The sequence below is a fragment of the Tamandua tetradactyla genome, chromosome 3, assembly GCF_023851605.1.
Source record: "Tamandua tetradactyla isolate mTamTet1 chromosome 3, mTamTet1.pri, whole genome shotgun sequence".
NCBI lineage: Eukaryota > Metazoa > Chordata > Mammalia > Pilosa > Myrmecophagidae > Tamandua > Tamandua tetradactyla.
The window spans coordinates 10,723,525-10,983,195 of NC_135329.1; the positions used below are offsets into that span (position 1 = coordinate 10,723,525).

At 45.7% G+C, this 259,671-nt stretch overlaps 11 protein-coding genes and 4 non-coding genes across 39 annotated transcripts; 10 read left to right on the forward strand and 5 right to left on the reverse strand.

Moving 5' to 3' along the window:
- Positions 1-22,452: 22,452 nt before the first annotated feature.
- On the forward strand, positions 22,453-75,003 carry MAPRE3 (microtubule associated protein RP/EB family member 3). 8 transcript variants are annotated; one of them, XM_077152364.1, is made up of 8 exons: positions 23,506-23,520; positions 23,650-23,740; positions 70,411-70,538; positions 71,153-71,298; positions 71,944-72,145; positions 73,375-73,529; positions 73,669-73,821; positions 74,099-75,003. In XM_077152364.1, the coding sequence occupies exons 3-8, from the start codon at positions 70,418-70,420 to the stop codon at positions 74,165-74,167; spliced, it is 846 nt and encodes a 281-aa protein (XP_077008479.1). In that variant the 5' UTR covers positions 23,506-23,520; positions 23,650-23,740; positions 70,411-70,417; the 3' UTR covers positions 74,168-75,003. The 8 variants fall into 8 exon arrangements, with proteins under 8 accessions (XP_077008481.1, XP_077008479.1, XP_077008478.1 ...); XM_077152361.1 differs by lacking the exons at positions 23,506-23,520; positions 23,650-23,740 and adding exons at positions 63,017-63,157; positions 63,280-63,302; XM_077152366.1 differs by lacking the exons at positions 23,506-23,520; positions 23,650-23,740 and adding an exon at positions 22,453-22,477.
- Positions 75,004-78,166: 3,163 nt separating this feature from the next.
- On the forward strand, positions 78,167-88,977 carry TMEM214 (transmembrane protein 214). 3 transcript variants are annotated; one of them, XM_077152368.1, is made up of 17 exons: positions 78,167-78,358; positions 79,389-79,588; positions 80,108-80,258; positions 80,569-80,703; positions 80,950-81,032; positions 81,477-81,582; positions 81,685-81,766; positions 82,064-82,165; positions 82,553-82,592; positions 83,200-83,291; positions 83,576-83,624; positions 83,820-83,933; positions 84,161-84,278; positions 84,906-85,002; positions 85,199-85,367; positions 85,497-85,648; positions 85,855-88,977. In XM_077152368.1, the coding sequence occupies exons 1-17, from the start codon at positions 78,214-78,216 to the stop codon at positions 85,979-85,981; spliced, it is 1,962 nt and encodes a 653-aa protein (XP_077008483.1). In that variant the 5' UTR covers positions 78,167-78,213; the 3' UTR covers positions 85,982-88,977. The 3 variants fall into 3 exon arrangements, with proteins under 3 accessions (XP_077008483.1, XP_077008482.1, XP_077008484.1); XM_077152367.1 differs by having other exon boundaries at positions 78,168-78,358; positions 82,553-82,694; XM_077152369.1 differs by lacking the exon at positions 78,167-78,358 and adding an exon at positions 78,376-78,591 and having other exon boundaries at positions 82,553-82,694.
- A 13,598-nt stretch (positions 88,978-102,575) lies between these two features.
- TRNAY-GUA (transfer RNA tyrosine (anticodon GUA)) lies at positions 102,576-102,664 on the forward strand. The gene is given in 2 exon segments: positions 102,576-102,612; positions 102,629-102,664. It is a non-coding gene; the product is annotated as a tRNA-Tyr (tRNA).
- Positions 102,665-103,085: 421 nt separating this feature from the next.
- Positions 103,086-103,158, forward strand: TRNAA-AGC (transfer RNA alanine (anticodon AGC)). Its single transcript has one exon. It is a non-coding gene; the product is annotated as a tRNA-Ala (tRNA).
- A 6-nt stretch (positions 103,159-103,164) lies between these two features.
- AGBL5 (AGBL carboxypeptidase 5) lies at positions 103,165-124,769 on the forward strand. 9 transcript variants are annotated; one of them, XM_077152372.1, is made up of 17 exons: positions 103,165-103,233; positions 103,349-103,453; positions 104,817-105,077; positions 105,331-105,502; positions 105,826-105,989; positions 106,302-106,424; positions 106,555-106,732; positions 106,978-107,156; positions 107,580-108,036; positions 108,514-108,683; positions 109,024-109,159; positions 109,831-110,033; positions 110,649-110,863; positions 121,603-121,758; positions 122,803-122,915; positions 123,741-123,874; positions 124,244-124,769. In XM_077152372.1, exons 3-17 carry the CDS (start codon positions 104,863-104,865, stop codon positions 124,413-124,415), a joined length of 2,787 nt encoding a protein of 928 aa, XP_077008487.1. In that variant the 5' UTR covers positions 103,165-103,233; positions 103,349-103,453; positions 104,817-104,862; the 3' UTR covers positions 124,416-124,769. The 9 variants fall into 9 exon arrangements, 7 of the variants coding, with proteins under 7 accessions (XP_077008487.1, XP_077008488.1, XP_077008485.1 ...); XM_077152373.1 differs by having other exon boundaries at positions 103,206-103,223; XR_013172332.1 differs by lacking the exons at positions 103,165-103,233; positions 103,349-103,453 and adding exons at positions 103,513-103,674; positions 123,217-123,263 and having other exon boundaries at positions 124,244-124,376.
- On the reverse strand, positions 124,640-125,939 carry OST4 (oligosaccharyltransferase complex subunit 4, non-catalytic). Its single transcript, XM_077152378.1, has 3 exons — positions 125,808-125,939; positions 125,546-125,682; positions 124,640-124,869 (listed from the first exon to the last, which is right to left on the reverse strand). Exon 2 carries the CDS (start codon positions 125,679-125,681, stop codon positions 125,568-125,570), a length of 114 nt encoding a protein of 37 aa, XP_077008493.1. The 5' UTR covers position 125,682; positions 125,808-125,939; the 3' UTR covers positions 124,640-124,869; positions 125,546-125,567.
- Positions 125,940-131,359: 5,420 nt separating this feature from the next.
- EMILIN1 (elastin microfibril interfacer 1) lies at positions 131,360-138,987 on the forward strand. Its single transcript, XM_077152379.1, has 8 exons — positions 131,360-131,890; positions 132,842-132,967; positions 133,454-133,674; positions 134,693-136,609; positions 137,010-137,126; positions 137,560-137,577; positions 137,727-137,864; positions 138,308-138,987. The coding sequence occupies exons 1-8, from the start codon at positions 131,721-131,723 to the stop codon at positions 138,643-138,645; spliced, it is 3,045 nt and encodes a 1,014-aa protein (XP_077008494.1). The 5' UTR covers positions 131,360-131,720; the 3' UTR covers positions 138,646-138,987.
- Positions 138,988-139,268: 281 nt separating this feature from the next.
- KHK (ketohexokinase) lies at positions 139,269-153,466 on the forward strand. 3 transcript variants are annotated; one of them, XM_077152381.1, is made up of 9 exons: positions 139,269-139,901; positions 144,572-144,688; positions 146,521-146,655; positions 146,838-146,972; positions 148,698-148,770; positions 149,384-149,530; positions 150,330-150,418; positions 150,539-150,696; positions 150,777-153,466. In XM_077152381.1, the coding sequence occupies exons 1-9, from the start codon at positions 139,810-139,812 to the stop codon at positions 150,860-150,862; spliced, it is 1,032 nt and encodes a 343-aa protein (XP_077008496.1). In that variant the 5' UTR covers positions 139,269-139,809; the 3' UTR covers positions 150,863-153,466. The 3 variants fall into 3 exon arrangements, with proteins under 3 accessions (XP_077008496.1, XP_077008498.1, XP_077008497.1); XM_077152383.1 differs by lacking the exon at positions 146,838-146,972; XM_077152382.1 differs by lacking the exon at positions 146,521-146,655 and having other exon boundaries at positions 139,272-139,901; positions 150,777-153,465.
- Positions 152,092-165,169, reverse strand: CGREF1 (cell growth regulator with EF-hand domain 1). The gene is made up of 6 exons (XM_077152384.1): positions 165,055-165,169; positions 154,543-154,645; positions 153,421-153,486; positions 153,260-153,330; positions 153,003-153,127; positions 152,092-152,811 (listed from the first exon to the last, which is right to left on the reverse strand). The coding sequence occupies exons 2-6, from the start codon at positions 154,626-154,628 to the stop codon at positions 152,299-152,301; spliced, it is 861 nt and encodes a 286-aa protein (XP_077008499.1). The 5' UTR covers positions 154,629-154,645; positions 165,055-165,169; the 3' UTR covers positions 152,092-152,298.
- Positions 165,170-168,385: 3,216 nt separating this feature from the next.
- On the forward strand, positions 168,386-173,809 carry ABHD1 (abhydrolase domain containing 1). Its single transcript, XM_077152386.1, has 9 exons — positions 168,386-168,727; positions 171,351-171,511; positions 171,830-172,012; positions 172,207-172,252; positions 172,437-172,549; positions 172,674-172,844; positions 173,090-173,138; positions 173,237-173,402; positions 173,527-173,809. The coding sequence occupies exons 1-9, from the start codon at positions 168,614-168,616 to the stop codon at positions 173,736-173,738; spliced, it is 1,215 nt and encodes a 404-aa protein (XP_077008501.1). The 5' UTR covers positions 168,386-168,613; the 3' UTR covers positions 173,739-173,809.
- PREB (prolactin regulatory element binding) lies at positions 173,750-177,548 on the reverse strand. Its single transcript, XM_077152385.1, has 9 exons — positions 177,187-177,548; positions 176,439-176,631; positions 176,049-176,269; positions 175,779-175,859; positions 175,547-175,671; positions 175,208-175,381; positions 175,030-175,102; positions 174,684-174,843; positions 173,750-174,477 (listed from the first exon to the last, which is right to left on the reverse strand). The coding sequence occupies exons 1-9, from the start codon at positions 177,319-177,321 to the stop codon at positions 174,383-174,385; spliced, it is 1,257 nt and encodes a 418-aa protein (XP_077008500.1). The 5' UTR covers positions 177,322-177,548; the 3' UTR covers positions 173,750-174,382.
- Positions 177,549-178,901: 1,353 nt separating this feature from the next.
- Positions 178,902-181,794, reverse strand: PRR30 (proline rich 30). 6 transcript variants are annotated; one of them, XR_013172334.1, is made up of 3 exons: positions 181,312-181,794; positions 180,429-180,806; positions 178,902-179,161 (listed from the first exon to the last, which is right to left on the reverse strand). XR_013172334.1 is itself a non-coding variant. In XM_077152392.1 (3 exons), exon 3 carries the CDS (start codon positions 180,450-180,452, stop codon positions 179,220-179,222), a length of 1,233 nt encoding a protein of 410 aa, XP_077008507.1. In that variant the 5' UTR covers positions 180,453-180,748; positions 181,312-181,364; positions 181,468-181,794; the 3' UTR covers positions 178,905-179,219. The 6 variants fall into 6 exon arrangements, 5 of the variants coding, with proteins under 5 accessions (XP_077008507.1, XP_077008504.1, XP_077008506.1 ...); XM_077152392.1 differs by having other exon boundaries at positions 178,905-180,748; positions 181,312-181,364; positions 181,468-181,794; XM_077152389.1 differs by having other exon boundaries at positions 178,905-180,806; positions 181,312-181,364; positions 181,468-181,794.
- Positions 181,795-202,119: 20,325 nt separating this feature from the next.
- Positions 202,120-208,724, forward strand: TCF23 (transcription factor 23). Its single transcript, XM_077151823.1, is given in 4 exon segments — positions 202,120-202,382; positions 203,055-203,297; positions 205,021-205,084; positions 205,087-208,724. Coding segments are annotated over 4 exon segments (639 nt in total). The 5' UTR covers positions 202,120-202,163; the 3' UTR covers positions 205,200-208,724.
- Positions 203,941-204,047, forward strand: LOC143678353 (U6 spliceosomal RNA). The gene has a single exon (XR_013173167.1). It is a non-coding gene; the product is annotated as a U6 spliceosomal RNA (small nuclear RNA).
- Positions 208,725-210,298: 1,574 nt separating the features above from the next.
- On the reverse strand, positions 210,299-210,369 carry TRNAR-UCU (transfer RNA arginine (anticodon UCU)). The gene has a single exon. It is a non-coding gene; the product is annotated as a tRNA-Arg (tRNA).
- Positions 210,370-259,671: the final 49,302 nt, after the last annotated feature.

Below are 259,671 nucleotides of genomic sequence, written 5' to 3' on the forward strand. Positions count from 1 at the left end.
CTCTTGGGGCAAAGTGGCTACAATGAAACTGGCTCTGTGTGTGAGCTCTGGTGGGTCTTCTAAGCTGCATGCAAGCACCATGACCCATCTTGAGAAGGAGTCTGAGGCCCTGGCCTGGTCTCGGGGCCAAAGCGTTTGCATCACCACTTCCCCATTCATGACATGGGAGCACATCAGGAATTGGTGGACTGCCAAAAGCCAGGTGTTTGGATGGAAAAATCACACGGCCACACATTTTGGGAGCTTCACTGAAGTCTACAGAGGAAAAATCAGCAGATGCTCACAGAGACACTGGCTGCCTTTGAATATATATCATCATGGAAAATAAAAGACCACAGACTCAGAACCTAAGGTGCTACCATTTATGAGAATCTGCATTTGGGGGAACCCAAACCATACAACAACAGCTAGCTAGTTAGAAAAAAAAAGTCATACTTGAAAGTGAATAAACGCGCACCCGATTATGGAGAGGAAAAGAATCTATTCACCATCTTGCAAGAACCAGCCGAACACAGAATCGTAGCTGGCGCGCCAAACAACAGAATGCCGAAGCGGTTATACCCGCGCCTAGCTCGCAGGCCCTCCCCTGTTCTCTGCGGTTTGGATGCTCAGAGGTTACAGCCTCTCCGGATAGTCTAATTCAAATTACCGGCCGAAGGTTCCTGCTTTTGTTTTACGCTTTATTTTTCAATGACCCTGGCGTTATTTATTTAAACTTGTTTCTACCTGTTCGGCGCTTATGTCAGAGATGCTCTCCTTCCCTGCCTGCAAAACTGGTTTGAGCTATTTTGCAGCCCTTTCCTGCACCATCGTGTGTGAAAATTACACTTAATTTTCTTATATAGGCGACCATTACTCCTCAATTTCTTCACTCAGAACAACAGGTTTTCTTTTGTAATACTTTTCACTTCTATGATTATTTTTAAAATATTTTTATTGAGAAATATCCACATACATACAGTCCATACATGGTGCATGTTCAGGGGCTCCCAATGTCATCAGAAGCTGTGTACTCATCACCATGATCATCTTCAGAACATTTGCATCAGTTCAGAAAGAGATAAAAAGAAAAACAAAACTCATAACATCCCTTACCCCTTACCCTTCCCTCTCATCCTACTAGTATTTTTTTTAACTTTTTTTATTAATTAAAAAAATTAACAAACAAAACATTAAGAGATCATTCCATTCTACATATACAATCGGTAATTCTTAATATCATCACATAGTTGCATATTCATCATTTCTTAGAACATTTGCATCAATTTAGAAAAAGAAATAAAAAGACAACAGAAAAAGAAATAAAACGATAACAGAGAAAAACAAGATTATACATACCATACCCCTTACCCCTCGCTTTCATTTACCACTAGCATTTCAAACTAAATTTATTTTAACATTTGTTCCCCTATTATTTATTTTTATTCCATATGTTCTACTCTTCTGCTGATATAGTAGCTAAAAGGAGCATCAGACACAAAGTTTTCACATTCGCAGAGTCTCATTGTGAAAGCTATACCATTGTTCAATCATCATCAAGAAACATGGCTACTGGAACACAGCTCTACATTTTCAGGCAGTTCCCTCGAGCCTCTCCACTAAATCTTGAACAACAAGGTGATATCTACTTAATGCATAAGAATAACCTCCAGGATAACCTCTCAACTCTGTTTGGAATCTCTCAGCCATTGACACTTAGTCTCATTTCACTCTTCCCACTTTGGTCGAGAAGGTTCTCTCAATCCCCTGATGTTAATTCTCAGCTCATTCTAGGGTTTTTCTCAGTCCCTTGAAGCTGAGTCTCAGCTCATTCCAGGATCCCTGTCCCACGTTGCCAGGAAGGTCCACACCCCTGGGAGTCATGTCCCACGCAGAGAGGGGAGGGTGGTGAGACTGCTCGTTGTGTTGGCTGGAGAGAGAGGCCACATCTGAGCAACAAAAGAGGCTCTCCTGGGGGTGACTCTTAGGCCTAAATTTTAAGTAGACTTGACCTATCCTTTGTGGGGTTAAGTTTCATGTGAACAAACCCCAAGCCTGGGGGCTCAGCCTATAGCTTTGGTTGTCCACACTGCTTGTGAGAATATCAAGAATTCAACTTGGGGAAGTTGAATTTCTCCCCACTCTCACCATTCCCCGAAGGGGGCTTGCAAATACTTTTCCAGTCACTGATCAAATCACTCTGGGATTCATCGGGGCATCACTCTGGACAAACCAACAAAATCTCATGTGCTACCTGAGATTCCAAGTACTTATGACATTCAATCAAACTATCTACATGAGTTATATTAGGAAATGCTCTAGTCAAAATATAAATTTTGTAACAAATAAACATTTTTTGCTTTAGTCTCACACATAAGGTGACATTTTAAAATATTAATTATCATCTATTTTCAACACCCTACAATAATGACATTCCTTTGTTCTTCCTCAGGCAAAAACATTTCTTAAATTTGTACATTGTACATTTCACTATTATTATACACTCTAGGCATTCCTAGATTATACCATCTCAATCTTTAACCTCTATCTTTCTTTCTGATTTCAATATGTCCCCAGCCCTCCTCCCTCTATCATTCTCACATGCAGGTTCATTCAGTGTTTTAACATAATTACATTACTGTTAGGTAGTATTGTGCTGTCCATATCTGAGATTTTATATTCAGTCCTGTTGCACAATCTGTATTCCTTCAGCTCCAATCACCCAGTATCTCACCCTATTTCTATCTCCTGATGGTCTCTCTTACCAAGGAAATATTCTAAGTTTATTCACTAACGTCAATTCATGTCAGTGAGACCATACAGTATTTGTCCTTTTGTTTCTGGCTAATCACACTCAGCATAATTCCTTAAGGTCCATTCATGTTGTTACATACTTCATAACTTTATTCTGTCTTACAGCTGCATAATATTCCATCTTATGTAAATGTCACAGTTTGTTTAGTCAACTGTCTGTTGATGGACATTTTGGCTGTTTCCATCACTTGGTAATTGTTAATAATGCTGCTATAAACATGTAAATGTCCATTTGTGTCCTTGGCCTCGCGACCTTTGAGTAGAGACAGCATATACATGGGTCCTGTTTTTTAAACCATTCTGCCAGACTATGTCTTTTGATTGGAGAGTTTAATCCATTAACATTCAGTGTTATTACTGTATGGGTAGTATTTTCTTCTACTATTTTGCCTTCTGGATTTTATATGTCATATCTAATTTTCCTTCCTTTTACCTTTACTCATAGTCTTCCTTTCTACACTCTTCTCCACACCTCTCTCTTCTGTCTTCGTATCCCTACTAGTATTTTGATCTACCCAATTTTTTACCGTTTAACCTCCCACCATAATTTATTTTTTATTCTTATTTTTTTACTCTTCTGTCTGTACCCTGGGTAAAAGGAGCACTAGACACAAGGTTTCACAATCACACAGTCACGTTGTAAAAACTATATTGCTATTATTCAATCATCTTCCAGAATCAAGGCTACTGAAACACAGCTCATCAGTTACAGGTACTTTCTTCTAGCCACTCCAATACACCATAAACTAAAAAGGGGATATCTATATAATGCATAAGAATAACCTCCAGGATAACCTATCAACTCTGTGAAATCTCTCAGTCACAGACTTAATTTTGTCTCATTTCTCTCTTCCCTTTTTGGTCAAGAAGACTTTCTCAATCCCTTGATGCCGGGTCCCGGCTCACCTCGGGATTTCTGTCCCACTTTGCCAGGGAGATTTACACCCTTAGGAGTAAATCCCCACGTAGGAGAGAGGGCAGTGAGTTCACCTGCCCGGTTGGCTTAGAGACCAAGGTCCCTTATGAACATAGATATAAAAATCCTCAACAAAATACTAATACACTAAATCCAACAGCACAGTAAACGAATTATACACCATAATCACGTGGGACTTATCACAGGTATGCAAGGGTGGTTCAACATAAGAAAATCAATAAATGTAATACATCACATTAATGGAATAAAGGGGGAAAATGCACGATCATCTCAATTGATGCAGAAAAGGCATTTGACAAAATCTAGCACACTTTTTTGATAAAGGGAACACTAGGAATAGAAGGAAACTTCCTCAACATTATAAAGGGCATATATAAAAAATGCTCTGCTAGCATCATACTCAATGATGAAAGACTGAAATCTTTCCCTCTCCAATCAGGAACCACACAAGGATACCCATGGCCACCACTTTTATTCAACATAGAGTGAAAGTTCTAGCCAGAGTAACTTGGCTTGAATAGAAATTTTTGTAAAGAAGATATACAAATGGCCAATAAGCACATAAAAAGATGCTCAACATCATTAGCCATCAGGGAAATGCAAATCAAAACCACAATAAGATACCATTTCTCATCCAATAGAATGGCTACTATTTAAAAAATGGAAAATAATAAATGTTCTAGAGGATGTGTAAAAATAGGAAAACTCGTTCATTTTTGGTGGGAATGTAAAATGGATGGATAGCCGCTATGGAGGAGAGTTTGGCAGTTCCTAGGAAAGCTAAGTATAGAATTGCCAAAGACCTGGCAATCCCATTACTAGTTGTATACCCAAAAGAATTGAACGCAGAAACTCAATAGATATTTGCACACCCATATTCATAGCGACATTATTCACACTAGTCAAAAAATGGAAGCAACCGGACCATCCATCAACCAATGAATGGATAACGAAATATGGTATATACATATAATGGAATATTATTCAGCCATAAAAAGAAGTGGAGTTCATATAGGCAAAAAAATGGATGGATCTTGGAGACATCATGTTGAGTGAAATAAGCCAGACACAAAAGGACAAATAGGCATGATCTCATTGATATGAAATCATTAGAATAAGCAAATTCATAGAGCCAGTAACTAGAATACAGGTTACCAGGGGCTGGTATAGATGTAGAGAATGGGGAGTTAATACTTAACTGGTTCAAAATTTGTTTAGGATGATGGAAATCTATTCATGAGGGAACATCAAACAATCAAAAAATGAGGAATATTGTACCAAACACCTTGGCCTGTAATCTTCAAATGTGTCAAGGCAATAGAAGTCTGGAAAAGACTGAAGGAGACTTTTAGTTTGCCAAAGCTTCCAAAATGCAAAAAAAGAAAGAAAGAAAGAAATGGGTTGACTTTTGCAATGGTATTTATTAGTTTACAAATTTACAGTTCTGAGGCCATGAAAATGTCCAAATCAAGGCATCAAGACGATACCTGGACACCTCTGTCAGATGGCAAGCACATGGCAGCGTCTCCTGGGCCCTTCTCTCCTGAATTTCACTGCTTCCAGCTTCTGGCTTCAATGATTTCCTCTCTGTTTCTGTGTCTTTCTCTCTGAGCTTCTGTGTCTTAATCTGAGCTTCCATATCTTGCTCTCTGAGCTTCTGTCTTTCTCTCTCTCTCTTTCTCTGAATTTCAGCCTCTTACAAAGGACTCCGTTAAGGGGATTAAGATTCACCCGGGGCACACCTCAACTGAAATAACCTAATTAAAAGATCCCACCCAAAGAGAGAAAAGAAATGCAACAAAATACAATTTCAAAGGCTAAGACATTGGGCGGGCCGCGGTGGCTCAGCGGGCAAAGTGCTTGCCTGCTATGCCGGAGGACCTCGGTTCGATTCCCGGCCCCAGCCCATGTAACAAAAACGGAGAAACAGAATACAATAAAACAAGAAAATGTTTAAAAATGTTTCCCTTTCTTCCTTCCTTCCTTCCTTCTATCCTTCCTTCCTTCTCTCTGTCTTTCCTTAAAAAAAAAAAAAAAAAAAAAAAAGGCTAAGACATTTCAGACAGAGTTGAGAGGTTATTCTGGAGATTACTCTTATGCAATCTTCAACCAGATATTAAAAAATGCCACAGTATGCCAAGCCCCAACCAACAGTATTCCTGAAAACCCTAAAGAATACCCAAGGTTCTATCTAAAACTCTATATAAATTTTACTTATTAAGTTTATTTTTCCGAACCTTAGAACCTCCAGATTGTTTCTAAGCCAGATGAGCCCTGAAACCCAGGGGTACCAGTCTCTCCAAGAACATTAACCAGTTTCCTTCCTCTACCCCATTATGTTGACACCTCTTTTCAGTATGAAGAAGTTAGAATGGTCGCTGCCCAGATATCCCTGAAGATTGAATGATCAAATGAGAGGGAGGAGTTGCAGCTGAGAAGTTAAGATTTAAAAAATGATTATGACTACTTATTAGTAGTCATACATAATTATTAGTAATAATTATGACTATATCATTCTATAGATTTTTCTTTTTGGTCTCTATCGTATTAGAATAGCTGGAAGGAAATACCTGAAATTGTTGAACTGAAATCCTGTAGCCTTGATATTTGACAATGATTGTATATATATATAAAAAATAGCATTTATCTTGTGACCATATCATTGTAAAAACCTTGTGATCGACACCTCCTTTATCCAGTGTATGGAAAGATGAGTAATAAAACAAAGACATGTATGAAAAAAAATTACATGTTGAAAATATGGGGGGAAATACCCCTATGTAAACTATGGACAATAGTTAATAGTACTATTTTAATAATCTTTCATCAATTGTGAAAAAAATGTAGCTACTGTTTTAAAAAAAAGTAGAATTACAAAAAATAGTGCTATCATCAATTGTAACAAATTTTCCACATTAATTCAAGTGGTGGTGGTGGGGTGGGGTGTGGGAATCCTGTGTTTTATGCATGATTGTTCTGTAAACCCCAACCTCTCTAATAAAACTTTTTTTTGGATTTTGTAAGATGTTTATTTCTTTAAAAAATTTAATTAAAACCCAGAGACATTTACTTATTTTAACTTTTCCTTGTTATTCCACATCAAAGGTAGGAACACACCACCCAGAATGGATGTTCTAAGACACCAGGGCCCAGTGAAAAGAAAGCACTAAGAGTAATTCTCTTTTTTTTTTTAGAGGAATGGAGAGGGGAGTGCATGGACGGATATCAAACCAGGTCTCCCTCGTGGCAGGTGAGACTTCTACCACTGAACTACCCATGCAAGCACTAGATTCATCTTTATCCTCCCTTTTCTCTTTAGTTTTCATATCCTTATTCTTATAAGATACACATCTTTACTGTTCAACTGAATTCTAATGATGCATTACCAAAAAAAAATTAGTCATTTTAAATGTCCTTTAAATAAGTGTAGTAACATGACTTTTAATAAGAGAAGTTTAATAAAATTAAAAATAAATATTTCATCAAAGAATAATCAAAAGGCCTACTGTGCTGTCAGCAAAAATGGGTTGGCTCCAGCGCTATCATCTGAGGGACTCACTTTGCTGGATGATACTCTACAGTTTCTCCATAGCCGTGCCCTCAGCTCTTCCTAAGATGGTGGAGAAAGCCATTCGGACAGCCAGCCAATGACAGCACTTGAACAACATTAGTCATTACAGCCATTTGGTCTAAAGCATCCCGTGCCCTTGAGTGAGGCTCCCACCCCTTTGCACAGTGGCTCCCGGCCCTGCTCTGTTCCTTGTGATTCATTCACGATGTTCACACACTATGAAAAAAGTTTAGGTCTAAATGGATATGGAAGAAGACAGACATGCTTTAGTCTGTCTATTCTGTTAAAAGTAAAACTAGCTTGGCAAAAATCCCTTTTACTATCTGCTTACATTTTGCACATTACCAAAGAACAGTCAAATTAAAAAGGCAAATATTTATCAAACTTCCAAAGTGGGAAAGTGACCATGACAAATGCAGAGCTGGCCCTCAACTGGCTGGTTATGAGTCTAGAACTCAAGTGAGTCTTCTTTCCTCAGTCATTCAAGGGTGCAACTTAAACGAGTTCCTTGTTACCGCTTTTTTTTTTTTTTTTTTTTTAACATGGGCAGGCACTGGGAATCAAACCCGGGTTTCCAGCATTGCAGGCAAGAACTCTGCCTACTCTATGGACAATCAAAGCTACAAGCTGAGCCCCCAGTCTTGGGGTTTGTTCATATGAAACTTAACCCCACAAAGGATAGGTCAAGTCTACTTAAAATTTAGGCCTAAGAATCACCCCCAAGAGAGCCTCTTTTGTTGCTCAGATGTGGCCTCTCCCTCCAACCAACATGATGAGCAGTCTCACCACCCTCCCCCTCTCTGCGTGGGACATGACTCCCAGGGGTGTGGACCTTCCTGGCAACGTGGGACAGAGATCCTGGAATGAGCTGAGACTCAGCATCAACGGACTGAGAAAAACCCTAGAATGAGCTGAGAATTAACATCAAGGGATTGAGAGAACCTTCTCGACCAAAAGGAGGAAGAGTGAAATGAGACTAAGTGTCAATGGCTGAGAGATTCCAAACAGAGTAGAGAAGTTATCCTGGAGGTTATTCTTACGCATTAAGTAGATATCACCTTGTTGTTCAAGATGTAGTGGAGAGGCTGGAGGGAACTGCCTGAAAATGTAGTGCTGTGTTCCAGTAGCCATGTTTCTTGACGATGATTGAACAATGATATAGCTTTCACAATGTGACTCTGTGAATGTGAAAACTTGTGTCTGATGCTCCTTTTAGCTACTATATCAGCAGAAGAGTAGAACATATGGAATAAAAATAAATAATAGGGGGAACAAATGTTAAAATAAATTTAGTTTGAAATGCTAGTGGTAAATGAAAGCGAGGGGTAAGGGGTATGGTATGTATAACTTTTTTTTCTCTATTATCATTTTATTTCTTTTTCTGTTCTCTTTTTATTTCTTTTTCTAAATTGATCCAAATGTTCTAAGAAATGATGAATATGCAACTATGTGATGATATTAAGAATTACTGATTATATATGTAGAATGGAATGATCTTATTGTTTTGTTTGTTTGTTGTTAATTTTTTAATTAATAAAAAAAGAAAGAAAGAAAGAAAAACAAACAAATAACAACAAAAAAAAAAGAACTCTGCTTACCGAGCCACCATGGCCCACCCTCCTTGTTACCTCTTAAGAAAACCTGCAATTCTATGTTAGCATGCATTTGAAATTGTCCATGGTAAAAAGTTAAGAAAATAAAATTTTAGCCCTAGAACCAAAACAGTAAATAAGGAAACTCACAGTGAACATCTACAAAATGCTAAGTGGCCTTATTTCATCTCTCTGTCAGCTTTCATGTGGCTGGTGCTACAGTACCCACTTCATTAAAAAACAAACAGAAACTCAAAGCTAAGAATACAATCCAAGGTCCCAGAGTTAGCAAGTTGGAAAGTATAAAAGTCAAAAAGTATGTCTAGTTATATTAAAGAAAACTACTGCCTATTTTTTTTCTTTTTTAAAAATTGATATAATATGTTTACATACCATGTAATCATCCAACATGTACAATATCATCATAACTGCATTTATCATCACAATCTACTTTTTGTGTGAAAAATAACATATATACAAAAAAGCAATAACTTTTAATAAAACATTTTTAATTAAAAAAAATTTCTACCTATGATAGGTTTACACCCACAGGAATGGATTAGCTTTAAGAACATAATCTTCTGGGGTCCGTAACACCTCCCAACCATCAGAGACTAAATGCAGTGTGTGGCTGTGAACTGGATTCTTTTCCTATAAAGGATACTATTGGGACAACTGATGAAACTTAAACTGAGACTTGTATAATAGTAATGTATCAATGTTAATTTTCCAGTTTTGATAATGGCATTGTGGTTATGAAGGAGAATGCCCTTGTTTGCAGGAAATACATCCCAAACTTGAGACATGTATGGCATCAGGTGGGCACTGGACTTTCATACGACCCAAAAAAAAGTACTTACTTGCAACTTTTGTATTTCAAAATATAAACAAATAACATACATATACACATACTTTTAAAAGCCTCACATAAAAGCTAACCTTAAAGGAATGAAAAATGATTTATCAAGCAAATTCCAACCAAAATAAAACCAGAACAAAATTTATATCAGGTAAAATAGAAAATAAAATAGAAGTTTGGGAAAATGGTCTTAATAAGGATAAAGAAAAGCACTATATAATAAGAGAAATAACCATAGGTAGGCGATGGTGGCTCAGTGGCAGAGTTCTTGCCTGCCATGCTGGAGACCTGGGTTTGATTCCCGGTGCCTGCCCAAGCAAACAAACAAAAAACCACCAAGAGGGGATAAAATGACTAATTTGCTTGCATTTTAAAACACAAACTCAAAATACCTAAAGCAAAAATTAACTCAATTAAATGGCAAATTTGACAAGCCTACAATCCTAGAGTCCTAAAGACGGATTTTAGTCTTTTCCTCTAAAAATAAATGATCAAGAAGACAAACAACTAGTGAAGATATAAACAGCAAAATTAACAAGTATATAATACCTAGCTGTTATTAGTAGACAGTATATATTCTTTTCAAGCATGGAAGAATTCATTATGAAAAATTGACCATTTACCAGGCCTCCAAGCACGTTTCACAAAACTCCAAAGCATCAACATTGCACAGAATTTTTTCTCTGCCCACACTGCAATTAAATTAGAAATAAGTAAACTACAGCATTAATAAACCCACAGGTTTGGAGACTGGCTTAAGCTGTTAAATAACTTATCCATTTAGAGGAAACTATAAGAAAAATCTGATATGTTTTAGTACAAAATATAAAAACGTAGTATTTGAGCAAATTTCATTTATAACCTTACATGCTTTTAAAACAAAACGAGAGAAAAAAATGAAAAAAAACAAAAACAAAACAAAAAACAAAATCAATTAGTAGATTAATGTTTAAATGTGGCAAAATAAACAAATCTATTTATCTTTATTCCTTCTCAAATCCGTACTAAAATTGTCTTTAAAAAGAGGTACTAACCACTCTGGAAGGCAGTTTGGTGGTTCCTCAGGAAGCTAAGGATAGAATTACCATATGATCCAGCAATCCTATTACTAGGTATGTATTCAGAGGAGTTGAAGGCAAGGACACAAAAGGACACTTGTACACCAATGTTTATAGCAGCATTATTTACTATTACCAAGGGATGGAAACAGCCCAAAATATCCATCAACAGATGAGTGACTAAGCAAGCTGTGGTATATCCATACGATGGAATACTATACGACTGCAAGACAGACTAAAGTCAGGAAGCATGTAACAACGTGGATGAACCTTGAGGACATTATGCTGAGTGAAATTACCTAGAAACAAAAGGACAAATCTGTATGGTCTCACTAAAGTGAACTAATATTAATGAGAGAACTTTGAGACTTAAAGTTAAGAACACAGGTTATCAGGAGATAGAAAGAGGGTCAACACTGGGCATTTGGTGCTGAAGGAATACAGATTGTGCAACAGGACTGATTGTAAAAATTCAGAAATGGATAGCACAATACCTGGTGGTAGCTCAATAATGTAAGTACACTGAATGAAGCTGAATGTGATAAGGTAGAGGGAGAAGGGCTGGGGGCACCTATGAAAGCAGAAGAAAAGATAGAGGACAAAGACTGAGATGGTTTAACTTAGAGATGCCTAGAGAGGACAATGGTGGTGATTAAATGCACAAATATAAAAATGTTTTTGCATGAGGGAGAACAAATGAATGTCAACATTGCAAGGTGTTGAAAATGGATGGTATACAGGAAGAAGTACAATCAATGCAAGCTAGGGTCTGTAGTCAACAGTAACACCGTAATATGCTTCCACTGAGTGTAACAAAGGCATTACTCCAAAACTAAATGTCAACAGGCAGGGGGCATGGGGAAGGGGGATGGATTCTTTGTGGAAGAAAAGGAAACATCTTCAGATAGATTATGTGGCAAAGGCATGTCTATACATTTAGGTTAGACTGTATGATGTGCGTATAAAACTGTTTTAAAATGAACAGAGAGAAACAAGTCCTAAAGAAAATGCGGAGAAAGAGCTGCACCTATTCACTGGCAGTGGGGAGCTGAGAGGTGCAGCCCCTCGGAAGGCAGGGTGGTGGCTCCACAGGAGGCTCGGGGTGGGGCTGCCATCTGGTCCTGCCATCCTGCTGCTGTGGAGGAACTGCCGGTGGGGACACAAATGCTCTCACCCAGGAGAGGTGCTCTCACCCAAGAGAGGTGCTCTCACCCAAGCACAGGAGGGGCCTGACCGGGGCTGTGCAGAAGCCACCTGACCGGCGCTGAACTGGGCCTACGGCCCCCTTCTCCAGCCACCCTGCTCAGGTGCCCTTGACAGGGGCGCTTCAGGGGACCCAGGGCCACGCAGGCTCCAGCTGCCCTCCTGCCCAGAGCCCCTCCCGCAGGGGGCTGTAATAGGGGCCGGCCTCGCCGCTGGTCGGGACTGAGAATCGGGTCTGTTGGGCCGAAGCCCGGGAAGGGGCGGGGCTCGGAGGGGACTCCCAGCCGAGGGGCTCCTGAGCCACAGCCGGCGCGCCTGTCTTGGGTGCGTCCTCCCTCTCAGATGTCTGCTTCAGCCTCGGTCTCCTTTTGGCTCCTTTACTCACCCACTGGGGCTTCGTTTAAATCTCCCGTTGCTTTTGTCTTGCCTGATTACCTGCGGCCGCCTCTCTACTCACGTCCCCACGGCTGGCCCCGCAGCCTGACCCTGAGCGCCCAGAGGCAATGAGGATGCCGCTGCGCAGAGATAAAGTCGGAAGGAACTGCAACCTGCCTCGGCAGGAGGGGTCGCTTTCCTTTCTATACAGAGCCTGAGAAGGTAAGCAGAGGGGAGAAGGGAAGGCCTTCCCACCAGCAGCAGGGCCCTCCCTTCCAGAGGGAAAAGGAAAGGAACGCGTATTAAACACTGACCACGTGGCAGGTATTTTGCTTTATGGATTCTTAATTTAAGACTGGAGTGGTGCTGAAATCCCCATAAGATCAATGATTTTGTTCCCCCCTTAAAGTTAATGATGCCTGACGAGCCACAAGAAGAGAGGATATAATTTAAAAACCCACCCTTAAGCTCACCCCAAACTCTCTGCCAACCCCACAATGCTTCCCACACAAGGTAACTGGCTTCCAGCCTGGGAAAAGCAGGAGGCAGCTGGGGAAGCAGAGGATTCCGGGAGAGTGAAGCCCTTAGCCGTACCCTCCCTTCAGCTCCCAGCTGGCATGAGCAGCAGCAGCTGTAAAGTGGAAATGGCGGGAGAACATGTTTTCACCGGCCGGGTTCATATCCCGGTTGCCTCTTCCACCTTGTCTGTCTCTCCTGGATTTGGCTTTTGTCCGCTAGTACCCATAGAAACCTCCAGGTGGCGCTAAAAGCTCAGCAGCAGCTGCCACTTTGGCGTCAGGCAGTCAAAACTGACCTGAGCTAGATGACCAGGTAAAGCCCGAGGAAAGGCAGATAAAACCAGGTTACCACGGCCTCAATCCCAATCCCAGGCCAGCCTTGAGTGCGAGGGGCCGTGGCAGTCCTTCTCCCACCCGGAGCACCCCCTAGAGAAGCTGTCCCTTTTGAGACATTGAGGGTTGCCAGATACAGCAAATTAAAATACAGATGTCCAGTTAAACTTTAATTCCAGATAATGAATAGTTTTTAGTTGTTTTTAAAGCATAGCTATGTTCTAAATAGGATGTAGGACATACTTACACTAAAAAATGATTTGCTGTTTATCTGAAATTCAAGTTTAACCTGGGTTTCCTGTTTACTCGGATGTGAGTTTTCCACTTTCCATTTAACACATGCTTATGGAACATCTGCCATATGTTAAATATTGTAAAAATGAACCAAGTGTTGTGCCCGCATTTTGAGATTAGTTTGGGGAAGAGACATATTGACAAATAATTATAGAACAGAAAGTACAGGATTCATGGGACTGTGACAGACTTGTGAATTTTGGTGTTGGTTTTAATTTCAAAACCCACTTCTGATGTTTACTAGCTGTGTCATCTCAGGCAAGTTAGCCAATCTCTCTGGGTCTCTGCTGTTTATTGTGAAAATGGAAGTGATACCAACCTCAGAAGGTAACCAGGGAGGTTATGGGAAAAGGTATGTGTCTCATGGCTGGCCATAGTAGTTGCTGAATAAATGCTAGGGTTCCCTTAAAAATGAGAAATTCTGCAGGAAAGACACAACTGAAAGTGAGAAGGAAGCAAAGAACTTCACCTGCTTTGAGAAGGGCTATACTGAGGACATAGCACTGCATGTTAAAAGTACTTATAAGAGCCCACGCCATTCATTGAATGCCCACAGCATTTGTGCTAGGCACTTGACAAGTATTATTTCATTTAATCTTTATATGAACTGAGGTATGTACTATTATTAGCCCCATCTTTATAGAGGAAGAAACTTAGTTAAACAGCTTGCTGGTAGTCGCAGAGCTAGGAAGTGTCAGAGTCAGTTTTCCAACTTGAGTCCATGTAACTCCCTAACTCATGCACTCAACCTCTCCCCTATGCTGCTTTTGCATGAAGTGGACTTTGAGGTTTGAGCTGGTGATTTCCAAGAGGAGAAGTAGGGATTGGGCTTTCTGAGAAGCAAGAATGACAGCTGCAAAGTCTGAAAAGGGTAAAAGAAGATAGCCCCAGGGCCATAAGGCCACCTGAACTCATCCAAATTAATCCGAGCCTTAGCCCAAGATTTCATCATCGTGGTGGGCATTTTCCACAAAAAAGCAAGAACATATCTAGCATTCCTTCTCATTCTGGATAGTCAGTATTTTTCACAGGACATTCATCCCAAAACCTTTGCAAAATCAAGATTGGCATGTTTTTTCCTATATGATATAATAAGGTATAGCTGGAGAAAAAAATCAAGTGGCCTTAATTTCCCTACTGAGAATTTTTGATAATTATTGATATTTACCATTTATTGGGTATATACTGTGTGCCAGGTTCTGCTATGCGTTCTTCATACATTATCTCATTTAACCATCACAACAACAGATGAGAAAGGCCCAGGCTGAGGGAGCTCGTACGTCTTACCCAAGGTCACAGACACAAGAAGTCATGGACCCCATACTTGTGCAACTCATTTGCTTCCGCGCTTGCAGTTAAAATCCATCCCTCAGCAAAATCACAGATTACTTACAAGCGTCACATAAGTGTGTAAAGCCACGTCGAGTGTCTCCCTCCTATATGTGTGAATCAGTCCTACTTTAGTGCCCTGTCCCACTTTCAGCAAGCTTCAGATGAATAATGGATACTGCTGGTAATGCTGCCAGCCTGTGACTCCTCCACCTCGCAACCTGGTCTGAGCCCCCCCAAAATGTTCCAAACCAAAGTATAGGCTTCCCGCTGGCCAGACTCAACACACTCTCTTCTCAGACTCCATCCACTCATTTGGCTTCCCAGTCACCTGGGAAAAACGTAGAAAGATCTGATAGTTTTTAACTTCGGTTGTTTTTAGTTCCATGCAGGATGCTAAGTATACACAGATAAGTAAGCGGGGGTCTTTGAGTGTGAGGAACAAATATGGTAAGACAAGGCAATGAAGGAAAAGGAGACATAATAAAAGGATGAACCTGATACCGAAAAGAATGTGGTGTCAAAGAGGAGATGTCACTAAAGCTTGCCTTGGAGAATGAGCAGGTATCTGCCTGATGAAGAGAAAGGAGGGGCTCCAAGTAGAAAGAATCCTGTGATGGTCTCAGCCACAAAACAGAACCGCTTTCTTGGGCAACTGCATAAGAGCATAAACTGCATAAAAAAGCATAATCTGCTCTTTATGGCTGATCTCCATGCTGAGAAGTAATGAGCTGGGTGGGGGAGGACATAAAAGGAATGGAAGGGGAGGTGGAGAAGATTGGTAGGCACCAGACTGTAACAGGGCTTGTCCACGATGTTAAGTAGTCTGAATATTTCTCTTTTAAGCCAGTGTTTCTCAAACGTTTCTCCGAAAGCACTCCAAAAGACAGGGTATCAAACAGACACAGGGGCCGAGAGCATTCTGTTTTGAACTCAGACTCTCTTTAAAAATCTTGTCCTTTAAAACATATGATTCTTGGGGAAGGAGGGAGCTGTTTAGAGGAAGAGACATGCAGAAAAGAGATGGGCAGAGCTCTATTTCTTGCCCTGGGGGAAGTTACATGAGTGTTTCACTTTATAAAAATTCATTAAGCTGTATAATAATTCATTTGGTTGTTTTGCATACTTTTCTGAATGTGTTCTATTTCAGAATAAAATGAGTTTCTAAAAGTGTTTTTTTTTAATCATGTGATTCTGGCATTCTACTACATCATTTCTTAGTTTATTTTAATATTTTTTAAAATCTTGTTTCCCGGAATCTCTAAAAAACTTTAAATTCGAGGAAGAGGTAGCTATTCTATAGTTACCCCGACTCTGTTTTCCTACTGGGATCCCCTCATCCCCAGAGATTGCTTCAGCCAGTTTAACAAGCACAGCCTCAAGGATTTAAAAAAAAAATTTTTTTTAATTAGAGAAGTTGTCGGTTTATAGAAAAATCATGAAAAAAAGAAAAAAGCAGTGTTCCCTTGTACCCCTCCTCCCATTATTAAAATGTTGTATTAGTTTGGTACCTTTGTTGCAGTTGATGGAAGAATATTATAATTGCACTTTTAGCTATAGTCCATAGTTTACATCAGGGTGTAAATTTTTCCACCCTATTATTAACACCTTGCATTAGTGTGGCACATTTGTTTATAATCATAAAGAACATTTTTATAATTGTTCTATTAACTATAGCCCATCATTTACAATAGGGTTCACTGTGTTTAACAGTCCTATATTTTATCTTTTAATTTTTATTCTAATAACATATATATAACTTAAAATTTCCCCTTTTTAACTACATTCACATATATAATTCAGCACTGTTAATTATAGTCACAATGTTGGGCTACCAGCACCACCATCCATTTCCAAAACTTTACAATCATCTCAGACAGAAATTCCCTAAAAATGAAGCATAAACTCCGCATTCCCTACCCCCAGCCCAGCCCCTGGAAACCTATATTCTGCATTCTAACTTGCTGAGTTTGCTTATTCTAGTTTCTGACAAATTTGCTTATCTGATTAATTTGCTTATTTGAGTTATTTCATATCAGTGAGATCATACAATGTTTGTCTTTTTGAGTCTGATTCATTTCACTCAACATAATGCCCTCAAATTTCATCCATGTTGTCACATAGCCATAGGGATTTAAGCAGAGGAGTTCTGTGGGGCTTTAGTTTGCTAGCTGCCAGAATGCGGTATACCAGGGATGAAATGGCTTTTAAAAGGGGAATTTAATAAGTTGCTAGCTTACAGTTCTAAGGCTGAGAAAATGTCCCAATAAAAGCAAGTCTATAAAATGTCCAATCTAAGGCATCCAGGGAAAGATACTTTGTTTCAAGAAGGCCAAGGAAGTTCAGGGTTTCCCTCTCAAGTGAGAGAGGCACATGGCGAACATGGTCAGAGTTTCTCTCTCATCTGGAAAGGAACATGGTGAACACAGTCAGGGTTCCTCTCTCATCTGGAAGGGCACATCTGCTAGCTTCCTCTCCTGGCTTCCTGTTTCATGAAGCTGCCCGGAAGGCATTTTCCTTCTTCATCTCCAAAGGTTGCTGGCTGGTGGACTCTGCTTCTCGTGGCTATGTCGTTCTGCTCTGCTCTCTCTGAATCTCTTCCATTCTCCAAAATGTTTCCTCTTTTACAGGACTCCAGTAAACCAATCAAGACCCATCCAAATGGGTGGAGACATGCCATCACCTAATCCAGTTTAACATCCACTCTTCAGTAAATCACATCTCCAGGGAGATGATCTGATTACAGTTTCAAATATACAGTATTGAATAGGGATTAGAAGAAACAGCTGCCTTTACAAAATGGGATTAGGATTAAAACATGACTTTTCTAGGGTACATACATCATTTCAAACCAGCACGTGTGGTAAAGTTTGTCTTCTAGAAAGAACATTTTACCAGTGGTGTTGAGAATGGATTGGAGGTGGGAGAGCCTGGAGGCAGAGAGATCAGGGGGGAGGCCCAGACTCGAGACAGTGAAGGTGGTGAAGATAAAGATGGGGGACAGATTTAAGAAATATGTAAGTGGAGCTGATGGTATTGGGAGACGCTCTTGGTATAGGGAGTTGGGGAGAAGAGATGGGTGAGGATCACCCTGAGGTTATTCTTGGATAGTGATGTCATTAACAATAATAGGGAATATAGGAAGGGCTGGGGTATTTTGTGAGAAGAAGGGTAAATATGCTTAGTTTAAGTACACTGAATGTGAGGTGCTTATGGAACATGGAGGTGGAGATGACTAGAGGGCAGGTACATATATCGGTTGACACTCGGAAGAAGTGATTGGGATGGAGAGACACACTTTGGAATCATGGAAGTAGATGACTCCACTGAGGGAGCTTGTATACAAGGGGAAGAGAAGAAAGCAAGATAGGAACTCTGGGGACCAGCAAAGTTTAAAGATAGATTTAGGGAAAGGATCAAACAAAAGGGGATGGAAAAGAAAATGGTTAAAAAGTTAAGAAGGATTCAGGACTCCTTGGAGAAATGGCTGATTCCAGGGCTGGGACAGGGAAGGTACAAGATGAGCCTGGAACATCTGGTGCAGAAAGCAAGGAAATGCTCCAGGAATGATGAGGATATGTCAAAAGGACACAGGAGCCAACGTGAAGTTTCTTCCACTGGCCAAATCTGTGACAAACTGAGCATCAAGACAAATAATCATAGTAAAGGATTATAACCTATGAATAAAATAAAAATCCACGTCCACGCTGTTATCAATAAATGGGAGTGAATGAGTTCTAATCAAGAAATTGGCACCATGTGCCCAGCTGGCATTTAGAATCTCTGTGAACCAGTGGCTGCTGTGTGTGCCTTCTGTCTTCACCTTTTTTGAAATGACAATGTCTGCAGGAAAGCCTGTCCTACCAAGGCCTGTGGGGTAAGTGGGAGGCAGAGGATTTCTCTCTACTGCCCAGGTCTGCAGATAATAGGACTAGTACTCAAGGAGCTTTGTCCAAGGCCCTGGACCTGAGGTACCTTACTCCATCTGGACCTGATTTAGATGACAAGATCCTGGAGTTAGAGCTGATGCCATAATGGAATGAGATGGGGTTCTTGTGGAGGAAGGGGCCCTAGGGTGACTGCATTATGCACTGAGTGGGATGTGAATTGTGATCGGAGGGCAGAGCATGGAGAGATTAATTTTTTCAAAGATGGCTTCAACATTATCTCTCATTCTCATGTTCTTAATGTGTGACTTTGACATGCCCCCCAGTGAGAGGTGGGGTCTGTGTTCCCTCACCCTTGAATCTGGGTAGGCTTTTGTGATTTTTTTCAACCAATAGGGTATAGTAAAAGTGATATTATGAGCCATCTGAGGCTAGGTTATAAAAAGCAATGCCATTTCTCTCTTGTTCATCCTTGAAAACTTTGACTACCATGTAAGCAGTCCAACTACCCAAGGCCAACATGTTATAAGAAAGCTCTGAAACCACATGAGGGCTCTGGTCAACTCCCTGTATTTAAGCTCCAGCTATCAGCTGAGCTCTTCCTGCATGCCCATCCCACAGAAACTGGGAGATAATGAAATGGTTGTTGTTTTAAGCCGCTGAGTTGGAGTGTTTTGTTTTGTAGTAATAGATAATTAGAACATAATAAAATGTTAACATTTGAGGAGCCTGGGGAAAGAGTATACAGCAACTCTTTGTAGAATAGTCCTCCACCCCCCATGTGATGAAGGGGTGGGGGGACAAGGATTATAACCTTCTTCCTAGGATTACTCAGGGCAGTTGGCAATATCCACATTTACGCCTACATCCTTGGAGCTGAGCAGGAAGCAGGTGGGCCTTCCAAATGGAGAATCAAGATAAACTGGGCCTAACACAACAAGCAAACTCACCACCCTCCCCCTGTCTATGTGGGACATGACTCCCAGGGGTGTGGACCTTCCTGGCAACGTGGGACAGAAATCCTAGAATGAGCTGAGACTCAGCATCAAGGGATTGAGAAAACCTTCTTGACCAAAAGGAGGAAGAGTGAAATGAGACAGTGTCAATGGCTGAGAGATTCCAAACAGAGTTGAGAGGTTATCCTGGAGGCTATTCTTACGCATTAAGTAGATATCACCTTGTTAGTCAAGATGTAATGGAGATACTGGAGGGAACTGCCTGAAAATGTAGAGCTGTGTTCCAGTAGCCATGTTTCTTGATGATGATTGTATAATGATATAGCTTTCACAATGTGACTGTGTGATTGTGAAAACCTTGTGTCTGATGCTCCTTTTATCTACCTTGTCAACAGATGAGTAGAACATATGGAATAAAAATAAATAATAGGGGAACAAACGTTAAAATAAATTTAGATTGAAATGCTAGTGATCAATGAAAGGGAAGGCTAAGGGGTATGGTATGTATAATTTATTTATTTATTTTTTCTGTTTTCTTTTTATTTCTTTTTCTGAATTGATGCAAAGTTCTAAGGAATGATCATGATGATGAATATGCAACTATGTGATGATATTGTGAATTATTGATTATATATGTAGAACGGAATGACCATATGTTAAAAAAAAAAAAAAGATAAACTGTGCCTGAAATCTACCCCTTGTCTTTGTAGCACCCAGACACCTGTAGAAACAGCTACAGTTCTTCAGTCCCATGGCCAGGAAAAAACATAGCCTGGGTTTTCACTCTGCTAACCATCAGATTTGTCCTGGGAATGATCCTTTCTGAGAGTGCCCTGGTTGGGAGGAGAGCAGGCTGAGTCAGCATGTGCTGTGTTCCTCTCTTCTTATTCATTCTGTTTGCCATATACTTCTAACTCCTTTTCCCCTGCGAAAATGGGTGCTTTGATACCAGTAGTCCTGGGATGGAATTTCTGGGAGTATGCAGAGATTTGGAGGATGACAGGGTATGAATTCTTACTTCTGAGTCACTCAAAGGCATTGCAGCATCTCTAGCCTGTCAACAAGTCCAGCAGAACCCAGAACAGGACTTCAGTGATGCTCACCAAGAAAGCTGGATGGGAGCTGGGTGTTAGGGGATGACAGGACAGTAAGAATCACAGACCTTACGCTGAATATGGAGGGTGACAGGAGCCACAGAGGAGGCCAGTGCCTAGTGAGGAAATTCACTTTAGTGGAAACATATGATAGTGTAGAAGGGAGACGGGCTAGAGATGAGGAATTGGAAAATAGAGAATGTCAGGGTCTCAGTTAAGAAGACAATGGCCTTTGGGTACCAGGATAGAGAACTACGGGAGTGGGAGAGTTATAATGGCAGTAGTATTTAAAGACCAACGATGTGAAAATATAATAAAAGGAAAAAAAATGTTAGTTGAGACTTGAGGAGGTCGGGCCAGAGAAAGTGAGGAAGGATGAAAAGCTTTGTCTTCATTTGATTCAACTGCATAAACATTTATTAGGACTCTACTATGTGTCACATCCGTGCTACATGGTGAGAGAGCTGATGGATAAGACAGACTTCCTACCCGCAAAGGGCTAATAGCCTGAGTGGGGAGACAGACACGAAAACAAAGGAGGAAGCAGGTAGGGTTTATAATAAAGGACGTGTGTACAAGGTGGACACAGAGGCCATCTCAAGACATCCACGGGAGCCAGGGCTGAGGGAGGAGAGCCGGCAGTCACCAGCACGAAGACAACCAAGATTTGAAGGCAGATGAAACCACAATGGAGGTGGACACTGTGGAAGCCCGGGCAGAGCCTTGGAGGACAAGGGCAGCAGGCACGGAACAGAAAGAAGACTGAAGAGGTCCATGGAATAGGGAACTGTGGAAATGGGAGCACGAGTCGCCATGTCAAAAAGGAGGCAAGTGATGCAGAGGTAGAATCTCCACCAGATAGGAGCCAAGATGATGGAACCAGAGGCATTGGGAGGACAGTAAGTTTGCTAAGAAGAGCTCAAGCGGTCTGAGTATAGACGATTCTGCAGGCTCTATTTAGAGGTAGAGGTGTAGACTGTCCGGTGCAAGGAAAATGTTGAGCACAGGTAGAGGGAAGTGCATTTGGGAATTACAGTAACAGGCTGTGATGGGAAGCCATATACCAAGAGAGAGGCTAAAGCACACAGCCTGCGCTTTCTCATCGTCGCTGACAGAGAATAAAAATTCTTTTTCCTTTGCTGTCGCCGTGAGAGAGAAGAATCCGTCGTCTGGCTACTATAGAAACTGGCGTAAATGATTGTTCCTTCTGTGAGTAGTTCGAAAGGGTGGAGGGGTTGTTACCCGTTGCTAAGAGGAAGGGGCTGTTCCCGGTTGCCATGGTGACAAGGTAAGCGCGGTCCCTCGGTGCCGCGGTCCGTTCGCGAGGCGGCCGCCTCCCCCTCGTTGCCGTGGAGACGCAGGCGGCCTGTCGTCGCCGCCCCCCGCCCCCCGCCGCGGGCGCCGGGATGAGGTGGAGGTAGGAGCTGCCCCCCCCACGGCCGCCCGGTTGCCGTGGAGACGGCGGGGGCCCTGGCCCCGCCCCGCTCGGCCTGACAGCGGCGGCCGCATCGCGCCTGCGCAGTGCGCTCTTCCCCCGCAGTCTCTGTGCGTTGAAGCCGGAGACCGCGGCGGCCTCTGCCAGGACCCTCCGCCCCGAGCCGCCGGCCGGAGCCGCAGCCGCCGCCGCAGCGCCCCCCGCCGCCGCCCCCGCCGCCCCGCCGGAGCCGCCGCGCGCACAGTGAGTCCCGGCCGCGGCCACGGGCGCCCTGGGGCTGAGTCAGCGGGAGGCCCGGGCCCGGGCTGGGGGAGGGGAGGCGGGCTCCCCGCGCCCCTGTCCACCGCCCCCCCTCCCAAGCGCGTCCCCCCCCACCGGCCGCCTTTCCTCCATCCCTCCTCCCGGGGCTCCCTGCGGCCCCTGCCGGCCGGGCCTCCCCGAGCCACTCCCCCTCCCCTCACCCCCAACCCACCTCGGGGGTCCTTCCCCGCCAGATGCGGCGCTGCCGCCCCTCTGCCCTGGACTGATTTTCACCCCAAAACACCTCCCGTCCGCCCTCGCCCCTTCCCGTTACACCTCCCGGGCCTGTCATCTCCCGACCTCTCTGGGTTTCGCCAGTGACATGCCAGAAAAAGAGTGACAAGGGGAGAGATCAGGGGAGACCGGGCTTGGGGGATGTGGGGTGCGGAGAGGGGGTGATGGGGGTAGGAATCCTGCCTGCCCAAATCTTGGGGTCTCGGGTTTCTTACACGCTCCTGCCCTGCCTGGTTGGAGGAAGCTGATCTGGACAGTTCTCGCTGGCTGCTGAAAGCTTGTGGGGCTTTCAGAATAGATTTTGCTGAAAAGGGTTTGGCCGGGTCAGGATGGGCTACTGCTTAAGGAACACCTGCTGCTAGCGCCTGGTGCTTCCTAGGGGGCTGGGGATGGAAGTGGTGGAGAGAGGGGAGAAAAGGTTGCGCTGGGCCGAGTTTCTCTGCTTTCTGTGTGCTGTTGTGAATAAGCATCTTGCAGTATTCTTTAAAGTCTTTTCTTCCCCCCCCCCCCCTTCACACTACAACCCTGTATAATGTGAGGTTTGCAGACAGGCCTGATAGCAAGGGCATACTGTTCCTATGTTGGGGAGGAGGGGGTTGGTGGCAAGAGTGATCTCTGATACCTGTAAATCCAAGTGGTAACCAAATGGGTAATAGAAGATTTTAACATATGTGCAGAATGGACAGCAAAGAGAAAATTTGAGGTTTCTCTGCGGTGGAAGTCTGAGGCCTGAATCCCTGCCTCCTGCAGCTGTGAGTCTGATAGGGGTTGTGGCATATTTGGACAGTTTCCTGGGTTATGTTTGCTCCCCATGCACCTGCCCATCTTGTGTTCCCTGGACTTGAACTGGAGGAGGGACCCAAACTGTTTTCTTTTTCCAGACAGAGCAGAAACCCAGCTGAAGTCAGAGCTGGTGCCCACAGCCAGAAGCTCTCTCTTAAACGTGCCTCAACTCGAAGGCTCCTAACTGCTGTATGTGTACCTCATTGCCAACTTCCTTTCTCTCTTTTTTTTTTGCTTCCAGATTTCAGTGTACTGTTAGAAAAAATAGGTGTTAATAAGAGCCAGTTCTATTGTATAAAAGGCTTTAGGTGTTTAACTCCAGGCTGCAAAAGGAGTAGGTGGCCTTCTTCTAAAAACCATAGTGAAAGAGCCAGTCATTTGGAATTTCTGGGGTCGCAAATGATGAGAAATAGCTATTTAGGTATTTGACTTTGCTCAATCATGGCCTATTGGCAGCCTCCGCCAAGCCACTCCCCACCCCCATGCCCATCAGATTAGTTTACAGTAGCAAAGACGGCTGTCGCCCTAGTTTTAAACATAGAGATGAAGTTTGGCAAAACTACAGCCCCCATCCAGCAGTGCAGTTTCTTCTGCTTTGAATGCCAGTCTGGGGTTTGGCGGGATGCACCTGCCTCTGGCTTGATGGGAACTGTGGGGCCTGAGAATGACATTCCTTTTGTGTGGTCCCCTCTCTGTGTCACATAGCTCGCCAAAATACCCGAGCAGGGCAGGAGCAGACAGCTGTACTGGAGAGCTGCTCCTCCTGGCTTGAGTGTATTTTGGGAATCGGTAATATTACTGGGCTGGAGGGTTGTGAAGGAAGAAGCAAGTAAATGTGTCAAGGCTGTGATAGATCAGGAGGGCATAAGCAAAATGTTCCCGTTCCAGTTTGCTGGGGGTTAGTGCATTTTCAGAGCATCAGAGTGGCTTTTAAATGGGTTGATTTGCCCTTTGAAATCCATGCCAGTGTTTTATGAGATAGTGACGGGATGCCTTTTAAACTGCGCCTCTTGGGAAACAGGACCAATATCTTTCTTATGCATGGCTGGTCCAGCTGTGACTGAATATAGCTGTTAAGATCAGGAAGAGGGACACAACTTATACCTAAACCTATGTAACCGATGCCATGGTTTTATAGGACTGTATCTCCTTGATTCCAAGATACACCAGCAATCCACCAACAGCTCTTAGGTAAAATAATTTAGTGCCACCAGATCAAAATATATATGTAAGGTGCATCCTGATTTCAGAAACCTTAAAGCAGTCAGGAAGTGGAAAATCTGGGACTTGAAGGAGGGATACACGTGTTTTAGGATTGAGAAAGAATGATATTTGTAATATCCCTACCTGACAATGACATTACTGCCTTATCCCTCGAGGGAATCCACTGTGAGGACAGGTCTCGCCAGGTCCTTCCTGCAGGCCAGCCTGCTTTGTGGGGTTGTGTTTGCTACATGATAGGCTGGAGTAAGGAGCCGTAGGTGGCTGCTGAACACAGGAGAGTTCCTGTGTGAGAATCCAGCCCAAGACCTTAATATGGTACCCTCCAGAAGCCCAGTCAGCTAACTGGTGCCAAACAGCTTGTGAGTTGTACCTGCATTTAGCCACGTAGCATCTTTTAGAACCAGAATGCATCTGCCAGGTGTGTTTACCAGTGACAGATTTGTAACAATCCCGCAGTGTGGGTCCTTTCCCCATCTTAGAACTGGATGATCCCCAGATTGTGTGGTCATTGTCCTCACTTCCAGGTTTTGACGTGAGACACCAAGAGTTAAGTGACCTGCCCACGGTCATCCAACTAATGTGGAAAGTATGCGAAAACCCTTTGTGCACTGTGGACAAATGATCGCTGGTGCTCATTAGTGGCTGAGTCAGGATTACAACCCTGATTTCCAGGCTAAAGTGATTTCTACTACACCACATAGTCCAAAGGGTTTTATTAGAAATAATTTAGTAGTCTTTAATTAGCCCTGAAGACAAGGGCTTGTTTTACTGTCTGAGATGTTGCAGAGCCAGGCGAAATTTAGTCATACTGCCTAATTAAATATTTATTCTTGCCACCTTAAAAATAATAATTTTCCCTCACATGTTCTGACTTCAGGAAGGTTCTTCTTTCAATTTGCATCAACTAACAGAAAGCAAATGTGAAGGTGGGTGTTTTTTGTCTTCTCAGCTTCTGATCTGTGAGGCTGTTGCATTCCAGAAAGCAAGATGGTGAGGTCTGGAAAGGGGCTGAGAGGGGCAAGCATATAGGGGTGCCGCTGGATACTTTTCAGCATTTAGAATGCAGTCTTTCGAGACCCTGGGAGCCATAGAGGCTTCTAAACCCCTTCCTAGGGTAAGTGAGAAGGTCTGGCCTCTAGAAGCACAACAGACCTGAGTTCAAGTCCCAGGCCTGCCATTTCCTGACGCAGTAGCCCTGACAAGTTCTGTCAACCCTGAGTGCCTATTTCCTGATCCATATAAGCCTGGAATGGTAGCCATCTGCTTTACAGGGTTGCTATGAGGATTAAATGAAAGAAAGTATGTACAGAGAGCCATCGCTGTTTTCTGTGTACTAAAGTATAAACTAAAAAGTAATGCTTTAAAATGTTAGCCTGACTGAAGTCCTTCTTGGACCCTCACCACAGCAGCACCCCAGCTCTCGGTGTGTTTGATTTACACAGAGAAGATTTGTCCTGTGAAGACCTGGCACTTGCAGTATTATTTCAACTGCCCAAATTGGAGTATATGAAATGCCCTTTTGTCTCCCTGTATTCAGCTGACCTGGTTATCTGAAAGGCTGGCGGGCCAGCAGCAGTCGCCTCTGGGGGAGCACAGACTTGGGTGTGTGTGTGGGGGGGGGAAGTAGTTGTTAGTCCTCCAGTTGGGAGGAGGCCTGTCTGGGGAGTGATATTATTTTGAAATGGAAAAGCGGTGTTTTGAATTGGAAAAGTGGCTGAGCTCTTGGCTGATGACTGAAGTACACGTGGCCTTCATGGCTTCCTCTCCTGTTGGAGGTGTAGCTCTAAAAGGTGACTTTGCTCAGATCAGCTTCTGCTAGCCTGAAATCCAGAGGGCACGGGAAAGGCGCTCTCCGGGTGAGGAGGGAACCCTCGCTAGGGAGAAGGTAAAGGGAGGTCACTTTGCATGGCAGTGAGTACAGCCGGCCTCATGGCAGAGGCTGCTCAGCAGTTAAGGTGCCAGGGCAAGCTGTTTGGGTGGGAGAAGACCAGAGTCATCCTCACTCCACAAACAAATCTAAATTCATAGATAAATTTCATTAGGGGAGATAATACCCATGTGGAGGCATCTACAGTTTGTAAAGATAAACACAACAATCTTTACCTCTGGGTTTGAAAAGATTACCAACAGTGTTTACCTCTGGGAAGTGGGATTTGGTGTGGGGGAGGAAGAAGGAGACTCAAAGGGAAACTTTCACTTTTTACTTTACCTGCTTTATATTTGTATTGTTATAAGAAGAAGTACGTATGCTTTTGTAATTTAATGAAGGCCGATAGAGTTGTTGTTAGTTTTCCAGTAAATACATTGGTATAGAAGAAGCAGTTGTCTTTCCTTCCAGCCTTCAATGGGGCAGATAGGGTTAGACTGTTCCCACCAAACCAGGCTCCTCCAACGCGACCTTCTACCTTCATGGACTCTCTACCTCGCCATGTCTTCCTAGTGTTTTCCTTCCCTTCTTGAGGATGATCCATTCCTTCTTTTGGCCAGCTGCAGCCATTATTACTATTCTAAGAAGCTAATTTAATTTTCGACTGTTGGCTAAAATGGCATCTGACCATATGACCTTTATGAAAAATCCATGCCTCTTACTTAACATCAAGGGAGCTTGAAGTTTCAAGGCACTGCATCTGAAATGGTGGTAACTCTTTTATTTGGATCAGGCCTAGCAGAAAGATCATGCCTTTCATATAGTGATTTGTCAACTGCTTCTGTTAGGAGTTGCTGATAAAATTGTTAAGTATAGCTGAGCTTTTAATTTTGTCATAAGTTGGCCTGTTGTGTTTCCTAGCCAAATGTTCTGTTTATTATAGAATGATGACACACCTATCACTTGGCAGTGCTTTGGGCTGCTCACCCATTAGTTAAGATGGGTTATGCTGAGTAATTCACATTCCATCACCCAATCTTCCATTTGGCCAAGAGTACAAAATTGTGGGACAGTTGGCCAAGGTTGGTGGTACATCCTATAGCCAAGCATCAGTTTTCCTCGCTGAAGAGTTCACTGGCCAGTGCTTGCTACCTTAGTTTCCTGGCTGCTAAAACAAATACTATACAATGAGCTGGCTTAAACAACAGGAATTTATTGGCTCACTGTATTGAGACAAGCAGAAGTCCAAAAACCGAAGTGTCAGCAAAGCATTTTCTCCTTGAAGACTGTGGCATTTTGGGCCTGGCTGTGGGCCATCCTTGGTCCTTGGCTTTTCCATCACATGGCAGTGCACATGGCAATGTCTTCTTCTTTATCCTCTGGGTTCCCCTGACTTCCAGCTCCTTGCTGTGGCTTTTTCTCTGTCTGAATTTCACTCTGCTTATAAAGGACTCCTGTAATCCAGATTAAAGCCCAGGCTGCTTCAGTGAGGCCACACCTTAAATGAAGTAACCAATAGCCCCCACCCCCACCCCCAGCATGTAGACCAAGACCAGGAATATGTCCACACTGGGGTATACATTTCAATCCACTACACTGGCCTAAGCCCTGGATTTTATTCTCATTAAAACCAGACCCACCAACTTTGCTAAATTGACCAGGTGTTATAATTCAACTTATTAGCATCACGTTAGTGTTTTGAGCTCTAGACTCTTCATTTGCCCAAAGTCAACAAGAACTTGGCCTATTAAAATGTTTTGGCTCCATGTAAAGTGGTTTCCTATCTTTAAGAGATATATACCACTGTGTGTGTATATATATATATTTAAAATAACTGAAGCAGGAGTTTGACTTAAAATATGCTCAGTAGTTTTGACCTTACAAATAACACATACCCTTAGACCAGATATTTCAGTTCTAGGAATATTTAGAAAGCAGAGGTGTCTGTAAAAATACTTGTCTGATGAGTTTTATTAATGAAGTCAATATTAATAATATCAAATATTTAAAACAACCAGAAAAGTCATCAGCTGGGGATTGGCCAGGTTCATTTACCAAATAAAATACTGCGCAGGCATTAACAGTCTTATATAAGAATATATATTGATATCAGAGACTTTTGATATATTCATTGAAAAAAGTAAAATGCAAAATAGTGTGTAGAGGAGAGTACTAGTTTTATAAAGAAAAATATCTATAAAGTGATTATGCAAAATCATAAATGATTATCTCTGAGTAATGGACTTATAAGTGAAAGGCATTTTTTTCTTCTCAGTGTTTTCCAAGCTTTTCTGCATTAAGCAATTATAATTTCTATTTTAATTTTTTAAACCAGTGACTCATAGTAGCTTCCATGTAGTAAAGTAATCTCTAAGAAAATCACAAGGTATTGAATGTTTTATGATTATTTTGTTTCATTATTGTCATGATTAATGATTAACACTTCTCAGCACTGTTTCTTCTGATGGCTACTTCATTTCTTCTTTGAGTGTTTCGTGTGTTTCTTTGTTGGTGCACGACTTAAAAACATAGCCTAGAAGTTCTAAAGCCCGTCCATCCAAATGAAGTACTCTCTCTTGACCCAAATAAGATGTAAAAAAAAATATTTGAAAAGAAAGTGGATCTTAAGTTAGTCTCTTAACTTTGCCTCTTAACTTTGGCTGTTTAAGTTTTCCAGTGACTTTCTAGAAGGTTTTAGTAAAACCCTGCATACCACAGGGCTCTGTTTTGAGGGATCTTTCTTTCTCCCATGTGTTTCTAGGTTCTCTGGATTCCCAGCTCTCTGTGTTCCAGGAGCCTTATTTGAAGTTTTCTCTCCTGTGTGGGTAGCATCTTTCTATCTTGTCTGTTTTGAAGAGCGTGTCCAGGCCTGCAGCTTCTTCCCTTCACCCTTGGGTTTCTTCCGTTCTGCCACCAGCTCAGAAGCCTCTTCTGTTTCCTGGGCTGGAGAAGGCTGGGTACCCGCCAGTGGCCACCTGATGGGCAGAAGCGCTCTGCAGAGCCAGGCTGGGCAGCCTCCTTTTTGTCATGCCAGGTCCCTGGAGCTGCTGGATGTGTCAGGAGTGGCTGGCTGGCAGCTGTCCTCTTGCCTTGTCTTTCTCATCCGTACACACATTGCACATTGCCTCAGTGGTCAGTCCAGCAGACGGATACCTCCTTCTAGCAGTGGAGTCTGCCCAACTCCAAACACCGAGTAAGCGCTGCTTCAGGCCTCCTGCTGGGATCTGGAACTTGGAGTTGAGCAACATATGGCCTGGCACACAGCTCGACCTGTGCTGCAGTAAATGTTTGCTAAGCAGGCTCTGCCTCCTCTTCTCATAGATTCTAGATGACCCAAACACTTGTCCTAGATGGGCGGAGGCCTTCCCTGCTGCCTGTGATCATTAGTGAAGGAGGCCTTGGGCCTGGTTGACAGGAGAAGGCACTGCCCCTTGGAGATCCTGTTGGGGAAGCATTCACCTTATCTTGGGGGCATTGTTGTCCTGGCCACCTTGTCATTGAAATGGTGTTTTCCCGGATGAAATTGAATATCCTTCTCATGTGAGGAGCGTTTCACTGAAGGCTCACCTCTGGTGGTATAGTGTGTGCTGTGGATCCAGGCTTCCCTGCAGCACCAGACTTCTGGCAGCCAGCCACACATGTCCCCCACCCCATTCCCTGCAGATTATTGCCACTTATCAGGGACTCCGATTCATTCTCTAATTTGTTCTGATTTTAGATGAGTAGCGCTCACAGCTGAAAGTTCCCAGTTTTGGGCTCCTATCAACACCTTTAAGTGACAGAACCTCTGCTAAGTACAAAGATGTGTAAGGCTGGCCCCAAAATAGCAAGGTGCAATACTTTGAGATAACTTCCAAGTTTATAGGTTATTCTTATAAATATGCATATTTGTCTTCACAAGGCCTTTTTCTAAGTATGTTCTGACAAGTATTTTCCAGGCCTTCCTCTGTGTTTTATATTCTTAGACCCTGTGGGATGTGAAAGGAATGAGGCCAACGCGTGTCCAAGGAGAGCAGAGTGGTTGGGGGGACAGATGCCCGCGTAGGACGATTAACGTCTGGGGCAGTGCTGGCCATCAGGAGTGCATTTTGATGCTCTATTAAGACTAAGTCTCTGCCCTTTAGGCACTCAGCTGACATTCTGATGAGGGAATTGGACACAAGATTACACATGTCCCTACCGCATAAGGGGATGGGAACTCCAGTGGCGATGGGAGAGCCGCCCCAAGCCTGTGAGAGCTGGGGAAGGCTCCAGAGAGGGAGTCACATGGGCGCCAGTGGGGGGGATGGCGAGCTCTCCAGGGGGCAGAGAAGTGAGGGAACTGGGCAGAGGAGATGGGGGACCACTGCACGGCAGGCCTTTCAGACCACAGAGCCTAGGTTCAGAAGGATTCTAAGAGAAAATAGTCATTGTGAGTTAGAGTAATCAGAAAAGACTTCACAAATGAGGCAGAACCGGACCCTACCCAGAGGTAACTTGCCTAAGAGTGGACAGGACACCAAGAGAGGCCCCTCTGCAAGGCAAGGCACCGCAGGAGGGTGGTGGGGGTGAGTGTGATGGGGGTGGTGAACCAGTAAGACTCCTCCAGCCAGAAATTAGGAAGGTGAAGAGACCATTTGAGGATAAATCTGATTTTAGACGTGAAGGAGTAGAGGTGACAATGGAGACATCCAAGGGGAGTGATCACACAGAACCAGAGCTGAGGCTGAGGCTGGTGATGGCACGACAGATGGGGGAGTCACCAACACACCCTAAAAGGCATCCCTCTAGGGGTCTGAATGCCCAGTGCCTGGTGCAGACCACAGTCCCAAGGAATAAGCCTTGACACCTGGGCATTGTTGGAGGAGGGGGAGAGAGAGATGTGGGGAAGGTGGGATGGTTCAGCAGCCGGGGAAGAGAAGCCTCCAGAAGAGAGCTGCAATCCTGCTGATTTAACTATACTTAAGGATTTAACTAGAAGAAAGTCATGAGGGTCACTGAGGGTGTTGGTTCAGTAAAACTCTCACTCAAGAGCGAAGCCAGATGGCATAGAGTTAGGAGGAGAATCAGTTTTTATATATGTAGTGTATGTGTGTGTGTATATATATATATATATTCGTATATATATATATTTATATATAAAACTGTAGTAGGTATGTATTTCATGTATGTGTATTTTTTGGTATGTTAAAATGTGTTCCATCTGCAGATCTCTCTATATTAACATAGTCTATATATTTGTCACTTCAAATATCCCATTATATTGATATAAAAATATGCTTAACCATCAATCTATCATTGGATAATTGGGTTGCTACCAGCATTTTTGCAAGTATAAATATCTCTCCTTGAATTCACTGTGCAAGTTACTTGTTTTCTTCTGCAGGTTATTTCTTTGGGATATAGCCAGTAAAGGCAAAGTATACAAATGGTTTTGTTTGGTTTGTTTAAAAGGGCTTATTGCACATTGTTCCCCACGGTGATCCAACCGCCTCACAATTAGAAGACGAGTTCTGTATTAACTTAAACTGTTGTGTGATAATAAGGAGGGCTGAGCATGTCTGATGACAGAAGGAAAAGGTTAGTTTTGCTGGGGAGGGAAGAGCCCCTCTTCCAGGACTGGTAGGAGGAGTTTGCCTCCCTCTTCCCCTGACTTGCAGGGTGAAGCCCAAGGAGAGACTGGGGTTCCCACTAAGAAAAGACCTTCCTCTCCTCATAAACTAGAGCCCAGGCCAGCAGTGGAGGTGGGGGGCAAGGGGCATGGCGGCGAGGGATGGAAGGCTCAGAGGTCTGAATGATGCACTGTGAGAAATGAGCCTGGCACATCTGAGAGATGAATACAAGTCTTGTTGAGCACGGGTGAGGGCCGAGTTGGCCCATGACTCATAGTGGGTAAAGCCTCTAAGGAGGAGTGTAGTGAGTGGGGGCCGGGTCAGGGCCGGGCTTCTGAGGAGGCAGGTGGCAGGGAGGCAGCCTTAGGGGGAAGGTGGAAGCACTGCAGGTCCAAGATGGGTGCTGGTGTCAGCTGGAAGGCGGGCCAGGGGAGGGAAAGGTTCCAGTGAGTACAGAAAGCAGGTTTGGAATCCAAGGGGGGAGCCGTGAGGAGGTTAATGACAAAGGAAGATTTTCATCTGAATTTTAAAATTTGGAAGGGGTTTACTATTTGTTTTCACCTTGGTGTAATGTATGGATGTTTTTTTTTAACATGGGCAGGTATTACCAGTAACATTTTTTTTATTAAAAATGAAAATCTTAGGAGTAGGGCTGTGCCTTCAGGGTATGGCTGGATCACAAAGATGAGGGAGAAATGAAGATGGAGGAGGCCATGGGATCTGGCTTAATAAAGTGTCAGGACTGTGAGGAGATCTGCTTGCCAGCCTCCTATAGTCCCAGCTTGTCACCAGAGAGTGGCACCCAAGTGCCAGTCCTTATCCTCCCGCAATCCAGGAGTGTTTAAAGGTTGAGGAAGGAAAAAAAAAGCCCTAGGCAACAGATATTCCCGAGGCTTGAAAGTCATATCTTAGCTGTGCAGTTGCATGGGTCAGGCTCTTTCTAACTCTTTGACTGGTCACCCTACAGAGCCGGTCCCCTCTGGCCTGTGAGTAAAGTTTCTTCTTCCTCCAGGAGGATGTGGCCCCTTTTGGGAACACAGCTTGTGAGTGGAGCATGGGTTCCACTTCAGTCCTCAGTCAGGAACCCTCCTCTGGGTGCCTTGTGCAGTGTACAAACTGAACAGCTGTATGTGTCAGCCCTGCTTCCTCTCTTGACTGTTTTCCTAAGGCCCTTGCCTCCTCTGGTTCCTCTCCTTCCTATGCCCTCCTGGATCACTTTGACCCTGTCCCTGACACCCTTGGTTGTAGCCTTTATTTCATTTACTGGATTCACATTATCTTCATGCTGTGCAACTGAAGCCAGTTGGGAAACCTTGCTGTGCATTTACACAGCTAACCGTGCAGAGCAGTCACAGGGCTGATGGCAGGGAACTGAGCGAACTGGACGCATGCAGAAAGTCAGATGCAGGAAAAGCCAGGCCACTGGGCTGTGTTCTTTCCAGGGCCTTCAACTGAATCTAAACCTTGCCTGGACATTTTGTAAATGCTGTTTCATTAAGGTCGGGTCCTACGCAGGAGTGTGGCTCCTGGCCAGTCCCTACCAGGAAGGAACAAGCAGCTTGCAGTGCAGGCTGCAAGCCAGGTGGGGTGAGAGCTAAGGTGTATTGTTTTGCATGTAGAATTAAACGGACTGTGTAAACACAGCCTCCTGTCATTGTTCTTTCTTCTTTTCTCCTAACCAGCCTAGGTGAGAATAATTAGCCCTTAGCACATAATTAGGTAAAATGAAAAGGAAAACTACAACTAATGAACTGCTGTACAGTAAAGAAACTTGCATTTGTAGTCAGGAGGACTGGGCTTGGTGTTATGTGACCTTGAACAAATCACACCTCCTCCTTGATCCCAGTTTACTTTTCTGTAAAAATCAGAGGTCTTTCCATGTGCTCGTCCCTCTGCCTGGAACATTCTTTCCTGGCTGCTACTGGCCAGCTCCCCTTAACCTTACATATCTTGGCCTAAATCTCACCCCCTGACCTCCTCCCCAGCTCCATGCCCCACATCAAGGGTTCACAAGTCATGCAGCAGCAACCCACTAGTGGGCCGGAGAATCAGCTTATCGGGCTGTAACTAGCATTTTAAAAATGAATAGACCAGAAGACATCTGAGTGCATGGTTCATAGGAGGAGTGAAAGTTGTTTAACGAGACATTTGCTTTATTATATATTTTATATATATATATGTGTGTGTGTGTGTGTGTGTAGTGTTTGTATGTGTATTGGGTTATAAAATAAAGTGTATTTTTATTATTCAAGAAGTTTGAAAGCCATTGCTTTCAAAATACTCTAGTCCTGTCCTTTTCCTCTATAGCGGTTAATGTGATTGTAATCATGTAGTTATTTGTATGTTCATTTTATTACTCTTTAGCCCTCTCACTAGATGATAAGCTTCATGATGCAGAGACCAATGCTGGCTCATTCACTTGTATAAGGAACTAGCCCATAGTTGGGGCTCAGAAAATAGTTACTGAATGAATGAATGGATTTCTGAGATGACTACTGGTGATGTCAGTCCTAAGTTGTATGAAATTGGTCCTAGGACTGAATAGATAGTGACTGCAAATGAGAAACTGAAAGATCCTCACATTTGTCTCTAATGGACAAGCGTACCAGAAAGTGCAGTTCTTTGACTTCTCAGTCTCCAGGTCGGGAGTGGCACTGGACACTGAGAAGACCAAAAAAGCTCCTGTCAGATGGAGATGGGGGGTAAGGAGAAGAGGGTACCACCACCCTACTCAGAAAGGCTTCCCTTGGGCAGAATCAACTTTCCATTAAGACAGAGACAGCGGCAAGACCTTCAGAGACCTAACCCAACATATGATGTGTGCTTAGGAAGGAAAAGTCAGCCTGCTCTGTGCTGCCTGCCCCAAAGGTCGATTCCCTTCCCCTGGGTGTGGTCAGTTCCCTTCTCCTGGATGTGGGTGACTAGACTCTGACCCAGGAGGCCACTGGGCTCCAAGCATAGGCTCCAGAACTCCTAATCCTCCCCCAGCACCCTTCACCCTGTGACCAGTGCTTCTGGAGAACTCATCTGCTGGCCGAGGTGTCACTCTGAACCCAACCTGTCTCAGAACAGGTCGAGTGAGTACCTCAGAGGGAGTGTGGTTCCGAGATGTAACAAGCCCCCTGCCTGTGGCCCAGGGAACTTCCCCTGGCCCGGAACTGTCTCTGGTCAGTCGTGCTGAAGGTCAGAGCTCAGGAGAACTAGGCCGCTGAGGCCCTCTTTGGAGGCATGGGAAGCCCCGTGGTAACACAGGTCCTGTCCAGAGTATCTAAGAGCTGATTCCTTTGGCTTTAAAGCTCATCATTTGAACCCAGATGGTTCCGTCAGTGTCTAGCTGTTCTGTGGAAATGATGTTGCTGGCTGCCTGGAGCAGACGACTCTTAGGGAGGGACTGGGGAATAACCATTTGTTTCTGTGCTCCCACAACTGTTAGTTAAAGCCTCTTAATTTATCCATTGCTTCCCAGCTTGGCTTCCTGGAACTGACAGCTCCTCTAACAGTTTCTCCAAAGACACTGCCTGTCAGCTTTGCTAGGAAGCTTTCCAAGGCACAGTTGAGTTGTTGAGGGCAGAGGCAGTCTGGGAGACCCCCTGAGAAGCTCTGGACAGCGCGGCCTCCCGCCTGCGTCCCTTCCCCTGTGGGGAAGGATTTCCTCAACCAGCTACCATGTCCCCAGTTATTCCTCTAAGTAACACGCTTGAAAATTTCTGCATCACTTATCTTACCATCACCCAAAAAATGTTTGAATTTTTCAAAAAAATTTATTCTCAATTTCACTGTTGCCTTCCCCATATTTTCAGAGAAACTTCTGGAGGCAGTGTGTGTGTTTCACTAATGCCTTTAATGTAGAATAGTCATCAAAAAAAACTTTTTTCTGATAACAAATGTAATTTAAAATTGCCTTTTAAATTAAATATTTTAAAATTAAAACATACAGAAATGCGTAAGGCAGAAAATGGAAGTGTTGCATAATCCTGTCCCCAAAGAAAATCAATGACATTAGTTTGTCAGATATCCCTCTTTTTTTCTATATACATACTAACATTATTTATTACAAAAAAACAAAACATGGTATCTTAGTAGTTTTCTTTTATAGAAAAAGTGGAAAAGACAGAAAAGAGTAAGTAAGAAAATTAAAATCACTTGTGATTCTACTAGTCAGACACTAGTGGGCTTAAGGGGTGGCTTAGGGTGAGTGTAGGCACTGCTGCCCCCAAAACCCACCCCAAGGAAATGTATAATATCTGTAAAAGGTGAAGTTGCTCTGCAGACACAGCTTCAAGACCCTTCTCTGCCTCCCTCTTCCCACCAGCTTTCCAACCCTAATCCCCTCCATAGAGAAAACCTGTCCCCACCCCTGCTTTTATCACCATTGACATATCATTGTATTTTCTCCCAGTTGTACATATATCTAAATTAGAATCATATCCATTTACAGTTTTTCCAATAGTCATGTTCAAGTCCCAATGCAAGATAAGTGTGGAAAGCACTTCCCGTTGCCCCAGATAACATTACACTTAGTTTTGTTTTTGTCCCAGTAGCACTATTTCCAAGACACTGAAATAACATGTCAGGGAAAAACTTTGCATTCACCGTGGGAGATGTTTTCACTGTGCCAGTGAAGAAACTGAAACGTAAGCACAACGACTCGTTCAAGATCAAAATAAAACTCTGCCTTGACTAGACTTACCTCCAGGTCTCCAAATGCCTGGTGTTTTCCTGCAGGTCTCCAATGCACAAGATCACTGGCTGCACTGCCCAAGCTTATGGAAGCATTCTAGAAGGAGTAGAAGGGACAGTCCTAGGTCTTGAATCCGTCCTTCTCCTTTAGCCTGGTTATCAGCTGCTTAGTACCTTTCTGCCCTAAGAGAAGTTAAGACGTGCTCTTGAAACCCTTTTCTTCACTTTTAGGGTAGAGGATAAAACAGGATCTTGGTCCTTCCTGAAGGTCAGACAGAATCCCTCCTGGGCCATCCCTCACAGCTCCTGAGGCATTTCACAGTATTCTCATTTTGGATTCTCTTTGGCACATCTCATTTCTCCATGTGCAAATATGGAGCCAGAGTGAGTTCTCTCAGCATAACTCTGAATGGGTGAAGGAATTCCAACAGAAGTGACATGGCCCAGCCACCCACTCGGGCCTCACCCAGACAAGCATCATCCCCCACTCCCACCACACCCCAGGCCACGGGACAACCAGCGTGACCCAGAGCAACCTCCAGAGGGTGAAGGAACAGAGAGGGACTCTAGCTTAGAGAGTTCACAAGGGGAGAGATGACCAGGCTGTGTCTGTTTCCTGTGGCTGCTGTAACCAACTTGGTGGGTTAAAAAGACACAAATCAATATCTCACAGTGCTGGGGGTGAGATGTCCAAAATCTGCTCTAGTGGCTTTTGTGGACTCAATGATGGCTACGAAACGTCCGCTCCCACGCCCCGGAACCTGTGCTACCTTGTATGGCAAAGGAGTGAACAGTAACTTACATGACACAAGATGGGATTGTGCTAAGGGTCTTGTGAGGAGGAGATGCTCCTGGATTATCCAGATGGGCCCTAAATGCAGTCACATGTGTCCTTACAAAAGCGAGGCAGAGTTTACTAACTCTGGGGTTTTGAGAACCAGAGGAGGAGACCAAGTGACCACAGAGGCAGAGGTTGGGGTGATGCAGCCACAAGCCAAGGGGGCACTACATCTACCAGAAGCTGGAAGAGGAAGAAAAGATTGTCTCCTGGAGCCTACAGAGGGAGCATGGCACTGCTGGTGCCTTGGGTTTGGACTCTGGCCTCCAGAACTGTGAGAGTGACTTTCCATTGTTTCAGGCCACCCAGTGTGTGGCGAGGTGTTACCGCAGCCACAGGAAACTCATACAGCGGCTGACATCATGGAGTCAGCAGAGCTGTGCTTCTGGAGGATCTAGGGGGAGAATTCTTTCCTGGCCTCTTCCAGCTCCTCAGGGCGGCCCTCATTCCTTGGCTCAGGTCCCTTTGTCAGTTGACCTCTGCTTGTGATCCCTCTGTGCTGACTCAGGCCTGCGGGCGTGCTTATGGGACCCACCTGGCTAACCCAGGTGCTCTCCCCATCACCGTCATGTGCGCTTTAGCATACCCATACCTGCCAAGTCCCTTTTGCTGGGTGAGGAAACACATTCCAGGTTTTGGGGATTTGCACATGGACATCTTTGGGGGGTGGTGATCAGCCTACACAGATGTATAAACCCAAAGGGTGCGGCTGGGAGATGACCATCTCCTGGAACATTCACGTGACATGCTCTTCCTAGGACCTGGGAGAGGCCCTTGCGACAGTGAAGGCAACACTTCTGTAGGTGGCTTCTTTAGACACGCCTCACCTCACAGGTTCTTTCAGGCTGGGTGGAGAAGGGCCCAGGTCGGCCCTGGTAAAGAGGTGGAGGCATGAGAGTGAGCCAGGCAAGGGGAGGTTCTCCCTTTAACCTTCAGAGGTGATGATGTGGTGGGGGAGAAGGTTCAAAGGCGACAGCTGAGGACTTTGATTTAGCCTGGTGAGGGTGTTTCTTGCAGCCTCAAAAAAGCAAGGCTGGGGCCTGTGGGCACACAGCCTCCTGCAGATGGGCCAAATGATGAGTCATGAGAGTAGCTTACACAGGACTAGGGTGAGAGTTAATGGGCACGTTAATCATAAGGAAAGAGTTACATGGCATGGGGGAGACGTTGGCTTCCATTTTGGAAGGTAGAAGTGTTTCACAGGAGGTGCTGGTCGGAAGAGATTGTGAGAACCTGAAGAGCCACTGTTTAGAACACATTTGCATCTAGATGTACAAACTCAGGAGGAAGCTACCCAATAAAAGGTGCTCACCAGATGGAGTTAACTGAGGCAGTTTAACTCTATATCAAGACCATTAAAAGCCGAGTTCTCAGTTCTTCTCCTGCCTGTCTCTCTAGCTCTGGAAGGTAATGATTTCTTCCTCTGAAGTAAACAAAACTTCCTACTTGGAGAGGATGTGAAAGCATTAATTATTAATGTTTATTTTCATATTTACAGATGAAAGGCAAACTCACTTCAAAGAGGTAAAATTGAGACTGGGGAAGAGAATTAATTCTCAGCATTAAAGTTATCTTCTAGAAAATACTCCTGCCTATTTTGAAAAAGTTTTGCAGGGTTGAATATAAAGTTGGAGAATTTTTTGAAGAAATTTGGCAACGAATAAATGGGTCAAAGAAGAATCTGTAAGGACAGAAATATGTCTTAGTGGTCCCAACCATCCAGCTCGTTTCTGGGGCAGGCATTAGACAAAGGTGGCAACCTGCAGCCACTCCTGTGTGCTTGTGAAACACTGTGGGAAGTTAGGGTGAATGCCTTGGAGCCTCGCCAAATAATTAATGGCTTTATTCTGCTTCATCTCCTCTTTTCATAACACAAGGGTCTGAAACTCCAATTAGTGAAGTTCACTTGAAAAAGCAGCAGCTTGTTGGATACCTGCTGTAGCTTAGTGCATAGAGTTCAAGATAGGGGCCACAAAAAGAACCCATCATCCTCTCTACACAGCACTGTAGAGAGGCAGGCAGCCCTGCAGGAGGCCAGGTTCTCATGCCAGGCCAGTGACCCACAGTGGTCTGCACAACCACAGCGACCAGTGTCTCTAAAGGGACCACGAGAAAGGGGAGATGACTCCTTGATGATTTTTAAATACGAGGACCTTCCAAATCTGCATTCTATGATGGAGGAGGCAGTATCTGTCCAAGTCTCAAGCATTCCTTCCAGCTCACTTTTTTTTTTTTAATTTGGTGTATTTGATTGTCAAGAAAGATCACTGCCTATGTTTAGTTGCTTTTTAAATGTTGGCAGAAAAAACCAGTAGGCTAAGTGGTCACTAATAATTTTGGCCCTTCTTTGAAATTTTTTTCCAGCATCTATACAGGAAGTTAGCATGTTTCTTTATTTTTGTTCCCTAAGTTGTTTCACCCCATCACAACCAAAAAGAAGAGTGATGTTTCTGGAGATGAGGGAAAACCTTGCAACATGAAAAACTATGCTTTTCCACAACGTGGCTTAATACTGATTAGTAGTAATGGGAGAAAGTTTTCCTTGGGACCTCTAGAGATGGGCTTCCCAAGTGTGGTCCTATGACCAAATCTTCAGGAAAGCCTGTAACAAATGCTGACTTCTGACCTCATCCCACCTCTGTTCTTCTCTGGAGGTACACCCAGGAATTTGCATTCGTAGTACCCCAGCCAGCTGATTCTCATGCACCCTAAATTTTGAAAGCCTCGGCTTTCCTCTTTGAAGTACGTGGGGTCAATCCCAGGCTTGAAGGATTTCATCCAAAACCAAACATGATCCCTGTACTCCTCCACAGTAGTATTATCCTGCCTCTCTTTGTATGCCATTGGACCTAGGAGAGAGCTGTGCACGGGCTCAGCATCATTATATGCTGTGAATTCCCAGCTTTATTAGCCATTCTTGCTGTCTTCCATGCAGACAGCTTTACTACCTCAATTTTTTAATAAATAGCCGTGTAATTTTAGTGTCCTTGTCTCCCAAAATGGTGCAAAAGCTAAGCCTTGAGATGTAATGATCTTTGCCTCTTTTATTGTGTGATGACATTGTGAACTTTACCCTAAGAAAAGAAGGCTGGGTGGCATTTCCGATGGCTGTTTTGCAGAACACGAGGAACACCCACCAAGCTCAAGAGGCCTCTGGGTAGCCCTCCTGCATTCTGGTCAGGGAGAGAAATGACTTGTCTCTATTGTGAGCTAGGCACTGGGCAGGACGCTTTCCATGCACTGCCTCAGTTAATGAAAAAAGTGATCCAGACTCTGTGTGATTCAGGAGAAAGCGCAATAAGATCATGAATTGAAGGAAAATCAGGCCCGAATTCTGTTCTCAGCTTCAGCATTGACTCACCCTGGTAGGAAAGTCAGCTCCCTGGGGCCTCTGTTTATCCTACTGTAAAATGAGGTTATTGCCTGTTCCCATTGCCTAATCATGAGGTCAGTGTTGAGAATACGTTTGAAGTTCTCAGATGAAAGATGATATAAAAGAACAAAGGGAGGAGATGGTGTTGGAGTGGGTGCTAGAAGGCTGAAGATGAGATGATTAAGTGAAAGCAGTGTTCTCGGGCAGGTTGTTGCGAACACACACTGTCCCTTAGTAGTTAAAACAAGGACCCTGGAGTCACAGGCCAACTGAATCAGAATCTGGGGGTCAGGGAGCACAAGGAGAGCAACTGAGCTGCAGTTATAAGGAATCCCCAAGGTGATTCACCTGCACTTCAGTTTGAGGAGTCCTGCCCTGGAGCACAACTTCACAAGGCCACTGATGTATCCCCAAAGTCTCCGTATTTCCACACCTGTCCTCCAGGCCTACGCTGTCCCTACTTCCTGAACCCGTTTTCCCACCCAGCCCTTCCACGAAGCCTCATGAACACACCTCTCCACACATGCCCCTTCTTGTTTCTACAAATGAACTCCATGTCTGCCTTTGAGGCCCAGATCCCATTTCACCTTTGCCTAAAACTTTCTCTAACCGTTCCTGTGCAACCATCAAAGAGAGTGAGGTCACTCTCTAGACATGTCATGGAAAAGTAACTGCAACATTTTTAGTGTACAAAAAAGGTACAGAATAATATTTCTATTGTGATTCTATTTTTCCTTTAAGCACTGTACAAATATTGTACAGATAAAATTCATATTAGTTTGAATATGCTTATACAAAGGTCTGGAAGAATACACATATCTATTAACAGGACGCTTCACTTTTAAATTTTATACATGTCTGGGCTATTTGGATTTGTATTTTTTCAGATGTAATGATAAATTACTGAGAGTAATTGCTCAAATAATTACCAGGGAAGTCTCGATTGCTGTTATATCCCTTGCATATCACATTATCATTGCATGAGTCTCTCTTCATGATTCTACCATGAGCTCCTTAATGGCAGAGCCTTGTCCTGTTTGTCTGCCTGTTACCAGTTCCCACCACTGTCCCTGACACTCAGTGAATGGCAATACATATTTACTGAATTATGTGAGGTCCGGAACAGATTCTGGGAAGGCTTGACTGGGCAGCCCCAGGGAGGGTCAGGTCTGCCGTTGAGACACAGCCTAACAATTGTCACATCTAGTTCTAATAGAAGGACAATAGCAGAAGGAAGTGATGGTGGTAGTTGGACCAATACCGCCTGCAGCCTCAATCACAAAAAGAATAATGTGATGGTGGTTGTGCTGGTTTGAAAGGATATATGTCCCCTAGAAAAGCCATGTTTTAATCTAAATCCTATTTCATAAAGGCAGAATAATTCTTATTCAATACTGTATATTTGAAACTGTGATCAGATCATCTCCCTGGAAGTGTGATTTAATCAAGAGTTGTTGTTAAGCTGGATTAGGTGACAACATGTCTCCACCCATTTGGGTGGGTCTTGATTGGTTTACTGGAGTCCTGTAAAAGAGGAAACATTTTGGAGAATGGGAGATTCAGAGAGAGTAGAGAATGCTGCAGCACCACGAAGCAGAGAGTCCACAAGCCAGCGACCTTTGGAGATGAAGAAGGAAAACACTTCCCGGGGAGCTTCATGAAACAAGAAGCCAGGGGAAGAACTAGCAGATGACACCGTGTTTGCCATGTGCCCTTCCAGCTGAGAGAGAAACCCTGACTGTGTTCACCATGTGCCTTTCCAGATGAGAGAGAAACTCTGACTGTGTTCACCATGTACCTTTCCACTTGAGAGAGAGACACCCTGAACTGCATCAGCCTTCTTGAACCAAGGTATCTTTTCCTGGATGCCTTTGGTTGGACATTTCTATAGACTTGCTTTAATTGGGACATTTTCTCAGCCTTAGAACTGTAAACTAGCAACTTATTAAATTCCCCTTTTTGAAAGCCATTCTGTTTCTGGTATGTTGCATTCTGGCAGCTAGCAAACTAGAACAGTGGTGGTTGGAAGAAGAGGCCTTTGGAGGTGGCAATTGGCTACAGTGAATCACTGTCATCCACTTAATTAAAAATCACTACTTCAATTTCCTGACCAATGTCTGCTTGCCACAGAATACCCCCTACATTTTCCAAAGCAGAATGAAACTCCCTGTGCACTTGGTAGAGCTCTACATAAATAAAAAAAAATCAGTTCATCTTCACAGTTTCCTTAGTATCTGCTCTCTAGCTGTCTTTCCTCCAGAATCCTATAGTTGTGAGATTACCATGGTCTCTCCAGAAGGCCCTGGCTTCCTCCCAAGTCTTACATTTCTAGAGCAGGTTCTCAAACTATGTTAGGCTAGATGTGAACAGGTAAGAACCACCAGCATTCTTTTCATTCCACTCAAATCATAACACATTCCTCTTCCCCTTTCCTTGTTGAAATATCTCATTGCCATAAATCGTATGAGATTGTCACCTTGACCTCCATAGCCCACATATGTGAAAATTGTTTCTCTGTCCTTCACTACCTCCACCATCCCACACACTTCCTCTTTGCCAATGCTGTGAGAAATTTGGGCGTGTATATAATATTTTAATATCATGATTTTAGGAAATCAGAACTGTTATTGCTCTTGTAACTAAAGGAGAAGAATAAATGAATAATGTTCATGCTTGTTATATTTACATTTAAAAGCTACAGTAATACCTTTTGACACAAAGTGACTTTAAAATTATATTTCAGGGGAAGCAGAAAACTCATTCTCATGAGTAATGTTCTCAGAAAATTAAAAATGCTTTTAACATACTTATTCTAGGTAAAGGGGTTGGATTGTTTGAGGAGAAGAGAAAACAGGTCACTCAACAAACAGGAAACACCTACTTTGACTCATGCTTTGGGAATAAAAAGACAAATATGAGACACTGCACTTTCCCCTGAATTCAAGTTTATAGTTTTAGTGTACCATGCTATCATCATGGAAAAGTGTATAAATCCCCTAAAACTAGAATCACATAAAGATTGATTTCATCTTTATATTCTTGTTCATATACCATGTAGACCAGAAGTCGGAAGACTGCTTCCACCCTCCTGCTCCCTGTAGGAGTGTCGGTTCTGCCTATTGTATTGGTTCTCTTCTAAGAAATGCAAGATTCCAATTTCTTTCCTCTTACAGGTTGTGCTTTTATACCCTTTTAATATTCTTCCACTTCCCCTAGAGGAGCTAGCTGCATTTAGTAGTAGGGATTGCATAGCTTCTGCTTTTCCTTTCTCGGGAAATATCATGCATGTTGCAACTGAAAGACACAGACAAGGTAAAATGTTTGGGCATTATTAAACTAAATCCAGAAACTGATTTGTTGGAGCTCCCTCTCAGCACCTTTCCTCTCTGCCATCTGTTTTTCTCAGTCACTTCAGGCGATTTGGTGTCAAGATTACAAAGACTGCTCCACTGTATTACATCACTTTTTTTCTAAGCAGAGATGAAGACTTCTCTAGGACACAAAACAAAGTTATTTCCTGGGATGTTAGAGATTCCTCTTAAGCAGAAGGTCCTAGGGAGTTCAGAAGAATGTATGGCTGTGGCTTGATGTCTCTCTGGACACCTGAAGTGGTGACTGAGTTTTTGGGGTGAGTGGATGTGCTTCCTTGCCCTGTGAGATGGACAGGTCGAGGACCAGCAAGTGATCCCTCTGCCCCCTTTGCAGCCTTAGTAACTCCAACGCTGGTGAGATTTAGGAGATAGGGCAGTTCTGGTCCTTCATGCTACCACCATGGGCCGAACTTGGTCCTGGCCACTGTTCAGATGTGAAAGTTCATGTCTGCAGGAAGTCTAGGATTCAGAACAGACTCCTGACCATGGTCTCCTGAGTAAAGGGTGATCTTGTCCACTAGACTGGCTGGTTAAGAACGTGAACATTAAGGCATTGCTTCCAGGATACCCAAGGATTTGGCTCAAGCCCTTCTCTTTGTGGGCGGGAGCTGTCCAACATTTCAGCATACTTTCTCATCTGTCCGTTTGGAAAGGAATGTAATAACAACCTGGCTGTTTTGACTGTTTTATTGTGTGCCATGTTCCAAGGGAACTGACACAGTTCAGGAGCTGCCCTCTCAGGCCTTTAGATCTGATACCTTAATGACCAACTCTCCTGAAAGCCAGCAGACCTTGAGAAAACTGACTTACATCTATTTGCTGACATAGTTCTACCAGAAAGTCAATTTAATATACCAAGGGATACGCTTCTTCCCGATATCAGAATAGTAATCAGAGCTTGCTTTGTGAGCATGAAGTCAGAGCAAATAGATTGGAAGAGGTTAAGAAATGATGTGTCATCCACACCACAGTCAAGCTTGATTAATTCTACCCTCTACACTAGAAAAGACACCATTCTAGGGACCAGAATATCAGTGTCAGCAAAACAGACTGTTTCTCCAGCAGGCGACGTTAAAATTGCATTAACATAGTTTACTTTCCAGACATTCTTTTTCCTAGCTTCCATGATAACCACCCCCTTCTGTTTATATTGTCTTTACAACCAGATTCTATATTGTGACATATAACAGTTTTTCCTATTTTATAGCTTATTTTACATTGATAAATTTGAAGACTGGTGCTGCCTCATGACATCTAGGGAGACATATTAGTCTTATTTACAATATCTCAAAGCACACTATTCCTGATATTTAATCCTGTTCATAACATGTAGATACTTGTTAGCAATGGGCCAGATAGTAAATATTTTAGGATTTGCAGGCCATATGTTGTCACAGCTACTCAACCCTGCTCTCGTAATATACTACGTACCATGGCGAAAGCAGCCATATGTAATAGGTAAATAAATGGGCACACCTGTGTTCCAAGAAAACTTCACTTACAAAAAAGGAGTGCTGGATTATAATTTTCTGACCCCTACTTATTAGTCTTAATCAAAGAGGGGCTCTTTCTTGTCATTGCCTGGCTTTTTCTTCAACCTGGCTTTTTATGCAGTCCTTTTTTGTCCTAAATATTAATTTGATGCTTATAACTTACAGTCTTCAAGAGTAGTTTTCATTCTTCCTTAAAAGGCCCAGGAATCCTTAGAGAAGTTGCTTATTCCAAGTGTAAGGTAAGGGAAAATACAAGTTGAGCCTGGAACATCTTTCTGTACCAGAAAGTAAGGACTTTCTCAAAGAATGATAGGGATGTGTCCCAAAAACATAGAGTCCATCTGGAAGGGGCACCCATTGGCCAATAATAGGACAGTTTGAATATCAAATAAATTATAGGAATATATTATAACCCATGGAATAAAATGAGAATCCGTGAGTTTACACCAATATAAAATGATAGCTAAAAAATAAATGGAGGAAGGGAAAGCTCTTCCTTAATGGCAGGGTTATTATCAGAATACTTGGGGAGCTTTTTTCTTTCTTTTTAAACTTTTTTTTATTGTAGAATATAACAAATATACAAAAAAAGCAATAAATTTCCAAGTACATTTTAACAAGCAGATATAGAAGAGATTTTAAAGTTTGGTATGGGTTATAGTTCCATGATTTTTTGTTTTTTCTTCTAGGTCCTCCAAGACACTGGAGACCAGTAGAAATATCAGTATGAATCAGCAGTTATATTCATTTGTTAAATCCTATCTTCTCTGTTATACTCCTTCTTCTCTTTAAATAACATATATACATGAAAGCAGTAAATTTCAAAATATATTGCAACAATTAGTTGTATAACGGATTGTTGCAATTCAACAATTTTAGATTTTTATTTCTAGCTGCTCTAAGGTACTGGAGACTAAAAGAAATATCAGTATGATTCAGTTCTCATACACGTTTGTTAAACCTGACCTTCTCTGTATAACACAACCATCACTTTTGATCTTTCTCCCACTCTTTAGGGGTATTTTGGCTATGACCATTCTAACTTTTTCATGTTAGAAGGGGCTGTTGATAATATGGGACAGGGGAATGGAACTAGCTGATGTTTTGGAAAGGCTGGCCCCTCTGCATTTCAGCACTTATCTGGTCCAGGGACCCATCTGAAGGTTTTAGGCTCCTGGAAAGTTACCCTAGTGCATGGAACCTTTGTAGAATCTTATATAATGCCCTAGGTGTTTTTTGGGATTGGCAGGAATGGTTTTGGTTGGGGTTTGGCAAGTTATGATAGTAGCAATGTCTAACTGAAGTTTGCATAAGAGTGACCTCCAGAGTAGCCTCTCGACTCTGCTTGAACTCTCTCAGCCACTGATACCTTATTAGGTACACTTCTTTTCTCCTTTTTGATCAGGATGACATTGTTGATCCCACATTGTCAGGGCCAGACTCATCCCTGGGAGTCCTCTCCCACGCCACCAGGGAGACTTTCACCCCTGGATGTCATGTCCCACATAGTGGGGAGGGCAGTGATTTCACTTGCAGAGTTGGGCTTAGAGAGAGTCAGTCCACATCTGAACACCAAAGAGGTCCTCCAGAGGTGACTCTTAGGCATACCTATAGCTAGGCTAAGCTTCTCCACTACCTGCATAAGCTTCACAAGAGTAAGCCTCAAGATCAAAGGCTTGACCTATTGATTTGGGTGTCCCTAATGTTTGATACAGTATCAGGGGTTTCCCCGGTGATAAAGTTTAATAGTTCCATATTTTTTCTCCCATCCTTCAAGGGACTTTGCCAATACTTTTAAATTATCTGCTTAATATACCCTGGGTTGTATCCAAGCATTACATTACACCACGCAGAATTAAAGGCCCTCATTCTTATTCTGGGCTCCCTATGTTTGGATTGTTTAAATAAACCTTTCTTCCTTTGGTCTCAAAGAATAGGTGAGGTTCTAAAATATAGACAATGTCTTCCTTACTCCTGTATTCTGAATTTCCTTAACCCCGACCTGTTTGGCTTCGCTCTTATCTCTGAATACCGGGTTATACATATATAAAACAGCCTCTTAAAATCCAGAAATAATAATTACCACCACTTCAGACTAAATGTGACTGCTAATAAGAGCTTAAGATCTAGGCCCCTGTTTTCTTATAAGCATTTTCTAAAAGAGACTGTACAATGATTGCTTGTTTGTTTCTGGCTTATTTTACCTCACCAAATGTACCACAGATTCATTCCCATGTTGCATGCCTCACAACTTCGTTCCTTTTTGTAGCAGCACAATATTCGATCATATTATATATGCCATTGTTTACCAATCTACTTCTCAGTCAGTGCATCCTTCAGCCACTTGCATTCATTAGGCATCATGTATGAAGTCCAAACTCAACAGTCCATCAACACTCTCAGTTTTAGATAATTTCATTGTTCCCAAGAGAGAGATAACCAATAAACACACCCTCACCAAATAGGAAATCGAAACCTCCCCTTAACTCTTGTCCCTCCCCCCACTACTTACCCCTGGTGTTGCTGTGGTTCTCTTGATGTTTTCCTGTTAAACATAGGCCATAGCGTGCAATAGCAGTTTTCCCCCTATACCCTGAATTTATACACTCTTTGTATGATAAGAATCATACCTTTGAAGTAGTTCATGCAAGAACTTATTTATATTAGTAGTGTTAATCAGTGAGACACATGGGTCTATACAATCCCTTTCAATCATGTTCACCTTCAATATGTTAATATTACTTATAGGCCTACTTGGTGAACTGCCTTCACTTCTGTCTGTTCCCTTATATTCAAGTCCAACCTCATCAGCTAACCATTCACCCATCTCTAGCTTCCGTGTAACCTTAAGCCCCCTATATTCTGTATTATAACGCTCCGATTTTACCTTTACCATGATCATAAAAGTTGAGTCATACAGTATCTATCCTTTCGTGTCCAGTTTATTTCACTCACCATTATGTCTTCAAGGCTCATCCATCTTATAATGTGCTTCAGGATGGAATATTATGCAGCAGTAAGATTTTGTCTTACTGCTGCATAATATTCCATCTTATGTATATACCACATTTTGTTAATCCACTCATCATTTGATGGGTACTTGGATTGTTTCCATCTTTTGGTGATTGTGAATAATGCTGCTGTGAACATCAGTGTGCAAATGTCTGTTTGTGGCACTTCCTTCAGCTCTTCTGGGTGTATACTGAGTGGTGCTATTGCTGGGTCATAGAACAACTCAATATTTAGTTTCCTAAGGAACTGCCAAACTGTCTTCCATAGGTACCATTATACATTCCCACCAGCCATGCATAAGTATTCCAATTTCTCCACATCCTCTACAATATTTATAGTTTCCTGTTTGTTTAATAGCAGCCATTCTTATAGCTGTGAGGTGGTATCTCATTATAGTCTTGATCTGCATTTCCCTTATAGCTAATGAGAATGAGTATCCCTTCATGTGCTTTTGAGCCATCTGTTTTTGCTCTTCAGAAAAAAATGCCTATTCTTTAGCCCATTTTATAATTGGGTTGTTTGTTCTTTTGTTGTTGAGTTGTATGATTTCTTTAGGTATAGAGGATATAAAACCTTTGTCCAATGTGTAATTTCCAAATATTTTCTCCCATTGAGTTGACTGCCTCCTCACCTTTTTGCAAAGTCTCTTGAGATACAAAAGCATTAGATTTTGAGTAGTTCCTGTTTGTCGAGTTTTTCTTTTCTTGCTTATGCTTTGGGTGTAAAGTTTAGGAAGCTATCTCCTATTACTAGTCTTGAAGATGTTTCCCAATGTTTTCTTCCAGTAGCTTTCTAGTACTAGTTCTTGTATTTAGGTGTTTGATCCACTTTGGTTTAATTTTTGTATAGGGTCTAAGGTAAGGGTCCTCTTTCATTCTTATTGATATCTAGTTCTCCCATGCCCATTTATTGAAAAGACTATTTTGTCCCAGTTCAGTGGATTGGATGACCATAGATTTGGTGGTCTATTTGTGCACTTGATTCGATTCCATTGGTCAATACTTCTATCTTTGTGCCAGTACCATGCTGTTTTGACCACTGTGGCTTTATAATAAGCTTTAAAATCAGGAAGTGTTAATCCTCCCATTCCATTCTTCTTTTTAGGATGCTTTTAGCTATTCAGGGTCTCTTTCCCTTCCAGATGAATTTGGTAACTAGCTTTTCCAAGTCTTCAAAGTAGGCTTCTTAAACTTTGATTGGTACTGCATTGAATCTGTAGATCAATTTGGGTAGGATTGACATCTTAACTATATTTAACCTTCCTATCCATGAGCAGGGAATGTCTTTCCACCTATTTAGATCTTCTTTGATTTATTTTAGCAATGTTTTGTAGTTTTCTGTGTACAAATCCTTCACGTCTCTAGTTAAGTTCATTAATAACAACTAATAGCAACTAATCCTTTAGTTGTTTATTGAATGGAAAGTTTTCCTTAACTGACTCCTCAGTTAAGTCAGTGCTTGTGTGTAGAAATGTTACTGATTTTTGCATAGTAATTTTATATTCTGCCAGTTTGCTTAATTTGTTTATTAGCTCCAGTAACTTTGTTGTAGATTTCGTAGGATTTTCTATCTGCAAATAATGAAAGTTCTACTTCTTCCTTTCTAATTTGGATGCCTTTTATTTCTTTGTCCTGCCTCATTGCTGTAGCTAGAACTTCTAATACAATGTTGAATAATACTGGTGACAGAAGGCATTCTTGTCACATTCGCAATCTTAGCAGAAAGTTTTCAGTCTCTCTCCATTGAGTATGATGCTAGCTATCAGTTTTTCATATATGCCCTTTATCAAATTGGGGAAGTTACTTTTGATTCCTATTTTTTGAAGTGTTTTTATCAGAAAAGGATGCTGAATTTTGTCGAATGCTTTTTCCCTGTCGGTTTAGATGATCATGTGATTTTTCCCTTTTGATTTGTTAATGTGCTGTATTACATTAATTGATTTTCTTGTATTGAACCATCCTTGCATTCCTGGTATAAATCCCACTTGGTCATGGTGTATAATTCTTTTAATGTGTTGTTGGATTAGATTTGCTAGTATTTTGTTGAGAATTTTTGCATCTGTTCATTAGGGAGATTGGCCTGTAGTTTTCCTTTCATATAGCATCTTTACCCAGTTTTGGCATTAAAGTGATGTTAGCTTTATAAGATGAGTTAGGCAGTGTTTCTTTTCCTCAATTTTTTGGAAAGTTTGAGCAGGATTGGTTTTAGTTCTTTTCGGAATGTTTGATAAAATTCCCCTATGAAGCTATCTGGCCCTGGGCTTTTCTTCGTAGGAAGATTTTTGATGACTGATTGAATCTCTTTACTTGTGATTGGTTTGTTGAGATCTTCCATTTTTTGTCCTGAGTCAGTGTAGCTTGTTTGTGTGTTTTCAGGAATTTGTCCATTTCATCTAAGTTGTCTAGTTTGTTGGCATATAGTTATTCATAGTGTCCTCTTGTGATTTCTTTTATTTCTTCAGGGTCTATGGTAACGACACCCCTCTAATTTTAAAAATTTTATTTGCATCCTCTTGCTTTTTTTTCTTTGTCAGCATTGCTAGTGGTCCATCAATTTTATTGATTTTCTCAAAGAATCAACTTTTGGTTTTATGGATTCTTTCTACTGTTCTTTTGTTCTCCCATTCATTTAATGCTGCTTTAATCTTTCTTATTTCTCTCCCATTTGCTTTGGAGTTGGTTTACTATTTTTTCTCAAGTTCCTCCAGGTGAGCAGTGAAGGTCTTTATTTTTGCTCTTTCTTCTTTTTTTTAATATAGGCATTTAGGGCAATAAATTTCCCTCTCAGCATAGCCTTTGTCACATCCCATAAGTTCTGATATGTTGTATTCTCATTTTTTCATTTGTCTCCAGATGCTACTGATTTCTCTAGCAATTTCTTCTTTGACCCACTGATTGTTTAAGAGTGTATTATTTAATCTCCATGTATTTGTTAAAGTCTTCATTTTTTGGTGGTTATTGATATCCAGCTTCATTCCATTGTCATCAGAGAAAGTGCTTTAAATAATTTCAATGTTTTTAAATTTATAAAGACCAGTGTTGTGCCCCAGCATACAATCTATCCTGGAGAATGTTCCATGGGCACTAGAGAAGAAGGTATATCTTGGTGTTCTGGGGTGTAATGACCTATATCTGTCTGTTAGGTCTAATTCATTCATCAGCTTGTTTAACTTCTCTATTTCCTTGTTGATCCTCTGTCTGGTTGTTCTATCTATAGAGGAGAGTAGTGTATTGAAATCTCCTACTATTATTGTTGAAATGTCTATCGCTCCCTTCAGTTTTGCCAATGTCTATCTCATGTACTTTGGAGCGCCTTGATTGGGATCATAAACATTTATGATTGTTATTTCTTCTTGGTGAATTGTCCCTTTTATTAATATATAGTGTCTTTCTCTGACTCTTATGATGTCTTTACATTTAAAGTCTATTTTGTCTGATATTAGTTTATCTATTCCTGCTTTCTGTTGTTTATCACTTGTGTGGAACATCTTTTTTCCATCCTTTCACTTTCATCTGTTTGTATCCTTGTACCTAAGATGAGTCTCTTATTAGCAGCATATAGCTGGATTATATTTCTTAACCCATTCTGCCAATCTGTATTTTTAATCTATAAATTTAGTCCATTGACATTCAAAGTTATTACTGAGAAGGCATTTCTTGATCCACCATCTTATAGTTTGGATTTCATTTTCAGTTCTATATATTTTTTTCTCTTTTCATCTTTTAAGTTACCCTTACTGGTACTATTCAATTCTTTGCCCTCCTCCAGACCTCCCTCTCCTGTCTTTTTTTTTTTTTTCAGCTGGCGGAACTCCCTTTAGTATTTCTTATAGGACCAACATCTTGTTAACACATTCTTTTAGGATGTGATTTTCTGTGAAAACTTGAATCTCTCCCTCAGTTTTGAAGAACAATTTGGCTGGGTACTATTAGCCAAGTTACCTAAGTTTCTCAGTTCTTTGCTTCCTAGATTTTTTTAGTAATATTAAATATCTCAGAGAGGTCTGCAGGGTGGTAAATACAACATTCTTCCCCTAAAATGGTACTTGCGCTCCATGAGAGGCCAATATTGTACCTAAGATAACTCTGTTCTCTTCATGAACCTCTCGGGTGAGGAGTTCTTTAGGGTGGCGGCACTACCTACCTCCCTCTGAACCATTAACATGTAGGATTCCTCTCCTTTCCAGGTCTCTCATATGGCATGACCTAAAGAGGCTTACGGAGTGAAGAAAGCAATCTTGAATTTCCCTTGAGTGGTTAGGGTTTTGGTTCTTCGATGAAGGCCCACTTTTTCTCCTTCTTGAATTCAGTTATCTAACAGTCTCTTTTTCCTGGGGGAGAAATTACTGGGCCACAGTAGACCCTAGGTGATGCCTGGGGTGATCCTGGAGGCAGGCATCAGTTTTCTAATTCTTGTCCGGTTTCCAAGTTGTAACCAGTAGGCTTTTGTCTCACAACCCATTACAGGTAAATAGGATCCATCCAGTAATCTGGTCTTACAAAGTAGTCCTCTGGGATTGCCAAACAGTGTTGTAAGGTTTGGTGACACTCACTGAGACTAGTTTAGCACCTACAATGATAACTGTAGTGTCCAGATCCTTTGATCAATCTAAAGCAGAAGAAAAGTAATATATTTTACTTGTGAGGCTGTGAAAGTGAGACATGCTCCAAATACGCCACCTGTTCCTGAGTCCTCTTCCAAGACCTGTTTCTATGAAAGCTCTTTTTTAGAAGCTACCTTCCACTAAAGGTCCCTGAGTATCGTTGTGATGGAGACTGGAATCAGGGATCTCCTTCTAACATGCAAAGAGTTTTAGAGTTCTGGCTACTTGATCTGTTGTGATGTTTGCCATCTAAAAATGTCTCCTAGTGGTTAAGGGCAGTTACCCATGAAACTAATAGATTCATCATAAGGAATTGTCATTAAGGGAAAGTGGCCCCCAAAGAAAAATGTGCATAAGCCTAACAATCAATTTGGTTATATGCTTTAGTCAGTTCATGAGTAAATCATGGCCTGCTATTGGACTCATAACAAAGAGTGACTAAGGATGAAAAAACAAAAATATTCCTTATAATTAAGATAGTTAAAAGAAGCCTTGAATCAGCAAAATAAGAAAAACAAGGAAAATAAAGAACAAGAGAATGAAGATTGAAAGTGTGGCGATCTGTAGTCTTTTCTTACATGGATCTTGGGTGGAAACTGTCTACAGCTCATGCAGTCACCTACTTTAGTCTAAAGTTCTTGGGTGGAAGCTGGCTCCTTCCAAGGGCTGACTGCTTCTGACAGTCCTAGGCTTGAGGTCTCCATTAGGGACAGTCTTCTTGCGTGATCCATGGATGATTTATGTCACTTTGATTGAGGCACGTGAATCCAAAGATGAATCCCTTGGAGTGTCACTATGTATTAGTCATTAACAATACAAATAGGGTTCTTTCTGATGGAATTTGAGGGCTGTTTTCTCTCATGTCCCTTCCGGACTACCACACCTCTAGTTTTAGGTAATATAGAGGTTGTTATGATTATGTTGAAGAAGACTGCTTGCACCTATTATGGTAAGGCTGGGGTATCACATGAGTCACTTGCAGTATTTGGCCAGATCTACTTGCAGTGATGTGTACTGTTAAATTGTAGATGATATTCCTAGTAGAGTCACGGACCAGCCATTATTAACCTAGAAGGACCGTCATTGAACCCCTGAAGGAACTGATCTCATTGACATTAAAGCCAATAGCTTTAAAGCCAATACCTTAGACCATGGAATTTTGAGAATTATGCTAATTTTTCCTGATTATGAGTTTTCCTGTTTCAATCTTAAGATATGACCCATCAACTAACAGAATTGAGTCTGGATTTTCTAAAGGGATTTCTAATCTATTTGGAGCATAGATAGTTCATGAGTAGGGGTTAAACAGTCATGAGTTTCTCCTTCAGGTGACAGAAGAGGGGTAGCAGATTTCAAAGTATTACTGCAATGAATAGAAATACGTGAGGGGAAAAGTAATGGGATTTCATTGGTGGTAAGCTTACTTGCTGAAAAATGTGTATATTCAGTGAGCAGCAAACATGGTGCAGCCTTAAGTACCACCACATTTAAAGGAGACCCTAAAACTTGGCAGAAGCCTCTGTTACTTTTGCTGTTGTAGCTATTTCCCTTAGACAAGGTGAGGGCTTTGCCACATATCAAGAGAGAAACTCCAGTCAACTACTGGTGTCTGATGCTTCCCATAAAGTCGAGTCATAGCACCAAGGGCTTGTTTAGATCTCTCATGTACAATTAGGTAGAAAGGTTTATGATAATTAGGTAGGCCCAGAGTGGGAGGTTATTGAAGGACTAATTTTAACTCACAAAAGGCCTCTTCATGTTTAGATTTCCAGGAAATCTCAGGTTTGTATCCTGAGAATGTGTAGTGGTCTGATGACTTAAGAAGAGAGTTGGAGGTCCAGTACCTACAGTAGCCAGTGAGACCCAGGATTCTTCTTAATTGTCTCTTAGGAACAACTGGAAAAGATTTTAATGGCCTTCAGAAGTAAGTGATTTTCCTCCTTGGGAGAAATCATGTCCTGGGTTCTGGGCTTTACTTTGACAAAATTGTAACTTCGCTTTGAAAACCTTATGCCCTTTCTAAACAAAACATTTGATAGCTGGAATAAGTCTTAGCGCTTACCTCATCTTTAGAACTTTCCTCTTATGGACATGCAACAAAAATGACAAGAACAGAAAAACACAAGTAGGAGTGTGTCATATTTTCACCAAGGATAATCGTATTTTCAAATTCTAATTAAATAGCTAAAGAAATCCTAAGAGGGGTTCCTTAGTCCTAGGAGACAAAATAAGCTCATTTGGGGAGATGAATTAAAGAAACCAGTTCAACCCAGTGCAGGACTTAGCCTGCCACCATAGTCAGAGAGATTCCAAAAGGGATATTCAAGGAGCCTCCGAGGAACTCACCAGCAGAGGCCATTGACTCACTAAGTAAATAGTAAATAGGAAAAGATTTACTATTTCCACGTTGAGGGTCTTGGGCTGTGGCAGTGAGAAGGTCTTGACTGGATCCCAGTGGTATCTCCAAGATTGTCAAATGCTGGCTCTCCAAGATAGCAGCAGGACAGCCTGTTACAGACACAGCTACGGTTATAGCATATCACGTAAGAGATTCTCCTACCTCAACAGAGTCTCCGTAGAACCTCAGAGGAGGAGGCGCAAAATCAGCACATCCAGTGAGACACTGATGTCTGGCTTATGGTGAATCTTTCCATATGGGACTTGATTAGGATTGAGCAAGGATCAAGAGCTAAGGATTGGCAGACACAAAGTGAGGATTTTGTAGCAAAGTTCAAAGATTCTTGGTGTGTAAACTGTTGTTTCTATTGAAGAGTTGATAAAGTTATTTGCAACTTTTATCTTCCTGGGCAAGAGTTTCTTGGAATAGTAAAGTTATACTATGAAGCAGGGGAATAGTAAACTCATGTTAATGTCAACCAGTCAAATTCAGTCTGCTGCCTGTTTTTGCAAATGAAGTTTTATGGGGACACAGCCACACCCATTTATTTACCTGTTGTCTATGCCTGCTTTGGCGTTACAGCGGCAGGGTTGTAAATGGAGGCCATGTAACTCACAATCTAAATAGTAAATAGGAAAGGATTTACTATCTGGCCCTCTACAGAAAGTCTGCCAACCCCTGATGTAGACAGTAAGCTGTGTGGGGTTAGATCATTTCAGTTCTCATCTCCCTGACTTCATTTCTTATTACTCTCCCTTCTTTACTCTGGCCTTGCTGCTCTTGGAATGCACCAAGCTCCTAGCCCAGGGCCTTGTACTTCTGGTTCCTTCTCCCTGAATATGCTGCCCCTACATATTCACTTTGCTTGCTCTCTCACTTCTATCAGATCTTTACATTCACATGTCATATTCTCAATAAGGCCTTCCCTGACAGCCATATTTAAAATTGTAATTCCCCTGCCCTAGCCCAGAGTACATAAAGAACTCCCTCCACTCTATAGTAGAAAAACAAACAGTCCAGTTAGGAAATGGGCAAAACAGACACTTTCCCAGAGAGGATATACAGATGGTAAATAAGCACATTAAAAGATGTCCAACATTTTTAGCCATCAGGGAAATGCAAATTAAAGCCACAATGAGATAACATTGTAGTATTTAGACAATATTAAGAGCTGACAAAGCCACAGAGCCAGTCGATCACTCAGATGTTGCCAGTTTGGCAGTTTTTTATAAAGTCACATACTCACTTACCATGTGACCAAGCAACTGTCCCCCTGTGTCTGTATCCTAGAGAAATGGAGACATATTCACACAAAAGCCCATACACAGATATTCATAGCAGCCATATATGAAATTGCCCAAAACTGGAAACAACCTGAATGCCCGTCAGTGGATGAATGGATAGACAAACTGTACATCACACATACCCTATAAGTGCCGGAGGGAATACTACTCTGCGATAGAAAGGAACGAAGCTATTGATCCTCACAGCGGCTTGGAGGAAGCTCAAAGGCATTTTGCTAAGGGGAAAAAAGCCAATCTCAAATGGTTATTTACTATATGGTTTTATTTATATAACATTCTCAAAATGATGAAATTATGGTAATGGGGAACAGATCTGTGGTTGCCAGGGGCTAGAACTGGGTGGGTGGGGGGTGACAATGAAGAGTCTCTTGAGGGCTAGAACAGTCTGTGTCCTGATAGGGCTGTGGGTACGGGAACCTATACAGTGATGACATCTCATAGAATTATATACCAAAAGGTAAATAAATAAAAAGAGAAAAGGAAAGGAAAAAAGAAGTGCAGGCAAAAGCTGGTGAAATTCAAATAAGACCTGCAGGTTAGCTGGTAGTGCCAGGCCATTGCCAGTCTTCTGGCTTCAATCATTGCTTTGCAAGATGTTATTACTGGGGGAGGTGGGATGAGGACTTGTGGGAACCCTGTTCTCTATCGCAATCAGGGGTCTGAAACGGTTTCAAAATTTAAACTTTACCAAAATTGGTCGGGGGGGACACATTTCTGCAGCAGCACTTAGGAATCTTGAACTTTTACATAGAAAATATAAAACCCCTGAAGGATTATAAATTTAATGAAGTTTCTAAGCACTGTAATTCCATTTGTTTTAATTTTCATTGGGAAATTATGCTCAGTTATTTTAACAGTATTGTTATAAATATTTTATGTTGTTAAAATTACAATGTATACATGAAAAAAAAAATCCCTTGTGAGTTTCTCCTCCAGATAACAACTCCTTAGCCATGTATGCAGAGCTCCTGGGGATGTGGCTTCTGTCTACTTTTTCAAACACAGCTCCTTATGCCCCCAACATATATTCTGGGGTGAAGTATTTGCAATCCTCTCTTTCCCCCATATAGTTTCCTTTCCTCTCAACTCTTATATGCTTGATGAGCTTTTCCTCCAAGCCCCAACACAAATGATGCTTTCTTCACAAAGCCTTCCCTGACCCCAGAGGCAGAGCTGTTCTAGCCTCGTGCTGTTCCTGCAGCCTAGGGGTGGGGTTGCGCTGTGTTGCCCTCCAGTTATTTGTTCATTTGTCCAACCCCCACCCTCATCCCTGAGCTCCTCCAGGGAGCAAGCTCAGCCCCTACCTCACCACTGAATTGTATGAATGGAGATCAGCAAGCAAGTGAGTCAGAAGCTCTGCAAAGTCCTTCATAATCGATTTGGTTGATTTTCCCTGACTCTGTCAGTACAGTAATTTTCAACAAAGTTAAAGCCAAAAGGAGGTCTGATTAACCACAGTTAACCAGAGCTGTAAATTAATATCTGAAGCGTTTTCCAAACATTCAGCCTAATTAAGACTTGATTATATTTTAAATTTTTTCCAATTCTTTCTTTGTTATTCATGACACTGTGTTGCAAAAGTAGCTGCAGAAAGATTGTGAGGTTGCACTCATGAACTTCCTTGGACAGAAAAGATCTAAAACTTACGAGCAGGACATGGATTCCGAAGGAGAGAGGGTGGGATGTGAAGACAAGCCTAAGCCTGTGTTTATCGTGAATTTCCCTTCAAGGTTTTCCTGAAAGAAGCCAGGTATTCTCCATCCTGCAAGCCGTCCCTGGCCAGTCTGCCTGCAGTGCCATAGCAGGCACAACTGGCCTCAGTGAGAAACTTCTGATTTCCCTCTTTAGCGTCCTCTTGGGCAAAGTAACTGGGGCTCCTGAATTGTCAGCAGGTCTAACTTCTGTCCCCACACTCCAATGAAATGACTCAGAGCTTCACCATTTCTAATGGCACAATCTCCTTCCCAGTTCTCCATCTAAGGGCCGGCAGCTCTATTAAACAGGGCAAATGGCCTCCTCCACGAAACTGGTCCCTCCCTTGGCTCCTGAGCCCTCTCCTGCCTCTCCCCACCCCCTCACCTATGACTGCAGCCCTGACATTCCTCCCAGATGTACTCACAGATTTAGGCTTACTTTAAAAAATTAAAAGTAATAATTACCATGTTTCCCATGTCCAGATTCCCCCTCTGTCTTCACTGCTTTCTGGCATACTGCTACCTTAAAAGGCCAAAATTGGGTGCCACCTTCCTCCAGGGACCTCCTCACTGCCATGTCTGTTCTTCCTTTACACCCCTTCCAGGAGCACAGGAAAGTCAAGTGTCCTTTTGCTGTTTTAGCACTTCATATATTCTGGCTTGTGGAGTCCCCTGTGATTTTATGAGTTTCTCTTATTTCTTCACCCAAACAAAGGCTCCTTCCAGATAGGATCCGTGTCTTAAAGTGACCCTTGACCTCAGGGTGCCTCATGGAGGGTTCAGCACACCGGGCAAGTGCTCAGTGCATACCTGACGACCGCGATGAGGTCAATCATTACAGTTGCTTGGAAAGGGAAATATGAAGAAGGAAACCTGAAATTCCCCCTCCCTTCTCCTCATGTTCCCAGAGCTGGAGCCCAGCCAGGTGTCGTGCACTAGACCAAAGCGCTCTTCCTGCATGACGGGCCGGGTGGGGGAGCCTGGGCTCGGCTTCCTGCCCTGGCCTGGCTGCTCACCGGTGGCACTCAGACAAGTCACTTCAGTTCTCCATAAGCAAAACTGGAATAATACCCAGGGCTTTGGGGAGGCAAATGCTGCCATTGAGAAGAGTGGCCTGTGTGGTGGGAAGTGCAGGCACCACAGCAGGCCCGGAGAGACACTGTCTGAAGGCAGGCAAGCCTTCCGGCACCCTCCGGTGACATCCATACTGAGTGGGGTTAGTCCTGCCAGGCGGGGGGGGCGGGGAGGGCAGTGTCCCGGGGACGTGAAGGATGACAGTCTTCTGCAGAGAGGATGGGGAGCAAAATGGTTCGTTCTGGCCATCTTCCGGGATCTTCCGGGGAGCAGCCCTGGAGGAAAGATTAGAGGATAAATGAGCAGCGCAGGCTCTGGCAAAAGGACCAAGAAGTTAAACTAGAAGGGGTCTGAGAAGAGCCTGGATGTGGGGTGGAAAGAAGGGTCACAACAGAGAAGGGACGGGGCCTAGGCCCAAGATGACAGAATCCAGGCATTTCAAAGAGAAGAGTGCAAACCTACCACTCGGCCCCACACCAAACTGTATGCCAGACAGTGGACAAAGTGGAGGGGAAAGGAGAGATCACGTGACAAGGCGTGTTTATGACCCCAGAGACACAGACATGCTTGGGAAGCCTGAAGGGCCACTAAGCAAACCTCAGGCCCACTGCAGCTGCTGCAAAAGTGAATGTTCTCTTCACTGCAAGTTGCGCCAGCCTCCCCAGCCCCGGTTCCCCTCTGTCCTCAGGCTCGCTGCAAAGGGGCCAGCAGTGCACCCCCATGGCGAGTCAGGTCGAAAGCCAGGAGCAGTGCCTCCCTCCTTGAGGGCACTCGTCGAGCTGGACCCAGGGCAGGTCCTGCCCAGGGGGTCCTCCTCCAGGTCACAGTGTCCCGGCCTTGAGGAAATTAGGCAGGGCAGCACCATGTTGTATGGTTGCTCTTTTACTGGCATCACAGGAAGATATTTCAAAAGTCACTTGCTGAGAGCTCCAGGGCTCCCTGCTGCATCTGGGGTAGGGCTCGGGTGCAGCCAGCATTCTATCCTCCCTTCCCCCCCTGCTCTATCCCAGTACCTCTCAGGGTCACACAACAAGAAGTGGAGACCAGAGAACTACCCTTTCTGAGCCCACTTGCCACCCGAAAGCACACACCTTGATTTACCCTCTCCCATGCATGGATTCATCCGTTCATTCATCTATTCAGTCTGAGCCCATATGTTCTAATTTACTAGCTGCCGAAATGCAATATACCAGAAACAGAATGGCTTTTAAAAAGGGGAATTTAATAAGTTGGTAGTTTACAGTTCTAAGACCAAGAAAATGTCCCAGTTACAACAAGTCTATAGAAATGTCCAATCAAAGGCATCCAGGGAAAGATACCTTGGTTCAAGAAGGGTGATAAAGTTCAGAGTTTCTCTCTCAAGTGAGAAGGCACACGGCGAACATAGTCAGCATTTCTCGCTCATCTGGAAAGGCACATGGTGAACACAGTCAGGGTTCGTCTCTCCTCTGGAAGGGCACATGGCGAACATGGCATCATCTGCTAGCTTCTTCTCCTAGCTTCCTGTTTCATGACACTCCCTGGGAGACATTTTCCTTCTTCATCTCCAAAGGTCGCTGGCTGGTGGACTCTACTTCTCATGGCTATGTCGTTCTGCTCTGCTCTCTCCGACTCTCTCATTCTCCAAAATATTTCCTCTTTTATAGGACTCCAGATACTTATCAAGACCCACCCAAATGGGTGGAGACATATCGTCACCTAATCCAGTTTAACAGCCACTCTTGATTAAATCACATCTCCAGGGAGATGATCTGATTACAGTTTCAAACATACAGTATTGAATAGGGATTATTCTGCTTTTATGAAATGGGATTTAGATTAAACCATAGCTTTTCTAGGGGACATACATCTTTTCAAACCAGCACACCATATTAATTGAAGAAATGGGTAACATAGTTCCAAAAGCCACAGGCTTCTTTCTGCCAGAGGGTTTTGAAGATCAGGCAGCAGAGGACCAGAAGCCACTCCTGTCCCGGCTCCCCCACAGTGGCTCTGACCCCTCCTCTACTCAGTACCCTGGTCACTGCTGGAAAGAAGGCCATGAATTGAACATGCCCAGGATTCTTGGCTGCTCAGACCCCAGGGCAGGGTGGTGAGGAGACTTTGGTTCTCACAGACTGTTCCTCATTTTCTCACAACACCCCAGCCCTAATACTCTCATCCTTCTGACGCTTCACCCAGGAACAGAGACTCAGCTCTGCACCTTACTTGCCCAGTCTCCCAAGCAGCATATGGCAAAGCCTGCAATGAGCCACATCTTCTGCCATAAAATCTCTTTAGCACACTCTTTCCAGGAGTTTGCTGCCTGGAGCCTTTGATGGGTGGCTTTGTTGAAGTCTGTTGACTTAGAAAGTCAACATCTGAGGAGCCTAAAGATCTCCAGGGAAGAACCTTTAGCAGGGTTTACCTTTCTCTCTGTCCACCTAGAGGACCCTACTAAAATGGAGTCATTTTAGTAAGTGAGGAAGAGTTCTGTTTACTACATTTCTGGTCTCCCATTAACCCCTTGAGTTGTGGCCAGGGAGACCACTCTGGCCAGGCCCCCTTAAGGCCTCCTACTCCTAGGGAGCAGCTGCAAGGGGTGTGACTGCGTTACCCGGGCCAGCCTGGGGGAGACCACTTTAAGGGTCCACGTCACTGTTCAGCAAGCCATGTCTAGGACTCCAGTGGCCGGAACCTCAGCAGCATTCAGGTCTTCAGGGAGAGCTAGATGACCCCGGAGTCTGTGAGAACAGAATCCTGGAGAAGCCCCTACCTGGACCTGCAACCTGCACAGCTCTCTGTCCTGGATCTGCTGGAGTGGACACGTGCTGGTCCCAGGGGACTATGCCACTTGCCTATCTAGACCTTTGATTCATTCAGCTTCGAGAAGCTAAGCCTCTCTATGGGTCAGGTCCCCACTCAGTCATGACAAGAAGGTGATTGGCCGGGTCTGTGGGGCTTTGTGACCCGCGGGCAGGGCTCTTCCAGCCGCTCAGAACCCTTCATCCCTGCCTGCACATACTGCCTCCATGCAACCCCAGAATCACCTGGATGTGTGACCCAAGGGGGCAAGGGGTGGCAATTTTGCAATTTTCCAAACAGGTGACTTCAGTCCCCCTGGGCCTGGGCAGGAGGGGGTAGCCCAGTGACAATGGGCATAGCCCCACGACAGGAACGGGAGACGTTTTGTCAGGCTCTACAGGGTTCTCTCTCTAATCCCCCAGCGTTGGTTCCAGTTCCCTGGCAGGTAAGATGGCTTCTACAAATGGCAGTATATGGGAAATCTAGAGTTGGGAAGGGATTGTAGCCAGAGGCTGAGCTTCAAGAAGCCCAGTTGGCTGTCCCCAAGCAGTGGGGGTAGAAAAAAGTTCAGTTCAAAGGTCTGTCTTGCTTCTGGACTGGCCACTCCAAGGTCTTGGAGAGCAGAGGCAGGATGTGTGCCGGCCGGCCACCTGCTTGTGTGCCTTGGGTTACTGTCTACCCCAGGAATGCTGACAACCCTGACCAAATTCTCACTGTGTGACGGGCTCTGGGCTCAGTATTTGTGGCTCACTTAATTCTCATCCCCGCTCTGTAAGGGAGGGACTATTTCCGTCCCCATTTTATAGATGTGGAAACAGGCCTAAAGTCGAGCAGCTAGGAAATGGTAGAGGCAGGATTTGAATCCACATGGTCTGACTGGAGCTCTGGTATTCTTAACCCACTGCCATTTTGGAGCTTGTGGAGGCAGGCTGCTGCCTGCTGCAGGATTGGACACTGGGGGTCTTTCAGAGCCCTGCTGGGACAGACGGTGCACCTGGGGGGCTGCAGGGGTTATCACCGGTCCTTCCAGCCAGAACTGTGCTGAGGTTGGATAGACGTTACCCTAGGGAAGTAGAGAAGCCTGGAGGCCTCTGAGTTATCTTCAAGACATGTTTGTAGAAGTTAGTTTCTTTCCACGGAAGACTTTTTAAATAATAGTCCATGGAATTGCACAACACAAATGGTGAACCCTGAATGAAACGATGGACTATAGTTAATAGTACAATTATAAAAATGTGCTTTCATCAATTGTAACAAATGTCCCATGCCAATGCAAGGTGTTAATAGGATGGTATGTGGGAATCTGGTATTTTATGCATGATTGTTCTGTAAACCCACAACTTCTCTAATAAAATAATAATGATAATAATAAAAAGCTAAAAGTACATGCAGGCTGGCAGTAAAGTATGCCATGACTTATAAAATCATGACTTGACTTATAAAATGTTAAAATGGGAGATTTCAGAGTTCTGTGGACTTATTGGCCATCTTTGTGATTAGGGGATATAAGGGCTAGATCTGAGTGCAGTTGGTCCTGGGTGTCTGAGAAAAAAACACATGGTTTCTAGAAACCCTTCTGACCATGGAATACTATGATCTGGTCACAGTGACCATTTCTCCAGCCCTTCGCCTGCAGAATGACCAGTAGCCCCACCTCTCCTAAGGAGAACTACAACCGGCTGTCCTGTCCCTTCTGAATACACCGTGAAATGTATGGTTCTAGCATAGGAAATGATTTAGCAAAATCACAAGATTAAGCCTGATAGTAGGAGTCCAGGCCCTGCAGAGCAGCTTTTCCCAAGGCCATCTCCTTAATGGGGTTTTTCCAGCTGGCCTGGGGCTGCTACAACCCAGCCAGGGGACATTTCTCCTTATAGTCACCATGTGCCAAAGATAATGGCAGAAACACAGAGATGGTGCAGTGAGCAAATGCTTCACACACTTCTGTCCCCAGGAGCTGGTCTGACTTGAGTCCAGGCTGGTCATCTCCCAGTCCAAAAGGCCATCAGACGTTGGACCAGTTCATGATTTCAACTTGTGGTTTTAGGGGATAGATAATTGGTTTAGTTCAATCCAGAGTCTCAGAACAGACCCGGTGTTCCAGGCCATTCCAGCCAGTCCATCTCTTGGAAGGACGTCTTGGTGGAAATAAGCCATCCATTCAACCCCCTTTCTGACATCTCAGGCTGATGAGTGAACCATCTTTGAGGTTTGAGGACCAGATCAAACTTAGGGGCACTCACTTTTCTATCTTAAGCTAAGCAAGAGTGTGGGTTTGGAGATGGTTTGGGGATGGGGCGGGGCAGCATTTAAAGGAGTCTTTGCTTAGGACCAGGGTGCCACCTGCTGGCCACAGTTAGCACCATTCCCAAGGCCAAATCCAGGAGAGGAGAATGGGAAGGGCGTTCTGCCCTCCCCATCACTGCGAGCAATAGGGAAACCAGGAGGCTGGCTTCTGTGACCCTCTAGCAAGTATGGCAGAGAATCCTCGCATGGACCCCTGGGTGCCTCGGATGAGTCCTCTTGAACCAAAACAGACGCCAGTCAGGGCAGAGAGCCTCACCAGCTGAAAGGACCCAACCAGTCCTGAGTAGAGACAAAGGCCCTGTTCTTAGTATGAGCTGCTGAGTCCAACCCATGTCCCTGAATTCCTCGTAAGGGCTGACCGCATGATTGACTGGTAGCCTCAGAATGGAGTCATATTTTCCCAACTTCCTTCTTACAGGCATGGTTGCCACTTGTGGGGCTCTAGATTCAGACTGATTAAAGGTGTGGAAAATGTCCTCCCATCAGGTGCCATCAGAACTAGGAATTTCTGGCCAAGCTAAGGGCACTGGGACATTTCCCAAGCCCCTACATAGCTCTTGGTGACTCTTGGAGTCCTGCTAGCAAAGTCTTTAGTTTTGTTGTAGGAGAGAAACTGGAGATGTTTTCTATGTACCAGGGAGAAAGACACTAACACTGTCCCTTCCAGGGAGGTGGTGGAACACCCAGCCTATGCCGTTGCAACACAGGCCACCCAATCCCAGATCCACGTGTGCATCAGCTGAGGGCTGTGGCTCGCCCACCTGGCTGTGCACCGCAGTCACCTGGGGTATTCAGTAAATAGTTCTGCTTGGGCTCACTCCAGCCTGTTGAATCGGAATCTCCACAGTTGTTCTGAAAATCCTCCCTTGGAGAGCATGCCAGCCCTTAGCATGTCTGGTTCCAATAGAGCAAGCCTGTACCATCAGCCAGCCCAGTCCTGGGGAGCTGCAGGAAGGTTGCCTTCAGGCTGAAAGACCCTTGAAGCTCAAATGATTTCAATAAGAAAACTGGAAGACTAGTCTGAACTAGGACCATCACCTCTGTTTTTCTCCAATAACCAGCCTTGAAGTTCACACTCGAACAGAACAAAATCCCTAAAGTGATTCAGAAACGTCCAGGGCCAACCTAAGATCACCATATACCTCCCAGAACCCTCACCCACCAGCCCAGACTCTCTGAGACTTAGCAGAGCAGACCCAGCACTGGCCCAGTCCCATAAGGACCAGGGGACCTAGGAACAGCATGACTCATGAGTAGATGAGCCTGTGGGAGGCTCCCAGCAATAATTCTGGCTTCTGCAGCTGGTCCCCAGCAGGCACCTCTGCAGACCTCAGGACACTTGGCAGAACCTGACTGCCCATCCTTTGGGGGCTATTCGAATCCATCTCTCTAACTCTGCTGGCTCCCTCTTTCCTGGCTTCCTGAATAATATTTACTGTTTTCACTAAATTTCTGGGCATTTGATTATACTGTTCTCATTGTTTGTCTCCCCAGCAAGACTCTGAACTCCTTGAGACCAAGGGCAAATTATTTGTTTCTCACAGTTTCTAACAAAATACGTACTCATCTAAATAAAGTTAACTTTCCTTGGCCCTACCTGGCCTGCCATCCACTCTGTCCTCTCTTACTGATGTTACTTTACGTGAGGCTCCTGGAAATGCAGAAACACCCTTCTAACTCTAGTCTCTGCAGTTCCACTCCACATCGCTGTTGGGCAATTAATGTTCACCGAGGATGGCTAGGAACCCTAATATGAATGAAATGTGGCCCGGCCATTGAAGAAGTTTAGGAGGAAGGGACATAGATTTGATTTCAACATCATGTGATAAATGTCATGCTTGAGGTATGCTTGGGGTGCTATAGAAGCACACAGGAGGTGCAGAAGGCTTCAGAGAAAGTTTCCTGGAGAACATGAGTCTTAAAGGTTGAGCAGCGAGTGTCTAGGCCAGAAGGTGATACAAGACAGAAGAGAGGACTTAAGGGGGCATCACTCCATCGCTCAGCAAATTTACTAAACCCCTTGCCGGGGGCGAGCTGTGGAAACACCACTCCTGGCTTCCAGGAGGTCCCTGGCAAGGGGGCACAGGCATGCAAACAGGAAAGCCTGGCTGGTGAACATAAGGGCGGGAATATGGGGTGGCAGGCTCAGAGCCGACGTGTGAGAGGAGATGCAAGTGAAGGTTTTGAAAATCTCTGAAATTGCCAAATCCTGAGTCCTTAGAAGCTCCCAAGACAATAATTAATTTGAGTTTCTCTTGGCTTTTTGGCCCTGGCTTTCCTTTCCCTGGGAAATGAGGGACAAAGTCTATTTTTAAGATGAGGAAGGACTAGGAATAAACGCGGATTTCATCTCAATTTTTCTTCAAAAAAGTTCATTAAAGTTAAAAGTACTCACAATGAGTTCCCATTATATATACTTGGGGTGGGGGCAGTGAGGGGGCAGAGACCGCCTCCTGGAAGAGCAGATGCTGCTTGAGTCTCCTCTCTAAACCAACGCTTCTCAAACTTTACTGCAAATTCTCTGGGTGTTTTTGTCTCCTCGCTGCTAAAACAAATGTGATACAATCAGCTTAAACAACAGGAATTTATTGGCTCACAGTTTTGAGGCTAGGAGAGGTCCAAAACTGAGGCAGCATCAGCAAGCACCTCATAATTCTTCCAGTCTTTGCCTGTTACCCAATTTCAAAGCTGTTTTCACTTTCTAGTACCAAAAACTGTATTAGTCAGAGGCCAACGGAGAAACAGAACTCCATTTAGAAGTATTAAGAGATTTATTATAGGAATTGACTCACGAAACCATGGGGATTGGCAAGTCCAAATTTTATAAGGCAGGCCACAAATTGGGAACTCCAGTGATGGTTTTGTGAATTCCCCAGGAAGTAGGCCTAGAAGTTCTCCCTTCTGAGGCTGAACTCACCAGTTTTTCCTTTAAAGCCTTTAGCTGATTCTCTCATTACTGAAGGCAGTCTCCTGCAATCAATAAGATTGCAGATGGAATCAGCCATAGATGCAATCAGTTGACATGATTTAAATTCATGAAATCCCCTCACATCAGGCCCGTGCTTGATTGGCCGAACAACTGGATACCATAACCTGGCCAAGTTGACACTGAACATCTTGTTAAAATGCAGCTTCTGATTCAGTAGGTCTGGTGTGGGGCCCAAGAATTTGAATTTCTAGCAAGTTGATTCCTATTTAAGGAGTCTGGGAACTCAGCTTTGAGAGCCCCTGGAGTAGAGAACGAGGAGACCCCGGTGAACAGGGACCTGCCCAAGGCTCCTAAGAGTGGGAGCAAATTGGGAGGCTGGACAGGTCAGGCTCAAAACACAGAGAACTTCTTAGGCTGTTTAGGAGTTTGGTAATGGATGGGGAGAGGTCATGTTATAACGCAGATACCTACAGGGGACAGGGAGGTGGGCTGAGTGTATTTTCCCACACAGACATGCTTTGAATGTTAAACCTGGAGAAATAGTCTTTACTTCCAGAAAGAAATATGCACTCTCACAACTCTTGAAATACACAGTTCTTTGGATCTACTGTTTTCCCACTTCCGATAAAGACATAATTACAAGAAATCTTTCCCTCTTCTCCTAACAGTCCAAGAAAGCGATGAGCAGCAAGTGCCGCATGGCCTATTATGGGGTGGGGGTGGGAGTGGGGGGATTGGAGAGGGCAGGATCAGGAGAAGTTGAGCCTGCTGGCCAGAGGAGCCCCTGCCACTCAGCTCTAGCCATCAGTTGCCAGGCAGGAACGTCAGCCTAGGCTTGTGCAAAGAAGCCCCAAATCCCAAATTGTTCATAGGAAACCTTTCTTAGTTTCCCAAAGCTGCTATGACAAATACCACACAATGGGGTGGCTTAAACAATGGGAATTGACTTGTTTCTTCCCAGGTTCAGTAGCCTTCTGGCTGGTTTCTTGGCTTTCCCAACATATGGCAATGTCCTCTCCATTCTCTCCCGGGTTCCACTGACTTCCCATTTCTAGCCCCTCCTTGTGGCTTTCTCTCTATAAGGCCTCCAGGAATCGGATTAAAACCCATCCTGATTCAGCTGGTCACAGCTTAACTAAAATAACATCTTCCAAAGGTCTGCTATACACTGGCTTCACACCCAGAGGGATGGGGTTAAAATTAGGAACACTTTTTTCTTCTGGGGTACATAATTCACCCTACCGCATCCCCACACTAAAATCTCAGACACTGATTCGCAAAATGTGTTTTGACATTATGAGTACTGCCCAGTTAAGGTCTGCAAGACAAAGACAGCCAGCTTTAAACTGGGGAGGGAGCAGCCAGGGCTGCTCTTAGATAGATCCCTACCATGATGGTGTCGGAGGTGGCCAGAGAGGTGGCCGGGCCTTTTAGGAGGCTCTTGCTCCCCTCGGCTGGAGAGAGTGTCTGTGGAAATCCTGACAGCTCCAGGAGAGGTGGAGAGCAGAGGGCTCTCAAGGAGATGGGTTATGGGGCTGGGTGAGGATGAGGAGAGTAGATTTTGAGGGTAACCCTGCAGGTTTGGATGGGTGGCTAATGGTAACATTTATGAGATGATGAATACAGGGAGAGAAATGTGTTTTAAGGGAAAGTTCTGGGCAAGCAGAGTTTAGGTGCCTGTGGCTATAGGAGGAGGGCCATGAATCTGGTCTCATTACCATCTGCTTAAACTCCTCTCATGGATTCCCACTGTCTAAACAGAATGTCCAGAACCCTCTTCATGGTAAACAAAGTCCTTCATGGCACCGCGCTTCAACATAAACCTGCTCTCCTGGCCTGTTGAGTGACTTAAAGTTCCTGGAATCAGCTGCGCTTTTGTTCATGCAATTCCTTGTGGCTGCAATGCCCTTTATATGTGTGGAGAATTCCTCCTCCTTCCAGGCTCCTACCCCTCTGCTCTGAAGCCTTTGCTGACCCCTCCAAGCTGAACAAACTGCTCCCCTCTGTGTGTCCTCCCTGGACTTGGCATGCGCCTGCAGTGCTCCCCAGCATTCCACACTGCAAGGACTTACTTGCCTGACTGAAAACTCCCTGAGGGCCAAGGTCATCTCTTATTAGCACATGTGTAGCATATATTAGACATATTAAATGCTTAAGAAAGAAAAAGTACCCCTTCTCCAAGAGGGTAAACTGCAGGGCCTGCCTGATGGCAAATACCTCCCTTTTCCTAAGGAACCATCCAGCTCTTTCTCTCCGTACAGCTAAAGTACAGCACGAGGCCCCCGGGTGCTGACCTCACCTTCCTTCTGCTCCACAGCTGGGGCATGGCCGTCAATGTGTACTCCACATCCGTGACCAGTGAAAACCTGAGTCGCCATGATATGCTCGCCTGGGTCAACGACTCCCTGCACCTCAACTACACCAAGATAGAACAGCTGTGTTCAGGTAGGAGGCCGGAGGTGGGGGAGCGCCGAGGGCCGGGAAGGGAGCAGGAGGTAAAGCAGGGCAGCTGCAGCGGGGACTGGAGCTTGTGATTGGGATTAAGGTGCTGCAAGGCCCTCAACTTGCAGGAGCAGGAGAGGCACCTGGAGGGATGCAAGAGTGCAGGAGTAATGGGGACTGAGAGGCAGGAGAGACAGTGAAGCCGGAGGTTAAAAGCACAAGGTCCAGTCCAGCCACTCTGGGCCACAGCTCAACTGTCCTTGCAATGGATCCCCGGGCAAGTGGCTACACCTCTCTAGGTCTGTTTTCCCATCCATAAAACGGAAATGATATCACCCATCTAACTAGGGCTGCTGCTGTTATTAAGGTACCTATAGGAAGTGTTTAGTATTATACGCCACAATAAAATAGCAGTTGCTCTTATTCTTGGAAAGCTGAGAGGAGGCTGGCCAGATCTGTCCAGAAAGTAGGACTGGCCCCAGCTTTGAGACCAGGCAGGAGAAGAAGGGGGCAGGTTTGGGGGAGTCGGGCAGGAGGGAGCCTGGGAAAGTGCAAGAGAGCAGGCCAGGCGGAAGGCCAGCAGCCCGGCCCCCCTCACCAGCCATGCGGACCCACAGGGGCTGCGTACTGCCAGTTCATGGACATGCTCTTCCCTGGCTGTGTGCACTTGAGGAAGGTGAAGTTCCAGGCCAAGCTAGAACACGAATATATCCACAACTTCAAAGTGCTGCAAGCAGCTTTCAAGAAGATGGGTGTTGACAAAGTAGGTGCCTGCGCTCGGGGCAGGGGATAGGGGGGACCTGAGGAGCTATGTGACCTGGGAAAGAAGACGACCCACCAGCCCAGGCAGCTGGGGCCACTGGGGACCTCCAAGCACCTCTCTCCATCCCCTGACTCTCTCCAGAAGGAATGTTTCCCCAGCTCAAGGCACAGCGGAAAACCCCACTACACTCACCATCTTATCCTGATGACATTCCTTTTCTTTCCTTCTCCTGTGGAATCCCACCCATCTGAGGAACGGAGGTTCTGTATTCTCTGCTTCTATTAAGTTGTGTCTCTCTCTAGGGCCTGAGAGAGAGACACAACTTGGCTCACTCTACCATCTTGATGTCCCCAGGCCTCTGGGTTCTAGGAGCCCCCATCCCACATGCAGGCAGCAGGCCCAAGGGACCCCTGCCCACACAGCTCTTCCTGGTCCTGGAGGAAAGGGATGGCTCTGGGTCCCAGGCTGGGGCCTGCCAGCGCCCGCCCCCCATCATCTCTGGTGCCAGGGGAGGGGGGCCAGGTGGAGAAGGTGGCGGACACTGAGCCCGGGGGCTGCTTTCCTGAGAGCAGTGGCCTCTCACCAAGGAAGTCGGCCCTACAACAACCCGCGGTTAAAGTGCTCTGCTTGTGTGGTCTATTTCAGATCATTCCCGTAGAGAAATTAGTGAAAGGAAAATTCCAAGATAATTTTGAGTTTATTCAGTGGTTTAAGAAATTCTTTGACGCAAACTATGATGGAAAGGATTACAACCCTCTGCTGGCGCGGCAGGGCCAGGACGTAGCGCCACCTCCTAACCCAGGTGATCAGATCTTCAACAAATCCAAGAAACTCATTGGCACAGCAGGTAACGTGCCCTAGCTGGGGGAGGGCGAGGGGGGGGCCGGGCCGGCAGGGCGAAACAGCCAGGAGCCCCCGTGCCCCCCGGCCCGGCCCTGCCAGCCTGAAGGAGACTGTTATCACGGAGTTCAGATGACGCCGCCTGCTGCCTGCTTAGACCAGGCAGAAACACAGTAGGGGTGAGAGGTTTCCACAAATTCCTACAAGAGAAGAGCCGCCAGCACCAGCCGTGGTGGCAGCTGGCAGTAAGACACCCGGGGCTCTCCTTTCATAGCCGGAGCTCCCTTGCTAGCCCCAGGATGAAGGGGCAGTCAGGAAGCATGGTTCCTCTGTCCAGATCTGTCCAGCCAAAGTCCTGGTGCCAGCACCACAGCCCCCACCCTGTGCCCTCCCCACTGGATGCCAGGGGCGGGCATTTGCCAGGCTTGATCAGACCTTCCTCCGTTCAGAGGCCCCCAGCCCTGGGCCCTCAAGAGATGAGTCTCTTGACATGAGGCTCTGTCTGGGGAAGAAGCATCAGGGCCTTTGGGGGACAGCAGGGTTGGGAGAGAAAGGGAAATGAGCAGCCCCAGCCCGCATCTGAACCCGTCATAGCAGAGCTAGCTCCTCGGTTTGTGCTGCTGCCCCGCCTGGACCTGCCCCACTCACCTGCTTGCTTTGCGTTAGAAGCAGCCAGCTCTTTCTAGGAGCCGTAGGAGCCAGAAAACAGGCGGCCCCGCATGCCGGCTGTGCGGGGAGGCGTCCCCGGGCCCTGCGTCAGCCACTGCCGTTCCCGTGGCCTGCCGAGCCCAGCAGAGGGCGGCAGAGCCCGTCCCGAGCCCAGGGCCCGGGAGGGCCAAGGCCTCGGGTCTCCTCCACTCCCGAGACTCTCAGGTTGGGGCTGGGGCTTGTGACCCAGGGAGAGCCAGACTTGAGACCCTGCTGCAGCTGCTTATCAGGCCACAGCTATCGGGACAAAAGGGCCCCGAACCCTTCCATCCCGCTTCCCCAGGGTTCCTCAGGCCAGCACCCACCTTCCCCCACACCTCCTTAGTCTTCCTGTCCCCGCGCTCATAGGCTTGCGGAGAGGGCTGCGGAGCTGCTGTAGTGTCATGTGTGGCCGAGCCTGGAGGCCTGGATGCGATGCCCTCCTGGGTGGGAGGCGGGGGCGGGGTGCCTGCCTCTCGCACGTGCCTGCCTCGTGCTGTGGGAGCCGTGGGCCTCTTGGCCTCATCTGGCTGTCTCTCCTCTGGCCAGTTCCTCAGAGGACGTCCCCCACAGGCCCCAAAAACATGCAGACCTCTGGCCGGCTGAGCAACGTGGCCCCACCCTGCATCCTCCGGAAGAATCCCCCATCAGCCCGGAACGGTGGCCATGAGACTGATGCCCAAATCCTTGAACTCAACCAGCAGGTGAGAGGGGCGGGCAGGGGAGGTGGAGAGAGCCCTGCCCCAGAAACCAGACCCGTGATGGTCAGCTGGGACAAGACGAGGGCAGGCAGGGGGCTCTGACAGGAACCCCTGGCCCGAACCCCGTTTTCTCTCTGAGCAGCTATTGGACCTAAAGCTGACAGTGGATGGGCTGGAGAAGGAGCGTGACTTCTACTTCAGCAAACTTCGTGACATTGAGCTCATCTGCCAGGAACACGAAAGTGAAAACAGCCCTGTCATCTCAGGCATCATTGGCATCCTCTATGCCACCGAGGTGAGGCTTCCCCACAAATTGCTGAGGCCCAGGCCCCCTGGACCCTCCCCTCACCCCCTCCACCCCTGCCACAAGGTGCTGTAGGACCAGAAGGGGGATCTTGGAGACAAGGGTGAAGTCACCAGTCCCAGGACATGATGAGCACCAGCAGGGAAAGTAGGACAAGGCCTCAGGGCCCCTGACACCCGGCCCCGGGCACCCAAGCCACCGAGAGAACTTGATGTCCTCAGCCGGGCCCGCCAGGCTCACCCCTCCCCCACCCCTTCCCACCCCCCAGGAAGGCTTCGCACCCCCGGAGGACGACGAGATAGAGGAGCAGCACCAGGAGGACCAGGACGAGTACTGAGGGCAGCTCCAGCCTGGCTGACCGCGCGGCCTCCCGGACCTCCCCTCCCCGCGCCCTCCCCCACATTATAATCCTTTCCTTCCAGCCAGCCGGGCCGGGTGCTTTGTCAGGGCTGCAGCCTTGGGGAGCCCGGCCAGGGGGCGTGGGGGGTGGGCCAGGTGAGCAGGCAGAGGCTCCATCTTCCTGTGGCACCCTGACCACAGCCCACCCCTATTTATTTCCGTTGTCTCCATGCTGTGTTGGCTAACACTTCCCCGGGTGCTGCTGCCACCCCCGCCCCCCCCCCAGCCAGCCACCTGCTCCCCGACAGCCAGCAGCTGTATATTTGACAAAGTCATTGGTATATTTTTACTTACTGGATTTTCCTTGCACTTTACCTGTTCCTTTCCCAGGGCTGACAGCACGGGCTCCGGGGCAGAGTGCCTGGCTTGGCTTTCCTTCCCCGTCGCCGGGGGCCAGGGCAGGACTCACCGATGATTCTTATTTATTTTTGCCTTTTGACTTCCCAAGTGGCTGTGGGAGGGCTGATGTCAGGAGAGGGGGACGGGGAGGGGGCAGTGCTGGAGGCCCCACTGGGCAGAGAGGGGGAGGGGAGCACGCGAGGAATGGAGTGGCCCTCCTGGCACTGGGCTTGTCCCCCTCCCCAGGCCCCCTGCTCTGAGCCCTGAGGCCCCAGCCACTCCCTCCTGCAGCTTGGTCCACGCCACACGGACTCTGCCCAGACCCCAGGGACATCTGCCTCCCATCTGCCACCTCCCTGCCACCCGCCCCCTCAGGCCACCCAGCCTGCATATGTGTTCACTTTTATTTAAATAAACGTGTGTGGTAAAAGCCCATTCCACGTCTCCCTCAAGGGAGCCACGGCCGGGTGCGTGGTGCCTCTCTCCTCCCGAGTGCATCTTCTCTCCTGAGGCGGTGGCCGCATCTCTGTCACCCTCGCCCATGTCCGGAGGCCCTGGCTGGCCCGTGGCCTCTCCCTGGCGGCAGGGCTCCCAGCAGGCGAGGCAGCCTCGAGCCCTGACCCACAGGAGAAGCCAAGTCCGGGCTGTTGGCCTTGAGGTGGGGAGCCCAGCAGAGTGGTCGTGGAGCGCTCAGTTTCTTCTCCTTTGGGCCAGCCAGACTGCATGTTGTCCCCCATTCCTTGTCAGAGCTCAAGCACCCCACAGCTGTGATCCAGCTGGAGACAAAGGCTCACGTGTGAGAGAGCTGGGCGGCTTACAAAGGGCTGGCAGCTCCGAGTGCTGAAGTCCAGAAGGAAAGCAAAGTCTGCGCTGTTCCTCCTACAGCACAGGCCCTCATGGGAGTGGGGGGTCAGGAAGCCCTCTGTGCCATCCATACAGCCCCAGCCACCACCCACCCCCCCACTTCCTGGTGTGTGCCCAGGCCAGGGGCCACAATACGCGATATTCTACAAGCCCAACAGGGACCAAAAGCCCTGAAATGACCGGGGGTACTGGGCCCCTTTAAAAGTTTACATTTTGCAATCCGGAATGTCAGAACCAAGATCAATCTCACCTTGATCCCCTAATTCACTGACGAAGGGACTGGGGCCCCCATGTGACCTGATTTGCTCAAAGTACTGAAAACTGGGACTCGAAGCATACCTCCCGAGGGTCAGCACCCATTCCGTTAGGCCACAGAGGTGTGACTTCTAGAATGCTCCTCCAGCTTCTGGCCAGCCCTGGTAGATGTTTCCTCACCATCCCGAGGATGCCAGAGATGCAGCTGGGGCTGTGTTTCTTCTGTGGCCCTCCCCCATAACCCTCTTTCCAGAACACCACCATTTCCCTAATGGCTCTAGATAGAAGCCTTAAATAAGAAAATCCTATTTGTTCATTCTCCACTCCCCTTGCCACCTCCTTTTGACTCCCACCCCCGTAGACAGAGGTGCTCCTGGCCAGAGTTGCATCCTGCCACGTCCACCTAGCACAGTGCCTGACACAGTGAAGATGCTTAGAGAAGGTCTCTGGATGTGTTACAAATGACTTGTATCCCCCAAATGCCAAGTTACAACAGATAAGTTACCAAACTGCATTAACAAAAAGAAAGCCCCTCCCCATCCATCCTTCTGTGTGTTTCCACCATGGAGCAGACCCCTCCTTAGAGGCTCTCCCCCTCTATGGAGAGTCAGTTCTGTTCCGCTTCCAAAAAATGTCCCCTCTATGACCATACATGTGGCACAGAAGGTGTTGAGCAAAAAGAGGCTACTGCTGTCGGTCTTTCAGCAGAGGTAAGCCAGTGAACCGAAAATAAATTTATTAATGATCAGCTCAAATGTGGAACATGACAAAAGCACTCCATCTCAGAGGCACCTGGGCAGAGTAAGCAGTCAGGCCTGGAGGGGCTGGAGGACAGACTGAAGGAGGTGCAAAAGTGGTCATCTCCTGCCTCCTGTGAGTCCCCCTTCCCAGTGCATCCTTGACATAGCCCCATTTACCTTTCCAAAACAGTGGATCAGGCCACCTTCCTCCCCACTTCCCTGGGTCTGGAGGATAAGGTCCAAACTCCTTGGCTTGGCAGGCAAGGTCCTTGGCATATGGGGCCCAAACCCTTTTCCAACCTCATCTCCTCCAAAACCCATTAAGCACCATCCCCTTGAGTTACTTCATTTCCCAACCTTGCCCTGGTACTTCCTACCTCTAAGCCTTTACTTAATTCAGTATGTTCATACAGCTGAGTGCTCACTCCACCAGCCCTCATCCCCTACCAGTGAAAACCCTCCCATTCCTCAGGGCCCTTCTCAGATGGCATCTCCTTCAGGAAGCCTTCCTAAGGAATTCATTGCTCCCTCCGCTATTCATCCTGTAGGGGTATGGACACTTTTCTCAACAGAATAATTGGTCTGTCTTGTACCTCAGTGGGCAAAGTGTGAATCTCATCCTCAAAACATAGGTGTATAAGAATAGCATCTTTTCTCATTTGTGACAAATCACTTTCATTGCATCTCCCCTCACCTGCTGGGGTACTCCTAGATTCCGGGGTCTCACCTCATTCTGATAAACGTTCCGAAAGCCTGGGAGGCCCTCCAGGGATACTAACCTGTCTGTGTGGCTCCTCAGGTCTGGGTCTCTCTCCTGCTCCCCTGCCATCTCGGGGGCTCAGAACTGACTCTGGTGGTGAGGGTGGGGTGGGGAGCCAGAGCCCTTTCTTTCCCAATATCTGCGAGGGGAAAACCAGCCCTGCATCCCAGACACCCAGACCCTTCTCTGCCACCTATCAGAGGGACCCTGCACTCTCTACCTCTTGCCCTCCAAACACTCTGCCTCACTCCTCAAGGCCCATGCTCCCCTCTGCTCCTTCACAATAGTTTTTTTTTTTTAATTTCTTCAGGGTCCACGGTAATGACACCCCCTGCCCCATTTCTGATTTTGTTTATTTGCATCCTCTCTCTCTTTTTCTTTGTCAGCCCAGCCAGTAGTTCATTGATTTTATCAAAGAACCAAGTTTTGGTTTTATTGATTATTTCTATTGTTTTTTCATTCTCTACTGCATCTTTAAGACCCACTCCTTCCTGCACACGGCCACTTGCTCCAGGTGGAGTCTCGACTGAGCACACTCACCCTGTTTTCTCCATTCCAATTTCTCTGCTTTTTCATCCAGTACCTCCTATATAGTGTAGAAGACTCTCTCTGGTCAGTCACACCCTGGAACTGCTGTCCCAGTCGTTTTTCTGTCCCTCCTCTAGCTGTTCCATGGAGTAGGGTTGAACTCAGCCTATCCGATTCTGCCATCTTCCCAGAAGACCTCACTATAGATTTTTATAGTCCATTAAACCCAAAGACTTAATCACTAGCAACTGAAAAAGTGCACTCTCTAGAAGGAAGGAAGCATTTCATCTCCAAACTTTCCCCGAGGTAAGGTGAACGATGCCCATTCCATCCGGGTGTCCTGGCCCACCCGGCAAACGTGAAAGACTACAAGTCCCAGGCTGCCTTGCGGCTGGCGCCATGCGCCACGGCGCCCTCGGGGAGACGTGGCAGAGCGCGGCGTGTCCGCGCCACAACGGAAAGCCCAGGGAGGAGGCGGCGGCGGGAGGGGTTGGTGCCATGGCGGCTAAGGCGGCAAGTGGGGGGCGCTGGCAGGTAGTGAAGAGGGGGCGGCGGCCCGGGGCCAGCGGCGGCGGGAGAAGCAGCGGAGGGGACCGCCGGGCGCTCGGGGAGGCAAACGGTGTGTGGAAGTACGACCTGACCCGTGAGTACCCGTCCCGGCCTGCGGCCGCCCAGTCACAAGACCCGCGCCACTCCGGGGCAGTAGCGGGCAGCTACAGAAGCCCAGAGGCCCCAAACACCGTCAGGCTCTGGGCGAAGTGAGCGCTCGTCTGAGTCAGTGCTACCCGCCGACTCTGAGCGCCTCTCTGTGGGGTCTCCTTTGAGCCTCTCGGGAAGTGGACAGTTGAAAGGGAGGTGGTGGTCCTCATCTCCCAGGTAAGGAAACTGAGTCCTGATGAAGTTCACTGCTCGCCCAGGATCACATGTCAGAGGGGCTCGGATCCTGCTCTTCAGACCCTCGATTCCTTGCACACAAACCCTCCCAGCTGTCCGGGGTCCCACTCTGCCCTCTTTGGGCAAATGCCCGAGATCTGGGAAGGGGCATCGCCGTCCGTTACAGAGTGCCCTCCTTTTAAGTAACCAGCAGGGATGGGGGCTGGGTGGGAGGAGCAGGGGCCTTGTGGAGGGGAGGTCCAGCAATGGAAGAAATGGCTGCCACTCACTTCCAGCACCCAGCATGTATTCTGAATAGCACCTGTTTTCCCAGTCTCCTGAAGCTGTGGAGAAAGCTTGCCACTTGTTGATTATAGAGTTGTCGGGTCTGAATCAAGAGTAATTGGGGTAAAACCAGGATGGAAGAATCCTGAGTTCCAAGACTAGTAGACATTCATGAAAAAGACTAGTAGCCATTCACAAAAGAAGCCATTCCTTTGTGTCTGAACCCTCTACTCACTCTCACATACTGATATACCTAGTAAAGAAATGTCCTAACCCTGTAAAAAAAAGTCCTTGAATTCAAGAGTGGCAATCAATGCAAGAACCAACCAGAAGGATTCCCTACCTTGCTTGGTAAGCAGAGGGGGGCTTTGAGACCGGCTCCTCCCTCTGAGCTCCTCAATGAATAAGGGGTGACAGTGTGGGGAAGGGACCCTGCTCCTTTGAAGCCCTGGTGACTCAAGGTCCCCCCTTTCCCACACCCTACCCCCACCTCACTCCACCTTCTCTGTCTTTAGCTCCAATCCAGACAACAAGCACCCTTTATGAGCTGGGCTTTGAGAGAATCATGAAGCGACAGAATAAGGAGCAGGTGCCACCCCCTGCTGTGGAGCCTAAAAAAACTGGAAACAAGAAGCAACCTAAGAAGGTGGCGACCCTCCCCAACCAAAACCAGAAGCAGGGCCGTTTCCGCAGCCTGGAGGAGGCACTGAAAGCTGTGAGTGTTCCTGGACTTCAGGCAGGGGAAGAATGTAGGCTCGAGGTATAAAGAGAAGATGAAAGAAGAGGGACAAGGAGTGAGGGACCTGTGGGATTTGGGACCCTGTAAATGACTTGAGGAGTTCAGGAAAGGATAGAAACCCCAAGCGAATAGAGTGCTTGCAATAGAAAGGAAATAGCACAGAAATGATAGAGCAACATAAATTGGTAAGAGGAAAGCCTTAAAGCTCCAAAACCACCAGAAGTGTAGAGAAATGGTTATGGTTATGCCCCGTGGAAGCAGTGATCTTTCCTTTTCCATCTTGTTCTCTGTTTTCCCTTTGAACAGGAATCCCAGTTGAACCAGTCCAAGCTTTTTAAAATACTAGATGCAGCAAAATTGTGGCATTCCACATACTTACATTTAAAAGCAGAAAGTCCTTTGTTCTTCCTGTCACCACTTAGTTTATCCATTTTCCCGCATCTGTCCCCACCCCTCTCACAAAACTCACCTCAGCGGCGCCTGTGTCCCTAACAGCTGGATGTGGCAGCCCTGCAGAAAGAACTGGACAAGAGCCAGAGCGTGTTCTCCGGGAACCCAACTGTGTGGTTGAAGGACCTAGCCAGCTATCTCAACTATAAACTACAAGCACCTCTGAGTGAACCCACATTAAGCCAGCATCCTCACGGTTAGTTTTTGCAGCTCCTTCAAGGTCCTGAAAGTTCCAGAAAATTTTGGAAGGGCTGTATGAAGCACATTAGATGATAACACAGCTGAACACCCCTCCCTGTCCTGATTTATGTACCCAGAGGGTGATTTGAGCTATTTTCACATCACGATGGCTCAGAAAGTTTCTGGGCCTTTTTGGGAAAAGGAGGATACCAGCCTCAATGCAGGGACCTCTGCTTCCACTCACAATTCTCAGGAGAACAACAGAGTTCTCAGAGCTGACAGGAGCTTCTGGTCCCAGCACTCACATGATGGCCTATTGGCCCCAGATTATCCCTACAGCCTGGTGAGCCAGGAGCTGCGTGGGATCATCCGAGGGCTACTTACAAAGGCAGTGGGGTCTCTGGAGCTCTTTTTTGATCACTGTCTGTTCACTATGCTGCAAGAGCTGGATAAGATGCCAGGTAAGAAGGCCGGAAGGAATAATCCAGCCCCATTTCGGGTGCCCACTCCCTTTTTCCTGCGGCCACAGTGGCTGGGTGGTTCTCTTTCTAGCAGAGAGATGTGCTAGTCTTCATGCTCTGTTTGAAAAGTGGAAGGAAGTTAGGACTTGCTGGGCCAGGGTTCTGGGCTCATGGCTGCCAAAAGGAAGGTTTCAGCTTTGAGATGCTGAGTAGCGTGCATAGACCTGAGAATGTGTGTTTCTCCAGGGGAGTCACTGCATGGTTACCGCATCTGTATCCAGGCCATTCTGCAAGACAAACCGAAGATTGCTACCGCGAATCTTAGCAAGGTGAGCTCCGTGGTGGTGGGGGCTCCAGGACTGGGTGGTTGGGCAGAATTCACACTTGGACCCAGTAGTGGGATACTGGAGGACACTTAAGACCAATAACAGTAACACTTTTAGCACTCACAGTAGATCTATGAGTGTGTGTGTGTGTGTGTGTGTGTGTGTGTGTGTGTAAATGAGGCAGCTACTATATTCTTCCCATTTTACAGCTGAGAAGATTGAGCCACAGAAGGATTCAGTAACTTCCTAGGCTTGGTTAACTAGTAACAGGCAGAGTAAAGGTGAAGGCCACTGCCTAGAGCCAGAGCCCTTGCTCTGAACCACTGTTCCACACTGGCGCTCGGTCTGCCTCTCCTCTCCCAGTCGACAGCTCCTTTCCTGCCTGGCTGTGGGGTGCTCTTGGTGCTCTGCCTTATCCTAACCTGCTTACCCCACTGGTCTCCTCAGTTTCTGGAACTGCTAAGGTCCCACCAGAGCCGACCAGCAAAGTGTCTGACCATCATGTGGGCCCTGGGTCAGGCAGGTTTTGCCAACCTCACCGAGGGACTAAAAGGTAACAAGGAAGTGAGGAAGAAAGAGGGAAGGAAGGCCTTTCCTGTTAAGTGAATGCTGGGGTTCAAGCGTTAGTATCCCTCCCTACCCTTGCTCTCCGCAGTGTGGCTGGGGATCATGCTGCCTGTGCTGGGCATCAAGTCTCTGTCCCCGTTCGCCATTGCATACCTGGACCGGCTGCTCCTGTGAGTAATGGCAGTGGGGTTGGGGTTGGGGGCGAGGTCAGGGTGGGCACAAGTGGCAGTTACAGCAAAATGGGATGCTGTGACGTGGTCTCCTTAGAGGTAGGGAAAATTAGAACCAGCTCTTTCTCCCAACTCTAAAGTGTGATGGTGAGGAAGGAAGGGGAGGGAACCATTAAGGGGTGGGAGGATGGAGTGGAGTGCACATCTGCCCTTTGTGTTGGCTGTTGGTCTCAGCTGGGGCTGTGACCAAAGCAGCCAGCCTGGTTGGTAGTCTCCAGTTTCTTTCCTCCCCTACAGGATGCACCCCAACCTCACCAAGGGCTTTGGCATGATTGGCCCCAAGGACTTCTTTCCACTTCTGGACTTTGCCTATATGCCCAACAACTCCCTGACACCCAGGTAGGGCATCCCTGGGGCACACCAACGGGGAAGCATCCCAGCGGAGGGCCAGGACAAAGCAACATGTTCTCTGCCTCTTTTCCCTCAGTCACCCCAGATCTGACATTCTTAACCTGGGGGTTGAAGGTCAGTGTCAAGGGATCAGTAGAATCCCCTGAAATTCTATGGACTTGGAGTGTAATTTGCATATGGGTATTTTTCTAGGATTGGGTGTGGCCTTCAACAGATATTCCAAGGAATTCCTGAGTCTAAAAATGTTCAGAGCCAATTTAAGACATTTAGCGATTCTCCCCCTTGGGCAGAAACATGGACTCTGAGGCAGGCAAAAAGGACATATCACCTAGCATCATTTAGAACTATGCCTGTCTCTCCTCTCTCCCATCCCAGCCTGCAGGAGCAGCTATGTCAGCTCTATCCCCGACTGAAGGTACTAGCATTTGGGGCGAAGCCAGAATCCACTCTGCATACCTACTTCCCCTCCTTCCTGTCCAGAGCCACCCCTAGCTGTCCCCCTGAGATGAAGAAAGAGGTGAGGAAATGGTTGGAGGTGCCTTTTCCTTTCCCAGAGGTCAGCTGCAGAGGGCCCTGCCTGATGACAAAGGCCCCATCTTCATGGAGCCTATTTACTGGGCATTCTCTTCGCTTACCCCCCTCACCCATGCTTTGCTAAGAAAAGCAGACCTGAAAGGACAGCACTTCCAGATCTGGGTGGTTTCTGATGCTGTGTTTGTTAGAGGCAAGTGATCTTCAAGCTTAAACCCTAGCACAACAGTCACAGCCTTCCTCTTTACAGCCTCTTAGAGAGTTTTCCAGGGTCTTGGGCACTATTTCTCCCCACTTTAGGAGGGGGGTATTGCCTGGGTGGCCTCACTCGGGAGGGATGATGCTCTCTGACACTTCCCACCAGCCGTCAGCTGCCTTTCCCTTCTCCTGTCCTCTGACTTGACTTGGGAAGGATGATGACCTATGAGCACTCTCCCTGATGACAGCCCTGCGCCCCCAACCACCTCCCCCTTCTCCTGTCCCCCATGCAGCTCCTGAACAGCCTGACTGAGTGCCTGACTGTGGACCCCACGAGTGCCAGCGTCTGGAGGCAGCTTTACCCCAAGCACCTGTCGCAGTCCAGGCAGGTGGGGCGGGGTGGCTCCCTCTATTCCACACAAGGGGCTTGGATCATGCTTCCCAGCCCGGGTCCCCCAGCCCTGTTTTAGAAACAAAAGGGAAACATTATCCCCTTTCGGCGGGCTTATGCCTCTTAGGGTGGGGTGAAAACATTGCTGAGGTGAACTCTTGGAAGCTGTTCCTTTGTTGCGTGGAGGGTCCTTTAGCCTAAAAGACCTGGTTCATTGAGGACAGGATGGGAGGGGCCAAATGAGCCATCTAATTGGAAAGTTTGTGCTTTCCCCACAGCCTACTGCTAGAGCACTTGCTCTTGTCCTGGGAGCAGATTCCCAAGAAGGTGAGGAACTCGGAGGACCTGGCAGGCTCAGCTTCATCTGGATTCTGAGTTCATACCCTCAGCCACTGTCCTCTCTTCCCTGAGAAGAGTGCCTTGTTAGTGCACTTGGTATGGAAAATGAAGCCGGTTGAAGGCTCAGGTTCTCTCAGGAGCCAAATTTTATGTTCTCAACCCAGACTTTTCCTTCTCCTATAGGTGTGGAAGTCTTTGCAAGAAACCATTCAGTCCTTCAGACTTACCAACCAGGAGCTGCTCAGGAAGGGCCGTGGTGACAACCAGGCTGTCACCACCTGCGACACTGCCTGCAAGGTGCTGGGCTCTGGTCCCCCAACCCACCTGCTGTCCTAAGCACATCCTTGGTTGGGCCTTGATCACATTCTTGCCCTACCTGTCCTTGGAGCCCCAGCTCCTTCTGGGGTGATGCCAGGCCAGGAAGATGGCCCTCTTCCTGGAAGGCCTAGTTTGCAGCCTGCCTTAGGAAACAAAGACCAACCCCTTTCGTTCTGACCACTGTTGCTCACCTCTTCCCCCCTTAGGGTCTATTGCAACAGGCGCAGGGCCGTCGACTGCCCTGGACACGACTGCTCTTGTTGGTGCTTGTGTTTGCCACAGGTTTCCTATGCCATGACCTGAGGTCACACAGCTCGCTGCAGGGTAAGCAGATATTGGGAAACAAGGAAGATAGTATGGAGGTGGGCAGTGGGGCACGGATCTGGGTGTAACTAGTAGCAGCATCCCTCTCCTCACAAACACACACCTTTGCCTTGTTAAGTTCTTGATATTGCTGAAAAAACACTTTTCAGAGAGAGATTTCTGTCCATAGCTGTGACATTACCATTTCAAACTGGACCTGTACTTTATGGTATAGAAATGGTTGCATAGACACGGTCTCATGTGAGTAGATGTTGCCTCCTTTTAACTCCTGAGGAAATTGAGGTTCCAAGAGATTCAGCAGTAGGGTTAAAATCACAGTTCTGAGTAGAAGAGAAGACCCTTGGAGCCAAGCCTGCCTGAGGCATAAGCCCAGGTCTCCCCCAAGCTGCACCACTCCTGTTCACCGGGCCCAGCAGAAGTGGGCTCACTTCCGCAGGCCCGGAAGAAGTAGGCCTGCCTACTTCTCTAAGCACACTTCAGGACAGATTTGAGCCTGGCTCTATGGCCCTGTAAGCATGCTGTTTTGCTCTACCCCCTCTGTAGGCCTGTTTTGCGGATTGTAGTGTCTGTCCTCCTAGACCCTTCCCCCTGTCAATATCCCAGCTCACTGAGGCCCCCTTTACTCAGCCTCCATCTCTGGCCGGTTCCTTCGATCATCTGGCCTCTTGCCTGCTGGCCAACAAGCATGCACCAAGCTCTACTCCTACAGCCTGCAAGGCTACAGGTGAGCTCATCCTCTGGGAGGAGGGGAGAGGAGAGGTGTGAAAGAGAAGGCTTTGGTATTCAGGGGTGGTGACAGCAGCCTGGGGGAGGCATTTACAGGCAGTGGAAAGAGGTTATGGTTTTCCTTTCCTAGGGCCTCCCTTTCTCAAACTGTTGCCTGACCACTAGCCTCCCTTTCCCACCATCTTTATCTGCAGCTGGCTACAGGAAACATTGCCGGCCTGGGGTTCCCACCTGCTTACCATGGTAAGGCCTGGCTTACAGGTGGCTTGGAGCCACACCAATGTCACAGTCAGCTTCCTTTCTGCCCACTGTGCCTCTCACCTTGCCTGGTTTGGCAACAGCCTCATCAGCCTCTCCCAGAGGGTAAGGCAGAAATTCTGGTCTTCACAGGGGCAGAGTTCTTGGGAAGGTGCAGCCCCACATGGGCTGGGTCCTTAGGGCCAAGATGCATTTTCCTGGGTACTCTAACATAGACCATTCTTTGTGGCCCAGCTACAGACCCAGCTCCCTGATACCCTGAACCAGTTGCTCTATTCTGTGAGAGAGCTGCTACTACATTTCTGCCAGAACATTCTGGTGCCATTGTGGCACATGCTGCTTGAGGCCCTAGCCCAGGCCCAGGAGCACTGCCACGAAGCATGCAGGTGAGAACCCGCACCCAGAGCTCGTGCAGGATCCCATTTGCCCCACTCCCTTTCCCTAGGGACATGCTCCTCTGTTCATACTCTGCCCTGCCCTCATTGTTCCCTTGGCTGCTCTGAGATGAGGGTTGTGGGTCTAAGATGCAGCCCTATACTTTGAAATGGCTATACATAACCCTAACCCCCAAAATATTCTGATTTCCTCCCAGAGGTGAGGTGACCTGGGATTGCATCAAGACACAGCTCAGTGAGGCTGCCCGCTGGACCTGGCTCTGCCTGCAGGACATCACGGTGGCTTTCTTGGACTGGGCACTCACTGTGCTATCACAGCAGTAGGCCCTCTTTGACCCGTTGTTTCTGACTTCGGCAGGCCATCTGATTGCTGGGGCGGGATATCATGTACATGGCAGTTCTGCCCGAGATTGTCTTTTTTACTTGATGCCTGTGTTCTGTCTCCTAGGCAAATGGCCAGTTGCCTCTGCCCCACTTCTTTTCATCTTTGGTGGGGATTGAGCCCGGAGTTATCTCAGCCTCCTACCCAGAATTCCACTGAACCCTTCTGCTCTCTTGTGCATAGCTCCCAGTCTCTGTCCTTGGGCTGGTAGTCTCTCTAATCTCCTGCTCTCTTCTTCCCTCCATCTCAACTCTTAAAGCTCCAAACTGCTCATTTCCGAGAAGCTGGGACTCCCAGAGAATGGCTTCTGAATTCTTCTGACAAACAGTTCCTGTTCCCGACTTCAGTAGGCTCCTTTTTCTATTCTTGGTCATAGCTGTAACCACAGAGGAAGAAGGAAAAGGACCTTTAGAAGAACCCAGAAGAATATAGCACCACAGTTGGCAACAGCAGCTTCACCTCTCCCTGCTGTCTGGTCATGGCTGTCAGTGGATATACAGGGTTGGGTGGAAATGCCCTCACATCAAAATGCCCAAAGTATACCCTTCCAGGCTCTTAACTGCCTCCATCATGGTCCTGCTTCCTCACCCTCACCCATATAGTCATGGCTTCAGGGCCAGAGGACCTTCTAGCAGCCTGTTGAGATTGGGTTCAGCACAAGGCTCCTGGGTATAACTGCTGGGTGGAATAAAGGACACAGGTCTGATTTCTAGCTTTCCCTTTCATCCTCATGTAAGGAGTCCTACAGCTGTGGGACAGAACTGACGTTGGGACCCTGTTCTCCTGTGGGGTTGTAGCCACTGGTTATAACTGAGCCTCTGACAGGGAAATCCCAAATCCATCATTCTAGAGTTTGGCCTTTGGGGAGGTCCACACACACTTCTCCTGTTGCTCCCCTAATCATGTTGTCTCCTTTGTCCTTGAGGTTCGTGTCCCATTTTTTGTCTTGACAGTGTGAGTATTTTATCTTTTGGGAAAAAAGCAAGAGGGCATCTCCGAGGGGAGTTCTTGGCCAGTGATCAGTGGGCAATCTTTTTCCTTGTCAGTCCCTTAACTTATTAAGTGGAGTGAGTGAACGATTTAGAACTCCAAGAGACATGAGTGAGAAGGTTATCACTGAAGTCCCTTTTTAATTTTCAGCTTGAGATTATAAGACTTTAACTGTAACAGCTGTACAGGTTTTTTTTCAGTTCTGACTTCAAGTTTCTTACCTTGAATATTTAAAAATCTAAACAGTACTAAGAAGCCCTGCCCACCCCAGCTCTCACAGGCTGGTTTCTGGTCTCCTAAACATGCAGGAGGAGGCAGGGATGATGTCCAGTCCCCACTGCACCTCTCACATGAGGCATTGAGACGCTTCCTCACTCCCAGTGGAATAAAGTAGCAGGCAGAGAAAAATCTTGAGAAAGGTCATGAAACTACAGCCTCTGACATTTTGTTCACTTTCCTTATCAGAGCATATAACTGCTACTTCTGGACGATTGACAGCCCATGCTGGACGTAACCCTGTTATTCTCATGGCAGTTAATTTTTCTCAGAAAAACGAACCCTCCCTGGCAAAGGGCCAAGTTCTAGGATTTCCCACGGGTCCTGGAGCTGGTTCCATTTCCTCAGTTTTTACCAATCAGGAGCAAATGGATTCCTAATAACAGTGAATCCTGACCAGCCTGTATTGGAAGCAAGTTGAAGAAAGGGCCTGCCATGAGCCTCAGTCAACACTAGCATAGGACAGGTAAAATGATGCCATCCTGTCCTACAGTGACATGTCCAAGGCTGCCAGGTCTGACTAGTGGCTGGCAGCTCGGAGAAAGTCGTGTTAACAGTGTCTAATATGTGTACTCTTGCCTTGTTGGGTTCATTTAATTTCTAACAGTATAATCCTGGGGTTCAGCATTTCTCTTTGTGGATTTAGGTTAATTGGGATCTCCATAGCCTGTCACCAGGACAGACAAATAACTTTCATTGGCTTATCTGATAAGACACAATTGTTTGACCCAATGTTGGAATTGTCCAGAATTTTTCCTGTGTCCAAGTTGTCCAGCAGAAATAGACCATCCAGTAAAACACACCAGACACCCAGACATTTCATTTATGCAGAACTGTCTAGAAACAGGAATCCAGGCTGAGCCAATCAGTTGGGCCAGTGTGGACTTGGAGAGTACACTCCAGTGGTGCTGACAGGTGGGACGGCCCCTACTATTGTTAGTACTGGAGGAGCAGAAGTGAACTGTCACCTAAGAGAGTCACATCTGACTTTTCATACACAGCTGGAGTGCAGTAGATAACATGCCATGAAACCCAAGAACCATTTGCATATGCTTATCTCTTACTAACTTGTCACTACCAACTCTTGTATGGACCTGCAAATCATATCACATTACTCATTTTGAAATACTTTGTGCTCTCCCCAGCCTTTACGTGAGTTTCCATATTCCTTTGGAAATGGGTATCTGTATCCAGTTCATGACTTCAGTTTTAGAATAGGGCAGCTTGGTGGGTAGCCTGACTGAATGATGAAGTTGCTGGGCTCAAACCTGCTACCTGCCAGTCAGTTCTCAAAATGAATGGCTCCACCCCCAGGATGGAGTGTTTCCCACAGAAAGGCTTGCCTGCCCTGTCCTTTTCCAGATTGACCCAGTTTCACAGGAATTTTAAGAGTCAAATGACCCCAGAGCAACTTCACTATGCCTTAACTCTTTTAAAGGCATTTGGGTTTAAGTGGATAATTAAAGTGATACATCCTTTTGCTACATACCACTCGTGGTTCTCCCAAAAGGGCTTAAAGGCACAAAGGGCCTTGCTTTTCCCTGTGGTATTCCATTTTCATTGCCTCAGACTTGAAGAAGGAATGTGGGGGAAGCTTCCGCGATTCAGGGTGTGAGTGACTACTAATTAAATATTGAGCTTTCTGCCTATTAATAAAAATATTTAATTCAAACGTGCTGTTAAATGTGGCTTGGTATGATTCTTTTACTGTGTTAGCACACCAGTTATTAAATTTGTTTTAATACAATATTGTCTCCAGTAAAACAGATTTGTCCTTTCCATAGTTTAGTGTATTTCCAAATAGCCCAGACTTCACCCATAGATGCTTTCCAGGTACGTGAGCAGGTACTATTTATTAAAAACTGACCTCACTGGGCAAGTCTAGAAGATGTCCAATCTTTTGCAGACCACTCCATAATAGGTCATCACACTTATTTTAAGTTGTGTTGATTCCTACCAAAGAGAAAAGTTAAGGTTTCAGGTCCCAACTGTGGAGAGCTGCAGGAGATTCCGATAACGTGAAATTGTACCCTTGCTCTTGTTTGTTTTTTGCTTTTGCTTTTTGTTTTGTATGCTGTATGGCGGGGGTCACATTTCATTCTCTTTCCATGTTCATATCCCCTTATTGCAGCACCATTTGTTGAATTTTGTTTGGTTGGTTTTTCATTTGTTTGTTTACAAAGTGCATGGACTGGAAATCAAACCCGGGTCTCCCAAATGGCAGGTGAGAATTCTACCACTCAAAGGTTGCACCCCCAACCCCTGCTTTTTATTAGTGGTAGCCACACAGAGCTAACTGGATTAGGAAACCACACAGAAAAAAATAAAAGTTGTTCTAATTAAATGAGAATTTTTACATTTGCCATGTTCCTATTTAGCCACATATTCCATAATCCTTGGACCCATAGCCACTTCTGGAGGTTTGGCTCCGACTCCCTGCACATTGCTCAGAGACCTCGCCCCAAGTGCCCAGGGACATGATGCAGCCTTGGAAGAATCTGTCAGATTCAGCAGGGGACAAGAGAGTGGGGTTGAAAGTGACGCCTAAAATGATTTCCTTGAGACATTAAAGGAAAGCGATGTAGAACCTGGGTGTATACAGGGTAAAAACTGTACAAAAAGTAACTTTGTCTTCACATTTAGTAAGAAGATGTCGTTTACAGAACACTACCTGTCCAGATCAAGAACTATTGGAAGATCAACTTCTGTGTGTTTATTTGGTGCAAAATTTATATTTTGGGTACCACAGTTGTATGGTCAGTTTATTTGAACACTATTATTATATGGAATCTTGGATGGGGCATGAGATCTTACTGGTTTGTACAGGTTAGTGTGATGCCCCGATATATCCCAGAGTAATCTGGGCAGAAAATAAAAATTTTTTTAAAAAGTATTTGCAAAGTCCCTTTGGGGGGCTGGGGAGAATTCCCGATATTCTTGCCAGCAGTGGGGACAACTAATTGAATCGATTGAGTCCTCGATCTCGGGGTTTGCCTCTATGAAAGTTATTCCTTCAAAGGAGAAGCTAATCCTACTTATAATTGAGCCTAGAAGTCACCCCCAGAGAACCTCTTTTGTTGTTCAGATGTGGCCCAAGCCACACCTCTCTAAGCCAACTCAGCAGGTGAACTCACTGCTCTCTCCTCCTCGTGGGACATGACTCCCAGGGGATGTCAATCTCCCTGGCAATGTGGTACAGGGCTCCCAGGATGAGCCAGGACCTGGTATGGGATTGAGAAAGCCTTCTTGACCAAAAGGCAGAAGAGAGAAATGAGACAAAATAAAGTTTCAATGGCTGAGAGATTTCAAATAGAGTTGAGAGGTTATCCTGGAGGTTATTATTATGCATTACATTAATATCCCTTTTTAGTTTATGGTATATTGGAGTGGCTAGAGGGAAATACCTGAAACTGCTAAAGTGTGTTCCAGTGGCGTTGATTCTTAAAGACCATTGTATAACTAACTATATAGCTTTTACAATGTGAATGTGATTGTGAAAACCTTGTATCTAATGCTCCTTTTATTCAAGGTATGGACAGATGAGTAAAAAAATAAGGATAAATAAATAATAGGAGAATAAGGGTAAAAAATTGGCTAGATGGAAATACTAGTCAATGAGAGGGAGGGGTAAGGGGTATGGGATATATGAGTTCTTTCTTTTTTCTTTTTCTGGAGTGATGCAAATGTTCTAAACATGATCATGGTGATGAAGATACAACTATGTGATGATATTTATAAGCCATTAATTGTGCACCATGTATGGACTATATGTGTTATGAGGATTTCTCAATAAAAATATTAAAAAAGCAAAGAAGAAGAATAATTATTGGAAGAAAATGATCTTGTCCACACAAGCAAGGGTGGAAAAAAAGCACAAGCTGATAAAATCAAAGGGTAGTTTTGGTTAAGCAAATATTTGAAATCAGTGAGAGGTAGCTTAAAATTACTCTTTAGAGGACACAGGCACCCGGATGAGAAAAAGCCATTAAGTGAGATACCCTAGATGCCAAATCAGAGGCAAGAGGATGCCGACTGGACAAATGAGCTGATGGCCGTGACGTCCTTGGTGACTGTAGTAAGTGATGGGGTTGGACAGGTCTGTATCTCGATCATTTTTAAGCATTATCTGGATATTGGCCCAGCCTACAGGGTCTCAAATTGTGATTTGTGGCTCTGGGGATCCTCAAGTTTCTTTCAGGGGTTCTAAGAAGTCGAAATCATTTACTGAACAATACGAAGATGTCCTTTACCTTGCTTGACATTTGCTCTGGTGGATGCAAAAGCAATAAATAAAACTGCCAGCCCTTAATCAAAGCAGTGGCTCCAAAGTGAACTAATACTTGCTGTATTCTTCACTACTATGCAATTGACATACAAAACAAATCCAGTTTCACATAGGAATGCTCTTGATGTAGTATTAAAATGTATTAATTTTATTGTCTCAACCCGTGAGTACTCGTCTCTTTAAATGTTCCGTGTGAAGAAATGGGAAGAATGTGTAACACTCAGCAGCTGCTGAACAGCAGTGGTTGCCCTTGTATGCAAGGGTGTGAGTTGCAAACTTTATTTATGGGACTCCTTTTTTTTTTTAAGTTGAGGTGAAATTGACATAACATAAAATTAGCCATTTTTAAGTGAACAATTCAGTTGCATTTAGGGCATTTACAATGCTGTGCAGCCACCACTTCTATGGAGTCCCAAAACATTTTTGTCACCCCAAAAGGAAAACTGTACACATTAAGCAGTTGTCCCACATTTCCCTCTCTCTCTAGCCCCTGGCATACACTAATCTGCTTTCTGTCTCTATGGATTGACCTATTCTGGACATTTTATATGAAAGGAGTCGGACAATAAGTCTGACATACACACATTGTACAATACGTTTGTATTACATCAAACAATATGCAACCTTTTGTATCTGGCTTCTTTAGCATAGCATAAAGTTTTCATGCCGCATTGTAGCATGTATCAGTACTTCCTTCCTTGCATGGCGTGTTGGATTGAAACTGTTAGACCCCCAGAAAAGTCATGCTCTTCTAATCCAATCTTGTGGGTGCCAACCTCGTGTGGGAAGGACCTTTTGATTAGATTGTTTCCTTGGAGATGTGACCCACACAATTCAAGGTGGGTCTTAATCCTTTTACTGGAATCCTCTATGAAGAGAATAAAAGGCAGAAAACAGAGAGAGCCCAGAGCTGGCACAGAGAGCAGAGTGATGAAGCCAAGTGAGGCACGCTTGAAGAAGGGAAATGCCCAGAAGCTGTAAGCGAGGACGCGCAGAAACGGAAAGAAACCAGAAGCAGGGAGAGAAGGACAGCAGACATTGCCATGTGCCTTCCCATGTGACAGAGGAGCTCCTGAAGCCAGCTGCCTTTCCTCCAAGAAGATATCCACTTGTTGGTGACTTAATTTGGAAATTCTCATGACCTTAGAACTGTACATTTGTAACCTAATACATCCCCTTTCTAAAAGTCAATCCATTTCTCATACATTGCATTCCGGCAGTTTAGCAAACTGAAACACGTGGATATTCCATGTTTTGTTTATCTGTTCATCCCTAGGTGGACATTTGGGTTGTTTTCACTTTGGAGCTATTTTAAATAATGCTGCTGTGAAATTTCATGTGCAAATTTCTACATACATGTATCTTTTAATTTCTCTTGGGTATATGCCTAAGAGTGGAATTGCTGGGTTGTATGGTCACTCTATAACTTTTTGAGCAAATGTCAAACTGTTTTGCACAGTGGCTGCACCATTTTCCATTCCAACTAGCAACGTACAATGGTTCCTATTTCTTCAAATTCTGGTCAATACTTATTGCTTTCCTTTTTAAAAATTGTTATCATAATATCCATTCTAACAGATGGGAAGTGGTAGTCCATTGTGGCTTTTTATTTGCATTGCCCTAATGATTAATGATGTTGGGTATCACTTCACGGCATTTGTATAGCTTCTTTGGAGAAATGTCTATTCAAGTCCTTGGTCATTTTAAAAATTCAGTCATTGGCCTTTTGTTGTTGAATTGTGAGTATTTATATTTTCTGGCTACTAGATTCATCAGATATATGATTTTTTAAAATCTTTTTTAATGTAATTTTATTGAGATATATTATTTTTTACATACCATATAATCATTCAGGTTGTATAATCACGGTTCACAGTATCATCATATAGCTGTGCATTCATCATCACAATCAATTTTTGAACATTTTCATTACCCAAAAAAATGCAAAAATAAGAATAAAAGTAAAATAGAACACACAAAACATCCCTTGTCACCCTACCCCCATTATTTGTTTATTTTTTTTGTCTTTTTTTTTTAACTCAGCTATGTCAGTCACAAGGTTTTCACAATCATACAGTCATACCTTATAAGCTCTATAGTTATTCAATCATCTCCAAGAACAGAAAAATGATTTCTCCCATTCTGTAGTTTGTCTTTTCACTTTTTTGATAATATCCTTTGATACACGAAATATTTTGATTTTGGTAAAATCCAGTTTATCTATTTTTCTTTTGTTGCTCATCCCTTTTGTGTCATATCTAAGAATCCATGGCCAAATCCAAGGGTCATGAAGATTTACCCCGATGCTGTCTTCTAAGAGTTTTGTGATTTTAGCTCTTATATTTAGGTCATGGACCCATTTTGAGTTAATTTTTGGGCATTGTGTGAGGAAGCGATCCAATTAATTCTTTTGCATGTGGTTGTCCAAGTGTCCCAACACCATTTGCTGAAGAGACAATTCTTTCCCCATTGGATGGCCTTGATACCCTTATCGAAAATGGATTGTTCAAAGATGCTTGAGTTTATTTCTGGACCTAATTCCATTCCATTGGTTTATATAACTATACTCATGCCAATAGCACAATATTTTTTTACTGTAGCTTTGAGTAAGTTTTGAAATTAGGAAATATGGGTCCTACAACCTTGTTCTTCTTTTTCAAGACTGTTTTGGCTATTCAGGGCCCCTTGCATTAAGTATGAATTTGAAGATTGGCTTTTCCATTTCTAGAAAAAAAAAACAGCCATTGGAATTTTGATAGGGGTTGCATTGAATCTGTAGATTACTTTAGGTAGTATTGCCATCTTAACAATATTAAATCTTCCAATTCACGAACACATGATATCTTTCCATTTATTTGGATCTTTTAAAATTTCTTTCAGCAATGTTTTGTTGTTTTCAGTAAATAAGTTTTCAACCTCCTTGGTTAAATTCTTTTCTAGGTATCTTACTCTTTTGGATGCCTTTGTAAATGGAAGATATTTTCTTAATTTCTTTTTGGATTGTTCATTGCTAGCTGTATTAATTAGGGTTCTCTAGTGAAACAGAATTAGCAGGATATATCTGTAATTATAAAATTTATATAAGTGTCTCACGTAACTGTGGGGATGTAGAGTCCAAGATCTGGCAGCTCCAATGAAGGTCCTCAATGAACTCTCAGGAGAAGCTGGCTGGCCGAAGCAGGAAGAGTGTTTGTCTCTTCTGAATCCTCCTTAAAAGCCTTCTGGTGATTAGATTAAATGTCATTCATTGCAGATGACACTCTCCTCTACCTGTGGATTCAATCAACTGTGGATGCTGCCAACGTGGTCATGATTTAAGCCCATGAAATGTCCTCATAGCAACCGACAGGCCAGTGCTTGCCTGGCCAGACAACTGGGCACCACCGTCTGGCCAAGCTGATGCATGAACCTGACCATGACGCAGGTGTACCCCACCATCTTGCTGAATTCATTTAGAGCCCTAGACATTTGTGTGTGTGCATATTCTTTGGGATTTTTTATCTATAGGACCACGTCATCTGTGAATAGATAGTTTTACTTCTTTTCCAATTTGGGTGCCTTTTATTTCTTTTTCTTACCTAATTTCTCTGGCTAGGATTTCCAGTACAATGTTGAATAGAAGTTATGACAATGGATGTCGTTTTCTCATTCCTGATCTTAGGGGGGAAATTTTCAGTTTTTCATTGAGTATGATGTTAGCTATGGATTTTTCATAAATGCCCTTTATCATGCTGAGGAAGTTGCCTTCTCTTCCTAGTTTTCTCAGTTTTTTAACATGAAAGGATGTTGGATTTTGTCAATAAAAATGCTTTTGCATCAATTAATACGGCTATCTGATTTATTTTTCTATTAGTGTGGTGTAGTTACATTGATTGATTTTCTTATGTTGAACATCCCTACATTCCTGGAGTAAACCTCACCAGGTCATTTTATTTAATTCTTCTAATATACTGTTGGATTTGGTTTGCTGGTATTTTTTTGTTTTTGTAGCTATAATCATGAGGGATATTGGTTGTAGTTTTCTTTTCTTGTGATGTCTTTGTTTGACTTTTTATCAAGATAATACTGGCCTTGTAGAATGAGTTAGGAAGTGTTTACTCTTCTATCTTTGGAAGAGTTTGGGAAGGATTGGTGTTAATTATTCTTTAAATACTTGATACAATTCACCAGTGAAACCATCTGGTCCTGTACTATTCTTTGTTGGGATGTTTTAAATTGCTGATTCAATCTCTTTACTTGTTATAGATCTGTTCAGATTTCCTATTTCTTCTTGCTGATCTTCTCAAATAACTAACTTTAGTTTTCATTGATTCTTTCTATTGTTTTTCCACTTTCAATTCATTTATCTCCACTCTAATCTTTATTATTTCCTTCTTCTGCTAGCTTTGGGGATAGTTTTCTCTTCTTTTGCTGGTTCCTTAAGGTAAAAAATTAGGTTATTGATTTGAGATCATTCTTCTTTTCAAATAAATGTAGGTATTTAATGCTACACATTTTCGATACGTTTTGGTATTTTGTATTTTAATTTTCATTCACTCTAAGTATTTTCTAATTTCCCTTGTGGTTTCTTATTTGACTCAATGATTGTTTAAGCATGTGTTGTTTAATTTACACATATTTGTTATCTTTCCTTTTTGTTTCTTCTAGTATTGCTTTCTAGCGTCATTCCATCATGGTTAGAGAAGATGCTTATATGATTTCAATCTTTTGAAATGTTGATATTTGTTTTCGGGCCTAACATGGTATATCTGGGAGATGTTTCATGTGTACTTGAGAAGAATCTGTATTCTATTGTTGGGTGGCATGTTCTGTATATGTTTTTTGGGTCTTGTTGGTTTATAGTGTTCAAGTCCTCCATTTTGTTATTGAACTTCTGTCTAGATGTTCTATGCATTATTGAAAGTGGGTATTGAAGTCCTTAGGTATTATAGAACTGTCTATTTCTCCCTTCAATTCTGTCAATGTTTGCTACATTGATTTTGCAGCTCTAGTGGTTGGTGAAGATATGTTTATAATTGCCATATTTTAATGTATTGACCCTTTCATTAGTATATAATATCATAAAACACCATTTTAATTGAAAGAACTGACAAACCATGATTATTTAGACTTGTGTATTCGGCAGATATTTTCACAAAAATTGAACAAAATGAGGCTTTTACTAGGGAAACAACTGACAGTATTTGTCACCAATAATAGAATTTGACTTTTAAAATAATATTAGAATTTTGGAAAACTTATATTGCCTCCATTACCTTGACAGCTTCCCAATACTTGAGACCTCTCTGGTGAGATCGGGATGATATTAATGAATGAACTTTTTGATGGTGAAAAATGAACTATCTTACCATGTGGAAGATCTGCATAACTTAGTGAACCAATATTTTCAAATGACCAATATGCAATGTTACAAAATTATGAAAGGCAAAAAAAACTATCTGAAGTAAGGATGGATTAATGGATTTTAATGTAAAAGATGTCAAAAAGTGAAATTTTGATGAAGTAACAAAAAAGAATGTCCACAATTATTTGGAAAAGCTATTAAAATAGTTCTCCCTTTTCCAACCACATATCTGTGTGAAAGCAAATTTTCTTCTTACACCTCAACCAAAACAACAAATAACAACGGATTGAATTAGCAACGATATAATTATCCAGCCATATTGTATTAAGTTGGGCAGTAAAGAATTTGCAAAAAATGTAAAACAATGCCACTCTTCTCATTAATTACTTTTTGTTTTGACAATATACTTGTTCATCACAAATATTACGGGATTGTTATTATTGATATTAATTAATTAACTACTTGATATTTAAATGCTTTCTCATTTTCAGTTTCTAATATGATAAATATTGAAAGATATAATTCACATAAACAAAGCTCTTTGGGATCCTCAATAATTTTTTTAGAGTTTAAAGAGGTCCTGAGAACTGCTCTTCTAGCCAATGCAACAAAGCAAGAAAAAGAAATAAGTTGAAAAACAGTAAGTAAAATCAATTGCAGATGAAAGCATTTTATTCCTAATGATTCTTTAAAAAAATACTTTTGGAATAATAGGAGAGTTGGTAAATTAGTTGAATATGGTATACAAAAATTAAAAGGTTCCCTACATTCTGGTAATAATCACTTGGAGCAAGGAAAGATTCCATTCACAAAACAATAAAAAAATATAAAATCCTTGCAATAGCCTTAGGAAGTACACATAATTTACAAAAATAAAAACACTTGGAGCTTTTAAGATCAGAACATATTTGAATAAATAAATATCATGTTCCTGGATTTAAAAACAATTAAATCAAAATCTCTGGGGATGGAATCTAGCATTGGTATTTTTAAAAGCTTTCCAAGTGATTTCAATGTGCAACCAAGACTGAAAAAAAACTGATTTAGTTCTTTAATTCACACTATATACCTAAACAAACTTCAAATGGTTTAGAGGTCAATAGGAAAAAATTTAAAGGAGCAAATAGGTGAATTTTATATTCACGTGGGAGGAGTTTTCTAAAACTTAAAGCAATGCGGAAAACTTTTAAATGACAAGCCATAAAAACAAACAAGGTTTAACTCCAGCCCCCCTTGATAAAAACACTTAGAAAACTAGCAATGAAGAAAATGTCCTCAACATGATAAAGGGCACATATGAAAATCCCACAGCTAAGAGCATACTCAATGGTGAAAGACTGAAAGCTTTACCTCTAAGATCAGGAATAAGACAAGGATGCCCCCTGTCACCACTGTTATTCAACGTTGTACTGGAAGTTCTAGCCAGAGCAGTTAGTCAAGAAAAAGAAATAAAAGACATCAAATTTTTAAAAGACGTGAAACTTTCCTTATGTGCAGATGACATGGTCTTACATACAGAAATTTCTGAAAATCCACTACAAAGCTACTAAAACTAATAAACAAATTCAGCAAAATGGTGATCGTTAGCTCACTAAAGTTGCTGAAATGCAATATACTAGAAATGGGCTGGCTTTTAACAATGGGGATTTAGTAGTTTACAAGCTTATAGCTCTGAGGCTGTGAAAATGTCCAAATCAAGGCATCATTAGAATGATACCTTCTTCCTGAAGAAAGACTGCTGGCCTCCCAGGAGTCCTTTGTCACATGGAAAAGCACACAGCGTCATCTACTGGGTCTCTCCCTTCTCTTCCAGGTTTCGGTGCTTCTGGCTTCTGTGGCTTCCTCTTTGTGGCTGTGCCTTTCTCTCTTAGCTTCTGTATTTCTCTCTGTTATCTGTGTGTTTCTCTCTGTTTTTCACCCTTTTTACAAAGGACTCCAGTAAGAGAATTAAGACCCATCTGGGGCATGCCTAAAATGAGATAACCTAATCAACAGGTCCCACCCGCCACAGGAATGGATTAGTTTTAAGAATGTGATCTTCTGAGGCCCAAACAGCTTCAAACCATCACAGGTGGAGCGCAACATTAACATGTAAAATCAGTAGTGTCTCTCTATACTAGTACTGAACAACCTGAAGAAGAAATCAAGAAAAAAATTCCATTTACAAAAGCAACTAAAAGAATCAAACATCTAGGAATAAATATAACCAAGCCTATAAAGGACCTGTATACAGAAAGCATAAACATTGCTAAAACAAATCAAAGAAGACCAAATAAATGGAATGACGTTCCATGTTCATGGATTGGAAGACTAAATATTAAGATGTCAATTCTACCAAAGTGAGTTACAAATTCAGTGCAATCCCATCAAACTTCCAACAGCTTTCTTTTCATAAATGGAAAAGCCAAGCATTAAATTTATATGGAATAATAAAGGGCCCCAAATAGCTGAAGCCATCTTCAAAAAGAAGAACGTAGCTGGAGGACTCACACTTCCCAATCTTAAAACTTACTCTAAAGCCACAGAAATCCAAACAGCATGACACTGGCTAAAGGACAGACATAGACCAATGGAATTGAATTAAGAGCTCAGAAATCAATCCTCCCATTTATGGCCAAGGGATTTTTTGATAAGGGTGCTAAGTCCACTCAGTTGTGAAAGAATAATCTCTTCAACAGATGGTGCTGGGGAAACTGGATGTCCACATGCAAAAGAATGAAGGTGGACCCCTACATCACACCGTATAAAAAAATCAACACAAAATGGATCAAAGACCTAAATATAAGAACCAGGACTGTAAAAATCCTAGAAAACAACATAGAGAAGCATCTTTAGGATATTGTGTTAGGCAATAGTTTCTTAGATTTACATCCAAAGCACAAGCAACAGATGAAAAAATAGATAAATGGGACTTCATCAAAATTAAAAAACTTTTGTGCCTCAAAGGACTTTATCATGAAAGTGAAAAGACAATTTACATAATGGGAGAAAATATTTGGAAACCACATATCTGGTAGCATTTCCTATCCAGAATATAGAAAGAAATCCTACAACTCAACAACAAAAAGACAATCCAATTATAAAATGGGTAAAAGACATTTCTCCAAAGAAAATATACAAAGGGCCAAAATGCACACCTGAAAGGATGCTTACCATCATTAGCTATTAGGAAAATGCAAATCAAAACCATAATGAGATTTCACAGTCACTAAAATGGCTACTACTTAAAAAAACAAAAGCAAAATTGCCAGTGTTGGCGAGGTTGTGGAAAAATAGGAATACTCATTCATTGTTGGTGGGAAGGGAAAATGGTGCACAAGTGTGGAAAACAATTTGGCAGTCCCTCAGAAACTTAAGCTTAGAGTTACCATTTGACCAAGCAATCCCACTTCTAGGCATATTCCCAAAAGAATTGAAAGCAGAGACTCAGACAGATAGTTACACACCAGTGTCCATAGTGGCATTATTTGCGATTGCCAAAAGATGGAAGCAACCCAACTGTCCATCAACGGATGAATGGGCAAATAAAATGTGGTATATACATACAAGGGAGTATTATCCAGATACATGCAACAACATGGATGAACCTTGAAGATATCAGTTGAACAAAATAAGCCCAACACAAAAGACAACTATTGTAAGATCTCACTGATCCGAATTAATTAGAATAAGCAAATTACAGAGTCAGAAACCAGAATATATGTTGCCAGGAGCTGGGGTTGAGGCATGGAATCGGGGGAGTTAATGCTTAAATTGTACAGAGTGATGGAAAATTTTGATAACGGATGTGGTGATGGTAGCATAACACTGTGAGTATAATTAACACTCCTGAATTATATAGTCAAGAAAAGGAATGAAGTACTAACACGTTACAGCTTGGATGAATTTCAAAAATATTATGCTAAACGAAAGAAGCCAGACACAAAAGATCACCTATTTACTGTATGATGCCTTTTTACAGGAAATATCCAGAATCGGCAAATTATGGAGGGAAAGCAGATTAATGATTGCCAGGGGATGGAGGCGGGAAGGAATGGGGAGTGATTAATTAAAAGGTGTATTTCTGGGGTGATGAAAAGTTTTGAAAGTAGAGGGAGGTGGTGGCTGCATAATATTGCGAATTATTAAAATGCCACCGTTCATTTTTTTTAATTTCTTTCTCTCTATCGTTTTATTTCTTTTTCTGTTGTCTTTTTATTTCTTTTTCTAAATCGATGCAAATGTACTAAGAAATGATGAATATGCACCGTTCATTTTTAAATGGTTAATTGTTATGTGAATTTCACTTAAATTTTTTTAAAAAAAGCAGCATTAAAAATTAAATGCTTTCTCCCCAGCCAAAAAATAAAAATCACTTCGCGTGCTAAATAACACCGTCCAAGACAACGACCACATGGGAAGTCCTCAAACACAGCGGTAGCATTTGCAACAGCAGGAGGGAAAGTCAAAGCAAGAAATCAGCGGGAAGAGGTCACCTTCCCGCTTTGTGGATGAGCGCAACGGTGGCGGGTCTCGATGACAGCAGAGAGCTCGGACTTAAAGCTCACGCCGCGCAGAGCCATAGGCTGCTCCACGAGGGCAGAGCCACCACCTATTTGGATTCGCAGGGGGGCGAGGTGACAAGAAGTCAGAGTCACATCTGCAAATGAGGCCGGGTCTCCTCGCCCACCCACCCCGCCAGACTACAAAGGCAGGTGTCACCGCAGAATTGGGTTTTAGGTTTCTTTTCTTTCTCTGCTTGGAAAACCCCATAGCGTTTAGGGAGCTGATTGTGGACTGTCGTTCCAGGCCCGTGGAAAGAGACGTGAAGGTGTGAGCGGGACAGGGGCAGCTCCGGTGGCAGGGGAAGGGGGCCGAGGCGGGAGAGGCCGCGCCCCGTCCTTGGGGACCCACGATGTCCCCGGGGCTCAGCACACCTGTCCTTCCACGAGAGAGACCGGGTGGCCCGTGCCGGGCGCCCTAGGGCCGACCCCGACTCCTACTTGGTTCTCTAGGGGCGCAGGGATCAGGGCAGGTACGCATCTCCACCCCCACCCCTCACCCCCTGCCTGCTGCAGGCAGAGCCCCCGGGCTTGTGCGCACCGCCGAGGGCAGAACCTCTCCTCGAGCCTCTCAGGGTTTGCATTTATCCTTCTTGCTCTAGTCAGGACAAACAGATCCTCTCTATTTTTGTTCGTTAGTCCCTCACGTCAGGAGAGCAAGTGCCTTTTCTTGGCATCTCTGGAGAAACCGAAGGAAAAGCGTGGTGCGAAAAGAATCCATCCGCTTTGCAAACGGCGTGTGCGCCTGGCACGTTTCAAGCCCCGGTGCGCGCCAGCACCGCTGCAGAAAGGCTGCCCGGGGCTCCGAGGCGGTCCGCCGCCCGGTGGAGACCGCCGCCGGGTATTTGGATTGCTTGCAAAAAGCAGGGAAATGGAAGAGACGTGCAGAGCCAGTGCTTCTCTCCTGCTCTTTACCAGCGTCCTTTCTTCACGCTTCAGTCTCAGGCTTTTCCTGTTGTGCTGCTGCCCGCTGGCTTCGGGCCCCCAGAAGGCTCTATGTGATAGAGAAATACGGGACAGATTGACCAAAAACCTCAAAAACGAGGATGCAGCCTCTGTTAGTATTTGAGGATAGTCAGTAGCGCGGGCCACCGTCGAGGCCTTCGATAGCTCAGTTGGTAGAGCGGAGGACTGTAGTGGGTTGGTTGCAGCAATCCTTAGGTCGCTGGTTCGATTCCGGCTCGAAGGACTTCGCTTTCGCTTTTATTTCCATTCAATACTCTTGTGCTGTAAGATTTAGAGGCCGACCGTTAATTTGCACGAGCATTCGCTAAATTCAGTAAGACACATAGGCAATAAGTGCCGGCTTACTCTTGTGCTGTAAGATTTAGAGGCCGACCGTTAATTTGCACGAGCATTCGCTAAATTCAGTAAGACACATAGGCAATAAGTGCCGGCTTACAAGATCTCTTGTGTTTTAGGTGTGTAGATGTTAGCATATGTTTTAAAACAAGGCTTTATTACTATTGCATACGTGTAGCTGCTGCTTGCCTACTTTCAAAAACCTTTCCCAATATTTTACTAAATGAACTTTCTAAACCAAGGTTGCGCCATGCATTAGACAGCTGAGTCATATCTGTATGGTAAAGAGAAACACAACCTTAACGGCTGGGGGATTAGCTCAAATGGTAGAGCGCTCGCTTAGCATGCGAGAGGTAGCGGGATCGATGCCCGCATCCTCCACTGGTTCTTTTCCTACCCCCCAGGAGCAACCCGGAGCTGAGGCAGTGCGGTCTACGGCTTCCTGTGTAAGCTACGGTACTGAGAGGCACGCACCGAGAGCTATGAGTAGATTCACACAGCGTCTCTCAATTTTACAGGTGAATCTTTTCCGAGTTATTTCTTGGACATTTGGCCTTTTCTTCCTTCACAGGACGATGGGCACTCCGACAGGAGGCCGTTAACCGTCTTCGGAGGGCACCGCGTAGAACCCTCTCGCCCTGGGGGCCACCAGGGCACCCAAAGGACCCTGGCCCAGGTACCTCGGAGTCCTGGCCAATAGCAGCGAGCCTTACTGGGCGGGTGGCCAGGCGTACTAGCGGCCAATAGGCGAGGGACTTCTTGTTTCCTGGCAGAGCGGGGTCCCGGCACCGCGGCGCTCGGGTTTTGTGTGGGTCCTGGGTGCAGGGCCCGGGTGCCGGGACCCGAGGTGCGGCCTCGCTAGCGGGAGAGGGAGCAGGATCGCCGGCCCAGAGAGAGGTGAGGGGCTCCGCGTGGAGCGCGGGCCCCGCCAGCCCCGGCCCCGCCCCCTGCCGCAGCCCCCTGCGCCCTGCGCCCCTCGAGTCACACCCCGCTCCACGGCTGGCGCGTCTGGAAGACCCCGGCCCCGACGCCCCCGCCCCAGTCCCGCGCCTGTGGCCTCACCTCTGACCCCTAGCCCCTTCCTTCCTGTCCTCACTCAAGTGTGGGTACGTCTTGACCCATCCTGTGCCTACCCGGGGCAAGCGCAGTGGTTGTCGGGGTCCTCCGAAGTTGCGGGTGGAGAATCACGTCCCCGACCCCCAGTGGGACTCTGCTAGCCCTCCTTTTTTCGGGGTACTTGGAACACCCGTTGCTCACCCACAACTACCAGGGTAGCTTTTGGCGGGGCTTTAGTGCTTACAAGGAGAGAGAGGGTTGGAAATTGGCCCACGCCCTAACGAATTGGGCTACAGTCTCTAGGAGAGCGGGTGGCATCAGCCCAGTTTCCTTTGGCTTGGCAAAGGCCATACTTTCTAGTTTTCTTCCACAATAGGTGTAGGGTGGCTTAACAAAAACAAACAAAACAGCCAAAAAGGGGCGGGTGGGGGGTGCGGTTCGGATCAGCCGTTCCCAGGCACAGGGGAGCAAGAGAAGAATTCCTGGTTAGGGCTTGTGAGGACACAGGGATGCAAGGAAGAAGCTGCCCATTTAAACACAGAAGCTTGGGTCTTCTCAGCTCCGTGCTGGAGAAGGCGGAGCCATTGTCGGAAACAGATCGACAGTGGTCCATTTCTAAAGATGGCTATGTGTTATGGCGGGAGTATCTTGGCTAGGTTTGGGAAATCTGACCTCTCTAATTATAGTTCTCTAATCTTTGGGCCGTAAAGAAGGTCTGAGTCTAGCACTTCCTCACATGGTTAAGCTACTGAGCATTTCAATTTGGAACAGCTTAGCTGTAGTAAAATGGACCGTTATAACTCAGTGGGGGACAAGAAGGCTGCCTTCTCTCGGCCTTTGCCACAGGCCACTTCCAGATTTTCTAAGGGGGCAAGAAACTCTGGCATCCTAAGGCGCTCTCCAAGGATAGCTCTCATTTATCCTAAGATACCAAAAAAAACTTTTCATTTTTCTTCCCTACCCCAACCCCCATTTTTCCCCAGCTCTCAGGGCCAGAGTGGGGCAGGAGGATGCTTTCCCCGCCCCATCATGGAGCTGCGCTGTGGGGGATTGCTGTTCAGTTCTCGCTTTGATTCAGGGAACCTAGCCCACGTGGAGAAGGTGGAGTCTGTGTGTAGTGATGGGGAAGGAGTAGGGGGTGGGGCAGCAGCCCCCACCAGCAGTATTGCCTCTTTCCCTGACTACGAGTTCAATGTGTGGACCCGACCAGACTGTGCTGAAACGGAATTTGAGAATGGGAACAGGTATGAGGAAAGAATCGGAGGGTGGAAGAAGGAAAAGAGAGGGGATACCCAGGTCCCCGAGTCCATGCCTCTTTTAGCCCCCTGACTTAACCCCTTCACATCAACATATCATTCTTCCTCTCCATCCCCTTCCTTCCTCTTCTCCTCCCTATTAAATCACCTTTCCCAGTCTGGCTTGCTCCAGCTCTCCCACATACCCTGCCTCCACCCCTACCTTAAACAATGGCCTGACTTACCTACTCTGGCCCTTCAGGTCATGGTTCTACTTCAGTGTCCGGGGAGGAACTCCAGGGAAACTCATTAAGATCAACATAATGAACATGAACAAGCAAAGCAAGCTGTATTCCCAGGGCATGGCCCCCTTTGTGCGCACACTGCCCACCCGACCACGCTGGGAACGCGTTCGAGACCGGCCCACCTTTGAGGTAAGTTCTCTTTGAGGAGGAAAAGAGAAAGGCTTTGCTGATGAAGGTGGAGGGACGCAAAGGAAAGAGGAGTTTGCCCTTGATTCAGAGTCTAGGTGGGAAGGACACCAGGTTTTGGCATCAGTTTTCCCTCTAGTTCTCTCGGGAATCTAATATGAGGCCCAGCTTCAGAAAGCTTGGAAGGAGCCAGCTGTCATGTGGAAAGTATTAGAGGGAGGGAAGGTGGTAAACATGATGGGGATGTAAGGTTGGTTCCTGGTCGCCCCATCAGGAGCTGAGTTCTGGCACCGATGGCCTTTCCCTCTTTCTTCTATGCTTCTCAGATGACAGAGACACAGTTTGTGTTATCCTTTGTTCACCGTTTCACGGAGGGCCGTGGGGCTACCACCTTCTTTGCCTTCTGCTACCCCTTCTCCTACAGTGACTGCCAGGATTTGCTAAACCAGCTGGACCAGCGCTTTCTGGAGAATCACCCTACCAATAGCAGGTACCAATCCCATTCTCACTTCTGCCACGCAGTCCTGGATCAGACAGAACCTCTGCTACTTCTGGGACTTGCCCTAAGAGCTCTGAACAAAAATTCATCAGTCTTTTCTCTGTACAGGATGTGCAACTTTGAGTACCTTTAAAAAATAAATTTCTGTATGACCTTCATCTCTGCATGCCACTGCGTATACTTTACTTATCCACTGACCTGGTTCAAACCTCCTTTAATTTCCCAGCAACCAGTAATTAACCAGAATTAACCAGAATTTAGCCAGCACTGCCATTGCTCAGCACTTTTCATCTATCCCAACAGAGGGCAACTATCTCTGTCTACACAAAGTAATTGGTCCCAGGGAGCCACAAACCACACCTCCTCTCCTGTCCTCTGCATTGTGGCAGTACAGACCCACTCAATTCCTCGGCCACATTTAACATGGTGAGGGACTGTAAGAACCCAAAGGTGAGGGTAAAGGACCAGCTCCTTTAAATCTTGGGTTCATCTTGACAAGGCCCACCCCTTGCTAAGACTTTAGGGAATTCTGGCGTAATGATTTTTATCCCTACAGCCCCCTGGATACCATCTATTACCACCGGGAGCTCCTCTGCTATTCTCTGGATGGGCTTCGTGTCGACCTGTTAACAGTCAGCTCCTGCCATGGGCTTCGAGAAGATCGAGAGCCTCGTCTAGAGCAGCTGTTTCCTGATACCAGCACCCCCCGACCATTCCGTTTCATAGGCAAGAGGGTAAGTGGGAGTAGCAGAAAGCTTTAGGCACTGTTGATAGCTTAAGGCCATGCTCTCTCAGGGCATCTGGGGCACAGCCTCAACCAGCAGCCTAAGGCAAGGATGATAACTCCTTTTCCACTTGCAAACTCAGCCAACTGGAACTCCAATGGCCATGCCTGCTTTATTTGCCCCTACCTCCCATATAGTGTTAGAGTGGAACTACAGGGGAACCCAACTAATGACTGCTCTCCTTTCCACCTCAGATATTCTTCTTAAGCAGTAGGGTACACCCTGGGGAGACTCCATCTAGCTTTGTCTTCAATGGCTTTCTGGATTTCATCCTTCGACCCGATGATCCCCGGGCCCAAACCCTACGTCGCCTCTTTGTCTTTAAGCTGATTCCCATGTTGAACCCCGATGGTGTGGTCCGGGGCCACTACCGGTAAGAAGCCTTCCCAGCCTATATGGGTTATTCCCAGTCCCCCTTGTGTCCTGCATCTCTATGAAATACTATCAGGCTTTTCATCTCACTTCTCTGATGTTCCCAATTCTTATACCCTAACAAGGGCAAACCCATCTATTTTTCCAGTGACCTGAGAAGGAATGTGATCCTATCTGATGGCACTCCCTGGAAGGAGTAGAATTGGAATAGCTGCAGGCCCATCTGCATAGAGGGAGCTACCCTTAGGATTCTGTGGTAGGGGTGAGAGCAGACCAAGGAGGAGCCCATAGGTTCTTTATTTCTAAATGCAACTTTAGCTTCTCATTTTATAAGTCAGTCTCCCTAAGTCTCCTTTCCATCTACTTAGTATCTCCTTTGCTGGCCCAGTTTCTAGACCCTGGTTCAGATCTTCTTTTCCTACAGCACAGACTCACGTGGAGTAAATCTGAACCGCCAGTACCTGAAGCCTGATGCAATTCTGCACCCAGCCATCTATGGGGCTAAAGCTGTGCTGCTCTACCACCATGTGCACTCCCGTCTGAACTCCCAGAGTCCCTCTGAACACCAGTCCAGTCCTCATCTCCCTCCTGGTGCTCCCCTTTCTGACCTTGAAAAAGCCAACAATCTCCAGAATGAAGCTCACCTTGGGCACTCATCTGATGGGGATAACCCAGAGGCCTGGACACTGGCAGAACCAGCAGAACAGAAATCCAACAATGTTTGGATTGTGCCACAACAGTCTACTGAGGTTGAGGAGCCAGCCCCTGAGACCATCCCCCCCAAGGAGAGTGGTGTTGCTTACTATGTGGATCTGCATGGACATGCTTCCAAAAGGGGCTGCTTCATGTATGGAAACAGCTTTAGTGATGAGAACACCCAGGTAGGAATGACAGTGTGGGAAGTGTGGCAGGTTGGGAGATAAGGGTTAAGTCCTAAGCAAAGAGGGAAGGTAGCTATCTGGTAGGAAGGCGGAGGCTGCAAGCCATACACTGCCTCTGAATAATCTTCAGAGGGCAGAAAAGGGATGGCACGGGGCCCTTCTGTCTCAGACATTATATCCTGAGCCTTTGAGCAAGGTTCACCCTGTCAGCATTGTAGTCTTACATAGAATTTGGGAGTCAGAGAAGGAAAATTTTGCATTCTTGCAGGAAAGTAGCTAAGAGCTTAAGAGACAGTACAACTATACCTTCCCAACACCTAGAAATAATGCCAGACATTCAGTGAGAAGTAGAGAAACGTGTAATGGTATCTGCTGTGTACTGAGTCACTTGGCCTCATGCCTGCCATCTCTTCCTTGCCTCTTGTCACTACTTTTTCTCTGTTTCTCCTTCTGAGTTACCTTTCTTCCCCTAAACAGGTGGAAAACATGCTGTATCCAAAGCTCATTTCCTTGAATTCAGCCCACTTCGACTTCCAGGGCTGCAATTTCTCAGAGAAGAACATGTATGCCCGAGACCGTAGAGATGGCCAGTCTAAGGAGGGAAGCGGCCGTGTTGCAATCTACAAAGCCTCAGGGATAATCCACAGGTTGGGGTGGAATCTGGGATAGAGTTGACGAAATAGCTTCCCTAAGGAAAATAATACCCAGTCTAGGTTATTTAAGAGGTAGGGGACAGTCCAATCTTTTCAAAAAAGAGACTCAAAATCATCATCATTGTCTGTAGTCTGGGACTTTACCTTCTTGGGACTTCTGGGCATATGGTTTAAAGCCGAGGTCAGGTGCTAATGCTAGAATAGCACTTCCTATGTGTTCACTTTTTTCCAATGAAAAAAGACCATCTAGGTCTTAGACTGTCTAGGCTGACCCCCGTGGTTCTGTCCTGATGACTCTTCTGACAGGACACTGATAAAGATCTCTGTGTCTTAGCTACACACTCGAATGCAACTACAACACTGGACGCTCAGTAAACAGCATCCCTGCTGCCTGCCATGATAATGGGCGTGCCAGCCCCCCTCCCCCACCGGCCTTCCCCTCCAGATACACTGTGGAACTGTTTGAGCAGGTATGAATGTATGGGATAAGTAGGAAAGGGGGGAAACCTGAAAGTCTTCAAAGGTCCTCACTCCTGCTGTCTGACTCTAAGGACTTCTGAAGAGACCCTTGCCACTATCACCATCTGACCACTGTGGCTTTTGTCTTCAGTGGGTAGGAGCATGCCTCTGATTTGAATGGTTTTGGGAGAGGGGGAAGAGGCTGGATTTCTGACCCCATGCCTTGGGGGGAATCCGTCAGCATATCTGAGTCAGAGATTCTTTGCTCCTGAGCCTGCCTTCCTCGTTCTGTTAGGTTTATCTTCTCCTGGGCTTAAATATACACCTCTTTAGGGTTTGCAGTGACCTCTTGTCCTATGGCACACCAAAAGAAGTGAGAAGCACTGCAGGTTATAGAAGAAACCCAGATTTCTCCTGCTGTGAGAATTCCTTTATGGTTTCATCCAGAAAGCACACCTACCCCTGCTCAAAATGGATGAGAGCTCCCAAATGGGAAGTAGTTTAGAGAACAGCTATTAATCCACTTGACATAAACAGCCTTGTGTATAAGAGTTAGAGTACCCCACTGAGCAAACTTTAGGCCTAGTTTTTCCTTCCCTACCACTGTGCTGGGCCGCCCTCTCCAACTCAGCAGCCTGGAGTGGAGGACCAAGATGCTGAGCCAACCTGGATTTCCCCACAGGTGGGACGAGCTATGGCCATTGCAGCTTTGGACATGGCAGAATGTAATCCGTGGCCCAGAATTGTGCTGTCAGAGCACAGCAGCCTCACTAACCTCCGGGCCTGGATGCTAAAGCATGTGCGCAACAGCCGAGGTCTGAGCAGCTCTGTGAACGTGGTTGCCAGCAAGAAGAGGGGCTCTCGAACTCCACCCAAAAGTAACAAGTAAGACCAACAGGATAGAAGAGAGAAAGGGTATGAAAAGTGGAACAGGGCTCTAGTATTGAGACTTCCAAAGGATTTATATTCCTTTCTTCCTTCTTAAAGTACCATATGATAAAGATTTTCAGGGTAAATTAAAATTAGTAAGATAAATTCAGCTTTTAATAATGGGACCCACTTCCCTTTCACCAGGAGCTTAAATATACTTCCTGGATATCAGTAAGTTCCTATTCCAGAGGCCTGCAGAAAACCACGTATAATAATTGTTGTAGGGGTGGAGACAGGTCTCAGCTTCCAGTGGTTACAAGTGACTGAGGGGAGTCCAAGGGCCAGGGCCAAAGCAGTAAAGGGGAAGCCCATCAGGTGATGTAAAGCTGCTCAAGGATGCCCTTGTGGCTCTTTATATATTTTCTGCAGGAAAATACAGGTGGGAACAGGTACTCTCAGGCATCCTAAGATCTACTGATACGCCCTAAGTTAGATTCCTTATCCCTGACATGAATGCCTCTCTTCTCCCTTGGAATGAATCTCTTTGCTTTGTATTGAACATCAAACCTTGGGAAAAGATGGGATACAGCCTTCTTTACTCAGGGTTAACTGGAATCTGCTTTTTTGCAGTGGGTTGCCTGTTTCCTGCTCTGAAAACACCTTGGGCCGGGCACGAAGTTTTAGTACTGGCACAAGTGCTGGTGGTAGCAGCAGCAGTCAACAAAATTCTCCACAGATGAAGAACTCCCCCAGCTTTCCTTTCAATGGCAGTCAGCCTGCAGGGCTGCCAGGCCTAGGCTCTAGTACCCAAAAGGTCAGCCACCGGGTGCTGGGCCCTGTCAGAGGTAAGCCAGTCTGGGAGCCCCTACAACAGGTGTTCAGTTGTCTGGGACATTGCTGGGGGAAGTGAGAGCTGGAAGATAATGCACTTGGGCCAGGACCAAGGGATGAATCAATAAAATTAGTTTATAGCAGCTTCTCCTGCGACCTTGGTATTCCCTGCGGAATGAACTCCAGATGGCCATTGGTGGGAGTCCTGGGTATCTGGGTTTCAGCAAATGCTGGGACCAGGGGAGTTTCCAAAGATGAAACACTCGCTGAAGCTGTGGCACACAGAGACATGGAGCTTTCATATCAAGGACAGTGTTGGCCAGTCTTGTTGGAAGCAGTATAAGGGCATGTCTTGAGAATCCAAATGGCAGCCCTGTAGAATGATGGACAATCCTATCCAGGATCTCCATGAGCCAAAATTGTTCCTGGCTTTACAACCTTTTCAGAAAGTAATATCAGAAGGGTTCCAGCTCTTCCAAAGAAAAATGGAACCACTACAGACAGTTTCTATTCTAGACTTAGGAAAAAACAGTCTGGCCCTTCCCAGCAGAGCCAAAATTGATCCACTGTGCATCAGTACCTCTAGGTTTTGAATGAGTCTAATCTCTACCATAAGTCAAGAGATTCTAGATCAAAAATGTATACCAGAAACCAAAGGGTCTTTAGGGGAAAAGAAAAGGAAGTAACTACAGGACCATTCCTTGGGAGAAACCTAGAATGTCATAGGGAAAAATTGTGGTAACGTCACTTCTGGAAATATACTATGCCATAAATCAATACTGATGTGGCTTCTGGGCTACAAAAATCTTGCCATAATACGGAGGCTCTTAATTAGCTGGAGCCATGAACTTTGCTAATCTTTAATCTGCCCTCATCCTTGTTAACGTTTCTCTGGCTACTCGGCTTACAACCTAGCTTTTGGTTCAGACTGGAAAGATACACTGGGTTAATGGTAGTGCGAATCTGACTGTACTGGTTAAAGCACCCATACAGTACAGGGCAAAAGTCCTTATCAGCTTTGACCATTTGAGCCCTGATGTCCAATCTGGTGATCTCTCCTTATATTCCAAGGTCAGTCCTTTGAGATTCTATCTTCAATGGGAAAGGACATTTTGCTTATAGTCTTTGAAGAAGAATATTAAAGTAATATAATGGATTACATTTGAATAGCATTTAAACAGTGAATAAAACAGTATCATATATATAATTTCATTTAGTCTTCATGAGGACCCTGTGTGGTGAATGCCATTTTATTTTCCTGATGAGGACACAAGCTGTTTAAGTGTGACTTGTCCAAGATTTTCCAGCTATTAAGTGGCACAGTCATTCAGACTTAGGTCTTTTCCTGCTCCAGAATGTCTGAGTTTCCCTATTTTAAATCTGGATAAAGTTCTTCTTCTATTTTGTTTTTTTTCTTTATTTTTTTAAATCAACCTCTTGTAGCTCTTAACTTATAGTTCCTGGGAAGGAATATCAGCATCAAAAATGCTCCTTCCCTGATTACAAAGGGAAATAGTAAAGAGCCTTTCCTAGGTCCTCACTGGAGGTATCTAGGCAGTTTTATTTTACAATACTTTCAAACTTACAGGAGAGAAAATAATACAAACCCCATCCAGAGAACTCCACTATACCTCAAAATACCCCCACCCCACCCCCAGACCAGATTCACCAATTATAATGCTTGGTCACGTTTGTAGTTTCTTTCTCTCTCTTGGTCCCTCTCCCTCTCCCCTATCTTTCTTTCCTATTTCTCATCTATCAATCAATTTTCTAAACACTCGAGTGTAGGTTGTATACATTATGCTCCTTGAATATTTAATACTTATATGTACATTTTCTAAGAATAAGGATATTCACTTATGTAACCACCTTAAGTACAGTTGTCAAATCAAGAAATTTAACATTGTTATAAAACTTAGTTTATGTTTAATTTTTTCTTATGTCCTAAAAATATCCCTTTGAGTTTTTTCTCCTCTCTTGCTAGATCCCATTCAGGATCATGATTTGCATTTAATTAGCGTTGTCTCTTTAGCTTCTCTCTTTTTCTCTCTCAATTGTGGAAATAAATGCACAACACAAACTTTCCCATCTCAGCCACTCCCAAGCATACCATTCAGTGGGATTAATCACCTTCACAATATTGTGGTATTCTCACCACCTTCCATTACCAAAATTTTCCCATCTTCCTAAACAAAAGCCCTATACCTGTTAGAGACTAATTCCCCATTCCCCCTGCCCTCCAGCCCTGGCAACCTATAGTCTAATTTCTGTGTCTGAGTTTTCATAGTCTCTGACATTTTCTTTATTGTTACTACAAGGCTTAATTTTTTTTTTTTAACATTCCAAAAAGGTTTATTGAATACCTACTATGCGGTAGGTACTGAGCCAGGTTCTAGGAAATCTAATAAAGGATCTAGACCTGTACTCACGTTGCCATAGGCTCTTTTCTCAGTTCCCTTCTCATCTCCCCACTCTCCCTCTGGGCAAGATCATTCTTTGCAATAAGTTTAGTCACTCCTTTGAATGTCCTCGTCACAAAAATCATATCTGTGATCCCAAAGATACCTCTCCCCAGATTACAGTCACTGTGCTAATCCAGAGTAGGACTAACAGGTAACACTTTGAGAAACTCAGTATCTGTAAATGATTCTGTGTACTCCAACTATGTCCTGAAAACCTCTACCTTGGGAATTTTAAGACCAGGATATAAGAAACCTCCAGCTTTTGCCTGGGGACCAATTTATGAAGGACTTTAAAACCCAACCAGATGAGTATGTTAATAATTATACCCCTAATTGTATTTATATAGTACCTTACAGATAGGGTTTAAATTTAACATCATAAATCTATTTCGTTTGCTTTGATATCAACTTAACTTCAATAGCTTTATATACAAACTATGCTCCTATATCCTTCCCACATACACACACACTTTTATGTAGTTCTTGTCACAAATTACATGTTTATACATTTCAAGTACAAAATCACTGATTTATCACCACATTTTATGCATTTGTCTTTTGGATCCTATAGGAAATAAAAAGTGGAGTTACAAACCAAAAATAACAATAGTACTGGTATTTATATTTACCCATGGCAGCACCCATACCAGAGAGCTTTATTTCTTCATGCTGCTTTGACTTATGGTTTATTAGGTCAAAGAACTTGACCTTTCAACCTGTAGACCTGTCTTTAGCAGCTCTTGTAGGTCTGATCTAATGGTAACAAACTCCCTCAGCTTTTGTTTATCTCGGAATATTTTAATCCCTCCCTCATTTTTGAAAGACAGTTTTGCTGGATATAGAACTCTTGGTTGGCAATTTTTTTGCTTCAGTACTTTAAATATCCCACTACCTTCTTGGCGCCGTGGTTTCTGATGAGAAATTGGCATGTAATCTTATTGAGGCTCCCTTGTATATGACATGTTGCATCTCTCTTTATCTTTTTCAATAGTTTAATCTTAATATGCTATGGTGTGAGTCTATGTGGATTTATCTTGTTTGGAATTCATTGAGCATCTTGGATGTGTTTATTCATGTCATTTGTTAAATTTTGGAAGTTCTCAGCCATTATTTCTTTGAGTATTCTGTCTATCTCTTTCTTCTCCTGCTGGGACTCTCACAGTGCATATATTGGTATACTTGTTCCTTGGGCTTTGTTCACTTTTTCTTCTTTGTGCCCCTCAGACTGAATGATTTCAATTGTCTTAAGTTCTCTGATTCTTTCTTTTTCCAGCTCCAATCTGCAGTTGAACTTGTAGCTCTAGGGAATTTTTAATCTCTGTTACTAAGGTCCTTAGCTCTCTTTGGTTCCTTTTCATAATTTTCATCTCTCTACTGAAAATCTCTTTGCGGTCCTCTATTTAGTCCTTTGTTCATGTTTTCCTTTAGCTCTTTGGGCATACTTCAGACCAGGTCTGGTCCTCCTCATTGCTGGTTTCTAGTGCTTTAATCTTTTCTTTGCCTGGACCATTGCTTCCTGTTTCTTTGTATGTTTTGTAACCTTTTGTTGAACCTTAGACATTTTGATATTTTAATGTGTTATTACTGGAATTTAGATCCCGAGGTATTTGTTCCTTATGCTTGTATCCAGCTAGTTTTATGGCAGAACTTTCCTTGAATGTCAGGAGCTAAAAAAAAAAGGAGAAGAGAAAGAAAAACAAACATCTTTCCCAGTCTTTGCAGACTGACCTGTGTTGAGTAGTCTCCTTCCTTCAGGGTTTATCCATATGAGTATAGCTCCAAGCCAAAATCTTGAGGCCTCCCAGATCCTTTTGTCTTAATCATGCATTGGTGTGGCACTAGGAATTCCCCCACTTACACAATTTGTAATGTCCCCTTTTTTTTCCCTAGGAAAGTTTCCTCAGGGTCCCAGGCACTTCACTCTAATATCCTACAGCCAGCATCCCTTGCCTCAAGCAACCACTTGACTGCTCTCCCACAGCATTCTGTAGGAGAGCTCTGAGAGCTGCTTTCTAAATGCTGGGCAAGTTCTGGGATGGTGAGTTCCTCAAACCACCATCAGACAGATTGGGGCAGACATACATGTTCCCAGTATATGCAAAGCATTACTCTTCTCCCTCCAGAACCAGGACCAGGAATCCACACTGGGAATGTGAGCTCCCTCCACAGTGAGCCAGGAAGGGCTGAGAGAGGGGCCAGTCAAGTCACTACAAGATCTTACTGCTTTTAAGCGGCCTTTTGCTTGAATCCATATTGACCCTGTTACTGTAGTTCTTCAACTGTTTTTTTTTTTTTTTTGGACCTTGAAAAAGGTATTTCTGCCAGTTTTTGCTGGCCGTTCAAGCTTCTGTGGGAGGATGGAGCCCTGAGGTGTCTTACTCCACCACTATCTTGATCCCTGCAGGGACCAAGGGCTGTTTTTTAATCTCAACATCTAACAGCAAGTCATCATTGAATGGCTTGGTGTGCTGGAGCATCAGAGCTGATTGGGTGTATACCTTGTCTCCTGGTTCAGTCTCTAGGCAGTTTTTAATCAGAATTTTATTGACACCCTATCCCACCTTCCAGTGCAGAACACTGTATTAATCTCTTTGAAGTGGAGGACTTGTATTCTATTCCTCTGTTAATTCCCCAAATAACTAAGATAAAATCTGTAAACAGTACTAATTCCTTGGTGACTGACTTGAAACTTAATAGGGAAAACAGGACAGTAAATACAATATAAGAGCATGTTCTAAACACACATGGGATTTGGGGAGCTATTGTGGTAATAAACTCAAGAGTAATTAGCTAAAGAATATTCAATTGAGAAATAATTTTGAAAAATGATTGATAAATGGTTTAACAAAAACATTTGAGAGATGAGAATTGACAGCTAGAAACAGGAACAGAGCTGCTGGGTAGAGAACCAAAAACAGGTATATCCAGCTGGCTCAAAAGGCCAAGCCCTTCATCAAGGCAATTAGGTGAAAAGTGATAGGAGGAAGAAGTTGAAAGGTCTTAAAAAACAAGATTACAAATTAACAGACATATGTCAATGATTGTGTGCTACTGAGTATGATCAAAACAAGAGTAGAGCTGTCTGTGAACTGTATATAATGGACAAGAAAGTGCAGGAAGGATCTTTGCAGTAGTGTTTATACATGAGATGGTTAGAGCCTGTTCCAGGGTCTGGAAAGGAGAAATGACTAATGAGTATTAGAAGTGGTAGGATTTAGAGATGGTGGAAGAGAGAGGAACTAAGAGAGATTCAAGGCTACCAGCTGAAGAAGGTCATGTAGACATTAAGACATTTTTGGAAGAAAAAGTAATGAGATATCTGTTTTAGATATGATTGAGGGTCATGGGCTATCTATATAGAAACATCTAGCAGGCAGAGACAGGGCAAAATTATAGAAAAAAAGTGAGCCATCAAGGTGGGAGATCTCTGAGTCAGCCATATAGAGGTATTAGATGAAACCAAGTGAGAAGGCATGTTCCCCCAGGTGAAGGAGCTAAGAAGCAGAATGGCCCCTGGCTTGTGTACAGGGACACCCGGGGACTTGCATAAATATTTGTAAGAACTAGGAAACTATCTTTCTAAAGACAAGTAGTCAGTTAGATGGTTACCAAATAGGAATGCTGATAAGGAGATGAAAGCCCAGATCCCAAGAATCTTGACACTGGTGTTCTCCTGGGCATTTGCTTGTGCTACAATTTTTATAGCTTCATCCCTTAAAAGTCCTATATGACTCCAGGATTGGAACCTAGCCCTATCTTGGGATAGAAGCCTACAACACAGACTGTGTCATTTGGAATTGGCATCTTCAACCAACTCTTAAAAAAACTTCACTTGTCCAGTGTGATCGCCATAGCTTTATGACATTTCCTGGTTCCACACATCTGGCTCTTTGGCCCCTGCTGCACCTAGGCATATTCTGTCATCCAAAGAAGAAAGAACACAATCTCACATACCTCAGAAGTTTAACTGTGAAGCAGTGATAGTTTGCAGACCTAAAACTAGGGATTTGACAAAGGCTCTTCTTGACTTGTGAACTTATTTATAAGAAAATTCCCACCAAAATATAAAAATTATATCAGTTAATTATGTATTTAATGACATCCTGTATTGGCTAGAAAACCTGACGTTGGGCTATCCAGAAAATTTCAGAAAAGATCAAAACACCCCAGCCAGAAGCTTAAGTCAGAAGTTCAGGAAACTAATCTGACAGATTCTCTCCCCAAGAGCTAGGGATGATGTTTTAGAAGGCCAGTGAGTAGCCAACTTGGGGTAAACAGGAATGTTCCTTGGGCAGGAGGTTGGTAGACCCTCTGAGTAAGCCTTGACTCCAAGCACACCTGACCTTAGTGCCAGGATCTTCTCTACCTAGTTCTCTCCAGCTACAAAATATGCTCTAAGCCCTACCTTCCCAGACCCATTCCATCCACTTGGCTCAGAAGGCAGCCAGTACTATCAGCAGTATTGCCACAAAGGAAGAAGAGGTCACTGGGGAACAGCAGATAACAATGATGGAGTGAGGATGGTCAAAACCCTGCAAGATACAGGTGCAAAAGCAGATGCAAACAGAGCTTAAAAGGGCCTGCTGGAGAGAAGGGAGAGTAGATCAACTGCCAGCTTCTTTCTGTTGGTTACGTATTGATACAGCTGGGCCTGGCCTAGGGTGAGACAAATGAGGCACCCAGGACACAAAATTTCAGAAGACACTCACTTTCTGGGTCATGCAAGTGCCTCTGTAAATTTCAGCTCACTTGCTTCATCCTAGTCTGGCCCTGGAGTCATACAAGCCTCACTCCAAACCTGAAACTCATTCCCTGATTCTCCAGCTTACCCAGCCGAATATTGGTATAAAAGACAAGGTACTTGATTCAAATATAAAAGCAGGACCTTCCATGTTGCCCTACCACCACTACTTTTATCCTTTCCACCTCTCATTGAACCTAGAGGTTACGAGGACTCTTTCCTGGCCTCTACAATACCTTGGCTCAGCTGACAGGGAACTTTTGGTAGGGCAGCTAAAGTCCAGTGGTACATGGAGGTTCCTCCGGGAGGTGAGTCAACAGGACAGGAGAAACCACACTAAAATTTATTTGATGGCAGGTTATGTCTACTAACATACCTATTTATTCCCTCAGCATCTAGCACTGTGCCTGGCACTTAGTAAATAATCAGTAAATACTTGTTGAATGAATGAATGTACAAATAAATGGCAAGGCAAGAAACTGGGAGCCAAATGAATGCTTCTCTGATCTTTCCACCCCACAGAGTGCAAAAGTCTGGTCTGTGGTCATTCCAGAGTATTACAGGTCACTGATCCTGTTTCTACCATAATGTCTAGGGTACCACAGGTAGGGGCAGTTCCAGGGATGATGCAGGAACTAAGAACAAGTCAAATAACTGCTTCTCTACACGGTGAGGCCTTAGACTAGCCATTCTCACTCACACAATGGTGAGGTCAGTCTCCCTCTGATGACCTTGCAGACCTTTGTCCCAGGACTAGCCTGCCACCCCCAAAATGGAACCTATAGTTGTTGACTATAAAATACAATCTCACAACTTCTGGAAGCAGAGGTGATAACGTATCACTCCCAAGCTGCTGTTTCTGTAGTGCAGATGCAGGAAATGCAGAGTTGGGGCTCCTCCTTTTCTTATCCCAATGGGGTTTAGCAGGCCTGAATTATACCTGGGGCTAAAAGTTAAAACACACCAGCTGTATGTTCACATTTAACACATTTATAGGCAGGCCTGGCCAGGTCTTAACATGGTGTGTTAAGTAATGCTTGAAATGCCATTTTTAAATGCCTCAAATTTTGCAGCTAAGCCTCTCCTAAAACCAGACATTGTCTTCTATCCCGAAACTCCATTAGGGGCAGGATTCCAGGGTTGTGCCCTTAGTATCTTTATCACTTATGCCAACATTTCCTATTATTTTTTTAAACACCATTTGCCTGTTTTGCTTCATACCTTCCTGTCAATCAGTTTCTTACTAGACTCTACAAATGTCCCAGAGGCTCTCCCTCACTTTCTTACCCCTTTTCTTCTACCCTTTCCTACGCAAGGGGCTGGGATGAGGGTTCATCCTTTAACATGGTTTCAACATGCCTCTCTCTATATGTATTTCTCATATCATCTAAAATTTGATAATCCCTCCTCCATCAAGTTTATTATTTCTGTGACTGTGCATTGTCACCTGGCCTTCATCCTGATATCCGTGTTTTAACCCCAGCATTACCTGGGTCTGGGCCCTGAAGTATTTAGCTTGAAGTCACTGCTAGCAGGTAATGCTTCAGGTTATTTGACAGGGGCTATGAGTCTCTGGCTTATTGTCCTGTTGACATCCCCATGCAAATGCTCACTAGCCCCCTAAGGTTTGGTTGCTTTTGCTTCCTAACTAATTGGTACCCAGCATCTCGGTACATGCCCTTATAGTTATAGCAGTTTCCATCCTGAGATCTTCTTTCTTCTAGCCCTTATTCATTATAGCCATCAATTTTTTTGTTAATTGGTTTAGGACCTTTCAGAAGTAATTGTTACTGCCTAATATAGCTGAGACAAGATGAAGTTATTATCTACTTCTCAAGTTGGAGACTTTTCACATTCAACACATGTTGCTTTATTTTAGGGGTCAGTTGGCATCCTGGAACCTCCATTGAATTCAGGTCTGTGCAAGTTAAGGGTTCATTCCATTTGAGAGCATTTGGCACTTGTTGTCTCTCTGTGATGAGGAAGTACTTGTAAAACCTGCAAGCCTCCCTACCCCTTCAAGTCAGCACCTGCCCCAGTGGGACCCCACTGTTCATCTGTAGCAGTGAGGCTCTAGCTAGAAGGAATGGACTGAGTCCTGAGAGTATAACCATATGCTCCTAGACTCAGAGATTGCTGATCTAGCTCATGGTCCACTGTGGATGTCTGCTGTTCAAGTAAACAAAATATTTATTAAGGGCTCTGCTTTTCCAGGCAGTCTTCTAGAGGCACTGGGATACACAGTGTTGAAGAGAAGTCTCCACTCCACAGAGACTCAAGTTCCAACTAATAAGAGTATTAGCTGACATTTATTGAGTGCTTACTATATGCCAGGCACTATTATAAGCTCTTTATGTGTACTAACTTATTTTAATAAGGAGATGGAAAACACAAACCAACAATAAGCTATATGAACAGAAGGCAAGGACGGAAAGGAGAAAACAAATTCTGCCTGTATTGGTCAAGGGGGCTTCACAGAGGGGACATTTGAGATGGGAAATATGTCTAAGGTTGCACTAGAAGAGGAACCATGCAGAAGAAACTACATAGCTAGGAGCCTAGGGGCTCTGGCAGAGGGTAGGAAGGATAAGTCAGCATCCTACTAAGTATGCGCAGATTGGGACCAAAATAGGGAGGGCATTGAATGCAATGTTAAAAGGATTACACTTGATTTAAAAGATCTTCAATCTCTCCCCCTTGCCTAAACCAAAGCTATTTTTAAAAAATCAGTTCTCTATTTTAGAATAGTAAATTCTGGCATCTGTGTGAAGGATAGATCGGGAAAGGGAAGAGATTCCAGTGAGAGAAGCCAGTAGGGAAACTTTTTCAGTGCTTGGATGAGAGAAAGACCTGTGTCCAGGTACTGGCAATGGTGGGAGAATAAGGAAGAATTCAAGCTGTTGCAGAGGTAAAGTTGTCAGAATTTGATTCAAATCTAAATGCAAGGGGGACTGAGTCAAAAGATGAAACAATGTTTCTAGCAGATAGGTTTTTAACCAAGATAGGGAGAACAAAAAGGAAGGAGAAAATGAGTTTTGTTTGGTCATGGAGGTTCTAGGTAGCCATGTCTAGTGGACAATTAGAACTGGAGTTGAGGAGAAAAGGGCTAGATATAGATTTGGAAGTTGAGAGTTATGTGGTATACAGGGGGCAGTCTTCTACAAGTTCTGCTGGGAAATGGTGGGGACACTGACATGTAAGGGGCAAGAAGAGCAGTTAGAAGAGGAGCATTGAGAGGTAAGAGGAAAACCTAGGAAAGCTATATTTCAGAAACCAAACTCAGTTATTTCTTTGCTAGAAGAATGAATTGGTGGGTGAGTAGATTGGTTAGCTCAAGAAATGCTGCAGAGAGGTGAATAAAATAGGATGAGGGCTGGCTGAAAATTGGACAATTGGAATAAATTTCAGAATTACTTCAGAAAAGGGATACTGCACTGAATAGCTTGAAAACAGGTATCTTCTGACAGAGGGGAGCCAGCTGAGCAGTGAAGGCGGTCTTACAGTACCTTGCTTATTTGCTCTTTTATCTGCTTATGTCCCTTTCACTCAGAGCCCAGAAGTCAGGACAGGAGACGGCAGCAGCAGCCATTGACCCATCGCCCTACTGCAAGCAGCCTGGTCTCATCCCCAACTCCCACTAGTTCTGGCCCAGCCTCCTCACGCAACCTGGGCTCCTGCCTCCTGCCCAACTCACTCAGCATATCAGGTCTGTACCCACTGCCACTGAAATCTGAATTGGCCACCATCTTCCCTTCCCTGCCACCTACCTACTGGACCAAGCTCCTGACTAGGTGTGAAGAAATACCTTCAGCCACTCTGCCACCTGACCTGGACCGCCTCCTTGACTTGAAGTTAATGCAAGCCATTCCAGACCAGGGGAATCAGTTATCCTTGTAGTCATGAACCTGGATTATCCTAAACCCCTAGCATCCATGATCTTGTATAGCAAGCTAGAACCTAACAGATGTTTTTGTATAATAAAATAATAGCTAACACTTATTGAGCATTTACTTAAGTACAGCTCTAAGTACATTAGTTCATTTAATCATCACTTTACAGGTGAGGAACCTGAGGATTTTTCCTACCTATGAAGTGTTCTTTACCCCCAACTCCCTACTCCCAGGAGTAGGGCCACATTAGACAGTATCAAGGAATGAAGATTGGCATAGGCCTTTGACCTGCCATCACTGCAAATGTTGTGTGACTACCTCATCCATCCAAAACTTAGGCTGTGTACTCCCATTATAGACCCCACCATGTAAAGGACTAGATGGGAAGGATTTCTATGACTCCAGTCCAACATCTTCTACCTCACTCAGAGCCTGCTACTCCTAACTTGTTAACTCTTCTCTATAGTCTTGGGTGCTGCTGACTTGATCCTTAAATTCTTAAAACATTTGATTGGGATAGGTAGGCCCTGTTGTCTGTATAGGTACATAGCAGTTGGGCTTAGATGGATTCTGATACAAGCCCCAAGTTGCTGCTCCAACCCTTAGACCAGACTGGAGCATGCAGTGTTTCTCAAGACATTTGGCAGTGTCTGGAGACACTGTGGTTAGGAGACTGGGAGGTAGCATCCAGTGGGCAGAAGGGGCTAGCAATGCTCTGAAACATCCTACAATGCACAAGCCCTCCACAATACACCAGCTAGCCCAAAATGTCAGTAGTGCCAAGACTGAGAAATTCTTGTCCAAAAGTTGTCGCCTCTTCTCTGGAACCCCAACCCTGATCAGTTTCCTTTGTTCTCTAGGGAGTAGCTGCTCATTCCTGTCCTCAGGGGACAAGCCAGAGACTGTCATGGTGATTGGGAAAGGTCTGCTAGAGACTGGACCTCGGACCCCCTGCATCAGGACCCGATTGCAGGTAACAGTTTGGGGTCTTTCCTAGCCCCCAGCATAACAACCCAGGCACTGTTCGTCTGGACAATGGGAGGGAATATATCCAGCACTGCTGTACAGCCTCTTCCCACAACCATATCAGAGCATTCCTCTGGGGAACTGGAAGATCCTGAGTGCCTGTCTGTCTGGTGTCCCCACCCCTGCCACCCAGGTCTCTCTATTGCTCGCTTCAGCCCCAGCATCCCTGCCAAATACACCCCAACCTCAGCCTGCTAGCTCTGGCTTTCCCTGCCCTTGCCCTTAGCTTCTCCTCTCTTTCTGCCCAGACTTGCCCGAGGAGAATTTCCGCAAGGAGGGGTCCCGGATTCCCCAGGTAACACATCTGGTTGCTGCTACTCAGAACAGCTGTGCCACCAACTCTGATTTGGTCCAGATCCCCCTGCTAATTTGGCTAAAGTTGGGTATACGCTGAAGCTGACTGGATGGGTGAAGCTTAAGCTGCTCTAGCAGGAGCTGAGGTGTGGGAGGGAGGTCTGCTAATCATCCAACATTTTTCCACACAGTGTCCTCTACTCAGCCAGACCTTAGCCATGGTATAGCCATGGAAGTTAAATGCCGGATCCTCTGCCACCCCTAGTTAAGTAAGGCTTGCGCACATGGTCACAGACTGAACTCAGGAGTTCTCTGGCGATTACCTTGCCTCCCCCTCTCAGCTACAAACAGTGCTCAGATACTCAAGGTCCAGTACCTGTGTTGACTGCTACACTACACTCTTTATGCATGGAAACTCTAGAAGCAAAAAGAGCTAATGGAAGAATGCAGCCTCTTAGCCCACCCCTTGTCTACACAGGCTAGGCCCAGGTTGGGCCAGGGCTCACCGCCGACTCGCAGAGGGATGAGAGGCTCTTTGGGCCCCACATCCCCTATCCCCCGGACCAGGGAGAGCAGTGAGCTGGAGCCGGGACCCCGCTCTGCTGTACTAGGGTGAGCATCAGGGTCCCACCTTCTCCCCAACCCACCTCTTCTGTCCCCTCATTCCCATTTCCGCCATTCAAGATAATCCTTCCTTCCCTCCCGTGTGACCCCAAGACTAAATGCACTTTCACAGAGAATCTTAATCTAGTCCCTGATCCGCCGCCCCCCCGCCCCTCCGGTCTTCATTCCTAGGACAAGACAGTGTTATGGCCTCAGGCCTAGTTCTAGCATCACACTCCTGTGCAGTAATCCTCCTGCCTATCCCTATTACCTTTATCTCTCCCCACCTCTTTCAACCCCAGCCCTGGCTAATGGGCCAGAAGAGGGGCAGAGGGCAGAGTTTTCACAACCCTGATTCCTCTCTGTTCTCTGTTGCAGGCTGCCTCAGGCCCGGCCCCCGCGGCCCTGCTCTGCCCCTGCCTTTTCTCCTATTTCCTGCAGTCTATCTGACTCCCAGTCCCAGATTTGTTACAGCGGGGGGCCCTTGTGCCAAACTGAGGTTTGTTTTGTCCCTAAATCTCTCCCACTCACTGTTTCTCCCCGGGTCTGAAAATGCCTTGGCTTTCATGCCCAGGATATAGTCCCAAGGTAGGGGGACACAGTGAGAAATGTGCTAGTCCCCTCCTGCTGCTGCTGATTCCATGTGACGACCGGACTCCTTGGAATGCCAGCCACACTGTCTGAGGCACCGCAGAGCATCACCTTGAGACCAAAGCAGGCACCTGCTACCCCTTCCCTCCCTCCACAGCACAAGACTTTGGGACCACAAAAAAATATATATCTATATTTTTATATTGGGGGAGTAGAAATGAAAGCAGCCCCTATAATGGGCTCTATTCAGTGGCAGCTTCTTGATCCATAGGGTTAAGGAAGGCTGAGGAAATAAAAGTTGTTTGGAAAAATCCAGGTGTAGTTGCTTTGTATGTTGTGATGGGTAGAGGGATGAAGTGAAGTGTGAAGGCCCCTCACACCCTCCATCTTGCCTCAGACTATGTCCTGGAACCCTAGAAAAAAGGGGGAAAGACCTGAGGTAAGGAAAATGCTGCAGCTTTCCTCTGGGGGAAATCCTTCAGGAATCAACTCCCATCCAGACTATTTCCATTTACATTTTTGATCCATACTTAAGATTGATCCCCATGCCCCCCCCACCCTCAGGATCTTTATCCTTTCTCTATGGCTTAGGTCTATAGTAGACAACCCCTAAATCAGTGCCCCTTGACCCAGAACATGGAAATAAAATTAAACATCCTTATTATCCCCTCTCACACACAAAAAAATGCTGTCTAAAAAGCCTAATTCACCTTGGAAAAGTGAAGGCTATTTTAAACGAGAAGTCCAAATTCTCATACTGGGAAACCACCCTTAGTTCCTTTGTTCCTATCGGTGCCAGTAGCTCGTGTACCCATACCCCCAAATTGGACATCTCCTTACTGAGAACTACAAGATGGGGGCTGAGCGGTGTAAGGGAACCCACCCCCTTTCTAGAGAGGAGAAGTTTTACGAGGATGGAGGCAGGGCACTGTAAGGCACTTTCTACACTGTGCGGACAAAGGAGTCCAGTTCTGGACCGGATCGGCCTTGGCCCGGCATCTCCTGATTTGAAGTTTTGAACCCCGCAGGCCCTGGCGCGGCCTCGCCATCAGCTCTCCGGGGCTGGGCGCTACAGTCCTAGGCCGTTACCTGGGGTGGAGAAAGCGCCGATTCAGTCCTGCTTCTTGGGATTGTTGACGGCCACGTAGTGATAAAGAACAACAAGCAAGAAAAGCGACACGCCCAGCATGTTGGCGAAGATGGCGAGCTGCACGTCCGTGATCATCCTGCGGAGAAGAGGAAGGACAGCTTCGGGCCGGCACGATTCCAGCCCTCGCCAAAACCCGTCCTCGCCCCAGCGGCCCAGACACCCGCCAGCCGGCCCGCGGCGCCGCGTCTGCGTGCTCCGCACCTGACCAGCTCCGCTGTAACCTGCTGACGCCCGTGTACCAGCTCGAGGTAGAGCCCTGGACCGGAACTTTGTAGCGCCAACTCAGTACCAAAGCCAGCACTTCCGGCCGTGCGGCTCAGTCTGAGCGGCCTCTCTAGGCCCGCTGTCTCGACTGCTCCAGCGGCGAGCGCATGAGGGGCGGGGCCAGGCCGGGCGTCCCGCCCGAGGAGAGCGGACGGAGCTGGGGCTGCGTGCCGTGGGTCGGGAATCTCCCAGCTGTCGGCAGCTGGCGCGGCCCGGCGCGCGGTCACAGGGGTGTGGCCGCTTCCCGGGAGGCTGGGAACGGGGCTCCGACCCCCCTTCCGCCCTGCTCCCCTGCGCTGCCTCCCTCCCTTCGCTTCCCGGCCTGGCCCAGCCAGGTGTTTCCTTTGGGTCCGGCCCTCAGGTTCCCTTCCCCGGGCCGGGTGGCGGGGAAGGGATTGGGAGGCGGTGCAGCGCAGGGGTGGGTCTGGGGCCGCCGGGCCTCCTCTCCAGCCGCGCCAGCCTTTCTACCCGCACATCCCACCGAGAACTGCCCTGCCTGGATGTGCCCAGCACCTGCCTTGCATAGGCTCCCTCCCTCCATCCACCCCTGGAGGCGGGCGTCGGAAATAGGACGCGCCATCCCGGAATCTAAACCCAAACCGTGGGGTTTTGGCCAAGTGGGAAATCACCCCCCGGCTGTGAGGGAGAGGGGAGTGGAGGAAGAACAGGGACAAGCAAGAGGGGTCGCGGATTCGGGGCAGAGTGGGTCGCTGAGGAGGACAAGGAGAGGTGGCAGTGGGTAGTCGGCCGAGGGGCCATGACGAGGGGAGAGGCACCCTGTGTCTCTCCAACCTGCTGCCCAGCCAGAACCTTCTCCCCGCTCACTCCTTGCTTTCCCTCCGTTTCACCATAAAAGGGAAGGGCAAGGAGCCAGGCTGGGGCCGGGGGCTGGGCTGTTGCTCTGAAGCTGTCAGGGCTAATGGAAGCCGGTTGTTTGTGGTGGAGGGGGACCCAGGGCTCAGGGGACGTCCCTCTCTGAGCCAAAGAAAACTCTACAGGAGCTGCTATAGGGCTGAAACAACTGGGACAGGAGACCATCTTGTCGCCTATGTGCAGAGTGGGCTTGCACCCCCAGAGTCTGTTTCCCTGGCCTGGGACCAGCAGCAATTTGTTCACCCCGCTTTAGCATTGCAACCCTAAGCTCAGTCTCTCCCTTTAGGAGTCTGATCCCCCTGCCCATCCCACCTTCTCCCCAGCCCTCATCCATTCTTTCCTTGAAGCTTCCTATTTAGAATCCCAAGCCCATGTCCCCTCCACATAACATTAGTGAAACCCAGATCTGTCCTCCCTCATGCCCCCTCAGAGCAGTCTGTTCCCACCCTGGCTTTGGGAGAAGAGTGACTAGGTCTTAAAAGGATCACACATCATCATGCTGCATGTTTCCTGGAAATCCAAGTGCAACCAGGCACGTAGGTCCACTATGGAATCACAGCTAGAATTTCCTTTTTTTAATGACGCTCTAACCTCTAGGCTGACCCTGGAAAGCAGGATTTCTAGGCTGTAAATGACTTGAGGGAAGGCCCTGGAAGTGCTTCAGATTCCTCAGGCTGACCTGAAACCAACTGACCTAGCTTCTCAGAGCTGAAGGAGGACTTTATCATTTTATAGAGGAGGAAACTGGGGCTCAGAAGGCCATTAATTTGACTAAGGTTCTACAACTGGTTAGCAACAGAACCAAGGCTAGAACCCAAGTGTCGCCTCCTCTTTCCTCTTTTTAAGATTCCATGTCAGACAGGTGTTCTAGAGTCAGGGACAAGAGGAAAAGGATTTGTTTTAGAACCACTCAGAAATGTCCTTCACCTCTCGGACTGCCTGTGCCTAGGCCAGTGAAGTCTTTATTGGCCTTCAATGGGTCATTTGGCCTAGGGCCTGGAGAAACTGAAACAAAAAATAATCTCCAAGACTGAACTTGGCTCAACTGAGAGAACTGAAAAAGCTTCAAACAAGCTTGGGTGGAAAAGTGTGTGGGAAGTGAGACAGGCAGAACCTCATCCCAGACAGGGCCTTGGGGCGAATTGAGGAGGAGACACTTGTGGAGCTGAATCTCTGGGATTCTGGGATTAGTATGACAGTTTCCAGGAGAGGATAGAGGCCAGGATTAGGCTCAGGAGTGAAAAAGCAACAAGACTTGGGGAAAAGGGGATTGGACCCTGGGTCCAGGGATGTCTGCTCCTAAAATGTTGTACTTATGGGTGAGGGTTGGAAGGAAAAGGAAAACATAAACATTTGGGGAAGAGTGAACTTTTGCCCAAGTGCCCAAGAGCTTGAATTCCCCTCTGTGTTGGCATTGCCCCAAGGTCCAATTCTTATTATTCCCCTTTTATTCTGATATTAAGTCCTCTGAGAGAGACCATTAGACAAAAATGCTCCTTTTTACTGGTACCCCCTGTCTGTCCTGACCTTGGAAATATAGGCTTATTTCTCCGTGTGACCAGGATTTCCCATTGGCACTAGAATCTTGGAAATCCCCCATTTTGGAGAGGTTATAAAATAGATCCTGTCCTAGAGCTCCAGGGATGAAGTCTTTTTTGGTCTCAGGAACTCTCTTGCCAATTGCTTTGGAAATTTGTGTCTGCCTGCCAATACCACCACCATTGCTTTTCATCCGCTCTTAGCCGCCATTGCAACCTGCTTGCCCACACCTCAAGCCAGCAATGGGAATTGCCCTCTCCAGTGAAAACCCGGAGCCACTGATTTATTTGAGATCTCACAAGTATTTATGTCAGCTCCTAGGTCTTGGCTCCTAATTACAAGTCTCAATGAAATGTAGCATGTCACAATTATATTTCAAAGCCAACATTTTTGACCCAAGACATTTAAAATGTACAACAGATTTTTAAACTTCAGGGAACAGGCTAGGGAGTGGGTGACAGTGAGGCAGTGACAAGATGGCAGGCATAACTTTTCAGGTTGTCAGAGGCCCCCTAATGGGCAAGGAAATGGGGAAGATGAGGGAAAGAAAACCCATAGCAGCAGCCAGGGCAATTTGAGGGGAAGTAGGCTGGCTTCCTGCCAGGGCCAGGGTCAGGGCTTAGCACTGATGCAGAAACTATGGACAAAGTTGCAACCTTCCACTAACAATTCCTTTGAGACCAAAATCTCCTGTGACCATTTCCTTCAGGTCTCCCTGTGTGCTGATTACCAAACCTCTAAGGGGCAGCTGCAAATGTCCATTGCTGTTGGTTCCAACCTTTACTTTTTCCATCTCCTGTCTTTTCGCCAGAATTTCTCCCAGCCATCGGAGTCACTTTCTGGACTCAGGGGGAAATCTCTGGGTCATGTTGAAGATCCAGTAGCATCCATTCCCATGGTTTCAACGATAGTCCCTCCAAATGGTCCCCAGCATCAAGGCTCGTATTTCTAACCATCTCCTGCACATTTATTTCCCATGGGATGTGTTTTCTTCATCTTAAACTCAGATGCCCAGGCTAAGGTCATCTTTCTTTCCTCCAAACCTGCTCCTCTTCCAGACTTGCCCATCCTGGCTCAAACCCTGGAAACTTCTCTGGTGTCTGCCCTCATCGTGTCCCTCCTTACTCAGGAGATCACCAAGCAGTCATAGCCTTCCCATCCTTTCCATGGTTGCTATCACCACTGGAGCCCAAATCTGCATCACTTTGCAATGTAGAATTCGGAAGGATTCTTAGACAGACAGGTCCTTCCTCATATAAGAAAACCATGCTCAGTGGATTCATGGGGTTTGCCCAAAGTTACACTGCTTGGTAGAGGAAGAACTGGGATCGGCATTCTCAAGCTCAGATACCCCGTTCATGACTCTTGCTGATAATTCCTTCTTCTTTCTGTGTTTCTTCCCTTTTCAGAAACTTGCAATCTAAGCTCTTAACCGGCATTTGAGCCTTTTCTCAATTTGTTCACAATCTACCTCTCTTCCTACCCCATCTTTTTCTGACACAAATAGAGCTAGCATTTACTGAGTATTTGCTGTCTGACAGGCACTGTTAGAAATGTTTTACATGGACAACGTACTTGATCCTCACAAACCTAGGAAGGAGGATGCTGTTATTATTCCCATGTTACAGACAAGAAAACAGAGGCAGACTTTTCCCCAAGCCTGAAATTTCTCCACTCCCCTCCTCTCCGTTCTTTAATTTCTGTTTTCCAATACTGTTGAGGTTTTCTCTTTTCCAATAGCTCTTCTCAGAGTCCTGCTAACAGCAGCTATCTTCTCCCTCCTCTACCCAGAATATTTCCCATCCATTTGGCCTGCCCAACTGGTGCTCAGTGCGCCCTGCCCGCCTTGTGTTGGTTCCCTTTCTCCAACAGCAACTCGGTAGACAGCGACCGGGTCTAATAGGCCTTTGTCCCCTAGGGACCTCCACGGCACTGGGCCCCGATGCTCCCTCGTGTCCTTTCTGTCCAGTGCTCCAGCTTCTCTCTCCCCAGCGTCTTGCCACACAGGGAGACCCTGGTCCAGGACACAACAACGAGGGCCAGCGGGTAAATGCGGGGCAATCTTCTAGATTCAAGCATCCCATAAGGAGCTTTCAGGGCAAGCAGCTGGTTGGATATGACTGAGTTCTGTACTTGCTGTCAGATGTGCCTCCAGGCTAGTGAGTGACTTCCTTTGGTGCTATACAGAAAGGTCCCTAGTCACCTCCACCCACCTCTGCCCCCTCAGTTATGGCCTGGCCTTCCTCACCACCACAATCCTAGACCCCATATTCATTTGGCCCTTTAAGAATCAGATTCTTCTCTTCTCCACTGCTTGGCAGGAGACTGCTCCCCCATTTCCAGATTCCTTTCTTCCTCCTCTGTATTCTCTGGATTTCCTGACTGTCTCAGTGGAGTCCTTTACCTTTTCCTCCCTCGCCCATGAGCCCTACTCTCTCCTCCTTTCTCCCTAGTCCCTGACCTGGGTATGTCAGCCCGATTATTGCCTAGCTGTGTTACCTTGGACAAGTTACCCTCCCCCTCTGAGCCTTAGCATTCACATCTATAAAAGGAGACTGTATGGTGAGTGATGTCCTGCTGAGCCCAAGAAATTCATTCTCCCTTTTACAGGCCTCCCCACCTCCTCCCCCCTCTTGGCTCCTGTCTTGGGTCCTATCTCCCAGGAGGGGCCTGCCCTTGCCCAGGAAAGCTGTGGCTCCAGCTCCTGCTCCCTTCTAAGCCACCAGCCCTAGGCCTCCACCCCAGCTCTCACCCCCGCTCCATGTGGTCCGTCTGTGAAGCTGGCCCCAAGCCCTACAGCCACTCCACGTTTCTCTGTTTTTCCTTTTTTTCCCCCCCTCTTTCCCGAAGTTAACAAGAAGCAGATGTGGCGTGCGATGGTTGGAGAGGTGGGGGGAGGAGGGGAGGGCTGAACCGCCAGCCAGACAGGGGGAAGGGAGGAGAGTAAGCAAGGGAGGGTGGCCCGAGGCCAGGGCCCGCCCTACAGCCACTCTCGAGCCTCTGAACGGCCACAGGGGCAAAGCCCTGTCACCCTCAGGATCCGGTCATCGGGGGGAAAAGGACAGAGAGACCAGAGGAGGGCCAGCTGGGCCGAGGGGGCGGAGGCCCAGGAAGCAGCATCCGCGAGGGGCAGGGACCAGACGCGGGAGGCCAGGGGGCACAGAGAACAAACTCCCCTCAGAAGCAGAGAAGAGGAGAGCGGAAAGAACGAGGGAGGGACAGACAGGAGCCTGAGGAGGAGAGAGGAGGGGGAGAGGGGTCAGGCCAGGCTGTTAAGGAGGAGGCGTGTGGCTTGGGGCGCCGACAGGAAGCCGGGGCCGGGCCGGCGCGCTCTGTCCCGCGGAGCCGCAGCATCCCCAGGGGCTGGGCAGAGGCGCCAGCGGCCAGGCGGCCGGTCCGGGATGAGTCTCTGAGGACCCCCACGGAGTGACCCCCACCATGGCCCCCAGCGCCCTCTGGAGCTGCTACCTCTGCTGCCTGCTGACCACAGCTGCAGGGGCCGCGAGCTACCCACCTCGCGGTTACAGCCTCTACACTGGAGCCGGTGGGGCCCTCGGCCCTGGGGGGCCCCAGGCCCAGAGCGCCCCCCGGCCCGCCAGCCGCCACAGGTAGGACGCTGGGCCCCAGCCTGAGGCCGGAGATGGGTGGGAAGGGCTGATTGAAGGTGGGCACATGGGCCACCACCTCGGCTGCCCCTCTCCCAGGGACACGATCCCCTGGTGCAGGGGAGGGAGGCGAGAGCAAAGCCGCCCATCAGCTGGCTGCTCACGTATTACCTTCGTGAGGGCCGCTTCCTGGGTCCCCTGAGCGTCTAGGCTCCCCGTTGATGTCGGGGGATCGGGGGACCAGTCCCTGGGCCCCCACACAGAGACCTGCAGTTAGCGCCCAGGAAAGCCACCCTGAGGGATGCGGGCCAGGCCTGGCTGACAGCGGCTGGGAGGCCACCGGCCCAGGGGCCTTGGGCAGACCTTTGTCCCTTTCTAGGGCTTCCTAGGCCCATCCCGTAATCCATAACCCTGACGCCACTCCGCTCTGCCTCTTTCGGCTCTCCAGCCACACAGGCCAGCACGAACAAGGTTGAGTGTGAACTGTGGGCCCCAAGGGGGATAGGGTTTATTACCTACTTGCCTTGAGCTGGGCCTTGGACTGCCCCACCCTGTCCCCCATGGAACGGGGGGAAGCCAGCGTCCAGGGGGTCACCCACAGGCTCCCGCGAGCTGACTCTCACATAGCCTATCAAGCTGGGGACTGAGACAAGGCCAGAAAGGGACACAAATGAGTGTGTGAGAATCCCAAGGACCCCACAGCCAGGCGGACTGACTTCTCTGTGGTTGTGCCTTTCCATTCCATGCCTCTCCACATCTTGAAAAGTCTTTATCTGCTCCTGGCATAAAGGAAGGCGTGGGGGGCAGGGGGAACTGTCCTGCCAAAACCCCAGGTCTCGCCAGTCCCCAAGGGCCCCTCATCTTTTGACCCTGACCCAGCCCTTCGGGGAGCCCCCGGGCCCTCTGCTGGGGCGTGTCTCCAGTCCTCAGGCCCACGTAGGTTTGTCCCTGCAGGAACTGGTGTGCCTATGTGGTGACCCGGACAGTGAGCTGCGTCCTTGAGGACGGAGTGGAGACCTTCATCAAGCCTGACTACCAACCCTGTGGCTGGGGCCAGCCCCAGTGTCCCCGCAGCATCATGTAAGCTCCCATGCCAGGGGCTGGGCTGGGACAGGGGGTACCTGGTAGGGGCTCAGAGAGGGGCAGAAGGTGGGGGCCAGTTCAGAATTCGTCCAAAGCAGGTAGCAAGGGGCAGGGCCTAGATCAGAGCCATATTGAGGCGATGCTGAGGCAGTAGTTTGGCTGCTGGGACACGGAAGGCCGAGGCACCCACCCTGCCAGCCCCTGAATACCATCTCGGGATCGGGGGACTGACATCTCTGGGCTGGGTCACCCTCAGGGAAAAAAACACAAGGTTCCAGAGCTGGGCAATAGTGAGGGGAAGAGCAGGCATTTGGCCCTTGGCCAACAGGCTGACAGCTGTCAACTGAGTGAGGCGACACACTGGACACTCAGGGTCCCAGCCTGAGGGACAGGCCTTGGCACCAGCAGCTGCTCACCTGAGGACAGGGGCCAGGGCCACAGACAGGACAGGGAGAAACAAAAGGGCCCCTCTGCCTCTCCCAGGTACCGCAGCTTCCTCCGCCCTCGCTACCGTGTGGCCTACAAAACAGTGACGGATATGGAGTGGCGGTGCTGTCAGGGTTACACGGGTGATGACTGTGGGGAGGGGCCTGCCCCTGAGCTGGGTCCGGCAACTACCACGCCACGCCCCCAGCCCCGGCCCGGCCGCCCCAACCTCTCCGGCTCCAGTGCGGGCAGCCACCTCAGCGGGCTCGGGGGAGAAGGTGGGTATGGGGGCTGCTGGAGAGAGAAGTGGGGGACGACCCTGGGCGGGAACTGTGGGGCTGAGCTGCTGAGAAAACCCCATGCCCTAAGTCAGAAGAAAGGGGCAGAGGGAGCCAGTGAGATCCCTGAGGTTCCCTGCATGTGAGAGAGAGGAAGAGAGGGAAAAGCAGAAGGAAGGGGGAGGGGAAGAGAGAGAGAGCTCGTATGTGGATGCACATATGCACACACGCACACACACACACACATGCTCACACGCTCCCATGTGTGATCAAGATACTTCCTTGCTGGGAAGAGCTGCAAGAGCAAGAGGGGATTCCTTAGAGAAGCTTTGTCCTTGGGGAAAGAGTTGACACTGCAAGTGCTAGCATGCATCCCGGCTGACTGCAGGTCCCAGGCCCCAATGTGGCCTTTGGAGACTGCGGGTCCCACAATGCCGCCATCCCTGAGGCTCGCCTTCCCTTGCATGTGTGCCAGGCACTCCGGATGTGCTGTTTCCCTAGAAGAGAGATAGCAGTCCTCGTAATCAGGGGAAAAGGCACATCCAGCTAACTCTGACCACCCAGCTAGAGCCCCAGCAGGCTTGCCTTGTTTGTCCCCATGGTGTTGTGGGGAAGCACCTCCCAGTAATAACAGCCTCGTGGTATCCAGCGTGCCTCCACCACTCCCTTTTTGCTCCTCCTGACAGTGTCACTCCCATTTTAGATTACGAAATAGTTTCCAGAAAGTTGAGAGGCACTTGGGTCAGTGGAAAGGGCTTGGTGGTCATATAGGCGGCTAGGTTTGAAATTTGGCCTTGTTTCCCAATATCTCTGTTTCCCAATCTATAAAATGGGAATTGTTAAGGTATCTGCTGGGTAGCCTTGTTGTAAGTGAATGGCGTTTCCTTCTATTCTTGCCCAAATCACCCCGCTAAGGGGTAGCCGCCCCCCTTCATGGAGCTGGGGTGAGCAGGGCTTCCACGTAGGCCCTGAGCTCTGGGGTTCAGCCTCTCTGCCTTTTGCCCTCCCCTTTCCCCAGGTCTTGGGGAGTCAGAGAAAGTGCAGCAGTTGGAGGAGCAGGTGCAGAGCCTGTCAAAGGAGCTGCAGGGCCTCCGCAGTGTCCTGCAGGGACTGAGTGGTCGCCTGGCCGAAGATGTCCAGAGGGCCGTGGACACAGCCTTTAATGGGAGGCAGCAGCCAGCCGATGCAGCTGCCCGCCCTGGTGTGCATGAAACCCTCAACGAGATCCAGCACCAGCTGCAACTCCTGGACAATCGCGTCTCCACCCATGACCAGGAGCTGGGCCACCTCAATAACCATCACAACAGCGGTGGCAGCAGGGTCCTGGACCCAGCCCCAGCGCCTCCTGGCCACAGTACGGAGCCACTGCGGGAGCTGGAGCAGCGGCTGCAGGAGTCCTGCTCGGTGTGCCTGGCTGGCCTGGATGGCTTCCGCAGGCAGCAGCAGGAGGACAGGGAGCGGCTGCGAGCCCTGGAGAAGCTGCTGGCTGCGGTGGAGGAACGGCAACGGCAGTTCAGCGGGCTGGCCATGGCCCGCCGGCCCCCACAGGAATGCTGCCCTCCAGAGCTGGGCCGGCGACTAGCAGAGCTGGAGCGGAGGCTGGATGTTGTGGTCGGCTCCGTGACAGTGCTGAGTGGCCGGCGAGGGGCCGAGCTGGGAGGAGCAGCCGGACAGAGCGGCCACCCCCCAGGCTACACCAGCTTAGCCTCCCGCCTCTCTCGCCTGGAGGACCGATTCAACTCCACCCTGGGTCCGTCGGAGGACCAGGAGGAGGGCTGGCCTGGGAGGCTTGGGGGACTGGGCCACTGGCTGCCAACTGCCTGGGGCCGCCTGGAAACGCTGGAGGGCTCACTGGCTAATGTGAGCGGGGAGCTGGGTGGTCGGCTGGATCTCCTGGAAGAGCAGGTGGCAGGGGCTGTGCAGGCATGTGGCCAACTCTGCTCAGGGGCCCCTGGGGAGCAGGACTCCCAGGACAGGGAGCTCCTCAGAGCCTTGGAGCGCAGGGTGCTGGACAGTGAGGGGCAGCTGAGGCTGGTAGGCTCAGGCTTACACAAGGTGGGAGCCGCCGGAGAAGCCCAGCAGGCCACGCTGGAGGGACTGCAGGGTGCCGTGGGCCGGCTCCAGGATCGTGTGGATGCGCAGGATGAGACAGCTGCAGAGCTGGCGCTGCGGCTGAATCTCACAGCGGCCCGGCTGGGCCAGTTGGAGGGCCTGCTGCAGGCCCGCGGGGAGGAGGGCTGTGGGGCCTGCGGTGGTGTCCAAGAGGAGCTGGGCCGCCTTCGGGATGGTGTGGAGCGCTGCTCCTGCCCCTTGTTACCCCCGCGGGGCCCTGGGGCTGGGCCAGGTGGGGGAGGACCAAGCCGCGGGCCCCTGGATGGCTTTAGCGTGTTCGGTGGTAGCTCAGGCTCAGCCTTACAGGCCCTGCAGGGAGAACTCTCCGAGGTCATTCTCACCTTTAGCTCCCTCAATGACTCACTGCGTGAGCTCCAGACCACCGTGGAGGGTCAGGGTGCCGATCTGGCTGACCTGGGGGCCACCAAGGATCGGATCATCTCTGAGATTAACAGACTGCAGCAGGAGGCCACGGAGCATGCCACAGAGAGTGAGGAGCGCTTCCGGCGCCTGGAGGAGGGACAGGCCCCATCAGGCCAGTGTCCTGGGCTAGAGGGCCGGGTGGACCGCCTGGAAGGTGTCTGCGAGCGCTTGGACACGGTAGCCGGGGGGCTGCAGGGCCTGCGCGAGGGCCTCTCCAGACACGTGGCTGGGCTCTGGGCTGGGCTCCGGGAATCCAATAGCACCAGCCAGACGCAGGCGGCCCTGCTGGAAAAGCTGCTTGGAGGGCAGGCTAGCCTGGGCAGGCGGCTCGGTGCCCTCAACAACTCCCTGCTGCTCCTGGAGGACCAGCTGCACCAGTTTAGCCTGAGAGACCTCACTGGTGAGGGGGCGAGAGGAGGTGGGGGGAACTACCCCCTTTCAAGTTTTTTCTTTTCCCCCCTATACCCCACAACAGCCCGGCCTTGGTCAATTCGACTTTCTCCTTGCTCTGCCCAGCATGTATTACAGACCCAAACACTGTCCCAGAGTTACAGTTTTTCCACAAGAGATGATCCAAGGTCCTAGCTCCCTGCCCTTCCTCTGGCTGCTCAGATAGGCCTGGGGTTGGAGGTGGGGTGTGGCTTTGTGAGCCAGGGGTCCTGCATGGGCAGAGAGGGGCCCCTCTCCCTGTCAAGTTGCAAAGTCCCACCTCTTTTACCCATTGCCCTATCCATGGAGCCACCACCACCTTCCGAGTCTCCCTTTGTGGCTCTCCTTCTACTCAGTGTTTTTCATTTCAGGGCCAGCAGGGGAGGCTGGGCCCCCAGGGCCTCCTGGGGTGCAGGGACCTCCAGGCCCTGCTGGACCTGCAGGACCTCCAGGCAAGGATGGACAAGACGGGCCTGTTGGACCACCAGGTATGTGGTTTGAGACCCTTGTTGCAACCAGGGCTGCTACTTCCTGAGCACCCCAGGCTGGATATTCCATCCTGAATCTGACAGAAGGGGTAACAGGGTAGGAAATGGGGGGGGGGGTCCTATGAGGCTGCTAGTGGGAGGAAAGAGACGAGGAGGTGGGATAGTCATTGTGTTTGGCTAATTGGATATGGCCTCCCTGCTGTACTGAGGAGAGAGGTTGAACTTACAGGGACTGTCTAGGGTGTGAAAGGCCGAGGACCAGGGCTCATGGCCCAGCAGTGGAGCAGAGTGGACCCTACTTGTTCCTCCTTTTCTTCATAGTCCCCTTCCTGCTCTTAGCACCTAGCACAGCAGGAGGGACTTCGCAGATATTTGCTCAGTTCTGCAGTGAGCACTGCCTTTCTTCTCACTGCTCATTTTCCTTTTTCTGCAGGTCCCCAAGGGGAGCAAGGTAAGTTCTCCTCATTGGCTCCTGGGGGGAGGGGAACCTGAGCTACGGGATAAGGATGGAAGGCACAGGGCTGTAGAGATGGGGGGGGGGGCAGTTTGGGTGCCTTTGCACCCAGTATCAATGCTAACTGCCCCCTCCCACCTCCCCAGGAGTGGAAGGGGCACAGGCACCCTACATGCCCAGAGTGGCATTTTCAGCTGCCCTGAGTTTGCCCCGGTCTGAACCAGGCACAGTCCCCTTTGACAGAGTCCTGCTCAACGATGGGAACTACTATGACCCAGAAACAGGTGAGCCTGGGAGGGGGTTGGGGTTGGCACTTGGGGAAATGACCGAGGCTGTGCTGTGATAGCTTGTCATTTTTGCCTCTTTGGACGATGAGCATCTTTTCATTCCCTGATTTGGGGAGACCCCACCCCCCCCAACTCTTTCCTTTCTTTATTAACTCTAAGCAAAGCTTGGGCTGGGAGTGAGAAAGGCCGAGGGTGTTATTTATTCAACTGATCTTTATTGGGGGCTCACTCTTGCCAGGTTATTTTAAGAGCTGGGGATGCAGTAGAGAACAAAAGAGACAAACTTCCCTGCTTTCCCAAAGCTTTCATTCTGGTGGAATAGAGATGCAAAGACCCAGCCAGCCCCTCCCTAGCCTAGGAGCCCTAGGTGGGCTTCCTGAGACCTTCCTGGCCTCAGCCACCTGTCTTCCCTCCTGACCGCCATCCCTGTCCCCCCCCAGGAGTGTTCACTGCGCCACTGGCGGGCCGCTACCTGCTGAGCGCGGTGCTGACCGGGCACCGGCACGAGAAAGTGGAGGCCGTGCTGTCGCGCTCCAACCTGGGCGTGGCCCGCATAGACTCCGGGGGCTACGAGCCCGAGGGCCTGGAGAACAAGCCAGTGGCGGAGAGCCAGCCCAGTCCTGGCGCCCTGGGCGTCTTCAGCCTCATATTGCCGCTGCAGGCCGGGGACACGGTCTGCATCGACCTGGTCATGGGGCAGCTGGCGCACTCGGAGGAGCCACTCACCATCTTCAGCGGAGCGCTCCTCTACGCGGACCTGGAGCTTGAACAGGTGTAGACACGGCGTCGGGCCCGACGGGCCCATGTGTCCATGCCGCTGGAGAGGCAGCGGGGGCGGTGAGCTCCCCTGGGTCCCCGCCCGAGGCGGGGCAGGAACCCGGCACCCTAGCACCCGGCCGGCCGCCGTCGCTGGACCCGCCGCGGTGCAGGCGCCCAGAGCTTCGCCCCACAACGGGGCCCCCTCGTCCGAACTTTTGGCCTGATCGCCGCCCCCTCCAAAACCTAAGGGCCCGGACAGCGCAGGAGCCGACCCTCGAGACCGGTTCCCTGGGAGGATCCCGGAGGAGGCTCGCCCCCACCGCCACACTAAGCTATTCGGGAATAAAGACACTTCATTTTGGTTTTTTTTCTAAGAAACAAAAAAACACCAACAAGCAGTTTTGCGCCAGTATGTGTTCCGGGGTAGACAGCAGTGCGCAGGGACGGACTTGGGGATCCCGGGGATCCCGGGGCTCCGGGGAGGCTCGGCGCGGCAGGCTCTGGTTTGGGGGGTGCATGCGTGCTCGGGCCCCCGAACCCTCCGGACCACACCGGTGCCACCGCTCGCCACCAGGGGGCGCTGGGAGCCAAATAGGCGCGCGGCTACGCAAGCTCGCATCACGTGACCACGACCACCCACCTGGGGGCGGGGCCTCGGCAGGGCAGGGCGAGTGGGCCTCGCTGTCGCGTAGGGGCTGCAGCCGCCAGGCGGAGCTCACCCCGGAATCCTGGGGCGGAGTCGGGTCCGCCGTGCACCGGAGGGCACAGTTTTGTTGCACTTGTTCTTTTCATCCTGAGGTCGCCTTGCTGCGCTTTAAAGAGTTCAACGTTAGCTGCCAGTCCGTGTGACTAGTTAGGGACCTGAGGCCGAGGAGTAGGAGGCTTGGCCATCTCCCGGGCCAGGTGACCTACTAAGAGGAGGCCGGGCACCAAGACCTCGGGGTCTGCGCTCCCAGACCAGCTGGCGTCGGTGGGCGCCGGGAGCAAAGGCCCTGCCGTGTTGTTTGCACCGCACCTCACCTCACCCCTCGCCTCTGTCGGAGGCGCCTGGAGGAGGAGCTCCGGGGCCGGAGGAGGAGCTAGGGCGGCCCCGGGCAGCCCGGACACAGTCATTCGAGAGTAGAGGCAGAGCCCGGGAGGAACCCCGGTGGCCGGGCGGGCTGAATGCTCCGGGAGCAGCCTCATGGAAGACAAGCAGATCCTGTGCGTGGGGCTAGTAGTGTTGGACGTCATCAGTGTGGTGGACAAGTACCCAGAGGAGGACACGGACCGCAGGTAGGGGCGCCCGGGCCCCTCGGAGACCGCAGGCGCTGCTGCCCTGCGTTTGTGCCCGGCCGCCGAGGCTGCAGAGCCGCCAGCAAGGGGCCCCCGCAAGACCGTGAGAATCCAGCCTTAGCCGGAGGCCTCTGCCTGGGGAGCACGGGAGGGGGGCTGTCAGCGGAAGAGAAGAGGAGAGAATTGAGTTCTTTAATAATAAGACCCGGGTTTTGACCACATTGTGACAGGCAGTTCCCACTGAAACCTGGAACTGTGACAGGCATCACTTTCCCCATTTCACGGATAAGCAAATTGAGGCTCTGAGGAGTGAAGTGAGAGATGAAGTGATTTATCCCAGGCCACACAGCTAGTAGGGTGCAGGACCTGTATTTTTTAATCCAAGGCCTGCGCACTTGCCTGTCACCTACATTTACTTTTAATGTATTTACTAAATAGTATAGATGTATAAAATCACACCTATTTCAATATCTCTAAAAAAAGATTTAAGATAGCTTACTATTAGAAGTATATGCAGTTAGACCCTTGAAAGAACTTTTAAAACCATGGCATTAGAACTTCAACTATAGCTTAGGGTCTGCTGGCACTGGAGGCAGATTGCAGAGACCATGTGTTAGGGATAGAGCTGGTCCACCAGGCACCCAAAACTTCCCAGGTGCTGAGCTCCCAGAGGAGTTTACCTGAAATCCTTTTTACTAAGGTCAGTGGCAACATAGTAGGAAGCATCCTTCTTGGTTGTCTGGTGGAAGCTGGTTCTTCTACGTTCTCTTGATGAGAGTCACTCATTTACACTGTACTCCCCCGAAAGGGCAGGATCCATGGCTTTCTCTTTCTGGAGCTTAGAAATACTGAGAATAGGGCCTCGGCTCTCCATTGTCTCAGCCAAACTGATGGAAGGCAGTTCGAGATTGAGCCCTGGCAAGCCACTGGGGCACCCAGGGCCATGTGTCTGACTGAAGGGAGAGGCCCCAACTCTCTTCCGGCTTTACAAGTCCCCAAAGCACTGTCCCATACATCATCACCTACTTTCCTCCCAGTGGCCCATGCAACATATATAAGGGTCTGCAAAACCCTGTTTGTATAGGTGAGCATGCTAAAGATTCGGGGGAATTTGATGTTTATAAGGCCATGTGGTTAATTAGTGGCCAAGCAGAATGCCAACTCATCTCCTCAATTCCAGTCTAGTGTCTCCAGTGCTCCACCATCTCTTGTACTCCCTGTTCCTTTTGCTGTTGGCCCTGTCTCCTAGAGTCGACTCTTAGTTTTGGGCCACTTTGCTTGCTAGAGCTTAGAGTCCCTTGCCAGGGCAGCAGGGGCAGTGGGGGAGGGGCACGGGACTGTGCTTCTGGGCAGCTCTGCCTGGGTACCTGGGTACTAAGGTCAGGCCAGCCCCACAGTGTGCTGTGAGGAGTGACCCTTTCTGGAGACTGGGGACAGTCCCGGGGCTACAGGTACTCCAAGAATGGTGGAGAGGGCCTCTCTCTACCAGAGCTGAATTCCGTTTGGGCTCCCTTATGTCAGGGTTAGGTAGGGAAGGCCTGGCTGCTTCCACCCTGCCTGGGGCTGCCTCTGGAAATACCCACTGTTCTCCGTTCACCCTGCTTTTCAGGGCGTGTCTCCCCTTGCCTCTGGCCTGCACCTCTGCCCTCTGCAGAGCACAGTGTGGTTGCTGGGAGGGCCTTCCCTCTCCCAGGGTCCAGCTCCTGGGCTTGTACCTTCCAGATGAGCAAGCCCGAGTGGGTGCCCGGTCCTCCCAGGCATCTCACCCCACGGGTCTCAGGTCACGGTGCAGCCAAGGCCTCTCAGGAGCTGCCACCTGGAGCTCAGCCAGACCCCTGAGGAGTGGCTCCTGCCTCCTAGAGTCAGAGCTGAGGAGAGCCTTCCAGAAAGCATTGGCATATTCAGCTGAGCCTTTTTGTGGCCAAAGTTGGCTATCAGTCAACTTGGAAAGGTTTTCACAGAGTAAAAGCCTGTACCCTTTATTAGAGGCCTCATCAAAGCCAGGTCCTAACTGCTTTCCATTTAGAAAATACAGAATAAAAAGCAGTGGTGTTTGGAAGTCAGGCCCTGGGTTCTGAAACCAGCTTTATCATCATCTGTTGTGATCTTGAGCAGGTTAAATCCCTCTTGGCTCCTCCTTTCATCTCTGCATGAACATTTCTCCAAAGCTCATAACTTGAAAAATGTTTGACTCTTTCCAAATTAGTGAGTTCGAGTTCCTCTTTCCCTTAGGCTGAGGGGAACTTGAGGATTAAGTTTGGGGTACAAATATACCTTAGCCAAAAATTCCTGATTCCGTTACTTTTCGTGACAAGCGGCCACCATGTTTTTCTGTCTGTGTGGGACTGGAAGAATAGAACTCACCTGTGCTGTTTACCTCACCACATCACTGGAGCACAAAGGAGAAATCAAGAAATAGTCTGATTATATATGTAAGTTCTGAGTTTCATTGTTGATGGCAACCGTGGTGCCCTCCAGCTGAAAAAAATTTTTAAATCCCCCCTATTGTTTATTGATCATCTTTTTTTTATTTTTTACTCATCTCTCTGTACCCTGGATAAAAGGAGCACCAGACACAAGGTTTTCACAATCATACGGTTGCATTGTAAAAGCTGTATAGTTATACAGTCATCTTCAGGAATCAAGGCTACTGGAATTCAGCTTAACTTCACGGGTACTTCCCTCCAGCCACTCCAATACACCATAAACTGAAAAGGGATATCTATATAATGCATAAGAATAACCTCCAGGATAACCTCTCAACTCTGTTGGAAATCTCTCTACCACTGAAACTTTATTTTGTCTCATTTCTCTCTCATCCCTTTTGGTCAAGAAGACTTTCTCATTCCCATGATGCTGGGTTCCAGCTCATCCTAGAAGTCCTGTCCCAAATTGCCAGGGAGATTTACACCCCTGGGAGTCATGTCCCATGTGGGGGTTGGGGGGGAGGGCATTGAGTTTACCTGTCAAGTTGCCTTCAGCCGAACCTTTCTTTTTCATTAAAAAAAATATTATTAAAGAAATAATAGATTTACAGAAGCATCATGCATAAAATAAAGAATTCCACACAGCATCCTAATACTGGCACCTTGCATTAGTGTAGTACACTTGTTGCAATTGATGAAAGAACATTTTCATAATTACACTATTAACTATAGTCCATGGTTTACATTAGAGTTCACTGTGTTTAAATATTTTTTATTGTGAAATATAACATATTTACAAAAAAGCAATAAATTTCCAAGTACATTTTAACAGATAGTTATAGAACACATTTTAAAGTTTGGTATGGGTTACAGTTCCATGACATTTTTTTTTTCTTCTAGCTGCTCCAAGACATTGGAGACCAACAGAAATATCAATATAATCATTCAGCAGTTATACTTATTTGTTAAATCCTATCTTCTCTGTATACTCCTCTGTTTCTTTAAATAACACATATACATAAAAACAATAAATTTCAAAGTACATTGCAACAGTTAGTTGTAGAACAGATTTCAGAGTTTGGTGTGGGTTACAATTCCACAATTTTAGGTTTTTATTTCTAGCTGCTCTAAGGTACTGGAGACTAAAAGAAATATCAGTATAATGGTTCAGCGCTTATACTCATTTGTTAAACCCTGCCTTCTCTGTATAATTCCACTATCACCTTTGATCTTTCTCTCACTTTTTAGGGGTATTTGTTGGACCCCTAACTTTTATGTTCTAACTTTTCTTGTTGGAAGGGACTGTTGACAATACGGGATAGGGGGATGGAACTAGTTGATGTTATGGAGAGGCTGGCGCCTCTGCATTTCAGGACTTATCTGTTCCAGGGACCTATCTGGAGGTTGTAGGTTTCTAGAAAGTTACTCTAATGCATGGAACCCCTTTTCGTGGAATCTTATATATTGCCCTAGGTGTTCTTTAGGATTGGCAGGAATGGTTTTGGTTGGGGATTGGCAAGTTATGATAGGTAGCAATGTCTAACTGAAGCTTGAGTAAGAGTGGCCTCCAGAGTAGCCTCTCGACTCTGAACTCTCTCAGCCACTGATTCCTTATTTGTTACACTTCTTTTCCCCATTTTGGTCAGGATGGCCTCCAGCTGAATCTTGAGTTAGTTTCCCTTTGTGAAGTTTTCATAAAGATAGTAGAAAATTAGTCTTCACCTAAAAATCTTTTTAACTTTTGACGTCTTAAGTGATCACAACCTCCAGGCTTGCCCCGTCTTCTTCATGTCGCTCTGCAGCTGCTCCTGAGGTGGGCTTCCCTCGGACAGGAACGAGCGCAGATGTGACACTTTTTGGGACGGGCATTTGTTCTCTAAGGTCCTTGGAGCTGATACAGCCCCCAGGAGGAGGCTGGAGGAAGAGCCCGTGGGGGCAGCTGTGGCTAAGGTGGAGATCAGAATCCAGGACCAGCCGAGCCCTGGAGCTGGGATGGGCCTGGCTGTTTTCCCACCACCATGCGGGTAGGTGGGAGGTGGCATCGAACAGGCTTGGGCCTCAGCCAAGCCACTGCCCAGCCTGGAGCCTCGGCTGCCCATGGGAACGTGGGGCGCCGGTTGGAGGCTTTCTGGGGGGCGTCTCCCAGTGTTTGCACTCTGTGGGTCCTTCCACAGAGGCCTGTGGGTGGCCCTGCCTGCCCGGGACCAGCCTGCTGGGCCCGAGCGACCTCCCTGTGCTTTGCAGGTGCCTGTCGCAGAGATGGCAGCGCGGAGGCAACGCGTCCAACTCCTGCACCGTGCTCTCCCTGCTGGGCGCCCCCTGCGCCTTCATGGGCTCGCTGGCCCCGGGCCTTGTTGCCGAGTGAGTGGAGGAAGGAGGCTCACCAGGAGGGTGTGGGGAGAAGGAGGATGTGCCAACCCCTGGAGGTGGCGAGAAGAACTGGCTTGTGGCCACCAGGCGGGGTGGGAGGGGGCTGCATGGAGCATCCCTCTCCCAGGCCCTCCGAGCTTCTCCCTGCCCTTCGCATCTTCCTGCAGTTCCTGAGGAAGTTCATTTTCACAGCTCGTTTCCTTGGCTACTCCCTGGAGCCTGCTTAAGCTCCCCGCCTTCTTCCTTATTTCCTACAGACTGTCTGCAGTGGATTTGCCTTTGCACCTCCTAAGCTCCTTGCCCTGGCTGTGCTTGGGGGGCAGGAGGCACTGCAGGATGTTGAGCATCTGTGTTCCCAGAATCCAAGCCAAGGGTTTTCCCCCAGTTGAGGGAGCAGGGCCGGAGCGCAGGTGCCCTTTGTCCTCTGAAGCAGCAAGAGGACCCTTTCCAAAGAGCACCCTAAAACCAGCTGCTAAGTCAGGCCCAGAGCAAGTGGCCCACACGCTCTCTCCATATGGGCAGCTGCAAGGGCCCAGGAGCCCTTTAACCCCTGGCCCTGCTGACTCAGCAGAAGCTTATCGGGAGGTGAGGCCCACACTTGCCCACCGCGGGCCCCGGGGCAGGCTGCCAGGTCCCTGGCCTGTGAAGCACGGCCCTTTGAACCCCAGTTTGCAGAGTCTGCTGCTGGGGCTTTGCCGCCTGAGCTGTTGCCAAACTGCCTGTCCTGATGAACTGGCACAAAGAGGAGAAAGGAGGAGAAAACCTGCCCTGTGAGATGTGGCAGAGGGACTCGGAGCCAGCGGCCAAGCCCTTTGTGGCCGTGCCCAGGTGGGGGCAGGACACAGGCCCTTGTTGGTCTGGTGGAAACTCCTGTATGCAGCTGTCATGCCGATGGGGGCCGGCGGAACTCTGCCCATTTAGTCAACAAATATTTAATAGGCACCCACCATGTGCCAGGCACCGTGGGTGCAAAGTTTATTTGGTGAATCCAAACATATTTTCCATGCTCTGGGAAAACGAGTATTTAAAGGATCCCAGGGGTTAAGACGAGGAATTGTGCTTTGACATTGTCTATATACAGACCTGAACTGTCCAGCTTTGGTAGGTCCAGCCACAGGGAGACAGGCGAGAATAATGCCTTTCCAGGGAGGGCTGGGGCTGAGGCAGCGCTGCCCTCCAGTTCTCCTGCTGCTGGAGTTTCCCAGAGGGGATGCCACCCTGATGTGGGGGGCGGTTCAGGGAAAGAGCCCGCTGTGAGAGGAGAGGGCGCAGAGCAGCCCCCCAGAGCGGCACCACTTCCTGGCAGGTGCTCTGGAGGCAGGTGTAGGAAGAGTCGCAACTTTAGGATTGGAAGGGAGAGAAGAGTATGGTGGGGACGAGCAGAGGGCAACCGGGGAGCAAAGTATCCCTGTTGCCTTGGGGATTAATTATTAATTCTTCCTGGGCCTGGATTAATTATTAATTCACCCTTGGCTCAAATGGGGTGCAGGCTCTAGACCCCACATCTCCCCTTATCCAGCTTTAGGGGCTTGAGTCAGGCTGAAGGAAGGAGTCAGGGCTGGTGGTTGCTCAGGCAGTTCCTCCAGCACTGTCCCTTGGTGTTCCTCTCGCTGCGCTCCAGGCCACGCACCCTGCACCCCCCTGTCCCTTGCACAGCTGAGGGCGCTTCCAGGACAGGACTGCAATTTCCAGCTCCCTGCTAGCCCTTCTCCGTTTGCATGCCAGATTTTTGGGGATCCTGGTGGCCCCCCCAGCTACACTGCCGTCCCCCAAACGCTTGTCACACTGCACCTCCCCCCCCCCCCGGGTTACCCTCCTGGCAGTTTTGTCCTGGATGACCTGCGCCGCTATGCTGTGGACCTCCGCTACGTGGTCCCTCAGACCAGCGGCTCCATCCCCACCTCCACAGTCATCATCAGCGAGGCCAGCGGCAGCCGTACCATCCTGCACGCCTACAGGTTTGTTCACCTGTCTGCGCCAGGCCAGCCGCTGCAGCTGCTGCCACCGCCGCCGCCGAGGCCCCAGATCAGGACTCTCCTTCTTTCGGGGGCCCCTTGTGCTCCACAGCCCCCAGCCAGGCCACTCCTAGTCTCTAATCCGTGTCTCATTGCCCTTTCCCTGGCTCGGGCTCCACCCCAAGCTTCCTGGTGGCTGACTTCGGGCGACGGGGCGTGGACGTGTCCCAGGTGGCCTGGCAGAGCCGGGGGGAGACCCCCTGCTCTTGCTGCATCGTCAACAACTCCACTGGCTCCCGCACCATTGTGCTCTACGACACGTAAGGGCCCCGGCCACACCCCACCAATCAGTCCCTCCCTGCTGCCCACCACAGCCCCCCCTTCATACGAGCAATTGTCCCCACTCTAAACTATCCAGTGACTTTTGAATGCTTTTCAATCAGGGGAGAAGTGAGGTGGGAAGGGAGGGACTTTGCTCTGCCTGGCGGCTTGGCCGTGGTCAACGCCAAGAGGGGGTGGGCAGGCTGAACGTGGTGTGGCTGAGCTGCGGTTCCATCTCAGGTCAGCAGCTGGGTGGTCAACGCCAAGAGGGGGTGGGCAGGCTGAACGCGGTGTGGCTGAGCTGCGGTTCCATCTCAGGTCAGCAGCTGGGGCGGGTGTGGGGACACTGAGCAGAGGTGAGAGCTCAGGCTCAAATCATCTTAAGCCCTGAAGGGCCCAAAGGTCCACTGGTACTTCCGGGGTCAGCCCCAGCGGTGGCAGCCTGCAGCGTGGCGCCCGGGAGCTAGGATTCAGGTGTTCGAAAGAGAGAAGACCCTCGAAGATCCCAGCGCAGTGAGGGCCGGCACTGCACACGCAATTTGCAGCCTCTGCGGAAGGAGAGGGAGGGGAATACTTGGGTCATGCGATGTGGGGCTAAACACGGGGGAAGGAGGATCCCTGCTGGGTCACTGCAGGGGGGACGGTCCTGTGGGACCAGGCCCTTCTCAACCCTCCCAGCTTCCTTCGTGAAGAACCTCAGAGATCTCTGCGGAGAACCTAGAATGTGCCAGGTGCAGTGTTAGGGCTGGGAGGGCCCACTCCAACTGCCCTGGGTTCATACTGTCCCTCCTGGCCAGAGTGACCCCTGGACTGGGGGAGAGGGGCCATCACTGCAGGATGAGCTTTCTAGCCTGGGGTCCCTGGGCTCCATGTGTCCCAGGAGTGAGTGGGCAGGCACCCGTGCTGGAGGCCACCTTCAGACTGGGCAGTCCAGCTCATCTGCCTATTGAGCCACAATCTGTGACCGCTTTGATGCACCACTTGGGGTTTTCTGTGGCCTCGGTGCAGGCAGTCCCACGCATTAACTCCATTTCCAGCAAGCCTGGCAGGCAGGGAATTGTGGTCCCATTTCCCAGAGGCCCAGGGCACACAGCTAGATAAGTGGACAAAGGATTCTGCCACAGGGCATGGAGGGAGTCGGTGCCTGCCCAGGGGAGGGTCGAGACAGACCCTTTCCCGGGTCTCCGCACCTGAGCCCGCCCATCTGCACGCACCGACCCTGACCTCAGAGTGGTGATGCGGAGCTGCCTAACTCAGGGCAGATGCTGCTGAGGGTGCCACAGGCAAGCTCCCAACGCTGGGGCCAGAAGCAAGCGGGACCTTTCCCAGGCTCCTGGCGGCTGGGCACTGCATGCCGGGAGCCAGGACTTGTACTGCCTGGTGCTCCGGGGCCTTCTGGGACTTGTGGTCTCCGAGGCGCACAGAGGACCTGGCCCCTGGATGCATGGTGCAGCCGAGTTTGTCCTTAGACAATCTTAGTCTCAAACGCAGGCTGTAAGGAAGCTGGCAGGAAGGGGCCCCTAGCAAATTGCCTTCAGATCCCCCAGGATGGAACTGAGTGGGGCAAGAAGTGGTTGGGAGTCGAGCCCGCAACAGGGCCTGCTCTGGAACCGGGCCTGAGGCGCCTGTGCTTCGGGCCACGCTGCAGGCAGAGCTCCCGGCTGATGGTCTGGGCCTGGAACCTCACCCTGCCCCTCCTCTGTCCCTTCCACCCCATGGCCCAGGAACCTGCCCGACGTGTCTGCCGAGGACTTCGAGAAAGTCGATCTGACCCGCTTCAAGTGGATCCACATCGAGGCAAGTGCTGGCCCTATTGTGCTGCAAGGGGCCCCGCCTGGCAGCTCCTCCACAGGCTCTGCTTCCTTCTTGGTTTCTTGGAACCAGGAAGTACCTTGGAGTTAAATGAATCCCACTCCCTCGTGCCCTCGCCACCCTCTACATTCTCAGGGGGCCTGGGAGGCTTACCTCGGTCAAGCAGGCTGTCGGCACGGGTGCTGCAGGTGACGTCCCGCACTCTGCGTTGCTAGAGGCTGCCCCACCTCAAGAGGGCCTAGCCTGGATCCCAAATTGAGTGAACTAGAATCTTCAAAGAGAAATTTTGGCTAGTGGGAGGAAACCCTGAGAAGTTCTGAGTTCTAATCCCAGTGAGGTCATTTAACTTAATGGCAGCCCTTAGGAAAGTCTGTCTTATCCTTTAGTCTCATCTGTGAAATGGGAGGGCTGCTGGGTAAAATCTCTCAGCTCCATGCCAGCTCTAGAATGTTGGGGCTTAGAATGGGCTCCCAGCCACCTCCCTGTGCCCCCCCCCCACTCCTTCCTCCCCAGTGGCCCAGCAGGGAGGAAACAGTGGGGGTGGGGGGTGGGGGCCCGGTATGCCCAGCTGGTCCTGAGCTGCCCTGCCGCACTCCAGGGCCGGAACGCCTCGGAGCAAGTCAAAATGTTGCAGCGAATAGAGCAGCACAATTCCAGGCAACCTCCCGGGCAGCGGATCCAGATGTCCGTGGAGGTGGAGAAGCCCAGGGAGGAGCTGTTCCAGCTGTTTGGCTACGGAGACGTGGTGAGCGTGCCCTGCGGCCTCGCCTTGCCACGCCCAACTCAGCAGCTAATTCGGGGACTGGGCGGGGCAAAGCAAAGAGGCAGGCCCGCAGCTTCAGGCTCTGATCCGGGCGGTAGCCCGGGCCACGGAGCGGAATATCTGCTTCCCAGCTGGGGGGGCGTCGGGGTGAGGGCAGCCAGAGGGCTTGGCCAGGGCCACAGCGTCATGCTTCTGCTCGCCGGGGCTCCGCGGTGGACCAGTCCTGGGAAGTTTCTTCCACCCGCGCAGCCTGCCGCTCTCAATCTGGGCTGCAACCTCAGCATCAGGCGCGCGCGGGCCTCCGCCTCACCCTCTCCTCTCCCATTTAGTGGGTTTATCTTTAAACAAAACTCCCTCTGGCGACTCTGAAGCGTAGCTGGTTGGAGGGAGCGGGGGACACTCCGTTTGGGGATTACAGATGAAGGAACGGGCGGAGGGGGCGGGGCTGCGGGCGGGGGCTGCTCCGCGAAGGCTGCAGTGGTGGATATCACCGCAAGGTGGCACCCAAGGCTCTCGGTTTTCAATCCGGAGGAAATTCATTCATCTTACAGCAGAGACACGCTAGGGCTTTCGTGTCACAATATACCTGGATGTGTCCTAGCAAGTCTTAAGCAGGTATAAAAAAGTGTTCCCATGGCACGGACAGCGAGGCGCTCGTGGGGGAGTCCTGTGGCCGCGCTGGGGAGTCATATTATAAAACGGGGACCACGAGGGCGCGGGGAGTGGCCGAGCAGGGGCCAGCGCTGGGGGGGCCCCTCAGCCTCTCCTCCGCTGCCCACAGGTGTTTGTCAGCAAAGACGTGGCCAGGCACTTGGGCTTCCAGTCAGCGGTGGAAGCCCTGAGGGGACTGTACGGGCGTGTGAGGAAGGGGTGAGCTGGGGGAAGCCGGGAAGGGGTCCTGGGGGGTGGCAGCGAGCGGGCCAGGACTCGAGGGGTCCGCCGTGGGGGTGTCCGGGGGGCCCATGCCCGGCTGAGTGGAGGGCCCCGCAGGGCTTGGCTGGTCTGTGCCTGGGCTGAGCAGGGCGCCGACGCGCTGGGTCCCGACGGGCGGCTCCTGCACTCGGACGCTTTCCCCCCACCCCGGGTGCTGGACACGCTGGGCGCCGGAGACACCTTCAACGCCGCTGTCATCTTCAGCCTCTCCCAGGGTGAGTGTGCCAGCAGGAGGGGCCGGGGCGGGGGCTGCCGCTGTGCAGACAGGCTGACCCGGGTGCTTGTCCCTCTCCAGGGAAGGGCATGCAGGAGGCGCTGAGGTTTGGCTGCCAGGTGGCCGGCAAGAAGTGTGGGCTTCAGGGCTTCGATGGCATCGTGTGAGAGCCCCCGAGAAGGCCGGCTCGCCACCCCTCCTTGCAGGCGGCACCCTGGCTGCCACTGCTGCGTGCTTCCCTCTGTGGCTTCCCGCTGCCCTGCCCCGTGGACAGATGCAGTGGTGGGGAGTGCGCTGCCTGTGTCCTGCATTCCCACCCACCTCACCCTGCAGCGCCCCAAAGCCGATAAATTTCCTCCCCACCAGAGCCAGCCTCCTTCCGCCTGTCTATCCTTCTGGATGTCCGAACTCCTTTGGCTGGGGACTCCAGAGGCTTTGCCCCTATTCCCTAACTTGACCTCCCTTGCCTGGAGCAGGGGCTGTCTGGGCCAGAGCAGCGCCCGGCCGTCCCTGAGGAAAGGAGCCCCAGGGGGCCCAGAGAGCCTGAGCCCTGCTGGCTGGGGAGCACAATAGCCAGAGGCCAGCGGAAAAGCTCCTTGGGACCCCTGTGCTGCACAGAAGCTCCACTCCCATGGCCTCAGGAAATGGGGGGCCACATGGCTGAGCTGCCCCGCCGGCCCTGGGTCGGGAGACCTGGTGACTCGGTGTCCCAAGGTCTACCCAGTCAATGGCCCAGGGCCTGACAGCCCTGCCCTTGGAGCCAGCCCTGGAGTGAAGGCTGCGCCCAGCCCCAGCTAGGACTTGGGAGAGGGGGGCTGCCCTCGAGGACTGCCGGACAAAACAAGTTGGGGGTGGGGGACGGTGGCAGGGGGAGGGGAGCGAGGCCATATAATTGATAAAAAGCTGGGGCTCTGGAGGCTGACAGGCCTGAATGCAAACCTACCCCTTAACTAGGTGTGCCACCTGAGTGAGCCACTTGGGTCCTCCATTTCCTCACCTGTCAAATGGCACTAATTCTGCTGGGCTCATACAACTGCTGTGAGGATAGAATCAGATGATATGGTGCCCGATGGCTACTAGGCTCTCAATAAATGCTGTTGTTAATATTAGTGGCAGGGAAGGCAGATGCAGGGTGAGAGGAAAGACTTGCCCTGTGTTGCAGGAGGGCATTGGGTGTCTGAACCAGGTGAGGCAGGAAAAGGTGAGGGTTGAGGCCCCAGGGGTAGACCCAGCTTTCTTCACGGGGCTGTCCACAGCCCTATGGATGCTGCTGTGTGTCAGCACCCCCAGTTCCTGCAGCCCCAAGGACGCCCAATCCCTGCCCTGTGGAGAGGCCCGTCCACTCCCCTCTGGGCATCTGAGCAAGTTAGACCTGTAGAGTGATGGTCCGAGGGACTAAATTCATTCTATTCTTTATTGGTTGACCAGCCCCTAAAGCTGCCTCCCCCAATTTAGCATCTCCCTGAGCTGCATGGAAAGACCTGCCACCCGCTGAGTCCAGGAAGGGGGCACATAGGTGGTCCTCATTGCAATAGATACACTCCCCCTCCGGAACATGGTTTCTGGCACCGAGACCCCAGGTGCAAGCCGGTATCTTCAAGGTTTACATCTCATCATACTCCACTTGAATAGCATGAATCTCAAGCTCATTTTGATGATTCTTAGATTCTAGCATTTCCCCCGGAAGCTCTTCCGCTTCCTCTCCAGTGTCCAGGGCCTCTGCCTGTCCCCAAGCTTCCCCTTCAGGACTCAGGGCTTCTCTTTGAGCCTCTGCCTGTCTCCAAGCCTCTGCTCCGGGACCTGGGGCTTCTCTTTGCGCCTCTGCCTGTCTCCCAGCCTCCTGTGCAGATTCTAAGATCTCCCTTCTGGCTTCTACCTGTCCTCCAACTTCTTCTCTGGGGCTCAGGGATTCCTGTGTTTCTTGTCCCAATGGGCCTTCAGCTAACAGGCGCTGTGTCTCGACAGCCTGTGGCTCCCGGGGAGCTGAAGCAGGGGGCTCCTTGGGCTCCGCATGCCTGGGGGCCTCCCCTGGGTAGTTGACGAGCTCTGCAGGAGTCATGAGCCCGTCCCCGTTCAGGTCCTGGGTCGCGAGCACTTCATCCACCACCGGCACCACCTGTGGGAGCACACAGCCACCGTGGGGCCCACTGTGGCCAGAGGAGCTCTCCAGTGCCCTGCCCACCCTCCACCCATCCCCACCATGGGCTCCGAGCTCTCCTTTTTCAGGGGAGTCTGGGAGAAGCAGACCAAAGCCCTGAGGTGCTGGGTCTCCTTCATGGGAGAAGGGGGCTCCCCACCCCTTCTTACCGGGTTGCTGGTAGGCGAATCGGCGGCTCCAGGGGCCAGAGCTGCTGTCAACATGGACAACAGCTCCAGGCCATCCAGCTGTCCACTCTGGTCATAGTCGTGGAGGGCAAAGAGGTAGAGGACAACTAGGAAGGAGAGGCGGGGTCAGAAGGGGCGCCAGGGCTGTGGAGCGGGCAGGCACAAGGGGTCCCCGGGGTGGGTCCCAACACTGGCTGCCCCGAGCCTCTGCCCATGGGCCCCTCAGCCCCACCCCTCACCCTGCTCTCGGCTCATGCGCTCTGGCTCCTCTTCCATCCTCTCTAGGCCCTTGAGGTAGCCCTGCAGGAGTCTGTTAGAAAAGTGGGCTGTCAGTCCTGAAGACACCCATGAGCAGCCCCAGACCTCCAGGCCACCCCCAGCCCCCGGCCCAGCCACTCACCGGAGCTGCTCCGCACTGGGCTGGAAGGGGTTGGGCAGGGGCTGGTGCCACGCGTCAGGGGCCAGCCTGGAGGAGGAGGGACGGGCAGCCTTGCAGACGGCTTCCCCGCGCCCCCAGCCGGCCCGCACTCCACCCCCAAATTCCTGGCAGAGTTCTCTCCCCAGACCCAAAGAGAATTGCTTGGCCGAACTCCCTGAAACCAGGGGCGGGGGCAGGGGTGGGGAAGGCCCTTCTGATCCCCTCGGAAGCAGAGCTCCACTCACTGAGTCTGCCTGACTTTGATTTCAAGTGAAAACCCAAATTTAAAACCTGATTAGGTAGAGGCCGGGTGAGACCATGTCTGGCACACACCAGCTAGACACCTAAGAAAGCAGCCCAGTGAGTAAAAGGAAACGGGAATGAAGGTAGCTCTTCCACTTGGAAGCTGAGAGCAGAGGCGCAGGTCCCTGGCTGAGCCCACTGGCATTGCCAGTTTTATATGGACCCACTTTGCTCCAAGACACAAAACTGATTTTTTTTTTTTTCCAAGCAGAGGCATATATGTTGGTTTTGGAGTTTTAATCTGCTCAGGGTCTCGTGGTCAGTCTTGAAAGTCCAAAAGTTGGCTCCCAGTTCTGGACAGGACTACATGCCTACCCAGATCAATCCAGACTCGGGATACCAGACAGATGGCAGGAGCTGTTTCAGCAACTTTGTCACGGTGGCTAGCCCTCCCTGCTGCTCCTGCATCTTGCCTCCACTTCTACCCAGCACACCCACTTGCCGAGTATGAATAAAACTTCGAGAAAGAGATGCCAAAAAAGTGGGAATGATGTGCTGATGATGCCCGTTCCTTCGGAGTCCCGGCTCTAAAATTTGACGAAGGGCTGCCAGCCTTTGCCTAGCCCCTCACTTCTTTCCCACACTTCACCCCTCATGGGGTTCGGGCTCCCTGTTTCTAAATCAGTCCAGCAAGCAAGAACTAAATACCCTGACAGGCACAGCAGGGAGTTGGGGTGGGTGGGCAGGGGCCAAAGGTCAGGGTCTGCACCCCAGTCTCCTGCCCCCCCAAGCATCCACCACACCCTCAGGGTCTTGGGGGTTCCCCTGCTGCCAGCCCACGGCCCCCTCAGATCCTGTTACCTCAAGGCTCCATCCTTGGGAGCAGCCTGGCCCAGAGGCGGCAGCAGCAGCAGCAGCACCAACATCCTCACCATCAAAGGTGCCATCCTTCCTGGAATTGCAGCTAGGAGCAGAGTTCGGGGGTCAGAGGGGGAAGGGGTATCTATCCCAAGAATGGGGGCTCACCTGGGTTCAACGGGCACGCCTTCCTCTCCCTGACAGGCCTCAGCGGTACCGGCGTTCACCAGACAGTGGGCCCCGCGCTGTGTCTCGGAGGTCGGACCCTGGGTGCCCCACAACCGACAGGCGGAGTCCATGGCACAGCCTGCTCAGCGGGAGCAGCAGTGGAGGGGGGAGCCCTCCTACGCCTCCCTGCACCCGCTCCCCCAGCCCCTGCCAGCCCCTGAGGGGTTCTGAGAAGTGCAGGTGAAACACCTGCCACCCAGGTCAGTACAGTTCTTTTACAGCGGAGGAAGCAGGCTCAGATTCAAAGCAAAGGGAGTCAGGCAAAGACCGAGACTTAAACAGAGAGGCAAAGAGGGGACAGGCTGGTAGTTTGTATTTATTGGCCACCCACTGAAGAACTAACCAAAAGGGGCTCAGTCTTCTTGAAATAGATGTAAACTCAGGTACAGATTGAGGACATGACATATCAGGGTCAGTGCAACAGTGGCCCCAGGAATTGCTATTAACTAAACGCAAAAGCAACCACCACCTTCCCCTTAGGATTAATTGTGCAGGCCCGTTGGTCAAAGTATCAGTGGACCATATAAAAATGACAGTAAAATACAGAGAGGATCCACTGAAAGCACCGAGCACAGAGCTTTCTCTTTAGTCCCAGGTGTGTGTCTAAATATCTGAGTTCCCACCAAAGCTGAGGCCTGAGACCCCAAGCCCATCACCAGAAAGAAAAATCACCAGATGTTTAGTGGTCTAAAGTGGAGGTCCAGGAACCCTCTGAGATGGTGTCCTGCCCCCTGGATGTCTCTGCATTTTCCTGGGGAAAGGGTCTGTCATTTTCAGGAGATGCTCAGAGTTCCATGACCCAAATAAGAGTTTACCACTGGACAGGTAACCACTAGGTTCCTAAGAGATGAGGAATAGAACAGATGAGCGTCTGGCTAACGGGAAGATAAACCCAAATCACTGGCCTGGGCTAGGTGGGAACCTGGCTGCATGCTGCACAGGCAGCGCTGCATTGAGAAGCAGCAGCAAACTGTGGAAGTTCACAAGAAGGAGAAGTTTCCAAGAGCGATAGAAACGCCCTTCCCTCTTCCATGCTGATGACTGAGCCCAACAGATAAAGTGAATATACACTTGCTGGAGTCCAGAAGAAATGTTGAAGACTTATATTTCTGGCAATACGGCAGACTAGACCTTCTGGGGAGAATGTTCCTATCACAATATGCTGAGTGCATAGTTCAGTGCAGTAGCCAAAAGGGTGCTGAAGCCACACTTCTTTTCCTAAAGGTGCTCCCCGCATCGGCCGCCAACAGATCTTTGGGCTTTAGTTGCTCTGCCCAGAAGAGAAGACAAAGTACGGGGCCCATTCCAGGTAGCAGAACTGAAATCCCCATATTAGTCCGGGACTCTCAAAGGGACCGTGAGAGAGCACACTAGAAAACTATCCAGGCACCAGACCTGGGAGTAAGATAGGAAATGTCCCAGCAAATGTAACTTACAAAGCTGGATAAAGATAAAAAGATCTTTTCAAATGCACTGAGTTGGCAAAAAAAAAAAAAAAAAAAAAAAAAAAAAAGAAAAGAAAAAAGTAAGAAATGCTCAGAATACAAAAAGCATAGGGAAAACAGTAATCTGGGGGGAGTAAATGAGCTTGAAGACAGCTTGCTTTTTTCTTTCAAGGTAAAATTCAGAGACCACCTAACAGTGACCATCTCCAAGGCCTTTAGTGCATTTGCAACATCGTGCACCTGCCACCTCTAACTGGTTCCAAAACATTTCCATCACCCCAAAGTAGTCACTCTCATTTCGTCCTTCCCCCATCTGCTGGCAACCACTAATCTTCTCTGTGTCTATGGATTTGCCTATTCGGGATATTTCAGATAAAAGGAATCATACAATATGTGGTGTCTTTCACTCAGCATAATGCTTTTGAGATTCATCCAAGCTGTAGCATCTGGCAGGACTTCATTTCTTTTTGTGGCCAAATAATATTCTACTGACTGTGTAGGCGTGAATATGTTTATTCATCCCACTGACGGACAACTGGGTTGTGTCCACCTTTTGGCTATTATGAGTAATGCTGCTCAAACATTCCTGTATAAGTTTCTGTATGTACAGAGGTTTCTATTTCCCTTGGGTATTTACCCAGGAGTAGAATTGCAGGGTCATGTGGTAACGCTGTGTTTAACTTTTCAAGGAACCACCGAACCGTTTTCCGTAGCTTAAAGTCAGCTTTCGCCCTGGGAGTATTTGCCAAACCAAACCCTGGTGATCCTGGGCTATCATTCTGAGAGCTGATTTTATGCAGAAGAGACCAGAGATAAAGCCCAGCCGATCAGAGTGGAGAGAGTAGCAGGAGATTCCCTACATGAAGCTGGGATTCCAAGCAGCTACATCCTCAATATAGGAGGAACAAAAAGCAAATTTGCTGTGATGAATGACAGCAAAGAATTTTTCTTATCTTGAAGACTTTGGTCCTGAGTAGAAGGGAGAAAAAAATCTTTCCCAAGAATTTATAACAGGCTTGCTCTAATGAGGGTTTGAGGCCTGAATTTATTCTGCTTGTGTGGTTTGGAAAATCTAAAGAAGTTTATTTTGAATTGGTCCCTGGTTGATAAGGAGGAACACAATTTCAACCCAGGCCTCAAAGAATATCCGTAAATAAAGTTCCAAGGAATGGGAATTCACTGACAAAATGTCATAAACATACAAGGGAATCAGGCACTGGGAGGGAGAGCCAGCTAAACAACAGCAGGAGAACCAGGCTTGTGAAAATTAAAGATTACAAAATTACCACACACAGAATATAGGGTTTATTTAATATGTCTTAAGAAATTAAAGAGAAACTTGAAATAATCAGAAAGAAAAAAAGAGCATAAAAATAACCTAACATTGTTTAGAGATAAGAACGAAGATGATCAGGTCAGGATTAGGGTAATTCAGAATACAGGGGGAAGGAAGACACTGGCTATATTTTAGAACCTCATCTACTCTTTGAGACCAAAGGTAGAAAGGTTTATTTTGTCTAGAACCTAAATTTTCTATGGCACATAATCTAACTCAACCTGTCTGGATAGATCATTTAAATAATCCAAAGACAGGGAGCTGAGAATAAGAATGAGGGCCATTAATCCTGTATAGCTTAATGTAATGCCTGGATACATTCCAGAAAATAGTCAGCATATAATCAAAAAGTATTGGCAAAATCCCTTGAGGGATGGGAGAAAAAATATGGAACTATTAAACTTTTTCCATCCAAGAAACCCCTGATACTGTGTCAAACACTAGGGACACCCAGATCGATAGGCCAAGCCCTTGATCCTGAAGCTTGCTCTTGTGAAGCTTATGTAGGTAGCAGAGAAGCTTAGCCTACCTATAGTCATGCCTAAGAGTCACCTCTGGAGGACCTTTGTTGTTGCTCAGATGTGGCCTCTTTCTCTAAGCCCAATTCTGCAAGTGAAATCATTGCCCTCCCCCCAGTGTGGAGCATGACATCCAAGGGTGAAAGTTTCCCTGGCAGTGTGGGAGATGACTCCCAGGGATGAACCTGACACCGTGGGGTCAACAATGCTATCCTGAACATAAAGAGAAAACGAGTGTAACAAATAAGGTATCAGTGGCTGAAAGAGTTCAAATAGAGTCGAGAGGCTACTCTAGAGGTCACTCAGGCAAACTCCAGTTAGACACTGCTACCTACTATAACTTGCCAAACCCCAATCAAAACCATTCCAGCCAATTCTAAAGAACACCTAGGGCATTATATAAGATTCTACAAAGGTTCCATGCACTAGGGTAACTTTCCAGAAGCCTAAAACTTCCAGATGGGTCCCTGAACCAGATAAATCCTGAAATGAGAGGGGCCAGCCTCTGAAAACATCAGCTAGTTCCATCCCCCTGTCCCATATTATCAACAGCCCCTTCCAACATGAAAAAGTTAGAATGGGCATAGCCCAAATACCCCTAAAGAGTGAAAGAAAGATCAAAGGTGATGGTGGAGTTATACAGAGAAGGTACGGTTTAACAAACAAGTATGACTGCTGAGTCATTATATTGATACTTATTTTAGTCTCCGTTATCTTAGAGCAGCTAGAAGTAAAAACCTGTACCAGTTGTGGAACAGTAACTATACCAAACTCTGAAATCTGTTCTATAATTAATTGTTGCAGTGTGCTTTGAGATTTATTGCTTTTTTGTATAAGTGTTATTTTTCACAATAAAAAAGAAATAATAAAACAAAATTATAAATAAATAAATACAGTAACACTCTAAAAAAAATACAGTTGTATGCAGTTTTTAAGAGTTGACCAAAAAAGTAAAGACACAGAAAAGTTGAAAGTAATAGGGTAGAAGAAGGCTATATAAGGGAATACCAGACAAAAGTAAGACGGTATAACTCTGTTGACATTAGACAACATAAATTTTAAGTTGAAAGGAATCATTACAGAGAAAATAGTGTCATTATGAAGTGACAAAAAACTTTAACCCTCTAGGGAGATTAATAATTCTGAACTTGTATATCCTTAATAACAGAAAATATCTAAAGCAAAAAGTGGGATAACTACAAGGAGAAAAAAAAATCAAATCTGCCATGATGGTGTATGAATTCAACACACTTCACTTATATTTGAAGTATTAAGCAGATGAAAAACGAGTAAGAATTCAGGTTTTGATAAAACATTTAATAAGCTTGAACTAATGAACATTTACAGAGACCCACTTCAATCAGTTAGGGAAAACATATTCTTCTCAAGCACACAAGAACAGTTATAAAAACTGACAAGGAGGGTGGGCAATGGTGGCGCAGTGGCAGTGGCAGAGTTCTCACCTGCCATGTGGGAGACCCGGGTTCTATTCCCAGTGCCTGCCCGTGAAGAAAAAAAGAAGTTTTTAACTGTAAAAGCTGACAAGCAATAGGCCATACAGTCTGCTGAATGAATGGCAAAGAATCAGTCTCAGGCTATGTTATACGACCAAAATATATGGGACTCAAAATATATTTATGAGAAATCAATAACAAAAATGATGTAAAAATTCCCAATTCATGGAAATTTAGAAAGCACACTTAGAAACTTATGAGTCAAAGAAGAAAATCAAAATGGAAATTGTTATATAATTAGAATTAGACATATTGGGAAAATACACATCAAAATAAAATATATAGCTAAAGAAGTATTAGAAGAACTATGTTAGACTTAAAGGCTTATTATGAGAAGAAAGACTAAAAGTTAGTGAGTTAAGCTTCCAGCTTAAGGAACTAGAAAAACAGAACAAATTAGAAGAAACAAAATAATAAAGAAAAGAGCAGAAATTAAAAATACAACAGAAAAGAGTGACAAAGGCAAAAATGATTGTTTCTTTAAAGAGACTAAGACAATAACAAACCTCACATTTTTATTAAGAACAAAGAGAAAGACACAAACAACATTAGGGATGAAAATGGGGACACAACTACAGACATAGCAGAGATGTGACAACTTGGAGGATACGATCAGTTTCCTAGAAAAGCTTAACAGCAAAACTGGCTCAAGAGGAAATAGCAAACTTTAATGGTCCTATAACTATTAAAGAGATCAGTGAGTATTAACCTATATTGCTTGTAGAACTGTCAACCTGGACTGCTTTTAGAGAGCAGTCTGCATATGAGTGTTAATTGCCATAAAACTCTGACCCAACAATAGCATTTAGGGAATTACAAAAGGGAGAACATAAATGGCAAAGAAACTTTAAAGGTATTTATAGCTTGCGCTATTAAAATTAGTCAAAGAAAAGTAAACAACCTGTATGTGTAAACCTTAGGTAATCCCTAACCAGATCAAATTATATGGTGAATATACCAAATTCACAAGTTGGAGAGGAAAAAAATGGGCAGATTTGAGTTTATATAAAGTTTAAACTTCCGTACGATGAAAAGCATCGTAAATTGAGTTCCACGAAATCAGTGACAGAGGTCTGGCCGGAATGTGGCTGGGTTTGGGGGCTACCTGGGTTCTCAGTGGGGAGACCCCCCCCACCACCTGGGCCTCAGCCGGTTGCTAAAGAGACATCTCGGTGGGAACCCTATAGCCATGGAACAAAGGCCAAGAACAGCAGGGTTGTGGGCATGGCCTCCAGCAAGCTTCGGGGGAAGGCCCTGCTCCCACTACGCCTTGCATGGTCAGGAAGCAATGGCTGACAGAGGGCCCAGGAGAATGGGCTGGCGGAAGCCTCACCCAGTTCTCTATGTCTCAGAGTGTTCCTAGGGCTGCTGGGGCACGCAAGGAGGGGCCAGCTGAGGGTTCCAAAGTCTCTAAGGTGGTGGGAAGGGTGCATAATGGCTGGGGGCCAGCTGGTCAGAAGTGGCCAGGAGGAGAATGCCAGAAGGTCTGGCCAGACCCTGGAACTGGAGGCCCCAGAGGGTTCCAAGGGGAGCAGCAGCAGATGTCAAGTGACAACGATGAGGAGGGGCTATAGAGCAGGCACGTGCAAATGTGTGTTTGTAGAATAATAAATGCTATGATTTCTTTAATATAAATTAAGCCCCTATATTTGTGAGGCACTATCTTTTAAGTGAGCTGATAGTTTCAGGTACAATTATTTATCCTCTCCACCTTCCACCACCCCCCTCCTTAAGGTTTGTAAATATACAAGTAGAAATAATACAAATGTTAAAATGATGATGAGGAGAAAAACAGAGAACCAGAACTGCTAAGGAATGGGTGGTATAGCCCAGTGTTCATGAGACTGGACCTTAAATTTAGACTGCCTGGCTCAAATCTAGGTTCTGCAACTTACTAGCTGGGAAACTTTCCGGTATTTCTAAGATCTCTCTGTAATGTGGGGCTGATGGCAGTAATGCTCCCAGGGATGTGGTAAGAGTGAAATGAGATGAGACAGGGCCAGCAGGGTGCCTGGTCTACAACACGGCCTTTCCCTTCCAGAACTTTTCCTGGACTGCTCTGCAGCAGCTTCACACCTAACCCCCTCCTGGTCTCCCTACCTGGGTACCACCGAATTGCTTTCCCCTTTCCCCCTGTTTATTCCCAGGACCTCAGGCTGATGGGAGGCAGCGCAGTAACTTAAATCCTTCAGAGCTGTTGAAACCAATTGTCCAGGCCTAATGCATTATCAGTCACTAGCATTTACCTTTTGAAAGAAGACATTTGTGAATGCCAAAGAACTCTAATGGCAGCTGCTCAGGCATGAAGGGGGAGTACTCCTCATATCCGACTAATCTACTCACTCAATAAGCAAACGGTGGTAGTCTTCCAAGCATGTCTACACATTCTTTGACACTCTTCCCACAAAAGCTGGGGTCTAATTCCTTTCCCCTTGAAGATGGTCCAGGCTTTCTGACTTGCGGCTGATAGACAGAATGCAGCTGAAATGATGCTGGCTCATAAAATGCAACATGGCTTCTCTCTCTCCCTCCCTTGACATGTAGACATGTACTGTTGGAGCTGCACTGAAGAAGTCTGGCTTTCCAAAGTCACCAGCCAGTGAGACCACACGGAGAAACCAGATAGAGATGCCTGAGGAGCCCCAGCTGCCCTAGGATCCAGCTGCTCTAACTGTCCCAGCCCAAGGAGCAGAAAAGCGAGAGGGCAAACCCTGAGGTGACTCCAAACCCCAGCCTTTGAGCTGCCCCAGTTAACAGTGAATGGAGCAGAAAGGGGCTGTCTCAAGAGCCCTGCCCAGACTGCACATTCACGAGCAAAACAAATGTCATTGTTTTAAGTCACTAAGATTTGAGGTGGTTCCTTCTACAGCCATAGAAACTATAAAACCACCCCAGACCTGAGCGTTGCAGAGGGCCTGTGCCAGGCTTCACGTTCTGCTGTCACTATCTTGAAATTCTTAAGTCAGTTTTGCAAGAGGCCCTGCAAGTTACGTACCTGGCTCTGAACCAACCCCACATAAACAACTGATGAATTGCTCTACAAATCACTCTTCGCCTCTTGGTCCTCTTAGGTAGGTAACTCTTCCACATGCACAGTAGGTAGAAAACAGAACCTTGGAATCAATTAGATCAAAGGGCAGATCCCAGCACCTCCACTGACTGTCTTAGTGACCTTGGGCAAGTCAATTATCCTCACTAATTTCAGTTACCTTATCAACATAATAGGGATAATAAAAATATTTACCTCCCAGGGTTACAATGACTCTTAAGTGGATAATGAATTGCTTCTTGCACAAATTAATGCAGTCATCTCTTGCTGTTGTTCCTGCCTCTGGCATCTTCTCCATAAAACCACCCTCCATATTCACATCAGATTAATCTTCCTTTGCTTAGAACTCCCTTGCTCCAAAACCTTCAATGGCTCCCTATGACCAAAACAGCCCAGAGTTCTCACCTGGGCACTCATGACCTTCTACAATCAGATATCATGTTACCAACTTTAGACTCATCTTCTAGCACGATAGTAAGCTAACGCTCTGCTCGAAACAGAGGGGTTACTACAGTCTTCTAAGAAGCTCTTCTCATTTGCTTTTTAGTGCTTTAGCTCAAACTGTCCCACTTTCAATCTAGAATATCCAACCACACCCCTCCCCCCCACACACACATACACACAAACACAATCTTAGAATTCCGGTTATTGTCCACTTCAAAAACTGAATTGTATGAAAGTGTTAGTGTCATCCAAAGAATTTTCTCTTAAGCAATGCTTTCAACACAGACATTTTAGTACAGGTAACCCACCCCCATTGTTTAATAAAGGCAGGCCAAGGCACCTTATGCTCTTTAGACGTTGGTGCAAGGTGATTTGTTCACACTTACACATTTCTAAGCATTTACAAACGTTTTTGTAAGTATTATGGATTAAATTGTGTCCCCAAAAAGACATGTTCAAGTCCCACCCCCAGTCCTGTGAATGTGAAATTTGTAAATGGGATCTCTGAAGATGTGATTAGTTAAAATGAGGCCAAACTGGATTACACACGGGCCCTGATCTAATATGACTAGTGTCCTTACACGGAGAGGAAATTTGGACAGCGATACAGGCAACTAATGCAGAGACAGAGAGAAAGAGGGAGAGACGACCAGTGGCTGAGGCAGAGACAGCCCTATGGATTACCAGCCACCACCAAAACCAGACTTCACAGGAAGCCTGGCCCTGCTGACTCATTGGTTTTAGATTTCTCTTGTTGTTTAAGCTAACGGGTCTGTGATACTTTGTTACTGCAGCCCTGACAAACCTAGACAGTCAGCAACAGAAATCAAGCAGTTATTACATGACTGTTTGTTGTCTAATATTGCTCCTAAACATTTTCTATTGCTGTAATGGACATGAACAGTTTATTCTTAGTGAACACATGAAAGCCACCACAATTGTTAATTTAACCTGATGTAATTCGATAAAGGTATTCATGCCATACACAAACACACACGTACTCACAATGACCCCCTGGCCTCAGATTTCTTCAAGGCTTTGCACTAGCACCTGGAGGAGAGGCCAGGCCTTGGGGTGAGACCTCTGCTCGCTCCTGCCTCAGGAACTCTATGACCTGAACAGGTTATTTAACCTCTCTAAGGCCTAATATCTTCACTTTTAAATGGTATCTACCTGGTAGGGCCCTGGGGAGGCTGCAATTGAGATAAGGAATCTAGTGGCTGGCAGTGGTCAGACAGATGTCTTCGAGTATGTCAGAGACTCTAGGATGTGGCAGGGGTCTCTCAGGTTTTCTTGGATAACTTCCCATCCAGTGCAAAATCTCTCCCACAGCATCCATGTCCACTGGCCATCCAGCCTCTCCTTGAATCCTCAGGTGCCTAATGCCTCACCCCAGAAGGTTCCATTCGGGCCAGGTCTAACAGTTGGGAACTTCTTATTTGGAACTGAATCAATTCCCTTAACTCCTGGTGCCCCCTGTGCCTCCCAACACCCCCACCCGGAGCAGAGGAGGCAGTGGCTTGACGGACCATACAGATTGCTGGTCTCTGCCCTGGACCATACAGATTGCTGGTCTCTGCCCTGCCGCTTCCAGCAGCTGGGTGACAGCCTGCAGCCAGAACCCCCACTCCGGGGGCTGTTGGGCAACAAATGAGGCACTGGGGGGAAAAGCACTTAGGGCATCGAGAACCCCCACCATCAAACCCAGAGGCCACAGCCCCTTCCTCCACCTGCTCCCTGGCATGCACTCTTCCCGGGCACTGCCCGGCTGGAGGCCTCGGCTCCGGCCGCGTCAAGCCGCAGGAGAGGTAGAGGGACTGCGCTCCCAGGACCCGGACCCAAAGGCCGGGAGGCGGCCTCCCCCCGGCGGTCCCTGCGCCACGGCACCGCGCGTCCCCGCAGGCTGCGATGAGCGCGGGTCCCCGCGGTCCCCAGCCCGCCCTCCCCGTGCCCCGGGCGCCTGGGGCGGGGCCGGACCCACCTGCTGCGGCGGCGCCGCGCGGGGCCGGGGGCCTGGCTTCGTGGTGGCTCCAGGGTGCTGCGCCGCCGCCGCGCCTCGGCTCCCCGCGGCCCGGCCCTCCCCCGGCCTCCCCCGGGCCGCTCCACGTGGCCGCTCCACGTCGCCCTCCCGGCGGCCGCCGCCCTGGCCCGAGGCAGAGTCCCCAGCGCCAGCGGCCGCGGGTAGAGCCGCCGCCCGACTTCTTCTCCCTCCCCACCCCCACCCCACCCCACCCCTGACCCGCTCTCGGCGGCCGCCCACCGAGGTGTCCTCCCTGCATCCGGACGCTGGGGGGAGGGGGGAGGTCTGATGGGGGTGTGGGTGTGTGTGTGTGTAAGAGAGAGACAGACAGGCAGACAGATGGTGAGGCTGGCATGTGTGTGTGAGAGACAGAGATGGTGAGGCTGGCGCGTGTGCGCAGGTTTAAGAGTGCCCGTGCTGTGGGCGCCACTAGCTCTGCATGTGGGCCCGAGATGAGTGTGACAAGATGGTGTGTGATTGTGATGGTGTACATGGCTATGAAACACTGGGGGTGTTGTGCGACTGTGTGTCCAGTGTGATGGTACAGGCTTAAGACAGTGTGGCATGTGGGCAGGGGGGATCAGCTCTTCTTGTCTGGTTTGTGATGCCCCAGTGACACTGGGCTCTGACTGCCGGTACAGCCACTTGACTCTGACATGTATCTCTGAGGGGTGGCTCCAGGTGAGACCTGGTGTGTGGGGAGGGGTCCAGAGAAGGTATCATCTTAAGGGTGATGGTGGCAGACATTTGACAGCACAGAGCATCCCAGCGCCTGGGTGCAGCTCCTTTGTGGTCCGAATGGAATGTCACCTCCATTTGTCACAGTTGCCAGCAGCCTCCACCTGGGCTCAGGACCACATTCTTGCTCGCTGGCCCAGAGACTTAGTTCGTTGAAGGACTTCTTGTTCCCATCGACGTCCTTGCAGTGACAACCCCACTCCCATCAAAGTCACCCCTGTCCTCTCATTGATATGAACTGACATTAGTGAATAAACTTGGAATATGTCGTTGGTAACAGAGACCATCAGGACATAGAAATAGGGTGAGATATTGGGTAATTGGAGCTGAAGGGATACAGATTGTGCAGCAGGACTGAATATAAAAACTCAGAAATGGACAGCACAATACTACCTCACTGTAATACAGTTATGTTAAAACACTGAATGAAGCTGCAAGTGAGAATGATAGAGGGAGGAGGGCTGGGGGCACAGATGAAATCAAAAAGAAAGATAGACGATAAAGACTGAGATGGTATAATCTAGGAATGCCTAGAGTGTATGACAGTGACTAAACGTACAAATTTAAAAAATGTTTTTGCATGAGGAAGTGCTGAAAATAGATGGTAATTAATATTTTAAAATTTCAACTTATGTGCGAGACTAAAGCAAAAAATGTTGATTTGGTACAAAATTTATATTCTGACTAGTGCATTTCCTAATATAACTTATATAGATAGCTTGGTGGAACACCATAAGTACATGGAACCTGGGTAGGACAAGAGATTTTGTTGGTTTGTCCAGACTGATTCCCTGATGAATCCCAGAGTGATTTGATCAGTGAGTGGAAAAGTATTTGCAAAGTCCCCTTCGGGGAATGGTGAGAGTGAGGGAAAATTCAACCTCCCCCAGTTGAATTCTTGATATTCTCACAGTGTGGACAACCAAAGCTATAGGCTGAGCCCCCAGTCTTGGGGTTTGCTCATATGAAACTTAACCCCACAAAGGATAGGTCAAGCCTACTTAAAATTTAGGCCTAAGAGTCACCCCTAAGAGAGCCTCATTTGTTGCTCAGATGTGGCCTCTCTCTCCAGCCAACACAACAAGCAAACTCACCACCCTCCCCCTGTCTACGTGGGACATGACTCCCAGGGGTGTGGACCTTCCTGGCAACGTGGGACAGAAATCCAAGAATGAGCTGAGATTCAGCATCAAGATATTGAGAAAAACTCTAGAATGAGCTGAGACCCAGCATCAAGGGATTGAGAAAACCTTCCTGACCAAAAGGGGGAAGAGTGAAATGAGACAAAGTGTCAATGGCTGAGAGATTCCAAACAGAGTAGAGAGGTTATCCTGGAGGTTATTCTTATGCATTAAATAGATACCACCTTGTTATCCAAGATGTAGTGGAGAGGCTGGAGGGAACTGCCTGAAAATGTAGAGCTGTGTTCCAGTAGCCATGTTTCTTGATGATGATTGTGTAATGATATAGCTGTCACAATGTGACTGTGTGATTGTGAAAACCTTGTGTCTGATGCTCCTTATGTCTACCTTGTCGACAGATGAGTAGAACATATCGAATAAAAATAAATAATAGGGGGAACAAATGTCAAAATAAACAAACAAAAAAAGTCACCCCTGTCTGGCCCCCTGCAGTGGGCTCTGCTGGCTGCTGCCCCCACCATTCTTCCCGCTCCGGTCATTTCTTCTCAACTTCCCTGATGTGGGGGGCTGCGTTCCTGAGGGCGCTCTCCTCACTACCCATCTGCTCAGCGTTCACCTGCTCCCCTGGCTCCGCCCGCTGCCCACAAGTCAGATCTCCTCTGATCCCCAGGCCCCAGGCCACTGCAGAAGGGACGGTCCTCCAGGCACCCCAACCGCCACCTGAGTCTGCATGCTTCACCTTTCCCCCGGATTTCCCACGCCCACGGCACCCACCCCTGCATCTGGGCACCCAGAACTCTGGGGCTGATTCTCTTCAGCAGCCAAGGCATTAAGCCTTGCTAACAGAGTACTTGTTATTTGTCCCTGTCCCGCTGAGGACAGGGCCAGGACCTCTGAGTTCTCTCCAGCGCCTGTCCAGGGTCGGCGCCGAGGCAATGTCTGGGGTGCCGTGACTGTGCGGCGGAGTGTGGGCATGAGGCCGCCCAGGGCGCCCCGCGTGGGGGACTCTGGCCGACAGCCCCTGTGTGGCAGCCGCCCAGTGAGGAGCGGAAGCCCGTGCAAGGAAGGTGCGGGGGAGGGGAGGTCACCGTGCGCGCGGCTGCGCCCAGGGCGTGAGGGTCACTGGAGGGTGCACACTGGGTGAGAGGCAGGGTGTCCCCACGTGAGTGGCCGCGCCCTGAGTGTAAGCGTCACCGATAATGCTCGTTCTCTGGGGAACAGCACCACAGGAGCGGCTGTGACTGGCTGTGATAGCCCGGGACTCTGCCCAGGCGGCTGCTCTCCCCCGCGGCTGAGAGGTGGAGGGAGGAGCGGAAGATGCCCCGCACCAAAATGGCGGCAGCGGCGGCACAGCCCGTGCCCGGGAGGGGAAGCCGGAAGGCGCCGAGGCTGGAGACGCAGGGGCGCGGCCGCGGGCGGGGAGGCCAGCGCAGGTCCTGGGGCCCGCCCGGCGCGGGTACAGGGCGCCGCTCGCTCTCGTTCGCCCGCCGCGGGCCGCGCAGTGGGGACGGGGCTGACCTGCACCGGCCGTCCGAGGGCGCGTTACCCGCGGGGCCTGGCGAGTCCCTGCGGGCGGACCAGGTGAAGTCCGGGAGCTGGAGCGAGTCCAGAGCCTGGGAGAGGGAATCCAGCCACAGAAGATGCCGACCTCAGCCCTGAGCCTCCAGAATGGCACCTGGACAGAGGCCTTCTCTCTGCTCTTGGGTCTTGGCGCAGCTCTCTACTTGGGCTACTACTGGGCATGTGTGCCCCAGGTGGGTGCGGGTCCAGCGCTCTCACCCGCCGGGTTGGGATACTCGGGTTTAGGGCGCAGCTTCAAACCCAGGGCTTGAGGCCTTTACAGGAGCTGGGATAGTTAGGTCTTCTGCACGGGTGAAATTTAAAGTCGTGTGACACCTCTTCCTACCTCCTCCCCCCACCCCCTCCACCTGCTAGGCCCCATTTTGCTATTATCACCTAATCGAAAGTCACTTCTTTGCCTGCTTAGATTTTTTGCATCCTACGTGCTCCCCATGCCAGCTGGGCCTCTCAGGCATTGGAGGGCAGCTGTTGCCCAGGACCTGGACACACATTTGGGGAAAGGTGGGGAGGAAGGCGTCCTGAAATGTCAAAGAGAGGGGCACACTATGCCTTCCTTTTCTTTTTAGCTGTTCTAGCTGCACTGAATGAAGGAACCAGATGCCTGTGGAGTTTGTGGCTAGTCCCAACACTGGCAGGGCCACCTCCGTGGATTTAGTAGGGCCTGGTTTCCCTTAATGGCTGGCTGAGGCTCCCTGCCTAGCTCAGGCCTGATGGAGAATCCTGTTTTTGTTCATTCACCCATTTCAAGTTCCAGACTCTCTAAGAATAGTGCAATAAAGGAAGTCTGAAAAGTTTGATTTTCACAAACTTCGAGATTTCATTCTCATTGAAAGAGAAAATACATTATTTGCATATCCAGAAAAAGCTAAAGCATTTAATTGTCATTAAACTTTAAGTACCTGACTCTAACAGGAAATCTGTTGATTCAAGTCCTACTTTTGAGAGATATATAGGGGATTTTAATGTTACCAAGATTTTTCTGGTTTTCCAGTTTTCTACACTAGCATGTATTGTTTATAAAATAAGTCTTCCTCAATAAAGCACTTAAAAAACCAAAACCTCACAATACTCTGAAAGTCTCACCTTATATGTCTGATGTGGAAAGTCAGTCCTACAGACCGTTGTTTTTTTTTGAGGTCTGATCATAAATATTGACTGGAACTATCCCTAACTAAAAATTTTCCTTTGCTTGCAACCAGTGACAGAGAAGTCAGAGGCCTTGCTACACTGTACTCCAAACCATTCCTTGACTTCCAAATATTGGTTAAAATGCAGGAAAAGTAGCATTCCGGAGGCCTTGAGGACATGGCATTTGGACTGCTCACCAGTGGTAATGGATTGGTACTGATTCATCCTGGCATGTTAGTAATTAATACGTGAGTCAAGAAACAGTTAGGGCTAAAATGAAATGAATTCATCCTCATAAATCAAACCTGTGACCTCATTTATTAGCACCTTGTTCTACAACAACTGAGCTTTTGGCCAAAAGTTGAATAAACTGATAACTCAAAACTCTTAGCAATGAAGAGGCAATTTACTCCAGTGACTAAGAACACAGACTCTAGAATCAAACAGACCTGGGTTTGAATCCCCAGTGCTGCCACTAACTAGCTTTGCCAGGCTTTGGGACCCTTAAGTTACTCAACAAACCTGTTTCCACAGGGGTGCCTCAGTCCCCACCCCAGAGAGCTGATGTGAAGATCACGAGGTCAAATCCTGTAAGGTGCTTAGCACAATGCTGACGTAGAGTAAGCACTCAACAAATTCTACCCATCCTGCTTTACCTCTTTTGCTGGGTGACTTTGGGCAAGACTTCACCTGCGAATCACAGTTCTGTCCCTTATGAAATATCCTATCTCGTAAGGTTTGAGCTGAGGCCAGGGCCTGTATATAGCACATGGAATCATGCCTATTACTATTCCAGGGCTTAAGGACCAGAGGACAAGTCACACTATCAACATGGCCTCTCTTGCTTAGAATTTGCCCAGTCTTTTTTGAGTCTTGGGACTGTGGAAGGGAGAGGAGTCTGGTCTTCCAATTCCTTTAGGTCTGCTACAAACATGCGATTTCTCTGACTGAGCTCGAGGCCTTCGGGTTTTGTGGTGTACTCCTTCAGAAGCGTTGCAGGCGGCTGGGCCCTTTCATTCACTAGATGTCCACCCAGATGAATCAGGCAGTGGGGTGGAAAGTCAGGGCTGAGTGCCTACTGACCGCATCTGTCCCTGTCATCCAATCCTTGCTGCCTCCCCCCGGCTGGCATGAAGGAAGAGAAAAAGCTGTTCAGATGAGGATCATACTCTTTAAGTATGGTCTAATGGCAGAGGGCCAAGGAGTACACATTAGGGAACAAAATGTATTTGCAGACCATGGGTGTCAAGGCCAGGAGAAGCTAGAGTGGCCAGTGGTCTAGAGAAGAGGGCATGGCAAAGGTCACAAGTGGAATGTGGCTGCATTTCTTTGGTCTCTGCCCAGAATCCCAGCCCTTCCTGCCAGGGATCAGCGAAGCACCATTTACCTTACACTTGTATTGCCTCTCTCCAGATTGGGTTTGGGTCTTGGAGGGATTGAACAGGGTAGCCAGCCCTCAGCCCTGGTTCTAAGTCAGTGCAGGATCAATACTGGAGCAGCCACACTCCAGGATTAGGGTTCTTTGGGCCTCTAGCTGGACAATATTATCAGAGGTGACTTAGCCATTCTAGTCTGAGGTATGCTGCTTATTCACCCTCAGACTAAGAGTGCCCTCCAGACCGGCCTCTGGAGAGGGAGTCACCCCCTTCCTGTGTTGTGTGATTACAGAGGCCTCGACTAGTATCTGGGCCCCAGTTTCTGGCCTTTCTGGAGCAACACTGCCCAGCTACTGTGGAGACTTTCTACCCTACACTGTGGTGTGTTGAGGGGCGGCTACAAACCATCTTCCGGGTCTTAGTGCAGCCTCGGCCCCTAGTCTCTTACTGGAGGTAAGAAGGGACAGAAGGGGATAAACATGAAGCCCAAGTATACAGGGGACCCCTATTAAATGCCTGCCTCTGTCAAAATGAAAGTGATCACTGCCCCACCTACTTCCGTCATAAGAATGACCACATGTATACAAAACTGTACAACCACAAGGTAATTTCAGTCCTTTATGTCCCCCTTACACCTTGTTAAAGCCTTACTGCTTTCCATGAAGCAGGCCCTCAAGTGATACCGCTGGCAAGTTTTGACTTGTCTGTGGATAAAATTTTTGAAGTACAAGTTCCTAACAGTGCCTTTGTGTGTTATCTCTCCAAAATCAGTGAAGTCCTCCAAACTCCAGATGGAGGACAGCTCTTGCTAGATTGGGCTGACCAGCACAGCAGCAGTCAGTATCCTGACCCTACCACCCAACCCATTGTATTGCTGCTTCCTGGCATCACAGGCAGTAGCCAGGAGACGTACATCTTGCACCTTGTTAACCAAGCTTTAAGAGATGGCTATAGGTGAGAACTGGCACAGCCCTGGAGGCTTGGGTGGTTTCTGAGAACTTGGAACAGGAAGCAGCCAATTCAGACTTGATAAGGGGAGTGCTTTTACATGAAGAGAGTCCTTTGCCTAGGGTCTTTCTAAAGATGACCAAAAGGGGAGAGGATCTTTAAGGGACAGGGTCGGACTGACAGATCTGTGTGTGCTACAGGGCAGTCGTATTCCACAACCGAGGCTGCCATGGGGAAGAACTGCTGGTGAGTCCCTTCTCTTCCCTCAGAGTGAAGCAACTGCTCCCCAACCTACCCCCACGAGAGATCCTTAGTCCTCGGGCTCTACCTATCCTCCCTCCACTGCCTTCCCATCTCCCAGGTTCTTCCATTTTTCCACCTCTTGATAAGTCTCTCTCTCTCCCTCCCCAACGATACGGTTTGCCCCCAGACCCACAGGGCCTTTTGTGCCAGCAATACCGAAGATCTGGAGATGGCTGTGAAGCACATAAAGCACCACTACCCCCAAGCTCCACTGCTGGCCGTGGGCATCTCTCTTGGAGGGTAAAGGCTGCCTCAGCTTAACCCAAGGGCCCAGTCTTTCTTATCCTCCCCTGTGTCCTCTCTCTCCTTCTGTTCCTACTCACTAAGGTAACACTTCTTCCTTGGCCCCGGTCCAATACTGTAGGATGCTGGTGCTGAACTACCTGGCACGGGCTGGGCAGGCTGCAAGTGTGGTGGCAGCACTGACTCTATCTGCATGCTGGGATTCCTTTGAGACTACCCGCTCTCTGGAGACGCCTCTCAACTCACTCTTCAATCACCACCTCGCTGCCAGCCTCTGCCGATTTGTGGACCGGTAGGGTCTTGGCAAGTGGGGGAGGGAGCATCAGACAGGGTAGGATGGCAGACAGATACTCCAGGCTCCTTCCCCCCACCCCCTGCCATGCTCAGGTCAGTTCTGAATCTGGGCTTTCTTACTTGAGATGAGACATAGGCCGGGGGCTCTAGCTTAGGTCCTAGAGTAATGATGGGGAGAGGAGGATGGCTTTAGGAGTAAGATTAGAATCTTTTCGTTTCAAACCTCTATCTGCTCTTTTACAGAAATAGGAGGGTGATTGAAAAGGTGGTGGATGTAGACTTTGTGCTACAGGTATAGTCTTTCAAACATCCTACTTTTCTCCCAAAACACTTGTTTTCCTATTTCCCACCTTCATCTTAACTTCTCCACTTCTGCTACCCCCACCGCAGGCCCGTACAATCCGCCAATTTGATGAGCGCTACACAGCTGTGGCCTTTGGATATCAAGACTGTGTTGCCTATTACCAAGCAGCAAGCCCAAGAACCAAGGTAGATGCCATCCAGGTCCCTGTGCTCTGCCTCAATGCAGCAGACGACCCCTTCTCCCCAGCCCACGGTGAGGACCCTGAATTTCGATGCCTGGGCCCCAGGGAAAACGGCCCATGATGCAAAAGTGGAGAAATGGCTGGGCTCTTGGGAAAGACCAGGGTTCCTGACCTCTTCTCTGCCCCCTCCCGCAGCCTTTCCCCTACAGGTTGCCCAGCACTCTCCCCAGGTGGCACTGCTCATCACAGCTCATGGTGGCCACATTGGTTTTCTGGAGGGGCTGTTTCCCTGGCAGCACTGCTACATGAGCCGCCTCCTGCATCAGTACGCCAGAGCCATCTTTCAGCACCCAGAGGAGCTGCTCAGCCTCAGGGCTTTCCCACCTTCTAAGGGCAGCAAAACCTGACAGGAGCACTGTTTTGGGTTTTAGTTCAGTCTTCCCTTGTTTATTAAATATCAGCATACCCTGCCTAACAATCTGGGGTTCATTTTCCTTTTCAAGTCTGCAGTAGAATATCCCAGAAATTATTGCATCTTTAGCCTGGTTGGCTTGGAGGTACCCAGCTGTATTCCTACCTGGGTCTTTCTTTTACCCTTTCCTTCCCTAACAGCAAGTCTCAGGCCAGTCCTTCACCTAGCAAATGCTAGCAAACTAGCACAAGGCAGTGACAGGAAGAGGAGAAACTCATTGTTTCTATAGGAAGGACAGCAGTGCCTCCAAGCTCTTAGGCAGCTTCACATATTTCTGGAGAAGGACAAGCTCAACACTGGAGTCTCTGGTACATGGAGGGAAGGTGGCAAGTAATGAGGCCTGGGCTTCTGACATCACTGTCCTGGGTAGATTTGCAGATGGTGAATGCAGGGTTCCCAGGACCCAGAATCAGGAGGCCAAAGCCCAACTTTCACTGGGAAAGGTGGGCAGTACTCCTCAATCTCACTGGGGGCTACATCAGCTGTGGACCCAAAAGGATTGAGTAATGGGGTCCAGGCCTCCCCTCTGGTCTGAAAGGTGGCAGTGTCCAGACCCATGATTCCCAGGTAGCACGGAGGCTAAAGAAAGCCTGGAAAGGCACTCTGGAGCAGCAGCGTGGCCACAATAATGAGCCCGACACATAGCAGCAGTAGCAGCCACACAGGAACACTCCCTGTGGGAGGGGAGGGAAAAAAATCAGCATGCAAAGGGGCTTCTCAGCCTGAAGAAGAGACCCCTCAACTCAGTCCATTCAAGGAGGGGGCTAGATGGCTACAGTCAAGCAGCGCATTCTCCACGGGGCAAGTTTTTGCTATACCTGAAGGTGCAGTGGTATCCTCCCCTCCACACCCTCACACCCCAAACTCCCCAGTGACTCACTCCGTGAGGGCAGCAGGTGCAGCTGGCAACGACTGTCCACAGCCACAGAGAACAGGGCAGTTTCATTGGGCCCAAGGAGCTCTGGACCACGACCCTTCTCAGGCAGAAAGGCCAAGTCTGTCACCACAATTCCATGGGCCTCCTTTATATAGTAGAGGCGCTGGGGGTGGGAGGAGAACTAGTGAGGGGAAGCCCAGGTAGGAATTCTCTCAGAAACAAGTCCCCTGCCCTCAATAGGCTTTCCCTCTAGACTGTGCCAGATTCCTTCCTGTATACTCAGGTTAGCGGCAGTTCTGAAGTCCCCACTCCAAAGAGTCCTCAGGCTGTGCCCACCTTCACCCATTACCTGGAGAGAGAATGCTATGTAGATGGCAACAGAGCCAGTGACTGTGCCCAGGCCTAGGAAGGTGCCCGATTCACTGCAACAAAAAATAAAGTGCTCACTGTCCTGGAGGCCTGTGAGACACCCTCAATCGCCACCAGCGCCTTCCCCAGCACCCGGCCAAGCCACCACTGCCTCACACCTGATGCTGAGGCAGGAGACAACTTCCTGGCCACAGGACTTGGTCCGAAGGGGCAAGAAGGTGGAGCCATCCCAGGCTGTGAGGTAGCAGGGTGGAGGCTGGCGCAGGCGCTTGTGGGGAATCTGCACTGTGAAGAGTCGTAGCCCATCAGGTTGGTCTGGAACTGGCCCAAACCTGGGGGCCGGAAGAGAAACTGTTCAGCTCCCTGGGGCCAAACTGGTCAGGCTTCAGCTAACACCCCCAAGACCATAGTCCTTCCCAGTTTCCCCTGCATCTTTACCCACTCCCCTACTACATCTGGTCTGTGCCTCTTTTAGCCACCCTCCAAGGTCTTTGCACCTGCAGGCCTGATAGCGGTATGGTGTGTTAGAAAAGGTGGGTCCATTCTCTTGCCAGTGCAGCTGTGTCACCAGCTGATCTTTCTGCCACACGGAGGCCTTAAAGTCCCAGCCCGCAGTGACCAACTAGTTAGGAATAAAGATTCCAAGGACAGGCAGTTAGGGGATCCACTCACTGGGCAAGCAGCATTAAACACCTACTTTGTCCACCCCTCTATCCCCCACCTCCTCACCTTGCCATCAGGCCCCAAAGCCAGGTCTTCAATCTCCCCTTCATGGGCTTTGAACTCCAGAACTTTCTCCAGATTAGGTACCTGCAGCCAAACCACCACCACAGTCAGCCCAGGTACTCAAAAAGGGCACAATGACCCCCAGCCCTTTCCTCCTTTAATGGTCACTCAGTGCAGGCCTACTCACAAGTTTCTTAAAACCTCCACTTAATTTCCAACAATTTTGGCCTTGCTGCTCCTGATACTCATCCTCCTTAACCCCCAAAACCCCACCTGCCAGACACGAACGTAGCCATCTGTCCCTCCAGTGGCAAGCAGGGTATTATTGTTGTTGAAGCAAACAACTTTCTGTAGCGGATCCGTGCTGAAATCTGTCTGCACAGCCTGCAAATTTTCTACACTGAGTTCTACCCCCTCATGGTGGGTTTCTGCTCCAGATTTCTGCTGTGCCGAGGCAGTCCTCTTCCTCTGTCGAGGCCCCTGCTCCTTGGAACCTGCAATACAAACAGCCTTCTGGGTCCTAGATATCTCTGCATGTCAGGTGACCACCCAGTTTCCAGCCCACAACCATAACCCCACTTCCAGCCACAGTTCTTTTGAGACCACGTTGGAAAGGATTTGACTCATTTAATTTCCCAAAGGGCTAGAAAAGAGAGTCCTCACCTGCCTTCTCTGCCTTATTGTTGCTTTTCTGCTGATGAGTCTGGAAGCGCAGGAGCTGACAGTGGGCATCCTGCCCTGCAGCAAGGATGTCACCTGCCAGTGCCAAGTTCATAGTGGCCCGTGTCTCTGTGTCATGGGAGTGTAACAAGGAGGCGCTCAGGTGCCCATCAATCTGCTCAAGTTGCAGAAAGTGCTGCAGGAGAGGGAACCAGGATGAGCAAGGTTCGGGGTGACCAGAGAGCACCTCAAGGGCAAAGGTCTGACCCCTTTGCTTACTGCACTTATTAGTTCAGGAGGCTTTCTCTAGTTCTTATCTTATTTGGGCCTTATATCTATCTGGACAACAAGCAGGGCTGGGTTTATCTCCAGTTTCCAGGACAGGATGATGCTCAGAAAAGTGAAGGAACCTGGTCTAAAAGTCAAAGGCGCAACTCCGGTAGCTGCTAGAGGGCACAAACGTCCCTGTGCCTTACCCGGAAAAGGACAGGATAAGACCCTGGGAGTTGCTCCTGAGGTCGAGCTGAAGTGCCCCTGCCTTACGCAGCGCCGTGCGCGATTTCCACTACCCCTCTCGACTGCCTGGTGAGTTAGTTCTCCGGTGATACTCGGGCCTAGGCACCTGGCTGGCCGGGAATCCCCACGGAGGATAGGCAGAGTTCGAGCATGTACTACGGCCCGCCCCGACAACCCCTGGCCTACCTCAGAATCACCCTTGGCCCACGGCTTGGCCCTGCAACGGTGCACTCACCACGCCATTCTTTATGCCTGTCTTGGCGGCGCCTCCTCCACCCGCAGCGATGAGCAGCCCCGCGCTGGGGTCGACCTGAAGCGCGTACAACGGGAACGGGGCCCGGTAGAGCTCCAGCGCCCGGCGCCGGCCCATCCCGCCTACTGCGCGCTTCACAGCCCGCTACGTGGCCCTCCGGACATGCCTCGCCCAGGCTTCGACTCCCGCCCGGGTCGCTGGTAAACTCTGTCGCGTCGCCCCGGGGAAGAACCCCGGCTCCTCTAACACCGCGAGGTTATCAAAACTCTTGACAACTCGCGTCTCTACCGCGGATCCGCCTACCCCGGTTTTCCCACACACGCAGTGCGCACGCGCACCTACCCCAGGGCTCTCTGCGCAAGCGCAGAATCGCCAATACGCGTCAGCACTAGCCGGCGGCGGGGCGACGCAACGCTGGCGCCGGAATTGTGGTTCGCCGCCCCCTTGTGAAGACAGATTCCGCCATCTTTGTGCGGGGCGGCGGGGCGCGCCTCTTCGAGGGAATCTCCGTGGGGGCTAGGAATCTGAGGCGGTGAGTCTAGTCAAAGTTAATAAACCTTTAATAAAGACATCTTTGGTAGGGCTGTTCGCGTTTCGGGGGTGATACACTGACTCGTACAAACGCAGCCTTTCCATTTTACCCCAGAGAGGAAGTGATTTGTCCAAGATCACACACTAGAACCCTGTCCACCTCTCTTACCTCATGAAAGAGGCAGCACGGACTTTAAAATCCGACAGAAGTCGATTAAAAAACAAATCCGGACTTGATAAGGAAAGCTTTTATTCAAAAGGATTGCTGTAAGGCGGAAAGGGACTATTGCAATAGGAGGAGGGGACTGTTTTGCAATATGAGTTAGGCAGAAAAGGTTTTCTTTTTAAAGAACTGAAAGAACCGGGCGTAGGGAAGTGGGATGAACTGTTGACTGATCAGACGGTAGGTCAGAGAATACTAATGCCGAAGCAGCCTGCTTTCTGGGAGGTGCCCTTAAAGTTCAGGGGTCTGAGAGATGAGAAGCTTAACCAAAGATTGGTCAACAAGCATTTGGTTGTGATTGGTCAGCGGGCACGAGCTGTTCAGCTGGGCATTTATGAAACAAAGAATGGGAATGTGGAGAGTCTGTGTGCAGCCTTGTTACAAGTAAACAAGGAGGCATCTCTGAGTCTTACCTAATTTAAAGGGGATGGGTGGTGGTTGCCCTAAGCTGTAATTTAACCTTTTCACAATCCTGACTTCAAATGGGAACCTGCTACTTCATAATAAGAGAAAACCACTATCTACCTTAGCCAAACGCTTGTCCTTCACGGTTAGCATCAGTGGGCGTCTCCTGTTACCTTTCTTGTGGCTTCACCCTCCCACTCCTGCACCAGTGGCGTGAGGGGTCCTGAGGGTTTCTGGTCTCCTGAGGACCTGCGTGTTCCCCCGTGAATGGATGCTAGGAATGCCCTTTCCGGCTTGTGGAACTGCTTACCTCAACAGGCATTTGTGTTAACCCAACGCACATCCAGAGGAATAAGTCCAGTAGGTTCATCTTGGGGATGCCAGAATCTGCCTCATGGTCTTGAATCCAATGTGAAGGGTCTGGCAGAGCTGTCCTTACATTCCAGGTGGTCAGGCCTTGCGAGTCCTTTGCCCTCCTCAAGTACATGGTTCTGGCTTTCTTGCCACACCTTCCTTTGAAAGGAAGTGTACCCCTCAGAGGCCCCTGTGGTGACTGGTGCTCCTGTAGATACAGCCACCCAATCTATCTACTCAACAGGACACAAACAGGAGTTTTGCGGGGTCAGGCTTTATTGGGTATACTGAAGGCTGAATAGGGGCTCTGGTGCCCTTGGTCCTCTTCAGCCAGGAGAGAGCAGACTCCATAAGGGGCTTCCAGGGTTCAAGGCTGGAGAACACACCTGGCCCCCAGCCAACCAGCCCTTCAAAGTGTCTCCGGAAGTCCTACAGATTTGGGACCTGGCAGGAAGGGTTGGGTTTGGAGGGGGCGTTCCAGTGAGCCTCCGTGGCTCTGAAACTAGAATGATAACTTTTGGGGTATGTGCTCTAGAGAGGCAGGCCTCTTTGGGACAGGGGAATGCCTGGGCTTCGGGGAGGCAGAGACCTGTTTTGGTGCCTGGGGTGGAAGCCCTGAGCAGAGGATGGTGTTTGGTGAGTGAGGGCCTGGAGACCTGGGGCTCCCGGTCTGGGAGGGTGTGCCTGGGGATGGATCTGCCTGGGCCTGAGCCTCTGGGGCTTGAGATGTTGGGGACTGCACTGCTGGGGCCTGAGGTGCCTGGGCTTGATAGCCAGGAGCCTGAGTGGCCTCGCCCTGATGCCCCGCCAGCTCCGATTTTCTTTCTGGCAACAGATTTAATGCCCTGGCTTGGCCCCGAGGCAGCCGGAGGCCGAAGCCGATGCCTATGTGGAGCGGCCCAGAGTCCTGGCCCTGTGCACAGGGCAATAGTTGGGGAAAAGCGAGCAGCTTGGGCCCGGTCCTGTACCTGGGGATGGGGCAGGAGGGGCTGCGCAGCCGGAGACACACCAGGCATATGGGATACTCCACTATTGGGGCCCGGCCTGTTCTGCCTAGCCACAGACGCTGCAAAAGCAGTAACTGCAGGTCGTGCGCAATGCGGCGGTGCCCCAGTTGGACCACCAGGGCCTGGACAAGGGCCCCCGGGTCCCTGAATTCCGCAGGGTCCCTCTCGCTTGGTATGCATCCCCCCACCACCCCAGGGGCCCCGGTGTCCCTGTGCTGATGCCAGGGCCATGTCTGCCTGTTGGAGTGGACCCCAGGAGAAGACAGGCTGGGGCTTGGAGAAGGGAGAGTGGAGCTAGGTAGGTCTTCCAGATGTGAAGGAGCGTGGCAATGTGAGTTGGGGAGAGAGGAGTTCAGTGGCTGAGAGGGAGAGGAACAAGTATGAGGGGGAGAGGAAGAACGTGGAAGGAAGGGCGAGGGGGGATTCTGTTGAAAGAAAGTGGGGGAACTTGGGAGAGAACGAAAGTATGGATGTAGGAAAGAGTCAGAATTTGAGTCTGAAAAGTAGAAATGTGAGTGGGGAGAATAGGACTGAGGGAGAGAAGAGCCGGGGAGATGGGATTGAGGAGAAGAGGAGAAATGTGGGCGGGAGGAAGGCACTGACTGAGGGGAACAGGGAGGCTGTAGGTTGGGGGGAGAAGAGTCCACAAATTTTGAGAGGCCCTCAGGGGAAGGCCCAGAGGACACTGTGTTCTGTAGCTGCACCTGGTCCTTGTTTTGAGGAAACATTGCCTTGAATCCAGAAGGAACTGGAGTGATGACACCAGGGATTAGAAACCTGGCAGAGGCAGGACTGATATCTCTGAAGCTAGATGTGGCCGAGAAATCAAGGCCGCCTTCTCCGCACAAAGTGTGGCTCCAGCCTGGGGCAGGTGACAGGCCAAGGAGACTCCTACCCCTGTAGGACCAGGCTCCCTGGAGTGCTCAGGCAGGAATGTGGGTCTAAGCTTGACCTCTCTCTTCTTGGCAGTAAGCCATTGATGCAGGGTGTATGATGATGGAGAATCAGAGCAGCCTCTTGGGAGCTGTGGGACAATGGAGATTTTCAGGGTGGGGCAGGGAGGAGGACACAGCCCATAGAACCTGTGGAGAAATGGAGAGCGCCAAGATGTTGGGTGAATTGGTCTGTTTCTATCCTGCTCCTCACTTTTGGGATGTCCTTAGACAAACCACTTTCCCTCCTTGGGCCTGTTTTTTTCCTTCCACAGATGAGGGCTTGGGACAAGGTGGTCTCTGGCTGTCCTAGTTTCAAGGGTTTATGACCTGTGATTTTTTTTACCCCAGCTCCAGAGCCATTTCTCTACTCTTGTGGAGTTAGATGGACTACAGTGGCCCCTGAACTTCCCAAGGGGGACTTTAATTCCTCTCTAGTCTGTGTTGTGTGCCCATTCCAGGCTGAGCTCACCAAGACCCTAAATTCACATTAGTCTTTGGGGTGGGAAGAACTGACAAAATGTTTCAGGGAAGGTGAGAAGTGGGGAGGAGAGGAGCAGGAAGTGAGAGAGGGTGGAGTTGGAGGAGTGGGCTTGGGGCTGGGGGTTGAGATGGAACTAGAAATTGAGGATGCTGTGGTACTTTGAGCTCTTACCAGAGACAGTTCCTCTGGACTGTTTCACAAGGCACTTCCCGTGATGCGGGAACCTGAGAAAGAAGGAACAGAGACACTAAACCGGATCTAACCTTCTCTGCCCCCAGCGTCTGTCACCTTAAACTCAGGCTAATCCAGATTCTGTCTGGGACTTGCCCTCAATCTTCCTTTAGCCAAACAGAAGTCTTCTGTGTTACAGATTTCTTTTCTTCTAAACCTGAATCAGGGATTCTGCACGCATACTGCCACTGCGGTTCCCCTGACTCCTCGTTGCCCCCGATGCTGATGTCCTCCTGCTCAGCCTGGCCCTGGCTGGGATGGCTTATCACGCTCAACAGTGGCAGCAGCAGGAGCAGCAGTGGGGCCAGCAGATGCAGAGCCTCTGGGAGACTGAGACTTTATCCAAGTGGTGGCGAACCGCCCCCATTGGGAGCTGGGGGCTCCATTCCCTGGGGACAGTTCTCCCTGGCATCTAGTGCTTATGTCACAAGGTCAGGTGCTGATGTCATAGAATCCAAAGGCTGGCTTTGACAAAACTGTGACGCCTTTGAGGTTCTTGGGTGCCCTGGCCCCTGCCTCAGCTCTCTGCCCGTATACTTTGGCGCGTCCACTGCCTCCTCCATGGCCTTCTGCTTCTCACCGACCATACAGCTTCTCTAATCCCTCCCTTCAGCTTTCTGCTTTCCTCTGCTTTCTGAGCAGTGGCTTGTGCTCCATACCTTTTCCCCTTGGGCTATGTTTATTAAATGTTTTAATAACTGTTTAACAGCTCTATTGAGGTATAGGCGTATACCGTACAATTTAGCCATTTAAAGTGCCACAGTTCAGTATTTCTAGTACATTCAAAGGGCTGTGCAAGCATCACCACAATCTAGTTTTAGAGCATTTTTATTCCCTCCAAAGATATTCTGTACCCATTAATGGTCACTTCCCATTCCCTCTTCCTCCCAGCCCCTGGCAATCACAAGTTTACTTTCTGTTTGTATGGATTTACCTATTCTAGACATTTCATATAAATGGAATCATATAATAGGTGGCCTTTTGGGTCTAGCTGTTTTCACTTTGGCTGTTTTCAAGGTTCATTCATATTGTAGCTTGTGTCAGTATTTTATTCCTTGTGTGTGTGTGTGTGTGTGTGTTTGTGCTGTATGGCAGGGGTCACATTTCATTTTTTTCCATGTGAGTATCCTGTTATTGCAGCAGCATTTGTTGACTTTTTGTTTGTTTAGTTTTTTGTTTATTTGTTTGCTTGTTTGTTTTTGGGGGACGTACATGGGCTGGGAATCAAACCCAGGTCGACTACATGGCAGGTGAGAATTCTACCACTGAACTACCCTTGCGCTGCCTTTATTCCTTCTTATTGCCAAAGAATATTCCATTGTATAGATACCATATTTTATTTACCCATTCAATATTGATGAACATTTGGTTTGTTTCCATTTTTGGCACTTACGAATAATGCTGCCATGAGCATTCTTGTACAAGTTTTTGGGTGAACATGTTTTCATTTATCTTGGGTAGATACCCAGGAGTGGAATTGCTGGGTCATATGATAATTCTACATTTAACATTTTGAAGAACTGACAAACAGTCTTCCAAATTAGCTGCACCATTTTTCACAAGCAAGGTATGAGAGGTCTAACTTTTCCTTATCCATGCCAACACATGTTATTGCCTGTCTGTTGTTTAAGCAATCCTAGGGGAGGTTTTGATTTGTATTTTCCTAATGACTTATGATGTTGAGTATCTTTTTATGTGTTTATTGGCCATTTGTTTATCTTCTTTGGAGAAGTGTCTATATCAAGTCCTTTTCCAATCTTTTAATTAGGTGCTTTGTCTTCGTAGTATTGAATTATAAGAGTTCGTATATATTCTAGAATATAAATCCCTTGTCAATATATATTCATTTGCAAATATTTTCTCCTATTCTATGGGTTAACCTTTCACTTTTTTGATGGTCTCCTTTGAAGTATAAATGGTTTTAAATTTGATGAAATCCAGTTTATCTATTTTCTTTTTCTGGTGGACTTTTGACATCATAGCTAAGAAACCCAAGGTCACAAAGATTTACTCTATATTTTCTTCTATGACTTTTATAGTTTTGGCTTTTACATTTATGTCCTTGATCCGTTTTGAGTGTTTTTTTTAAATATGGTGAGAAGTAGGGATCCAACTTCATTCTTTTCCGTGTGGATAACCAGTTGTCCCAGCACCATTTTTTGGAAAGATTCTTCTCCCCCCTGTTAAATTGTCTTAGCATCCTTGCCAAAAATCGACTGACATTGTATGTTTCCTATTGCTCTGTAACAAATTACCTAAATAGTGGCTTAAAATAACCCAGATGTATTTCTTACAGTCTGTGGATTAGATGTCCAATATGAGTCCCCCACCCCCGCCCCTTTAAGTGCAGTGCTTCCTTAGAGAAAGGCCAAGGGATGGAAGGGTCAAGGTCATTAAATAAAAACTCTCAGAAAAATTCTCTGCTTCATTCCACAGCAAATCTAAGTTCAGACTGTCCCAGCAAAGTCCAAAATATTTTGTTTTCAGTGCCGGGATTTTCCTTAATGGAAATACATATATAAGTGAAAGATGAGATTCCTTTCCCAGGGTTTATGATGCCTAGGTTAAAGGAGGTTTTGCTGATATCAGGATTTCTAACTGTCTCTCATTTTTGTGCCCTGAAGGTTTTTCCACCCCAGGGCAACTCATCATAATAAAATTAGGAATGGGTAAGAGGTATGGCTTCTGGAAAGTGGGAAAAGGGTACTTATTCATGGGTGGGTGGTGGGAAAGGGAAACCATGCAAAATCTCAGGCCTGAGAGTTTTAGGGAGGAGGGGAAATAGAAGTTGAGGCCAGGCCACAGGGACCGAGGGTTTTAGTGGGACACAGAACTTGAAGTGCTAAAACCGAGACAGTCACAGATAAGTGGGATGGTCAGTCGCACTAGAACTTGAATACTCTTGAAAGTATTCATGTGTTCCTAGAGATATGAAGACCCTCATTTTAAGATTACTGTTCTCAAGAAAATATTCTAGTGCAACTGTAATTCATGCCGACCACTCTCTCCTTAATTTTGTATTAACTATTATATGCTCAGTAAATTTTGGTTGACCAAGTGAATCGAAGTTCTCCAAACATTTGGCATCTGGATTGTGGATGTGATATGGTCATGCAGTTGTTTTAGTTTGCTAATTGTTTCTTCCTGTAGAATGTACTACACACTCCCCCCAACCTTTCACTACCCCACCTCTGGGTAGGAACACAATATTCTATTTCTTCCAAATGCTACATAGTATGCTGTGTCCGGAAATCCGCAAATGTTTATTGAGAGGATGAATAAATGGGTAAATTGATAGTTATCTAAGACAGCTTGACTTTTGCCAGTTTCTCTTTTCTTTTTTGTTTGGGGTGCTCCACTATAATATGGTAGGAAGTGGCTACATGCAGAACTACGGTGAGTATTTGTGGAGAAATCACCATTATAAGAGAGGTGCTAGACAACTGCAGATATGTAAGTATTGAAAAGGGAGAAACCATAAATTCTGGAATATCAAACCAGTTCGTTTTTACTTGCTCACTAGCAGCATTTTAACCTGGATTATTTAATAGACTGTGAGCCCCTGGAAGAGAAACAGGTAACCACAACGGCCAGAGAGGATTCAATTTGTAAAGGACAGCCAGCCATTTGGAAGTGGCACGTGTGCTGTCATCTAAGGGAAGGCAGTCATTTGTGGTCTTTTACTTTCCAGGATTAGAAAGTACTCTTGGCCATGCCACCAAATATATAGCAGCCTGAGGTAAGCTCCAGAATGCCAACTTATAAATTCAAACTAAAAAATGTAACTCACACAACCAGGAAATAATTAGGTCTTTTCTGTCTACGTCAGTCTATTTGAGAAGTAAAAAATGCAACCAGAATCCACATTGTTGATTTTCCTTGAAATATCATAGAGACAGGGAGTGGCTCACTGCCTTTAACATCATTGGCATTTTCAGTTTATATAGATCTTTACTCCAAAACCAAAGAGGGATAATTAAAGAGGAGAAAATTATAATCTTATTTCACTTATGTGGTAGTTGCAAAAAAATCCTAAATAACATATTAACTAAATGAATCCGAAAGTGTATTTTTTCGAGTCTGGTGGCCACGAGAGGTAGGTAGGTAAGTGTGCCAAGTCCTGCTGCCTCCAGTCCCATGGCCTTGCCTCTCTTCCCCAATCCCTTTCTACCCCTAGCCTACCATGCTGTGATACCATACCTGGGAGGAGTTCAGCTGCGTAGCCGAGAAGCTCTACCTTGCAGACCCTATGACGTCATTTGACCCTGAGTGCATTTGCAGTTGCACCCAGGGTAACTGCAGACCCAGTCATCTCTCCAGAGGAGCAAAAGGAGTAACCAGAAAGTTCCAGGGAGACTGCAGAGTAAGGAACTCCCAAAAAAATAACCCCATAAAGTTATTTTATGGGCTTCTGGGTTCACCCTTGTAAGCGGCACATAATACAGATCTGATCTGGTCCTATTTAGCATACCAGAGATTTTTGAGAACTGAACTAAAATTAGACCAATGCTCAGATCTCGGACTCACAATTTGGAGGCAAACATGTGGGATTGACCCATGTAGCACTGCAAAGATTTTGAAAGCTGAACTGACATTGGAATCAGCCCACAGAAGGTAGGTTAAGACTTGAACCGTAAACCTAATCAGGTTCACTGCCTGCTGAAACAAACAAAATCAACATTCTCCATAGGATTTAAATCAGACCTAATGTTTAATCATGTAATGTTCAAAACATCAAGGATATAATCTTTGTCATATGGAGAAACAGAAAAATCTCAGTTCGTGTAGGAAAAGACAACACACCAGTGCTGAGATGCTCAAATGTTATCTGATACATTAAAACTGCTCTTATAAAAGGGCAATAGAAATGGTAATTACCTGCGTGAAAAGAATAAACTTGTCTCTTGAGTTCTTTACAAATATGTTTGTCCATTAAAATAAAAAATTATACCATTAAAAAAAGTGTATTTTTTTCTTTAAAAAAAAAAGAATCACTTTCTCTCGATTTATCACAGATGTTCAAGGAAAATTTACCACCAGAAAATCTAACAACATAACTTACCATGTGTTCTAGTTTGCTAGCTGCTAGAATGTGATATACCAGAAATGGAACAGCTTTTAAAAAGGGGAATTTATTAAGTTGCAAATTGATAGTTTTAAGGCTGTGAAATTGTCCAAATTAAAGCAAGTCTATAGAAATGTCCAATCTGAGGCATCCAGGGAAAGATACCTTGGTTCAAGAAGGCCAAAGATGTTCAGGGTTTCTCTTTCAACTGGAAAGGCACATGGTGAGCCCAGCGATGTCTACTGGCTTTGTTTCCAAGCTTTTTTCATAAAGCTCCCGCCAGGGTTATTCTCCTTCTTCATCTCCAAAGGTAGCTGGCTGGTGGACCCTGCAGTTCTCCTGGCTCTGTTGTGGCTCTAAAAGGGGCTCTCTCCAAATAGCTTCCTCATTTAAGGATTCCAGTAAACTAATCAAGACCCACCTGGAATGGGTGGAGTCACAACTCCATGGAAGCCATCTAATCAAAAGTTACCACCCACAATTGGGTAGGTCACATCTCCATGGGAAAAATCAAAAAGCTCCAAGCCAACAATGGCTTTTCTAGGGTCCACCACAGATTCAAATCAGCATACCATATTACTAGACTGAAGGAGAAAACTCATGTTATCTCAATTGATGTAGAAAGGAGGCATTTGATAAAGTTGTACACCTATTTATGATAAAAACCACCTCTTAACAAACTAGAAGTAAGGTACATTCTTTTTCTTTTTTGGTAATTAAAAAAATTTCTTTTTAAATACCAAAAAAATCAGTAAACAAACGCAAACATTCGTAACTTTTGATCATTCCATTCTACATATATAATCAGTAATTCACAATATCATCACATAGTTGCATATTCATCATCATGATCATTTCTTGGAACATTTGCATCTATTCAGAAAAATAAATAAAAAGACAACAGAAAAAAATTCATACATACCATACCCCCCACCCCTCCCCTTCACTGATCACCAGCATTTCACTCTGTTTATTTTAACATTTGTTCCCCCTATCATTCATCTTTGTTCCATATGTTTTACTCGTCTGTTGATAAGGTAGATAGAAGAAGCATCAGACACAAGATTTTCACAATCACACAGTCACATTGTGAAAGCTATATACAATCATCTTCAAGAAGCATGGCTACTGGAACACAGCTCCACATTTTCAGGCAGTTCCCTCCAGCCTCTCCACTACATCTTGACTAACAAGGTAATAGTTATTTAATGCGTAAGAATAACCTCCAGGATAACCTCTCCACTCTGGAATCTCTCAACCATTGACACTTTGTTTTGTCTCATTTCACTCTTCCCCCTTTTGGTCGAGAAGCTTTTCTCAATCCCCTGATGCTGAGTCTCAGCTCATTCTGGGGGTTTTCTCAATCCCTTGATGCTGAGTCTCAGCTCATTCCAGGATTTGTGTCCCACGTTGCCAGGAAGGTCCACACCCCTGGGAGTCATGCACCACGTAGACAGGGGGAGGGTAGTGAGTTTGCTTGTTGTGTTGGCTGGAGAGAGAGGCCACATCTGAGCAACAAAAGAGGTTCTTTGGGGGGGTGACTCTTAGGCCTAATTTTAAATAGGCTTGACCTATCCTTTGTGGGGTTAAGTTTCATATGAACAAACCCCAAGATTGGGGGCTCAGCTTATAGCTTTGATTGTCCACATTGCTTGTGAGAATATCAAGAATTCAACTTGGGGAAGTTGAATTTTCCCCCTTTCTCATGGTTCCCTGAGGGGACTTTGCAAATACTTTTTTATTCACTGTTCAAATCATTCTGGGATTTATTGGGGCATCACTCTCGACAAACCGACAAAATCTCATGTCCTACTCCAGGATCCATGTACTTATGGTGTTCAATTAAGCTGTCTACATAAGTTATATTAGGAAATGCACTAGTCAAAATATAAATTTTGTACCAAATAAAATTTTTTGCTTTAGTCTCACACATAAGGTAAAATTTTAAAATGTTAATTACCATCTATTTTCAGCACCCTGCAATAATGACATTCCTTTGTTTTTCCTCATGCAAAAACATTTTTTAAATTTGTACATTTAGTCACTATCATTATACTCTCTAGGTATTCCTAGATGATACCATCTCAGTCTTTATTGTCTATCTTTCTTTTATAAGTAAGGTACATTCTTAACTTAGTAATGGTTATATGCCAAAAACCAACAGCAAATATGCTTAATGGAGAAATTAGAGATACATTCTATTTAAGATTAGGAAACCAAAGGGATGCCCATTATCAACATTTCTGGGTAACATAATACTGGAAGAACTGGTCAAAGGTCTAAGGAAAGAAAAAAAATTAAAAGGTGGAAAGATGAGAAAGGAAGAGATAAAACTCATTATTTGTAGATGATGACTACTTGGAAAAACCAACAGAATCAATAGAGTATTAAAACTAATCAGAAAGGTTAGCAAGGTTGCTGGATTCAAGATAAACTTAAAAACGTTGATAGCATTTTTGCATTATAGCAAACATAACTAGAAAATATAATAAGAATAATAAACCATTCACAATAACAAAACTAAGGGATCTTTGGTGACTCACGTCATCAAAAATGTAGACTTTCAAGGAGTAAACTATAAAACTAATAAAGGATATAGATGATTGAAATAAAGGAAGAGATGTTCCATGTTTTTGGAAGAATTGACTTACAAAGTATACAGATAGCAATACTTCCCAAATTAACCCACTGATTCAGTGAAATCCCAATCAAAATTTCAATTGATTTTTTAAAGAAATGAATAAACCTTCTCTAAAATCTATATGGAAAAATAAGAGTCCAGAAATAACTGAGTTAGCCTTCAAAAATAAGCAGAAAGAGGGGAATCCTGTCCTATCAAATATTAAGACATGCTACATAGTCATTCTAATAAAACAGTATTATATTGGTTCAAATAACTAAAATCATAAATGAAAAGGGGGGGTGTTACTACTGATACAACATAAGTAAAGGGGACTATAAGAAGATATTGAGAACAACTGTGCACCAAACAAATTACATAAATAGATAAAATGGACAAATTTCCAGAAACGCACAAACTACTGTTTTGGTTTGCTAAAGTTGCTAAAACATAATATAACAGAAATGGGTTGGCTTTAACAATGGGGATTTATTAACTTACAATTTAGTTTTTCAGGCTGTGAAAATGTCCAACTCAAGGTATCAAAATACTTGGACTCTGAAGACAGACTGCTGGCACCCAGGACACCTTTGTCACATGGAAAGGACATGGCCAGTGTCTGATGGTCCTTCTTTCTCAGATTTTGTTGCTTTCAGCTTCTGGCTTCTGTAGTTTCCTCTCTGTTTTCTGCAGGTCCTTACTTAGCTTCTCCAGGGCTTTTTTTCTAAATGTCTCTCAATTTCATCCCTTAACTTCTATTCTCTTATAAAGGACTCCAATGAGAAGATTAAGACCAACCTTGGATGAGGTGAGTCACCTCTTAATTGAAATAACCTAATCAAAAAGTCCCATCTATAACAGGTCTATATCCACAGGAATGGATTATAAGAATATGACCTTTTCTGGGGTAAACAGGTTCAAACTACCACAACTACTACATGGGCTAAAAAACAAATAGGATTATAAAGCTAGTCTAAAAAAGAAGGGTGGGAGACTGAACTCTTCTGACTTTAAAGCTTACTACAAAGCTGCAGTGTCCAAACAACGTGGTATTGGTACAAGGATAGAAGTATTGATCAATGGAACTGAATTGAGAGTGTGGAAATTGACCACCAAATTTACAATCAATTGATTTCAATATAGCTCCAAATCTACTGAATTGGGACACGAACAGTCTTTTCAATAATTGGGCTTGTGAAAACTGGATATCAATAGTCAAAAGAATGAAAGAGGACCCGAATCTTATACCTTATACAAAAATTAACTCAAAATGGATTAAAGACCTAAATATAAGAGCCAGTACTATAAAACTCCTGGAAGAAAATACAGGGAAACATCTTCAAGACGTAGTAATAAGAGGTAGTTTCCTAAGCTTTACACCCAAAGAACAAGCAAAGAAAGAAAAAATTCGATAAATGAGAGCTCCTTGAGAAAAAAAAAATAGAAAAAGAGAGAGAGCTCCTCAGAATCAAAAGCTTCTGTGTCTCAAAGGATTTTGCTAAAAGCCAACTCAGTGGAAAAAAAATATTTGGAAACCATACATCAGATAAAGGTTTGCTATCCCATGTGCATAAAGAAATTATACAATTCAACAACAAAAGAATAAACAACCCAATTATGAAATGGGCAAAAGATGTGAACAGATATTTTTCTGAAGAGCAAATACAAATGGCTAAAAAACACGTGCTCTTCTTCTTTAGCTATAAGGGAAATGCAAATGAAAATTACAATGAGATATCATCTTACACCTGTAAGAATGGATGCCATTAAAACAGAAACTACAAATATTGGAGAGGATGTAGAGAAATTGGAACACTTATTCACTGCTGTTGGGAATGTATGATGATACAGCCTCTGTGCAAGACAGGTTGGCAGTTCCTCAGAAGACTAAATACTGTGTTGTCCTACAACCCGGCAATATCACTATCGGTTTGCCCAGAAGAGCTGAAAGCAGTGACACGGACAGACATTTGCACACCGATATTCATAGCAGCACTTTTCACAATTGCCAAAATATGGAAACAATTCAAGTGTCCATCAATAGACGAGTGGATAATCAAAATGTGGTATATGCATAGGATGGAATATTATGCAACAGTAAGATGAAATGAGGTCCTGAAACATATGACAACATTTTTGAATCCTGATGACGTAATGCTGAGTGAAATAAATCAGACAAAAGAATAGATACTGTATGATTTCGCTGTTATGATTCTGGTGAGGATAACGATGTCAAGGCTCAGGTGAGCCAGAAGAGTTGGTCTGAATAATAATAGGCCATGAAGTGATCAGCTCCCAGATGGAAAGTCAATTGCACCTCCTCTGCTACTTTACTTTAGTATTATCTGGATAAAGATTTTGGGGACATCTGGGGAATGCGGTGCTCTCCTCCCCACATTCCCCTCCCTCCTTCCCCCTTCTTCTCTCCCTCCTCTCTCTCTTCTTTCCTCTCTTTTTCTTTCTCTCTTTCTCTAATTCTTTTTCTTCCCTCCTTCTTTCCCTAAAAGTTAAAAAAAAAAAAAGAAAAGAAATAGAAGAACTCAACAAACCAATAGCTAGAAATGATATTGAGTCAGTAATCAGAAACCTCCCAACAAAAGAAAGCCCAGGAGCAGATGGCCTCACAGGTGAGTTTCACCAAACATTCCAATAAGAATTAATGCCAATCCTGCTCAAGCTCTTCCAGAAAATTAGAGGAGGGAACACTACCTAACTTGTTCTATGAGGCCAACATCTCCCTAATACCAAAGCCAAATAAGGGTACCAAAATTAAAGAAAATTACAGATCATTATGAATATAGATGCAAAAATCCTCAACAAAATCCTAGCAAACCAAATCCAACAGCACATGAGAAGAACCATGATCGAACTCATTTTATCCCAGGTAGGGAAGCGTGCTTCAACATAAGAAAACCATTAAATGTAATACATTTTTGGGTTAGTTTGAAAGCTGCCTGAATGCACCATACCAGAAATGGAACAGCTTTTATAAAAGGGAATTTAATAAGTTACAAGTTTACAGAAGGAAGTGAAAGTATCCAAATTAAGGCACCAACAAGACGTGCCTCAAGAAAGGCCTATGGGTCAGAAACCCCTCTATCAACTGGGTGTTCCCCAGCTGGCTGGCATCTGCTGGTCCCTTGCTCCTGGGCTCTGTTGCTTTCAGGCTCTGTTCCTGTGGAAGTTCCTCAATTTACTTCTCCAGGGCTGGCTTTCATCTCTTGGCTTCCCTTGGCTCTTTCCAGGTTCTACTTACTTAACATCTCATGGCAATGTCTGCTGGGCTCCATGCGTCTCCAAACACCCATGTCTTTGTTCTCCACATGTCTGCATTTGTGTCAGCTCTGCTATGAAGTTGCTGTCGGCTCTGAGGCTTCTGTTGTTTCTGGCTCTCTCCGAAAGATTTCTTCTTTTAAAAGATTCCAGTATACTAATCAAGACCTACCTGGAATGAGTGTCACATCTCCATCTAATCAAAGGTCACACCCGTAATTGGGTATGTCCCATCTCCATGGAGATAATCTAATGAAAACTTTCCAACCTGCGGTACTGAATTGGGATTAAAAGAAATGGTTGCCTCCAGTAGATTGAATCAGGATTTTTCTGGGGTACATCATATTTTCAAATCAGCACAACTGCATTAACAGCACAAAAGAAAAAAGCACATGATTATCTCAGTTGATGCAGAAAAGGCATTCAACAAAATCCACCACCTCTTCTTGATAAAAACCCTTAGGAAACTACTAACAGAAAGAAACTTCCTCAACATGATAAAAGGCATATATGAAAACTCCAGTTAACGTCATACTTAAATGAAAGAATGAAAGCTTTCCCTGTAAGATCAGGAGTAAGACAAGGATACCTGCTGTCATCAGTTTTTCAACATAGTATTGGAGGTTCTAGCCAGAGTTAGTTAGGCAAGAAATAAAATGCATCCAAATTGGAAAGAAAGAAGTGAAACTTTCTCTGTTTGCAGATGACATTGTCCTATATACAAAAAAAATCCTGAAAAATCTACAACAAAGCTATTGGAAGTAATAAACTAATTCATCAAAGTTGCAGGGTACAACATCCATATGCAAAAATCAATAGTGTTTCTGTACACTATTTATGAATAATCAGAAGAAGAAATCAAGAAAAAAATTCTGCTTATTTACTAAATTCTGTCAGTAAATAAAAATCAAATATCTGGGAATATATCTAACCAAGGATGTAAAGAACTTGTACACAGAAAAATACAAAACATTGCTAAGAGAAATCAAAAAGATAAATGAATGGAAGGACATTTCATATTCTTGGATTGGAAGTCTAAAAATATTGTAAGATACCAATTTTACCCAAAGCTATTTGCATATCCAACATAATTCCAATAAACATTCCAACAACCTTCTTTGCAGAAATGAAAAAAATCAATCATCAAATTTATATGGAAGTGGGGGGAGTGAGGGTGGCTCAGTGGTAGAATTCTTTTTTTTTTTTAGTTTCATGCGACTTTATTGTCATTTTGATGATTTGTTTCAAATATATTCATTATATAAAATAATTTCATGTATATATAATGAGTTTTTCAGGTAGCTGAAGTCCTAGTATATACAGTTGTATATCTTGCTTCTTTTACTTATGAGCACTTTCTGTTGCTGCATTGTCTTCCTATTTTTTTAAAATTTATTTATGAATTAAAAAAATAAAGAGGGCGGGCCGCGGTGGCTCAGCGGGCAAAGTGCTTGCCTGCCATGCCGGAGGACCTCGGTTCGATTCCCGGCCCCAGCCCATGTAAAAAACAAACAAACAAACAAAATACAATAAAACAAGAAAATGTTTAAAGATGTTTCCCTTTCTTCCTCCCTTCCTTCCTTCCATCCTTCCTTCCTTCTCTCTGTCTTTCCTTCCCTTCCTCCCTCTTAAAAAAAAAAAATAAAAAAAAATAAAATAAAATAAAGAAACGAAATAAAACAACATACATAATCAGTAATTCACAATATCATCACTTAGTTGCATATTCATCATTTCTTAGAACATTTGCTTTAATTCAGAAAAAGAAATAAAAAGACAATAGAAAAAGAAATAAAATGAACACAGGAAAGAAAAAAAAAGATTATACCTACCATACCCCTTACCCCTCGCTTTCATTGATCACTAGCATTTAAACTAAATTTATTTTAGCATTTGTTCCCCCTATTATTTATTTTTATTCCATATGTTCTTCTCCTTTGTTGACAAGGTAGATAAAAGGAGCATCAGACACAAGGTTTTCACAATCACACAGTCACATTGTGACAGCTGTATCATTGTTCAATCATCCTCAAGAAACATGGCTACAGGAACACAGGTCTACATTTTCAGGCAGTTCCCTCCAGCCTCTCCATTACATCTTGAATAAAAAGATGATATCTACTTGATGCATAAGAATAACCTCCAGGATAACCTCTCGACTCTGTTTGGAATCTCTCAGCCATTGACACTTTGTCTCATTTCTGTCTTCCCCCTTTTGGTCGAGAAGGTTTTCTCAATCCCTTGATGCTAAATCTCAGCTCATTCTAGGGTTTTTCTCAGTCCCTTGATGCTGAGTCTCCGTTCATTCCAAGATCTCTGTCCCATGTTGCCAGGAAGGTCCACACCCCTGGGAGTCATGTCCCACGTAGACAGGGGGAGGGTGGTGAGACTGCTCATTGTGTTGGCTGGAGAGAGGGGCCACATATGAGCAACAAAAGAGGCTCTCTTGGGGGTGACTCTTAGGCCTAAATTTTAAGTAGACTTGACCTATCCTTTGTGGGGTTAAGTTTCATATGAACAAACCCCAAGACTGGGGGCTCTGCCTGTAGTTTTGGTTGTCCACACTGCTTGTGAGAATATCAAGAATTTAACTTGGGGAAGTTGAATTTCTCCCCATTCTCACCACTCCCCGAAGGGGGCTTTGCAGATACTTTTCCACTCACTTATCGAATCACTCTGGGATTCACCGGGGCATCACTCTGGACAAACCAGCAAAATCTCGTGTCCTACCTGAGATTCCAGGTACTTATGAGTGGTAGAATTCCTTTTTTTTTTTTTCACATGGGCAGGCACCAGGAATCAAACCCGGGTCCTCTGGCATGCCAGACAAGCGTCCTTGCCTGCTGAGCCACCATGGCCCACCCAGTGGTAGAATTCTTGACTGCTATGTGGGAGACTGGGTTCAATTCCTGGCCCATGCACTTCCCAAAACAAACAAACAAAAATTCAACAAATGGTACTACAATAACAGAATGCTCAAATGGAAAAAGAATGAAGTATGACCCCTGCCATACAGCATACAAAAAAAAAATTATATTGAAGGGTAAAGTCCCCAAATAAACAAAGCCATCTTGAAAAAGAAGAATGAAGTTGAAAGACTCACTTTCTGATTCTAAAACCAATACAAAGCCGCAGTAATCAAAATAGCATGATACTGGCACAAGGACATATATACAGACCAATGGAATCAAATGGAGAGTTCTGAAATCAACCCTTATGTTTATGGCCAACTGATTTTTGACAAGGGTGCCAAGTCCACTCAATTGGTAAAGAATAATCTCTTTAATAAGTGGTGCTGGGAAAACTGGATGTCCAAATCCAAATGAAGAAGGAGAAGCCATACCGCATACCATATACAAAAATCAGCTCAAAATGGATCAAAGATCTAAAAATAAGAACCAGAACTATAAACTCCTAGAAGAAAATATAGGGAAGCATTTTCAAGTCCTTGAGTTAGGCAGTGGTTTCTTAGACTTTGAACCCAAAGCGTGAGCAACACAAGAAAAAATAAATGGGACCTCATCAAAATTTTAAAACTTTTATGCATTATGAAAGTAAAAAATCTATAGAATAGGAGAAAATATTGGTAATCCAGTGGCCTAGTTTGCTAGCTGCCAGATTGCAATATACCAGAAATGCAATGGCTTTTAAAAAGGGGAATTTAATAAGTTGCTAGTTTACAGTTCTAAAGCTGAGAAAATGTCCCTATTAGAATAAGTCAATAGAAATGTCCAATCAAAGGAATCCAGGAAAAGATACCTTGGTTCAAGAAGGCCAATAAAATTCAGGGTTTCTCTCAAGTGAGAAGGCACATGGTGAACACAGTCACAGTTTCTCTCTTGGCTGAAAGGGCACATGGTGAGCATGGAGTGAGTCATTTGCTAGCTTCCTCTCCTGGCTTCCTGTTTCATGAAGCTTCCCAGGAGGCGCTTTCCTTCTTCATCTCCAAAGCATTGACTGATGGACTCTCTACTTCTCGTGGTTATATCATTCTTCTCTACTCCCTCTGAATCTCTCATTCCCCCAAATATTTCTTCTTTTATAGACTAATCAAGACCCACCCAAATGGGTGGAGACATGTCATCACCTAATCCAGTTTAACAACCACTCTTGATTAAATCACATCTCCAGGGAGATGATCTGATTACAGTTTCAAATATACAGTATTGAATAGGGATTATTCTGCCTTTATGAAATGGGATTTAGATTAAAACATGGCTTTTCTAGGAGACATACATCCTTTCAAACCAGCACATCCACATATCCAATAAGGGCTTAATATCCAGAATATATAAATAAATTGTACAACTCAACAACAAAAAACAAATAACCCAATTATAAAATGGGCAAAAGACTGAATAGACATTTCTCTAAAGGTATGCAAATGGCCAAAAAGCATATTAAAAGATGTTCAACATCTTTAGTCATTAGGGAATTACAAATTAGACAAAAAAGAGACACTATTTCACAGCCACTAGAACAGCTACTATTGAAAAAAATGGAAAATAACGAAGTTTGGAAAGGATATGGAGAAACAGGAACATTCATTCATTGTTGGCTGTATGCTCATGCAACCTTTGAGATTGTTCCTCAGAGTTTTGTATAGAATTATCATATGATCTAGTAACCCCACTTCTAAGTATATACCCAACAGAATTGAAAGTTGGGACCCAAACAGATATTTGCACACCAATGTTCATAAAGGCATTATTCACAATTGCCAAAAGATGAAAGCAACCCAAGTGTCCACCAGGTGATGGACGGATTAACAAAATGTGGTATATACATAAAGCAGAATATTCATCAGCTGTGAAAAGGAGTTCTGATGCATATGACAACCTATATGAACCTTGAAGATATGTTGAGTGAAATAAGCCAGACACAAATAGACAAATATTGTATGTTCTCACTGATATAAAATAACAAGAAAATGCAAATTTACAGAGTCAAAAACTAGAACATCATTTACCAGGTTCAAGATGGGAGTAGGGAAGGGAAGTTAATGCTTAAATTGTAGTTTCTCTTTGGGGTGAGGAAAAGTTTTGGTATTGGATGGTGGTGATGGTGGCATAACATTGTGAATGTAATTAACAGCAATGAATTATATATTTGTATATGGCTAGAAGGGGTAATTTTGGGTGGCATATATGGTACTAAAATTAAATTTTTTCAAACAATATCATAGGACTGTTGTTTTGGTTTCCTTGGCTGCTCAAGCAAATACCATGCAATTGTTTGACTTAGACAATGGGAATTTATTAGCTCACAGTTTTGAGGGTAAGAGAAAGTCCAATCAAGGCATCATCAAGGTGATTCTTTGGTCTCGAAGACTGGTGTTCTAGGGCTGGCTGCCGGCTATCCTTGGTCTTTGGCTCCTCTGACACCTGTCAATGCACATGGCTGCCTCTCCTGGCCTCTCGGTTCTCTTCTGGGTTCTGTTGAATCTCAACTTCTTGCTTCTCGTGGCTTTCTCTCCATCTGTCTCATTCTGCTTATAAAGGATTCCGGTAACAGGATTAAGACCCATCCTGGCACCTTAACTGAAGTAACTTCATCAAAAGATCCCACTTAAAATAAGTGCACACCCACAGGAATGAATTAAGTTTAAGAACATGTTTTTTTCTGGGGTAAATACAACTCCAAACCACCATGACTGCATAACATTAACTATAAGCCCTGATGTAAACCAAGTGTAACTATATATAAATTTAGTTAATAGTACAATTATAATAACATTATTTCATCAATTGTAACACATGTACCACCCTAATGCAAGGTGCTAGGCTCCTTCACTTAGGTATCTTGGAGAGTTTTATATGTCAAGATACAGAGGTTTGTCTTATTCTTGTTATTACTGTACATTATTCCCTAGTCTGGAAATACCCAAGTTTATTTAATCACTTCCCAGTTGATGGACATTCAGGTTGTTTTTGCTTCTCTTTCTTTTATCGTTTCTCTTGTTGGCAGGGCTTCTGTCTAGCTGGACCTGCATCTACTTCTGCTTCTCTGTCCTCTCTGCACTTTCTTTTCTTTTTTTTTTTTGTTTTTAATGCAATTTTATTGAGATATAAAATAAATATTCATTGTTATAAGCCACTAATATCAGTTTTATTGCAATATGAAATAAATGTTCATTGTTATAAGCCACTAATATTTTTTTGCTTTTTTTAAAATTTTTTTTATTAATCAAAAAAAAGAAAAGAAATTAACACAACATTTAGAAATCATTCCATTCTACACATGCATTCAGTAATTCTTAGTATCATCACATAGATGTATGATCATCATTTCTTAGTACATTTGCATCGATTTAGGAAAAGAACTAGCAAAACAGCAGAAAAAGATATAGAATGTTAATATAGAGAAGAGAATTAAAATAATAATACTAATTAAAATATATATATATATATATAAAAAGGAAAAAGATACAAACAAACAAACAAAAAACTATATTTCAGGTGCAGCTTCATTCAGTGTTCCAACATAGTTACATTACACTTAGGTATTATTGTGCTGTCCATTTTTGAGTTTTTGTATCTAGTCCTGTTGCACAGTCTGTATCCCTTCAGCTCCAATTACCCATTTTCTTACCCTGTTTCTAACTCCTGCTGGTCTCTGTTACCAGTGATATATTCCAAGCTGATTCTCGAATGTCGGTTCACATCAGTGGGACCATACAGTATTTGTCCTTCAGTTTTTGGCTAGACTCACTCAGCATAATGTTCTCTAGGTCCATCCATGTTATTACATGCTTCATAAGTTTAGTCTGTCTTAAAGCTGCATAATATTCCATCGTAGGTATACGCCACAGTTTGTTTAGCCACTCGTCTGTTGATGGACATTTTGGCTGTTTCCATCTCTTTGCAATTGTAGATAATGCTGCTATAAACACTGGTGTGCAAATGTCCATCTGTGTTTTTGCCCTTAAGTCCTTTGAGTAGATACCTAGCAGTGGTATTGCTGGGTCGTAATCCATTCTGCCAGTCTATGTCTTTTGACTGGGAAATTCAGTCCATTAACTTTTAGTGTTATTACTGTTTGGATAATATTTTCCTCTACCATTTTGCCTTTTGTATTATATATATATCATATCTGACTTTCCTTCTTTCTATACTCTTCTCCATAGCTCTCTCTTCTGTCTTTTCGTATCTGACTCTAGTGCTCCCTTTAGTATTTCTTGCAGAGCTGGTCTCTTGGTCACAAATTCTCTCAGTGACTTTTTGTCTGAGAATGTTTTAATTTCTCCCTCATTTTTGAAGGACAATTTTGCTGGATATAGAAGTCTTGGTTGGCAGTTTTTCTCTTTTAGTAATTTAAATATATCATCCCACTGTCTTCTAGCTTCCATGGTTTCTGCTGAGAAATCTACACATAGTCTTATTGGGTTTCCCTTGTATGTGATGGATTGTTTTTCTCTTGCTGCTTTCAAGATCCTCTCTTTCTCTTTGACCTCTGACATTCTAACTAGTAAGTGTCTTGGAGAATGCCTATTTGGGTCTATTCTCTTTGGGGTGCGCTGCACTTCTTGGATCTGTAAATTTAGGTCTTTCATAAGAGTTGGGAAATTTTCAGTGATAATTTCTTCCATTAGTTTTTCTCCTCCTTTTCCCTTCTCTTCTCCTTCTGGGACACCCACAACACGAATATTTGTGCGCTTCATATTGTCATTCAGTTCCCTGATCCCCTGCTCAAGTTTTTCCATTCTTTTCCCTATAGTTTCTGTTTCTTTTTGGAATTCAGATGTTCCATCCTCCAGTTCACTAATTGTAGCTTCTGTCTCTTTAGATCTACCATTGTAGGTATCCATTGTTTTTTCCATTTTTTCTTCTTTGTCCTTCACTCCCATAAGTTCTGTGATTTGTTTTTTCAGATTTTCTATTTCTTCTTTTTGTTCAGCCCATGTCTTCTTCATGTCCTCCCTCAATTTATTGATTTGGTTTTTGAAGAGTTTTTCCATTTCTGTTCATATATTCAGCATTAGTTGTCTCAGCTCCTGTACCTCATTTGAACTATTGGTTTGTTTCTTTGACTGGGCCATATCTTCAATTTTCCAAGTGTCATCCATTATTTTCTGCTGGTGTCTGGGCATTTGATCAGATTTCCCTGGGTGTGGGACCCGGCTGGTTGAAAGGTTTTTCTGTGAAATCTCTGGGCTCTGTTTTTCTTTTCCTGCCCAGTAGGTGGCGCTCGTGGCGCTCGTCTGTCTGCGGGTGCCACCAGTAAAAGATGCTGTGGCTCCTTTAACTTGCCAATCCGAATCTCGCAGTCGGCCCGGGAAACCGCGCGTGGGGGGGGGGGGGGGTCGCTGGCCGCTGTGGCTTGGGGGAGTGCCAGTCCAAATTGCCCAGCTGGCCCGAGACGCCAAGCATGGCGGGAGGGCCCCGCTATCCAACGTTCCCAGTCAGACCGGGGAGACACGTGCGTGGAGGGGACCCCAGTCACCAGCCGCCCCGGCCGGAAAAACGCGCACCCCTCGGGTATCTCACCGCAGCGGATTCTCCCTGCCCGTTCAGCCGTTCCAGAATGGGGTACGCTGTCTTTTTGGTCTCTGTCGTGGCTCCAGGAGCTGTTTCATATTGTTTCTGTTTCTTTAGTTGCTGTTCTGGAGGAGGAACTAAGACCCGCGCGTCTTACTAAGCTGCCATCTTCTCCGGAAGTCTGCACTTTCTTTTTATAAGATTGGGGACAGAGGGCCTGGAAGATGGATTCTGCTGCAGGAAGAGATTGTACCTTGAAGGCAGGCAGGGGCTACTTTGGCAGATCCCCTATTCCTTCAGCCTTTCTACTCCTAACTAGCTGGATGGAGGGAATGAGGCAACTCAGCCGACAATACTGTCCTTACCTTCAAAGACCTCCTGGCTCCGACGCCATGTGAGACCCCCAAGTTGGCAGGATGGCAGGTGGTTGAGGACAGGGCGAAGGGGAGTCTTCCAAGCCTGAGTGCTGGGCTTCCATCTCACCCTACCTCTTACTAGATGCTTGCTACTGGGCAAGTTATTTCACCTCAGTTTCCCCATCTATAAAATGAGCCTGTAAGAGTCCCTTTTATCTTACAGGTTGTTCTGCCTATGTTATAAATAAGATAGTGCAACGCCTGGTACATAGTGATCTAAAAACATGAACTGTTAGGAAACAAGGCAGGGTGTTGTCATGTGGAAATTGGGGTGTCAGTCAAACAAAGAGACATGGGCTATGGGCTCAGTGGGGTTTGAAGATATCCTCATGAGTAAAGGGCATAACCCCAAAGGATGGAGAGTGTTTGACTTGGCAGAGTGGAAGAATGGAAAGGTAAAAGTCAAAGCTCTGGTTGGGGATGGGGAGTGGCGCCATGTGGCTGGAAGGTCATGTTGGCTGAGGCGGGAAGAGGCCCTCTCAGGGACTGTGCAGGCAGTCTCCTGGGTACAGAAGGAGGAGGTTCAGGCCCCTTCTCCTTTTTGTCACTGTGCCCTTCCCTTGGACTTGAGTCACAAAGCTGAAGTTGCAGGTCCATCCCAGGGCTGCTGTCAGGGGCGGGCCTGGCTCAGGGAGGAAGCCCCTTCCCCACTCACCATCCTGTCTCCTTCAGCAAGGGCCTCCTCCCAGGGCTTGGCCACTCCCAGCACACAGCACCCCCACCCCTCAGCGGGGTTGCGCGGCAGGAGGCTTTCGCGGGGGCAGTGCCGGGTGGGCGGTTTTCCCAGAAGCAGGGAGCAAAGCCGGCCAGGGTTGGCGCGTCCTCAGATGGAGACATTGCCGGCTGGATGGCCAGCCTGCCCGGGCCAGCCTGAGGCCGAGGGCTCCTGCAGGCAGTGTCCCTGCACTCTGGGCCGCAGCACCACACCCCAGGGGTGTGGCATGTCCCAGAGGGAGGCCCAAGGGACACCAGCAATGCCGGGAGTGGGACAGGGCCGGGCTAAGGCCAAACCTCGGTTACTGCCAGGCCTTGAGAGAAGGAGCCACCTGAGCAGGGCCAGACAGGACCTGTGGGAAGAGCCAAGCTGGAGTAACCAAAAATGGAGCAGAACTACCCCTAGTCCTCAGGGGGCCAGGACGAGGCACCTGGCTCATGGCAGGGTAAGGAAATATGGGCCTTGGGGAGAGAGCTGGGGGTGGGGTAGGGGGCAGGGATGGGGGGATCGGGTGTCACTTCTGATGGCAGAGCCTCACTCAGCATTACTGCTCCCACCCAAGGGAGGGGGCAGCAGCCCCTTAGGCTCCGGCTTGGGGTGGCTGGGGGAAATCAGAGCTGCTTTTAACCAGAGCCTTGCTCAGAGAGGTGGCCCGTCTTCCTTCTCTTGATGAGGAAACCGCCCAGAGGGTGATGGAACCCCAAGGTCAGCATTTATTGCAGCTGCCTTTCCATCTCTGGACTTTGCTGGGCCACGGGTCGGCCCTAGGGAGCGGGGCGGGGCTCTGCACCCTGCGCCCACGGGCACGCTGGCATAAACAGGGTGCAGATTCAGGTGTGGGACGGAGCAGGGACTAAGGGCGGGCAGAGTGGAGTTTCCCTGGGCCTCTGGGATCTGGAGCCCAAACTTGGCCCTCCCCTGGCCACCCGACCCCAGGCTCCTCGGGCGTCAAACGGGGCAGAGCTGAGAGCAGGAGGAGTGGGGTCTGAGGCCCTCCGGCCCTGCGGTTCGTCCAGCTTCGGGGCTGGGCAGGAGGCCCCACCCCCACCCCGGCCTGCCCGCAGGGATGGGGGGCAGATGGGGTCCGGGCCAGGCGCACTCACCCGGGCCCCTGCAGGGCGCGGCGGGCCCGGAGAACGCGGCGCGGGAGCGGAGCCGAGTGTGCGCGCTGCGCCAGGCTTTCGTGGCCCTGCAGGCAGCCCTGCCCGCCGTGCCGCCCGACACCAAGCTCTCCAAGCTGGATGTGCTGGTGCTGGCCGCCAGCCACATCGCCCACCTCACCCACACTCTCGGCCATGAGTTGCCCGGCCCCACCCGGCCACCGTTCCCGCGTGGACTCCGCTACTTGCACCCCCTCAAGGTAGGCCCCGGGCCCTGGAGGGATGGGGACCCCGGCACCCAGGGCCTTGGGGACGGGGTGGGCATGGAGGGCTACCGAACTGGCCCCTGCCCTGGGCAGAGCTGGCTCTGGGGCCAGCAGCTTCTTGCTGTCTCAGGAGGAGCCAGGCCTGGCTGGTGGGGTGGGGTGGGGTGGGGTGGGGTGGGGTGGGAGCTGCACAGGGCTCCTTGGGAATGTGGGCTCTTCAGGAGGAGGGGGCTCTGCAGAGGCCAGGAGGCTCCAGGGCCAGTAGGGTGAGGGAAGGGAAAGGAACCTGTGCTGGGGCAGGGAGCTGGGAAGGGAAGCCACACACCTGGAAGGGGTCTAGGATTCCCACGTGGCCTTACCCTGGCACCCCTACCCTGGCACCCCTACCCTGGCACCCCCTCGGGGTGCTCTGGACCACTGTGGCAGGAGAGAACCAGCCCTCCGGGAGGCCATAGGGTCAGACAAAACATCACTCTAGAAGCATCCAGGCTGGAGGGCTGCAGTGCCACGGGTGGGGGCTCCCTGGAGACACACACAGCCTTTCTGGCCCTCATGCGCACTCCCCAGCCTGTGGTCTGACATTCCAGAACCTCAGTTTTATTATATATAAAATAGGAGATGAAAACAGGAGGCTTCCGTGCTCGCTTTGGAAGCACATATACTAAAATTGGAACGATACAGAGAAGATTAGCATGGCCCCTGCACAAGGATGACTCGCAAATTCATGAAGCGTTCCATATTTTTAAGAAAAAAAAAAAAACAACAAAAAAGCAGGAGGCTTCCTTCTCTTCTAGGGTATGAAATGAGACCATAAATGAAAACTGTAATTAGTAATTATCACCATTACCATAACAGCCAGCATTTACTGAGTGCCAAAGATAGGCCAGGAGTGGTGCTTTAATGCATTTCAGTCTTTTAATCCTTGCAGCATCCCAGTGAGGAAATGGAAGCTTAGAGAGGCTAAGTGGGGGTGCCTGGCATAGGTCCCACGCTCACAGCGCAGGCAGGCTCAGGGGATGGCGCAGGAAGGAGCTAGCTGAAGACTCGAGCTTTACAAAGGGAAGGTTGTCTTCAGCCGCGGAGGATGACATTGTAATGAATCCAACTCCGTGTTTATGAAGGCTTTTTTACAGCCGACCCCTAAATAGCACAGTTCTGAAATGTCTTGAAACCTGAGTATTTTCCCTCTCTTCTATATCAATACAGCTAAAATCCAAGAGTTTGGGACTCAGTGAGTGCAACTTTGAAATGCTGAGGGCAGCCCTGGGCTGGACCTAGCAGTTTCTTTAACTATGAAGTGGCAACCCAGGCAGGGCCTTGAGTGTGTGCAGTAGGTGATCAGTAGAAATGTTGAAGAAGGAACCAGTGAGGGGCTGGGTCGGGCCTAGAATTCTGGTGGGGTGGGGGTCGTTTCCCAGGCACATCACCCTTTGGCCCCCACGTGGTGTGGCTGCCGGGGAGAAGGGCAGAGCTCAGCGCTAAATTGACCCAGTGTTTTTGGAACTGCCCGTGTTCCTGATGGACAGATCGACATGTGGGGCTACAAAGCACTGTTAGCAGAGCGGTGATGCTGGGGTGGGGGGAGGGCGGGGGGAGGTGCCAGGGGAGGGGAAGGGATGGGGGATGCGAGGGGAGGCCAAGTCTGGGCTGGTGAGGGTTCTAGATGATGAGGCCCGCGGTAATGCGCAGTACTTGTCCCCATGCCCGTGTCTTTCAGAAGTGGCCGATGCGATCTCGTCTCTATGCCGGAGGCCTGGGGTGCCCCGGCCTTGACGCTACCCCAGCGCCACTGCGGGCCACAGAAGGAGGGCTGCAGAGGCTGGGCCCCAAGCCCCTGGAGAGGCGGTTGCTCTCCTCCCCACCAGGCCACCCTCACCAGCTCTTGGTGACAGATGATCGTCGACTTGCCCATTTCTCCTAGACTGTGGCTCAAGCAGGGGTCTGGCTTCCTGCCGGACTTACCTGCCCCCACTCTGACTCTCAGCCATCAGCTCTGACTCAGGTTCAGCTGCCAAGTTCCAGCGCATGGGCCAAGGGTGTCAGTGGGCACTGGGCAGCGGGCACTGGGCAGTGGGCAGGGCTCCTGGGAGGGTGAGCACTCCGAGGAGCGGCAGGGTAGAAACTCTCATCCTTGGCACCCCTGCCTGACTTCCCAGTGGCTCTGCTGGGGCAACTAGAATGGGAGAGGGAAGAGTCTGGAGGGGGGGTTCCCAGTTGAGTCAGGGCACCACTCCTTGCTTTTTTCCCCTAAGGCTCCCACAAATCCTCTGGAGAGAGCAAGAGCATAGAAATTGCTGCCGAGGGGCAGAGTTTGGGGCAGCAGCACTGGGTCTGATGAGGAAGCCAGGGGTTCAGAGAAGCTCTTGGCAGCTGCAAGTCTGAACTGGGCTGGGCCCAATAGCCAGAGCGGATGCCTAACCCGACATCAAAGACGCAGTCGGGAATTTAGGATTTTGGGTTGTGGGTCTCTCCTGCTGCCCTTCTCCTCTTAGGGCCCCCTGCACCCTTCCACTCATTTTTGACATGAGTAGTGTTTACAGTTAAACCATAAAGCTAACACTGCTTATTCCAGTTTCTAGAGAAATTTGAGGTGGTCCCAGTTGCCTCACTCGAGATCTTATCCCAGAGGCAGCTCTGCCTTAACTGAGCTAAGCAGTGCCTTAGGGCCTTGCCTCTGAAGGATATTGGTTGAGTCCATTACATCCTCAAAGGACCTTAAAAGGAGAACATTTATCTTTTCCGGGGAATGATAATTATAGTTTTCTCTTCTCGTTATGTTAGAAACTTAACCTCAAGGGACGACAAGTCAGGCCTGGATTGCTCGTGTGATTTTTGCCCAAGGCTTCACTGTCCCTGTCTCTGGAGTTATTTCTACACTCTACCTCCACGGGAAGCTCCCTAAGGGCAGCTCCTCACGCACCTCCCCAAGTCAGGCCCCAGCATGGATCACAGATGGCTCTGTCTCCCGGCCCGGACAGGACTAACTCCCAGAGGCTAGGCATAGGAAAAGTAAACTTCCAGCCTCCAGCCTGGTACCTGAAGCCCAGATTGGGAAGGACACACCTTTCTGCTAAACTCCAGAGCCTCCGAGCGGGAGGGGCCGGGGAGGCGGAGTAGGCTCTCAAAGGGCATGTCCTTGAGCAGAAACTACCAAATCCTAGGAATGAATGAGGAATGGGCAGGGGGAGTTGCCAGGGATCAGGGTTCTGGCACCGTGAGCTGCTGCCTCCCCTGCCTTGCCAGGGTGGCAGAAGATAGGGGGCTAAGGGGGTGACTTGGCAAGTTGGGGTGGAGGTAGCAGAGAAACCGTGTCCCGGACCTGTGCTGGCCGGGACGTGGGAGAGCGGTTGGATTGTGGCTGGGAGCCATGGAACAGCCTTGGCCAAGGCTGAACCCATAAATCTGCCTGGGACCAAGGGATCCTAGAGTGCGTCCAGAGTGCCTTCAGGGTAGCTGGACGAGGGGGCAGGCAGAGCCCGGACCAGGTGTGGGAGGGATGAGCAGTGTTTTTCATGAGACCATAAAAGTCCAGCTCGAATGTTCTATTTTTAAATCCTCAAAGTGTTCCTGGTTGAGTTCAGGGGTGATAGGAAAGAGGAACACACAAATTCCCTCCCCAGTGGGTGGCACACAATCTTTTTCTGGGGTAAAAGGAAAACTGGTTTGAGGGGAGGAGTTGGAGGGGGAAGACTCCCCCCCCTCCCCACCCCGTAGTGGCCTGATAACTGGGTAGACTTCGGCCTGGAGCCTGCCCTGCCCTGCCCTGCTCAGACTCAAGCCTCCGTGAATTAAATCAGAGCCCTGGGGGTTCCCTGGTAGGGAAGCAAGAAGAGAAAAGTAAGGAGGAAGCCGTAGATGGCTTGGGAAGGGAAGGCCCAGCATTTCCAGCTTCTAAGGCGGCCTCAGACTCTCTCCAAGTAAGGTTGTTTCCTTAGTACCCGGGAGAGTCCTGCGGGGACCACAGGCCATCTCTTCGGCCAGGCAGCATCCAGCACATCAAGTTGAGGGACCGAATGCCCCTGGGGGGTGTGTAGCCTGAGCCAGCGTGAGGGCAGGGGATGCGGGGGTTAACCAGAACATAGGGGACCCCTCCCTCCTTGACAAGCGCAACCCTGCGGGCGCTGCCCTGGAAGAAAGAAGAACTGTCAGGTCAGAGAGGTACCAGGACGAGGAATAAAAACTTCCTTTGTTCACTGGGACTCAAGGGCTTTGTATTCCCACTGGGAGCTGGGGGGAGGGGTCATGGATGGACCAGACCAGTAAGGGTCAGCAGAGGCCAGGGAGACTCAGGTCCAATGGCAATTTTTATTCCCTGGGAACAAAGATATGTGGGAAAGAAGTTCCAAAAGTAAACAGAAGCCCAGAACACAGGGGACAAAATGCCACAAAGGTGGCAGGCGCAGGAGTCAGAGGGAGGCTGCTCCATGGCGGATCTCTGGCATCACCTGCCCCTCCCACATGCCTGTGACACAGGGTGGGGATGGGGCAGTGATGGGGAGGAAAACGTCCCTGCTCTCCCCACCCCGCGCTGGATGCATGTGCCCTTTCTGGTGAGCGGCAGGAACGAGGGGTTGGGGGAAGGCCCAGAACAGGGCTGTGGGAGAAGCAGAGCTGGTGGTGGGATAGCCAAAGTACTGAGGTGGAGACCGTGAGTGTTGTCAAGTTGGGAACTAGGGAAACTAGAAGTAGGTCTAGTCTCTGAGAAATTCCTTTTCTCTCCCCCTGGGAGGAGCCCGGCTGTGATGTGCCAGGTGGCAGTGCCCTCTTCCTTCTGTGCTGCGAGCCCAAAGCTTGACCTTTGGATCCGGGGTTGGCAAATGACGTTCAGTGGGTCAAATCCAACCTGCCACCTATTTTGTAAATGAAGTTTTATTGGAATACAACCATACCCTTCCATTTGTGCATGTGCCCCGGGCTGCTCTCCTGCCCCATGGTGGAACTGAATGGCTGCGACTGAGACCATGTGGTCTGCAAAGCCAGATATGTTTACTCTCTGGTCCTTGACAGAAAAGGTTCGCTGACCTCTGCTCAAGAGCAGAAGTTTTCAAAATGAGGTCTGGAAATCCTGGGAGGCCCTGACGCTCCTGCAGGTAATCTAAACGGCCAAAACTGTTTGTATAATAGCAAGATGTTATTTGCCTTTTTCATCCTTATTTTCCATGGGTACAGTGGAATTTTCCAGAAGCTGCATGACCTGTGATATCACAACAGATGGATTGTAGAAGCCGATAGAGAATCTAGCTATCAAGATATTACTAGATTATCTATTAATTAAAATATCTATTAATTAAAGATATTTGCAAAAATATAAAACAATACCACTCTTCTCACTAATTTTTTTTCCAATATGGAAAATGATTTTTCATAAAAATGTTATATATATTCACTTATAATGGGGTTAATTAATGTTGTTTTTAAATAAATAGCATATTTTAAAGTTTTCTCCATTTTAATTTCTAAAATGCTAAATATCAATAGACATAACCCACATAAACAAAATCTCTTTGGGGTTAAACTTTTTTAAGAATACAGAGGGATCTTGAGACCAAAATCTTTTAAAACCACTGCAGGTGGCTCAGCAGGCAGAGTTCTCGTCTTCCATGCCGGAGACCCGAGTTTGTTTCCCGGTGCCCGCCCATGCAAAAAAAAAAGCAAAACAAAAAAACACTGCAAAAGGGAGCCTGCCCTAGCACCCAGACAACTGGACATGTGCCCTAGAGCAGATGCAGTGACTTGGGGCTGGTCTCTGAGAGATGAAGGCCATGGGCAGAGAGGGATCCCTGCACAGTGAGGGCGGCGGCCTGAGCCCTGGGCCCAGGTCACAGTGAGGTCTCCTGGAGGACGAAGGTGGGACCACTGCCTACCCCAGACACAGCCGCGGCCTCCTTGTCGCTGCTGTCCCTCAGCATGCCATTGCTCAAGACACGCGGGTGTCCGCGAGGAGGTCCTGGGAACACCAGCAAGGGGAGTGGGCAGCGGGAATACACAAATGGCTGGTGATGGAACTATGGCAGAAAAGGTGACAAGACAGCTTGATCCCTGCCAGATGGGAGATCAGAGGAAGAGCAGGTGGGGAGAAGGGCTGGGGGAGCCAGCCCCCAGTGCTCCTTTCTGGACCTGAGACCTGTCTGTTCCCGCGTGGGAGCTGAGGTGACCCGCGCCGGAGCCTGTGCCCTCTGCAGGAAAGCGTCCTGGAGACCCCGCCCGGAGGAGGCTGGGCCCAGCCTGCAACAGACACATGTTACGCCCACTAAAGGTGGGCACATCTTCCTTCCTTTTAAAAATATTTTTATTGTAAACACAAACAAACATATAAACATTCTTGACATGGTACAATCAGTGGCTCACAATATCATCACGTAGTTGTGTATTCATCACCATGATCATTTTTTGAACATTCGCATTTCTCCAGCAAAAGAAATTTAAAAAAAAGAAAAGAAAAACTCACACATGCCATACCCCTTACCCCTTCCTCTCATTGACCGTAATATTTCAATCTATTCAATTTATTTTAACCTTTGTTCCCCCTATTATTTATTTCTTATCCATATTTTTCACTCATCTGTCCATACCATAGATAAAAGGAGCATCACACACAAGGTTTTCACAATCACACAGCCACATTGCATAAACTATTGCACAATCATCTTCAAGAAACATGGCTACTGGAACACAGCTCTACGTTTTCAGGCACTTCTCTCTAGCCACTCTAAGACACCATAAACTAAAAAGGGAATATTTATATAATGCTTAAGAATAACCTCCAAGATGACCTTTCGATTCTGTTTGAAATCTCTCAGCTGCTGACACTTTATTTTGTCTCATTTCTTTCTTCCCCTTTTGGTTGAGAAGGTTTTCTCAATCCCTTGATGTCTAGTCCCAGGTCATCGTAGGGTTTCTGTCCCATGTTGCCAGGGAGGTTTACACTCCTGGGAGTCATGTCCCATGAAGAGGGGGGAGGGCAATGAGTTCTTATTTCACTTTTTTTGGGGGGGTGCACGGTCTGGGAATTAAACCCAGGTCACCCACATAGAAGGCGAGCATTCTACCACTGAACCACCCGTGCACCCTTCTTATTTCATTTTAAATCTATAAAGGCTGTGTTTTTTGAATTATAATGAATTAAGATTCTTGCCGAGACATTGAACAAGTGACCATACACATTTTTGTTTAATCTTCCAGGCATGTATCTTTAACTTCTAGGCTCTGAAGATCATAAAACAAAAGCATGTTAATTAGGGAAAATTAATTTGTTAGACCGTGTTACAGGGAGTTGAATTTGTTTGCTATAGAAAATAATATTCTTAACAATGTGTTTCAACATTTGGCTCACTTATGCTGTAAATTAACTTGCCAACTCTATGTTTAAATTCACTGCTCTATATATGGAGGGTTCATTTGTTATTCAAAAGCACTAAGACACTTACATTATTAACTTATAGGTCAACGGAAAGTCAAAAATGCCTCTGAAGATTTAGATACAAATTCAATGTAAGTTCTGTTGATAGTGTCCTGGCTGGCTGGCAATCCTCAGGTTCCTTGGCTTTCCCATCACATGGTGATGTTTTCTCTTTTGTTTTCTGGGTCCCCTTGACTTCTAGCTTCTGACTCCTTGCCATGTCTTTCTCTGATCGGTCTGAATTTCTTCTACTTATCAAGGATTCCTGTAATCTGGATTAAGGCCCAAACTCATTCAGTAGGGACACACTGTTGCATCCTGCTGAACCAGCAGCAGAACTCACCCCAAAATAAGAAATAGGGGAACCCAGCCAGAACTGCCCCAAATGCCCCACTTCGGTGCTTGTTAAGATTCTGAAGAAAGAGGTGCTAAACACTAGGGTGATTGGTCCTTTAGCACTTACTAGGGAAACTTACAGAAAGTTGCAGCTACCTCTTGATGGATAGCAAGAAATTCACTCGAGTATGTCCATATCCATGGCAACTGCTCTTTAAATTACATTGGGCTGGAGGACAAAGGTGGCTAAATGTCAAAGGCTTGCATGCAAGTTTTGGGAAAATATCTGGATATGTGCTCTTTCCTTAAAACAAGATTTGTTCCAGGCAGGTGGCATTCAAGGTTATAGCAGCTAAAGCTCAGCACTCTTCCAGGGAATTACATAAAGGGATACCTGAGGAAGGGGCAGGGGCGAGGTTGATCCCCAGTCATGTAGGAGACACCACATGTATCATACACACACCTTCACTGCAAATAACATCACAGAGAGGTCCCTTTACAGAGGGGCCCACTGTAGAGAGCCGCTTTCCGGGTTTGGCCTAGTGGACACGCTGCAGCCTGCTCTAGAGTTCCCCCCGCCCATCGAGTGAGCCAAGATGGCGCTCACATCCTGCTTCCGCAAATGACGCACACGCCCACCAACCCTATCTTCCAATCACCTCTGTATACGTGGCACTAACCTATTGGGTTTGGGCACAGTATATAAGAGGTTACCCGGACGGGGTGGGTGGAGACGACCCACAGGGAGCCGTGCCTGACGGCCGCATAGAGGTTGTTCCCCCGCGGGAAATTTCGCCCGCGCGGAACCTGTAACAGAGAATGCAAGCTTAACTCCAGTAAAGGTCTGTGCTTACGACTGCTGCGTGTCTTGGATCTGTGTTTCTCACCAGCGCGGATTTGTCTGCGTCTGTCTCTCTCTCCCTCCTGTTCCCTCCGCCGGCCGGGGACCAGAAGCTGAGCGAGAAGTCGCGGACAGCCCACACCCTTGGAAATGCAGATTGAGATTGAGAACATGTTTTTTCCTGGGGTGCAGGAAAGGAGGGTGTGGCAGATTGAGTAATGCACCCCAGGAACACACCCTCCTTTCCTTCTTAAATAATTTCAAAGGTTATTAGGTGGGACCGAGCACGATAAGCTATTTGAAAGGAAAGTGGGGACATTAGCCTGGTGTGAGATGCTGTAACAGAGTAGGGTGAGTAAAGCGATTGTGAGCGTGGGGGTGGGGGTGGGCTGGGGGTCAAGGCATAGCTCAAGGTGGAGTGGTGGAATCTGAGCTGGGTAAGAAGGACCTCCACGTGGGAGATGGCAGCAGTGATGGGAGGGCTATACAGATGAGGGTGGGGGAGTTGATCCAGAGAGTAAATGTATTGAAGATAATGCCGTCATGTGTCTCACCAACAGAACTGCAAGCAAGGAAAAGGAAAATACAAACATGAATTGTATTAGAGCTGTATTAGAATTGGAGGTATCAGTGTCAACTCATGATTATTAACATTTCCAAATAGAGAAATCAGCATTTTCTAGCTCTGTCCATTGTGATGACCTGGGAACACCAACACTCCAATAGCAATATGCACACTTGGCACCCAGATCTTGGTTTCTAAAGACCATTCTCTGCTAAAAGGAACCAAACCTCCTTGGATAAAGGGCTGATTCCAGGGCTGGAATGGAGAAAGTGCAAGACAAGTTTTAGACAGCTAGGTATGCCAGAAAGTAAGGTATTGCACAGAGAATGCTAGATACTTACACACACACACACACACACACACACACATATGCACGCACACACACACACAGAAATCAGCTTGAAAGGGCTCCTACTGGCCAAATCTGTGCAATTTGAATATTGAAATATATAATAATGAAAGCATTAAGTAAAATAGTAATCTGTGAATCCATAAAGCTACAAAATAAATGGAAATGAAAAGCTTTACAGAGAAAGCTTTTCTGTATAACGTAATGCCAACAAAGAAATTTAGGTGGAATTAGCAAATCACTATTTGGCAATGTCATGGTGAAAATTTAACTCAACCAAGACGCATCAATGGAGGCTAAAACTGATGGATAAAAGTTTGATAAGGAAAAGGATATTTACATAGTTTCAGAGTATCTACTCACAAAATATCTATACAAGGGAAAACACAGAACTTTTACAGAAGAGAAGCTTGAAAACTATCACTTACGTTAAGTGGTGAAGGCTAATGCTGCCCTATTGGGACATACTGGAATCAGGCACCACTTGGTAGGACATAAAGAAAGGAAGATGTCATTTCTCTCTGATTTCCTGGCAGAGATGTAGACACTGGATCTAATTATGAGGAAACATCCAAACAAACCCAAACTGAGGAACAGTCTTCAAAATAACTTGCCTGTAATCTTCAAAAATGCCAAGGTCATGAAAGTCAAGGAAATACAAGAAACTCTTCCACACTGAAGCAAAGAGACATGATTAAGTGCAATGTAGGACCCTAGATTGAATGTTTGGGGCTGTGGAGTGCTAGAAGACATTATTGGGACGGCTGCATGGATTAGATAGTAGCAATATAGCAACGCTGATTTCCTGAGTTTTGATGTTCATATGGCAGACCTGAAGGAGACTGTCCTTGTTTGTAGGAATCACAGACTGAAGTGACCAGGGGTGATGGGACATCATGACAGCAACTTACAAAAGGTTCATGGAAAAAGGGCTTTAGGATTGTTCTATTATTGCAACTTTTTTAAAAAATTGAGATTATTTCAACATAGCATTAAAAAAGCCTTCTTTTGAACCCATTTTGTCCTCTAAATACTACCCCGTTTCTTCGCTCTCGTTCATAGAAGAACTCCTCAAAAGATTTGTCTATACTTGCTGCCTCCAATTCCTCCCCTTCCATTCTCTCTTAAACCCATGACAATGAGTGTTTTAGTTCCCAGGCCTCACAGTGTTTGATTTACCTGCAGCATGAGACACAGCGGGTTCTGTCTCTCCTTGGCTTCCTGGTTTTCCTTCTAAGACTATAAAAACATAATGTAAATATTAGGATATATTTGTGATATATTTGGGTTTGGGATGGCCTTCTTAAGACACCAAAAGCAAAGTAATAGAGAAAAAAAAAAGATACAACTCACTACATTTTAAAAAGCCCTTGCATACCGCAAAATAAAATAAAATAAAATAAAATAAAATAAATAAATAAATCTTAAAATCAAAAGAGAAGCTACAGAGAAAGGGTTAGTATCCAGACTGGGTAAAGAAATCTTACAAATTAGTAAGATAAAGATGGAAGAAAAATGGGCCAACACTGTGCAGACAATTTACTGAAAATTCTTGCCAAAAAGAAAGAATAAAAGATCAACAAATAGTAGAAAATACATTCAACTTTGCTAGGGATCAAGGAAATGTCAGTAACCAAAGAAATGCAGACCAAATCAACAATGAAACATTTGCAAAATTTAAAGTATGATTTCAGAAGTGGTGCTCATGGGGAGCTATTTTGGCAACATGTAGCAATATTCAATCATGTGCACAGAAAACATGTGTAATTGCAACACTGCGTGTCCCACTGGATAACTGGAAAAATACCTAAGTAGGATAATGGTTAAATAAACTCAGTGTGCCCAACTCTTTGCAGCAGTTTTTAAAAATGAGATTGATCACCATGAGCTAATATGGATAGAATCCCACATGTATTTTTGAATAGGAAAACTATATTACTTCTAGGTAGAAGAAATAGTATTATATATTTTCTGTAGAGAACCAATATGCATAGATCAATGGATAAAAAATTCATAGTAGAATGTCAACATTGCAAGGTGTTGAAAATAGGATGGTATACGGAAAAAATACGATCAATGCAAACTAGGGTCTCTAGTTAAGAGTAATATTGTGATGTGTGTCCACTGAATTTAACAAAGGCAATATGCCAAAGCTAAATATCAATAAGCCAGGGATATGGGGGAGGGGTATGGACTTCTTTGCTGAAGAAATGGAAATGTCCTCAAATAGGATGTGGCGGTGAAGCATGGCTGGGAACCACTGATTTTTCACTTAGGTTGGATTTTATGATTTGTGAATAAAACTTTAAAAATGAACAGAGAGATACAAGTATGGGAGACAATGTGGAAAAAGAGATGTACCTATTCACTGTCAGTAGGGAAGTAGAGTGATGCAGCCCCTTGGAGGGCAGTGTGGTGGCTCCACAGGAGGCTAGGGGTGGAGTTGTCGTATGACCCTGCAGCCACATTGTTAGGTGTATACTTGGAGGAACTGACAGCGGAGACACAAATGGACATTCGCACACAGGTGTGTATGGTGGCAGTTTTCTCATTTTGCAATGGATGGAGGTGGCCCAAGGGTACATCAACTGAGAAACAGAAGGGGGAACTGTGGTGTATACATAGCACATACAATGGAATATTGAGTGGCTGCAAGAAGGAATGAAGTTGAGGTGACAGTATGTTGAGTGAAATAAGCCAGAAACCAAAAGACAAATATTATAAGTGCCTCACTAATATGAACGAACTGTAATGTGCAAACTCTGAGAATTGAATTTGCGAGCATAGATTATCAGGGCCAGGCCTAGTAGAGATATGTAGACTGTAAGCTCTTAAAACAGTCACATCTGTTCCAGAGCGGTAAGTTCTAAATTCTGAGATGCTGAGCTCTTTGTGTTCAACCTGGTCGTTCCCTGGAACTTTGGGTATCTGTGTGACATCTGAGACTCAGATCTAGAGTTCTGTAACTATGAAAGTCAGCATTACCCCATACAGCAACTGTTAAAAACACTGAAAAAGTGATCATACTACAAATAGAGATATAAATGAAGCTAATCTGGTTAGGACTAAGGTAAATCAGACTAAAGGATAAAGGATGATATTGATTGAATATTAAAATACCATCTTCTGTGAGAGGCCAAAGGAAGAGATGTTCATTTGGTACAAAATGTATATTTTCAGTTGCACAATATCTAATTTAACTTGTATGTTCATCTTTTCTGAACACCATAATCACATGGAACTTTCAGTAGGGAGTGAGATCTTCTTGGTTTGTACAGGTTAGTATGATGCCTCAGCATGTGCTAGAGTAATCTGGGCAGAAGATAAAAAAGTAATTGCAAAGTCCCCTTGAGGGACTGGAGAAAAGAGTGGAAATAAACTTCCCCTTGATATTCTCACAAGTATTGGGGCTTGCCTTTATGTAACTTATACCTGTAAAGAAGAAGCTAAGCCTACTTATCTTTATGCCTAAGAGTCACCCATAGAGAACCTCTTTTTTTGCTCAGATGTGGCTTCTCCCCTTATCTATCTCCGTAGGTGAACTCACTACCCTCCCCCCTGCCTACGTGGAACATGACTCCCAGGGGTGTAAATCACCCTGGCATCATGGGGCATGATTCCTGGGGACTAGCATTGTGGGATTGAGAAAGACTTCTTGACCAAAAGGGGGAAGAGAAATGAAACCAAATAAAGTTTCAGTGGCTAAGAGATTTCAAATAGAGTTGAGAGGTCATTCTAGAGGTTATTCTTATTTGGTATATAGATATCCCTTTTCAGTTTTTGGTATATTGGAGTAGCTAGAAGGAAATACCTGCAACGGTAAAACTGCAATCCAGTAGCCTTGATTCTTGAAGGTGATTGTATATATAGCTTTTAAGGTGTGACCGTGTGATTGTGAAAACCTTGTGACTGACACTCCCTTTATCTAGTGTATGGACAAATAAAAAGGAAATAAAGACAATAAAGAAATAAATAATAATGGGGCAGGGGAATGAGCTTTTTTGGTTGTTCTTTTTTACTTTTATTTTTATTGTTATATTTTTTGAATAATGAAAATGTTCAAAAATCTATTGTGATAATGAATGCACAGCTATATGATGATACTGTGAACCATAGATTGTACACTTTGGATGATCATATGGTATGTGAATTTATATTACATGTTCTACTTTGCTAGCTGCCAGAGTGCAATATACCAGAAATGGAATGGCTTGTAAAAAGGAGAATTTAATAAGTTGCTAGTTGTGCCAGTTTGAATCTGTGGTGAACCCCAGAAAAGCCATGTCTTTTAATCCTCATTCAATATTGCTGGGTGAGAGCATTTTGATTGTTCCTATGGAGATGTGACCCACCCAGTTGTGGGTGGTAACTTTTGATTAGATGATTTCCATGGAGGTGTATCTCCACCCATTGAAGGTGGAGTTGCTCCCTGGAATTCTTTAAAAGAGGAAACATCTTGGAGAGAGTCCCTTTAGGTAGAGCCACGAAAAAGCCAGCAGACACCGCCATGCTCGCCATAAACTAGCAACTTATTAAATTCCCCTTTTAAAAACCTATTCTGTTTCTGGTATATTGCATTCTGGCAGCTAGCAAACTAGAACACTAGTTTACAGTTCTAAGGCCAAGAAAATGTCCCAATTACAACAAGTATATACAAATGTCCAATTTAAGGCATCCAGGGAAAGATGCATTGGTTCAAGAAAGCCAATGATGTTCCATGTTTCTCTCTCAGCTGGAAGGGCATATGGCGAACATGGCGGAGTCTGCTGGTTCCTCCATGCAGACACTCTCCAAAATGTTTCCTCTTTTAAAGGATTCCAGTAAGCAATTCCACCTCCATGGAAATCATCTAATCAAAAGTTACCACCCACAATTGGGTGGGTCACATCTCCATGGGAACAATCAAAATGCTCCCACCCAGCAATATTGAATGAGGATTAAAGGACATAACTTTTCTGGGGTCCACCACAGATTCAACTCGGTACATTCCACACTTTAGGCCCCAAAAAGACATGCTCTTTCCAAATGCAATGCATTCATTCCATAACAATATCAGAGAACCTTAAACCATTTCAGTAACATTACAAATACAATACAAGGTTAAAACCAATACAAAACCTCAGAGTTACTTACAAGCATGGTCTGTTCTAAGGCAAAATTATCCTCTGGCTTTGGACCTGTAAAAACCCAAGACAGGTCATTTGCTGCCAACATACAAAGGAAGAACGTTCATAGGCTACATATACCCATTTCCATAGAGAGGAAGGAACGCAGGGTCACTGGACTCAAGCAGTTTTGAAAACTTGCAGGGCAAAGTCCATTAGATTTCAGAGTCTGAGCATCATTTATCTTCGGGGCTTCAGAAAGCGGCAGTCCCACCCTTTCCATGGGCCTATGCAGTGGCTTGCCTCTCTCTGAATACAACCTTGGGGGACACTGGGAGACCACTTTTTTCTCGGCTCCACCCTCCCTAAGCATCGGGGCTGTATCCAGGGTCTCTGCCATCTCCAGGGCACATGCTCAACCCCTCCATGTGGTGGCAGCCAGGCTCTTCCCAAATCCCAAGGAATGTGCTTCACCCTCTCCAAGGCCTGAGGCGGCATGACTTTTCCACTACAAGGAGGTGAAAGGTCCATCCTCTGCCTTTGGGGAAAACTCACCCTCTCCACAGGCTTGGGTGGGTCCGCTCTTCCGGCCCAAGACTTCTTGACTTCAAACCTCAGCCTCCATGGTTTTGCTTCTGAAGTTATTTTTCCTTCATTGTGCCCCTTCTCTGAACCCCCCAGTCCAGACTGGCAGCGGCTCTGTTCATACAGGTCCCACAGCACCCTCGTTGGCTTTCTATGCAGTAGCCTTGGATCATGCCCATCAGACATAAGGATTTCCACAAATTCTTCCTGGATAACTCTGTGTTCGATCCTGGCCAAGTCCTCATGTGGGGCACTGTTCTCTGGGGTCTCTCTTTCTGGAGGCCCAGAATTTTCCAGAACTTCAATTTCTGGTTTCTTTGCATCCAAGAGTTCAGTTCTCAGCTTATCTCTTTCCTATCGCATTTCACTATAAGCTGCAAGGAGAAACCAGGCTGCAATTTACATATTTAATTTGAAAATCTCTTCTGCTAAATATCTAAGTTCATGACTTTTAAAATCTGCCTTCCAGCCAAAGCCACTAGTCAGCTTTGCCAGATTATCTGCCAATTTAAAACAAGGGTTGCTTTCCTTCCAGTCTGTAATGACACACATCTCATTTCTGTCTAGAACCTGGTCAGAGGTATCTTTAGAGTCCACATTTCTACCAAGATTCTCTTCAAAACATTCTAGGCCTTCTCTATCAAGCTCCTCACAACTCCTCCAGATTCTTCCCCTTATCCATTTAAAAAGCCATTCCAACATGTTTGGTATTTGCAAACCGCAGCAGCAGCACCCTACTGTCTGGTGCCAAAATCTGTTCTTGTTTGCTAGCTGCTGGAATGCAATATATACCAGAAACGAAATGGTTTTTGAAAAGGGGAATTTAATAAGTTGGTAGTTTACAATCCTAAGGCCGAGAAAATGTCCCAATTACAAGTCTATAGAAATGTTCAACCTAAGGCATCCAGGAAAAGATGCATTGGTTCAAGAAGGTCGATGATGTTCAATGTTTCTCAGCTGGAAGGGCACATGGCGAACATGGCAGTGTCTGCTGGCTTTCTCGTGGCTCTACAAAAAGGGACAGTCTCCAAAGTGTTTCCTCTTTTAAAGGATTCCAGGAAGCAACTCCACCTTCAATGGGTGGAGACACACCTCCATGGAAATCATCTAATCAAAAGTTACCACCAGCAATTGGGTGGGTCACATCTTCATGGGAACAATCAAAATGCTCCCACCCAGCAATATTGAATGAGGATTAAAGGGCATGGCTTTTCTGGGGCTCACCACAGATTCAACTGGCACATTATATATCAATAAAATTGTATTCAAAAACTCATAGAAGTTTTGGGGTGGGGGTGTACCAGAAGGTTCTGACATTGAAGCTGATGGTCAAACGGGATCTTGGCCTTATGTATAATTTATATATAATGTTTTCATTTTTTTAACAAGGAGAATAAAATCATTTCTTATTGCATAATTAAAAATTAGCTCAATAACAGAGCCATTCCCTTCACAGATAGGGGCTGGCATCAGCTGATCTCTACCCTTAGACCAGACCCCTGGTGATGTCACAACTCCAATTTTTTTTTTGCTGTGAAGTCTGTGTTATAAGTTGCAAGTCACTGCTGCAAACAGCCCTAAGCACTAAGCCAACTTTACCACATTTGAGTTTTCAGCATTTGCTGAAAGGTCACGTGGAGTTGACAGACCCCTTTCAGAGTCTTGGCAGAACTCACAAGGTTCAGCAGCGGGCATTTCCAGAGTCCCACCCAGGAACTGACCAGGAAGGGGACTGCAACCCTGTCCACCACACCCCAGGAGGATAAGCTGCGATGGAAAGAACCGCCTCCATCCCTGCTTCATTGATGAGAAACCTCAAGCAAGATTATTTGGCATCTTTTGACAGAATCAGGCTCTCCTGCTCTACCCAGGCTGGCTGTGGAGGAGCTGGGAAAATGAGACACTGACCACCCCCATCCTTCCCGTGGCTAAAGTTAGTACCCTTAACATAACAATGGGGTCAGCTGCTGAGCAACAAAACACATGAAGGGGGGCAGTGAACTGGTGGCTCAGGGGCAAAATTCTTGCCAGCTATGCTGGAGACCCAGGTTTGATTCCTGGAGCCTGCCCATGAGGGAAAAAAAAAACCAAAACACTTGAAGGGGACCATTTCAACTGCCTAGGGCAGGAGCTGCAGGATTGTGTGTGGGTGTGTAACCTAAAGAAGGCACCTGAAAGAGGTAGAGTTGCTGTCCTGTGAGGACAGAGGTAGGGACAAAGGATACACAACACCATGAGGTTATGAAGGAACAAAATTATTGTGATTTTTGTTAATCTGGAAAAATTAGAAAAATTTAAGACCCAGTAATCAGTATAGAAACAATCCTCCATATAAAGGGCAGAGGAAGGAAGAAAACAAGTTGAGTAAATCATGCTGGCCTAAAAATTTGAGTTGCTTCAAAGCCCTGGTGGGTCAGAACCTCTAGGTTGGGTCCAAGTTGGATGAAAATAGATTTTGTCCCACACCTCAGAAACCACAGCTAACTGCACAGAGTGGCTGGCATTGCCCTGGGACTCTGCATCCTTGTGAAAATCCAGATGCACCCTCTTAAAGATGTAACTTTTGAATGGGCTCAGTATGGGAGCCGGCTATAACTGATGCTCTCAAGACAGGTGACTGTCAAACCATCAAGGTCCGGTACCCTCTGAGAAGAAGTGCGGTAAAATCGAAGTTGAAACAATGCTTAGCCGTGACCCTTGAAGTGATAAGCATACCAGGTTGAATGAATAGTACCCACCCCCCAAATTTATGTCCACCCATAATCTCATAGTGTGACCTTATTTGGAAATAGTCTTCAGAGATATAATTAGTTAAGATGAGGTCATACTTGAGTAGGATGGGTCCTCAAGTCAATATGTTTGGTGCCCTCATCAGAAGAGGGGAATTTGGACACAGTGACACCAATTCAGAGGGAAGACGCCATGGTAAGATGAAGTCAGAAATTGTAGTGATGCAGCCACAAGCCAAGAAAGGCTGCAAGAGGCAAGGAAAGATTCTTCCCTAGAGATTTAGCAGGGAACATCTTGGTTTCAGACTTCTAGCCTCCAGAACTGTGCAATGTTTTAATTTCTCTTGTTTTAAACCACACTATTTGCAGTCATTTGTTATGGAGCTGCAGGAAATGAAAACAGTGGGTGTGTGCCTAGCCAGCTGGGAAGAGCTGTAGTCTCACCACAAGAAGCCTTTGCCTTATACTAGGAGGGCTGCCAGATATGACATGTGCCAGTCAGCAAAGCTCCTCTTCCTTTGCACACGAAGGCTAACTTTAAGGTCCCTTGCACACACAGTGGTACTAGTCCACCAACTTTTACTGGGGATGGGTTCCATTTTGACCAACCTCACCAGATACCCATTAGCAACAGCATGTCACCCCCAGACCAGCAAAGACCTATTTTGCTTTTGGAAGGTCCTTATGAAAATAGTAACAGGAATGAAAAACACATTAGATAGATTCAACTGCAGATTTGAACAAATAAAACTGGACAATTGAAATTATCCAGTGAGGAGCAGAGAGAAAAAATAATGAAGAAAAATGAACAGAGCCAGAGGGACCTGTGGGACACCATCAAGTGCACCAATGTATGCATCTTGGAGTCTCAGAAGGACAAGAGAGAAAGGGGCAGAAAAATGTATTCAAAGAAATAATGGTTGAAAACTTCCCAAGTCTGATGAAAGATGTGAGTATACATATCAGGGTCCATGGCTTGGCCACGCACCAACTTTAGTTTTTACCAGAGCACCAGCTAGCATTATCTGCTTTCGTAGCCTCTTTCACCAGAAGCATAGGCGTTGTTTGGATGCTTTTAGCCACCAGAAAGAAAATGCACAAACCCAAATGGCTTAAACAAGGACATTCATTATCTCAGATAACAAGGTGCCTGGAGGTCAGGTGGCCCACGGTTGGTTCAGAGCCTTGATAAGGTTTCGTACATCCAGATCCATCAGTGGTTCCTTCTTTCTGCTTTGCCATCCTCAGCCTGTTGGTGATGTCTCCACTTGGGGCTCCAAGGTGGCTGCAGCAATTCCTGATGATGCCTAAACGCATCTCTTTTTATTTGACTAGAAACAAAAACTTCCTAACATAATTTTAAGACAAATAATCTTATAGATTGGTGATTTCATTAATAATCCTTTGGACAAAGGATGACAGAGATGGCAAAATTAAAAAAACGCCTTTGGTAAACAACAAAATCCAGAAACATGAGTAGCTCAGCTACAGATCCATGACTAAATGCCCTTTTACAAGATTGTTCATTAGCTAGTCTTGGAGAGTGATGGTTGCATTCCACAGGAGATGATATGAAACGTTTGGAGCCCAAATGTCTGCAAGAAAGCTCTTTAAAATAACAGCAAAACAATTTTATGATGACAGAGAAAGAACAGGAAAGTTATATCATATTGCACAGGTATAAATTTCACCAAAGGGCCCTTTCCTAAACATGGTTTGGGTTTGTTTTCAATCTAATGTCTTAGCCTTCGATTTTATCATGAAGATTCTAAATCACTTCACTGGGCAGAACCCAACATAAGAGTAATTAAACCCTCTCTCAATAAAAGCTTTTTCTTTCATTTTTTGAGGCTAATTATTAAATGCTCAGAGTCTCTGGTTTGTAGCTAGTCAGCTCAGAAGCAAATAGCTAAGAAAAGTAAGGAGAAGTATTCCAGTCTTGATGTGAACAAAATGAAGTCCTGCAAGTTTTCACCTCTATATTAGGGAGAAAGCCTTTTCCTAGATTTCTGCCACCTCCCCCTCCCCACTCAGTGCTCATAGGGCAGGATTTTATCACACATGCTCATGTCCCACGTGCAGTGGCTGTTGGAAAAGTGAATACCTATTACTTTCAGCCTCTAAATGGGACAAGCACCACAAGCAAGGAGATGGCTGTCAGGCATGGTTACCAGATGGGCAACCAACAGTCTTTCTTACAGTTTTATTCTACATCGTCATTTTCCATTATTCCAAAGGCAGATAATGTGCAGCTCACCAGGATGGAATATCTATCAGCATACCTTCCAGGGTGTGAGCTTACCCATATTTTCTGGATGGTTTCACCATGACATATGCTGGAAGCAGGATTAGCTCTGATTTTTAAAAATATATATATTATTTTATATATTTAAAAATAAAATTTTAATTTAATATATTTTAAAAATACATTTAAAAATAAAATAAAATTATATTGTGAAATATAATATACAAAGAAAATAAATAATTTTCAAACTACACAAGTAGTTACAGACCCAATTTCAGAGTTTGTTATGGATTACCATTCCACTATTTCAGATTTTTCCTTCTACCTCCTCCAAAACACTGGAGGAATATCAATATAGTGATTCAGCAGTAATACTTGTGTGTTATATCTTATTATAATACTCCTTCTCCTTTGATCTTTTCCCCAGTTTATGCAATCTTTAGACAATGCCTATTCTGAGTTTTTCATGTTGAGAAGGGGTGTCAACACTAAAGGATAGGGGGATGTAATTAATTGGTAATTTGGAGTGGCTCATCCTTCTGGGTTTCAGGATTTATCTGGCCTAGAGACCCTCTGGAAATTATAGGTTCCAGGAGAACAACTCAGTGCATGAAATTTTTGTAGAGTCTCAGTTCGAGCTGTAGGTGTTCTTAAGAGTTAACAGGAGTGATGTTCGTTGGGGTTTAGCAAACCATGGCAATTAACTTAATAAGCTTGCATGAGAGTAGCCTTCAGAATAGCCTCTTGATTCTATTTGATCTCTCTTAGCCACTGATGCTTTGTTTTATTACACTTCTTTTCCCCATTTTCGTCAGGAAGGCATTGTCGGTCTCACAATGCAAGGGCCAGACTCATCCCAGGGAGCTATGCTCCATGTTGTCAGGGAGAGTTTCACCTCTGAATGTTGTGTCCTCAATTTTTTGGAAGAGTTTGAGAGGATTAATGTTAGTTCTTCTTGGGATGTTTGATAAAATTCCAAGAAGCTATCTAGTCTGGGCCTTTCTTTGCAGGAAGATTTTTGATGACTCATTGAATCTCTTTGCTTGTAATTGTTTCGCTGAGATCTTCTATTTCTTTTCAAGTCAGTAGAGATAGTTCATGTGTTTCTAGGAATTTGTCCATTTCATCTAAGTAGTCTAGTTTGTTGGCATATAGTTGTTCTTATGATTTTAAAAATTTCTTCAGGATCTTTTGTAACAACCCCCACCCCTTCTCATTTCTGATTCTGTTTATTTGCATCCTCTCTCTGTATTTCTTTGACAGTCTAGCTATGGGTCCATTGATATTATTGACTTTCTCAAATAACTAACTTTTGGTTTTGTTGATTCTTTCTATATTTTTTCCCCAGTTCATTTATTTCTGCTTTAATCGTTGTTATTTCTTTTCTTCTATTTGCTTTGGGGTCACCTTATTATTCTTTTTCTAATTTCTACAAGTAAGCAGTTATGTCCTTGAATTTCGCTTGTTCTTGTTTTTCAGTATAGGCATTTAGAGCAATAAATTTCCCACTGAGCACTGACTTTGCCGTGTCTCATTAGTTTTGATATGTTGTATTCTCATTATCATTCATCTCCAGATTTAACAACGTCTCTGGCAATTTCTTCTTTGACCCACTGATTATTTAAGAGTGTGTTGCTTAATCTCCATATATTTCTGAAAGCTCTAGTTCATTGGTTTGATTATTAATTTCCAGCGTCATTCCACTGTGGTCAGAGAATGTGCTCTGGATAATTTCAATCTTATTAAATTTTTTTTGTATGCTATATAATAGGGTCACATTTAATTATTTTTCCATGTGAGTATCCCATTATTGCAGCACTATTTGTTGATTTGTTTGTCTGTTTGTTTGTTTAGTTTGTTTTGCTTGTTTGTTTGTTTTTGGGGGAAGTGCATGGACTGGGAATCAAATCTGAGTCTTCCATATGGCCGGCACCAATCTTTTTAAATTTATAAAGATTTATTTTGTGTCCCAGCACATGATCTACCCTGGAAAATGTTCCATATGCACTAGAGAAGAATGTATATCCTGGTGTTTTGGGGTGTAATGATCTGTATATGTCTGTTAGATCTAATTCATTTGTCACATTGTTTACCTTCTCTATTTCCTTGTTGATCCTCTGTCTGGTTGTTCTATCGATAGTGGAGAGTGGTGTACTGAAGACTCCCACTATTACTGTTGAAATGTCTATAGCTCCCTTCAACTTTGACAGTGCTTTCCTCATGTACTTTAGAGCTACTTGATTGGGCGCATAAGCATATATGATTGCTATTTCCTCTTGGTGAATTGTCCCTTTTATTAATATGTAGTGTCCTTTCTTTCTCTTGTGACATCTTTACATCTAAAGTCTATTTTGTCTGATATTAGTATAGCCACTCTTGCTTTCTTTTGACTGCAGCTTGAATAGAACATCTTTTTCCATCCTTTCAATCTATTTGTGTCCTTGGGTCTAAGATGCATCTCTTGTAAACAGCATATAGATGCAGTACATTTTTCAATCCATTCTGCCAATCTGTATCATTTAATTGGTGAGTTTAGTCCACTAGCATTCAAAGTTATTATTATAAAAGCATTTCTTGAATCTACCATCTTATCCTTTGAATTTTATTTTTCAGATCTGTATATTCTTTTCCCTCTCTGTCTTCTTGTCTCTTAATTGACCATTATTGGTCCTCTTCAATTCTGTGTTCTCCTCCAGACCTCTCTCTCCTATCTTTTTTTTCAGTTAACAGGACTCCCTTTAGTATTTCTTGTTGGGCAAGTCTCTTGTTGACTAGTTTTCTAAGTCTTTGTTTGTCTCTGAAAATTGTAATCTCTCCCTCAAATTTGAAGGACAACTTTGCTGGATAAAGACTTCTTGGCTGGAAGCCTTTCAGATCCTAAATATATCATACCACTGCCTTTTTGCCTCCATGGTGTCTGTCAAGGAGCCCAAACTCAGTCTTAAGTGTTTTCTTATGCATGTGGTTGCTTCTCCCATGGTGCTTTCAGGACTTTCTGCTTCTCTTCAACATTTGACAGTCAGATTATGTCAAACTGTCAGGTATGTGTCTTAGAGTGGGCCTATTTGGATTTATTCTATTTGGAGTTCATTGGGTGTCTTTAATTTGCATATTTATGTCTTTTATAGGGGTTGGGAATTTTTCCCTGATTATATATTCAACTAACCTTCCCAGCCCTTTACTCTTGTCTTCTCCTTCTTAGATACCAATGATTCTTATATCTGTGTGCCTTTTGTTGCCCATCATTTCTCTAAAATCCAACTCCATGTTTTCCATCTATCTTACCATTTGTTCTTTTTGCACTCTAGTTAATTGCTCTGTCTTCTAGCTCACTTATTCTGCCTTCTGCTTCTTCAAATCTGCTGCCCTGTGTCGCTAGTATATTTCTAATTTGGTCTACTGTATCCTTCATCTCTGTGAGATCTGTCATTTTTTTATTTAATCTTTCAAATTCTTCTTTATGCTTTCCTAGTGTCTTCCTGATACCGTTTATTTCTTTATAAATATCCTTGAGTAATTGTTCCGTGTTCTGTGTCCCCTCTAGGCTTTTGATTTGGTCATTTGGCTGGGCATTTATGTTTGGATCTTCATGTGCTTTGTGATTTTTATTGTGTTCAGGGCATTTGATTATCTTAATAAGGTTATTTTGCAAGTTAGTTTCCTTGCAAAGTTTTGTATTTACTCAGTTGTGTGTTGAAGAATCTGTTTTGCACTTGGTTTGTCAGAAATTCCCCACCAAACCAAGGCCCAGATTTCGTGGAGGTGGTACAAGTCTACTTGAGGGTCTATTACAAGCTATGCTGGGGTTCAAAAGCAGAAACTCCACCCACTGAGCGGAAGACCTGGACTCAACTTCTGGCTGAGGCACCCAAAATAATAATAATAATAATATAATAATAATAATAAATTTTTTAAATATTAAAAAATCCACCCCCTCAACAGTAGTAGGCCCCAAAATCTGAAGCAGACACCCCAAGTTATATTGGGAATAAACTCAAACTGGTGCCAACAGAAGGGAGAGAAAAAAAATTTAAATAAATAAATAAATAATAAGAAATTTTAAAATAACAAAGATGTAAATGTGCATAAATATTTAAATATGTAAATGAAATAAAAAATAATAATACTAACATAAAATATGTGGGAAAATATATTAAAAAATACAAAAACCTAGGCAGATAGGGAGTTTGCAAGACTGCACTTACTGCTTCTTGCCAGCAGGTGGCACTCCGGAGCCGCTTCTCCCCTCAGGCCTGCCCCTCCCGGACTGCAGCTGCCTGCTGGGAAGGGTTGGGGGTCGGTCTCAAGCCCGCGGTAGTAAGACGCCTAGTCCTGTCGGGCGGTATGGGGGAGCCACCCGCAGTGCCCGGGGAAGCAGCCAGTCTGCAGCAACCAGTGCCTGGGGGATCCACCGCTCACCGTGCCCAACGCAATGCCCACTTGCGGCACCCGGCCTTGGGACGTACCTCCAGTGCCCTGGGAGCAGCCGTGCGTGGTGGGCGGCTAGGCAGCCACTGGGCTCCCCACGGGGGTTGTGGAGCCAATTGGAAAGTTAATGAAGATGGACATCATTCATTCGTTTTTTTCCCACTATTTGTATGTCCTCTTTGGGGAAATGTCTGTTCAAATCTTTTTCCCATTTTATAATAGGGTTGATTGTCCTTTTATTGTCAAATTGTAGGATTTCTTTATAAATACTGGATATCAAGCCCTTATTAGACATATGGTTACTAAATATACTCTCCCACTGAGTTGGCTGTTTTTTCACCCTTTGGCAAAGTCCTTTGAAGCACAGAAGTGTTCATTCTTAAGGAGTTCCTATTTATCTATTTTTTCTCTCATTGCTTGTGCTTTAGGTATAAGGTCTAAGAAGCTACTTCCTATCACTATGTCTTGAAGATGTTTCCTTACAGTTTCTTCTAGGAGTTTTGTGGTACTGACTCTTATATTTAGGTCTTTGTTCCACTTTGAGTTAACTTTTGTATAGGGTGTGAAGTAGGGGTCCTCTTTTATTCCTTTCGCTATAGCTATCCAGTTCTCCCTGGATAGAAGAGACTATTCTGTCCCAGTTCAGTGGATTTGGGGGCCTTGTCATAAATCAACTGACCATAGATCAGAGGATCTATTTCTGAACTCTCAATTTAATTCCATTGATCAATATATCTCTGTGCTGGTACCATGCTATTTTGACCACTGTGGCTTTATAGTAAAATTTTTTTTTCACATGAGCAGGCACCAGGAATTGAACCCAGGTCCTCTGGCATGGCAGGCAAGCATCCTTGCCTGCTGAGCCACTGTGGCCTGCCCTTTATAGTAAGTTTTAAAGTCAGGATATCCTTTTTCAGGATATTTTTGGCTCTTCAAGACCCCTTTCCCTTCCAAATAAATTTGATAACTAACTTTTCAAATTCTGCAAAGTGGATTGTTGTAGTTTTGATTGGTACTGCATTGAATCTGTAAATCAATTTGGGTAGAATTGACATCTTAAAGACATGAACATAGAATGTCTTTTCACTTATTTAGTTCTTCTTTGATTTCTTTAAGCAATGTTTTGATGTTTTCTCAGTACACGTCCTTTATATCTTAGGTTAAGTTTATTCCTAGGTACTTGATTCTTTTAGTTGCTATTGTGAATGGGCTTGTTTTCTTAATTGCCTCCTTGGTTAGGTCATCCTAGTGTATCGAAACACTAGTGATTTTTGCACATTGATTTTGTATCCTGCCACTTTGTGGAATTTGTTTATTATCTCAAGTAGCTTTGTTGTAGATTTCTCAGTATATTCAAATATAGGATCAGGTCGTCTACAGATGATGAGAGTTTTACTTCTCCTTTTCCAATCTGGATGGCTTTTATTTCTTTTTCTTGCCTAATTGCTCTTGCTAGAACCTCAAGCACAATGTTGAATAACAGTGGTGACAGTGGGCATCCTTGTTGCATTCCTGATATTAGGGGGAAGTACTTTCAGTCTCTTTGCCATTAAGTAGGATGTTGACTGTAGGGTTTTCATACATGCCCTTTATCATATTGAGGTTTCCTTTTATTCCTAGTTTTCTAAGTGTTTTTATCAAAAAAGAATGTTGGATTTTGTCAATGCCTTTTCTGCATTAATTAAAATGATTGTGTGGGTTTTCCCCCCTCCTCTTCTCTATGTTAATATGGTGTGTTACATTAATTGTTTTTTCTTGTGTTGAACCTCCCTTGCATGCCTGGAGTAAACCCCACTTGGTTGTGTTGTATAATTCTTTTGATGTGCCATTGGATTTGATTTGCAACTATTTTGCTGAGAATTTTTGCATGTATATGCATTAGAGAAAGTGGCCTATAGTTTTCCTTTCTTGTAGTATCTTTATCAGGTTTTGATACTAGAATGATATTAGCTTCATAGAATGAGTTAGGTTGTGTTTCCTTTTCTTAATTTTTTTGGAAGAGTTTGAGCAGAAATGGTGTTAATTCTTCTTGGAATGTTTGATCAAATTTCCTGAAGCCATTTGGCCCTGGGTTTTTCTTTTCTTTTTCTTAAAAAAAAAACACAACTTTTTATTTTCAGTACTTTCAAACTTACAGTTCAGTTATAAAAGTAAAACAATACAAACCCAAATAGAGAACATAAACATAGCCCTCACCCAGATACCCAGTTCCACCAATTTTAATCTTTTGCCACATTTTCCATAACATTCTATCTATTAATCATCTATCTATCTTAGTTCAAATATCTATTTATCCATTGTGGTAGTTAGGTTCAGGTGATGGTGTCTAGTTCTGCTGCTGTGGACTTGAATCAACAGCATGTGAAAATCATCTATAGGTGATGACATCTGCAGTGGTCTAAGCGGAGTGTCTTCTACCATGAGTGATGTTTAATTAGCTGGAGGCTTAAAAGTTAGAGGTCAGATGAGAGCTCAATGCAGCACAGCCCAAGCAGCTCAGCATGCCTCATCTCAGCACTCACAGCTCAGCCCAGATATTTGCAGATGCAGAAAGGAATCGCCCTGGGGAAAGCTGTTGGAACCCAGAAGCCAGGAGAGAAGAACAGTAGACATTGCCCTGTGCCTTCCCTGGGCTTTTTTTTGTAGGGAGATTTTTGATGCCTGATGGAATCTCTTTACTTGTGACAGCAAAGTAAAGAGGTCTTTGTTGAGGTCTCCTATTTCTTCTTGAGTCAGCATAGGATGTTTGTGTGTTTCTAAGAAATTGTTCATTTCATCTAAGTTGTCTAGTTTGTTGGTGTACAGTTGCACATAGTATCCTCTTATGATTTTTTTAATGCCTTGGGGATACATGGTAATGATCCTCCTCTCATTTCTGATTTTATTGTTGCATCTTCTCTCTTTTTTGAATTTGTTAGTCTAGCTAAGGGTTTGTGACTCTTGTTGATATTTTCAAAGAACCAACTTTTGGTTTTTTTGATTCTCTCTATTGTATTTTTTTGTTCTCAATTCATTTATTTCCATTTTAATCTTTATTACTTTCCTTCTACTTACTTTAGGGTAGTTTGCTGCACTTTCTCTAGTTTCTTCAGTTGGTAAATTAGGCCTTTGGTTTTAGCTTATTCTTCTTTTTTAATGTAAGAATTTAGAACTATAAATTTCCCTCTCAGCATCGCCTTTGCTGTATCACATACGTTTTAATATGTTGTATTCTCATTTTCATTTATCTCCAGATACTTACTGATCTCTGTTGCAATTTCTTCTTTGACCCACTGATTAGTTGAGTGTGTTATTTAACCTCCATATGTTTGTGAAAGTTCCACTTCTTTTGTACTTATTGATTTTCAGCTTCATTCAATTGTGATCAGAAAGCATACTTAGAATAATGTCAATATTTTCAAAATTATTATGACCTGTTTTGTGTCCCCGCACATGGTCTATCCTGAAGAATGTTTCATGAGCACTAGAGAAGAATGTATATCCTGTTGCTTTGGGATGAAATAATCTATATATGTCTGTTAGAACTAATTCATTTATCGTATTATTTAGGCTCACTATTTCCTGTTGACCCTCTGTCTACAGGAAATAATTGTCTATCTATTGAAGACAGTGGTGTGTGGAAGTCCCCCACTATTAATGTAGAAACATCTACTGCTCCCTTCAGTTTTGTCAATGTTTGCCTCATATACTTTGGAGCTATGTGAGTGGATGCATATACATTTAGGGTTGTTATTTCTTATTGGTGGATTGTCTCTTTTATTAATATACAGTGTCCTTTCTTGTCTCCTATAACATCTTTGCATTTAAAGTTTGTTTTATCTGATATTAGTGTAACTATTCTTGCTTCTTTTTGGTTATTATTAGTGTGGAATGTCTTTTTCCATCCATTCACTTTCTACCTGTTTGTATCTATGGGTCTTAGATGAGTCTCCTGTAAACAGCATATAGATGGATCTTTTTTTTTTCCTAATCCTTTCTGCCCATCTGTGCCTTTTTATTGCCAAATTTAATCCATTAAGATTCAGTGCTGTTACTGTAAGTGCTATCCTTACTTCACCCATTTTATTCTTTGGCTTTTATTTGTCAGAGCTATTATTTTTCTCTTTTTTTTTCCCTTTTAGTTACCCTTACTGATAAACACCATTCTATATTCTCCTCCAAGTCTACCTCTCCTGTCATTTTTTTAATAGTCAATAGAATTCCCTTTAGTATTTCTGGCAGGGCTGGTCTTTTGTTAACAAATTCTCTCAGCATTTATTTGTCTTTGAAAAATTTAAACTCACTTTAGAAGGACAGCTTTGCTGGGCAAAGAATTCTTGGCTGGCAATTTTTCTCTTTCAGAATCTTGAATATATAATACCACTGCCTTCTTGCCTCCATAGCGCCCAATGAGTAGTCAGTACTTAGCCTTATGTGACTTTCCTTTTATGTAGTGAATCATTTTTCTCTTGCTACTCTTGGTCTCCTTCTCTTCAGGATTTTATAGTCTAATTAGTATGTGTTTTGGATTGTGTCTATTTTGATTTATTCTATTTGAATTTCATTGGGTTTCTTTGATTTGCATATTTATATCTTTTATAAGGGTTGGGAAGTTTTTCCGAATTATCTCCTCAATAATCTTCCTAGCCCTCTACTTTTCTTTTTTTCTTCTGGGACATCAGAGATCCTTGTATTTGCATGCTTTATGTGGTCCATCATTTCCCTGAGATCCAGTGCAAAGTTTTCCATCTTTTCTGCCATTTGTTCTTTTGTGCATTCAGATTCATTTGCTCTGTCCTCTATTTTGCTTATTCTTTCTTCTACCTCCTCAAATCTGGTGTTGTGTGTCTCTGTTATATTTTTAATTTGATCTATGGTATTTTTCAGTTCTGTAAGATTGCTATTTTTCTATTTATTCCTTCAAATTCTTCTTTATGTTCTTCTAGTGTCTTATTCATATCGTTTATGTCATTGAAATTATTTAGGAGATTTGAACATCTTTGATTAGTTGTTTGAAATTCTGTGTCTCCTCCAGTTTTTAATTTGTCTATTTGGCTTGGCAATATCTTCTTTCTTGTTTATATGGTTTGTGACTTTCTGTTTTTGGGTTCTTGGCATTTGATTATCTTGATAAGGTTATTTTGAAAGTTGGTTTCCCTCCTCGTCTAATATTTTGTTTCTGCTTGGGCTTGCATTGAAGTTCTCCTTTGGCTTACAGGTGTGATGGGACTGATGATTCCCAGACCTCCGTTTGGAAAGACTCCAGGCTGCGGGACTGGGAGTTTCAACTTCACCAGCTAGCACCCGACATAGGAGTGCTCTGCTTTTTGCCAGCCAGCAAAACTGCCTCGGGGATAGGGAAATGGTTCCTGTTGCTGCAATGCAGCTGTCTGGCCTCCACTTTCAACTTGTGTACCCAGTGAACACCATGAGCCCCAGAGTGTCTCTCTCACTGGCCAATTGTCAGATCAGCTCTGTTCTACATCCCGCCATCCTTCTGACTGGAGGGCTTCCCAGACTCCCCCAAGTCCAGGTGCCCACAGAGATCTGTCTCATGGATGGGGGATTCAGGGTCTCTGTTTGTGGCTGAGGTGAGTTTACTGGCTCCCAGTTCCCATGCAGGAATTCTAGGCTGCAGATCTGAGAGGATTGCCTCCCTCACCTCTCTGAAGGAGGGATGTGCCACTTATTGGCTGCCCATTCTGGCCATTCTGCAGTAGAGGTGGACTTTGGAGATGACCATGATTAAATACACTTATCCCCAATTTCTCAGTCCTCATTTCTCTGCTTTTCCATCTAGGTTTCCCTTATACAATGTAGAGGTCCTTCTAGTTACTCATACTCCAATTCTTCTATGTTGGTCATTTTCTGCCTGTTGGTTTTGTGGTGGAGTGACTTCTTTCCTATTCCACCATCTTCTCAGAAGGCTTTGTTCAAAAACACATTTTAATAATTGTACTATCAATCATAGTCCATGGTTTCACTTTGGAATCACTGTATTATCCAGTTCCATGGAATTTTTTAACCTTTGAATTTCTTAGTTGTTTTTTTCCCCTTGATTGTTTCTTCAGCTGCTTTGAAAGGAATATAATCTTATTAACCAAACACCTGAGGGAAACCCCACAATAGAATGTGATCAAATCCCACCACCTTTGGAGCCGGCATTCCATAAGCATGAATAGAAAAGGATGTGAAGAGAGGACACTTAGTTTCAGTGCCGCTTTAAGAGCCTGGCTGGCTTTCCAACCCACTAGAAATCAGGAATACCCTTCGGGGGTGTGTGTGTGTGTGTGTACCCCATCTGGAGATCACTTTTCATGGTTTTAGAGATCTCAGATATTTTGGATTGAGGATGATGAACATTTGCTTAGCCTGTGAGCTGTTTTTTGCTTTAGTCTCACTCCTTTAACTTCCCCCAGACCTTCAGAGTTAGCCCCTGATGCAGGCACCTGGTGAAAGACTGCTTTCACTGGCAGAGGTCAAGAGCAAATCTTTTGCAATTAGAATAAGGTCACCACTTCCCAGAACCTTCACTTCCAACAACAGGAATGAAGAGGAAGCGCTGTATCCTAGAGGGAGTAAGACCACCCCCACCAATTCCCTAACACAGACACAGCCCTGCTGTCCTAAACCAACCAGGATTAATTTCACTCTTTGTTTTTATGAGAAGCCCCAAACTCCAGGATTGCCCCCCATTTCTTACACCTCCAGCCCCCCACAGCTAAGCACATCCTCTATTCTGTCCCCGTCTCCTATACCTCCCCAGCTCCTGCAATCCTTCCACTGGGGCTTATTATCCACAAAATTCCTCCTTCACCCTTAGCACCTTCTCTGAGCAATCCCTTCCCTTTCTGCTCTAATTGAAACCTGGCTTTCCCCTAAAGATGCTACTTTTCCTGCAGCTTCTTTAAAAAGTGACTGCTTTCCTCCCACAGTTTTCAAAGCACTGAGACTAGGAGTGACACAGGTGTCCTCCTTGCTGCTTGTAGATGCTTCCACAACATCTCCTCCCCTTTCCCTAAAACCCCCAGCTTGGAATCTTGTCATGGGATTATTTTTACCTGTGCCTCTCCTGGGTCTGTTCTCAATTTCTCAAACATTTTCACTTCCATCTTGCTGTCCCAACACTACTCCTGTCTAAATCCTTGATGACTTCAACAGCCAAATAAATGAGTTCTCTTCATGGTGTCTCTCATTTCCTTGAAATCCTCTACACTACGAACTTGTCCATCCCCTAGGACTGGGTCATGGGTGTGTGAGCCCTGCCATCCCACAAGCACCTGTGCCCCAAAATGCCTGTGCTGGTTTCAGTGCCCTGTTGTCAGCATCTGTCGATTCTTAATAATTTTGCCTTTAAACTTGTGTTTTGTTAAGTGAACTCTGAGGGGACGATGGAGCATGTGTGTGGGCAGAGAACATACAATATGTGTGTCTACCATTCCTTGCCCCCTCTTTGACATACAGCGTTAGTGATGCACAATGAGCACTGAATTCTGGTGTGGGGGTTCCTCAGGACTTAGAGTGAATACAAGGTAAGCGTGTTACATGTACAAATAAGTGAGAATGCCAACAGGCTAGAGAGGCCATGCTTTCCAGAACTTTCAAGGTAGAGAGAAAGCAAAGTTTTTCAAGAATGATGAAAGACCAAGGAACTCATATCCTTTCTTACTAAACCTCAAATCAGAGACCGAACCTCACCACTGGAGGAATTAGAAAAAGAAGCTCTATTGCACAAGAATCATTGACCAGGATAGACCATGTTGGTCACAAAACAAGTATCAATAAATTAAAAAATATTGCAATCATACATTGTATCTTCTCTGATCACAATAGAATGAAGCTCAAAATCAATAATGGAGGGAGAACTAGAAAATACACAAATGTGGGGAAATTAAATAACATATTCAAACAATAAATGGGCCAAAGAAGAAATCACAAGGGAAATTAGGAAATAGCCTGAGGCAAATAAAACACAACATACCAGAACTTATGGGATGCGGCCAAGGCAGTACTGAGAGGGAAATTTATAGCTCTAAATGCTGAACTGAAAAAGAAGAAAGCTATCCTTTCTTACTCATGTTACTTTTTTAAAAATTTATTTATTAATTAAAAAAATAAACAAAATAAAACAACATACATAATCAGTAATTCACAATATCATCACTTAGTTGCATATTCATCATTTCTCAGAACATTTGCATTAATTCAGAAAAAGAAATAAAAAGACAATAGAAAAAGAAATAAAACGAACACAGGAAAGAAAAAAAAAAAGATTATACCTACCATACCCCTTACCCCTCGCTTTCATTGATCACTAGCATTTAAACTAAATTTATTTTAGCATTTGTTCCCCCTATTATTTATTTTTATTCCATATGTTTTACTCCTTTGTTGACAAGGTAAATAAAAGGAGCATCAGACACAAGGTTTTCACAACCACACAGTCACACTGTGACAGCTGTATCATTATTCAATCATCCTCAAGAAACATGGCTACTGGAACACAGCTCTACATTTTCAGGCAGTTCCCTCCAGCCTCTCCATTACATCTTGAATAACAAGATGATATCTACTTGATGCATAAGAATAACCTCCAGGATAACCTCTCGACTCTGTTTGGAATCTCTCAGCCATTGACACTTTGTCTCATTTCTGTCTTCCCCCTTTTGGTCGAGAAGGTTTTCTCAATCCCTTGATGCTAAGTCTCAACTCATTCTAGGGTTTTTCTCAATCCCTTGATGCCGAGTCTCTGTTCATTCCAAGATCTCTGTCCCACATTGTCAGGAAGGTCCACACCCCTGAGAGTCATGTCCCATGTAGAGAGGGGTAGGGTGGTGAGACTGCTCGTTGTGTTGGCTGGAGAGAGGGGCCACATATGAGCAACAAAAGAGGCTCTCTTGGGAGTGACTCTTAGGCTTAATTTTAAGTAGACTTGACCTATCCTTTGTGGGGTTAAGTTTCATATGAACAAACCCCAAGACTGGGGGCTCTGCCTATAGCTTTGGTTGTCCACACTGCTTGTGAGAATATCAAGAATTCAACTTGGGGAAGTTGAATTTCTCCCCATTCTCACCACTCCCCGAAGGGGGCTTTGCAAATACTTTTCCACTCACTGATCGAATCACTCTGGGATTCATCGGGCATCACTCTGGACAAACCAGCAAAATTTCATGTCCTACCTGAGATTCCAAGTACTTATGGCATTCAATCAAACTATCTACATAAGTTATATTAGGAAATGCACTAATCAAAATATAAATTTTGTAACTAAGAAATATTTTTTTGCTTTAGTCTCACACAGAAGGTGACATTTTAAAATATTAATTACCATCTATTTTCAGTACCCTGCAATAATGACATTCCTTTGTTCTTCCTCATGCAAAAACATTTTAAAAATTGTACCTTGTACATTTCACTATTATTACACACTCTAGGCATTCCTAATTATACCATCTCAGTCTTTAACATCTATCTTTCTTTCTGATTTCATTTATGCCCCCAGTCCTCCTCCCTCTATCATTCTCACATGCAGCTTCATTCAGTGTTTTAACATAATTATATTACAGTTAGGTAGTATTGTGCTGTCCATTTCTGAGTTTTTGTATCCAGTCCTGTTGCACAGTCTGTATCCCTTCAGCTCCAATTACCCAATATCTTAACCTATTTCTATCTCCTGATGGTCTCTGTTACCAGTGACATATTCCAAGTTTATTCACTAATGTCAGTTCATATCAATGAGACCATACAGTATTTGTCCTTTAGTTTTTGGCTAGTCTCACTCAGCAAAATGTTCTCAAGGTCCATTCATGTTGTTACATACTTCATAAGTTTATTCTGTCTTAAAGCTGCATAATATTCCATCGTATGTATATACCACAGTTTGTTTAGCCACTCGTCTGTTGATGGACATTTTGGCTGTTTCTATCTCCTTGCAATTGTAAATAATGCTGCTATAAACATTGGTGTGCAAATGTCCGTTTGTGTCTTTGCCCTTATGTCCCCTGAGTAGATACCTAGCAATGGTATTGCTGGGTCATATGGCAATTCTATATTCAGCTTTTTAAGGAACCGCCAAACTGCCTTCCACAGTGGTTGCACCATTTGACATTCCCACCAACAGTGAATAAGTGTGCCTCTTTCTCCGCATCCTCTCCAGCACTTGTCATTTTCTGTTTTGTTGATAATGGCCATTCTGGTGGGTGTGAGATGATATCTCATTGTGGGTTTGATTTGCATTTCTCTAATGGCCAGGGACGTTGAACATCTCTTCATGTGCCTTTTGGCCATTTGTATTTCCTCTTCTGAGAGTTGTCTATTCAAGTCTTTTTCCCATTTTGTAATTGGATTGGCTGTACTTTTGTTGTTGAGTTGAACAATCTCTTTATAAATTCTGGATACTAGACCTTTATCTGCTATGTTGTTTCCAAATATTGTCTCCCATTGTGTAGGCTGTCTTTTTACTTTCTTGATGAAGTTCTTTGATGCACAAAAGTGTTTAATTTTGAGGAGTTCCCATTTCTTTCTTTCTTTCTTCAGTTCTCTTGCTTTAGGTGTAAGGTCTATAAAACCACCTCCAATTATAAGATTTATAAGATATTTCCCTACATTTTCCTCTAACTGTTTTATGATCTTAGACCTGATGTTTAGATCTTTCATCCATTTTGAGTTAACTTTTGTATAGGGTGTGAGATACGGGTCCTCTTTCATTCTTTTGCATATGGATATCCAGTTCTCTAGGCACCATTTATTGAAGAGACTGTTCTGTCCCAGGTGAGTTGGCTTGACTGCCTTATCAAAGATCAAATGTCCATAGATGAGAGGGTCTATATCTGAACACTCTATTCAATTCCTTTGGTCAATATATCTATCTTTATGCCAGTACCATGCTGTTTTGACTACTGTAGCTTCATAATATACCTTAAAGTCAGGCAGCGTGAGACCTCCAGCTTCATTTTTTTTCCTCAAGATACTTTTAGCAATTCGGGGCACCCTGCCCTTCCAGATAAATTTGCTTATTGGTTTTTCTATATCTGAAAAGTAAGTTGTTGGGATTTTGATTGGTATTGCGTTGAATCTGTAAATCAATTTAGGTAGGATTGACATCTTAACTATATTGAGTCTTCCAATCCATGAACACGGTATGCCCTTCCATCTATTTAGGTCTTCTGTGATTTCTTTTAACAGTTTCTTGTGGTTTTTCTTTGTATAGGTCTTTTGTCTCTTTAGTTAAATTTATTCCTAAGTATTTTATTCTTTTAGTTGCAATTGTAAATGGAATTCATTTCTTGATTTCCCCCTCAGATTGTTCATTACTAGTGTATAGAAATACTACAGATTTTTGAATGTTGATCTGGTAACCTGCCACTTTGCTGTACTCATTTATTAGCCCTAGTAGTTTTGCTGTGGATTTTTCAGGGTTTTCGACATACAGTATCATATCATCTGCAAACAGTGAGAGTTTTACTTCTTCCTTTCCAATTTTGATGCCTTGTATTTCTTTTTCTTGCCTAATTGCTCTGGCTAGAACTTCCAACACAATGTTGAATAACAGTGGTGATAGTGGACATCCTTGTCTTGTTCCTGATCTTAGGGGGAAAGTTTTCAGTTTTCCCCCATTGAGGATGATATTAGCTGTGGGTTTTTCATATATTCCCTTTATCATTTTAAGGAAATTCCCTTGTATTCCTATCCTTTGAAGTTTTTTCAACAGGAAAGGATGTTGAATCTTGTTAAATGCCTTCTCTGCATCAATTGAGATGATCAGGTGATTTTTCTGCCTTGATTTGTTGATATGGTGTATTACATTAATTGATTTTCTTATGTTGAACCATCCTTGCATACCTGGGATGAATCCTACTTGGTCATGATGCATAATTCTTTTAATGTGTTGCTGGATTCGATTTGCTAGAATTTTGTTGAGGTTTTTTGCATCTATATTCATTAGAGAGATTGGTCTGTAGTTTTCTTTTTTTGTAATATCTTTGCCTGGTTTTGGTATGAGGGTGATGTTGGCTTCATAGAATGAATTAGGTAGTTTTCCCTCCACTTCAATTTTTTTGAAGAGTTTGAGCAGGATTGGTACTAATTCTTTCTGGAATGTTTGGTAGAATTCACATGTGAAGCCATCTGGTCCTGGACTTTTCTTTTTGGGAAGCTTTTTAATGACTGATTCAATTTCTTTACTTGTGATTGGTTTGTTGAGGTCATCTATTTCATCTTGAGTCAAAGTTGGTTGTTCATGCCTTTCTAGGAAGTTGTCCATTTCATCTACATTGTTGTATTTATTGGCATAAAGTTGTTCATAGTATCCTGTCATTACTTCCTTTATTTCTGTGGGGTCAGTGGTTATGTCTCCTCTTCCATTTCTGATCTTATTTATTTGCATCCTCGCTTCTTCTTTTTGTCACTCTTGCTAAGGGCCCATCAATCTTATTGATTTTCTCATAGAACCAACTTCTGGTTTTATTTATTTTCTCAATTCTTTTCATGTTCTCAATTTCATTTATTTCTGCTCTAATGTTTGTTATTTCTTTCCTTTTGCTTGCCTTGGGGTTAGTTTGTTGTTCTTTCTCCAGTTCTTCCAAGTGGACAGTTAATTCCTGTATTTTTGCCCTTTCTTCTTTTTTGATATACTCCTTTAGGGCAATAAATTTCCCTCTTAGCACTGCCTTTGCTGCATCCCATAAGTTTTGATATGTTGTGTTTTCATTTTCATTTGCCTCGAGATATTTACTGATTTCTCTTGTAATTTCTTCCTTGACCCACTGGTTGTTTAAGAGTGTGTTGTTGAGCCTCCACATATTTGTGAGTTTTTTGGTGCTTTGCCTATTATTGATTTCCAACTTCATTCCCTTATGATCTGAGAAAGTGTTTTGTATGATTTCAATCCTTTTAAATTTGTTGAGACTTGCTTTGTGACCCAGCATATGGTCTATCTTTGAGAATGATCCATGAGCACTTGAGAAAAATGTGTATCCTGCTGTTGTGGGGTATAATGTCCTATAAATGTCTGTTAAGTCTAGCTCATTTATTGTAATATTCAAATTCTCTGTTTCTTTATTGATCCTCTGTCTAGATGTGCTGTCCATTGATGAGAGTGGGGAATTGAAGTTTCCAATCACTATGGTAGATGTGTGTATTTCCCTTTTCAGTGTTTGCAGTGTTTGCGTCATGTATTTTGGGGCATTCTGGTTCGGTGCATAAATATTTATGATTGTTATGTCTTCATGTTGAATTGTTCCTTTTATTAGTACATAGTATCCTTCTTTGTCTCTTCTAAATGTTTTACATTTGAAGTCTAATTTGTTGGATATTAGTATAGCTACTTCTGCTCTTTTCTGGTTGTTATTTGCATGAAATATTTTTTCCCAACCTTTCACTTTCAACCTATGTTTATTTTTGTGTCTAAGATGTGTTTCCTGCAGACAGCATATAGAAGGATCCTGTTTTTTAATCCATTCTGCCAGTCTATGTCTTTTGATTGGGGAGTTCAATCCATTAACATTTAGTGTTATTACTGTTTGGGTAGTACTTTCCTCTACCATTTTGCCTTTTGTATTTTCTATGTCGTATCTAATTTTCCTTCTTTCTACACTCTTCTCCACACCTCTCTCTTCTGTCTTTTTGTATCTGTCTCTAGTGCTCCCTTTAGTATTTCTTGCACAGCTGGTCTCTTGGTCACAAATTCTCTCAGTGATTTTTTGTCTGAAAATGTTTTAATTTCTCCCTCATTTTTGAAGGACAATTTTGCTGGGTACAGAATTCTTGGTTGGCAGTTTTTCTCTTTTAGTAATTTAAATATATCATCCCACTGTCTTCTCGCCTCCATGGTTTCTGCTGAGAAATCTACGCATAGTCTTATTGGGTTTCCCTTGTATGTGATGGATTGCTTTTCTCTTGCTGCTTTCAAGATCCTCTCTTTCTCTTTGACCTCTGACATTCTGACCAGTAAGTGTCTTGGAGTATGTCTATTTGGATCTATTCATTGGGGTATGCTCTACTTCTTGGATCTGTAAATTTAGGTCTTTCATAAGAGTTGGGAAATTTTCAGTGATAATTTCTTCCATTAGTTTTTCTCCTCCTTTTCCCTTCTCTTCTCCTTCCAGGACACCCACAACATGTATATTTGTGTACTTCATGTTATCATTCAGTTCCCTGAGTCCGTGCTCATATTTTTCCATTTTTTTCCCTATGGTTTCTGTATCTTGTTGGATTTCAGATGTTCCGTCCTCCAGTTCACTAATCCTAACCTCTGTCTTGAAATCTACTATTGTAAGTTTCCATTGTTTTTTTCATCTCTTCTACTGTACCTTTCATCCCCATAAGTTCTGTGATTTGTTTTTTCAGACTTTCATTTCTTCTTTTTGTTCACTCCTTGCCTTCTTCATATCCTCCCTCAATTCATTGATTTGGTTTTTGATGAGGTTTTCCATCTCTGTTCGTACATTCTGAATTAGTTGTTTCCGCTCTTGTATCTCATTTGAACTACTGGTTTGTTCCTTTGACTGGGCCATATCTTCGATTTTCCTGGTGTGATGTTATTTTTTGTTGGCGTTTAGACATTTAATTCCTTAATTAGTTTATTCTGGAGATTGCTTTCACTTCTCTTACCCAGGGTTTTCTTGCTAGATGAATTTGTTGTCTGTTCTTTGACCTTCAGTTCAGCTTTTTCCGGACCTCTAGCTTAGGTTTTGTTTAACAGAGGATACTTTTTCAGTTCTTGTTTTCTTATTTCTTGCCCTGCTTGTATGGTGCCTTTTCCCTCCCCACCCTTAGGAGGGTCTACATAGGTATTATAGACTCAAGCCGGGTTTTCCTAGACTAAACTGGCCTCCCATCAGGGGAAAGGAGTCACCTGCATCAGTTTTCCCTGAGGGTGAGACCCAGCAGGTTAAAAGATTTTCCTGTGAAGTCTCTGGGCTCTGTTTTTCTTATCCTGCCCAGTATGTGGCGTGTCTTCCTGCTGGTCGCACCAACAAAAGATGTTGCGGCACTTTTAACTTTGGAAGACTCTCCCTGCTGGGGGTGTGGTGGAGATGGAGGAGAGGTTGTAGACTGGTTTTAATGGCTTCAAATTGCCCAGCCCTGGGGTCTGAATTCCTTGAGGGAGGGATTCCACCTGAGTTGGGCTTCACCCCTCCCCTGGGGAAGGCACAGGTGGGAGACAGCCCTGAAAGCAGCCGGTTTCTGCCTATGCCTGGGGCAGTTGCAGCCCGAGAAGTCCTGCCGCTGAATCCAGAGGCTGCCATGTCTCTGTAGAAACACAACCACTAAAACCTCTGTTTCCTCCCCCTTTCCTCTTTTTCCATGAGCCCAATGAGCAAACTCCGCCTTGACCAGGTTTAGAGTCTCTTTCCTTTCCCTCTGGGAAGCCGCCTGTGGGGGAGGGGCACTGGCTGCCGCGGCTTGGGGAACTCATGGTTTTGGGGAGGCTCGCAGTCGGTCCAGCTGGTCCAGACTGGGGTACGCTGTGTGTCCGGTCACTGACGTGGCTCCAGGATCTGGTCTTTACTGTTTCTGGTTATTTAGTAGTTGTTCTGGAGGATGAACTAAAACGTGCACATTGCTAAGCTGCCATCTTGGCCCCTCCCCTGTCCCTCATGTTACTTCTTTATATTAGACAGCCAATTATTCTGAAACTGGTAGCATAGAAGAGAAGGGAAATACAGGACAACCAAAAGTGCTTATTCCTTTCAGTCCTTCCTCACTTTCAGTAAGCCAAAAGCCTCACTTTCAGTGAGAGTGTCAGTGGAATGTGTGTGAATCAAGAAATGAAATAAAATAGAGTTGAGTTCATTTTCTGCAGTTTTTTCACCGTTCTGGTAAGAAAAAAATACTATGCACATGTGGGCTATGAAACTAAATTGTATAGTTTTGGTGATTAAATGCTCTTACAAAGAATGCTCTTACATTTGTATTTCAAACTGGAATTGTGCAATATAAAGTTGATTAGTAAAATTCATGCTAATAAAGATTTTACTTTTTCTTTACTTAGAAAGTCAAAAGTGAGAAACTGAGGAAGAAAGGAAAAACTATATTTTGGTACTTTTAACTGTGCGTTTTTCTCGCTTTTGAATGAGGGACCCCGCATTTCTATTTGCCACTTGGCCTCGGGCCTCACCTTTAAGTAGCTGGCTCTGCCTTCAAGAACATGGAAGTACAAGAACTTTCTTTCATACACTGTTCATCAGAATGTAAAAAAATATAGTTACTCTGGAAGGCAGTATGGAAGTTTCTTAAGGAGATGAACATACTTTTACCACATGACCAAGGACTCTCACTCCTAGGTATTTACTCAAGGCAAACGAAAACCTCTGTTTCCCGAAAAAAACCCTACAAATGTTTATAGTAGATTTACTTGGTTTTTTTTTAATGCTTTTATTGTAAAATATAACATATATATAAAGCAAAAAAAGAAAAAACAATAATTTTTAAAGCACTCTTCAATAAGTAGTTACAGAACAGATCCCAGAGTTTGTTATGGGCCATCATTCCACCATCTCAGATTTCCCCCCCCCCACCTGCTCCAAGTCTTCTAGACTGAAGACTAGAGGGAGTAGTAAATGTAGCAATTCAGCAGTTATACTCGTTTGTTCAATCCTATTTTCTCTGTTATACCTCCTCCTTCTTCTTTAATTCTTCTCCCAATCTATAGGAATCTTTGGGCAATGCCTGTTCTGGCTTTTTCATGTTGAGAAGGGGTGTCCACACTAAAGGATAAGGGGATGAAATTAATTGATAATCTTGGGGAGGCTGGGCCCTCTGAGTTACAGAATTTATCTGACCTAGAAACCCTCTGGGAATTATATGTTCCAGGAAGACAAACCTAGTGCATGACACCTTTATAGAGTCTCAGTTCAAACCTCAGGTATTCTTAAGAGTGAACTGGAGTGATATTGGTTGGGGTTTAGCAAACCATGGCAATTCGTACTGTTTAACTGAAGCTTGCATAAGAGTAGCCTCGAGAATAGCCTCTTGATTATTTCATCTCTCTTAGCCACTGATGCCTTATTTTATTACACTCCTTTTCCCTCTTTTGGTCTGGAAGGCATTGTCAATCCCATGGTGCAGTAGATTTATTTGTGACAGCCAAAGCCTGAAAGCAGTTCAAACATGTACCATCAAGGGAACGGAAAACAAACTGAGGTACAGCCACATGATGGAACACTGTCAGCAACTAATAGGAAAAATCTATTGATATTAAATAAGACAGACTAAATCTTAGATGCTTTCTGCTAAATGGAAGATCAGATTCAAAAGACTACACACAGTGAGATTCCATTCATGTAATGTTCTGGAAAAGTCAAAGTACAGGGAGTGGTTTCCAGCACTGTGCCTTCGATTCCTGATCCTTTCCTGAATTCTGTGGGGTCAATCACTTTCTTCTTATTGACCCCCCACCCCAATTCCCTGTCTCCATCCCCAGCCCCCTCCTATGCTCCTCTAGGTTGAAGCTTTCTCCGTCCTGCTGAGGCAGTTTTCACTCTTTCAGACACCTCCATTTACCACAATTGTGTTGACATCTCTCACTTCTGACGTCATCTCTCTTTTTTTTAATCCCTGTGTATTTGTGGTCTTTTATTTTTTAACTATTATTATAGTAGAGATCTGGGAGGGAACAAATAAATACTTGGTCAATTTTTGCTATATCTTTGCTATGTTTTACTTACACAAGCTTTCTTTCAATCAACACAAATAAGCTTAGGAAACAAGTATTATTTTCTCATGAATATATAAAACATTTATCTCTGGAGGCAGATTTTCTGGCCAGTGAAGAAGATATAGCCTTTTGCCAGATTTGAGCCCAATAAGCATCTCCATGCAAGACATAGGATTTTTGTCTCCCAGAGGAGATGCACTTAAAACAGTTGTCGTACAGTTTCCAGTCTGGCAGCTGGAATTTCCAGCAGCTGCCTGGGTTGTGGCCAGGATAGCAGGGGTCCGATAAATAACTGGGAAGCTGGTGACCTGGCAGAGCAGTTGTGGGATGTGTATGTCTCTGAAGAGCATCCCAGTATCCTCACATATAATCAATACCCAGAAATGCCTTTTCATTCCCAACATCATAATCATCTCCTTACATAAAACCACAAAAATAGTGTTGAAATGGCCCTGAGTCCCATAGGCAATCTGTCCCTCCTCATCTATGCTGCAGCACCTTGACCTTCAACCCCAAGTGGTCTCTGGAAAGACAGTAACACTCAAATCTTCCAGACACAGAAAACTCCGGAGTCTCGAGAAGCAGCCGGGTGGGTGTTCCACTCTTCTTTAGATGCTGCAGCAAAGCTAGAGTCCACTAGAACGTTTAATCATGCAAATAAAAATTGCAGATTATAATATGCCCTATACATATCGTATTTTTTAAAAACTCCTATCAAGGTTCCTCTGAGGCAGTTGACCCCTTTGGTGTCTGTGGGGATGGGGAGAGTTCCGAGATAATATTTTTAAAAATATTACAGAAGGAAACCAAAGGGGAAAACACACACACACACACACACACACACACACACACACACACACATATGATACCCCACCACTCTTATTCTTACGTGAAAACCCAAGACTCTGTACACCTTGACTCTCTCCCCACCGGAGACGTGGGGAATCCTGTGCAGCCATGAGGCAGACCGTGCTGCAAATGTTACATTTCTACCTGAGCCCTGTGCCCCTGGGCGGCAGAGAAGCTTGAGAATGCCCCCACTCCCCACCCTTTCGTTCTGGAAAACGGCTTACGGCAAAGACCACCCTTCTCCAGCCGACTCAGATAAGACTCCAGGATGCCCCCTGTTTACCTGTGACAAGGAGGGACACAGCCCCTCCACACTCTCTTTCCTTGCCTCTTGAGTGGTAGCTGCGCTGCCTGTGCCCAGGGGTCAATCGGAGCCAAGGGCTGGTTCACCGGTCTGTGGTTAAGCGTCTCTCCTTCCTCCAGGCCCCTGAACTTTAAGGGCGCCTCCCCGAAAACAGGCTGCTTGAGCAGGAAGAACTCTCACAACTACTATTTGATTACGCCAATCTCTCATCCCACTTGGCGAAATCTGGTCCTTTCTCCTCCGCAAAGGAAAAACCCTTCTTGCTGACCTCTGGCAGCCTGCGGACCTTACGTCAGAGCGTTCTCCCGGTTGCAAAACAGTCCCTTCCCGCCAAGGCAATAATCTCTTCCCCCCTTTGCAATAATGCTTTGGAATAAAGTCTCCTTAACAAGTTCGGATTTGTTTTTCCTTTGCCAGTGTTTGGTGGCTCCCCTACAGGCGCTTCCCCCTTCTTGCTAAGGGAACTCTGATTTCCTGAAGGTTTGGGCTGGCGGTGGGCTCAGGAAAGGAGGAGCCCCTCCTCCGGCTGGTTCCGGGATGGAGCAAACGAAAATACAGAATTTCTGGTACATAATGAAAATAGGCAACCAGGCTCAGAGGGGCGGCTGTGACTAACCCCACGAAGTACGCCCCCCCCCCCCCGCGAGCGATTGGCTGGGCGGGCAGCACAGCCTGGCCAATAGGATCCGAGGAGAGATGGGCGTGGGGACATCCTAAATGACTCAAGGGCCAGGAACTTGCATCTCCTTCAGGAGGTGTGGTTAATAGACCCAGAACGCAGCTGAAGAACCTGATTCTACCCAGATAAACAATTATTGTATGATGAGTCACTGGACCCCGTAGTGTCCCATGGGTCTTTCTCAACTTCTCACTTTCTATGGGAATTACAGAAACCCTCCCACAGCCTTGCGGGAAGGGATCCAGTGTTCTTGCCTTCTGGAAACCAGTAGCTGGTCTTCATGTTTCTCCATGTCCTCAATGCCAGTAACAGCTTCAGAGAGCTGAACTGGCTGGCACTAGCAAGGCAGGCCGATTTTCTGAGACACAGACAACGTTTTATGTTAGGTCTCAGAAAAAGAAATCTAAGAGCAAAAAGAAAACTCAATGCAGAGCCCCTCAGCCCCCGTCCTCAGTGCCCTTGCCAGGTCTCAGGATCCAGATATAAGCCTAGGGCAAGTTCCATCCACTCAGGGAACAACACACCACCCAGTGGGCACCCTGCCCTCCCAGCGTCATAGTCCCTTTAAAACACAACTCCCAGAACAAAGAGCCTGAGCCATTTTTCTTTCCTCTCGCTGGCCCCCGCCTGCCTGCTTTCTCTCTCCAATAAATCTGTTTAGCTTTGACTCGCTGTCTCCTGTGGATTCCTTAATGACTCGACGCCTAACATTTTAAAGTTGAGTGTGGGACAACTTTTCTCAGAGGAAGTTGGGGCTGTTGATTCTGGGCTACCATTAGCATCTGTGACATCTGTACCGTCATTTGGTCCCTGGTTAATACACATTGTTTGTTGGTTTTTCTAAACCTTCTAAAATGAATAAAATTTATAGCCTCAATTTTTTTTGCAGGTGGCATACATTTGTATTTAAAATTTTTCAATAGATTAAATAAGCACATGGCAAAAGTTTCAAACCATTAAATCTTTTCACCCTAGTCTCCCTTTTCTCTTCTCTGGTAGCAAGCACTGATAACAGTGTCCTGTGTTCTTCCAGAATTTTTATACATACGTAAGTATATAAATATGTATGTCTCCTTTTTAAATGCACATGATGGAATATAACACACATTGAAAATATTTTGGAGATCCTCTCCCATTATTGCCTTTCAAACTATCTTAATCTCTTCAAGGGCTGTGCTACATTCCACTGTATGAGATGCTATGACCTATTAACAAATCTCCTATTAAAAGATGCTGTAAAGGACATTTGTCATGTTTCTTGGCTGGCCAACCCCTTTGGAACACTCCAAAGTGTTTGTGGAAAACCATACTCTTCAGTATACTTTGAAGCTTCACCAACCATTCACAGCCATGCGAGGCTCCAAATCAAAGTCTGGCTGGCCCCAAGGGGAAATGGGTTCTGGGCAGGGCAGGGGTGCAGCACTGAGTGGAGGCTTTGGGGCAGGGAAAGTTCCAGAGTCGCTTCCTGTGTACTGGTCTGAATAACAGTGGCAATTGCAGTCAAGCTTATGTACTGCAGCTGCAGTGCTCTGGGCATTTGACACATCAAGCTATTTCTGTGTGTGGTTTGTGGGCTTTATTTCTTAACGTTTCACGTCAAGCCTATTTTTCCAGCCGTCCCAACAATCACTTTCAACCTATCAGCCAGTCTCTTCACCTGCTGGCAATCGAGAGCCCAGACTGAGAGAGGCATTTTATTTTCCTTCTAAATTTTAACTTTTTTTTTAAGAAAAAAATTGTAATGAATATCCTTCCATATACATCTACATCTTGATGTACATCTTTTTTGCCTGTGTGTGGCATACATTTCTAAAAGTACAATTGCCGCTACAGCTTGCAAATACCAAACATGTTGGAATGTTTTTTTAAAGGGGTAAGGGGAAGATTCTGGCAGAGTTGTGAGGAGCATGATAGAAAAGGCCTAAAATGCAGTGAAGAGACTGTTGGTAGAAATGTAGACTCCTAAGATACTTCTAATGAGGCTTTAGACAGAAATGAGGAATGTGTCATTGCAAACTGGAAGGAAGGCTTGTTTTAAAATGGCAGATAATTTAGGTACTGCTGTTGGATGGAAGTTAGAATTTAAAGAGGTGGAATGTGCCAGTTCGCATCTACTATGGACCCCAGAAAAGCCATGTTTTAATCCTGATCCAATATTATGGGGGCAGCTGTTTCTTTTAATTCTGACCCAATACTGTTGGTTGGAAACTTTTGATTAAATTATCTCCACGAAGACACCCAATTGTGGGCGTGACCTTTTGATTAGATGCAAGACCCATTCCGGTTGGGTCTTGATTAGTTTACTGGAGTCTTGTAAAAGGGGAAATATTTTGAAGAGACAACTTTCCCTTTGTACTCTTCTTTTATCAGTGCACATTCTATTCAATTGAACCATGTAATGAAAAATAACAAGTACAACCAGCAAGCACAGGTTTGAGAAGAAACACAACGGATTCTTGGTAATCGTACAACACAACCCTTGGGAGCCGCCTGTGTGATTGCTTTAGAGAGGAGCTGTGGGGTTGAGAGGGCACTGGCTGCTGGGTCAGTATCTTTTACAGAGTAGATGACATCTCTCAGTCTGTCCAGATCATTAGGCACGGGTTGGTTTGGATTACCACTGCATTTCTGCATGCAAATAAATGCAGGTATCATGGGTCTTTTGCATCTGGGTCTGTTTGTCACCTTGTCAGTGCGCACCCAAAGACTGACAGAGGAGCCCAGGGTAAATGCCATCCGTGCTTTGGACACTGGGGCCCCCTTGTGGACGGTTCAGGCAGAGCCGGTGGCTCTGGGATGGCCACACCTGTCAGAATCAAACAACCAAAATTCACCAAGGAGAATCTGAAGGGAAAGCCACCCGGAGCTGGTCCTTCATCACCCAGGGAAAGCTGTTCCTATGCCACGTGCTGCCGTTGTCCAGGACAATGAGATGAGTCTGTAAACTGGATACAATCCTGACCAAATCTTATCAGAAATTTTATTGGAACTTCAGAATTCGGATTACGTTCTGGAAGAGAAGATGTGCAAAAGCAGTCAAAAACATTCCGAAATGATTATTGAGTGGGAATTTGCCCTAAAATATATCAAAATGTGCAATCTAGAGCTAAGAGAATGAAAATACACAAATATATCAGTGAACAGAATAGAATTCAGACATAGATCCATGTCTACGTGCAAATGAAGCCTACAATAAAGGCGACATTTGAAATGTGTGAAGAAAATATGGCCTTTTCAATAAATCTCGTGAGGTAACTGGCTATCCACTGAAAGGAAAATAATGTTAGATTCCACCTCCCATCCCAACACATTAAACACACTTAGGAAAAACAAAGTTTAGGTCTTTTACAATGTTTAAATCTGTATTTGTTTTATAAATATTAGCAAGGAGAATGGCCTCCTAAATAAAATTTAGAAAAAAAAACCAAAACAGAAAACATAAAAGACTGTGAGATTTGTCCTCATAAAATTTAGATCTTCTAAATGTATAGAATTTAAATTTCTCTCTATTTATACATATAGATAACCTATATATAATCAAAGTGGAAAGAAAGTAGAAAATATTGCTGTAATTAATATCCAGAATTCTAACAACCGGTTCTTAAGTGATGAAGAATATAACCAAGAAAGTCCCAGAAAAAAAATGTAAGACGAAAGGAAGAAAGGAGGGAGGGAGTAAGGGAGGAAAGAAATGGAAGGAAGGATGGAAGATCTGGAGCAAGGGAGGGAGGAAGGGTGGAAAGGAGAAAAAAAGGGAAGGTATTCCAACTCAACAACAATCAGGAAAAAGCAAATTAAATGTTTCGCTTTGTTTTGTTTTTGGTCCATCCGATTGTTCAACATTTTAAAAATTGTTTGTCTAAAACCACAGTTTTTGCTATGTCACACACTAATTTGTAGTACATTTCTATATGGTTTATCATTTCTAGTATGATTTTTGCTTTAACAGAAGTGTTCCTTAGAAATCATTTAAAACTTCCAGATATATAGGGATTTTTAAAAAATATTTTAATATTGGCAATACGTTCGTTGTTCAAAATCAAAATGTATGAACGAGTATGGCGAGCTAAGGCCCCATCCCAGCCGTGTCTCCCTGAAGTTCAGTCGCTGCTCACAGCGCTGGTCACCGCTAGGTTTTCCTACACCCCTCCTGAGGTAGTTTGTGCCTAGACAAACCGATGTTGATGTCGTCTCGTGCTTGCCATTTTACTCCAGATGATGGCACATTAAGTAATATTCTGGATTGTGCTTTTCCTTCTTAATAATATAGGGGAAAGCAGAGCTATGTCTTATGCACATAAGTGTGTAATCATCAAATGGTGAAGATTATTTTAATTCTGTTAAACTGTGAAATGTGTGAAGAGAGTATGTAAAACTTATTTGTAATGTTTGAAGTGAGTCCCTACAGTATCACCACCCAGTAAAGAACGAAAGCATGGCCAGTGCCGGGAAAGCCCCCTCCCCACCCCACCGTCCACTCTTGCCCAGAGGTCACCACTCTCCTGACTTCAGGCTTGGTCATTCCCTGGCTTTCCTCTAAGGTACCATCCTCTTTGTATGGGTCCATAAAGAGTAGAGCTTAATGCTTTCCATGTGTGAACTTTAACACTTGGACTCATAGTATTTTCTTCTGTGATTTGCTTTCTTGTCATCAACGCTTTGCCTCCTTGATGAGTGTGGCTGTGGTTCTTCTTCATTGCTGCAGAGCATTCCAGTAAGAAGGTGACACTAGTTTTTTGGAATTTTCGGTTGTCTCCAGTTTGGGGTTATTATGCTGCTATCAAAGTTCTTGTACATGTCTCTCGGATAAGGACAAAGGTTCTCAAAGTGTGGTCCATGGACCCCTAAAGTTCCCTAAGACTTTATCAGGGGGTTGTAAGGTTAAGAACTATTTTCTTATACAATAATACTAAGATGTAATGTGCAAACTCTGTAGACATTCGTACTGGGGGTGCAGAAGCAATGACATGTAAAACTGAAGATACCTTAACATGAAGCAAATCAATGGCTCCAAACTGTACTTGGAATCACTTTTTGCCAATCTGGTCGGTATGTAATTATGTTCTGTTTTGGTTTGGATTTGCATATCCCTGATTATTAATGAGATTGAGTTCCTTTTCACATGTTTCTAGACCATTTGGATAACTTCATTTGTAGAATGTAAACTCAAGTCCTTTTCCCATTTTTAATTCAGCGATCGTTTTCATGTTGATTCTTACTTCTTTATATGTTCTTTATGTCAGTTATATGGGTTGCAAATGCATTCTCCTCATTTTTTTGTAGTTTTAAAACAAAGCTCTTTTAATAGTGTTTTTCGATGGAGAGAAGTTTTTAATTTAAATATGCTCAAATTCATGACTTTTTTCCCTCAATTCGTACTTTGGTGTGATTCTGCCAGGTATGGTAGCAAGTCCAATGCTGAATAGAAATTGCAATGGTAGTACTTATTTTCCTCCTGACCTCAAAAAGAAAGCTTTCAGTGCTTTACCACTAAATTATTTTCTTCCACTATTTCTCTTTAAAAAAAAAAGCTTTGATTGCAGTGAAAAGAATTAATTAATTTAGTTTTGACTCTGACTATAGTTAAAAGATGTTTGCTGTGTAATTTCCTATAGATAATCTGAATTGGGTTAGGGAAGCCCTTTGATTGCTAGCCATTCTCAAAAAATGTTGAATTTTAGGAAACACCTTTTCTGCATCTATTATGTTTATGAGATTTTTCTATTTTAATCTGTTAATGTTAAGGGATATACTATTTGATTTTCCACTGTTAAATCAACCTCTCATTTCTGAGATAAACTAAATTGGTTATGTTTTAGTCCTTTTTAATATGCAGTGCTGGATTCAGCTTACTAATATTTCATTTATGATTTTGAATTTATGCTCATGAGTAAGGCTGACAAATACTTTTCCTTTTCTTGTACTGTCATTGACTGCATTGGGTATTAGGTTGATGCAATTATAAAAGATACATTTACATTTTTAAATCTCATGTTTTAAATGTTTCTTGCTGATGTCTAGAAAGTGTACTCAGGAGGCTCTTTCTTCTATAAGCTGGAATCATTTATGTATATTTAAAATTATTTATTCATTGAAGAATTGGTAGAACTCAACAGTGAAGCCATGTGGGCCTGGGATTTTCTTCCTAAGATGTATTTTACTACCATTTCTATTTTTATTTTATGTAACAGGACTATTGGGATAGCTTATTGCTTCCTGAATCTATTTCAGTAGGTGACATTTTCCAGAAATTTGTCCATTTTATCTAAAGTTTTGAATTTATTAGCATAAAGAATATCTTCAGAATATCTTCTTACAATCATTTTAAGGTCTACAATATCTATAATATGTTCCTCTGTGGTAGTTAGATTCAGTTGTCAACTTGGCCAGGTGAAGGCACCTAGTTCTGTTGCTGCAGACTTGAGCCAATGGTACTTGAACCTCATCTGTTGCTGATCACATCTGCAGTCGGCTAGGAGGTGTGTCTGCTGCAATGAATGATGTTTGACTTAATTGGCTGGTGCTTAAATGCGAGAGCCCAATGCAGCACAGCCCAAGCAGTTCGGCATATCTCATCTCAGCACTTGCAGCTCAGCCCAGGCCTTTGGAGGTGCAGAAAGGAATCACTGGGGAAAGTTGTTGGAACCCAGAGGGCTGGAGAGAAGGCCAGCAGAGACCACCCTTTGCCTTCCCACAGAAGAAAGAACCTCAGTTGAAAGTTAGCTGCCTTTCCTCTGAAGAACTAACAAAAATAAATCCCTTTTATTAAAAGCCAATCCGTCCCTGGTGTGTTGCATTCTGGCAGCTAGCAAACTAGAACACCCTCTTTATGACGAGGTTTGTAGTTTCTCTTTTTCTATGATCATTTTTGCAAGAGTTGATGGAATTGATTATTCTTTTCAAAGTACTAAATTTCATTCTTTGTTGAGCAATGTAAATTTAGACTGCAAATCTGCACGAAGGCCAATTTGTGATTTTTCCGGGGTTATTTTTTCCCTGCTCTGCTTGGTTCTAAAGCAAACTTTTGGGCAGTTCCTGGAGCCTGAGGGTGTCATCTTTGTGGGCGCCACTTTTCTGAAGGAAAAGTCTCCTCTTGGTCTTCACATGCTCGACACCCCCTGGGCTAGATCTCTGTCCAGTTGAAGCTGTCAAAACTGAAGCTCAATTTCTCTCAAGTCTGCAAATGCCTGCAAGGCAAAAGCCGTGCATTGTTGGCTTAGCTTCCTGAGTGCCTGCCCTGACTTAGACATTGGCCCAATAAATCCACATCATCTTATTAGCTATATGATGGCTTTAACGTTTTGTTTTGCAGCATTTCGTCCAGCATTTTAATTGCTTTCAACAAGAGCATTTATTTGGCTATATAAACGCCTTTATTACCAGACATACACATCTAGATTTCTTTGTTTTGAAAAGTGTCATTTTTGGTCTCTTAATGCTTTCTGCCTTGTTCTTGAATCATATTTGTCCAATATTACTATTTGTGCTTGCCCTTTTTAAAAAAATATATAATTGTTTTGCTACAGAAGTGATAGTTTTACAGAAAAAATATGTAGAAAATACAAAATTCCTGTATAAGCCCTCACACACGCAGTTTTCCTTATTATTAGCACTTCCTATTAGTGAGATAAATGAAAGGATATTATTTTAATTGCACTATTAACTATAGTCCACAGTTAATATGTTCACGGTGTTTCTTTTCTTTTATTCTAGTAACATATATATATAATCTAAATTTTCTCCTTTTATCCACAAGTATACAACTCAGTGGTGCTAATTATGTTCAAAATATTTTGCTACCATCATCTCCGTCCATTACCAAAACGTTTCTATCACCCCAAACAGAAATTTTGTATTTAAGCAATTAAGCATTAACTCCCCATTCCTTACCCCCACCCTGGCCCTTGACAACCTATATTTTAGATTCCATCCTCATGAGTTTGCTAACTAACACATATCAGTGAAATTATATAGTATTACACAAATGAGTATACAGTAAGTATCTGGCTTATTTCACTCAACATGACGTCTTCAAAGTTCATCCATGTTGTCACATATATCAGACTTTTACAGCATGTAATATTCCATTGTACTTATATGGCACATTTTGTTTACTCAGTCACCTGTTGATGATTACTAGTGTTGCTTCTGTCTTTGGGCAATTGTGAATAATGCCATTATGAACATCGGTGTGCGGTTATCGGGCAAGTCCCAGCTTTCAATTCCTTTGGCATATATACTACAAGTTGGATAGGTGGGTCACTTGCTAATTCTAAATTTAACTTTCTGAGGAACTGCCAAACTGTTTTCCACAGTGGCTACACCATTTTATGTTCCTACCAATGGTAAATGAGTGTTCCTATTTCTCCACATTCTCTCCAACATTTATTTCCTGATTTTTAAATACCAATCATTTTACTGGGTGTGAAATAGTATTTCATTGTGGTTTTGATTTGCCTCTCCCTAATGGTTCATGATATAGAGCATATTTTCACATACTTTTTTGGCCATCTGGGACATCTTCTTTGAAGAAATCTTTATTCAATTCTTTTGTCCATGTTTTAATTGGGTTGTTGGTCTTTTTTGTTGAGTTGTAGGATTTCTTTATAGATTCTAGATACGAAACCCTTATAGGATTTGTGGTTTCCAAATATTTTCTCTCATTGAGCAGTTTGTTTTTTACTTGCATGATGAAATCCTTTAACACAAAAAGTTTTTAATTTTGATGAAGTCCTATTTATCCTTTTTTTCTTTTGTTTCTCATGCTTTTGATGTAAAGTTTAAGAAACCATTGCTTTACTCAAGGTCCTGAAGATGCTTCTGTATGTTTACTTTTCGGAATTTTAAAAATTTGGTCCTTATACTTAATACTTTTATCCATTTTGAGTTACGTTTTGAAAATTGTATGGGATCTACCATCATTTTTTGGATATGAATAGCCAGTCCTTCCAGTGTCATTTGTTGAAGAGACTATTCTTTCCCCACTGAGTAGACTTGGCACCCTCTCCAAAAATCAATTGGCCAAAGATGTGAGGATTTATTTCTGAACTCTTAGTTCAATTCCTGTGGTCTATGTGTCTGTCCTTCAACCAGTGTCGTGCTGTTTTGATTACTGTGGTTTTGTAATAAGTTTTAAAATCTGCATGGGAGTCCTCCAAATTTGTTCTTTTTATTTGGGGCCCCTTGCCCTGCCATATAAATTTAATGGTTGGCTTTTCCATTTCTGCAAAGAAGGTTGTTGGGATTTTTATAAGGGCTGTGTTGAATTTTACCCAACAACTATAGGTAAAATTGACATCTTAATAATATTTAGTCTTCCAGTCCATAAACATGGAATATCCTTCCACTTAATTAGGTCTTCTTTCATTTCTTTCAGCAAGATTTTGACGTTTTCCATGACTAAGTTTTTGACATCCTTGGTTAAATTTTTTCCCAAGATTTTCAATTCTTTTAGTTGCTATTGTAAATGGAATTTTTTCTTGATTCCCTCTTCAGATTGTTCATTACTAGAACAATCTACTGATTTTTGCATGTTGATCTTGTGACTTGCCATATTGATGAATTTGTTTATTAGCTCTTTTCTGTGGTTGTTTCAGGTTTTTTTGTATACTAGAGCATGTCATCTGCAAATAAGGGAAGTTTTACTCCTTCTTTCCAATGTGGTTGACTTTTCCTTTTCTTGCGTAATTGTTCTGGCTAGAACTTTTAGTACAATGCTGAATAATAGTAACAACAATTTTATCTTTTTTTTTATCTCAGAGGGAAAGTTTTCAGTCTTTCACCATTGAGTGTGATGTTAGCTGAGGTTTTTCATATGTGCCTTTCATCAAGTTGAGGACATTTCCTTCTATTTCTAAGTTTCTAAGTGTTTTCAACAGGAAATTGATGGATTTTATCAAAGCCTTTTCTGCGTCAATTGAGATGATCATGTGCTTTTCTTCTTCATTCTGTTAATTAGCATAAAACAATTTTCTTATGGTGAGCCACCTTCACATGCCTTGGGTAAATCTAACTAGATCATAATGTGTAATTCTTTTCATGAGCTGATGGATTTAGTTTGCTAGTATTTTGTTGAGGATGTTTGCATTTATATTTGTGAAGAATATTGGTCTATTATCTTTTCTTACAGTAGCTTTATGTGATTTGGGCATGGGGGTGATATTGTCCTCATAGACTGACTTAGAAAGTGTTTGCTCTTCTTCAATTCTGGAAGATTTTCAGCAGGATTGCTGTTAATTCTTATTGGAATGTTTGATAAAAATGACCTATGAAGTCATCTGTTCCTGGATTTTTTTGTTAGTTTTTTTTTGTTTTTGTTTTAGTTTTTTAATTGTATAATATAAAATATATACAAAGCAAAGAAAGAAAAAAAAAGCAACAGTTTTCAAAGCTCTCTTCAACGAGTAGTTACAGGATAGATTCCAGAGTTTGTCATGGGCTACCATACAATCCTCTCAGATTTTTCCTTCTAGCTGCTCCAGAACATAGGAGGCTAGAAGGAATAAATATTTTTTTACCATCACAATCAACTTTTTTTTCTTTTTTGTGAAAAATAACATATATTAAAAAAGCAATAAATTTCAAAGCACAGCGCAACAATTACTTGTAGAACAGATTTCAGAGTTTGGTATAGGTTACAATTCCAGAATTTTAAACTTTTACTTCCACATTCTCTCCAACATTTATATCCTGATTTTTAAATACCAATCATTTTACTGGGTGTGAAATAGTATTTCATTGTGGTTTTGATTTGCCTTTCCCTATTGGTTCATGATATAGAGCATATTTTCACATACTTTTTTGGCCATCTGGACATCTTCTTTGAAGAAATCTTTATTCAATTCTTTTGTCCATGTTTTAATTGGGTTGTTGGTCTTTTTTGTTGAGTTGTAGGATTTCTTTATAGATTCTAGATACTAAACCCTTATAGGATTTGTGGTTTCCAAATATTTTCTCTCATTGAGCAGTTTTACTTCTAGCTGCTCTGGGATCTGGAGACTAAAAGAAATATCAATTTAATGATTCAGCAGTCAAACTTGTTTGTTAAATCCTACCTTCTCTGTATAATTCCAACATCACTTTTGGTCTTTCTCCCACTCTTTAGGAGTATTGGGGCTATAGCCATTCTAACTTTTTCATGTTGGAAGGGGCTGGCAATAATATGGGGTAGGGAGATGGAACTGATGTTCTGGAGAGGCTGGGCCTTCTAGGTTTCAGGACTTGTCTGGTTCAGGGACCCATTTGGAGGTCGTAGTTTTCTGGAAAGTTACCCTAGTGCATGTAATGGGAGGTTTTTGAGTACTGATTCAATCTCTTTACTTGTTGGTCTGTTGAGAGCTTCTATTTCTTCTTGACTTGACTGTAGGTAGTTGTGTTTCTAGCAATTTGTCCATTCATCAATGTTGTCTAATTTATTGGCGTATAGTTATTCATAATATCCTCTTATAATTATTTTTTTTTATTTTCTGTGGGATCTGTAGTAGTGTCCCCTCTTTCATTTCTGATTTTAGTTATTTGCATCCCCTCTCTCTTTTTTTTTTTTCAGTCTAGTTAAAAGTCTGTCAATTTTATTGACCTTTTCAGAGAACCAACTTTTGGTTTTGTTGATTCTATTGTTTCGGTTTTTTAAATTCTGTACTTCATTTATTTCTGCTCTAATCTTCTGCTTTCTTTTTATTATCTTGTGCATGGCAAAAATTTTCCATACTTTTATTCTCAATCATTCCATGCTGTTTGCTTTTAATTATATCTCTTTTAATAGCATATGGGTGGTTTTTGTTTTGTTTTGTTTGCCAAATCTAGAATTCTATTACATTTATTAAATTTGTTAAATTAAACAAATTCTTATATATTAGGATTAATGGTATGTTTGAACTTATTCTTACCATAATATTCAGCATTTTTAATATGCTTTTCCCCTTCACCCCGCCCCTCCCCACATCTGATCATTCTTTTTCTGCCTTTGATTGTATTAATCATGTTTTCTTTATTTCATTTGATTTTTTCATTCCAATGGTTTGGAGGTGATACATCATGTTTCTAATACACCATTAGTTATTTTTAAATGCTTAACTCACACTTTAATTGTTTTGTTAGATATCTGATGTTAGTCTACATCCTATTCTCCAAAAAAGAGAAAAGGATCTCAGCTTCATTTACTTCCTCTCAGACTTTGCCTTTCCATCACCCTCCAATGTTAATGTTATCCAATGCTAATATTTTAGTTCCGAGTTATGTCACTTTAAAAAAAATGCCATTCAGTTAAATGCTATTGGTTTATTTGCTCATCATTCCCTCCAGTAGTCTACTTCTTCTG

What these genes read in the sequence shown, in the direction of transcription:
- MAPRE3 (XM_077152359.1), top strand. Translation starts at nt 63,207, where the DNA reads ATGGGCATAGCCCCACGACAGGAACGGGAGACGTTTTGTCAGGCTCTA. An exon ending in GAAACTCATTGGCACAGCAG is followed by an intron (nt 72,146 to 73,374) that starts GTAACGTGCCCT and finishes TCCTCTGGCCAG; the next exon opens with TTCCTCAGAGGACGTCCCCC. An exon ending in GCATCCTCTATGCCACCGAG is followed by an intron (nt 73,822 to 74,098) that starts GTGAGGCTTCCC and finishes CCCACCCCCCAG; the next exon opens with GAAGGCTTCGCACCCCCGGA.
- TMEM214 (XM_077152367.1), top strand. Translation starts at nt 78,214, where the DNA reads ATGGCGGCTAAGGCGGCAAGTGGGGGGCGCTGGCAGGTAGTGAAGAGG. An exon ending in GGGAGCAGATTCCCAAGAAG is followed by an intron (nt 83,625 to 83,819) that starts GTGAGGAACTCG and finishes CTTCTCCTATAG; the next exon opens with GTGTGGAAGTCTTTGCAAGA. An exon ending in TCATCAGCCTCTCCCAGAGG is followed by an intron (nt 85,368 to 85,496) that starts GTAAGGCAGAAA and finishes TTTGTGGCCCAG; the next exon opens with CTACAGACCCAGCTCCCTGA.
- AGBL5 (XM_077152372.1), top strand. Translation starts at nt 104,863, where the DNA reads ATGGAGCTGCGCTGTGGGGGATTGCTGTTCAGTTCTCGCTTTGATTCA. An exon ending in TCCGTTTCATAGGCAAGAGG is followed by an intron (nt 106,733 to 106,977) that starts GTAAGTGGGAGT and finishes TTTCCACCTCAG; the next exon opens with ATATTCTTCTTAAGCAGTAG. An exon ending in GCCTCAGGGATAATCCACAG is followed by an intron (nt 108,684 to 109,023) that starts GTTGGGGTGGAA and finishes TCTGTGTCTTAG; the next exon opens with CTACACACTCGAATGCAACT.
- OST4 (XM_077152378.1), bottom strand. Translation starts at nt 125,681, where the DNA reads ATGATCACGGACGTGCAGCTCGCCATCTTCGCCAACATGCTGGGCGTG.
- EMILIN1 (XM_077152379.1), top strand. Translation starts at nt 131,721, where the DNA reads ATGGCCCCCAGCGCCCTCTGGAGCTGCTACCTCTGCTGCCTGCTGACC. An exon ending in CGGCCCGCCAGCCGCCACAG is followed by an intron (nt 131,891 to 132,841) that starts GTAGGACGCTGG and finishes TTGTCCCTGCAG; the next exon opens with GAACTGGTGTGCCTATGTGG. An exon ending in TAGCCTGAGAGACCTCACTG is followed by an intron (nt 136,610 to 137,009) that starts GTGAGGGGGCGA and finishes TTTTCATTTCAG; the next exon opens with GGCCAGCAGGGGAGGCTGGG.
- KHK (XM_077152381.1), top strand. Translation starts at nt 139,810, where the DNA reads ATGGAAGACAAGCAGATCCTGTGCGTGGGGCTAGTAGTGTTGGACGTC. An exon ending in ACCATCCTGCACGCCTACAG is followed by an intron (nt 146,656 to 146,837) that starts GTTTGTTCACCT and finishes CTCCACCCCAAG; the next exon opens with CTTCCTGGTGGCTGACTTCG. An exon ending in CATCTTCAGCCTCTCCCAGG is followed by an intron (nt 150,697 to 150,776) that starts GTGAGTGTGCCA and finishes GTCCCTCTCCAG; the next exon opens with GGAAGGGCATGCAGGAGGCG.
- CGREF1 (XM_077152384.1), bottom strand. Translation starts at nt 154,628, where the DNA reads ATGGCACCTTTGATGGTGAGGATGTTGGTGCTGCTGCTGCTGCTGCCG. An exon ending in CCCAAGGATGGAGCCTTGAG is followed by an intron (nt 153,487 to 154,542) that starts GTAACAGGATCT and finishes CTCCTCCTCCAG; the next exon opens with GCTGGCCCCTGACGCGTGGC. An exon ending in ATTCGCCTACCAGCAACCCG is followed by an intron (nt 152,812 to 153,002) that starts GTAAGAAGGGGT and finishes GTGCTCCCACAG; the next exon opens with GTGGTGCCGGTGGTGGATGA.
- ABHD1 (XM_077152386.1), top strand. Translation starts at nt 168,614, where the DNA reads ATGCCGACCTCAGCCCTGAGCCTCCAGAATGGCACCTGGACAGAGGCC. An exon ending in ACTGGGCATGTGTGCCCCAG is followed by an intron (nt 168,728 to 171,350) that starts GTGGGTGCGGGT and finishes GTGTGATTACAG; the next exon opens with AGGCCTCGACTAGTATCTGG. An exon ending in CCCCTTCTCCCCAGCCCACG is followed by an intron (nt 173,403 to 173,526) that starts GTGAGGACCCTG and finishes CCCCTCCCGCAG; the next exon opens with CCTTTCCCCTACAGGTTGCC.
- PREB (XM_077152385.1), bottom strand. Translation starts at nt 177,321, where the DNA reads ATGGGCCGGCGCCGGGCGCTGGAGCTCTACCGGGCCCCGTTCCCGTTG. An exon ending in TACCGCTATCAGGCCTGCAG is followed by an intron (nt 175,382 to 175,546) that starts GTGCAAAGACCT and finishes TCCGGCCCCCAG; the next exon opens with GTTTGGGCCAGTTCCAGACC. An exon ending in GCACCTGCTGCCCTCACGGA is followed by an intron (nt 174,478 to 174,683) that starts GTGAGTCACTGG and finishes CCCCTCCCACAG; the next exon opens with GGAGTGTTCCTGTGTGGCTG.
- PRR30 (XM_077152392.1), bottom strand. Translation starts at nt 180,452, where the DNA reads ATGTTTCCTCAAAACAAGGACCAGGTGCAGCTACAGAACACAGTGTCC.